At 52.0% G+C, this 257,849-nt stretch overlaps 9 protein-coding genes across 18 annotated transcripts; 6 read left to right on the top strand and 3 right to left on the bottom strand.

Moving 5' to 3' along the window:
* Positions 1-19,003: 19,003 nt before the first annotated feature.
* On the top strand, positions 19,004-56,334 carry ENTPD1 (ectonucleoside triphosphate diphosphohydrolase 1). 2 transcript variants are annotated; one of them, XM_067537025.1, is made up of 10 exons: positions 19,004-19,071; positions 43,518-43,645; positions 44,923-45,040; positions 47,765-47,915; positions 48,912-49,071; positions 49,805-50,035; positions 50,668-50,934; positions 52,787-52,906; positions 53,362-53,499; positions 54,536-56,334. In XM_067537025.1, exons 2-10 carry the CDS (start codon positions 43,604-43,606, stop codon positions 54,740-54,742), a joined length of 1,434 nt encoding a protein of 477 aa, XP_067393126.1. In that variant the 5' UTR covers positions 19,004-19,071; positions 43,518-43,603; the 3' UTR covers positions 54,743-56,334. The 2 variants fall into 2 exon arrangements, with proteins under 2 accessions (XP_067393126.1, XP_067393125.1); XM_067537024.1 differs by lacking the exons at positions 19,004-19,071; positions 43,518-43,645 and having other exon boundaries at positions 44,802-45,040.
* A 7,814-nt stretch (positions 56,335-64,148) lies between these two features.
* On the top strand, positions 64,149-97,096 carry CPN1 (carboxypeptidase N subunit 1). The gene is made up of 9 exons (XM_067537026.1): positions 64,149-64,541; positions 73,110-73,306; positions 77,942-78,097; positions 79,944-80,126; positions 81,695-81,806; positions 90,294-90,433; positions 90,847-90,946; positions 93,093-93,211; positions 96,831-97,096. Exons 1-9 carry the CDS (start codon positions 64,319-64,321, stop codon positions 96,960-96,962), a joined length of 1,362 nt encoding a protein of 453 aa, XP_067393127.1. The 5' UTR covers positions 64,149-64,318; the 3' UTR covers positions 96,963-97,096.
* A 10,871-nt stretch (positions 97,097-107,967) lies between these two features.
* Positions 107,968-164,810, top strand: DNMBP (dynamin binding protein). Of its 4 annotated transcripts, XM_067537113.1 has the most exons (17): positions 107,968-108,111; positions 129,116-129,270; positions 133,556-133,678; positions 134,430-136,385; positions 150,831-151,018; positions 152,435-152,534; positions 153,822-153,969; positions 154,546-154,563; positions 155,231-155,430; positions 155,783-155,913; positions 156,344-156,448; positions 156,776-156,904; positions 160,279-160,611; positions 161,218-161,400; positions 161,487-161,685; positions 161,894-162,360; positions 162,732-164,810. In XM_067537113.1, the coding sequence occupies exons 2-17, from the start codon at positions 129,126-129,128 to the stop codon at positions 162,915-162,917; spliced, it is 4,611 nt and encodes a 1,536-aa protein (XP_067393214.1). In that variant the 5' UTR covers positions 107,968-108,111; positions 129,116-129,125; the 3' UTR covers positions 162,918-164,810. The 4 variants fall into 4 exon arrangements, with proteins under 4 accessions (XP_067393214.1, XP_067393216.1, XP_067393215.1 ...); XM_067537115.1 differs by lacking the exon at positions 133,556-133,678; XM_067537114.1 differs by lacking the exon at positions 107,968-108,111 and having other exon boundaries at positions 129,130-129,270; positions 133,561-133,678.
* A 454-nt stretch (positions 164,811-165,264) lies between these two features.
* On the bottom strand, positions 165,265-206,020 carry ABCC2 (ATP binding cassette subfamily C member 2). 2 transcript variants are annotated; one of them, XM_067537111.1, is made up of 33 exons: positions 205,910-206,020; positions 200,965-201,138; positions 200,276-200,422; positions 199,618-199,752; positions 198,995-199,117; positions 198,496-198,551; positions 197,834-198,065; positions 197,083-197,264; positions 196,430-196,607; positions 195,681-195,935; positions 195,178-195,243; positions 194,597-194,734; positions 193,987-194,133; positions 193,521-193,605; positions 193,012-193,078; positions 192,551-192,677; positions 191,091-191,267; positions 190,180-190,347; positions 189,339-189,525; positions 187,209-187,332; positions 186,383-186,515; positions 185,776-185,995; positions 185,310-185,464; positions 184,529-184,684; positions 184,052-184,251; positions 176,492-176,618; positions 175,868-175,969; positions 175,560-175,703; positions 170,484-170,642; positions 169,335-169,501; positions 166,749-166,943; positions 165,840-165,988; positions 165,265-165,403 (listed from the first exon to the last, which is right to left on the bottom strand). In XM_067537111.1, the coding sequence occupies exons 1-32, from the start codon at positions 205,949-205,951 to the stop codon at positions 165,859-165,861; spliced, it is 4,698 nt and encodes a 1,565-aa protein (XP_067393212.1). In that variant the 5' UTR covers positions 205,952-206,020; the 3' UTR covers positions 165,265-165,403; positions 165,840-165,858. The 2 variants fall into 2 exon arrangements, with proteins under 2 accessions (XP_067393212.1, XP_067393213.1); XM_067537112.1 differs by lacking the exons at positions 165,265-165,403; positions 165,840-165,988; positions 166,749-166,943; positions 169,335-169,501 and adding an exon at positions 175,171-175,342 and having other exon boundaries at positions 170,507-170,642.
* A 2,866-nt stretch (positions 206,021-208,886) lies between these two features.
* On the bottom strand, positions 208,887-220,457 carry CUTC (cutC copper transporter). Of its 3 annotated transcripts, none has more exons than XM_067537131.1 (9): positions 220,327-220,457; positions 216,570-216,641; positions 215,330-215,389; positions 214,495-214,707; positions 212,405-212,440; positions 211,981-212,114; positions 210,523-210,550; positions 209,995-210,100; positions 208,887-209,347 (listed from the first exon to the last, which is right to left on the bottom strand). In XM_067537131.1, exons 2-9 carry the CDS (start codon positions 216,637-216,639, stop codon positions 209,236-209,238), a joined length of 759 nt encoding a protein of 252 aa, XP_067393232.1. In that variant the 5' UTR covers positions 216,640-216,641; positions 220,327-220,457; the 3' UTR covers positions 208,887-209,235. The 3 variants fall into 3 exon arrangements, with proteins under 3 accessions (XP_067393232.1, XP_067393229.1, XP_067393230.1); XM_067537128.1 differs by lacking the exon at positions 220,327-220,457 and adding an exon at positions 220,126-220,238; XM_067537129.1 differs by lacking the exon at positions 220,327-220,457 and adding an exon at positions 220,126-220,238 and having other exon boundaries at positions 214,495-214,704.
* On the top strand, positions 220,405-227,040 carry COX15 (cytochrome c oxidase assembly homolog COX15). Its single transcript, XM_067537127.1, has 9 exons — positions 220,405-220,528; positions 220,627-220,802; positions 222,034-222,156; positions 222,482-222,668; positions 222,981-223,148; positions 224,688-224,769; positions 225,143-225,297; positions 226,232-226,345; positions 226,673-227,040. Exons 1-9 carry the CDS (start codon positions 220,463-220,465, stop codon positions 226,802-226,804), a joined length of 1,203 nt encoding a protein of 400 aa, XP_067393228.1. The 5' UTR covers positions 220,405-220,462; the 3' UTR covers positions 226,805-227,040.
* Positions 227,041-227,851: 811 nt separating this feature from the next.
* On the top strand, positions 227,852-234,390 carry ATP6V0E2 (ATPase H+ transporting V0 subunit e2). 2 transcript variants are annotated; one of them, XR_010917826.1, is made up of 4 exons: positions 227,852-227,993; positions 228,129-228,176; positions 232,146-232,297; positions 232,687-234,079. XR_010917826.1 is itself a non-coding variant. In XM_067537178.1 (4 exons), exons 1-3 carry the CDS (start codon positions 227,890-227,892, stop codon positions 232,237-232,239), a joined length of 246 nt encoding a protein of 81 aa, XP_067393279.1. In that variant the 5' UTR covers positions 227,852-227,889; the 3' UTR covers positions 232,240-232,258; positions 232,687-234,390. The 2 variants fall into 2 exon arrangements, 1 of the variants encoding a protein (XP_067393279.1); XM_067537178.1 differs by having other exon boundaries at positions 232,146-232,258; positions 232,687-234,390.
* A 2,087-nt stretch (positions 234,391-236,477) lies between these two features.
* Positions 236,478-247,381, bottom strand: ENTPD7 (ectonucleoside triphosphate diphosphohydrolase 7). The gene is made up of 11 exons (XM_067536947.1): positions 247,271-247,381; positions 243,647-243,852; positions 243,189-243,339; positions 242,587-242,690; positions 242,049-242,105; positions 241,377-241,525; positions 241,119-241,285; positions 239,303-239,627; positions 237,605-237,690; positions 237,320-237,481; positions 236,478-236,874 (listed from the first exon to the last, which is right to left on the bottom strand). The coding sequence occupies exons 1-11, from the start codon at positions 247,330-247,332 to the stop codon at positions 236,646-236,648; spliced, it is 1,698 nt and encodes a 565-aa protein (XP_067393048.1). The 5' UTR covers positions 247,333-247,381; the 3' UTR covers positions 236,478-236,645.
* A 2,528-nt stretch (positions 247,382-249,909) lies between these two features.
* On the top strand, positions 249,910-254,706 carry SLC25A28 (solute carrier family 25 member 28). Of its 2 annotated transcripts, XM_067537039.1 has the most exons (4): positions 249,910-250,536; positions 250,877-251,105; positions 252,625-252,681; positions 254,046-254,706. In XM_067537039.1, exons 1-4 carry the CDS (start codon positions 250,252-250,254, stop codon positions 254,561-254,563), a joined length of 1,089 nt encoding a protein of 362 aa, XP_067393140.1. In that variant the 5' UTR covers positions 249,910-250,251; the 3' UTR covers positions 254,564-254,706. The 2 variants fall into 2 exon arrangements, with proteins under 2 accessions (XP_067393140.1, XP_067393141.1); XM_067537040.1 differs by lacking the exon at positions 249,910-250,536 and having other exon boundaries at positions 250,910-251,046.
* The last annotated feature ends 3,143 nt before the right edge of the window (positions 254,707-257,849 follow it).

Below are 257,849 nucleotides of genomic sequence, written 5' to 3'. Positions count from 1 at the left end.
ACAAATGAGTATCAGTTTTGAGTTTCAAAAAATAGAAGCTTCTATTATCATAAGCAGATTCTATATGTCCTTTTGGGCTAACCCAGGCAAAATAACTGGGGGTCTTTTGCTTATGCTTATGGATTCTTGCCCCTTTAGGGACAAAGCAGCAAAAAGAACCCGCATAACACTTTCAATAGACGAGCCTGGGAGCTTACTTTCATAATTTTGCTGGATTTATGACTTTTTACAACAAACTGTAACCTACTAACCCCCCTGTTTGTTCTATGACAATATGGGTACTAACAAGCCGCTTCACCTTGAATGGTCCCTTACAATATGTGCTAACAACTTATATTAAACTATCTGTTTGCCCTTGTATTTATTAGCTGTCACATCCCTTTCCCAAACATGAGGAAGAGCTCTGTGTAGCTCGAAAGCTTGTATCTTTCACCAACAGAAGTTGATCCAATAAAAGATATTAACGTACTCACTTTGTATTCTGGGACCGACGGCTACAACAACACTGCATAAATCTTTACTTATAAACTGAGCAAACTGATTCTGGGATTGCTGAGAAATGATAAACACAGAGGCTGCAAGGTATTTTTACAGTCATTTTTCAGGGGAGAGCCATTCTTTGAAGCGGGGTCCATGTGTCACAAGCCAAAGAGTGAGCTAAACATTTCTCTCTGCAGGAGCTCTGAGTGTGTGAAGGTGAGGGGCCCAGGGCCCAGAAGATGAGTGTTTATGGGGTGAAGAGCCCAGATTTACATGATTGTGATTGGAATTGGTGGATGCAGCGAAGTCTGTAATAATTAATTATAAAACAGCCTCTCTCTTTGTTTCTCTTTTCTGAGCTGTACTGTCCATTTCCTTGTGTGGCTGAATCTATAGAAGAGGAAAGTGAAATGTAGCAAATGGAAGTGAGGGAGGGCAAAGCTGTCTTCTTTTAAAAGTAGCTCTTCCTCTCATATCCAGCCTTGGAGAGCCAAGGGAGTCTGAGTGTTAGATTACTTCAAAGACTGATGAATAACAGCTTTCTGTTTATGTCCAAGATATTAATTTTCTTTGAAAAACGTCCGCACAGCCAGACATATATCTGCCTCTGCTTACGTCCCAAAAGGGGAAGGAGCAGAGTATCCTCTTTGGTAACAAGACACAAAAGCTGCCAAACACAACTTTGTGGCTGGCACTCTCTTAGTGGAAGCCAGGGAGCTGCAGGGGATTCAAGCAGGTTGTAACCATGAGCTAATTTTTGCCCTAATGAAAAATCACAGGGTGACCTGCTTCTAGGTTCCTTCTGAGTCAGCAGAGTTAAACTAACCCCTCCCACAACCATAGACCGTTAAATAGCTCTGTTTCATGTTCACCTCTCGCTAAAGCAGCTCAGAGCCAGCAGAGGCTGAGAAAGGAAGAGGGGAAAGAACACTAGCAGTGATGGACGAGCCAAAGGGTAAGAACAAAAACGAGTTGCTCTGAATTTAAAAAGCAAAATCCTCCCCTAGGAGGAGGTGGGGGAGAGGGACTTTGGGGAACTTTTCAAACGGCTCAGACCTGTGACGTTAGCCTCACTGCAAACAAGTTTGAGGAGCTAATGAATATTCATGAGACGTTTATTTGTCATTCAGGAGTGAACTAATTCTTCTGAGATTCTCCTGGAGCCGAATGCATCTCCGAGCAGCACAGGCTACACAGTCACATTCATTCGTCATTAAAGAGCTCAGTGCATGTGCCACGATGATGAATTAATTGTCAGATCGATTTATTTCGGGCTGTGCTGCATGCAGCCTTCTTCTGCATTCCTTCCCTGTTGTGAAATTAGCACACGTTTCTCATCTTGGCGTTCAGCTACTCAGACAGTGTAGAGGGGCACTGACACATGAGTGCATTTGTGTGTGTTGCTGGGGGAGGGAGAGGAGGATTTGCTGTGGCTGTAGAGAAGAGAGGAGGCAAGATGTTTATGACCATTGGACCTGAGCCTGTGTTATGTGAATGTCAGCTCAGAGGGTTCCCAGTTCTTGTTTCACTGCAGCTTGGAAACAGCAGATATGTGTGAGCTTAGCCCCAAGAGGCTCATGTCTTGAAGAGTGGGTGTCCCGTCCCACCCTGTGTCACTGCAGAGTGGGGAGAACAAACTTGGAGGGTGTATTCCTTGCAGAGGGTGCTTCTATTGCTAGAAGTCTTGTCCTGAAACGTCTTAGCACAGGGCAGGGAACGGGCAAAAAAGGGCAAGCAGTTGGAGGGGCATAAAGGGTGTCCTGCTGGTGAGGGTGGGAGAGGGTGAGGGCATGAGGGCATATGAAGGCGCCACTGCAGCAGAACACAAGTTCTCAGAGGTTGGGGACTCTTGGGTACACAGCTGGGAGGAATCTCACAGCAATATTCTACAGCAGAGAGGTCTCTGACCGTGAGGGAAGTGATTCTTCACCCATGCTTGTTGGTGGCAGGTGGTTTGACAGCAGCGTGGTTCCTGCGAGAGCTAACAGAGCTGCTGTCCATTCTGGTGCTGGCATCTCAGATACTCATTGTCCTAGTGATATGAGTAGGTACACAGGTGACAGTTGTAGCATATTGACATGAGGGGTCATGTCATCCATGGCACTTCAGGATTCTCACAGGTGATCTCAGGTGGACACACCCTGGAGCTGATCTTTAGCCCACACATTGACATCCGCGGCATAGCAATCTTTGTCGCAGAACAGCTTGCTGCAGAATTAAGTTCACCCCTTTTTTCAACTTGTGAGGAGACTTCTAGATGGCATTGGCATGTAGCCTTCCTTTTATAATCAGCTGGACTATTACACATATTAGAAAATGTATCACCGGTTATGTTCAACAGTTGGCAGACCATTTCCTACTTTAGAATCTCCTTTTTCTATCTGGCCATTTTACATGCTCCACGGTAACTTGCACTTTACAGTCTGTTGTCTGATCTATAATGCAGGCTGATGTGAGGATATGTAGCAGGAATCCAGGCAAGTAGGAAGCTGGGCAAGGTTCTAGGCAGAAACTTTGCAGTGAAACAGGGAGAGAAACTTTGAGGATAATATTGTTTCTTATTCTAATAAAGTTCCTTGTTCAGTGTTAGAAGAAAGTGATTCTTTCTGTAATTCTTTACCATTGTCAGAATGACAGTGTGTCAGCAGGTGATTCATTCGGAACTAGAATAAATAAAATGCCGAAGTTCAACTCTCCTCAATATTTTTGATGAGCCAACTGGGTGGTCTAAGTGAAAGAGTTAGGTTTATTAGAAACAAAAATCATAGCAATGGCATAGGCCCGTTACTAGATGGAGATAGTAAAAATATTAGCAATTATGCAGCAAAGTTTAATATTTGTGTTCTGTACTTTGAAAAAAGGGAGATGATTTATTCATATCAGATGAGGATAATGAACCATTTTCCAGTCCATAAGTAACTAAGGATGCTAAATAACATTTACCAGGGATAGACATTTTTAAATGCATAAGCCCAGTTAATTTGCACTTGAGAACCCTAAAAGAGGTGGCTGAGGTGATCTCTGGCTGATGTTAATTTTTAATAAATATTGGAATACTGGGGAAATTCCAGAAGACTGGAAAAGATCTAATGTTGTGTTGATATTCAGAAAGAGCAAGTGGGACAATCCGGGTAATGATAGCCAGTTCTTAATCATTTACCATGTACTTTAAAAAAATAGCACTATAGAATATCAATAACCAGGATGCTGTGCAGTACAAAGTCAAACAACTTACAAAAGTCCAAGTCTATGCAATTACCTTTATCTATCAAACTTGTAACCTTACAAAAATTAAATCAAGTTTGTCTGTCAAGTCTTATTTTCTATAAAACCATGTTGGCTGGCATTAATTATATTCCTATTTTATAAATGACGTCCCACATCAGTTTTTGTACTTTTTCCCAGGACTGATGTCAGGCTAACTGGCAGATCTCAATAAGTAGTTTCCAATTATCACTGAATGGCGGTGTTTCTAGTGGGATTCTACAGGGATTGGTGCTGGGCCCAACACTTTCATCAATGAGCTGGAAGTAAATATAAAATTATTGCTGATCAAATTTGTGGATGACCCAAAGACCGGCAGAGTGGTAAATAAAAATGAAGACAAAGAAGTCAGAGAGAGTGATCTGGATCCGTTGATAAGTTGGGGTCATTCAAATAAAATGTTTTAATACAGCAAACTGCAAAGTCTTACATGTAGGAACAAAGATTGCAGGCTTTACCTACAGAATGAAGGACTGTATCCTGGAAAGCAGTGACTATGAAAAGGATTTAGGGGTCATAGGAACAAACAAATGAACACGAGTTTCCAGTGCAATGCTGTGGCAAAAAGGATGAATATGATCCTGGGATGGATAAAGATGAGAATTATGAATAGTTGTAGGGAGGTGATTTTTACCTCTGTATATTCATTAATGAATCAAATACAGCATGTGGTTCTGGTGCACACATTTAAAAAGAATGTTGGAAAATTGGAGTGGATGCAGATAAAAGCCCTCCTCCATCCACACTCCCACAAGCTCAGGATGGATTGTCAAAAATTATCTGAGGGCTGGAGAAAATGCCTTGTACTGAGACTGAGCTCAATCTGCTAAATTTAAAGAAGACTGAGAAGTGACTTGTTACAGTGAGCAAGTATCTTTAAGAGAAGAAAATAATGGTAATAAAGGGCTCTTTGATTTAGCAGAGAACCAGTATCCAGCTGTTGTCTCTTGTCTTAAATTGTAAGATCTTTGGGACTGGGACCATCTTTTTGTTCTGTGTTCAGACAGAGCCTAGCACATTGGGGTTGTGATCCTTGATTGTGGCTCCCAGGCACTATGGCAATACAAATAATAATAAGATACATGAATGTTCCCAGCTGTGTTTATTCTCAGCAGCTGCAAGGCAGGTCCTGTTTCTCATTATATATAAGTCCTGTTTCCCTAAGCAGCAATGAATACAATTACGTAAGGTAGTTTTGATTTAGACAAAGGCATTTTAATTTATTTGAGGTGCAAATTAAGTTAAAGGATCTTGGTTTAGAATTTGTATTTCCTCCCATGTTTTTGCTCCTCTTGGGATTTCTTGATCTGACTATTTTGGATCAGCATTAGGTCCTTCCTGAGGAAGAGAGTTGAGAATGAAAAATCACTCTTTCATCCTAGAATGAGGCACAATATCTTTTGTTTTTTTGTGTAGACTTTTACCTCCTTGATCAAAGCTCAGGCTGCTCTGCATGGGGCCAGGAAAAAGTGAATCAGCAACCCCAGTTGGGGAACCACTTCTGCACTGTGTCATCTTACAATGATCTGTTATTTCATTCTTTCCATAGGCCACTGAAGAAAGCAAAACTGTGGTAACCTTGCCATTCCTGCTGCTGTGGTTTCTGAATGTTATCTAGGGCAAATCGGCACTTCAAAATGCTGCACCGCTGTAGTGCTTTTATGAAGATGCCCTGTGCTGCCGGGAGCGAGCTCTTCCGTCTATATAGTTAATCCACCTCCCTGAGCAGTGGTAGCTATGTTGGCGGGAGAAGCTGTCCCATTGACTCAGTGCTGTCTACGTGGGGGTTAGGTCGGTGTAACTATGTTGCTCAGGGGGTGTGGATTTTTCACACCCCTGAGCGATGTAATTATACCATTATAGGTTTGTAGTGTCACTGTGGAAAGGAGTGCAGTGTAAACACCCCTCTGAGAGCTTCCACAACAGCTCAGTAACGCACCAATAAAGGGAAGGGTGAGGAAGAACAGGATGAGAATTCAGAGCCTCTGCAAACAGATGATGAGAAGGAAGCATTACGCACCTGTTGGGAGATGCCAGTTCTGGACTCTAGTGGTGTCAACTTTTCCAGCCACATGGCAGGAGAGAGCTCTCTGGGAATAGCAGGGGCTGGTGGGAGGGGTGACAGAGACTCACCCCTGGGACACATGGCTGGCAGGAGAAGACTCCTAAGGCTGTCCGATGGGAATGAGAAGATTCTGGAAAGGGGTGTGATTAGTTGGGGGCAATGAGAGACAGAGGCCTCCCAGCATGGGACTGAGGTGCAGAGAGGCGGAGTAGGAAAAAGAGAAACCTGTGGCCCAGCACTGCTGACTGTGGCACATCTTTCTTGGAAGTCATGAGGTGTGCAGCAGGGAGAAGGGCCATCTCCACTAATGGCCACAGTACCCAGCAGCTCCCATTGTTCTGAAGGATGGGATCTGCTATTAGTGTGCTCAGGAATTGACACGACTCTCGTTGGATCATGACAGAGAGGCTTTAATTACTATACTTATAAACATATACAATGAGCCCCCAAACCAAAAGTCCAGTATATTTTAGCTGCAAAAGCAATTATCCAGAAAACCAATGCAGGCAAGAGGCGGCGATGGTTTCTTAGCAGCTTCCCCTGGGAGCCTGGATCCTTGGTTTCAGAAGACAGCTGGGCAAAATGGCAGGTCTTGTCAGTTTCTTGTCCAGAGTGATTCTCACTCTTGAAGCTTGCTTGCCTTGCTTATTTCCATTGATCTCTTTTATATTCTTAAATTCAATGTTTTTCAAAGCATTTTGGTAATTTACATGAGTAAACACAGGAATTCCCGAAAACAATACAAGAGGGAGAGACCCATGTGTTTTACTTAGTTAAAAGGCGCTATCCACCTAGATTTGTTTAGTTTCAGTGTTCCACCGTTCAAACAAAGGGGTATTGGGGTTGTTGTGATTAAATTGAGCAATACCTGGCGTGGCATCCAGCCATGGGCTTTGATCATAAGGTATTTTGAGAGATCTGGATCCATGGAGGTCTAGCATGCCCTGCATTTAACACATTTCTGTTTACTGCATAGATGAGCTACTCCCAGAGGATAAGTTCATTAGGGAAGATGGTCCAGACATGAGAGGCAATTAATAAGCAGTTATCTTAATGAAATACCAGACATACTTTGAGAATGGAAAGATAGCATGGGTGTGTTGCAATGAGAAACAACCACCCCTTTTCAAAAGGGACTCCAGCCACCATTTCACATATTCTGCAATATGCAACTTATTAATATTTGGTAGCTTAATTTTATGAGTAGGCCCAGCCTAGCTGAAATTTCATGGTCTACATGTGGTGAGGGAGTCTCCACTGTCCAGTAGGAACAGCTAGGTGCTGAACACTTGTAATTCTGACCCCAGCAGAGCGTGTGTGGGATAGCGCTGCTGCTCTTACCCTGGTCTCCCTGAGTTCAGGCTCTTGTCTTGGGCACTGATTTTGGAAAGTGTAGCTGGAAACTGATATAAGAGGAAAGCTGCTAGGAACAGGACAAGGGTGTGAGTTTCAGAATGAGCCATGGAGTCCAGTGTGGTGGATGGGAAGCCTGATGCGGCTGGTCAGTAAGGGTGAGGTGCCAGCGGGTCAGAGCAACCTAGTTCAGAGCACGGCTGGCTGGCTAAGGTAGGGAGGTGAGCTAGGCGGGGCAGGAAGCCTGAGGAAGCCCTGTGGGGCCAGGAACATGGCTAGGAGTGTAGGGCAGGGCACCTGATGGGATGGGTACTTGGTGGAATTGGCAGAGCCAGGCACTGCTTGGGGTAGAGTGTCTGGGCTGGGTAGAAATTGCTGTGATGTCATTTAATAATTTCTGGCTGAGGCAAAGTAAGGTGAGCCTCCTGCCTGTCACCCCAGGCTGCAGTTGTGGGTCGCCCACAGGCAAAGCAGCAGCTGGCTTTGCATGGGACACTTCATGTTTGGCTTGTTGTCATTACTGGACAATGGTTAATTTTATACTGAGTTGACACTGGTGCCATCTGGATTTGGGGAGCTCTAGCCTGAGTTCTGGCCAGTATCTGAGCTGGATTCACCAATAGAGTAACAAGGCCCAGGCTTTGGGCCCCAGTCTGGACTCCATCCCAACCCAGAACTAGGCCCCCAGAGACTCTTCCTACCCACATTGGAGCCTCATCTGGTGCTGCCTCTGCTCTCTGCAGAGTCACATTGTCAGCGGAGGTTTGAGGTGGAAGGAAGAAGATGGTTTAAAAATGGCCTGCTTTGAACAGGGGGAAGAGACAGAGAACCCATGATAAATGAGGAGGTCGGAGTAGTGGGATTGGAGGTGCTCGAGGAGCAGAAATGATAGATAGGATGCTAAATATGGACTTGAGGAAAACCAACAGTGATGTGAACTGTTCACACATTCTCACCCTCTAATCAATGGTTGTGAATAGGCCTCATCTACTCTAACTGAATTGACTTTGTTAGCACTTGCCCTCCCCATTGTTATGTTTCTCACCCTTGGATGTATGTATATACCTCCTATCTGTGATTTCCACTTCATGTATCTGACGAAGTGGGTGGCAGCCCACGAAAGCTTATGCCCACAGAAATGTGTTAGTCTTTAAGGTGCTACAGGACTCTCATTGTTTTTGCTGTATACAGACTAACACGGATACCCCTCTGGAACTTTAAGCCGTAGACAGTGAATTTCTTGTCACAGGGATTTTGCCACTTGTGCAAATGAGTCTAGCCTCTGGCTTTTGTGCTTTTCTGTGTGCCTGCATCCGCATCACTGGCTTTTGGACTGCCACCAGAAATATTGGTTTTAAGTCCACTTGGGGTTGCTTTTTGCTACTGCTAGGTGGAAAAGAAGTGGTGGCTGAGGCTGTTCTCTGCCAGGTTGCTTAGCAGTGGAGGGGGTGCCCGAGCTTTTGACTTCCACCTCTTTTCCATGTTTTGCTGGTAGTGGGGATGTAGAGGAGGAACAACCCAGTTTGAGACAACTGAGGAATTGGTTTTTTTCATGTCTCTCAAGCTGAGCACTCATTCACCGAGGTATCCAAAATTAGTTGATGCTACTTAAAATGTTGTTGTTAATCTCCCTGTTTCTCAGTTCCTCATGTATAAAATGGAGATGACCCTTCCCTTCTTCACAGGAGGCATTTCAAGTATCCGCTCAGTTAGTGTTTGTTACTTGTTCTGATGCTACAGTGAAGAACTCAGTAGAAAAACTCAATTGCTCCCCCAGGAACTTTACCTCGGCCCTGTGGTGACACTGTGGGGGGGGGGGGGGGAGGAGGAGAATAATTTTAAATAATCTAATGTGCCTTTAAAAATCAATCTAATCTAATCTGGGACTGGGATCACTGTCACTAAAATTCCTTACTCAGAATGGGATAGGTCTTTAAGATGTTTTGTTCACATTCGTGGTGTGCATCACACACAAAGCTTCAGAACTTTTGCTTAGCAGTGTCCAGTGTGGTGGAACGCAGATGAATAACCATTTTTTGTTTTCCAGCATCACTACAGGACAGAGTTGAGATTGTTTTGTTTGTGTGTTTTAACTCGGCGTTTCTCATTGTATTTATTTCTTGTATTTACAATGCTTGGTTTTGCAATGGTTAACATCAGTGCTTCATTTGTACTGAAAGAGGTGCCAGGCCCAGAGGTGCTGGGGCTAAGAACTGCCAAGTCCAGAGGTGCTGGGTTCAGCCCTGGCAAGCCCCAGCACAAATTAAGCACTTGTTAACATCCCTGTAAATAAATTTTACCCATAAATTATCAATATGCACTCAATCTTAACTCTATGTAGTATTTTGTCTGGGCATATAAAAGTGCATATGAATTAGGGTGGTCTCTGTGTTTTGTTAGAGCTAAACATTTCATAACTTTAAAACTATTGAAGAGTGGGGTTTTTTTGTTTTTTTTGTTTTGTTTTAAAAACAGTTTCACTGAGGTCTTGATAAACCACTGCACCTGCTTGGAATCCCACTGAATTCAGGGATCTTTCCCTAGGGATCATTTTGCAGGAGCTGAGCCTTACGCTGTAAACTAGGTCATAATGATCTTATCATAGTAGGTCTGGAGAGTTCTGTGCATATCTGTGGTGATGTAGAAACAAATACATAAAAATTGCCAGATCTTCTTCAGAATTTGCTAGTTTTGGAGAGCTCATTGAGGCTGCAAAATCAAATGATGTTTGAAGAGAATTGCTGTTTATTTGTATTACTAAAGTGCCTAGGAGCCTTAGGCTATGTCTACACTGCTGCGGGAAGTCAACTTTGTTTAATTCAACTTTCAGCAGCCGATTTTTAGAAATTGCAGCAGAGTGTACACACTACGCTGTTTGCGCTGGTCTCTTGCATTCACACTGGCCAGCCTTAATTCGAATTAGAAAGCAGTGCAATGTGGGTAGCTATCCCACAGTGCAACTAGCCACGGTGGCTGTTGGGACGAGTGTCATCGTCCCGGGATGCAACGCTGCTTCCCCTACCCTTTTGCCCCAAACAAACAGGAAAAAGATTGTCGCGCCGTTTTTTTACTCCTCGCGATCACCATTGCTGCAGAGACATGGAGCCAGCTCGACTCTGCACTATAATTGTGAGCATGACAAATACATCGCGGCTTATCATGGAGTACTTTAGAAATAGAGCAAGAAGGTGAAGCAGATACTACACCTATGCCACCGAGGCTGCCCTGCTACAAGACATCGAGCAGAACAATTCCCGATTGCTGCAGGCTATAACGTGACATCTGCAGTCCGTGGAGCGCAGGTTCTGGTGCAGGGAAACAAGCACAGACTGGTGGGACCACATTGTTATGAAGCTGTGGGATGATGATCAGTGGCTGCAAAACTTTAGGATGCGAAAGGCAACTTTCCTCGAACTATGCTCGGAGTTGGCACCGTCCCTGAAGCGCGTGAACACTCGCTTGAGACAAGCTATAACGGTGGAGAAGAGAGTCACCATCGCTTTCTGGAAGCTGGCAACCCCCGACTGTTACCACTCGGTGGGGAATCAATTTGGAGTCGGTAAATCTACAGTGGGCATAGCCGTGAATCAAGTGTGCAGTGCCATCAATAGACTTCTGCTACGAAGGGTAGTGACTTTGGGAAATGTTCAGGACTTAATGGAGGGGTTTGCCACGATGGGCTTCCCAAACTGCAGGGGGGCCATTGATGGGACGCACATCCCCATCTTAGTGCCTGCACACCTAGCGACCGAGTACATAAACCACAAGGGGTACTTTTCCATGGTCCTGCAGGGGCTTGTGGATCACGGGTCGTTTCACTGACATCAATGTGGGGTGGTCTGAGAAGGTGCATGATGCTCGTGTATTTTGTAACTCGGGACTGTTCTCTAAGATGCAGGCGGGAACTTTCTTCCCCGACCAAAAAATTCAGATTGGGGGTATGGAAATGCCCGTAGTAATGCTGGGGGATCTGCTTACCCCTTGCTCCCTTGGCTAATGAAGCCATACCCTGGTCACCTTGACAGTGGCACAGTTGCAGAACGGTTGCAGAATGTGCCTTTGGGTGTTTAAAGGGTAGATGGAGGAGTCTCCTCACTAGGCTGGACATGAGTGAGAAGAACCTCCCTTCTGTGATGTCTGCTCGCTGTGTTCTTCATAATGTGTGTGAAGCAAAGGGGGAAAGGTTCCCCTAGGGTTGGGCTGTGGAGGCAGAAAGACTGGCCGCCAGTTATGAGCAGCCAGATGCCAGCACTACGCTGAGAGCTAACCACGGAGCGCTTTGCATTAGGGGAGCTTTGAAAACCAGGTTCTGCAGTGAGATGCAGGAGTGATTTCTGTTCCTGTATGTTGCTTGCCTTTGATGATCCCCCCACCCTCCTTCGATATCTGTGCCCAAGAAATCCCTCCTGAACAAGATATGATTTAATAAAGAAACGTTTTGGAATGATGCAAAACTTTATTTTTTAACATTGAAGTCATGGTGAAGGGAGGGCGGTTCACTCACTGTCTCCAGGGGTAGGGTGGTAGCTTGCTGGTCAGCCATCAGCATGGCCGCCGCAGCTTTCTGCTCTCCTCCACCGGGGTGGAGGAGAGCATGTACTGCATCCTGGCCAGTCTCCTCCAAGACCTCTTGGGGGCAGGGGAGGGGGAGGACGTCAAAGCCCTCGGTTGAGGAGCATTATGGAGGGGCTGCAGTGTGACTCTGTCCTGCCTCCGCCCCTCATGAAGGTCCACAAGATGCCGGAGCATGTCTGCCTGGTCCCGCAGGAGTCGCAACATCTCCTGCGTGGTGCTGCGATCATGGTCCTTGCATTTGTCCCATGTTATGGGACAAGGTCAGCCACCTCGCTCTTTGCTCTGTCTCTGCAGCTGCTGAGGCATTCATGAGTGCCGCAAACATGTCATCTCTGTGCTTTTTTCTAATCTGAAACAGTCTGTCGGCAGCATTTCTTAAGGGTTGGTCCACTGCCCAGCTGTCTACAGAATGGAAGAAAAATAACAAGATAGCCACAGTTAGCATAGTGAAGAAAATGATACAAAAGTAACAATTTAAATAATGATCCCAAGATACAATGTAGCAAAGGATTTCCTTGCTCTGCTTGTATTTCAAACCCTTACAGAGAGGAACTGCGGACCGCGTGGGTGAGGAGGGAATCTCTGCTTGTATTTCAAACCAAGACCGAGAGGAACTGCGGATATCGTGTTGTTGGGGGGGGAGGCTATGCTTAAAACACATGAAGCCATGATGCTGGCTACCTTGAGTGCAGAGAAGAATCCTACTGTGGAAGGAGGAACAAGGCAGCCCTCCCCTGAAAAGTTTTTCGAGGGATAACAGATTACATACGATAAATTTTCCAGGTGATATCAACTGATGATAAACGTAGTGTTTCTCAACACACAAAAAAACTGATCAGTGGGTAACCAACCAGTACAGTCAACAAAATGCCTGAGATCCCCTTCATGGCCCCCCAACCCAATGTACAAGGACAGAAATGATAATAAGCAAGAAAACTCACCAGATGTTCCTTCCCCGGGATCATTTGTGCTGTCCTGTGTGCTGGTGGACTGCTCGGGGGTCAGGAATAAGTCCTGACTTTCTGGGAAAATGGACTCCCCGCTCTCCTGCACCCTGCTCTCCACAGCTTCCTCCTCCTTGTCCACGGAGTCCCCCTCATTGATCATGGACTGTGACCTAGTGAAGGTATTGATGCTGTGGGGAGGCACCATGGTGGGATCGCCACCAAGAATTGCATGCACCTCATCATAGAACCTGCATGTTTTGGGAGAGGAGCCAGAGCGGCTGTTAGCTTCCCTGACTTTCTGATACGATTGGCACAGCTCCTTGATCTTCACGTGGCACTGCTGAGCGTCTCTGTGGTGTCCCTTCTGTGATACGACCCGTGCCCAGGGTAGCCAACTGATAATGCCAAGGTCAGGGCAGGCTGCAAAAGGAGAGCGGATTCTCCTCACGCTGGTGGGTGACACTGAAGCTCGGCTTCCCAACCAGCCACGAACTGCTTCTGATTACCCCTCCCTGGATATCAAGAGCCAGTCCACGAATGCCCACAGCCCCCTTTACTGCATTTCAGCTCCAGGCTCCCAAATCAGCACCAGGTCCAGTAAAGAGACCAGTTACTAGAACTCTCTGCTCTTTACTAAAAAGGTTCCCTCTGACCCCAAAGGGTCAGCCACAGCACCAGAGCAATATAAGTTTAGATCTTACCTAAAATACCACGCTGTAAGCCAATCCTTTAGTATCTAAACTAAAGGTTTATTGTAAACAGAAAGAAATAAACCATGAGAGAAATGTTAAAGGGTTAAAGTAAATCACAGATATACAAATGATTAAAAGTCCATATACTTCAGGTTTCTGGAAGAAATGTGGATTTGCAGGCTTGTATAGTTTCCTCTGGTTCACATCCAGTACCTGGATGGATCTAAGTTCTTCGGTTCAGTTGCAAGATGAATTGGTCCAGAGATAGGTATGTGTCTGCAGACTGGACAGGAACAAAGACAAAATGGTTTCTCTGGCTTGATCTTATATATCCTCTGTCTTTTCGCCATGTGGCCTGTGAACTTTGCTGGAGCTAAAATGGAGTCCAGAGTCATATGGGCCAATCCTGGTGACTCTTCAGGTGTGCCTGGGGTCCAGTCACGTAAGCAGGTTCTGGTGACTCAGTGGTGATGCTGGCTTCTTTCTCTGGGCCCCTCACACCTGGGAAGGCCTTAATGGGCCATTACGCTGGCCATTGTTCTGCAGCCTTCCTATCTGGGGTGTTGCCCAGGCAGCACAATTGAAACACAGACATCTCAAATACATCTATAACTTCCCTTTCACATATTACACATGGAAATAAGTAATATTCTCTTACTTAGCATATCATAACCTTCCTAACCACACCTGGCATGGCATATCCCACATGGATTATTATGATTCTGCCATGCTGATGTCACACAATATACTAACTGCCCCCCTCTCAAGTCAGCCCGCATGACACCTTCTCCAGCATGCCCTGGGATATCTTCCCATAAATGTCCAGATTCCTCTTGCTGGCTCTGAGCAGAGCCAGAACGGACTCCTCGCCCCACAGCTCGATGAGATCTAAGACCTCTGGTCGACTCCATGCTGGAGTGTGTTTGGGCTTTGCAGTAGCCATGCGGAGAACAGTGGCAAAGCTCTCTCCACGCTGCCAGCAAGCACAGGAAATGACAATTCAAATCTTCCAGGGGCTTGAGGGGAGGGGACTTTTCCTGCTAGCATGACCATAGAGCAGCACAGCGCGACTGTCCAGAGCGGTCAAAATGGGGCATTGTGGGATACATTCTGGAGGTCAATTAATTTGATTTAAGTCCTGTTGCATGGGAGAACACATGAAAGTGCTTGTTGGAAAGTTTTAACAAGTCGAGAAGGAGGTTGGCATCATGGGGCTGATTGGAGCAGCAGTTACATCTCAGCAGTGAATAAGATACTAGGTAGGGTGGGGATGACGTGTGAAGGGCTTGGAAAGTGAAAACAAGGAGCTTTACACTTAATGCAATAGTGAAGAGAGAACCAGTGGTGGGATGCAGAGAGCAGTAACGAGATCAAAGCGATGGACTAGGAAATGAACTTTGCGGCAGCATTCTGTATGGATATGAGCAAGGCAAGATTGCATTAGTCAAGGCCAGAGAAAAGGACTTTGGAGTAATCAAGATGTAAGAAGACTTGCGTCCGGACTCTCATCTTACCTCTGTGAATGGACAGGGAAAGTTGTATCTTACAGATGACAAGCAGAGAGAATCTGCAAGATTGAAGGCATCTCTATGCAGAGAGTTAGTGTGTGTGCACGGCAAATCGAGGTGTAAATGTACAGCACATTCGCCTGCTGTGAGCTACTTGATCTACAGCGCACTAATTAACGGTGTGGACCCTGCTGCCATGAACCAAAAGTTCCATAGCGCTCTTTGTTCAGCTGCTGTTTGAAATAGGAATAGACCAAAGCACACAACAGAACTTATCGCGTGGGCAGCAGCGTCCACACCATTAATTAGTGCGCTGTAGACCAGGGATGTAAAAATTAGTTTAATTAAAAATCCGTTTAAACGTTCTAAAAATAGATCGTTTCAATGGTTAAATGCTGGGGGTGGGAAGCCGTGCTGGGCTCAGCTCTTCACTGCCAAGCGAGAGCTGCCTAGCTGCGGCTTCCCCCCGCCACGGTAGCTGGACAGCTCTCACTCGCAGGAAGCTGAGCCGAGCCCCGCTGCGGCTCCCCCCCACCGCTCACAGGGAGCCGAGCCCAGCTGCGGTTACCCCTCCCTCTCCCAGGGTGCTGGGCTCTGTGCCTTCCCCCTCTTGTGAGGAGCTGAGTCCAACTGTGGCTACCTTCCACCCCCAGTGCTAGGCTCCACGCCTCCTCCCCCAGCTCTTGGGGAGCCACACTCTGCTGCAATTAAACCTCTCTCCCACCGGGATCCGTGCTTCCACACCAGCAAGAGCTGCCCAGCTGCCCTTGCTGGTGGGAGCCAGCCCAGCTGCTGCTCACCTCTCCCCAGTTTAAACGATAAGCAGCTGCTTAAAATGTTTAAGCATCTGATTAGCTTTTAAACGTTTAAACGTTTAACCTTTTACATCCCTACTGTAGACTTACACTCCAGCTTGTTGTGCACTAACTCTGCATATAGAAAAGCCCTTAGACATAGTCTAGATGTGAAGATCTAGGGAGAGGTTCAAGTCCAAGGCGATGCCCAGATTACAGGCTGGAGTGATACAAAAGATGGTGATGATGTTATTTGTTTATATTCTTATAGTACCTAGGAGCCCTAATCATGGACCAGGATTGCTTTGTAGTAGGCACTGTACAAAGATAGTCCATGCCCCAAAGAGCTCTCAGTCCAACTGTAAGACAAGAGGCCAGCAGATGGATACAGACAGAATGGGAAATATAAGGAAGCAAAGAGATCATATTGGTCAGTATGAAAGGCAATGCTCCCAGCACACCAACTGCCTAGTTGTTAAGGCTTTTGTAGGCATCACAACAAAACAGAGTTTGGAGGAAGGGTTTGAAGGAGGATAACGAGTTAGTTTTGCAGATGTGTTGTCCACAGTGACTGAGAGAAGAGGTAGTTGGGAGAGTTGAGGGGGGGAGAGAGACGGGGAAAATTAAGAGCTCTGTTATAGCCATAGTGCGCTTGAGCTGCCAGCTAGCCATCCATGAGGAGATGTCAGAGACACAAGCAAAGATTTTGGTTTGCACAAAAGGTGGCAGGTCCAAAGCAGAATGGTAGGCCTGTGAGTCGTCAGCATGGAGAGGGTAGTGGGATTGTTTGCAGATGGGATTGCCCAGAGATAAATCTATTGTGTGCGCTCAGAAGGCAAATTTGCAATGCTGATAACACTTCAAATTAAAACCAATTGTTTTAAAACCAAGCAAAGTTCCTGTCTTCGAGGAAGAGGACTTCATTCAGGCTAACTTTCTAATCTCAGGAGCAGTGCAGGATGCACGTGACTGATCATGTAAAAATTTCCTGTTTCTGTGTTCCAGATGAGACACAATGGACCACTTTCCTTAAGTGGAGAAAATATTGGGTCTGGTGTATTGTGGTAATGGTGGTGTTTACTTGGCCATTGCAGCGCCTCTGGAATGTGAAAACAGGCCCTGTTTGTGATAGCAGCAGCAACCTCTCAGGCATTATTCAGAGAGGGAGCCAGCTAAGCAGGCCATTTGTCTGATTTAAAGCCAGATAGTTCTGCATTTGTCTGGTTTGTCCGTGTCCGGTACTGATGTAAAACCAGATGTGGTTTTGTCTGGTGTCACACACAAAGAATGCCATTGTGAAGAGAGTAGTGCCTCACATGCACTGTCTGTGAGGAGTCATGCCAGCAGAGGCGGGGTCATGCAGATGGAGGCGGGATCACCCCATTCCTGGAAGTACCAGAATGTCTGGTATTCTGGTGATGCATTAGTGGCCACCCTAGAGCCACCTGCGGTACAGATATCGATATTTCTTTGTTAGTAAAGTTTTACACAATTCATGTACACCAGCAACAAAATATTATGAAAAATAATGTCATAAATGAGGAGACACCCAGACTTCCCAGTCTGCTGTTTCATGACTTGTCAGGGTACAGACACTATTGCTGGGATCAGGTAATTGCTTTCAGGACAGTAAACTGTTCTAATCACTGCTCATGAACCAAACTAATGACTTTCACAAGAGCCCAAGCCCCATGCTTCCTGCTCAGTCAACTAGGCATATAGGACTCAAACCTGCCAGGTACTCAGCAGTCTTGTGAGCAGCTGAGCAATCTCAATTCCCAGTGACTTCAGTAGGAGCTGAGGGCATTCAGTGCTTTGCAGGACTGAACTCTTTCTTAGTCATCGGGGAAGCGGGAGGCAAATAAATGCTCCATGCAGCTTTTTCTTAATTTGGTCAAGTTCATGCCCCTCCATTCCTCCACCTCAGGGGGTGCCACACCTACAGCACCCTCAGGCTTTGCCCGGGAGATACCTATTTCTAGTGTTCCAGATGTACACAGATGGTCACACTGCCCCAAGAGTCCATCCACTTGCCTTTCCCAGCCAAAAGGTGCATGGCCACAAGCCGTGGCTGCCCCTGCAGTTGGGGGAGCCACACCAACCAGTAGATAAACTCTGTAATTTACACCATTTATTTATAAAGCACCTATTCACCACGTTTGGGCTCTTCCCTGCTCTGTATAGATTCTAAGGTCAGAAGGGACCAATATGATCATCTAGTCTGACCTCCTGCACAACGCAGGCCACAGAACCTCACCCATCCACTCCTGTAATAAACCTCTAACCTAGGACTGAGTTATTAAAGGCCTCAAATCATGGTTTAAAGACTTTAAGGTACAGAGAATCCATCAGCAAGTGAGCCGTGTCCTGGGGGAAAATTCCTTCCCGACCACAAATATGGTGATCAGTTAAACCCTGAGCATGTGGGCAAGACCCAGCAGCCAGACACCCAAGAAAGAATTCTCTGTAATAACTCACAACCCACCCCATCTAACATCCCTTCACAGGCCATTGGCATATCTACCACCAGTAGTCAAAGATTAGTCAATTGCCAAACTTGGCTGTCCCATCATACCATCCCCTCCATAAACTTATCAAGCTCAGTTATGGAAGCAGCTAGTTTTTTTGCCCCCACTGCTCCCCTTGGAAGGCTATTCCAGAACTTTACTCCTCTGATGGTTAGAAACTAGTGGCTAATTTCAAGTCTAAACTTCCTGATGTCCAATTTATATCCATTTTTTCTTCTGTCCACATTGGTGCTGAACTTAAATAATTCCTCTCCCTCCCTAGTATTTATCCCTCTGTATTTATAGAGGGCAGTAATATCTCCCAATAACCTTCTTTTGGTTAGGCTAAACAAGTCAAGCTTTTTTAGTCTCTTCTCATAAGGCAGGTTTTTCCATTCTGCGGCTCATCCTAGTAACCCTTCTCTGCACCTGTTCCAGTTTGTACTTAAACATGGGGGACCAGAACTGCACACAATATTCCAGATTAGGTCTCACCAGCGCCTTGTATAACGATACTAACACCTCCCTATCTCTACTGGAAATACCTCGTCTGATGCATCCTAGGACCGCATTAGCTTTTTTCACGGCCACATCACATTGGCAGCTCATAGTCATCCTGTAATCAACCAATACGTCCAGGTCCTTCTCCTCCTCATCACTTCCAACTGATGCGTCCTCAGCTTATAGCAAAATTCTTGTTATTAGTCCCCACATGTAGGAACTTGCACTTCCCACTATTAAATTAAATCTTATTTCTATTTCTCCAGTTTACAAGGTCATCCAGATCTTCTTGTATGATATCCCGACCCTTCTCAGTATTGGCAATACCTCCCAACTTTGTGTCATCCACGAACTTTATTAGCACATTCCCACTCTTTCTGCCAAGGTCAGTAATAAAAAGGTTAAATAAGATTTGGTCCCAAACCAATCCCTGAGGAATTCCACTAGTAACCTCCCTCCAGCCTGACAGTTCACCTTTGGTATGACCCATTGTAGTATCGCCTTTAACCAGTTCCTTATCCACCTTTCAATTTTCATATTAATCCCCATCTTTTCCAATTTAATTAATTATTCCCCATGTGGAACCGTATCAAACGCCTTTCTGAAATCTAGGTAAATTAGATCCACTGCAATCCTTTTGTCTAAAAAAATCTGTTATCTTCTCAAAGAAGGAGATCAGGTTGGTCTGGCACGAGCTATCTTTTGTAAAGCCATGTTGTATTTTGTCCCAATTACTGTTGACCTCAATGTCCTTAACTACTTTCTCTTTCAAAATGTTTTCCAAGACCTTGCATACTCCTATATTGCAGATTATCCATTTATACAAATGGGTTCAAGAAGACTAGCCTCACTGGGATTTTGTGAAGCTTCATTCATGTTTGTATGCAGTTGTCTTCTGTATTTCTTTAATGCCAGTCACAGCAGCACCTAAGGGCTGACTGCACTCTGACAGACTCAGATAATAAGTGCTATAGATAAGCAAAGTAATATTATTGCCTCAGTTCTAGCTGCTGCTCCTGTCTATAGGTACAGTACAGGAATTCTGTCTGGTGAGAGCTCTTGGACACACAAGTACCAGACCCTGTTAGCAGGGCTAGTAGTGAATGGTGGAGATTGCTTGTGTTGGGATGCTCACAGCTGTAGGGGCTGAGGCCTTCTTCTACAGCATAGTTTCTTAACCTGTGGTACAGGGGTACACGAGACACAGGCAGGGGGTACGCGGTGAAAAACTCAGTAAAGGGAGGTGAGCAGCAGCCGCCAACTTCTGGGGAAGCCAGCTGGCAGCCGCACGGTCCCAGCTCCCAGCTGGGAGGCAGGTGGCCCACACAGTGTGATTTGCCCCAAGCCTGCACCCTGCTAGGGATGGCCATGGGGAGTGCTGCTATCCACTCTGGTGGGCCGCTTGTGCCTGCTCATACCTCACAAGTTCCCGCCTATGTGAGGAGAGCACCACGTGCCCCGCCATCAGGCCATAGTGACTGGCTGGCGTTGACCTTTGCTACTATATGGAGATAAGGGAGAAGGAAGGAGGGGAGAAACAACAGGGGGTTTTGTGATCTGCCACAGCCACGCAGCACTGTAGAACTCAGAACTCTCCTGCTTTACGAGAAATACAGTTGTCCAGTGGTAAAGGGGATAAAGACTGTATTTCTCAGAGTGGAAAATTGAGTGTGGGGTACTTATTAAAATTTTCAGAAGTTAGGGGGTACTTGCAACTTAACAGGTTGAGAAACACTGCGCTACAGTAAAAACAGCCATGAGCTAAGTTGCAGAGTCACATCCTCACGTTCTATCTAAATTGCACCAAGACAATGTCATATCGGGCTGTTAAGAAGGCATTCCTGTCCTAATAGTACTCACCATCACCAGATAAAGACACAGATCTTAAGATGGTTAAAGAAAACTTTGTTAACGTTGTCTGGCAAGAAACCACTTATCAACAGTTGTGATTGTGAAATCTATACTTTGCTAATTTTTTGCCTTTATGGCCCTCTACTTCTCTATTGTTTCTGTATGGTCTCTGTCTGATTCTTGAATTGTTTCTGTCTGTTGCATAACTAATCTAACAAGATTTGAATCAGCTAAGATAGTGGGGTATGATTGGTTAAAGAATTGTTTTGTAATGGGCTAGGATTGGTGAAAAATACTGTTTTGAAATACTTTATTTAAATTGGTTAAGGTATAGCTAAGTAGGTTAAGATATAGCTAAGTAGGACCAATGTTTTAACTATATATAAACGGGGGTCCAAAAGGAAATCCTTTGGAATCTACCTCTGGGACGCAGCCCAAGATCAGAGCTGCCAGACCTCCATGCCCTGTCGATCATACCGTGCAGAAGCTGGAGTCCCCAAGTGATCTAATCTTGACTGGCCATCAAGAAAAGTTCACCTGCCTTAGTGGGAGTGGTGAGCATTGTATGCTTAGCATGTGTATTCTTTTGATCAATTGTTAGATATAGGTTAAGGATATTACTGTGAAAGGCTCTTTCACTGGTGAAAGACCCTGCAGACCCACAGAGCCCTGAGTCCACCAGGAATGGGTGTTAGTCCTGAGCCCACTGAGGGGTAGAATTAGGTCCCTTACTGCCTGAGTGCCCACAAGGAAGGGTGGGGGGTGGGAACCCCAAATTGTGTGAGTAACACAGCTGTTCCAGTCTCAGCAGGAGCTCTGTGGGGAATGTTGTGGTAGTGTGCTGGCTTTCCTGTGAGAATGGCTGCAGGAATAGTAATAGATTCCAAGGCCAGAATGGACCGTTTGATTGTCTAGTCTGACCTCTTGCATAGCACGTGCCAGAGACTGTCATCAGAATAATTCCTATATTTTAAAAAAACATCCAATCTTCATTTAAAAATTGAGAAACCACCACAACTCTTGGAAAATTGTTCTAACCATTAATTACTCTCTCCATTAAAAACTTACTCCTTATTTCCAGTCCTAATTTCCAGCTTCAACTTCCCACTATTGAATCATGTTAGACCTTTCTCTACTTGATTAAAGACCTCTTTATTAAATATTTGTTCTCCATGTAGGTACTTACAGACTGTAATCAAATCACCCCTTAGCCTTCTCTTTGTGAAGCTTAATGGATTGAGTTCTTTGAGTCTATCTCTATTAGGTCTGGTTTCAAAACTAGTAATCATTCCTGTGGCTCTGGAACAATTCTGGACCCCTTTTTAGTGACACCGGTCTCTCTGTACCATCCCAGGGATCTGCTCCGCATGTGACAGACTGGCGGCAGCTCCAGCTTTAGTGTTGTTAATTTGAGATTGTGGGGAGAAGTTGTTTCACATCCCTGGTGCAGAGGCTGGTAGTAACACCCGGGGACAGGCTGCATTGTTCTCTTGTCAGATTTCATTGTTTTCTCTGCTCTGCAACAGAGAAATTGGTGGTGGTGTTATTTGAGGTAGAAGTAGTTAATCCAGAGTCTTCCTCTGATGCTGTGTCTGCCCATGTGCTATCATAGAACTCCTTACAGAAGTCCTGACCACATCCTGGGCAGGAGGGCATTTTCTAGATCAGAATCGATGACCATTGCCCTAAAACTTGATTTCCATTTTGGATTGAACACACACACAAACACACACACACACACACACTGGACATTTCTGTTGTAGTTTGTGGTGTGTGGCACTCACCTCATTGAGCGCACCCTCCCCCCTGCTGTCCAGTTGTGATGCTGCCACTTTCTTCAGCTCCCAGTGCCCCCTGTCAGCTTCTCTCTGAAGGTCTTCTGTAGCTCAGCCCTCCAGCCAGGTCACACCGTTCAAACCCCTCCTGGAGTACAGCAAACTTAGACAGAAGATGTTCCTTGCCCTTCAGGGCCAATTTTAAATGAAATGTTCCAGAGGGGTAGCTGTGTTAGTTTGTATACAGCAAAAACAACGAGAGTCTTGTAGCACCTTAAAGACTAACAAATTTCTGTGGGCATAAGCTTTCATGGGCTGCAACCCACTTCGTCAGATGCATGAAACTTTTCACCATGGAAGCACTGAATTTAGCCGTATGAAATGGAAATCTACCAACTTCATGAAAAAACTTGCACAGATACAGACATCATCTTCCTCTCCAAGTGCAAACAAATGGACATCATACTAAATGGACTGAAAGTGAAAAATCCATTACGATCGACATACTATACAGACTATGGTGAGAGATTGTGTCACACACACTCAAAAAAGCTACAGAACCACCTGATCAGCATTCTGTACAGCAAACAGGAGATGATCAAGAAAGAACTCTCAATGCTGGAAAATCTCATGAAAAGGCCAAACTTCCACAAAAATTTCCACGTGGCTGATCTTTACAAAAATAAGACGGGCCATTTACAACACTCACTTTGCTTCTCTACAGAGGAAAATGGACTCTAAACTATCTAAGCTCCTACATGCCACAAGGGACCACCACGGTGATACCCTTGACTCATCCAACAATATTGTAAATCTATCCAGCTATACACTTAACCCAGCAGAAGTGTCTGTCTTGTCTCGGGGACTCTCTTTCTGCCCCACCACCCCCACACACGATACAGTTCTGTGGTGACCTGGAATCCTACTTTTGCCATCTTCGATTGCATCTGATGAGGTAGGTTGCAGCCCACGAAAGTTTATTCCCACAGAAATTTATTAGTCTTTAAGGTGCTACAGAACTCTCGTTTTTAAATAAAATGGTTTCTTACCCTCCTGGGACTTAATTTACTCTGTGGAATTTGCCCTACACTGGGCAGGGTGCAGCAGGGCTTCCAGCAGGGAGCCGTGCAGGCCTCATACACCCTATCACATATTTCTCCCCGCAGAGAGGAATCGGGGTGTTGATCTCGTCCGAGAGTAACGTCCCCTCCTAGTTGAGGGAAGACAGTTGTGTTCCCTTGTTGGGATAAGGGTTACCACCTGGCCAGTATCTGACTGGCCTTACTGGGTTTTTCTTATGGATTTGCTAGCTGCCAGAAAAATAATTTTATCTGCTGGTTTGTTTGTTTTTACATGGGTCTAAAGATTCACGTTATTACAATACACTAGGATATCTGATGTTAAGTTTCTGTGTCCAGCTAAAGATGCTGCTGCCCAGTTTCGGTAAGACAATGAGGTTATCAATCTCATATATCTATATGTGTTATCTCTCTAGATACTGTAAGTGGCTGTTGGGGGGAGGGGGCGTTTGCGGAGTTGCCTTATGATTGGGGTTGTGGTGGGCTTGCATTGTACATGTGAGGGGTGGGGGGCTGGGGTTTTTTGCATTTCAAAGGTGGTAACCCTAGTTCGGATCCCAGATGGTGTCATATTGTGAAAGAATAGGGCTGTAATGCCATCTACCACCGTGTAGTGCGGGGTTGGTATCTTTCATTGCTTGCATCCATTTTAAGGGGATGTGGACCGTGAATAGCTTGAACGAAACTCCTAGAAGGTAATATCACAGAACCACTGCAGCCCATTATATGGCCAAGCATTCTCTCTGTGGTTGTTTCCCATTGCTGGAGTTTCCTGCTTAAATAAAGAACTGAATGTTCTTCTCCTTGGAAGTTCTGTGAAAGAATGACTCCTAAGCCCATTTCAGATTCATCCATGTGCAAGGCAAATGGTAATGAAAAGTCTGGATCTCAGAGCACAGGTCGCTGCCCTAAGAGGTCCTTTATTCTTTGACAAGCTTTTTGACACTCCTGAATCCACAGACTGTTTCCACCACTGGTGTCTTTGTAACATCTGTTAATGGAGTGGCCAACTTTGTGAAATGGGGTATAAAGTGATGGTAGTAACTTGCTAGACCTAGAAAGCCCAAACTTGCTTTTTGCTATTTGGAATTAAGGTTTTCTTCAGGGCCTCTGTTTTTGTTCTGAGGGACTGTATTTTTTCATTTTCTATAAGGTATTCCTTACCTCTTGCATATCAAATCTGTAATTTCTTAGGGTTTGCCATGAACCCTGCTTCTCCCAGTGACTGCAGTACAGATGTTACATGAATAAGATGTGATTCCCAGTCTGGGCTGAAGATCACCATATCATCAAGATATACAGCTACAAACTGCTGGTGATGATGAAGTATGTGGTTCCGTGAGGCATTGAAAGGTACCTGGGGCCCCATGCCACCCAAGGGGCATAGTTGTGAATTGAAACAGCCCTATAGGAGTGGTAAATGCTGTCTCTTCTCTTGAATCTGCTGTAAGGGATATTAGCATATACTCCTTTGTCTTATGTCTAGCTTTCCCAAGTCTGTCCAGGAGCTCGTTGGCTTGGGATAGGTGTCAAATTGTGAAACTGCATTTAGCCATCAGAATTCTACATAGAATGGGATCATGCCATCTGGCTTAGGCACCAGCACTACTGGATTGCACTGGATTCTTTGATTACTACAAGTTCTAACATCACCCAAATCGCTTGTTCCACAGCTCCTCAGAGCTTCTCTGGTCTGGTAGGTTTTATATTCAGGCTTTCCTCCCCACACGTGTTCCTATTGTGTCAGGAGGTATATCTGACCCTCTTCTTATCCCTGATACAAATTAGTTTCACCTTGCATCTCTGACTTCTGCTATTGTTCCATACCTTGCTTCCAGATCAAGCACATCATCTTCATCCATCCTCCTGTCTCTACTATTTTAAGGTCAGGTTGTGTCTGTACTGTCTTTCATGATTTTGTTCATGCACTACTGCATCTCGGGAGAGCTTGTACTGACTCCCTGTATTGTATTGCTGCTCAGAGAGTACTTGGGCTGTCTCCCAGGATTATATTTCTGCAGTTACCATGTATTGGGGGAGTTGTGGAATGCTTTTAACAACACTGTATTTCTGCCACTGCTTCTTAAAAATGCTTGTGTGTTAACAATGCTGTGTTTCTGCCAAGTTCCTGCATCAATCAGTGAACTTGTAAGCAGGCGAGCAATTGTGGTTTCCTGAAGCCTGACTTTGGTTCAGGCCTCACATCTTGCACCAGGCACAGTATTATTTTCTCTTACTACTACACTCACACATGCAATTCCTACAAGGTATCATCATTCTTGTGCCTGCATACCAGGCTGTAATAACCAATTCAGTGCACCAGGTCCAGGTCAGGAGGAGGATTCTTTTTGAGGTGGCTCCTCCTGAGATGGATCATTAGCCTCCTGCTGAGGTAGTTCCTCACGTTCCATTTATCCAGCAAGATAGGCCTGTAACCAGGACTTCTCATGGTTCCGACTTTGTGTCTGAGTCTTTGTAGGGCATGTAACCCCTTCGCAGATCATCGTTAGGAAAGGGTTAGATAATAAGACCGAAAATATCAGACTGCTACTATACAAATCCATGGTACACCCACAGTTTGAATACAGTTTGCAGTTCTGGTCATCCCATCTAAAAAATGATACATTAGAATTGGAATAGTACAGAGAAGGGCAACAAAGAAATGGAGGCATTAAATGAATAGGCAGTAGGTTTAAAACAAATATAAGAAAGTACTTCACGCAATGCACAGACAACCTATGGAGCTCGTTGCCAAGGAATGTTGTGAAGGACAAAAGTACAAGTTCATGGAAGATAGGCCCATCAGTGGCTATTAACGAAGATGGTCAGGAATGCAACCCCATGCTCTGGATGTCCCTAAACCTCTGGCTGCCAAGAGCTGGGACTGGATGACATGGGATGGATGACTCAATAATTGCCCTGTTCTGTTCATACCCTCTGAAGCACCTGGCACTGGCCATTGTCAGAAGACATGATACTGGGCTAGATGGACCGTGGTCTGACCCAGTATGGCCGTTCTTATGTTCCTGTAGCAGTAGTCACCTCAGTCCCACCTTTACTTGCAGCGCTAACACCAAATGGATGTTGATTCCTAAGGTGTCTGTATAACAGACAGACAGGTGCTGTCTGATGGGCAAACAATGACCGATTAGATCCCATGCAGTCCATTCTCCAGGTTCTTCTCTGCAGCAGTTTTAAATGTCTCTGACAGTGGGACTCTCACTCCTGAGCTAGGAGGTTGGTTCCACATCCTGACCCATCTCCCTATTCCATATTCCCTTCTGACTCATTATCCTTCGTTCCAGCCCTTGTATCTCCCTGTGTAATTCATCTCCTTTTTGTGTGCAAATCCTGCTTTATGCAGTGCAGAGGCCTTAATGGGAAAACAGAACATCTAGGAGCATCTTCTCCTTGTATAACAGTTTCCAAATGAGCTCTGAGGGAGCACTAGGGAGGTGCCCGAGGGGGTTGCTGACGCTAGCCAGCCTGCATTCCCAGGTCCCCAGACAGCCAGTTGCCATCTGAACAACATGCTAACCAGAAGTGCTTCTATGCCAAGGAGAAGCAGGGTGCCTCTGTGTTCTTCTACTGCATCCCTGTATGATGGGTCAGTAGCTATCAAACAATTACATATTGTGATCAAATCAGATTAGACTAATCCAGAGTCTTGAAAGTTCACTGGGTAGCCAGATCCCCTTGGCTAAGCCCGCCTGATCGCCAGCTCTCACACTGCATCCTGGGCTCTGAGACCTGTCTTGTCCCAGAGGAGTGCAAATGGTTGCTGGGTTGTAGATAGAAATGCAAAACCAGATGCTTTCAGTCCATGCATGCTATGCTTGGTGCTGGACCTATGAGGGTGGGAAAAGGTGGCTCAAAGCCACAGATGTTTCCTCATCCTGGTGGCAGCCATGACCAGTTTGGTCCCAGCATAAGTTAGAGCAACTTCAGGGTAACTCTAACCTACTCTGGGTATTACTGCTGCCTATGGGCCTTTCTGCTGGCCTAGGATCACCAGGTGCTCCAGACACTGCCCAGGAGAGCCCCATGTGAAATTTAAAAAGCTGTTGAGCATCCATGAGTTTTCTCATCAGTGCATTTAGTAACAAACTGACTTTCTCTCTCACGCCTTCTCTCCAGATCTGTATCTAATAGCTCTTCTTATTCCCCTTCATATCTTCAGGAGGCAGATGAATAGATGTTTGTAAACATACTTCTGTTGTCACATTTCAGTGTAAATGTTGTTCTTGGATTGAGCGTATTTCTATCATGGAGGGCTCCAAACTCAGTGTCTCTCATAGCCAAGGTGAGAATCATATTCTGGCCTAGGCCAGATGGGCACTGTAGGAAGGCGCAGTGGCCTTCCTCCGAGCCGGGGCCCGAAGAAGGGCCACAACCATGGGGTTGGACAGAAAAAGGGCCGGCCGCCCGCCTGCCCAGTCTGCCCGGCAACCGGGAGGCCGGCTAGTGATAGGTCCTGCCTGCCGACCAATCCAGCACCAGAGGGGCGGAGCCTCAGCCAGGGCTGAGGCTATAAGAAGCAGGGTCATAGCTCAGAGAAAAACAAGCTGCCGCTGGAGGCAGATGTGTGGTTTTGCTGGCTGCAGCCAAGGCCTGAACTGGGCCAGGCTGCTTCCCCAAGCGAGCACCTCCCGGGGCGAAGACCATGGGAGCGGCCCAAGTGACCAACCGCTAAGGGTTGGATAGGGCCCCTGGACCCCCTAGACTGGCCTAGGCCTACAGGCCCCCAGGACTGGGCCAAGCCCGTAGGCCCTAGTGACTGGACCGAGTCCCCTGAGCCTGAGGGCTGGGAGATCCTCCCCGAGGCCGGACCTGACCTGACCTGGAAGAGCTGCCGGACGCCGAGCCCCCAGAGACGGGACAGGACCTTGAGGAGCTGCCTGAGGCCGAGCCCTACCCTGAGCCCTGTGACCTGGAGGAGCTGCCCCTCGCAGAAGAGCTCCCCACCTTGCCACCCGTGGACGAGGAGGGACTGGCTGGTCTACCCTGGGCCGTGTACCCCAGCGACCCTGAGGAACCGGCGGACACAGGTACCTGGGGATACAGGGAGGAAGTGGCCCAGGGACAGCCATAGCCGTGGCTGAGACAAGGGCAAGCCCCATCGGCATGTTGCGGCAGAAGCCCCGCCGACTCAGTGCCAACGCCTTTGCCACTGCTAGGGCCCTGGGCTGGGACGCAGTGAGGCTGGGTGGGCCTGCGTCCCCCTCCCCTCTCCCTTGTCCTCGCCACCCAGGGAGTTAGTACCGTCCCCTGCTCTCCTGACTAGAGGACACTGTTCGCTCGCCCGCCCTGCCTGAGGGCCGGGGCGATAGACTGTTTGCCTGCCCGCCCTGTCTCGGGGCCGGGGCACCAGACTCATCGCAGGCGCTAATGTTCCCCTGGTAGGAAGGTGCAGTGGCCTTCCTCTGAGCCGGGGCCCGAAGAAGGGCCACAACTGCGGGGCCAGACCGGACCCCGTGCTACAGGCACTTTTAGAGAAGTGGACATGAGATCCATTGTTATGGCGGAGGATGGGACAGGGGTGTTTGGGGGTCTGCTGCTTCCTTGGCCATATTGGACTCGCGTTGCTAAGGTACTGTGATGGTATTGATTGACTTCTCTGTTACATGCTGGAAATCCCTCAAGCTCTTTCCCCAGCTGAAGTCCTTATATTGTAGGTGCCTGTTGTTAATTCTTCTTCGGATGTAGCCTCTAGTGCTTTGACTCTTGGCAGCGTATAGCTGTGGTTATTATATACTGCTAGGCCTTTTGTATGGAATATATGGTTTGTGTCTTTGAATAGAACAAATGAGCCAGGAGATCAGTCAAAGCAGAAAATTAGAGACAGATGTTTTAGAAGGTAGCAAAGCGTATTCTGTCACCATGAGTTGGCTGGGCTTTTGTTCATACTTCTCTGTGGGCATACTTGCTCTTTGGGGAATGAGGCTAGAACCGTAAAACATAAAATTATATTTATTGAGGTCTGGAACTGTATCCAGTGCTGTGCAAACAGGGGAAGCTCCATCCTTTTCTCAAGTTACTGAGATAGCACAATGATGAGCACTGTGTTAATACCTCCATAGCAGCTCCTTCTAAATCATACAGAGAGTACAGTTCAAATGTTTAGCAGAACCATAAGGATTTGTGACCTCCACGCTGTGCCTCTCCCAGTCCTTTGCATCACACCTTTGTCTGTGGATGTTACCCCCTGCCCCCTTCTGTGTCATGTTTAAAATTCCACTATAAGCTCTTTGGGGCAGAGGCTGTCCCCTAGTATTTTTTAATGTAAAGCACCTGATACAAAAGGTACATACACTGAAGCTGAAGTTTGGCTTCAATCTATCTGGGCTTTGACTTCTTGAACCAAGCTCTCTCTGTAACTTAGTGTTTTCTATAGTGTCCATCATCATAGTATGTAGCTTGTACTTCAGAGACTCATAACATCCTTCAGAAGGACGTTCCACCCAGAGAACATCCCCAACTGATCTCCTCCACTTGCAGATGATCTCCCACTCCAGACCTCACAAGATACTCTAACTTTCTTCATGAAGAGGGAAAGACTTTAAGATAAATATTTTAAATCATTTTTTTACTGTTTCCCAAAATCTGGTTTTTTTTAATCTTCAAGTTTCTGTGATGTGGATCTTGCCTTCCCACTCAGATATTTTCCTGGTTCCATTGCCCTACAATGGGCTTTTGTCTCTTGCTCTTCGCAATGGTTCTTCATTAAAAATACCACAACGTAACTTGTTTCCTGTTATTTGCTGTGGAAATAGAACTAGCACAAGGAACAGAGCATGATATTCAGGCTGAGCGCCATGAGCTGAACTCTTCTCCATGATTCTAGGAACTCCCAATAGTTAAGCTGACCTCTGAGAGATCAGGTTTAGGCTTTAAAGAGTAATGAACACAGATGCAACCCTCAGAGGGAGGCAGCAGGCAATGATATTCTGTGAGAGGGAAGTCGAATCGTAGATCCATTTGGTTAGAAGGGGCTGCAAAGGTCATCTAGTCTAACTCCCTGCCAAGATACAGGATTTGTGTCTAAACCAATGGTTTTCAACCTGTGGTCTGTGGACCCCTGGGGATCCACAGACTATATCTAAAGGGTCCACGATAGGTGACTATGAAAATAAAGTTTCAGATCTCAGAAAAGGCATTCCATTTTTCTGATCAATCGAAAGTATGTGAATACCCCCACGTATAGGTCAAAACCCGGAAGTGTTGTCGTTACCTTGGAAGCCCACTGTTTAGTGCCCTTTTTTATGCTGCGTCAAACGCCCTGCTGAGCACATGCAACATTTATAGTTGAATTCCATTCAGTCAGTTTTCAGTCTGACTTCTATGGTATGGGTCTATGGACCACAGGTTGAATTTTGAAAGGAGTCCGCACCTGCATTTGAAATTTTTTTGGGATCAGCAAATGAAAAACATTTGAAAACCACTGGTCTAAACCATCCAGGACAGATGGCTATCCAGTGTCTTTTAGAAAACCTCCAAGGAAGGAGATTCCCTGACTTCCCTTAGCAGTTTGTTCCATTGTCCTACTGTTCTTACAGTTTGGAAGATTTTCCTGAGATTAAATCTAAATCTGCTATGCTGTAGTTTGAACGCATTGACTCTTGTCCTGCTCGGTCACAAGAGAGAACAATTTTTCTCCATCTTTTTATGGTAGCTGTGACAAAGCTCTTCCTCTACCTTGGTGGGTCCAGTGCATCCTTCTAGCAGTAGGTCAGAAAACTGCTTCACCCCTTAGTGTTCTTCCACCCTCTAGTGGTGGAGGAGGATAATATAGCTGCCCTAAGATGGCCACTCCCTGCTGGGTCCCAGTCCTGTCTCTGGTTCTCAGAGGTTCTTGCCTCTTCACTGGGGCTCTTACCCTTCTAGTGAATAGCCAGTGAGGTTAGGGGATCCGGTCCCACCCTCGACTCTGGGCCCCAACCCAGGGACCCTACAAGTAGCAGCTTCATGCTGTGGCTTCAGGAAAGCTGCTAGCTTCCCTGGGTTACTTCCCTGTGTCCCTTGATTTAATGTCCATACCCTGCTTGGACAGGGGCCCTTCCTGGCCTCCTTGCCAGGGGTGGATCTTGACCTCTGACAGCCCCACTGGGCATGGTGGTGCTGAACCAAATGTCCAGTTCAATTTTCCCCTTCTGGCAGGGTCTTTTCCCTCAGGCCTCCAGGCCTGGGAAAGGTCCTTTGCCCTCTTTGGGCAGGGTTTTCCCTCCCCCAGTCTTTGTACCTGCAGGGTTCTCCTTTGCCAGCATTCTGCTCCTTCCCCTAAACCCTTCTGGCAGTGTCTTGCCTGCTCACACTCTGTCGAAGCTCACCTCACTCCCACAACTCCAGCCACACCACTGCTCTGGAAGGGAGGCTTTTAACAAGTCCTAGGTGGGGTCTTTATTGGCTCCAGCTGTGTTAATTAACTGAGAGTAACCCCTGCTCAGCTATCAGCAGAAAAGAGACTTCCTGATCCTGGGGCTGATATATCAGCCTTCTAACACTCTTCAGTAGCCATCTAGTCTGACCCTGTCACAAAAGTCTTTCAAGTATTTGAAGACTTCCATCATGTCCCCCCTTAATCTCTTTTTCAAACTAAACATACCCAGTTCCTTCATCCTTTGCTCATATGGCTTGCATTCCATCCCTTTGATGATCTTTGTCGCTTGCTTCTGGATCCTTTCCAGTTTCTCTACATCCTTTCTATACAGCACTGACCAAAATTGGACACGCTACTCCAGCTGAGGCCTAACCAGCGCCAAATAGAGTAGTGCAGTCACTTCCCATGAGTTGCATGCTATGCCTTTGTTATTGCAACCCAAAATTGCATTTGCTTTTTTTTTTTTTTTTTGCAACAGCATCACATTGAGTCATGTTGAGGTCGTGTTCTACCACAACTCCCAGATCATTCTCAGCAGTGCTGCTGCCAAACCAGTTATCCCCCATTCTGTATTTGTGCATTTGGTTTTTCTTCCCTAAGAATAGCACCTTACATTTGTCTTTTACTTTCATTTTGTTCTCCAGGTTCTCAAATTAATCAAGATCCCTTTAAATTTTAATTCTATCCTCCAAAGTGTTTGCAACCCTCCTCCCCAGCTTTGTGTCATCTGCAGATTTGATCAGTACGCTCTCCATTCCTACATCCAGGCCATTAATAAAATTGTTAAACAACATATGACCCAGAACAGCTCTCTGTGGAATCCTACTTGAGGCCTTCTTCCAATCCGACATCATTCCATTAATAGTTACTGTTTGCTTGCAGTTTAATGAATTATGTAGCCATTTAATGGTAGTTCTACTAAGTCCTTATTTCTCCAGCTAACTTATGAGAATATCATGTAGGACTGTGTCAAAACCCGTGCTAAAATTCAGGTATATTATGTCCACCACATTCCCCCTATCCACCAAACCAGATACCCTGTCAAAGAAGGAAATCAAGCTGGTTTGGCATGATTTGGTCATAGTAAATCCATGCAGGCTGCTAGTGATCACCCCTTCATCCTTCAGGTATTTGCAAATTGAATGTTTTATACATTGCTCTAGTAGCGTCCCGGGTATCAAGATCAGGCTGACTGGCTATAGTTGCCCAGCTCCTCCTTTTTCCCCTTTTTAAAGATGGCCACTACATTAGCCCCTCTTCAGTCTTCTGCGACCTCTCCTCTCATCCATGAGTTGGCAAATATTATTGCCAGTGGGTCTGAGATTTCTTTAGCTACTTCCTTCAGCACCCTCTGAATAGCATCAGGGTCTGCTGACTTGAATTCATTCAAATTAGTCAGAAGATCTTTGTTCTTTATTTATCCCGGTCTGCATTCCTTCTCCTTTATTGTCTATGATAACTTTGTTAATTATCTGGTCACATGTTATTTTTTTAGTGTGAAGACTGAAGCAAAGTAGGCGTTGAGCAGCTCCGCCTTCTTATCTTCCATTACCAGCTCACCTCTTTTGAGCAGTGGACCCACACCGTCTCTGACCTTTCTTTTTTGTCTGACATATTTGTAGAATCCCTTCTTGTTGTCTCTAACATTTCTTGCAAGTTGTAACTCATTCCTTGCATTGGCTTTCCTGATTTTTGTCAGTTATATCTAGAGTTTTTTCCAAAACGAGTCCCTGCCATCCACGCTGAGGGAAAGCAAGTCACTTGGCTTAATAAGGGCCTGACACGCAAACCATGAAAACAAAGTAAAGCAGAAACATAACTGTAAACCACAGGCATAGGAAGTGCTTTGTGATGCCTTTCTCTTGCACAGATGAACCCAATGTCTGTGTGCCTAAGATAGCAGGAGTGACAAATTGGGACAGGGGATTGGGGGAGTAATAGGCACTTATATAAGAAAAAGCCCTGAATATCGAGACTGTGCCTATAAAATTGGAACATCTGGTCACGCTATCCAGAAGAGGTATGTATCCTCCTCTTCACATGCACAGAGTCGGAGCTCATTATGCCTAGAGACTATGCCCTCCCCCCGCATACACCCTGGCCAGAGCAGAAAGTGACTGCCCATGCTGTTTTCTATTATTACACACGCCCCAAGAACCTGATTGATCAATTAAACTGCAGCTAAAACAATTGCATAATTCCGAATGCCTGTGTACAGAATAGCGTGCATGAGTACACACTTTTGTGACATTGGATTGTTTGATGGTATTTTTAGTGATGTCAGTAAAAAGTTTACCATGTCAGTAAAAAAATCAGCTTCAGATCTTCATGTCAGTAAAAACTAAAATGCAAGGTTGGCAACCCCAGGTTGGGCCAGGCTCCCACTCTGTTTGTAGTTCTGCAACCAGTTTGCTACAGTTTCCTGTCCTGGTGGGAAGTGAAACTTAGAGAGGACAACTGTTTGCTTTGTGCATGAAGAAATCTCTGCAGGGCTCTTCTCTGAGCCCACCGAACTCTTGCAGCTCCTTGCTATCTCTGCTCATCTGCACAGGCTTCTGCTCTTTGTATTTTGTTGCCTGTGATATTTTGGGTAGCTGTGAATCTAATAAGCAGAGGCTTGCTAGGAAGAGGGAGAGAAGGGAGCCCCATTATGATTAGCACATATGCAAGGCATACACCAGAATGCATGGCCCCAGGGAGAGTCTGCATTGTTGAGGTTTGGCAGGTGTCTCATGGACCAGGATTTTTTTAAGGCAGGAGTGGATGGTTAGTATTGGAAGGGTTGGTGAAGGAAATGAGGTGCCTAATTACACATGGGGATGGTTGTATGAGCAGGGCCAGGGAACGTTGCAGTTGGATGTGTTGCTGGGATTGGAGCAGTGTTTGGATTGTGCTGGTCTGTGACAGTTCCTTCTGCCAGCACTTCTAATGGGACCATCAGCTTCCGCAGTGTCTAAGATTTCATTTAAAAATAAAATATGGCCTTTTTGGCTGGCCAATACCTCATGACCCAATGTGGAGGGAGGAGAGATGGAGTCAGAATGAAACAGCTGCTTTAAAGGCAAAATGCTCTCCTCCTTCTCCAGGCGTGGTAGCTCCTAAACAGCAGGATCAGTGTGCTTTCTCTTCAGGGCAGGGGTCAAGGAGGGGGAGGCCACTCAGAGGGAACTCCATGCGGGAAAGGTTTAGTGACTGGTGAGGGGCACAGAGCTGTGGCCAGATGTGCAGCCCTTAACTCTCCGTGTAGGAGATGCAAAAAGGCTCCATGGCTATAGTAGCAGAACAGGTGTGTAGTTGCTCAGTGCTGAAAGGTACAGATTGTTCCTTTTCCCTTGGCAAAAACCCTCTTCGGTGTCTTGTGCAAAGTCCATAGACTCACACTTTGCATGGGGCTGGGAAGAAGGTCAGGGTATCGGAGGTCCCCTTCACTCCATGTAAACAAGCTGGGAAGTGCAGCTGGGGCTGCTATCTAATGGTCTGAGCTGTCTGTATTGCTGGAGCAGACAGACTGATTTAGTGGGAGTGTCTCCAGATGGAAGGAATGTACTTGGTGCTGATGCAGTGAATGGGGAGATTGTCTGTCAGAATGTACTGGCTGGGTCACAGGGAATTCCTGTCTGTAACCTCCATGACATCACTTCATCTGAAACAAACCATCTCCTCACTGCCAAGAAAAACAGAAAGCATGGGATTCCACGCTGAGCACAAAGCCCCAGTATGCCACTTCCAGGCTGCACGATCAGCTACAGGAGAGGGAGAGGCTGTGTATTGACTGTTCCTTTGTTTCAGGAACTCTGTGACCTCTCAGCTTTTGCAAACACTAGCTTCCTTGGGCTTGCAGGATTGCCACAAACTCTCAGACCAGGGTCTCAGATGATGTCCTGAACAGATACCAAGGGCCTTATGCCCTAATATCCACATTAGTTAATAATCCGAGATCCAGCATCTGCCTAGGCAAGCAACAGCAGCTCACAGTTCATGGAAGATCAGGTAGTGCTGTTAATTCTGCCTTGGGACATGAGATCTTGCCCCCCACTTACAAAAGAGAGAAGAGAAAAAAGCAGCATAAAAAAATCTTTCTCCATTCCCAGCACATGCCCCAGTCACGCTCTGAATGTAATAGAAGGGTACATGGAACAGTGGCAGCTCTGGTGTCCAAGGCAATGCTGTGTGCGTGTGCTCAATAAAGTGGCTGCCACAGTAAGCCGAGGAATGGAACTCTGAATGAATGCGAGCATGTGGTAAGGGTGAATTGCAGCAACCCATCCGTCTGACTTAGATCCACTGTGGGGCTGCAGTCTTCTGAGACCTGCAGCACACCCTCACAGTCAGGGTCTCACCGAGAAACAGTCCTATTTCTTTCAGAAAATGAATGAAAGTAAACTGTTAAGATAAATCTACTCTCATTTTAAAGACTCCAAGCAATGGCGAATCCACCACCTACCCTGGTAAGCTGTTCCAGCGTTTACTCACTCTGACTGCTAGGAAATTGCATCTTCTTTCAAGGTTGAATTTGTCTAACTTCAACTTCCAGCCATTGGATCTTGTTATGCCTTTGACAGCAAGGTTGAAAAACCCCTTGCTATCAGATCTGTTCCATGTGGAACTACCTCTATACTGTGATCAAGTCACCTCTTAACCATCTCTTCAATACACTGAATACATTTAATTCTTGTAGCCTCCCATTGTAGAGCTTATTTTCCAGCCTCTGGATCACTTTTGTGGCCCTCCTTTAAACTCCCCCTAATATTTCCACATCATTATTGACGTGCAGATTCCATAGCTCCACACAGTATTCTTGTGGTGGCCTTACAAATGCTGTGTACAGAGGCAAGATCACTTCCTACTTCTACTTGACAGTCACTGTTTTATACATTGAAGAATAACATTAGCCCTTTCTGCCACAGCATTGCACTAACAGCGCCTGTTGAGGCAATTCTCTATGAAGTGAGTCACTGCTTTCAAAGACAGGCTCCCGTCCTGTAGGTATAACCTATAATCTTCATTCCGAGATGTACTGCATTTGGCTGTGTTAAAACACAATTGTTACATCTTTAAATATTTACAAGCACAGTCCCTGCCCCAGTGACATTAAATCTAAGGACGGAGCCCCATGTACTGTTCTATTTCACAACCATAAAACTTGTTGCAGAATTGTGCTCCAGAATTTGAACTTGTGTTTTAAAATATTTGTGTCTGGCCCCTATAGTTGTGAATAAAATCTCCTAAACATTGTAAGAAAGCTAAAGTATAAAACCAATCTCCATTAAACAACTGTTTAACTAATTACCTGTACCACATTTCTTAGGGTGTGCTGGATTAATAATAGTTGAAATTATTATTAATGTTGATATGGGAAATCGCCAAACACCAGTTTAACTATAAATTATTTTATTAAATCCAAAGGCCAACTTATAAAATTGCTTTAAACATGCCTAACATGGCTAAAAAATAATAAGTAATTTACTACACCCAAACAGTATCAAAACATTTATAAGCATTTGATCAAGATACTTACAAATGAGCTAAGGGATGCTTAGATCCATTTTGACCATCTGCAAACATGGACAGGGGGGAATTAGCAATGAACCCTTGAAGAGTTTATTCCTTTTAACAAACAAGTGATGGCATTGCCAAGTACTGGCTTCAGCTGAAAACCAGCTGGAGACAGTTCACCCTTATTTCCAGTCTTAATCTAGATAAGATTTACCTCCTTTCTCCCCAGTGCCTTTCCTCCTTATTTCTTTCCCTCCTTCCTGTTGACCAACAGCTTTTTCATTGCACCTGGGTTCACACAGGCTTTAACATTGATATGTGTGGTGGGAAGGTTCATGTGGGCTCCTTTTAAGAGAGATTCTTTTTCTCTTGTTGAAAACCACCTGCAATCACCCCATCTGTCAGATGCCGCCCTTTTAGAAACTTCCCGTTATCTCATTAGTTATTCTTTGAACCAAATGTCCTCCCTACTTCATTCCTTTTGGCCTTATAATTCATTATTTTCAAGGCCTTCCTTCTACTTGCTAGTCAGGGCCATTCTTTACAACACAGATAAAGATCCTTAACCACACTTAAGGTAATGTTAATTCTTTAATTTTATACTTTATCCTGCAGGATTCTTTTAATTTTGATTGCTTAGTTGAAGAAAAGGACTTGAGAGCTGAATTTAGTTGTATTAAGTTTTATTGACTATCCTTAACCACAGCAACTAATAGTACAGAATATAAGAAGGCAAAAATGGAATTGGGCAATGGTTTGGCAAACACAAACTAGAAAGCTGGTCGATGTAACCATGCACGTTTTCAGAATGAAATCTCACAGCCACAATAGAAAGTAACATTTATACTCAATGAATAGCATGGGAAGGTGACTTGGTTTCGATTTTTGACTGAGTCCCTCAGAACAGGGCCTTACTTGTGTCAATTGATGATTAACTCCAGTGTTGCTAACACAGCAGAGGAAAAACAATCCAAAACTAGGTTAGATTATTTGAGACAATTTGATCAGTTTATTTAGATGCCAATTCACCAAGGTCTCCTACCCTTATCTATAATAGTCAGTCCTTTTGAACGCATTTCCCAAAGATTGAGATTAACCCCAGTGTCTGACTAACACTACAAACTATCTAAAATAAATGCCTATATTTATTACAGACTGTATGGATTGAGTGGTTTTGGAGCCATGTTGGCCCCAGATTATTAGAGAGACAAGGCGAGTGAGGTAATATCTTTGACTGGACCAGCTTCTATTGATGAGAGCAACAAGCTTTTGAGCTTACACAAAGTTCTTGTCTCTCTCTCCAGCAGAAGTTAATCCAGTGAAAAATATTATCTCAGTCACCTTACCTCCGTATAGACCGAGTGCAGTATAAAAAGTTTGCACACTTGGTCTCACCAAAAACTTAAAGACCGTATGAAACCATATAGTAAACGTGTGCACAGTGTTCTATCATCCTAGTTCACAACAGGAACTTGTTCAGTTTTAAAGCTACTTTACTGCAATCTTGGTTGGAACCGGTTACGTAACAAGGATGCACACTGTAACTCTGTGACAATCTTTAAAAAACATACACAAGCATGTACACGTCCTTGCTAATTACTCAATTTCAGGAAGTGGTCAACTGACTGATTTAGGCCAAGAGAGAGTCTCTGTGTTACTATCCTAAGATCTTTCTTCAGCAGTTGGCTTTCAGCTCAGTTATTGTTCATAGCAGGAGTTGACACTTTAAACACAGGTGGAATGAAGGATGCACATGGCCATAGTCTTTTCCCAGGGTGCTGATGGACAACCTGAGGTGCTGGAAAATAGGTACCTTTAACTGTCTCTTTCTATCTGAGATTGGTACTTGATGTCAACAGGAGTACTCCCAGATAGCCAGCCCAGGACCTCAGTCTACTCTCTTCAGGTTTCTTCGGGTTTCAGGAAGTGATGTGCTGAAGGAGACAGACTGTTTGTATCCTATAACTGCTGGGTAGTCCAACTTGGTTCCTCTTCTTAGAGGTGCTGGCATGGGCCAATTAGATGGTGACCCATAATTCTTTCAAAGATTCCAAATGTCCAGCCAAAAGGAGAGTTGTCTCTTCCCTGACTGGATGGTGAGAGAAGACATCAGTTTTTGAGTTCTTGTAACTGGGACTGGAATTTTCCAGTCTCATTTGTGCAGCACATCTTGTCACACCAGCTTGTATAAATTAGGCCATAGCTGTTTGTACAACTATCGTGGGACATACCTTGGGCTGGCTTGCTCTGGACAGCAATTTGTCACTGCAAACTGCTTTCCATGGGCTCCTTTGTGGTGCATCTCTTAGCCCATTTTGCAGCTGTGCTTACTCAAGTTGCAGTTTCTCCAACAACACTCTGTTAGCTGCTGAAATGTCCAGTTTAAAGTTTATATAATTGATACAAAGTCTCACCATATTATATTCTTTGATGTTCTTTAAACTTGTTTTAAAGGTCCATTATAGAACACAAAGTTACTTCAAGAACTGTTGCTGTCCAGCAGGCTGGAACAGCTGCGCATTTCTGCTCTCCTTACTTTAACAACGATGGTGGGACCAGGGTATTTATGGGCTGAGCTGGGTCCGGGCATTTATTAACCAAACACTTACATTTTTTATTTTTCCACCGTGTGGAATAGAAGTGTTCTTCTGAACATACTTATTGGTTTCAGTTCCTTTTTTGTACCGCATTCTTCAGCATGTGTGTATTTCACTAACTTGATAGCATAAGTTTACTTATTTGAAAACATTAGCCTTACTTCACTTTATCACTTGAATGAAAAGAAATCAATAAGAACAACAACTTCTTTCTTTACTAACAGGGTGCCCGTGAGGTGAACCCTGCCATTAACATTTTTAATATTTTTCCCAAAAGTGTATCACTTACAGATGACTTCCCCTTTATATGCACTTTAATTATGTTAGATTCCATCAAGTTCCTCCTTTTACTGCAGTATCTGGCACAGTTTGATATTAATTTAATATGATTTTTAATTCTTTCATTCATAGATTGGGGAAAAGGGGAAGTATCTTTATCTTCATTGTCTTGTGAAAGGCTGCAGCAACACTGAATGTCTTCAAATTGATAGAAGAAATCTAGCCATTAGACATTGAGTTTTTGTTCTCTCAGCCCTCTGTTTTGTCTTTTACAAAAGGCTTTGATACCTGGGTAATTCTTAAATATTAATAACTCATAGTTTTGAATTTGAGTTACTACAACATGAATAGCATGTAAAGTGGTTCAGTGATGTGAGCTTGAATCTACAGAGAGCCAGAGACAATAGTTCTGAGAGGTTTGAGCTGTCCTGTTCAGCTCTATGGGTACTGACTGACACATCATGATGACTTACATTTCAAAATAATTAACTATTTCACTGCTGACTATTTTTGCTGAAGAATTTCTCCAGGAAGTCAGGAGGGGTCCAATGAGGATTTTGCAGGCATGGGAGATGAAGGAGGGAGAGATGAAAAATGAATAAGCAGTGGGAGAAGGCGTCAAGGGACAGGCTGTGGGATTACAGGCCGTGAGGTGGAGCAGACTCCAGGAGGAAGCTAATAAATGAAGGCGTTTTTGGTTCATTGGAGAACTGAGTGTATTTATGAACTTGGAATCAGCAGGTTTTGATCACAGGGAGTTTGATGCAAGGAGTGCTCCTGCGTGTTTTGACTGAGGCACCTCAGAAGCTGATGCAGGTTTTACACACAGGTTTGTAGAGCAGAATTTGCAGGTACAGTACCCCACTTCTCCCTGTCACAGGAGGATGATGGGAATGTCTCTGTGTACCCCTACGATGGATTAGAGGCTCTGATTTTTCAGCAGCTGAAATCTTCCTTTACCTCAGACAATGCACTGTTGAACACGATGGACCTTCGTCCTTGCAGCTAGCAAATGTTTGCAGACTCAATGGGCCAAATCCTGACTTGATGTACTTTCCATTGAGCTGTACAGTGTTCACCCATTTACACCTGATCTGAATTAAGCGCCATATATCTGTCCATTTGGTCAGCTGTAACTGTGCCAGTGGATAGGCTGCAGGAGCTACATGGACTCTGAGCCCTGGCTCCTTGCTGAGGAATTCCTGCAATTTCCTAGCCTGTCTCCCATCGTCTCACCGATGAGTGTGGCAGCAGCTGGCAGCAGAGCGGGTAAATCCCTACTCCTTGCTTTGGAAGTGTAGCGGAAGCCAACCCTTTGCAATCTGCAGCATTCCTAGGCTGCTAGGCTTCATGCCTGCTTGGCTGTCTTCCTGGGCAAATCACAGTCAGTGTGTTCTCGGTCTTTAGATATTTCTCATCCAATCAGATGGGCTTTAGGGACGCCATAGAATGAATGACCTCCTGCAGGCCAAAGTAACTGCACAGGCAATTCAAATACTCCACCCCCACCCCACAGCACGTTTCTGCATAAAATGGTGTCCTCCATGTGGCATGACATTGCACATACAGCACATGTGAAGACAGTAGTACTCGAAAGTGTGGGGACACCATTCCCGAGCCACTACCATACTGTTTCTGTATCAAATCCAAGACAACTTTGTTCACAGACGGTTTTATGGTTTGCTTCAGACATGATCTGTTTTCGACTTTCCACTGGTGTTTAGTGGGAAAGTAGCTGTGAGCTGGGCAGGAGGCCTTGCACCTGAAGTGAGAGGCCCTGCTGATCAGGGATTTCAGTTATTTTGACATGATCTTTGGCTGGGCTCTCATCTTCCTTAGTTCTTGGTCTATAAAGTGAAGAGACAATCCTGCTCTCCTGCTTTCCCAGCCAGTTCCTGTGTTAGTGACGTCTCCATCCTGGCTCATTTCACTGCGTGCAGGGACGTTTTTGTAGCAGATCACCCTTAGCCTGCCAGTGGCTGCCAATCATTCTCACTGCTAACTAGCTTGGAGCCAGAAAAGACATTGGATCCTGTTTGTTCTGAGACCTGAACCAACAGCTGAACTGGGCCAGCGGGAGCCCCTGCGAAAACACAGAAACCAAAGTTAGAAGTAAAGGCAGAGATTCCTGCACTTCTGGGCGGGGCTCCGATCTCTGGGGTGGGGGCACTTGATGCCTGTCCAGCTGGCCTGGATTCCAACATTGGGGTGGGGGAGGAGGCAATGATGTACTGGCTGCGGCCATGCGTACGTTAGGTCGCTTACATTGGCAATGCAGGGTGAAGGAGCAGATCTCTGGCACGGTGGGGTTGCAAATGGCTGTGGGTTCAGGAGTTCACATCGACCCATTGGGGTCCCAAATCGGCTGTTTGCTCTGGGGTATCACTGCTGGGAAAGCCCTAGTGCCTTAGTTGTCACATGGACAGCAGTGGGTGTCCCATGCGATGGAGGGTGGTGTGCCTAGGCCATGTCTAGAGTACAGCACTGTGGCAGCACAGCTGGACCAATACAGATGTGCCGCTGCAGCGCATCTGGTGAAGACGCTGTGTTGATGGGAGAGCTCTCTCCTGTCAGCATAAAAAAAACCACCTCCACGGGCAGCAGAAGCTATGTCGGCAGAAGAAGCTCTCCCGCCGACATAGTGCTGTGGACGTGGGTGCTTATGGGGGTATAACTGATGTCGCTCAGAGGTGGAATATTCACACCCCTCAGCAACATAAGTTTTGCTGACACAGGCTGTCGTAGACATAGCCTAAGTGAACGCTCTGCCCCAGTGCGTCTCAAACTGGGTCAGCAGAGTACTTGCTGGTCACCTGAGGGTAGTGGCTTTTCCTGCGCAGCAGCTTCTGTGGCAGCTAGGTGTTTCCTTACAAGATAGAAGCAGCTACTGAGGGGAAGCCCAGCAGCCTCCACCTCCACAGGGACTGCTGCAGCCACAAGAAGAGGAAAGAGAGGAGCCTCTAGCCACTCTGTACAGCGACAGGAGGTCGGTATATACATCTCACAGTGAGCCCAAGTAGTGGTTGCCCAGGGAACCCCAACTTTCTGTATTGCCTGTCTTTGTGCATAGCGTTACGTTAACACAAACTTGCATTTAATTTAGGCTGTGAAGAACAGGCTTGAAGGTGCTCCCTGGGCCTGCTGCTGCCCCTGCGTTTGGTTATAATCCACATTTAGTTGATGTGGCCTGGCAGCCTTGTTCTCTATTATACATGCTAGATCCTGCCATGGCCTCTCCCTGCCCAGCCCCGTCAGACATCCTGTGCTGTAGCACAGAGAAGGAGCAAGGCTGACTGGCCCATCACCTGCAATAGCTGTGGCTGCTGCTCCGGTTGCTTGGCTTGGTTCCTAAATCCTCTCTCCTTTGCTGGTCACAGGCACCAAACCGAAGATATCCTGGCCTAGAAAGGCCCTGCTCATCCTGGTGTTCCTCTTTGCTTTGGCTGCGATTGCGTTAGTCACCATGGCAGTGACTCAGAACAAGCCGCTCCCGAAGAATATAAAGGTATCTTGTGAAGAAACAGCAGAACTGGGTGAGGCAGAGGTAGCTCCGAGACACCCCTGAATTTTCATGTTGCACCCACCACATATTTTAGGTCTTGCTAATTCCCTCTATCCTCTTTCTGAACCTCAAGCATTTACTCTTCCCAATTTCCCTGTAAAAACAAGTCCATTTCCGGTGGTCTCTGTAGGAGAATCTGTACTAACCCACCAGTCAATTCCATTTGTGACATTATAGAGTTTTGTACTCCCTTTGGTGGAAACTTTACATCCCAGGACTACCAGTAAGGCCAGTAATCTGACATGTTCCTGGAGGCACCCAATGCTACCATCGTTCATATTGTGTGTGCAGCTCAGAGCTGGCTGTAGCAGAGAGAGCCTGGAGCACTGGGCCTGATGCAAAATCTGAGACCTGAATCAGAAGCTGTGAACCAAAGTCAGGCCATGTATTAAAGCAAATGCTTACAAGTTCACTGTCCACTAGATATTTACATAAATCTATTCCAGCTAGCACAGACCCACCCCAATCTAGGACAAATTAAGGTGGTTTGCCAGAATAATGACTAGGGATGTTTTGTCCATGATATCAGGAACAAGGGGAGGTAACAAGCAAATACCATGATATAGAGAAGATGCTGCGTAAGTTGGGTATTCTAGTCATTTGTCATAGCCTAGAAATGTTGGGGTGTTTTCTCTTAATTCTTTATTCGGCCGAGGGGACAGCAGAAATTCTGCTGCTGACTGAGCTGTTCTTTGCCACAGTGCACTCATGTATTAGCATGCCTGTGCCCATGGAGCCAGGGTGCTAGAACTGTGTTTTGATGGCAATAAACCTGGCCGAATGCCTTTGTCACTGAACCGTGCCTGTGGTCTTGCTTTATGAGTAATATCAAAGTCTGCTGAATGAGCAGGCTGCTCTGGAGGTCTGCTGAACCAGCTAGCTGTGGACAGCACACTGAAAACACACACCTGCGAGCCAGCTGACAATACAGGCACCAGGCATACACAGACTAACCAATTGCTTAGGGCCCGGAGCAGTTCAAGGGAGCCCTCTATTGGCTTTTCATTATAAGAACTTGCCTATTTTAGTATGGGGGGGCCCAAAATATTCTTGCTTAGGGCCCCCAATGGACTAGCACCAGCTCTGATGCAGCTACACTTCCTAGTGCTCCCAGTAAGTGAAGTGTGCTAATGTCTCAACATGACCACTGTCTGCCCCTGAATGGTATTCACAGTGTCCTGTGCATTGGGCCAGAGATGACTGGTTTGTTTTGTCCCCAGTATGGGATTGTGCTGGATGCGGGTTCGTCTCACACTAACCTGTATGTGTATGAGTGGCCAGCAGAGAAGGAGAATGACACTGGGGTGGTGCACCAGGTGGAAGTGTGTAAAGTAGAAGGTAAGTCAAGAGGGAGGAGAAAAGTGCATAGAAAGGGGGCTGGGATGTTGAATAAATAGTGCAGAAGGAGGAGGGAATGGTGAAAATAACGTAATGCTTGTCAGCTGGTGCAGCTTCTAACCTGCTCTAAACACATTCCTTGCCTGTGCAGAGGCCAAACTGTCTCTTCTTTGGTTTGATGAATACAGAAATCAACAGTCCAGTGACACAAAGCTAAGCTGATTCTTCCCTTCAGACTGCTCTATCCCCACTCTAGACCCTCTCTACCAGAGATCCACTCCCATTTCCCTCATATCCTGGTGAGGCAAGAACCCTCTGTTGCAGTGAGTGAGCAGAATTCAGCTAAATGTTTGCAGCAGAGTCAGCACCTGCGAACAGGGTGAGATGCAAACCCCACCACCCTGTTAGACACCTACCAGGCATAGCTTTCTATGATCCTGCAAAACACACAATAAATAAAATACCCTCAATCGAATCACAATGCCACAGAAAAAAGTCTCTGCTGCAGAAGGTGTCTCTGGGGATTCCACAAGTGATCCCAACAGGCTGCTGAGAAGTCACCCAGTGTTACTGACCAGAACTGCTGTGTCAGGTACATCTAGGACTGGTCAATAGACAGTACGTCTCGGACCACATCAACCCTGTTCTCCATATAGTTCAGTAGCCTGATGTGCTCGATAGGAGAAGCACCACATTATCTGCATATAAACATAACTCCTGTTCACCAGCGCAGCTGGTATCCCTGTAGCCTTTATTCCTTGACTGGTTCTTAAACATAAGAATGGCCAAAGGAGCTATTAAATAACCACGTAGACCCAGGCACTGGTGTGAAGATGCTGTTGAACAAAGATCCCAATGAGATACTTTCTTAAAATCATCATGTAAATGGGCCTTTTTGTGACCCAGGAAGCACTGGGTGCCAGCTGGCAGAGGGCACTGGGGATGCATATGGTTTTACAGGGATCTCCTGGGTCAGATGTATGCATATTAAATTCACCAAAGGATGACATGTAAGGTTTCTGTAAAGAGCCAGTAGCCCACTGGTTGTCATAATCACTTTGAAATATATAAGTGGATAATATTTAAGGAATTCTGTATCTCTACTGGAAATTATGTTCTCATACCCTTGGAGTTAAGGCAGATAAATATGAGGTGACAGGCCTTAAACAGATTTCTTTGAAGCAGGAGGGAGCTGACACTTATCTTCTGTCTGGTCATTGTGTCTCACAACTTAAGCATATGGTGCCAGATACTGATTAGAAGATTGTAAAGTTGAGAAGAAAGGGCAGTCACAGGAAAAACAATCACGGGGGTGTCCTGGTTATGAAAAAGAACAAAGAATTGTCCTGATATAAGTAAAGGTACCAAGAGACACGCTGCATCCTTCACCTAGGAGATAAGCTGACAGCATGGCTTGTCTCACAAAAAGGGATCAGAGCCTGCCTGACTGGAAAATGGTGGTGAGCAGCTCTTTATTAGACACGAGAGTACCTGCAATAGGTGAGATCAATTGAAGCAACCAAGCTAGAAGTGCCTGAACTCTAGCCCCCAAGAGCTGGTATCAGGATATGTGGAATAGTGGGTCCTTTATTCTTGAATTTTCTGTTCTGATAGTCCAAAGAACCTGAATCTGCACAGTGCCAGCCCAACCATTTCTCTGATGGGTAGTTGGGAGTAGAGGATGTTACGTCTGCTAGAATCTAGGATGCAGTTTATTTTTTTACTTGTTATTTGGAGTTTATTGGTTTTAAGAAGTTGTAAATGTCATGAATGGGGTGTATAAATATCCGTGTGGTAGCTGGTGAAAGATGGTGTTTGTGCTGGATCAGACAAGAAGTGAGGTGCTGGTATTTTGCTGTGAATGACCATTTTTGCTAGAGGAGACTACAGAGCTATGATGAGATGTGTCAGAGATGTTCTTGGCCCTGTCTGTACAACTTGAGAGGGGGGCATATTGTTACCCCTTTCGACTTAAGCAGTTAGCCAATATTTGAGGGCCTTGCAGGATGTTTCCATTAAGAGCAAAAATTGATGACAGAGTCAAGTACTGTATTTCTCTGATGCAGTCCTGATTATTTACAAAGAATGTACATAAAGACATGTTTCCATGTACCCAAGAGGAATCAGACAACAGAAGACAGTTTCATTGCTCACAGTTCCCAGCTTCTTTCCAATCAACACTCTACCCAAAAGCGTGCATTTGCGCTCACGCTCTCTCTCTCTCTCTCAGGTTCTTAGGGTCACACTATAAGTGCTTCTCTAGCTGTCTTTGTGTGTCTGTAGTGTTTTTCCTGTTTCTTTCTCACACTCACAGTTCCCTCCAACAATACCCAGCCCCTGTGTTTGCGCTCAGTCCCCGGTCAAACCGCTCAGTAACCAGCCTTGCATGTGGCCTCTTTTGGGGAGGTGGTTCCCACCGTTTCAGGTTTGTCTAGGCCATAAATGAGCTTAGTTGTGTTGTTACTTTTGTTCTGAATGAAGGGCAGCTGTTTCTCTCTCTCTCCCCCCTCCTCCCCCCCCCAGCATAACAATGTGTACACTGACTTGGTAGAGCGGGAGTTCTTAGCAGTCTATTAGACCAGCAGGAAGGCTGGGTTTAATAAGAGGCCTGTTGCTGAGGTCTCTGCAGTAGAGCTGAGGAGTGGTATGCAGGGTTCATTCAGGGTGTCGGGCTCGGTTAAGAGAGCGTGAAATGGAATGTCTTCTTCTTCCCCTTCTGCTCAGGTGTAGGGATCTCCGGTTACTCTCAGGACCCGGAGAAAGCCGGCCTTTCCCTTCAGCCCTGCATGGAAAGCGCTCAGGAGGTGGTTCCAGAGCAGCAGCACCGAGAGACTCCGGTCTACCTTGGGGCTACAGCTGGAATGCGGCTGCTCAGGTACTGCAGCCACAAGTCACCTTCACTTTCTCTCAGGGACAGGAAATATCACGGCTGATTTCCTAGCTGGTGCCGCTCCATAGACTACCCAGGACTGTGCTGGCCCCACACGACACAGCCTCTGTCCTGGTCAGTCCCTTGTCTTCCCATCCACAGGACTGGCCCGGTCACGTATGAGCTCTTCACAAGGGCCATAATGCTTGTAGAACAGGACCTCATGACCAGGGAATCACTGGGAATGAGTGGTCCTGTGTCTGAAACTCCAGGGACATCTCCAGGACTCCCGCCCTCAGCTCCTGTTGTCTCTGCCCCACAGAATCTTGCCCCCTCTCTTCTCTCACCTCCAATTTTCCCCACCAAGTCGTCTTCCTCTCTTTAGCTCTCTTCCTGCCTCCTCCCTTCAGCACTTTGACCTGAACCCTTTCCCTGCCCTCCCTTTCTCTCCATATGCAGTGCACGGTACTGGCCCCATGCTCACATGGTGGCAGTATTATCCCAAACATCTCCCCAATCCCAGTGAAACAGTCAGAGGTGTGTCCCCATCCCAACTCCCTGTACCTTGGCTAATCCCGGATGAGTATTGCCTACAGAGAGAGACTCCGCGAGGGCAGAGTGAGGCATGCTGGTTTTTTGGTAGCGGTGAGACCGTGGCTTGTGAGGGGATCCCAGGGTGTGATTTCCTCTCATGGGTCTGCTCTAGAAGGCGCTCTCAGTGGGATGTCTCTGTGGGGATTCCTGCCCTGCTGCAAGCACTACGGGAAGCCGCTGCTGCTATCGGTGGCGACTGAGTGAGCATCAGAACCAGTGGCAGATGAGCTGGGATGGGGAGACAGTAAGGAATGAGGTGACTAAGAACATTGTCTGTTCGATCCAGCTTGAACTTCTGTCTTACCAAGTGTGTCACCGGGGTAGTTGCCTTGTTGCTTAGAGTAAAGCCAATAGGCTGCAGAGAGCATATAGACTGGAGTCACTCGGTCCTTTCCTCCATCCATCCAGCTTGGAGAACAGAAGTATAGCTGACACAGTCCTCTCTGCAGTGGAGAAGACGCTGCGCTCATTCCCCTTCAACTTCCAGGGTGCCAGAGTCATCAGTGGTCAGGAAGAAGGAGCCTATGGCTGGATCACCATTAATTACCTGTTGGGAAACTTCAAGCAGGTAATGTATCCAATAGCAGGGGCAGGTGGAATACTCCAGAAATATGGGCTAGTGGGACCAGACTTGGCAAGAGGCTTCTGCAAGCGCTGGCTTCTTTTACAACGTTTTTTGTCAGGGTCAGAAAGTGACCACACAGTTCTTCAGCAATCCAGCTTTCAGGGGCTTGCTAAGAAACTAAATGCATCAGCTTTCACATGCAAGCACAATATCTCCCGTGCACTGGAACAGAAAACCTCCAGAATTCCCCCTACAGTTTCAGATAAACAAGGTATCCTCCTTAATTTCCTGTCCTAAATTATTGCTGAGTTCTTTTTAACAGTTACTGCGTTCCACCCCAGAGCGGGGAGCATTTCAGTAGCTGGCAGACTGATTCCTTTGTATTGTTGGTAAAGTGTTTTGGATTCTGTGGCATACATGGCCCTAGAGAGATGTGTAATATGTTCTTTTATTATCTCTCATAGGGATTGTTCAGTTGCAGATTGCATGTTCTTAACTCTCCCATGAACACCTGCTTTACATCAGACCAAACTCATCTCCGCTCTCTTCTAAACCTTCATTTTGCCCCTCTACCCTGTTTACCCCATGCCCTGTGTCCTACTCCAGGTCTTCATGCCTCTCCTCTGCTCTGTGCTATCTTCTCTGTCTCCTCCCAACCCTTTCCCCTTATTCCTGTCTCTCTCGCCCCCTTGACTCATTGTGCCTGTTTTTTTGTTTGTTTTGTTTTTTGTTTAAGTCTGGCTGGCTGAATTTTCTACCTAACCTGAGATCCAGCAGTGGGACATCGGGGGCCCTGGACCTTGGAGGAGCTTCCACCCAGATCACCTTTGTACCAGACCAAGAGCCGATTGAATCTCAAGACAACTCTCTGCACTTTCGTCTCTATGGCAAGAGCTACAACGTGTATACACACAGCTTCCTGTGCTATGGGAAGGACCAGGCTCTGCGCCTGAAGCTGGCCAGTGACCTACAGGCAAGTGTGAAAGCTCCAGGGCCTAGATCTGAGGCTGAGAGTTTTTCTGGACCCTCCCCCCATTTGGCAAATTGCTTTTTGCATCCTCTGATTTTGCACACTCCGTCGTGGCCCAGCCTAGCTTGGCTGGAAGCTGAGCCGCACAAACAATCAATTTAAGTGAGGAAATATCATTATCCCTGACTTCTAGATAGGAACAAAGGCCAACAATTTCAAAAGGGGCCACCAATTTGGGGTCCCTCAATTCGTGAGTACCCAGCTCTGAGATATCCAGGGTCTGACTTTTTTGACTGAAGGCAGTCGGAGCTGTGGTTGCTCAGCATCTCTGAAACTCAAGCCCAAAGTATCTCAAATTACCACTCATTTTGGGTGCCTAATTTTTGATAACGTGGCTGCACTGAAGTCACAGAGGAAGGCTGTGACTGAGCACAACTCCGGTACCTGGACTCCTCAGTCCCTTTCTAATCCCTTAAGCAAGGAGGATGAACTTGTGGTTGGTATGAAAATCCTGGTGTGTTATGTCTGTCCCCGATTCCAGAGCAGCTTTCCCATTTCAGTACATCCTGTTGCTGTTTTCCATGGTCCTGTTATCTGGAATTAAGTGCTAATGGCCTGGATCGTTTTACCTGCAGAGCGCACAGAATGGCAGCCTCCTGGATCCATGCTTTCACCCGGGATATGTGAGGATTATGAATGTAAGTGATCTCTACACAAACCCCTGTACAGCTAATGGTGAGCAGCAACTTCCATTCACACAGCTTCACATCCAAGGGAACGGGGATCATCAAAAGTGCCGAATGAGCATCCAGAAGATCTTCAACAATAGCCATTGCCCTTACTCCAGCTGCTCCTTCAATGGGATTTTCCTGCCTCCATTACAAGGGGAGTTTGGGGTGAGTCTGGACAATTGTCAGTGCTCTCTAACCCACAGCATTAATAGAGAGCAGAAGCTAAGGGTATGGTTAGAATATGTTCCCTGGGGGATGGAGGGGAAGACTGGGAAGCATCTCCTGGTGGTGGCTGTTTGCTAATGTAAGTACAAAAACCTTGTTGCACTTACAGCATGGACAGTGCCTGTAAATGCCACCAAAGGACTCATCTGACCTAGCTACAACAAATCTGGTTTGCGTTGTCCACACAGCAGATTTTTTTACGGCACAGCCATATGTCAAACAAGTTTTTGGGTCCTCACATGCCACACTAGCTGTGTTTTTTGTTAATGCGTTCTGGGAAGAGAAAGTGCCCAGAAGTCATATACACAGAGTGGCACTGGTAGCTTGCGAGGCAGTGAAGGCGGAGATGATCAACACAGCAAAATAAAGCCTCAAGACCCGGTCACGAAGAGAGGAACCTGGTTCTCTGCTAGGGCCAATGCACTCTTAGCTGCCATGGTCACTAACCAGTCAGCCAGGGGGTGCATGGGACATAGACCCCTTCTGCCATGTCCCGTCTAACCTGTCACAATTCCGTCTCTTCGCCACCCCACTCTTCATCCCATTCATGTTCTCCCTAATTACCCAGTCCCCGTCTGTATTCCTCAGATGTCTTGTCCCCATCCCACTCCCCTTGCCCAGCCAATACTAATTTCCCTGTCCAGTTTCCCTGTCCGAGTCCCAGTCTCCCCCTTTCACAGCCAAACCACCTCTTTGCCGAGCCAATCCCAGCTCCCCCCATCTAGCTTCTCATCCAATCTCTTTCCCACCACCCCACGCAGTATCCCAGTCCCAGTCTTCTTGCCCAAGCAGTCCCAGTCTCTACACCCTCCCACACAGTTCTCACTGCCAGTTTCCCTGCTCTCTGTTCCGGTGCCCATCTTGGCCGGGCCCACAGCAGCCAGGAACTGTAGTTACAGGATAAGTCTGGCTTTGCCAATGCAATCCTGACTTGTGCATGCTCAGTTGCTCTGTGGGGATGATGCACGCAGAGTCTGCTCACATGTAGGCACTGTGAGTGGAGGAAACGTGCTCATTGTGCACAAAATCTTTGGAAAGTTTAGCTGCCAAACTCTTAGAAAGTCTTTCCTGGACGTGTTCAAACAGATTTTTTCAAAGGCATATAATTTAGCCAAATTTGGGCGGATTTTCCTGGGCACAGCAAAAGGCATGTCTCTGACACCAGGACAACGTTCCTGACAAACTTAAAGTCCTGGCTTGAAAGCATGGGGGTGCTATTGCTTCTCAAGGAAACAATTTCCAGAATTTTTTTAACATTGGAAAACCAATGTATTTATCCCCGAACACCTTCTTAGAAACAGCTGAAACATTTTGGCTGAAACTCCAAAAAACAAAACCAAGGCCCATTTCCCCAACACGTCAGCGCGAGGTAGACACCCCTCATGGGAACTTTCAGCCCAAATAGTTCGTTTGGCAAAGCTATAAGCGCCAGAAAAGAGGCTCTGATAAGGGGAAGTGTCATGCAAACGTGCTACCCATCCCACCTATAATAGGAGGCAGTGACCTTTGAGTTGCTCTCCTATGTTCCACCCCCTTCAGAATGTGAATATTGGGTGCCTGTAATCCCAGTCCAGCCAGCTTCAAAACCTCTCCCCAGACACCCAGCTGTGCAGGCTTTGGGCATTTTCCTGGAGCCTACACAAGCTGGAATGCACCGTGTGCTAGGATTTCTCTTTCCCCAAACACGTCGGACTCACAGACAGAGCCCCGTGCTCTGGCATTTCATTGCTCAGATTTGGACTCTGCTCTCTACGCTAAGGCTAAGCAGATTTAAAATTCTCTCCCCTTCCAGGCATTTTCTGCTTTCTACTTTGTGATGAACTTTTTAAACCTGACGACCGCAAAGGGCCCGGTCCCTCTGGACACAGTGACAAGCACCGTGGAAAGATTCTGCTCCAGAGCTTGGCATGAGGTAAGAGCAGTGACTGGCTGCAGCAGCCTGAGGCTCTCATTCTGTAAAAGCAGCCAGGATGCAGGGGTGAGCCCTGGTGATGTTTGCTGTGTAGGGGAGCCAGGCAGCAGGTGTGCTTCCCCCTCGCAAATCCAGTTTCTAAGGAACCCTCCCTATCCCAATTTACAGCACAAGTACCTTCTCCTGCACTCTGGCACTGCTTGCTGTGGGGTCTGTCGGAGCTAAATGACATCTCCACTGGTGAGAGGTTGTTAAGAGGGGCCCAGATAGACGTAAATACTTCTCCTCTGGCATACAGTGGGTGGTGGAACTTCTGGAGCATCTGGTGCTCCTAAATTAACACTAATGATGGTGTGGATAGATGCTGCTAGACCTGGAGTGAGGTCTCTGGGGCAAGCTAGGCCTGTGGTAACCATATGGATCAGCAGGCAAGTGAATTCTTTGTCCTGCTCTAGGTAAAAGCAGATTTTCCCAAAATAAAAGAGAAGTACCTGAGTGAATATTGTTTCTCTGGGACCTACGTCCTCTCCCTCCTGGAAAATGGCTATGGATTCACTACTGAGACATGGCAAAGCATCCAGTTCCTCGGAAAGGTAACTTCACATGCCCAGAGAGTTTCTGGATAAGGAGGACTATGTTTGGGACACCTCCACCCTATATACCACCCCTTCTGTGTGGGGCTTGTCATCATCAGCAATCCCTCATGGTCGAGGATGATCTCTTCCACAGATTTTATTTTATCTGGGTCCTTGGTGAGTAAGGAGTCCGATCCTTGAGCCAGGCGTGGGCCACGATTGCTTCATGACAGTTATCTGTCCTTTCTTTTCCGACATTTTTCTGCAACCAGGCAAGCGATTGTCCTTGAAAGTGGTTGTTCCTTCTCTGACAAATCTTCACCAATTAGCCCTGTCTTGGCCTGCTGTCCCCCAGTGTGTGATGTCAATGTCACATCTTTTGAGGTTTGTCTTGAGGGTGTCTTTGAAGCATTTCTTTTGGCCTCCCTGTTTCCTTTCTCCTTTGAGTTGGGCATAGGGCAACTGTTTGTTTGGGTAGGCGTGCATCAGACATGCACACACAGTGCCTGCTGCACCTCAGCTGGTGCTGGGTAATCAGGGCCTCTGCACTGAAGATGTTGGCCTCTGTGAGGACACTGACATTGGTGTGGTGTCATGTTGAGGATCTTCTAGAGGAAGTGCTGGTGCTGTGTACAAGGGTTTTCAGGTCTTTGCTGTAGGTTACCCCCGTCTCGCAGCCATAGAGTTGGGGTTACCAGCGCTTTGTAAATGAAAAGTCTGGTGTGTGTTCTGATGTCCTGATTGTTGAACACCTGGCAAGGCAGTCTGCCGAAGGCAAGGCTGGCATAGCAAATTCTGTGTTGAACATCGACGTCTATGTTCGCCCTCCGTGAGAGATGGCTGCAAAGGCAGGCAAAGTGACATCACCCCCTCCCTGCAGGAGTATTATGCCCTCGCCCTCTCTCTCTCTCTCTCGCACACACACACACCCCTTGCCCAATAGCACCACCCCTAGAAGAATCCTGACCCTCTGAGCCCCTCTTGTACAAACCAACCCATTCCCTGTACGTTCCGCAGTCCTGGCAGGTAACTCAGGTCTTGTCCTCTTTTCCAGATTGGCAGCAGTGATGCAGGCTGGACTCTGGGCTACATGCTGAACCTGACAAACATGATCCCTGCAGAGAATCCCCCAACGCGCCCTCTCTCCCATGCCAGTTATGTGGGGCTCATGGTGCTCTGCTCTCTGGTGTTGGTGGCTGTGCTCCTGCTTGGTTGGCTTATCTTCCACAAACCAAAGTGCCTGCAGAAGGGACTCATTTAGGAAGAGGCAGATCCTTCAGTGGAGGCTCCAATGGGGTCCCTGCCACATCAGTTGTCACACAGAGTTCTGAGGTCACCTGCAGAGTCAACCTTGCCCAGCGGAGTCCCTCCTGCCTTTCACTGAAGCTATTGACTATACACGGGCATTCAGTCTTCTCTTCTGACTCACACCTGCAGACAAGCGCGGGGATACCACAGGCTCCTCTCTTCTCTGAGAGGTGTGTCTGCTGGGATTCCCTTCCTGAATGGGTTGCATGAAGCAGCAGCCTTTCTGCTCCCTTTGCTGCGTGTTGGTTTTTTGTCTGGCTTAGGCAGGGGCAGCAGTAACTACTGAGGGAATCCCTGTGACTTGGCAGCACCACGCTGGCTGTGGGGCTAATCTCAGAGTTACACTGGCCCGTGAACTCTAGGAAGCCATTACACTGTGGAGATATTTATTTCCTTTCCCTTTGAGTTGGTCACCACAGCCGCTCAGAGCCTTTCTGAGCCAGGCATCTGCACCAACACAAATCAAGCTTCTTGCCCGTGGCTCCCTGCTGTGTCCTAGCTCTGCCTATCAAGTAAAGTCTTCTGGAGCCCAGCTGCCCCCTGCTTGGCTGCCCCCAGAGCTGAACACCAATCTGGGACAAGCAGAGATGAGGGATGAAGGAACAGAAAATGCCAGATCTTGAGGAGGCCAGCAGCCGTGGCTAAGCCCTGGCAACAGACCTGAAATACTAGAAGGCAAAATGTACCTTCCACAGAAGGTTCCTGTATATATGAAAGGAAACCTCTTCTCTCCCACCCTTCCAGAACTTATCACTGGCCCATAGCAGGCCCCTGTCCAGATTGGGCCATTTAGATCTCCCTGATGTAAGGGACCTGTATATCTGGTCACACAAATTCTTAGCCAGAAACCACCGATCTCTCCAGGAACAGCTCACATTGGGCAAGAATCTTCTACAAACAGCTAGGATTTATATCCCACCGCAAGATTCTCTGGACACTGGACCCAACAGCACATCTACAGGATTCCAGCACGTAGTGAGATCATCTGTCTCCGGCAAAGCTGATCACACAGGAAGGCTGCTTAGTAAACCATATTTCTTTGAGAGACCCCTGGCACCATGTAACTGCAACATGCAAATATTGATTAATCAGTTCATGCTTTGTGTTGTGATGTGCATGAAAATTAGTCACACTCTGAAAATTCTTTCCTTTCCCCCTGCTTAGACTTAACATTTCAACCTCAAGTCCCCTCCCCCCGCCCCAACCCCTCTCAAATATACACACTAGCCTGCTTTCTAGCCTTTAGCCTGGGGTAGCAGCTGATCAGATTTCAACTTCCTGTGAAGTCGCTCTTCCACTCCAGTTCTTTAGCAAAAAGTGGGAAGCTGGGACTCAACGTCGATAACTGTGAGGCATCTTCATACTTCAAAAGAAGCCAGCTGCCGTGCAAATCAACTCCCATGATAGCGACCCCCATGCTTTGGAGGCAAAAAGGAAAGGAGATTCCCCAAAGCTAGTGCTGTAGGGTTAAAGGGTTGGCAAATATAGGTCTCTACCTAGTCCCAAAGTAGACCTGGCGGGAGGGTGATCAGATGGAGGGAGGTTTATCCTGATCGGCACAACCTCCTTTCAGCAGACAGAGATTGATAATGTTTAAGGCCGGAATGGTCCACTGAGATCATCTAGTCTGACCTCCTACATAACATAGGCCTGAGAAGCTTGCCCAGTAATTTCAGCTTCAAGCACATAGCTTCTGTTTCAGCCACAGCATATTTTTTTAGAAAGGTGTCCAGTCTTGCGTTCCCTACAATTATGGTGGGTTCTCCATCACTTGAAGGTAGGTTGTACCAATGGTCAGTTACCCTCACTGTACAAAATCTGCACCTTATTTCTAGGCTGACTTTGTCTAGCTTCAGCTTTCACCCACTGATCTCATTATGCCTTGTCTGCTAGACTAAAGAGCCATTACTATCAGAAGTCTCTTCCCCCCCCTTGTAGGTAGTTGTGGAGTGTGATAAAGTCACCTTTGAGCCCTCTCTTGGATAAACTAAATAGAGCTTCACTAGACTCTCACAGGCAGGTTTTCTAGACCTCAAGGCATTTTTGTAGCTCTTTTTTGAATGCTTTCCAGTATTTGACATTCTTTTTGGGATGTGGACATCCAAATTGGACACAGTAGTCCCGCAATGATCTCCCTAATGCAGTATGTAGATGTATTACCGCTCCCCTAACCCTGCTTGATATTTCCTTGTTTATACATCCCGGGATCACATTCACCCTCTTAGCTACAACACTGCACTGGACGCTCACGTTCAGTTTATCTGCCGTGACCACTAAGAGTATGTTTACACGGGAAAAAAAAAAAAAACAAACCTGCAGCAGAGAATCTGAGCCCAGGTCAACTGACTCGGGCTCAGGGGACTTGCACTCGGGGGCTAAAAGTAGCCATGTAGCCATCCTGGTTCTGGCTGGAGACCGGGCTCTGCAACCCTCCTCCCTCACCCTAGATATGACCTTGCATTTGGTCATAATAAAAGGCCCAGCTTATCAATAGGTCCAGTTGAGCTGTGTAACTGACCTGTCCTTTTCATTATTCACCCCTCCACCTATTTTTGTGTCATTGGCAAATACATTGAGGCTCTGGAATGGTCCCAGGGCCAGAGTCTTCATTCTGCTCAAGATGCACTCAGCACGGGAGAGGAGGAGGCCAAAGGATTTTTTGCCCATGTGGTGCCCTGTACATGAAGTATGATCAGAGCTGCTCCAGCAGCAGCCCTAGGAGCTGGGAATAGCTGGAGCACAGTGTACTCTGTGACACCCTGGTTTCTTCCACCATCTCGCTTGTCTTGGGAGCCCTTATGCAGAGAGTGTTCCCTGAGGGAGCCATTTCCACTGGGCTAACAACCCCTTCTCGCTGTCAGAATGGGATGGAAAATCTGCCCAGCCTGCAGTCTACTAGTCTCCCTCCTCTCAGTTCAGCAGTCACACTTCCCCTCAGAGTGGGTGTCACTCTGTGCTGGTAAGTGATGTCTGCGAGTGATTTTTGCCCTGTGGCGGGGGAGTTGGAATTGCCAAATGTACCAGGAAATTCCAAGTTGACGAGCCAGATTCATTGAAGCTGGTGTGGGGAGAGGGGTAGATTAGCGCCGCTGCCAGACAGGCCCCTTGTGTCCTAGTAGGGAGTCTGCCAAGGAAGGGAGATCAGACAGACAGATGTCTTGGGGGTCTCTGTTGGAGATTCCCCAGTTCTCACTGTGAGTTCTAACTGAGAGTCTCAAGTTTTAAGAAAAACACCAAAAACAAGGTTACTTACCAGTAACTGCTGTTCTTCGAGAGGTGTTGCTCATGTCCATTCCACTATAGGTGAGTGCACGCCATCGTGCACGATTCCTGGAACTTTTTTCCCCTTAGCAGATCCCATAGGGCCGGCTCTGGTGCCCCCTGGAATCCCGCACGCATGCTGCGGTATATAAGGCAGTGCCGGCCCTACGCCCCCTCAGTCCCTTCTTTATGCCAATTCCGACAGCGGGAACGGGGGGGGTGGGATGTGGAATGGACATGAGCAACACATCTCAAAGAACATCCGTTACTGGTAAGTAACCCTGTTTTTGGTGTTTTTCTTAAAACCCAGCTCCTGAAATTTATGATTAGGTGAGAACCTCAGATTTGATTTTCTTTTCTTTCAAAAGAGCAAGTTTCTAACCCTCATGGTTGTGGAGAAACTTAAAAACATTGCCTGAATGAACCCTAGAGGCTCAGAAAGCAAAGGAAAAGAACCCTAATGTAAAAATGTTGGTTTTTCTTTTAAATCTTATGATTTTTTTAAGCCCATCTCATGATTCATGGGAGCCAGTTTTATGATATTTAAAGACCTGAGGTGGTCACTACTGAGAAGGGCCATTTTAAAATCAGCTGGCATCCCCATAGGAGCACTGCAGACCAAGGCTGTATAGGAAATGCGCTGAATCCATACATCCTACCAGCCTCCATCCTTCCAGGCCCGCACTGTCTATGCCATGGACTAGCGCTGATCTGATGTACTCTCTGTACTGGCTGTTTCCCCCTACTCTGACCCTCAAAGACTTTCTGCTTAAGGGAAAGCTGCCCAAAACCACAGATTCCTAGACTTTAAGGCCAGACTTCCTATATAGCACAAGCCAAAGAGTTTCACCCAGTTAGCCCTGCATTGAACTCGGTAATGAGTCGTGAGTTGCTCTGATGACTGCGTTGCTGAGCGATGTTTGGTCACCGAGCTGATGACATGCGTCATGAATTCTCACTTAACAGAGTGGGCCAGGTGAAGGCTGCCATCTTCCATTCTAACGAGAGTATCCAACACCATGGCTACGTGTTCTGTCTAACATCACTCCCCCCCTCGATACGCCAAACTGCTGTGACACTCCGCAAATCTCAGTAAAGGAAAACAGACATCTTCCTGTCCACCAAGACCACAACGACGTGCTTCCCTCCCCCTTGCGTCTCGTCAGCTGTTCTGGGAATATTCACTTCGTCTCATGCAATCAGGCTATGATCAGGAGGAGGCTTGGAAAGCAGATTTGGCTAAACAAGACTTTAAAAACCCTAACCCTTGTGCTGGATCCCATGCAGAAGGTTCCTGGGTTCAACCCAGGGTGACTAGATGTCCTGATTTTATAGGGACAATCCTGATATTCGGGGCTTTTTCTTATATGGGTGCCTATTAGTCGTCCCTCCCATCCCCTCTCCCAATTTTTCACACTTGCCATCTGATCACCCTAGTTCAACCTTCCATGGACATCTTGGTCAACTCTGAACTGAATCTGAACCAACCATGGTAGAGGCAGCCATTTAATGCACAAAAATCATGGACTCCCTGGCATGCAAGTGTGGCTCCCCATGACAGACTATCAAACATATCACTACCTACTGCCCAATTTATAAATAGAAAGGAGGCATCACTGCAATAAATGCTGCCACTCCTGATGTAGCCACCTGACTCGATCAACTTCAGGTGAAATTGTAGTTGCTGCTCTATCCCAGCCATACGAAAGGTGAAGAACTGGAGTCATTGAAGCGTATGTTACAGAAATGCCTCCAGTCTGCATCTGAAGACACCAAGAGATGGAGAATCCACCCCTTTCCAATCACCCTTTTTAAAAATTGGTGCCTCGTTTCTAATTGACTGACTTCTGCTTCCAGCCACTGGTCTTGTTCTGCCTTTCCGCTCTAGTTAAAGAGCTCTATAGTATCCAAAGTTTTCGTCGTCTGAAATTACTTATACACTGTAATCAAGTCACTTCTTGATCTTCTTTTGGATAAATAAAACGGACTGAGATGGCCAAGTATCTCACTGCAGGGCATTTTCCCCAGCCCTGGAGTGGGAGTCAGCAGAGAACCTGGACTGAATTTAGGTGTGTGCAAGGCCGCGCCAGCTCTGGGACTCCTGGCTCAGATTCTGAGCAGCCCCTTTCTGGGCAGGCTTCCGAGTTGGACTTTATAACTTTCCAGGCTGCCGCAGGGGCCTGCGACAGAATCAGACTCTGCTCCCTCCAGGCCTGATAAACTCTACCAGTGGTTCCCCTTCGCACAAAGGTCAGGCTTGCAGTGAAACTTCACAGCAGTAGGGCTCAGACTCATGCAGGGGAGAAGGCTGGGTGTGTACCCAGCCCTCCAACACCATCCGGTTTCAAACAACCTGTCCCATAGCTACCGTCTTAAATCAACCCCACTTACTCCCCAACTGTCTCCCGCACAGCCCAACAACTGCCCCATCCAATCCATCCACTGGCTGAAACTGCTTTCCCCTGCCTCTTGTTAAAACCGAGCAGAACAGGCCACGTTTGCAGGCTCTTGTTTGGGGCGGATGCCGTGGAGGTGGGGACAGTGAGGATGGTGGATTCCGACAGCTTGGGGTTTGCTTCTTGGGCCTTGAGCCCTTCGCTCCCACGCTGAAAACACTGGTTTGTAGTGCTGACGCTAGCCAGTGTTTCGGAGGCCTTGCTCTCCTCACTGAGCAACAACTCTCACCCCAGGCTCAGAATAGTGTGGGGCTGCTGTGTGTGTGCCAGCGCCCAAGGGTTCAGGGTGTGTACTGAGGCCAGAGGGTCTGCGACCCCTGTCACATACGCTTTCCTTGAGACCAGTCTGAGTCCCTGGCTTTGCTGCCAGCCCTGCTGAAGCAGGTTGTTTGTTTGTTTGACGCACATATAAACCTCTGTATCCTTATTCAAATAAAGACTTTTTGACCAACACCTGGGCCGTTTCCTCACTCCTGTCCAGAGGGCGGAAAACGGGCCATCATGGGGAAGAGGAGAATCATTTAGTTTTTTGGAACGAGATGGAAAAGTTCCAAGATGGACTTTTCTCCATTGCATGTTTTCTAGTGTCTTCCTAGTCCAGTTTTAAACGTCCCAAGAGATGTGGCTCCCACACCGCACCTGGGAGACAGTTCTCCGTCTGGTGAGTAATGGGGCTCCTGCCCCGTCACCTCAACAACCCTTTGAGGTGTCTCACCCGCAGGAAGCGTCTCTTGAGCTTCAAATTAAATTTTCTGTTTAATTCGATCTGATTCTTCGTAATCATGTCCCCTTGGATTGTGCCCTAACCCATCCCTCTCCATCTGTAAGGTTTATGCTCGTCAGCTATTTGTAGATATGGCCCCTCCCCCTCCCCCCAAAAATTCTCTCTTAGATGAGCCGAATATATTTAGTTCTTATAATCTTTCTTTCCTGACTCTTTTCCTCCATCCTCTGCTCATTTCTGGGGTTCTTACCTGAAAATTCCTCCAGTTTTTCCAACATCTCTCTAGTAATGAGATGCCCAGAACTGCAAATAATGTTCCAGCTGGAGTCTTCCTACGGCTGTACTAGAGGAACTGTTCCTGGCTGTCCCATGACTTGAGACCTTTGCTTATGGCACCTGGGATCATACTGGCTTCTTTGTGTCTCTTGCTGCTCTCTCAAATTGCAGATTCCTACCCTCCTCACTATCGCTGCCTCCAGGTTTCTCCTTCTCAATTCCAGGGGTTTGGATAAAAATGTTGCCAGCTTTATTAGCTACGTTTTCCGATTTAAGTCTCCTTTTCTTTCCTGCCCTAGGTTCTAACACCTAGAGCCCTTCATGGTGTTTCACTAGCCTCACTGGTATTTGCAGCTCATTTGGTAATGGCTGTAAACTTCATTACTATGTTTACCCTAATCTCAGATGTTAACAAAGACCAACACCACCTGCTACTCACCATCCTCCAATTTACTGCTCATGGGTCCTTTCACCTGTAACCTTGCTGCAATTTCTTTCTCTGTGTCCCATTATTTCCCTAGGGACAGAAGGGAGATTTATCAAATCGCCATTGACCAGACCAGTCTTGGCATGGTTTCCACCATCAGGGCCACAGCCTCCTTCCTGCTACAGCACCAATCACAGGCCACCTGTAACTAGGCGAGAGCCACGAGGATGTGGCAGCGGGAGGGTCTCCTGCACAGGTGTTACAGGAGCTCCCTAAGCCCAAGTAAAGTGTTCCCATGGCTGAGTAACATCATCCTACACAAGAAATCTGCCACCCCCTGTGAGTGCAGCCTCCCTGCCAAAATCCAAGGCAGCCCCACTGGTGCTCAGAAACCACAGCAATTTCCTCCTTTCCTGCTCTTCAGACCCAGGGCACCTACCTTCTCTATTGCTGCAGAATCCTGCAAAGCCCTTTTGAAACATTGTGCCTTTTGCTTTTGTCCTGCAAGTGTTAACAGAAGCTGGTGCCTGCTGCATCATTTCGTATCTGATGAAGTTAGCACCTGTACAAAGCACAACTGGAGACAATTCCTGCTCCTGAGAGCTTATCACCCCCGAGAGAAGGTGAAAAGCTGGGCCATGGGGGCAAGGAGTTAAATTAGGGAAGGAAGAAGGAGATTGACATATTAAATGTATATTTATTCCTTTTCCATGGATGTCTGGGCCTCCCCGAAATAGGTCCCTGTGAGTTTGAAGGATCTGGCTTTCCACAGAATGGGGCCCTAACTGAGGTGCAGGGTGGAGGCTGGTGCTTTGCAATGGGAAGTAACTGCATACCTTGGAGGGGCGGGTGCAGCATGGGAGAAGACACCTACACCCGAGCAGGAGAAGAATACACGGGCCTGGTGCAGTGAGGGAGGGTATAATGTGGAACAAGATTTAGAGGCTGGTGCAGAACTGTGCTCAGCTGGGTCTGTTGGGAGCAGGAAATGTGGCAGGACTGACCCAGCCAAATGAATTTCTAATGACAGCTGGAGCGAGGAGGATACTCCCACTGCTCCTGGTGCTGTTGGCTGCAGATTTCTCTTTAGAAGCGATAAACGGCCATTCCCCAGAATCACCCTGTCCTTACCTGGAAAATCATTGCAGAATGATGGAGGAGATGGAGCCCAGAAAAGTACTCCCTGGAACCCCAGGGTGTGAGGAACAGGGGCCGAGCGGGAGCCCTTCACCAGCACTGGGGTGTGGACAAGTGTTTTCTGGGGTGGCGGGGCATGGGTGTTACGCAAGGGACCTTTCTCAAGGAGTGCCCAGATGGTTCCTTACGCTGTCTGCGCCTGTCTAAGAGAGGCAGTTTGCTCTGTGTGCTGGGGAGCAGGGATGGCCCATGGAGGACCTGCTGGGTCAGCAGCGCCTCGGGGCAGGAGTTCCAAACCTAGGACTGACCCAGTGAATAGCTCTGAAATGCCCCATGCTGCACTGCGAACAGGCCACAGGCCTTGGTGAGCACTCTTTCCCTCCCCCAGGAGCAAGAGGGAGTGACTGGGAGGACAGCACCTCCATCTCCATGGGGACCAGGGAGGGAGGGCCATGAAGTTCCAGGCCGACTGGCAAATTCTTCTTGTCCACAGATACTTCTGCTTCGCTCTGTTTTTATGACCCGGTTTTTGGCTCCTCTGCTCACTAAGGAAGCAGCACAGCACGGTGACTGGAGCTTTGGGAACACTGGGTCTGTGCTAAGCTTCCGCCCTGACTTCCAGGGGAGACGCCAGTCTCCTCTATAAAGCACTTTGGGACCCATAGAGGAGAAGAGCCAGCTGGTATTACTGGCAAGTGCTGTGAAGGCCAAGTCGATGTCCCGCCCTGAGGGACATGGTCTCTGAACAGGGCTCCTCTTGCATTTGGTTTCCCTCTTCCGTTCTCTTTCTCGCTTCACAGGCTGACAGACAAGGGCGCTCCCGGCCTGCTCTTCTCAGACAGGCTGCTGTGTCTCTTGCCAGAGTAGCCAGCTGTCCAGCCCTGAGCTTCTCCTGCACTGACAGTCAGTGGCTTCAGGGCCCTGTTTACCATCCAGTTAATAAATGAACAGGAATCAGTGAAACTTTCCAAATGCAGAGTGCTGCCTCTGAAATGATCCTGGCTCCAGGGTGGGGGCAGCCCTCAGACTAAAGCTCAGAGCTGGAAAGCATTCCACGCTGTGCGGGGCATTCACAGCCCCGTTCCAGAGACGCTTTCCCCCAACCCCAGGCCCCACCGCCCTGCAGGTGCAGTGGGCTGGCACTTGGCTGTGAAACTGGAGAGAGCTGGTTTGAGTTTGCACTTTAGTTCCTGTGAGGCAGGGCGTGCTGAGATCTGAGCTAGTCCCAGTGCAAGACGCCGGGAGAGGATGTCTCAGCTGCTCTGGCCACTAGTAAGATTCCTGCTTCTGTTCAAAGCAGCCGCCTCTGTGACCTTCTTCCACCACCGTTATGAGCAGCTGGTGCAGGCCCTGTTCAGTGTGCACAATGAGTGTGCCGATGTCACCAGGATTTACAGCATTGGGCGCAGTGTCCAGGGGAGACATCTCTACGTCCTGGAATTCAGTGACCACCCTGGAATCCATGAACCCTGTAAGTACTGAATGAGGAGCGGTGCCTGGGGAGGCCCTTTACTGGTGCAGGCTGCTGTTTGTGCCACGTAAACCCCCGCCCCACAGACTGCCCTATACGGTACAGGTTGTGGGGCCAGACTCCTCCCTGACACCCCCAGTGACGTCACTGTCAGACCAGGATCTGGGGCTTTCCTGCCAGCCCTGGACTGTGCTGTGCCCAGCAGCCTCCCCATTCAGCCCAGCCCAGCTGAGGAGCCACATGATGCCCAAATCAGCAAATCAGTTAGTCGGAGCCCATGGAGGCAGGGGGTGGCAGACATGGGGGTTGGCAGGGACCAAAAGGCCTATGGCCATGGAGACAGCTAGGGATGACCTTTGCACATGTCCCAATGCACATGGGGAGAAGCCTTAGCCCAGTCAAGCACATTAACTGGGGCTCTGGTTTTTAAACCCAAATGAATTTAATGATGACGATGCCGACTGGAATTCCCATCACATTTCTCCATTTCACTAGCCCAGGTGGCACTTGGCAAGTTTTCACACCACCGTGATCCACCCAGGACACTGTGCTAGGTAGATGTAATCTGTGAGGGGGGGAGCAAAGGCAAGGCTCCCCCCACCACCAGGCTGGGCTGGCAAAGTCTGTGATGGGATGGACTGGACAAACCCCCACAGGGCACTGGGCTGTCTGTGATGGGAGGGTGGGGACAGGCCATAGTGTGGGACTGAAGTCGTGCCATACAGAGGGCTGTGAATAATGCCACAGCATGGTGGAGATGCGGCACTCTTCCATCACCCTCACCGTGTCCCACCAACGATGAGCAGCGGGCCTGTCCGGGGAGGCAGCCAGGGAAGCCAAACCAGCTGCAATGTTTCATGCTTATAACATCACAGCACTGAGCTGCATCGATCGTGAAAACAATCATCTGTTTATCATCAAAGGCTAAGATTTAAGAACGGGTGAGTAAAGCTAACGAGAAGGATAGGTTACATATAAAACAAAAAGTATAAGATGCTTCTTAGAGTTTAAACTTGACTTTAATAGACTAAAATCTTTGTCTAAAACAGTTTCTCACCTAAAGCAATCTCTCAGCATAATTAATCAACGTGGCTAAGGGCAAATGTTCATGAATGCAGAAGCATTGTCCTTTTTTGCTTCATAGAATCATAGAGGGTGAGGGTTGGAAAGGACCTCAGGAGGTGTCTAGTCCAACCCCCTGCTCGAAGCAGGACCCACCCCAACTAAATCATCCCAGCCAGGGCTTTGTCAAGCTGGGCCCTAAAAACCTCTAAGGATGGAGATGCCACCACCTCCCTAGGTAACCCATTCCAGTGCTTTGCCACCCTTCTAGTGACAAAGCTTTTCCTAATATCCAACCTAGACCTCCCCCACTACAACTTGGGACCATTGCTCCTAGTTCTGTCATCTGCCACCACTGAGAACAGCCTAGCTCCATCCTCCCTGGAACCCCCTTTCAGGTAGTTGAAGGCTGCTATCAAATCCCCCCTCATTCTTCTCTTCTGCAGACTAAAAAGGCCTAGTTCCCTCAGCCTCTTCTTATAGATCATGCGCTCCAGCCCCCTAATCATTTTTGTTGCCCTCCACTGTACTCTTTCCAATTTGTCCACATCATTCCTGTAGTGGGGGCCCAAAACTGGCCTCACCAGTGCCGAATAGAGGGAATAATCACTTCCCTCGATCTGCTGGCAATGCTCCTACTAATGCAGCCCAATATGCTATTAGCTTTCTTGGCAACCAGAGCACACTGCTAACTCATATCCAGCTTCTTGTCCACTGTAAACTCTAGGTCCTTTTCTGCAGAACTGCTGCCTAGCCAGCCCAGTCTGTAACTCTGCATGAGATTCTTCCATCCTAAATGTAGGACTCTGCACTTGTCCTTGTTGAACCTCATCAGATTTTTGTTGGCTCAATCCTCCCAGTTTGTTTAGGTCACTCTGTATCCTATTCCTACCCTCCAGCATATCTACCACTCCCCCCAGCTTAGTGTCATCTGCAAACTTGATGAGGTGCAAGCCACTCCATCTTCCAGATCATTAATGAAGATGTTGAACAAAACTGACCCCAGGACCAACTCCTGAGGCACTCTGCTTCTTACCAGCTGCCAACTAGACATTAAGCCATCAATCACTACCCATTGAGCCTGACGATCTAGCCAGATTTCTATCCACCTTATATATAGTCCATTCATTCAACCCATTCTTCTTTAACTTGCTGGCAAGCATACTGGGGAGACCATTTCAGAAGCTTTACTAAAGTCAAGGTATATCACGTCCACCACTTTCCCCACATCCACAGAGCCAGTCACTTCTTCGTAGAAGGCAATCAGGTTGGTCAGGCATGACTTGCCCTTGGTGAATCCATGCTGACTGTTCCTGATCACCTTCCTCTCCTCCAAGTGCCTCAAAATATATTCCTTGAGGACCTGCTCCATGATTTTTTCAAGGACTGAGGTGAGGCTGTCAGATCTGTAGTTCCCCGGATCCTCCTCCTCCCCTTTTTTGAAGATGGGCACTGTATTTGCCTTTTTCCAATCATCCGGGACTTTCCCCAGTCACCACGAGTTTTCAAAGATAATGGCCAATGACTCTACAATCACATCAGCCAACTCCCTCAGCACCCTCAGATACATTGCATCTGACCCCATGGACTTGTGCATGTCCAGGCTTTCTAAATAGCCCTGAACCTGTTCTGTCAGCACTGAGAGCTGCTCACCTCCTCCCCATTCTGTGCTATCCAGTGCAGTAGTCTGGGAGCTGACATTGTCTGTGAAGGCAGAGGCAAGTGAAAGATAAAAAAGGTGTCTTTTGCCTTTCTCTGATTCCCCCAAAGTTCATTGTTTTTGTCCCCAGAATCAGGCTGACCCCAATAATGCCTTCCAGGGGTGCTGGTTCCAAGTTGTCTTTGTGTACGCCTGTTGACTCCATATGCAAAAATGGGCTTCCATTGTATTGGCTTACAGTGTTTAATTGACAGATCTGCCAGCAAAACAGGTGAATCAACTTCCTTTGTCTGTCTCAAAACATGTTTGTCATCCTGCCTTGATGTAGACTTTAAACCATATGTTTAATACATATACACAGCTTCTTAAATAGCTTCCATCTATACATCTGGTCCTGATGCTGAGGCTCAGTATGCCATAAGCTTTTATTAGATACCTCACGTGACCCTTTTTGGATAAATAGTATGAAAGCAAAATGTCACCTGTAATGGGGGTGTCAGGCCTGATAGGAATTGCTCTTACAGAACAGCGACCCCTTTGCCATTGGGCACTGAGGCACTCTTAGGGTCACAGGTACGGTGTCTGCTCTGCAGACAAAACCCATCACATTTAGATGGGATTGGCGGTTCCAAACCTGGACTGGAGGAAGGTGATTCTCCTCTGGGTGAGAGGCTTTGTTTGTCTGTCTGTCTGTCTGACTCAAAGAAGTCCCAGGTGTTGGGGAGATTGGAACCACCACCTGTGCTTCATGCCAGTTTCTTCCTGGCTGGTGAAATCATGGAGGGGATGCTGTATCCGCTAACTGCAGACTGTCAGCACCGCCTCTGGGCACTGGACGCTGAGGTACCAGCACCCTTACCAGGAAGCCGCCGAACACTGATGGCCTCATACCTACTTCCTACCCTGCTCTAGCCTGTTGGGGTATGTCTAGTAGGGGTGAACTCTGCCTATGTCCCAGTGCCCATGGGGAGCAGCCACGCCCGAGCCCGAACGGCTACACCCCAATTAAACAGCCCTTTAGCCCGAGCCCTCTGAACCCCCGTCAGTTTAAGTGCCGTGTAGCTGCACCGTGGGGGAGGGGTGGGGAGAAAGCTGTGGAGCAGTTTATGGTGATGCAGCGCTGCAGGCACTAGAGCTCAGAGTGCCCTGGGCCTGCGTGTGGCAGGGAGACGGCCCTGGTCCTGAGAGTCAGGGAATTCAGCCCTTGGGTCCGCGCTGATTCTTGTATTTCTTGTATAATGGCTGCACTTTGGAGGCCAGGATTAGAATTCAAAATGACCTCGATGGAGGATTGGTCTGAAATCAACAAGATGAATTCAGTAAAGACGAGTGGAAAGTACTGCACTTAGGAAGGAAAAATCCAATGCCCAACCAGGAAATGGGGCTAACTGGCCAGCTGACAGTGCTGCTGAAAAGGGTCTGGGGGTTAGAGTGGATCACAAACGGAGTCCACAATGTGATGCAATTGTGGAAAAGGCTAATATCATTCTGGGGTGAATTAACAGGAGTGCCATATGTGAGACATGGGAGGTAATTGTCCCGCTCTGCTTGGCAGCCACTGGTGAGACTTAGCTGGAGTTCTTTGTGCAGAGCGTGGCGGCATGTTTCAGGAAGGCTGTGGAAAAATTGGAGAGTTCAGGGAGGAGCAACAAAAATGATCAAAGGTTTAGAAAACCTGACCTACGGGGAAAGACTGTTCAGTCTTGCGAAAAGCAGACTGAGTGCGGGGGGACCCGAAGACAGTCTTCAACCCTGTTAGGGACTGTGCTAAAGAGGCTGGGGCTCATCAATGGTTCTCCCTGGCCACTGCAGACAGGAGAAGAAGCAAAGGGCTCAGTCTGCAGCAAGGCAGAGTGTGTCAGACACTAGAACTGTTAAGGGAGTTAAGCTGTGGAATAGGCTTCACCATCAGTGGAGGTTTTTAAGCCCAGGTTGGACAAACACCCACTGGGATGGTCTAACTATACTTGGTCCTTCCTTCGTGCAGGGGGCTGGACTTGTGCGCTTGTCCAGACCTACATTTCTATGAGTCTATGATGTGTTTACCCATACGGTCCCGGGGGTGGCTGCGGAGCCAGGCAAGTCTGGCTAGTGATTTGCTTGGCAGCTACTGTTCTTTCCTCCTGGAGGAGTGCCAGAGGTGGGTTTGGGGCACTTCGCTCTCTTGTGATGGGTGCTGCCCTGCCCCCTCCCTTGTTCACTGTGTTCTCTGCCTCTGGAGGAGGTAAAGAAGTGGCTTCTGGCCTACACATTTGGCCTGTTTCTCATCAGATGCTTTGCCTTCCCTGGCTGGCTGAGTTTAGTGTCTGGGTAAGCGCTGGCCCTGATGACTACTAGGAAATTCGAAATAGTGTAGCATTCAGCATCCCATTTGGTGCCATGGATGTATGGCACCTAGATACCGGGATCTGTCTGGCTACCTGTGCAATTCAGGCCCTATCTTTGGCTAATAAATCCCACTTTCTCCCCAGGCCAGCCCACCAGCTGGATTTGAACGCTGGAAGCTGAGGGGAGGCTGCTCTCAATAGGGGACCCATGCAATAACCTGACAAAAGCAGCCTGTGCTAACCTTCAGGCTGCACAGAGAGTCTGGACTGTTCATTCGTCCATTGCACAAATGGAAATATAAGTCAGATACAATAATGTCTGCATAGCACTGAGCCAAACCCCAGGGGCTTTGACAGCTTGTTCTCCAGCTCCTTGGGGGCTGATTGATGGCAAAGCTAATGAACAAAGGGCGCTGGACAAAAAGAACTGTGGGATTTTGCATCTATGCTTTGGTGCCAGGAGATGTAATATCATCACCCTAAATGCACATTGCCTTTGTGCTAGTGTGGGAGCTCTGGCCCTTTGCTTCGCTGCTCGCCTTCTGGGCTACCCCCAGGGCTGTGGCAAAACCCCAGGGCCGAAGAGTTAAATGTGGTGACCCTGCGGCCTATTGTTTTTATGAAGTTCACTCATATTCCCAGAGCATTTTATACACGTAAATATACATGTGAACAAAACGTTGTGTCTCCTAAAATCCAATGCACTGAACTCATCGTTAACTGCCAGCAGTGACATTACCTGAGTCAGAGCGATAAGACCGAGCCCACTGCAGCAGTGGTGGTGAGTGCGCAGACAAAGGGGAAGGAAGACATGTTTGTATTGCGGGTGCCATGCAGAAGCAAATTAGTTGGGTCAAAACGTGTCATTTTTAGCAGCTGACGCTAATGCTCCTGTAACTGTCATCCCCTGCCTGCTTAGCAAATAACTCTGCTGACCTCAGAAGCAGTTATCCATCTAGCCTGGGGACCTATAGTGACTTTATTCTCCCCACAACTCCTTCAAGCCCCATCATTCCTATGAGCAGAGTGTCCACCTCACAGCCGTGGCAGAGAGTCTCCTGTGGAGGTGGGATAGCAGAGCTTGCGCTCGCACTCTAACACTAGAGGTGTGGACATTGCGTGCATAGAAGTGTGCTCTGAAGCCTAGGGAGGAGGGGTGGGAAGCGCGCTGTCGGCACGGGCTGCCACGCACTGTGCAGACGTACCCCTGCCACCCACACACTCAGTGCACCCCTGCTGCTTACCTCCCCCGGTGACATTATCCCTGTGAACTGAAGGAGATGAAACCATTCTCTGCAGTGCGGAAAACCGTGCTGCGCACCCAGTCCCTGGAGCAGTGTCCTGGCATTTGTGACGGTGTGCAGTTTGACCCGCAGTCTCTCCTGCCAGTGTCAAAATCCGACTGTTTTCATTCACTTGCCCACTAGCTCTTGCCTGTGCTGGGGTGCTCCAGTTCAGCCCTGTATTCGGTCACCGGTTCTTGCCTGGTGGTGGAAAGACATTTCCCTCGCTCAAGTAATGGCTGACTTTCCAAAGTCAGGCCTTTCCATACAGGCCTGATTCCCCAAGGCGCCTGCACTTCCCCACTGCCCTGCGGGTCAGTGACGGCTGCTGGGCTGAGTAGCTCTGAGACCAGGCTCTGATTGTCCTTTGACAATGTCAGCCAGCAAAAGATGCCTTCACTAGCACTGAACCTGCCAAGGGACAGGCAGTCTTGCATGGGCCCCGTGACCTCCACAGATCTCTGTTATGTACTGTCACTCTCACCAGGGGTGAGCCTGTGGGGCACAAGGAGCTCCAGGGCAGTGAACGCCAGCCCACGCCCGGTGCAGGACAGAGGGAGCACAGAGCAACGGTTCCCAAGCTGGGTGCAGGACCCCTGGAGGGGCACCAAAGATTACGGAGGGGGGGTCCATAAGGCTTCAGTAATAGTGAGGTCCTAGCCGCCCCCCGAACTCCGTGCCAGGCACAGCAGCCTTGAGCTCTGTGCCAGCCGGAGTGGAGGAGCAGCCCCCCCGCACCCTTCACCAGCTGGGCACCCGGCCAGAAGGGGCAGCCCCACACTGGTTGGGGCGTGGAGCAGCTCCAGCCAACCTGCCAGGGCCTGCCACTTCCATTACCCTCCGTCCATGAGGGATGGGCAGAAGCGGGGGTGTGGGGTGGCGGCTGTGCCAGGGAAGGCTTAGCTTCTTACTCAGGTCAGAGTCAATCATTATTATAATTGATGTAGCTTAGTGTTGTTATGATATGTCGTGACACAGGTTACATCTGCTCATGGTGGGTGGCGGGGCAGGTGAGGGCGGGGGGCGTGTGTTTTACCGCGTGTTAACTCGTGGGGTTTTTACGATATGTCGTGACACAGGTTACATGTGTTCATGGCGGGTGGCGGGGTGGAGGGTCATGTGTTTTACCGCGTGTTAACTGGTGGGGTTTTTACGATATGTCGTGACACAGGTTACATGTGTTCATGGCGGGTGGCAGGGCAGGCGGAGGGGGTGTGTGTTTTACTGCGTGTTAACTAGTGGGGTTTTTACGCTATGTCTTTACAGAGGTTACATGTGCTCATGGTGGGTGGTGGGGCAGGTGAGGGCGGGGGGGGGGGGGCGTGTGTTTTACCGCGTGTTAACTCGTGGGGTTTTCAGTCAAAAAGGTTGGGCCCACTGGAGAGGGCTTAACAGAGGCAGTGCGAGAGTGGCGTTACAGTAAAGAATTTGGAGCTAGTCCAAGGCTGGGAGCTTGAGTTTATCCTGCGGTTTAATTTAAAGTGTCCTGAGGCTTGTGAAGTCAGGAATGTGACATGCACTCAGCACAAACAGGGAAGGGGAGTTCTGGAGCCAAGGGCGAGCCAGGAGCGAATAGCTTGCTCTTCATGGAGTTTGAGCCACTGACTCCCCTGCTCTCTCTGTATCAGACTGGTGACACCCCTGCAGGTTCAGCGCAGCGACACCCCCATGTTTGGGCCCCCGAGAAGTAACGCTCCTGCACCTGCCCTCCCGGCCCCAGTGTCTGAGCAGTGACACCCCCACCCACCTGCCTGCCAGTACTAGAGCTCTGACCCTCTGTTCTCTGTGCTAGGCTGCATTTCTTGTCCTAGTCTGATGCTGAGCAGATGTTCAACAGCCACTGCGTTCTGCTGTGGAGGTGGCAGCAGCTCAGTGGTGGGCCCTGCTTTCTGGGGAGTCCCTAAGCAGGCTGCTCCTGCAGAGCTGGGGCAGTGGAGGCATGTGCAATGTCAGAGAATGATGCTGCTCTTATTGAGTTTACTTACTAAATGAGAGAGAGCATTATTTACTTCTCTTAGTATCCAGGAGCCCCAGTCATGGACCAGGTCCCCCACTGTGCTAGTGGCTGTACAAACACAAATCATTTATCTCATTTGTTGGTTCTGCTGAAAGGTTTCACTGGGTTGACTTTTTGCACTTTGGAGCCAGATACTCATGGAGAGTATCTGGCACCTCTCCATATCTCAGCCCCCACCCGCCCTGTTTATGGTGTCACTGGGTCTCTTGCTTTTCTCAGTGGAGCCGGAGTTCAAGTATGTTGGGAACATGCATGGAAACGAGGTTCTGGGCAGGGAGCTGCTGCTCCAGCTCTCGGAGTTCCTGTGCGAGGAGTATCATCGGCGGAATGAACGGATCATGCGGCTCATCTGGGACACACGTATCCACATTCTGCCCTCCATGAACCCAGATGGATATGAAGTGGCTGCCAACCAGGTACCAGGCAAGCATTCTCCTCATCTTACCTGGCAGGGGCATTTCATGCCCTTGTGCGGTAGGACCCCACTGTCTCCTCCATCATTAATTGCTAAGGATGAGTAGAAAAGAATAGCACAAGAACGTAGGGACAAAAACTATGAGTTACGCCTAGCAAGGACATAAAAGGCAATAAGAGATTTTATAAATCCATTAAGAGCAAAAGAAAGAAGAAGGAAAGTGTAGGTCCACTATTTAAGGGGGGAAGAAGAGCTAATAACATGACATCAAAAAGGCTGAGATGTTTAATGCCAATTTTGCTTCCAATCTTCACTTAAAAAAAAGGTTAATGGTGACCAGATACTTAACACAATTAACATTAATAACAAGGGGGAAGGAACACAAAGCAGAGTAAGGAAAGAACTGGCTGAAGAATATTCAGATACGTTAGATGTATTCAAGTTGGCAGAGCCTGATGAAATTCATCCTAGGGCACTTAAAGAACTGGCTGAAGCAATCTTAGAACAGTTAGCGATTATCTTCAAAATCTCTTGGAGGATGGGTGAAGTCCTAGAGTCCTGGGGAAGGGCAAACACAATCCCTCTCTTTAAAAAGGGGAACACACGGAATTATCCTGGTGAATTATAGGCCTGTCAGCCTAACTGAATACTTGGACAGGTACTGGAACAAATTATTAAGCCTACAGTCTGTACCTAGGAGATAATAGAGTAATAAGGAACAGCCAACATGGCTTTGTCAAAAACAAATGGTGCCAAACCAACGTTCTTTGACAGAGTTACTGGCCTGGTAGATGCGGGGAAGCTTTAGACAAGACATAATCTTGATTTTATGCAGGCTATTGACACAGACCCAAATGATATGTTCATAAATAAACTAGGGAAATGTGGTCTAGATGAAATGACTATGAGGTGGATATATAACTGATTGAGAAACCATACTCAAAGATTAGTTATCGATGGTTCACAGTCAAACTTGGAGGATGTATCTAGTGGGGCCCAAAGAGGTCAGTCCTGGGTCTGGTACTAGTCAATATTGTCATTAATGACTTGGATAATGGAGTGGAGAGTTTGCTTATAAAATTTATGGATGACACCAACTGGGAGGCACTGCAAGCACTTTGGAGGACAGGATTAAAATTCAAAATGACCTTGAAACAGGAGAATTGGGTACTACACTTAGGAAAAATCAAATGCACACTGTGATGGGGTGTCTGCCCCCAGCCTGGCACTGTAGGGGTTAAAAGCAGCTGAGAGAGGCTGCCTGGTTAGCAGCCAATAGGAGAGGAGCTGGGAGGAACAGCCAATCAGGACCCAGCAGGCCCATATAAAAGGAGCTGCAGAGCAGAGCAGTCACTGCTTGGAGCTTGGGGAGGGAAGGCTGTGTCTCTTGTAGGCTGAGAGGCCTGCAGCACCTGAGATAAAACTACTGGCAGGGACTGAGGGAGCCAGAGGAGCTCCTGGCTGGCTGCTGAGGGTGGCTAGTAGCAGGCCCTGGGGATGGGCGAAGAAGGTGCTTGGGCTGGGGAGAAGTGGCCCAGGGAGACAGCAGCAGGGAAAGGAATTTGAGGCGCAGCAGGAAGCTGCAATCCCCAGGGTCCCTAGGATCTGGAATAGTGGATGGGCCTGTGTCCCTTCCCCCCACCCACCCCCACTCACCGCTGGGGAAGTGACAAAATAAGTTGCTGCAGGAGCCACTGAGGGAGTGGCTGGACAAGACACTGAGGAAAGTGGCTGGATTACTGAGGAGCCAAACCTCCTGTGGAAGGTGGGAACATGGATTGTGACTAGGCCGGAGGGCTGAGTCACGAAGAGGTCGCTATGGGTCCTGATAGCTGCAAGAAGGGCTACAGGTGAACTGGGGGAAGGAGTGACGGTGCGCAGACCATGGGCATCAGCCTGGAGTTAATCCCCAGACGAGCAGCAGGAGGTGCCAGTCCGGCAGTGAGCGGCGCGAACCTGTGGCACACAACTGCACAGTGGGGAATAGCTAGCGAGGCAGTAGCACTGCTGAAAAGGATTTGGGAATACAATGGGTCACGGAGTGAATATAAGTCAACGTGTAATGCAGCTGCAAAAGAGGCTAATGCCATTTTGGGGGCAGAAAGATCGTATGGAAGCCGTGAGGTAATTGTCCACTGTACTTAGCACCGGTGAGACTTCAGCGGGAGCACAGTGTCCAGTTCTGGGCACCACACTTTAGGAAAGATGTGGAAAAATGGGAGAGCGTACAGAGAAGAGCAACAGAATGTTAAAAGGTTTAGAGACGCTGAGCTCTGAGGAAAGATTTTTTTTAAAATGCATGTTTAGTCTTAAGAAAAGCAGAGTGAGTGGAGCTGTGAGCATTCAAAAACATGAGGGCTGTTCTAAAAGGGACAATGATCAATTGTTCTCCATGTCCCCTGAAGGTAGCACAAGAAGCAATCCACTTAATCTGCAGCAGGGGAGATTTAGGTTAGTTAATAGGAAAAGCCTCACACCGCTCAGAGTATTTAAACTCTGGAACAGGCTTCCAAGGCAGACTGTGGAATCCCGGTCAGTGGGAAATTTTTAAGAGCAGTTGGACAAACACCTGCCGGGGATGGGCTAGGTTTACTTGGTCCTGGGGACCATTGGGCCTTTAGCACATATCACCCCTCCCTGGAGCTCTGAAACACCCAGGTCCTCAGCCTGCAACTTACCTCACTTGGGCCCCTCCCCGTTGTCTCTGTTATTGCTGCCATTTGTGGACTTTACAGACAATAGCAAGTCCCCAGAGCCCTCTCTGTTTTGTTTGTATTTCAGTTTCCCAGAGCTCAGCTAGCTCTGATCTGCATCTGCCCCTCTGAGTGACAGACTGAGAGCTGACCGGGAAACCTGCTGCCTTCCCTTATTCTTGCTCTGCACTGAGTGGGCTGGTGTCAGATATTAAAGGTGCCAAAAGCCATTTGCACTGTCAGTGGATTGTACAGAAACCCTGGACCTGGACATCGGACTAACCCTCCCCAGAAGTTACAGGCACTGGGGCAGCTCTGCCCTTGCTAAATCCCACTGCAGTTAGGGTGGGAGGGTAGACCATGGCCCCCAGGCTGAGTAGGTGAGTGGTGCATGTAAGGGGACACCTCTCTGCTGCCCAAGAGTTCCTGATGCAGCAGGGCAAACTGGCAGCTGAGAAGTGTGACCGAGCAGGATGGGAGGAAGGGTGTTCTGGTGGCTAACGCTCCCCTACTGGGAGTCGGGAGGCCTGTGGCCACCAGTTACGCTGGCCCAGCCAAGCTGTGCTCAGTGCTGAATCAGCAAGGTGTTAAGTGTGAGGAGAAAGTAGCTTTCCCCCCATCCCATGGTTCCCCAGATGAAGCTGCTCCAGCCCCCAGCATGACTGGAGCAGCCCTAATCTGCTAGGAAGACAGGAATGGCCAGACCAGCGCAGAGGTAAGGTCCATTGTCACAGGGTAACATGTCCCTTTCAGGCAGGATGGGCCCAGTCTCCTTGTGCCCCAGCTAAGTAGCTGTTTCCCCTGGGGGAAGGGGCGTCAGCTGACACCTTATTGCTCACCTGGGCATTCTAAAAAGACTTGGAGAACTCAGTCTGGGAGTGGAACCACAGGGAGTGGTGTGCTCTTGTGAAAGGTTTTGAGCCAGGGTCTGTAGGTGGCTGAGCGTCCAGGGGACCTGAGCTTAGTGTTCTGTAGTGGAGCAGGGAAAGACCAAAGGTAGCCTAGAAAAGGGCTGTGAACAGAGCCCAAAGGTTGGGTTGAAGAGACGCCCACAAAGAGCAGAAGAACTTGGGTTGCTTGGGACTTTTTCATTGACCAGCTGGTACCCTGAAAGGGTTGGTTGGTTGTGACTTGGCTGGAGGGCCAAGTCACAGCTCCAGCACTGACCCATGAGCATGGAGTTTATTAAAAGAGCCCTGAAGAAGAGGGAAACTGAGGTAGGGTGCTGCAGAGCCACCCTAGGCCAGGAGGGGGTGGTTGGGTGCTGGCTGCTTTTTTAACATCCATCTAATCCAGTCTCCTGTGCCTGACACTGGCAGCACCACCCACCAGAAGAAAGTGGACAAACTGCCCTGCAGTTGGCAGATGTGGGATAATCTGCACCCTGGAAGGTCTCATCCTGATCTCTAATGGGTAAAGATTGGCTTCAAGCCCAGAGCAGGAGGATTGAATCTCCCTTCCATGATTTTTGTTGGCATTAACCACTCTAACTCTGGATGCAGACAGCAAAAACAAGTTTCCATCAAATAAATGTAAATAATGTTAGTGGTGGCACGATGCCTAGTATTCAGGTGCAATTTCCCTCTCCCTCCTGGAGTTCATCCCAATCTTCTGGCACTGTTAAACATGGTCTCTTGGCATGGGAGTCAGGATGTTCTAGTCATGGCTCTGTCATTGACTGCTCTGTGTCCTTGGGCAAATTGCTTACTCAATCCATGCCTCAGTTTCCCCTTCTGGGAAATGGAGATAATGATACTGACGCTTCTTTGTACAATGCTTAGCAAGTGCTATTTATTCCCATCGCCAGCCGTGGTGAGCTCAATTACTGCTGAAGAGCAATTACCTTCTGTAGTGTTTGGAATGTACCCAGGCTCTGCACACTCGGTGCTGGAATGTGAACCTGCACGCTCCCTCACAGGGGTTTATATGCCTTCTCCCTCCAGGGCCCGGATGCCATTGGGTACCTGACGGGCAGGAACAATGCCAATGGAGTTGACTTGAACCGCAACTTCCCTGATCTCAACACATTCATGTACTACAATGAGAAAAATGGTGGCCCTAATCACCACATCCCCCTGCCGGTCAACTGGAAAAGCCAGGTATGGACCAGGGATTTCCAGCAATTCAGGATTGCTCCACCACCACCCCATGGAGAAACACCTACCCCTGCTCTGTAACGTGCGCACCCCCTCCTCCGAGAAACACCTCCCCCTGCTCTGTCACGCGCACATAGAAACACCTACCCCTGCCCTGGCCTCCGAGAAACACCTCCCCCTGCTCTGTCACGCGCACACCCCCCCCGAGACACACCTATCCCTGCTCTGTAACGTGCGCACCCCCCTTCTCCGAGAAACACCTCCCCCTGCTCTGTAACGCGTGCACCCCCTCCTCCGAGAAACATCTTCTCCTTTATGGGGGCAGCAGGCTGGGGTCTGTTGTCTGAAGAAGACTGAAACACAGTTTGAGTCACAGGGCGTTAGGAGCAGTCGCCCATTTCATTGTGCACCCAGAGGGCTATCAGTGACTCCACAGTCTCCCTGATAAGTCTGCATTGGAAAAGTGCTTTTGTCCAAAAACTACTCTGACTTTGGGGGGGGATTTGAAAGCAATTAGTCAGAAATGAGATTTAACAACACTTCTGCTTTCTAATGGTTTGAATCCCTCTGCCTAAAAACTCTGTATGTAGCATTTACAGCCAGCCTACGTACTTCAAACAACTGGCGCCACTCCCCAAACTCCTTAACTTGGGCCGTGTGCGCCAGTCTCAGGGGGGAGGCAGGGCTATCATAACAGCCCCCGCTTTCGAAATGTCTGCAATCTTGGAGTACAAGTGGAAGGGTGGCCTGCTCTCCTCCATGGTAAGGAAGGTGCTAGTCTGGCCTGGTGAATGATCTGTGGAGCAATGGGTACGTGGATTCTGTAGACAGGACAAGTGAATTTTGACAAGATTTGACTGAAGAGGAAAGTGATGGGCCAGGAGTGCCAGGCTCAGAGGGCAGCATGGAAGGAGCCTGGAAAGGGGAGGAAAAGGAAATTAGCAGGTGTCAAAGCTGGTGCTGTTTGCCTAGTAGAAGGTTCATGGGAAATCTAGTAGGCGATAAGGTCAGAAACATGGGTGGGGCTGGACAGGGCCTCTTGTCTGTGTTGTGCAGAGCAGTGGGGAGCAAGAGAGGGACGTGCTGGGGACTTCCGCAATGGGCCAGGAGAGCGATTCTGGCAGTCGCATCTTGGACCAACTGGAGGGGGCGAGGCAGGTATCAAGGACGCTATGGAGGAGGAGGGTGCCATAGGCAGGACAAGAGATGGTGAGGCCTGCATGAGCAAGAATTCAGCCTTCTGAAGAGAAACAGAAGGATTCCTGTGGCGTCTGGGGGAGGAAACAGCAGGCTGTGCTGGCAGTTGGGATGTGAGACGCCGGCAGAGAGGCGCTGGGGCTGGGTAACGGGGCTGATGGTGGAGACCAGCAGAAGAGGAGAGGGTGGATTTTGGAGCGGGGCTGGATTTACACCTTATGCACCACTAGGCACAGCATCTTCAGCGCCCCTGCCTACAGCTGACCTTCGTGTTTACCGTGCGGGGGGCGGGATTGGGGGGAGAGGGGTTTGAGCGACCGGCTGGGCCAGCTCTGGTTGGGGGGAATATGCTCATCCCTGGGCTCTGGCTTCCAGCCTGGCCACGGGTCGGGCCTCAGGGAGAAGAGGAGCCCTGAGAGCAGGCGGACCAAGTTCCAGCGTTTGTGTGGGGCCGCCAATTGGTTTAGGTGCCCCTCGAATGCTGGCACCCCTAGGCACATGCCCACTGTGCCTAATTGGAAATCTGGTCCTGCTGGGAGGTAACATGCCCTATTGCTCCCCAGCGCACTAGTCCCGATCAAGGCTGTGCTGAGACTCCACACCGACCTGCAGCGGTTCTGCCTCTCATTGCTGGCTGCTCCTTTGCTTGCAGGTGGAGCCAGAAACACTGGCTGTGATTCACTGGATGAGCAACTACAACTTTGTCCTCTCAGCCAATCTCCACGGTGGAGCGGTAGTGGCAAATTACCCGTACGACAAAGCCCAGGAGCAGCGGGGCCGTGGCTACCGACGCCAGAGCAACACTCCCACTCCTGATGACAAGCTCTTCCGGAAGGTGAGGAGGGACCGCCGGGGCTCTCGCGCTGCTCTCGCATCACGAGACTTTGGCCCCAGATGTCAGAGATCTCAGACGATCAGGGCTGAACACACTGGAAGGGTTGAGGGTTTGGATCAGTGGATTTGAATCCAGACTACCCCCTATTCACACCCCCAGCCCTGCAAAGACGTGGTGGGTCTGGATCAGATGGTCCCATTTTAGCCCAGCTTTTGTTTTTAAGCATCTACAATAATCTCTTTAATACAAGCAATAAAATGACATGATGCAGGCGTGTGATGCTGGGCCAAATACATCCCTGGTATAAACTCTTCTGATGTCCATGGTGTTTGCACCAGGAATGAATTGGGCCCCTTTCCATGCACAGGAAAGTCTAGGTACATGCCCCTCCTTCCTAGTGCAGTAGTCCTTTCTATCGGCCTGAGCCTGCAAAGTGCAGACTGCTACAAAAGATGATCCACGAACCCTCCGTTCCCAGTGGCTGCAGTAGGAGCAGGCACTATGTGACACTAACAAGCCGCAAACAACTCAGTTTGGCTCTTCCTCCTCCTTGTCCTGCCCACATCTCCAGAGAGGTTTTGACTGGCCTGCACTGCGGTACAGCGCACTTTGGTGCGTGATCTGATCATGTCTGACATTCCACCCTTTCCCAGCTCAGCCTCTGCAGGCAGAGGGAAGACGTCCCTGAGGGTCTGTTTTACGGCTGGGCAGTGATCAGTCTCGACAGCTAGGATAAAAATGTAGAAGGACTATAAATCCCCTGCTCCGGCCCTGAAGATTATAAATCCCCTGCTGCAGCCCTGAGGGGCTGGTTATTCCATAACTGTCCATTATAGGGTTTCTCGCATCTCCCTCTGGTTCTGTCCATTGTCCGAGGCAGAGCAGCCCTGGTCTGAGCTCGTCTGTGGTCCTCTGCGCTGCCGTTCTGCAAGCAGCAGCAGGGGCTGGCACTGAGAGCTCCGGCTGAGCTCCTGGCTTGTTCCAAAAGACCTTGGTGACCTTCTCGGCCTCCAGCAGTTACTTTCTGAAGAGTTGGGATCTTGTTGCTATGGCAATGAGAGCCGAAGCTAGGGCTCCAATCAGGAAGCGCTGGGGGCAGTTTTTGTCCTGGATTCCCCATTAAAAGTTGGACTGAATTTATATTGCAACAGAGCCTTGCCCTCCCCCACCCCCTGCCGCGCCCCCCCCCTCCTCACCCCCCCGGTCAGAGCTCAGACCGGGCAGCAAGCCCCAGGAGGCTGACAGCTGCCAATCACCCCCAGACTGCAACGACATCCCCCACATTCTAATTCTCCTGCGGCTTCATGGGCCAGTTCCCGAGCTCAAGTGGGTTGGCTGGGGGGGGCAGTTTCCCAAGCTCACGTGAGGTTCCTGTGATGGCAGGAGGGGGGACCTGTGTGAAGAGTAAAGTGGTGGGGCTGAGCTGGGCCTGCTCTCACTCACTTGGGTTTAGCTCCATTGGAGGGACTCCGGCTTGTACCGAGTGCACATGGGAGCAGACTCGGGTTCAGGGACGTGGGCCAGAGGGTGAAGCTAGAGCTGTGACCAGCCTGCTGCTCTCTCTGCAGCTGGCCAAAGCCTATTCATACGCACACCACTCGATGCACCAGGGCTCGACCTGCGGAGATGATTTTGCAGATGGCATCACAAATGGGGCCTCCTGGTATTCTCTCAGCAAGGGTAAGGGTGGCAGTGAGGGAGCACAGGGTGGAAAGGCCCAGAGGGACTAGGAGGGGGAGGATATGGGAGGTCTGGGCTGCAGAGTGGGTAGTGGGACAGACAGGACTGGGGAAGAGATGAGTAGGGTGGGAGTCAGAGCTGGGGAGGAGGTATGGGGGTTATGGTTTGAGGGAGGGACTGCACAGGGGTATGTGAGAGGGCTGAGAGGAGAGTATGTGGAGGTAAAGGCTAGGGAAGGGGGACTGGGATATGGGGGTGCACCCTCAGTGGGTGAGGAGTACCCAGATTCTGGGGAATTGGTCAGGAGTACTCATTTCTGTCAAAGCTTGAGTATGAAGCTGGGAGGAGCCACAATGTGGAACTGACGAGACCTAAAAGCAGCAATAAAAATTAAAAAACAATATATAAAAAATGGACAAAGTCAGTAGCATTGGCTTCTAACTCCAGTCCTGAGTGCCAGCGACTGATAAAGGAAGTTAAAGGTATCAATGAAAAATCTATGTCCAGTCGGGTCCAGGACATCAAGAAGGATTTTAAAAATATATTAGGAGTAAAAGAAATCCTAGCAACGGTATAGGTCCATTGCTAAATAGAGATGATAAAATTGTCAATAATGATTCAGAAAAGGCAGACATGTTCAATAATTATTTCTACTCTGTGCTTGGAAAGAGGCTGGGTGACACAGTCACAGCTTAAGCTGATCCTGAAATAGTTTCTTCTGACAGTAGCTAGGGAGGGTGTTAAATAGCAACAGATAAAATTAAACATTTTCTGATCTGTAGGATACAAAACCATGCACACAAGAATTTTAAAAGAATTGTCTGAGGAGCTCTCTGAGCCATTGATCTTGATATTTAATGTATCTTGGAACACTGGAAAAGACCCAGAGAACTAGAAAAAAGCTAATGTTGTGCCATTATTTTAAAAGGGTAAACAGGATGACCTGGGTAACTGTAGGCCAGTTTTGCTTGATACTGATCCCATGCAGAATCCTGGAAAGGCTGATACAGGAGGCAGTCAGTGAAAAATTAAGGATGGCAGCATAATTAAGGCTAATTCATGTAGTTTTATGGAAAATAAATGTTGGCAGCAAACCTGATATTATTTTACGAGATTACAAAGTTAATTGACAAAGCTACCTGTGTTGATACAGTATATATTTAGACATTTGTATGGCATTTAACATAGTACTCCCTGACATTCTGATTAAAATAATAACACTATACAAAATCAATATGGCTTATATTAAATGGATTAAAATTGGCTAAATGGATGATTTCAAAAATTAATTGTAAATGGGGAGTCGTCATGCTATGGCTGTTTATTTCAGCAGATCTTTCAGGGATCTCTTCTTGGCTCAATGCTATTCAATATAGCTAGAACTGTTGCCCACTGAACACAGGAAGCTCATATGCTCATCAGTTTAAAAGAAATTGATATGCATCAGCTTTGTCACTTCAAATGGAGTCTTAACACACCTTAAACCAAATGCACTGCTTTAGATAAAATGAACAAATACATTTATTAAGTACAGAAAGATTTTAGGAGGAGGAAAACAAGTCAGATTTGATCAAGATGAAACAAAGAGTAAATCGCATTCTAAGCTAAGCTTGACACTTTCAGCAGCCTCACAAATTCAAATGATTCTCACCACAAACTGGCTGGATTCCTTCAGCCAGGCCCTCCCTCTGTGATCAGCACTTCAGTTGTTTGATGGCGTTTGTAGATGGAGGTGGAAGAGAGCTAGAATGGCAAATGTCTCCCCTTTTTAAAATGTTTCTTCTTCCCTCTGGGACTTCACCTCCCCCTTTCAGGGTCAGGTGATAAACAATGTCCTTGTACAGGTTCATCCATGTCCTGAGTTAGTGAACATTACCTTATTGTGGCTCCAGGTTGGTCAAGGAAAAGGGGGTGGCTCACTTGAAAGTCCCTTTGATCCTTTGTTGATACCTAGCCCAGTCCTTTGTTCCTGGAAGAGCTGGTTTGTTTTATGCCTGCCTTAGTGAAGCGCGAACTGCTCCTCAGCTCTGTAGAGTTTTGCCTAGATCTGTCTCAAGCCATGAGACACATGTGGGAATATTACATAGCAAAGCCTCATAACTGTACACATGACCTTGCAACAAACATATTGTTATAACAATAATGTTCAGTACACCATGAGCAGTCCGAAAACATCTTACATGACATACTTGGCATTAAACAATACACACTTACACTGTAACAGTGATCATGGAGGGTGCAGTGTGTCACAAGAGGCTGATGGACTACCTCCTGCAGAACCATCATGATTATGGCGCCGCGTACCTGGATGATGTGGTGATATACAGCCAACACTGGGAAGATCATCTCAACCAAGTGGCCACTGTGCTGCAGATCTTGTGGGAGGCTGGCCTAATTGCCAACCCCAAGAAGTGTCAGATAGGTCATCCCTTGCCATCTAATCTGGGATACACGTTGGGTTGAGGACAGGTCTGCCCACTCATAAGGCAGGTATGCCAGTTTTTGGGTCTAGCCAGCTACTACTGACATTTCATATCACAGTTGCCGCTATTGTGGCCCCCCAACCAACCTCCTAACCAAGGACAGTCGAGGAAGCTTTCCAGACTGTCAGGCACCAGCGCTGTACAGACCTGACTTTATGCGGGACTTCATCCTTCAGACAGATGCCTCAGAGGCGGAACTCAGTGCTATCCTTTCTCAGGAAATGAATGGGGAAGACCACCTGATCCTACATATCATCTAGAAGTTATTCCCTCGTGAACAGAATTACTCGGTCATTGAGAAAGAGGCCCTTGCTGTCAAGTGGGCTGCTAACACTCTGAGGTATTACCTCCTCGGGGCACCCTTCGTGCTGATTACCAACCATGCCCCCTTGAAATGGATGAACTCAGTGATGAACACCAACACAAGACTCATGCATTGGTCCCACACCATACAATCCTATGCCTTCACTGTCCGGCACCGAGCAGGCAGAGACCATGCCAATGCCAACTTTCTGTCCCACTTCAGGGAGCTGGAAGACATCGCCCCCCAGGACCAGGAGCCAGACTTAAGGGTGTGTGTGTGTAGCGAGGTGGTGTGGCCTCCCTCTGAGCCCTGAGATGCCTTCCCTGCTGAGGAGCCTATGCCTGCAGGGGAACCGCTGGGACTACTGCTGGCTGCCTACCCCAGGGTAACTGAGGATGCTCCATGAACCCAGGTACACCCCTAAGAGAGGGTAGGAAGTAGCCCGGGGTGGCTGACTGCCATTCGGCTGTGTTGGGGCTGCAACCCAGTCAGCGTGTTGTGGTTGGATTCCCCATTAACCCAGTGGTGGAGCACTCCCCCACTGTTAGGGCACTGGGCTGGGACACGGTAGAATCAGGTGGGCCTGCATCCCGCTTCCCCTGCCACCCCACTCCTAGGGTAGCAGTACCCCACCATAGGCCAAGAGGCTTGCGTTGGCTCAAGTAGATGATGGGCAAAGACTCCAAGCTATAGACAGTTCTCTCGACCGACCTGGCCTGAGGGCCTGGGCCTTAGACAGCTCCCTTGCCCAATCCTGCTGGGGGACAGAGCTGTAGGCTGCTGCTTGGCTCTGTCCCTGCTTAAGGATCCAGGGACTATAGACTGTATTTGCCCTGCTGTGCCTGAGAGCTAACGACTATAGACCGTGTACTTGCCTGGCCCTTCCTGCGGGCCAGGAGCTATAGACCGTGAACTCACCCTGCCCTGCCTGGAGGCCAGGGTTATAAACTGTGTAAATTGCTCTGCCCTTTCTGAGGGCCGGAGCTGCTCTCACAGTCTCTTGGCTAATTCTCCCCTTGTCAAGCAACAGTGACATAATAAGGCAGTGTGGCCTCCCTCCGAGCCAGAGAGGGAGGGATGGCTGACACCCAACTACAGTTCAGTAAAGGGCTACAATACTGCTCTGAGGTTTGGCAAACCGCCATATAGCGAGAGACCAGATACATGCATGTTCCAGCAGCGAAACAAGTATAAGACTACCTGGATGCACCCCTGTCCCAAGAAATGGCACCTGTTGAATTAGATCATTGTAAGACAGAGGGACCTCAAAGATCAAGATCACTCATGTCAGGAGAAGAGCGGACTGCTGGCCTGATCATAGACTGGTCAGAAGCCAGGTGTCTCTCCATGTCATGTCAAAAAGTGGTGGTGCAGACAGAAGCCTTCAAAGAAATTAAACACTGTTAAAACTTGAAGATCCGTGCGTCCAGGAAGAACTTCAACAGGAACTAGCTGCCAAACTCTCAAGCTTCACTTTTACGGACACAAGCCATGAAAAGGCACGGATCGAATTCCGTGATGCCACACGCTCTGCAAGCCTGGAGGTTCTCAGTTCGATTAAAAGGAAATATCAGGACTGAGTTGATGAAAATGATAGAGATAGATCAAAGTTTTGGACTAGATGCACATGTTTTACAGTGCATGTATCACTGACAAGTCATCTATGGATACGAAGGCCTGCTACCTCCGGGCCAAACATCAAGTTCTAACCTGACTATGGCAGATGAAAAACCAGTGGTGGGAGGAGAAAGTCAGTGAACTAGAAGAATCAGCTGACAAATATGATATCAAACAGTTTTACCAGTATCTCAGAGCTTTCTATGGCCCCGTATCAAATGGAAGTTCACCTATCCGCTCTGTAGACAGTGGCAAACTCCTGATAGAGAAAGTGAAATCCTGAACCACTGAGCAGAACACTTTAATTCTCTTTTAAATCTCCCCTCCACTATGTCTGTAAAGGCTTTGAATGATATCCCTCAGCAAGAAATACTAGCAGCACTTGATCAACCATCTTCACCACATGAGGTCAGCAAAGCCATCAGGAGGGCGTCATCAGGAAAATCCTTGGGACCAGATGGCACACCATAGAATCATAGAGTTGGAAGGGACCTGAGGAGGTCATCTAGTCCAACCCCCTGCTCAAAGCAGGACTAACCTCAGCTAAATAATCCCAGTGAGGGTTTTGTCAAGCCGCAGCTTAAAAACCTCCCTAGGTAACCCATTCCAGTGCTTCACCACCCTCCTAGTGAAAAACTTTTTCCTAATGTCCAACCTTGACCTCCCCCACTGCAACTTGCAACCGTTGCTCCTTGTTCTGTCATCTGCCACCACCGAGAACAGCCTAGCCCCATCCTCCCTGGAACCCCCTTTCAGGTAGTTAAAGGCTGTTATCAAATCCCCCCCTCATTCTTCTCTTCTGCAGACTAAGCAAGCTTAGTTCCCTCAGACTCTCCTCATAAGTTTTGTGCTCCAGCCCCCTCATCATTTTGTTGCCCTCCGCTGGACTCTCTCCAACTTATCCACATTCTTTTTGTAGTGGGGGACTCAAAACTGGACACAATATTCTAAATGCGGCCTCACCAATGCCGAATAGAGGGGAATAATCACTGTCCTCGATCTGCTGGCAATGCTCCTACTAATGCAGCCCAATATGCCATTAGCTTTCTTGGCAACCAGGGCACACTGCTGACTCACATCCAGCTTCTTGTCCACTGTAACCCCAGGTCCTTTTCTGCAGAACTGCTGCCTAGCTCGTCAGTCCCCAGTCTGTAACTCTGAATGGGATTCTTCTGTCCTAAGTGCAGGACTCTGCACTTGTCCTTGTTGAACCTCATCAGATTTCTTTTGGCCCAATCCTCCAGTTTGTTTAGGTCCTTCTATATTCTATCCCTACCTTCCAGGGTATCTCCCACTCCCCCTAGCTTAGTGTCATCTGCAAACTTGCTGAGGGTGCAATCTACCCCATCCTCCAGATCATTAATGAAGATGTTGAACGAAACCAGCCCCAGGACCGACCCCTGGGGCACTCCGCTTGTTATTGCCTGCCAGTTAGACATGGAGCCATTGATCACTACTTGTTGAGCTCTATGCTCTAGCCAGTTCTCTATCCATTTTATAGTCCATTCATCCAACCCATACTTCTTTAACTTGCTGATAAGAATACTGTGAGAGACCGTATCAAAAGCTGAGATCTTCAAACAAGGGGGTGATTATATGCTCAGGAAACTCATACAACTCTTCCAGTGTATTTGGAAACAGGGCTTAATGCCCCAGCATTTCAAAGATGTGTAAATTGTCCATCTGTGTAAAAGGAAGGGTGACAGAACCAGTTGCGATAATCACCACAGGATTTCCCTCCTATCCGTCGCTGGGAAGATATTGGCAAGAGTAATGCTCAACAGAACGATTGAGCAACTCCTAGACAAAGTATTCCCTGAATCACAGTGCAGATTTAGAACTGCCCAAGGACCCATAGACATGATATTCACGTTTTTGAGAGATTTAGGAGAAGTGCCTAGAGCAAAATCAAGATCTATACATGGTCTTGATCTATCAAGATCTACACATGGCCTGACAAAGGCCTTTGATACAGTTGATTGCGATGATCTGTGGAAAATTTGCCGTAAGCTTGGCTTCCCAGAGAAGTTTGTATCCCTCATCAGATCCTTCCATGAAGGGCTAATGGCTAGAGTGCAGGAATGTGGGGAATCCTCTGACCCCTTCCCAGTTTCAAATGGCACAAAAATAAGGTTGTGTATTAGCGCCAATGCTCTTTTCTATCGTCTTCTCCATGATGCTCCTGGATGCCTTCCATGATATGGACCGTGTGTCTACATCCGGTCTCGTACAGATGGAGGGCTATTCAATCTCAGATGTCTGCAGGCCCACACTAAGATGGTGGAACTAATGATTAGGGACTTGCTGTTTTCAGATGATTGCAGACTGGTAGCTCACTCGCTAGAGGACATCTAACTTATCACTGACCTGTTTACACAGGTAGCCAATCACTTTGGACTTACCATCAGCTTGAAAAAAACAGAGGTCATGTACTTGCCGTCCTCAACTAAGTATTATGTTGAGCCTGTTATTGCTATCAAAGGCATCCAACTTAGAGCAGTCGATCAATTCTGCTATCTTAGAAGTCTATACCCCAACACTGCCAGCGTTGACGCTGAGGTCATTCGTTGTTTTGCTAAGGCAAGTTCCTCCTTTGGGAGACTTCATCATTGTCTGCGGAAAGAGAGACTGGTCAGACTGCTCCCAAAGATCAAGGTGTACCAGGCAGTTATGCTGCCCATACTGCTGTACGGATGCGAATCATGGACGCTCTACCGTAGACCCCTCAAGAAAATCGAGCTGATCCATCAGTACTCCCTGAGATCCACCTGTAACATTCGATGGCATGAGAGAATCCTCAACATAGAGGTCCTTGAAAGGTGCCAAATCTCAAGTATGGAAGGCAAGGTGCAGAGACCCCAGTTTTGGTGGGCTGAACATGTCAGGAGGATGGAGAACACGAGAATTCCTAAAGCTGTGCTCTACAGCCAATTGAAAAGTGGACAAAGATCACAGGGAAGGCCACATCTGAGATACAAGGACACCCTGAAACAAAACCTTAAGGCCTGCAACATCAATCCCAACAGTTGGTAGGACTTGGCCCTCGACAGGACCAGCTGGAGGCAGCACTGTCACTTAGCCATCAAAAACTTAGAAATCAAATAAGTGAACATAATGGAGGATAAGAGAGACACGAAAAAGGCCATCCCAGTAATTCCATCAACTACAGGTTCTACCTGCAGCACCTGTGGCCACATCAGTGAATCAAGGATTGGCCTTATTTTGCACAACCATACACACACACAAATTTAGTCACAGAGTTGCTGATATAACTCATTCGTCATCATCAACGGGCAATTCCATTAGATACACTCAATGTAGCTAGTTTATTGAAGAGAAGATTCAGAAATTATTTGATCATGGTCTACAAGTTCCCTCCATGGGGAAGAGATTTGTAACAATAGATGGCTCTTTAATCTAGCAAAAAAGGCTAAACAAGATCCAATGGCTGGAAGCTGAAGCTAGACAAATTCAGCTAGACATAAGGTGCAGATGTTGTACAGTGAGAGTAATTAACCATCACCTGAACAACTTACTGAGGGCCACAGTGGATGCGCCTTCACCTGAAGTCTTTAAATCCAGAGTGAATGTCTTTCTAAAAGATATGCTGTCGCTCAGCCAGAAGTGATGGGCTTGAGGCAGGAATCATTTGGTGTTATTCTCTGGCCTGTGCTTTGCAGGTCAGACAAGATGATCATAATGTCTCTTTTGGCCTTGAAATCTGTGACTCTCTTGGGCACTTGACGAGTCACATGCGGCCGCTGAGCACAGATCTTTGGAGAGCCCTGCCTGGCGGGTGTTGTGGGAGAGGAGGGAACAATTTGGTTGCAAAGAGGGAAGCGAAGCAGCACTGAGAGGGGCTGTTCGAGGGAGGAGAAGACTGTGGGGTGAATGCTGGGAAGGAGAGGGGGTGTTTGTGGGGGACTGGGATATGGGATGGGAGAGGAAAAGGCTCCAAAGGAGGACAGGAGAATAGGCCATACATTTGGGGGGATGAAGGGGAGTGTCTTTAGGAAGGAGGTGGAGGGGAGGGCTGTATTGGACAAGGGGGCCTGGCCACAATCTCTCCTCGTCTCCTCACAGGCATGCAGGACTTTAATTATCTTTACACCAACTGCTTTGAGATCACCCTGGAGCTGAGCTGCAACAAGTTTCCACCCCAAGAGGAGCTGGAGCGTGAGTGGCTGGCCAACCGTGAGGCGCTCATCACCTACTTAGAGGAGGTAAAAGGGCCACCCCCAGACCCTGGTACCAAAACCATGTGGGGCTGAGGTCTGTATCCCTTTCTCTCCGGAGACCTGCCCCCTCCACTCTGCTTTGTATTGCGTGGAGAAGGGACCCAGGTGGAGGGCGCCAGCAGAGGCTGGGAACATGGAGGGAGGCCCTGGGGCTCCCTCTCTTGGATCTTTAGAGCATTGACAGACTCCAGCAATGCTGCTGTAACTAGCCCTGGTTCAGCCAGAGAAAGGCCACCCCAGCCAAGGGTCTTTGGAAGGCAGGGGGGATGGAGTATCATCAGGGCTCCCAGAGGGAAGCCCAGGGCTCTGTTCTCCTCCTCCAACAGCCTGGCAGGATCCTGAGAGGGAGAGGAGAGGCTCCAACCCTCAAGAGTGAGAGTCTGTCTGTCTATTTGCAGGTTCATCAGGGCATCAAAGGGTTGGTGTCGGATGAGAACAACAATGGGATTGCAGGTGCTGTGATTTCTGTCCGGGGGATCGGCCACGATGTCACCACTGGTGGGTTGCCCATCCCTGAACTTGTGACCCTCTTGGTACCAGCTCCTTTAGCTGATTTTGGGAGGAACACTGAGCCAGGCAATGCTGCATGTCGCCTGTCTCCAGCAAGCACTGCCTGCTTTGGGAAATGAGTGACCCTTGCAGTGAGAGAAGGCGAGAACCCTGTGGGATGCAGGAAGGGCGAAAAGAGCTAATTCCGTTAGCCATTCCCCTCTGTCAGGCACAAAGCGACCTTGAGCAGTGCAGATTTTTTTAAGATGTTCCTTGTGTGTATGTGTTGTGTGGGGGGGACACACATTAACTAGTGTAATGAGTGAAATGGCTTGTTGGCTCTATGGATGCAACTTAACTTTTTGATCCATCCCAAATGTAAAATGGATTTTTTGGTTTTGATTCTTCTCTAAAGAATTTTTGTTCAAATCCCAGATAGACCATCCAAATGTCACATATGTTGCATGACTTAGGATGACAGTGGCTAATCAGCTAAGCATGAGCTTCCAGTGTGATGCTGTAACTAAGAGGATGAACACAATCCTTGAACGTATAAGTAGGGGTAGGTAGATGGCATTACCTCTGTATACAGCATTTATGAGGCCATTGCTGGATAATGTGTCCTGTTCTGGTGTCCATACTTCAAAATATGATCTGAAGTCTGGAAAACAGGCCATATAGCAAAAGAATTAAGAAGACCAGTCTATTTAGTTTATGCAAGAGAAAGCTCAGAGGTTCCTTGACCATGGTCTACAAGCACCTACATGGGAAGAGATTTATATGCTATTTTCTATTTTTATCAGTAACGTAGAAGAAAACATAAAATCATTACTAATAAAATGTGCAGATGGCCCAGAGATTGGGGGCGTGATAAATAATGCAGAAGACAAATCACAGATAGAGAGAGATCTGGATCGCTTGGTAAGCTGGGCACAAACCATCAATGTGGGTTTCAATAGAGCACTGAAGAACAAAGGTCACACTTACAGGCTGGGGGCTCTATCCTGGGGAGCAGCAACTCTGGAAAAGACTTGCTGGTCATGCTGGATAAGCAGCTGCAATGCTGTGGCCAAAAGGACTAATGCGATCCGTGGCTGTCTAAACAAAGGAATATCCAGTAGACTAGAAATAAGTTGCCATTTTTTAACAGTGAGGATTATTGACCATAATCGGTCTGGATTCTCCATTACAGGAAGCTTTGACATTGAGATTGGATGTTTTTCTAAAAGCTCTGTTCCGGTTCACACTGTTAGACTTGTGTGGTACAGGAGTTCTAACTAGATGTCACAATAGTCCCTTCTGACCTTAACACCTATGTCACTCATGCACATGGCAGCTGTAATGCTGCCCGGATAGCCAGTAAAATAGGGGAGAGAAAGAGAGAGGCATCGACACCAAGACTGTGGCTTTGGGGAGGCCCAGTGGGCTACAAACCGGGGGATTAGGAACTTTAATGCCAGCTTTCCTCTTCGGGGAAAAAAATTGCTTCAGTTGAATGAAACACTTTATTTAATTTTCAAGGATATTTTTTACCTCTGTTAAAAATAAAATTGAAGTAAAATTCAAAATGAAATGTCCTTTTGAGTAGAAATGTTTCAATTTTTAATAGTTTGTTTGTTTGTTTGACCAGAACAATTTGGCAAATTCAACATCAATTTGTGAAACATTTTGGTCAACCTGAATTGGCATTTTTTGGCGAACAAAAGTTCATTCAAAAATTTTACCCAGCTCTAATGAGGGCTGAGCAGCACTGGCAGAGGAGTTTATGTGGGATGTGTAGGGGAAAGGGAGTGAGTCTTTATCAGGACATGCCTGTATTAATCAGCTCTTGCAAACGTAAACCAAAGCCCCATGTAGTCAGACTAGGTGTGCACTTACCTTCCTCCCAGAGCTTATTTCAAACCCAGTCTCGCTGGTAAGTCCCTGCCCACTGTGGGGTTGTTCTGGGGTGATGGGAAGTCTGTCTGTATGCATGAAAGCAGATTGAGTGGCGGGGAGCAGTGTCATGTGACACATTTAAACTAGACTGGGCAGAGCTCTATATGAGGTACAATAGGGACCAGGCTGGTGGGTGAGATTGGACCAAATAGAATGTTTTTGGCTCTGGAGCCGGTGCCTCTGAGCGTACTCTGGCTGCTGTTCTTTCTCATTTCAGGTGAGCAGGGCGATTATTTCCGGTTGCTGCTGCCTGGCACTTACGCCATCACTGCATCAGCAGACAGGTATCAGTCCCAGACAGTGACGGTGACAGTGGGCCCAGCCAAGCCATTGCTGGTGAGTTGTGCTGCATCAGGACATCTCAGCCTGGGTGAAAAATGTGTCCCAGGAGGAAGAGGGTGGGACACAGTGCTGGGTTTACAGGGGACCATGATGGGCCGAGGTGGGGGAGAAGATGTGTAATGCAGATAGTGGCTGGTCCTTCTAGCCCAGGATCCTGTATTCCAATAGTGGCCAATGCCAGATGCTTCAGAGGGAACAGAACAGGCAATCCTCAAGTGATCCACCCTCTGTCACCCAATCCAAGCTTCTGGCAAACAGAGGCTAGGGACACTTCTGAGGATGGTTTTGAATCAATGTCCATCCTAGATGGACCCATCATCCGTGAACTTATCTAGTTCTTTTTTGAACCCTGTTATAGTCTTGGCCATCACAACATCCTCTGGCAAAGAGTTCTGACTGTGTGTTGTGTGAAGAAATACTGCCTTTTGTTCATTTTAAACCTGCTGCCTATTCATTTTATTTGGTGACCCCCTAGTTCTTGTGTTATGAGAAGAAGTAAATAACACTTCCTTATTCACTTTCTCCAACCAGTCATGATTTTATAGATCTCTGTCATATCCCCCCTTAGTTGTCTCTTTTCCAAGCTGACAAGTCCCAGTCTTATTAATCTCTTCTCATCTGGAAGCTTTTCTATACCCCTGTTCATTTTAGTTGCCTTTTTCTGTACTTTTTCCAATTCCGGTATCTTTTTTGAGATGGGGTGATCAGATCTTCACGCAGTATTCAAGATGTGGGCGTACCAGGGATTTATAGAGGCAAAATGATATTTTCTGTCTCATTATCGATCCTTTCCTAATGATTCCCAACATTCTGTTAGCTTTTTCGACTGCCGCTGCACACTGAGTGGATGTTTTCAGAGAATTATCCACAGTGACTCCAAGATCTCTTTCTTGAATGGTAACAGCTAATTTACACGCCATCGTTTGATATGTATAGTTGGGATTATGTTTCCCAATGTGCATTACTTTGTATTTATCAGCCCTGAATTTTATCTGCCGTTTTGTGGCCCAGTCACCCAGTTTTGTGAGACCCCTTTGTAACTCTTCGCAGTCTGCTTTGGACCTAACTATCTTGAGTAGTTTTGTATCATCTGCGAATTTTGCCAGCTCACTGTTTACCCTTTCTCCAGATCAGTTATGAATATGTTGAACAGCGCTGGTCCCAGTCCAGACCCCTGCCTGTGGGACACCACTATTTACCTCTCTCCCTTCTGAAAACGGACTATTTATTCCTACCCTTTGTTTCTGATCTTTTAACCAGTTACTGATCCAGGAGAGGACTTTCCCTTCTATCCCATGAGCGCTCACTTTGCTGAAGAGTCTTTGGGCTCTGTCACACTGTCTGTATGTGAAACAGAACAACCCCTTCCAGGTTAAACGGTCCACTAGGGGCCTATCTCAGTACCCCTCTGTTGGTCTTTCTCTACCCCTACTTGGGCTCAGTCTTTAAATAGTCCCAGCCTTAGTATGGGGCCGTACTCCTGGGGCTTCCTCCCTGGTGACAATATCTTCCTGCAGCCCACTCCCAGGACAGTCCTTACTCAGTCCCAGCAGCCAGCCAGCCAGGAGCTCTATCGGTAGAGCCCTGCAAATCCAAGATACCCACTTTATATCCATGGATATCTGCGGACCATTTCTTGTGGTTCGCGGTTCGGATGGTCACAGAGGTCTGGACCTCTGTAACTTCTGGGACAGGGCTGGAGCAGCTGCCAGCAAGGGTGCAGCCAACAGCTGTTTGGTGGGAGGGAGGGGCTGATCAGCTGTTAGGCAGGCAGGCTCATCAGCCGTTTGGGGGAGCAGGGGTTCAACAGCTGATGGAGGGCTCCTGGCTCCAAAACAGCAGATGTGTGGGTGCGGATGCAGGTGCCGTTAAATCTAAAAGAGGTAGGGCAGATTGTGGGTCGGAAGAAAGTTCGTTCCAGTGAATGCGGATCCACACATTTGTATCCATGCAGGGCTCTGTCAGTCCCTGCAAGAAGATTGTCTTAGGCTCAGTCCTAGCAGCCAGCCTGGTGCTTCTTCGTTGCTCTCTTCTCCAGCTCCAGGCAGCAACTGACTGCTGTGCTGCTCTTCTGCAGCTCCTTTTATAGGGTCCTGCTGGGCCCTGATTGGCTGCTTCCTCGCAACCACTCTAGCCCACTTGGAGGACTTCTCCTCTTTTCCTTTCTGGGACAGGATGTGGCAGCACCCTGAGGCTATATCTCAAAAGGCACTGGATGAACTTTGAAAATTTAGGAATTGGCCCCTTTTCAAGCAAAGTTTTTGGTTTCATATGTTTTAAGGTTTCAATAATATCCTCAAAGACAGCAAATGCCTTGCCCAAAAGTTCAGATCATTTTTGTTTTGTGTCCAAGTCATAATGTTTTAAGTCTGCAGGCATTTCATGCTTTGCCAGTCCAGCTGAAACTCTCTCAGCCATTCTCTATTAGCTTATGCAGAACCCTTCCACTTCATAATACAGAGGTTTTGCATATGCTGTTTAATTATATTACCCTCACACCTAGGTGGGTGAGGATTTACCCTGCATATGTTTTAATAACACTGAGATTTTCTGCAATTTAACCACTTTAGTTCAGCTCTGATAATCCTGATGTGAAATTATAGAAACAACAAACCCTGTGTCAAGCTCTGTTTTAAGTCTTATTTCTTCCACTTATAAAGAAATCCAAATGTGTATCTTCTAAATGAAACCACTGTAGAGATGTTATAACATTCTCAGTCCACATTGTCACCTGCAAGCTGCTGACTCTGAAGTGCTTTGGTATTGCCCTTATGAGGTGATGTGTGTTTTGCACTAACCAGGACATTTTCTGTATGCCCTCCAATTTGTTACAGGTTCTACAAAGTTTGTCCTGTAACCATCATTCATATCCTGACTCTGCTGCTCACAACAAAAGCACAGTCTTTGAGTGTTCTCCATGTTATGCCCCACCCTTAGTTGTTGTACAGATTTCATTATTTTGTTGCAGCTCCCAGTAACGTATTTTAAAATCTCTTTTGCCTTGACTGAAGGGGTGAGGTACTCAGTCTTTAACAAAGGCTTCCTGGCTCCAAAATCTTCATCAGTCTTGGAAGTTAAATGTGTTTTTAAACTCTGCACCCCCCAAAAAAGCCAGAATTTTAAACAGCTCAGCTGAAATCCTGTCCTCTCACCTGCTCACCTTTCACTTTCTTGACTACAGTGATGTCGTCCTTTCTCTAGGTCACCTCTTGCCATAGAATCTACCAGATTAGAGGAGAGCTACATTTCTAATGTGAAAAACAAGCAGTGGAAAAAAAACCTTCCAAATCTGTCTGGCATTGTGTGTCCAGAAAAAGGCACAAATAAGTCATTTCCCCTTTGCAGAATTCTTTTCGAAGAAGCATGGGACTTTGATGCCCTGTGAGCATCTTTCTACATTAGAAATGTAGTTTGCTAGCACAGGTTTGTCAGTGGAAAATCTGGGTCTAGCTGGTTTGAGCAATTTGTTCTCATTATGTCACAACAGTGTTTAGAGGCCCCTTATCAGCTTTGCTTATCTCAGCCTTGAGAGCTAGAAGTCTATACTGGAAACCAGCACTGACTTCCCGCCAGGCCTGAGCAAGATACATGGTTTTCTTTCTTTTCATGTCAGGTGCATTTCCAGCTCAAACAAGACCCTCTGAAGGAGCACCCAGAGAAAAAGGCCCCAGCCACCAGCCTGAGCAGCAAAGCCCTTCAGAAAAAGGTAGTGCCGAGAGCAGCCCGTAAGAAGACACAAAGATGAAGATGGCCCAATCAGACAAGAATAGGAGGAGTCCGATGAAGCAGCTGAGATCAAGAACTAAAGCAAGTGAACATCACAACACACAGTGTAACAAGCTCCACGTGCTAGTTTATTAAATGCAGAAATATTTAACTCCTGAGCAAACAGTGAAGGTGTCTAGCGCTCCAGCAGCTGGAGTCTCTGAGAGCTCTTGAGCCAGTCAGCCTCTCTCTTGCCTACGTCTCCAGGTCTGTGTGTTGTGACAGGGTCAGACGAGATGGAGACTGGAGACAGAGTGCTACTATTTGTAGCCCGGGAAGTGGGCGGGTGCGAGCCCACCCACTGCTAAAGGCCCCGCCCCCTGGAGGGGAGGAGTCACTGGACCCAGGACACAACTCATTTTGTGGGACAAAGAATGAAAAAAGGAGCGGGCGTGGGGGTCACAGGGTCAAACAAAGGGAACCAGAAGGGGACACCAAGCAGAGAACCCCGGACAGCGCCCACTGCTCCCAGAAGGTGTCAAGGGAGCCAGCAGACGCTGCCCAGAGGAACTCTGCCCGGAAGCGTGAGTGGACAGAGGAACAGAAGCAGGCCCACAGTTGCAGAGCACCCCCCAGCCAACCTCCTCTCCCTGGTCTTGTAGATGACCACTCTGGCCAGGGCTAGGAGGAGGTTGACGATGAAGGGCAATATATCAGCCCCAGGCTCAGCAAGTCCCTTTTCCCCTGCTAGCTAAGCAGGGGTTACTCCTGGTTAATTAACACACCTGGCGCCAATCAAGACCCCACCTAGGACTTGTTAAAACCCTCCCCTCCAGAGAAAGGGTGCAGCTGGAGTTGTGGGAGTGAGGTGAGCTTCCAGAGTGTGAGCAGGCAAGACACTGTCAGAAGCCAGAAGGGTTTAGGGGAAGGAGCAGAATGCTGGCAGATGAGAACCCTGCAGGTACAAAGACTGGGGGAGGGAAAACCCTGCCCAAAGAGGGCAAAGGACCTTTCCCAGGCCTGGAGGCCTGAGGGAAAAGACCCTGCCAGAAGGGGAAGATAGAACTGGACATTTGGTTCGGCACCACCACGCCCAGTGGGGCTGTCAGAGATCAAGAACCACCCCTGGCAAGGAGGCCAGGAAGGGCCCCTGTCCAAGCAGGGTGTGGACATTAAATCATGGGGCACAGGGAAGTAACCCAGGGAAGCTAGCAGCTTTCCTGAAGCCACAGCATGAAGCTGCTACTTGTAGGGTCCCTGGGTTGGGGCCTGGAGTCGAGGGTGGGACTGGGCCCACCCTCCCCACCCAGCCATTCTCTGGAGGGGCAAGAGCCCCAGCGAAGGGGCAAGGGTCTCTGAGACCCAGAGACAGGACCGGGACCTGGCAGGGAGTGGCCATCTTAGAGCGGGTGTATTACCCTCCCCCACCACTAGAGAGTGGAAGAACACTAAGGGGTGAAGCAGTTCCCTGACCCACCGCTAGAAGGACGCGCTGGACCCACTGAGGTAGAGGAAGAGCTTTGCCACAGTGTCTCCCAGGCACATACCTGGGCCCTTTCCCATGGGACTGGACTCAGATACTACAGGCCATGCGAGAGGGTCAAACAATAATGAATAATTCCTATTCTACTCGAGCTGGGCTCGTCACCCCAGTGACTGAATACTGCTGCACTTCGAGAATGGCTGTGGGAATGAATCCTGGCTCTGCGTGTGACTATTAGTCTGTGCCCCACGGTTTTCTTGGGGGGGGAGGTGGGTGACCCTGAAGCTGAGGGAGGGCACGCTGGTGGCTCTGTTTGAAATCAGTTAGTGATATGGTGACGCTGAACGTGGGTTGTCCCTATGCACAGTCTGGCTAACACTGTTTAGTGACCATGACAGCTAAGAGTTCAGTGCCCCTGCTAGAGGCCTGAGCCAGCCCAGGATCTTCTCCCTGTTGCCAGGTCTCTTTGTTATATGGATGCAGCACTCTAACTGTCTGTGTACCTGGCATGGTTGGTCCCCTCTTTGCCAGCTCTCTGTGTAGTAGGACATCTCAGAGTGCACTGCCCCATGAGGATGACTGAGCCACCAATGGGATGCAGCCCTCAAAAAGGCCAGTGTGATCACAGGAGATATTAGGCGAGGTATTTCCAGTAGACATCGGGAAGTATTCATGTCATTGTACAAAGCACTGAGGAGACTTTGTCTGAAATACTGGGCAATTCTGGTCAGCCTTGCTCAAGAGAGATGAATTCAGACTGGAACACGTGCAGAGAAGGGCTCCTAGGATGACCCAGGAAATGGAGAACCTGGCTTGTGAGAGGAGATTAAAAGAGCTGGGCCTGTTGAGTCTAGGAAAACGAAGGCTGAGGGGATATGATAGCTTTCGATAAACACAACAGCAGGGCAAAGACCAGGGAGGGTGGGAGCTATTTTAGCTAAAGGACAACGTTGGTAGAAGAACCAGTGGGTATAAACTGGCCATGAGTAAATTTATTCTGGAATTTAAAAGAAGTTTTCTAGCCAATAGGTGCATGGAGTTCAAGGAACAGCCTTCTAATAGGAGGAGTGCTGGCAAACAACCTAATGAGGGTCAGGGGGGAGGTTGGTCCATTTATGGATAGATTATCTGATGTGGCTGACTGCGATAGGAGGGCCTGGCCTCTTCCAGTCCCATGTTCGTGAGCTGCCGGTGCCACTCTGTGGATGGCTGTGGGATTTTTCCCAGAATGCACTGATACAAAGGTTTCTTCAGACGCTATAGCCAGGCAGCATGGGGGGGAGAAGGGGTGGGGGCTGGCTTTACAAAAGTGCTCGACACGTAGTTGTGGTGTGAAAAATCTGCTGTGTGAACACAACTCAAACCGTGTGCTGTAAGTGGGGCTGAAAAGTCATGCCAGTAACACAAACTGGTGGTACCTGGGCCTGCAGGCAGGGTTGTTGCACTCGTGGGCACGCTGACACAGAGCCAGGATCCAGGGGGGTTCCGTGGGGACACAAAATCCATGACAAGCCTTGCTGTTCTAGGGCTGTGGTTCCCAGGCTGTTCGTCATGGTGGGACGCCTGCGTAGCTCTCTCGGTGTTTCACACCATATTGATACCACCCTGCCTGCTGTGACTGCCCGGTCAGGCACAGGTCCCTCGACGTCTGCTCCCAGACAGGCAGGGTCAGGGGTGATCCCACCCAACAAGCCATGGGGGAAACTAGCTTGGAAACTGGCCCCGGGGCAAATTTCCACCTCGCACCAGCTCTCCCCCCAGAGATGGGACTGCTCCGGGTCCACATGTGACCAGCAGGGGACGGGCAGGCCAGGGCTGTCTGCTGCAGGCAGCTCAGGGCGTGATGCAGCCTGAGCATGCGCATTCCCGCAGAGATGACATGTAGCTGCCCCCCCATTTCTACAAATGCCCAGAACCAAGGAAGCAGTGCCCCCCCCCAGCAGCAGCAGTCCGTATCCCCTTTTCTTCCCCCTGCCCCATCTCCCGTCCTCTCCCCACTGTCCCCTGCCCTATTCCACCATCCCCTTCTCTTCCCCCACTTGCCCTGTCTCTCCCAGGGGCACTCACTCCTGTGTGGAACAGGACCCAGCACACACAGAAGGGGAGGATGATGGGTACTAGGATCCAGGCGGTAGCGTGCCAGAGCTGCCAGCCTCAGCCAGGACGAGGGGCTGAGACCCGTGAGCCGGTGCAGCGTGGGAAGGACAGAGCCTCCTGCCCTGCAACAGGCTGAGCAGAGCAAGCCCTGCTTGGCGCTTGCAGAAATCAGGGGTGGGGGTGACCCCCCTAAATACACCCATGGCTGGCGCGGGTTGGTGACCCGGCATCTCCCCACGCCCATGGTAACTGGACTTCTAGTGTCCAGTCAGCCGTGCTCCCTGGCCACCACCAGGTCCCCTTTTCGACCGGACTTTCCACTCTGGCTGCTGCCTGAGCTCCTCCCCTGCCCCAGGGGCCTGCTTTGCCTTCCCCGCTGGCAGGAGCATGCCAGCCCGGCTCGGCTCCCTGGGGCCGTCCTTTGAAGTTTGTTTTAGCACCCAGCTGGGCTGCAGCCCTGTGCTAATTGGACTGTGGGTGGCGAACCACTGCTCTAGGGTAACAAAAGCAGATCAGACATTTTTGGCCTACTTTAAATTAGCTTAAAAAAAGGCTCAGACACAGCTTTGTGGTCCTACTACAGGAGCTCACTCCTTCACCCCTAAACCCAGTTCCGGCACCCCCTCGGACCTGGCTTCCTGTAACATACTGCTGGGACTACGGGGAGCTGTGAGCCAGTTTCCTTTCTGCCTCAGCAAGAGAGAGTTTTGCAGGTGCTGGGACTTCGTGTCAGCTCCCTGCCGCCCCAGCAAATGTCTCAAGGCTCTCCCGCCCAGACCTCACCCAGCCGGGAATAGTCCGTGAACTCCAGCCCCTGAGCACCTCAGAGCTGTTTCTCTGCAATGCACAGCCTCAGCCATGCTGCATTCACAGACAATACTAAAGTTGCTGCTCTGTTAAAGAGTCTGTACATCACAGCTTATTAACTTAAATGGGTAAATTCATGTACAGCCTCATAGACTCTAAGGTCAGAAGGGACCAATGTGATCATCCAGTCTGACCTCCTGCACAACGCAGGCCACAGAACCTCACCCATCCACTCCTGTAATAGACCCGGGCCTATGACTGAGTTATTAAAGTCCTCAAATCATGGTTTAAAGACTTTAAAGTACAGAGAATCCACTAGCAAGTCAGCCGTGCCCCATGCTACAGAGGACAGTGAAAAACCCCCAGAGCCTTTGCCAATCTGCCCTGGGGGTAAATTCCTTCGCAACCCCAAATATGGTGATCAGTTAAACCCTGAGCATGTGGGCAAGACTCACCAGCCAGACACCCAGAAAGAATTCTCTGTAATAACTCACAACCCACCCCATCTAACACCCCTTCACAGGCCATTGGCATATCTACCAGCAGTAGTCAAAGATCAGTCAATTGCCAAACTAGGCTGTCCCATCATTCCATCCCCTCCATAAACTTCTCAGGCTCAGGTTTAAACACAGCACTGTGTTGGATTATAGGAAAATTAAATTGAAAAGTTTATTAACAAAAGAGCATAGTTTGTGATACAAGTTAAAGAGATAAATGTAGAGATGATTGCAAGCAAATAAAAGTGCAAACATATTTAAAGGTCTAAAACTTTATCTAGTAAGATGCAGTCTTTGTTCAAAGTGGCTTCTCTCTACCCCAGTCGCCATCCCAGCTTTTTACTGGCCAGCTTGGCCAGGACCCATCACAGAGATAAAATCGCTTGTCAAAGTGATTTCTTTGTTTCCTAAGGTGAAGAATAAAGATGAAGTCTCGTTCTGTTCTTTACATTCCCCCAGGGATGTCTTAGTCCCCAGGAGGCCTTCCTGACTTGTGGGTGTTCTAGGTGTGCAGGAGCCATGCTAATTCTCTCTCTCCTGCGTACAGGCTCAGGATATAGTGTGATGGCTTTGTGTATTGCTAATATGTAAATAGAAGTAAACTCTTTGTCGACATCAGACCTGTTTGCCACCTTTACCTAGGCTGGGCTGTCTGGTCTTAAAACACGTTCTAATAACAACATAGAGCGGGAATTCAAAGCTTCACATGTGACATGAACACCTCCATTGTACAGTATTAATAACCAGGGTGTTGCTAGCTTTCACGTGGTACCTCACAAGGCATATTTGGTACAAAACCTTTTGCAGTAAGGGCTGGGTGTGACTAGAGGGGTGCCTAGGGTCACACCTGCTGTCTGCATGTTTTCCATGGTTCGCCTTACCTCAGGCCTATCCAGAAATGTCCTGCAAACTCCTCCTCCTTCCCAGGTGCCTCTTAGCCTCATCTCCAGCACTCCCGACCTGCCCAACATCCCATCACAGTGGCCCTGTTCAGCATCAGTCCCCTCAGTGAGAAAGCCCTCCTTGTCTCTACTCTTATTACATACAAACCACTGACATTCTCTGCCTTACTGAGACAGCGAGTGACCCTGCCTCATACCTGTTTGCTTACAGCGGCTGCTTCCCTACAGGAGACAGGAGAGTCTCTCAGGCCTAGAAAATGGTGGTCAGTTTTATATGGTTTATGTTGCCAGAGGGGACCCTGGGTAGGAGCACATAGCTACGTCCGTATGTCAGTGATTTCACACTGACTGCCCAGACTGGCGTGGGGCAGGCAGACAGGGTAGTTCCCACCTGTAGCCAAGGCTGGATTCAGATGCCCTACACTCGTCTCCTTGAGATGCGAGAAAGGCAGGGGGTGGCTGAGCCATTCAAACACTGATTTAATACCAAAAACAGCGAGCGTTCTGTAGCACTTTAAAGACTAACCCATTTAATTTCAGCAGGCTAAACTTTCGTGGGCTTCAGCCCACTTCCTCAGATGCAGTTGGTAGAAATAATACAGCAAATATTGGCAACATATATAGGAGGCAACATAGACATATCCAAAGGCATAGACAACAATGGGGTAGGTGGATGAAAGCTGGGTACTTGAGGCCTAATGACAACCATTGAGTAGGAGGTGAGGATGGGTGATCAGAGCAACTTACTTCTTGAAATGAGAGCGCCATTCCAAATCCCTGTTTTAACCCCGTTGAATGTGTCAAGTGTGCAGATCATTCTAACTCAGCAGCTTCTCTTTGAAGTCTGTTTCTGAAGTTTTTTTGTAGCAGTACAGCAACTTTCAGGTCAGAGACAGAGTGTCCTGGGAGATTGAAGTGCTCTCCCACTGGTTTATGGATGTTGTTATTTGTTATGTCTGATTTGTGTCCATCTATCCTTTTGCGAAGTGATACCACCTTCCCCAAGCTATGTAAAAACATGTATTTTCAGCCAGGTTATTTCAAAAGAATCTGTCAGCCCTTGATTGCAAACAAACATTCATGTATGAAAAGTGTTTAAGCGGAGTGCAAGGTGAGCAGGCCAGCTCTCGGCCACTTCACCATACAGCCTGTGGCCCATGCTGGGGTATCATTCTATGGCGGTCGGTGTAATGTAGCAGGCAGGCTATGTGAGGTAGGGACTAGGGCTGCCGCTGTTTGTACAGAGCTGACACCACTCAGTGACTAATAACCAGGCCTAACTCTGTAATTAGGTGGACGTGTTACCCATCCCCATTAGCTGCAGAATGAGAGAGAGCTCACACTTCGCCCTCTTGTGGCACTGGAGAGTGTAACAGAAAAAAGTATAGTTCCAGAGGGGTAGCCGTGTTAATCTGTATACAGCAAAAACAACGGGAGCTCTGTGGCAAATATTAAATTGGTTAGTCTTTAAAGTGCCACAGAACTCTCGGGTTTTTTTGGTGTTTTTTTTTAGAAAAAAGTATGTATGCGTTGCCTTCCACTTTCAGAACGATCCGGGGGCTCAGGATTCCTTCTCTGCTCTGCGCTTGGAACAGGGATGCACGTCCTAGAGGACTTGCTGATTTCCTGTCTGGGGCCTGTCTCCACTCCAGATGGAGATGGACGCAGGACTATAGTCCTGGCTACAGAGGCCCTTTCATTATAAAACTGTTCCCAGAGTGTGTAACTTTCTGTTGAAATCTGCCTCAGGGCTGGAACAGGGCCTGTTTATTCTCAGCCTGGTGAGGAATATTTTGTGTGTGGACAGTTTGGCCGAGGTCCATTTGGCTATTTTTTGAGTTATCCATGTGTGGAAAACATGGTTACAAAATGTTTCCGATGGCGTTAGCCATTGCTCACGCAAACCTGCCTCTGTAAGTCTTACCATGACCTTAGTCCTCAGTGTGTTTATGGGCTCGAAATGACATTGCGAAATGTTTGTAAATAGCAGATACAGCTCGGGTGACCAGATGTCCTGATTTTGTAGGGAAAGTCCTGATATTTGGGGCTGTGTTTTATATAGGTCCCTATTGCCCCCCACCCTTTGTCCTGATTTTTCACACTTGCTATCTGGACACCCTACATACCACACAAGGTTTTCCTCTAATTCTGGGGGGAGGCAATTTCAATTAAAAGAGTTGATAGTGTTGGTGCCAGCTGGGTCAGGATCCTTTGATAATTAGTAATTAATTACTAAATAAGAGTAAAAGCAATGGTAGCACATAACATCTTCCAAGGGCTGTAGACAATTCATCCCCACAACCCTTTGGACAGAAGGAACAAGATTTTTGACTGGGAGCTCTTCGTGGCAGGGAGTGTGTCTGCCTCCTTGAGAAATCAAGAGCTGTATGAGGGAGATGGACAATTATTTCAGCTGAGATTGTGGCTTTGCTTCTCTGTACGTGACGCTGTTTTCTGTGGACTGGGTGGGCTAGAGAGGAAGGAGTTTCAAGTGGCTGAGGTAAAAGGAAATGAAGGCTGCTTGACTGGAGATTACAACAGCGATGGCCTCCAGGCAGTGGCAGATGTGGAGGAATCACAGAGATGGCCACGGAGGATGTGAAAGACATCAGGATAGTGGCATACGTGGGCAACATAGAAGGGCAGGAAAAGTCAGATCCAGAGCAGTGTGAGTGAAAAAGGGAGAGTGCCATCCGCCTGGGCAAGGAGAAAAGGAAGCAGCTGAGAATTGATTCAGGCTAAGAAGATAAAAGCATCCTGTAGAACCTGCAACTCTTCTTTGCTGATTGGAGAGGTGGGAAGAAAGCCAGGTAAGGGGTGAACTGGAAATGGACAGGGCAAGGAGACGAACCGAGATGCCAGAACTCTCCAAGTGATAATAAGGAATGGAAGTACGAGAAGGAGGCTGTCTACCTGTGTGCTGCACCATTTTCCCACGTGGGCGAGGAGCGCAATTACAGAATGAGCAGAGAAGCTGGAAGATGCCTCTGGCTTGTGAGTTGCTGTGATATCATTAGCTACATGCTGCAAAAGGCCAATAGGAGCCCAGACAGGATGGAAGGAAACACTTGGAGCTGAGGAAATGTTATGAAGTTTAGTCCCCAGAACTCACCCGTTTTCCCATGACTGCCTACATATTTTGGTGCTTGTGTATATATGTTGAGATCTCATCCCTTGGTCTTGTTTGCTCTGCCATGCTGCCTGCATGGCCTATCTTTATCTCCCTTCTTAGGCATATTTTCTGTATTGTTGTTATATGGTGTGACAAACCTGTGGCCACCTGCCACATAGTCGAACACTTCTGATTGTGGGTGAGCGAATGTCTTTTATTGGACCAACTTCTGTTGATGAGGGCCCAGGCTCTGGGCCCCTCCCTGCCTGTGGGCTCCCAGAGCTGGGGCTCCAGCCCACTTGAACAGCTACCTGGAATTTTACAGCCTCACAGTGTGGGTCCAATGACACAGGCCAACCAGGGGTGTTTCACTGTAGCATAAGCATCCCCAGAAACTCCCAGGGGAAGAGAGTGGAACCCTAAGCCCTGGACTCCGCGGGAGCAGCAGTCATCCAGGGGATGGCATGGCACGGGGTGTTATGGGACTGAAAGAAAACAGCAGGGCTGGTGGCAGTAGCTGCTCCTGAGGCTAACAGTTCAGTTTAAAAGGAGTCGAGAGTGATTGCAGGCGTGAGAGGCCTGGCAGGTCATCTCCGGGGAAGCAACTGAGTCTCACACTGACCTGCGCCAGGGCCATGACCTGTTGCTCAGTGGGTCACCTGTCCTAGGTCTGGAACCAGTTTCACTGCCCATGTAGGTGGGACAGAGCCAGGTGCAGCCCATAACAAAGCATATTAGTGAGACATGCTACCCCATGAGCTTGCAACATGGCTGGAGTCAGCATGCCCCTGCCTTCCCCCAAGGATCACCATGGATCAGCTCCCCCATATCAGCCGCACGGTGTGTGTGTGTCTGGTCCCCACTGGGGCTGTGTTCCGTCTATGTGGCCTGTGTCCTTGTACTGTGTCTATGCACCCATGCCATCTGCATGCAGGGAGCTGCGTGTCCATGACCCCATGTCCCGTGCAGGGTGTCGCTGTGTCCCATGTCCATGTGATAGGCCGTGCATCTATGTCCCATGTCTGAGTGGTGTTTCTCTGTAAGGTGTCCCTGTGTGTGTGTATGTGTTGTATCCAGGTCCCCATATCCATGCAAGGTGTCTCTTTATCAGCATCCCTGGATCCATGTGGGATGGCCCATGCTGCTGTCCCCATGTCGTTTCCTGTGGCTGTGGGGGGTGTCCTGTGGCTGTATGTTCATACAGAATGTCCGTGTCCATGATGGGTGTTCCCATGTCCGTGTCCATGCAGGGCATCCGATGTCCATGGACGAGAGCTGCCCGTGTCTCCAGGTCTCTGCAGGATGCCCGTGTCTCCATGTCCCCATGTTGGTGCTGGGTGTGCTGTGTCCCCCTGTCTATAGGGGATGTCCATGTCCCTGTGTCTGTGCAGGGTGTCCTGTGCCTACGCAGGGGGCGGTGTCAATGTTTCCGTTTCCCCAAGGGGTGTCCCATGTCCCCATGGGGTATCCTGTGTGCCTGCATCGGAGCAGCCTGAGCAGAGTCCATGTGCCTCTGTTGAGTGTCCCATATCCCCAGGGGGGTGTCCCCAGGTCTGTGCAGGGTGGCCCAGGTCCCTGTGTCTGGGGGTGCCCACATCCATGAGGGCTGCTATGTCCTTGTGTCCATGTAGGCTGTTCCACGTCTTCCTCTCTGTGGGGGGGGGGGTGTCCCTGGGGTGGGTCCATGTAGGCTGTCTGTGTGGGGTGTCCCTGTTTCGGGGGGGGGGGGTTGTCTGTGTGTCTGTGGGGTGCGGTGCGGAGTGTCCTGTGTCCCCGTATCCATGTAGGCTGTCCCACGTATCCCTGTGTCCATGCGGGGTGTCTGTGTGTCCGTGGGTGCGGTGCGGGGTGTCCCTGTGTCCGTGCGGGGTGCCGTGGGTGCGGTGCGGGGTGTCCCTGTGTCCGGGGGTGTCCGTGTGTCTGCGGGGTGTCCCTGTGTCCGTGCGGGGTGTCCGTGGGTGCGGTGCGGGGTGTCCCTGTGTCCGGGGGTGTCTGTGTGTCTGCGGGGTGTCTGTCCCCGGGTCGCCGCGCGGGGCCCGTCACTCTCCAGCCCGAGCCGCGGGCAGGGCCCGGTGCGCGCCAGGCCGGCTCGGCGGACACGGAGCGGGCTGCGGCGGCCGCTGGCTCGGAGACGGGCCGCCCGGCCCTGCCCCAGTCCCGGCTCTCGCGGGGCGGGGCGGGCCGCTGGGCGGGGCCGGAGCCGACTCGGGCCGCGGGGCGGGGGCTGCCGCGGGACGCGGAGGGGCTGTAGCGGCCGCCACGGGCCCGGCTCGGCCCGGCCCGGCGAGCAGGTAGGATCCGCGGGGGGCGGGAGCTGCTACCCGGGAGAAGGACGGGCCGCCGGGGCCTCCGGCCTGGAGCCGCGGGGCTCAGCCGCTTCCGCACAGCGAGCGTCCCGCGGCTCCCGGAGACCCTCCCATCGGCCCTCTGCCCTGAGACACCCCCGCCCCATAGCCCCCCGCCCTGAGACACCCCCTCATGGCCCCCCGTCACCTCCTATCGGCCCTCCTCCCTGAGACACCCCCGCCCCATAGCCCCCCGCCCTGAGACACCCCCTCATGGCCCCCGCCCTGACACCCCCTCATGGCCCCCGTCACCTCCCATCGCCCCTCTGCCCTGAGACACCCCCGCCCCATAGCCCCCCGCCCTGAGACACCCCCTCATGGCCCCCGCCCTGACACCCCCTCATGGCCCCCCGTCACCTCCTATCGGCCCTCTGCCCTGAGACACCCCTCATGGCTCCCCGCCCTGAGACACCCCCCCCCATCGGCTCCCCGCCCTGAGACACCCCCTCATGGCCCCCCGTCACCTCCTATCGGCCCTCTGCCCTGAGACACTCCCCCATCGGCTCCCCGCCCTGAGACACTCCCCCATCGGCTCCCCGCCCTGAGACACCCCCTCATGGCCCCCGCCCTGACACCCCCTCATGGCCCCCGTCACCTCCCATCGCCCCTCTGCCCTGAGACACCCCCCCCATCGGCTCCCCGCCCTGAGACACCCCCTCATGGCCCCCGTCACCTCCCATCGCCCCTCTGCCCTGAGACACCCCCCCCATCGGCTCCCCGCCCTGAGACACCCCCTCATGGCCCCCGTCACCTCCCATCGCCCCTCTGCCCTGAGACACCCCCCTCATGGCCCCCCAACACTCGTCCTCATCGCCCCTCTGCTCCCCGCTGTCTCTCACCCTGAGCACCCTGCGGCTCCCATGCCTTGACTTTGTCCTGAGCCCCCCCATGGTCTCCCTGACATCCGCAGCAGCCCCGACACCAGAGATCCCCATGGCCCCCTTGACACCCGTCCTCGTCCCCAGCACCCCAGACCTCCCACCGCCCCCCAACATCCCCATCCCCCTGCCACCCCCACCCCCCCTACACCCCATCACTCCGACACCGCCCACCCCCTCTGCTTTACCGCCCTTCATTTCCCATCCCCCCTCTGCTCTAGCTCCATTGCCCCCCAAACCTCCCGTCCCCTCTGCTCCGACACCCTCATTGCCCTTCTGCTCTAGCAATCCCCCGTTACACTCTGCCCCGACACTCCTCTGCTCCCCACACTGAGCATCGACCAGCATCCCTCCTCTGCCTCAGGACCCCCAGTCTGCCCCCCATGCAGAGCACCCACGCCCATCTCCCTTCTGCCCCACATCTCCTGCTCCCTGCGCAGAGCACGGATCCCCTACATCCCCCACTGCCCTGACACCGACACCGACTCCTCCGTTCCGCACACACAGCACCCACCCCCGATCCCTCACATCCCCATCTGTGCTCCCCACGCAGAGCACGTACCCCTCCCTCTCCGGCTTCTCCCACCCGCCCCGGCACCCCATTCATCCTCTGTCTTCCGCCCACAGCCCCCGACATCACCAGTCCCCCTCTCCCCACATAGAATACCCACCAAACTCTCTCTGCATTCAGGGCACCCCCCCCCCACATCTGTCCTCTGCCCCATTGCCCCGACAGCCCCATTCCTTCTCTCCCCGGGCAGAACTCCCACCCCAACTCCGCCCGCTCTGTCCCTGACACCCCCATCCCTCTGCTCTGCCGCTCTCCCCATCCCTCTTCCTCCGGCTCCCCCTAATCCCTGTGTACCATGCCTCATGGCAGTTCCTTCCCCCGCCCATAGCACCTGCTATTTATCCCTCTGCACCCCTAACATCCTCCTCCCTCGGCTCTGCCCACAGCCCTGCTGCTCACAAAGCACCATCTCCCCTGCTTCTCCATCCCCCCGCTTGCTGTGCCCCGACATTCCCACCCCACCCGCTGCCTGCCCCTGTTGCCCCCACCTGGTGTAACCCTCTCTCCAGTTCTCAAAAAAACTTGATTGGCCTGAAAACTGTGTTCTGCCAAAGCATGAAAAGTCTGGACCCGACAACGTTGTCAGGGAACTGTGCCCAGCTGTGGCCCAGGGCAGAAACTCTCCCTGTGTTTGGGATTTGCCAGGGTAGCATACTGCATCAGGTTGTATGGAAAGCTGCAGTAAGGGTGCGCTGTCAGGCTGGGATTGACGCTGTGGCTACCATGGTACTGCAGTGCCGTGTGTCACATGTAGGACTGCACAGGACGCTGCTGCTTGTATAAGGTTAATAAAAACAGGGACTGGAGCATCCTGTTGACTCACTGGTGACATGAGAATGGCCATAGTGGGCCAGACCAATGGTCGGTCTAGCTCAGTTTTCAGTCTTCAGACAGTGGCCCGTACCAGAGCTCCCGGAGGGGAGAGTACAGAACAGGGCAGTTGGAGTGATCCACCCCTTCCTAGCTTCTGGCAGTCAGGTTTAGGGTTGCCCCAAGCATAGGGTTGCATCATTGATCTCCTTGGCTAATAGCCATTGAAAGACCTATCCTCCAGGAACTGATCTTATTCTTTTTTGAGCCCAGTTATACTTTTGACCATCACAACATCCCATGGCAATGAGTTCCACAGGTTAATTGTGCACTGTGTGAAAGAGTACTTCAACTTGTTTGTATTAAATCTGCTGCCTATTAATTTTATTAAATGTACCCTGGTTTTTGTATTGTGAGAGGGTAAAAATGTCTCCTATCTTTTAACCAATCACTGATCCATGAGAGACCCTTCCCTGTTGTCCCATGACTACTTAGTTTTCTTAAGAACCTTTGGTGAGGAACCTTGTCAGAGCCTTTCTGAAAATCCAGGTTTGCTTTATATCAACTGGATCATCCTTATTCACAGGCCTGTAAGCTCAAAGAATTCTAACAGATTGATGAGGCATGACTTGCTTTTACAAAAGCCATGTGGACTCTTCCCCAACAAATGGTGTTATATATGTGGTGATAATTCTGTTCTGTTCTTTACTGCTGTTCCTACCAATTTGCCTGGTGCTTAAGTTAGGTTTACATCCTGTAATTGCCAGGATCGCCTCTGGTGCCCTTTTTAAAATCGGTGTTACATTAGCTGCCTTCCAGTCAGCTGGTACAGATGCTTGTTTCAGTGATAGGATATATATTATAGTTAATAGATCTGCAATTACATATTTGAGTTCCTTCAGAACTCTTGGGTGACTTCCATCCAGTGCTGGTGACATCTGTGCTGAAGTGGAGATATTCTTGGGGTTTTCTCTAAGTGCTGTGGGTGTGCCTCAGTTTCCCCCATATGTTACTCATTTATTTTGGAGATGGGACCCAGGTGTGTGATCATTGCAGCGGCCACTAGGGGGCGGATGGGCCTTCCCCAGCCGCACACATGTAGACCTGGCCAGGACCCCCTACCCTGGGTCAACCGACCAGGAGGAGTGGCCCCTTGCCCGGGGAGGAGACCAAGGAGTGGGGATGGGTCTGGGGGGTGGCTGGCTGGAAGAGTGGGGGCAGGGGTATAGGGCCCAGGAGTATGGACTCTCCCGTGGTAACTTCTAATTAAGCTGCTAACGAAGTCTTTCTGCGCTGTGATCCTGAGAACTAATAAACCCCTCTGACTCCCACGCTGGCTGGGAATCGCGTCTGACAGCCAGGCGGGTGCATGGCCCTTTGGGGGCATGGAAGAGCTCCCCAGGGTCCCATCCAGGCGGAGCAGGGAGCTGAACCCTCCAAGGCCAGATTCCGAAGGCGGCTGCACTGGTGTTGTGGAGACCCGAGGGGCGGAGTGGGACAGACTCCGAAGCACTGGAGGCCTGACCGGCTTTGCCCGAGTGGTTCCAGAGCCCTGTCCTGGGGGCTCCGTCACAATATATTACTGCTTAGTTTATCAGTGTGTTCTGAAAACATCTTCTGGTGACAAGTCAGTGTGGCACAGTATTTCAGGTCTGTCACCCACACCAGGGCTATTCTTTCTGGGTCTCTCCCTCACACCAGTGCGAAGAATTCATTGAGCGTCTCTGCAATGGCCTTGTCTGCCGTTAGTGGTCCTTTAGCACCCTGCTCGTCTAGTCGCCCTACTGTCTGTCTGGCAGCTGCCTGCTTCTCATGGACTTAAAAAAACTCTTACTGTTCATTTCTGCATCTTTAGCAAGTTGCTTCTCAAATTCTTTCTTTGCCTGTCATCTTACACTTTTACACCTCACATGCCAGAGTTTCCTATTATCCTCGCTAGGATCTGACTTCCAAATTTTAAAGGATGCCTTGTTGCCTTTTATGGGCTCCATTGCTCTGCTGTCTAGCCATGGTGGCATTCTTCTGGTCCTGTTGTTGGTTTTCTGATTTGGGGGGTACATTTAGTTTGAGCCTCTATTTGTGGGATTTTTAAGTAGCCCCCATGCTTGCAGGCATTTAACCCTTGTGACAGCTCCTTTTCATTTGCATCAAACAAGTGTCCTCAGTTTTGTGTAGTTCCTCTTTTTAAAGATGTGTTACCGTGATGTGGTTGTTTGGTATTAGCCCCCATATGAGGGTGTTAAATGTAATGACATTATGGTCACTACTGCTGAGCTGTGATGTAATGGCTATCACAGCCGTGATACGGGTTCAGCAGCAAAGGAGGGTGAAGCTCAGGCACACACAAATTATGCATGGGGTTTAGTGTGAGCCACACAGCTGCGGTTTCTGGGTAATATCCTAGGTCTGATTAAATCAATGGCAAAATTCCCATTGACATCAGTGGGACCAGGATGTCACCTCCAAGTCTCTCATGGCCACTGCTCCCAGAGGTCCTGGAGCACTAAGTGCACAGTTAAGACCCAGCTTCCTTTGTTAGGAAGACTAGAATGGGTGTTACTGTTACATGGAAGCTTAGATGTAAGGATCTGCTGTGCCTGGTGCTAACGGGTTGGTCTGTGTCACTCAGTGGATACTGGAAAACTAAATTCTGGGGGCCTTGGGGCCGATGGTCGGTGATGTGGTCACAGTGGTAGAAGCTGTCAAACAGGCAGCACGCTGAGAGGAACCCTCCATTTGTAGGGCTAAAAATAGAGGTCTGCTTTTAAAAACCTGGCCTCTTTGCACCCACAATTTGCTGCCCAAAGAGAGACACACATAAATGACCTCAGTTGTGCCCACAATTATGGGAGACTGGGGGGAAGCAGTGTTCATAATCCTGCCCCAAGTCTGTGACCGCTGCTTTAGGCAGTATTGTCACTGTTACTCTATCTGCAGCATAAACCTTGCCTTGTAAACACTGTGGGCATATGGACCAGCTGTCAGGTAAAGCCGTTAAATCTGCAGAGTGCTGCCTTTCTAATTCCTGCACGGAGCATTACTGGCAGAGGGCCAGCTGGCCATGGGATTTCGATCCTTTGGGGCATGTCTGCAAAGCCAGTGGCAGGAAATGTGGACCCAGGCTCAAGCTACGGCCCTAAAAATAGCTGTGTAGATGTAGCCTAGGGAAGGGGTGAGCTCAGGCTGTGAAGCTCCAGTCCAAGACGCAAAGTCTACATGGCTGTTTTTAGCCCTGTGAGCGAGTGCGTCAGCCGGTGCTCAGGGATTGCTGCCTTGGGCTGTGCGGACACACCTGGGAGATCTGAGTTCCCGTGACTAGCAGGCTGTTCAGGGTTAAACCAGCAGGAAGACCTGGCGTCTGTGGCACTTGGTGTTGGCCTAACAGCTTATGAGAGACAATAACTCCAGAAAGAGAGACGAGGGCAGCGCAGAGGCTCCTAACAGTATAAACTCAAGGGCAGGCGTTTGGAGCCTCTGGTGCTGCTGTGATATAAATACTGAGCAGCGATATGCTGGTTGTCAGTAATTTGTACCTGTCCTTCCTAACGAGCAGGAACACTAAGCTCAAGGCCTCCGAGTTCACAAGTAATGGTGGTGGTGTGTGCGTCCAACAGGGGTGCTGAGGCTTTGTTGGCATTGGGGAGAAGGGCAGGTGGGCACCTCCTCCCCCCAGGTGAGAGGCCTGGTGCAGGCTTCACCCCGTGGGCTTATCTTGGCTAACGTTCTCATTCTGTTAGACATAAATCTCTGTCCCAGGGAAGCCTGGGTTCAGGCATAGTAAGGGGTAGAGGTGTCTTGCAGTGTAGATGAGCTGAGCTGCAAGAGGTGCCACAGTGATCAGCTCCACTGGGGATGTCTCATGACATCTTCAGTCAGAGCGGCGTTTCTTCTTTGCACCAGGGAAGGGCGGCTGGCACGTCCTGCACCACCTCTCCTTGCTACAGCCTGTCGGACAGACTGATCCTTCACATGCGCTGGCCTCTACTGGTGTCAGCACCTTCTCTGCAGCTCCTGACCGCTAGCGTTGCCTCTCTCTGCTCTTTTCTGGTGCTGGTTCCCATCCTGCCCTCACCTCTGTAACATCGAAGTGCTTTCCAGTCATTCATTAGGCGATGTGACTGACACCTATCATGTGACACTTGCCGCGGCTTCACATTTCTGCTGGAAAGGACCTGCTCCCTGCCCCCCACTTGCCACTGCCTTTCTCTGCTCAGCTTCTGTTAGTCTCTGGCTTCACGGCTATTCAGTGTTTGGGAGATGGTGTTTGCCCTACACAACTATCCCAAATACAGTCTCTTTGTGCCACATGCAAAACTTCCCCCCATCTACGCCTCCTTACTCACTTCCCTGCCTCCCATGGTGCTGCACATCACATGTACACTCCTTGTCTGCACGTTCCAGGCGCATGCTGCCTACATCTCTGAGCTGGCTTCTTTCAGTGTCTCTTCCCACACCCGTCTGTTCTGCCAGCCTCACCAGCCACAATTCTCTCATTTTTGTCTCCGAATCCCCTGGTAGCCTTCCAAGATCTTTTTGTCGTCAAATTCAAATCTCCCCTATAATCTCCCTGCTGAAGCTGTCACCAAAGGGAGTCTGTTCACAGTTTCATTAAAGGTGGCCTGCAAAGGGGTTTAAAAGAGTTGAGCTAGGCCGCTTGTTCACTTCGTTGTGATGGGGAGAGCAGCCCAACGGGGTTTTGTTCTCTTTTATTTGTTTCCAGTTTTTTTAACCTTAGAAATATTATTAATATAACGAAATACGGCTTCCTTGGAGGACCATTGGAAGGCCTCTGAGATAATTTGTTGAGCTCTTTGTGCTGTAACTGGTAGGGTACAAACACACCGAGAAGGATACTGTCGGCAGACAGGATACTGGGCTAGATGGACCATTGGTCTGTCCCAGTGTGGCTGTTTCCATGTTCTTAAAAAACACCTCACCAGTGTTCTGACTAGAAATCTTCTCTCTTGGCAGAGGTTTTCCTCTGTTGTTTTGGGATGTCATCGTGTATGCGAGCGATCCTGTCACCATAGAGTTCTCTGGCCTAGACAGGACCTTATGTACTGGAAAAATTATCAGAATTTTGTTTTATTTCTTACAGAGCCTTTTCCGGCCCCTTTCTCTATCAAAGAGGGGAAAATGTCACCAGCTCAATGTTTTCCTTTGCGGGTTACTGTTGAAACAAGGAGCGCTGAGCATCATCCTGAGGGGCAGCTGGGGGCAGTTGATTTTGTGGAGGTGTCATTCAGGGCTCTGTGGCAAAGGTTGGGTTCAGATTGTCTCTGAAGCTTGGCTGAAATCCCTCTCTCTCTTTCACATGCTAATGACTGAATTGGGTCTCAGATCCAGCGCACTCACTCTTCAGGGCTAGCTGGATTTTCTGTAGTATTTTTACGGTAAAGTATTTGCTCACTCTTGCGGAGGGAACACTTGAAATGCCTTTCTCTAAGATTTTGCCCCAATTTCCTCCCCCGCCAATTAAAGTGCCAGGGTCCCCACAAACTGCAAACTTCCATCTATGGGTCTGTCTCTCTCACATGTGTGTGGGGGAGGCCGCTGTTTAAATTGTGTTTAACCTACCAGGTGTTTTTCCCTGTTATGTATGTATTCATTTGTTCGTGAGAGCGGCCCGATATGCCCCGTGCTTTCCAGCTATTCAGGAAGGAGGGTCCCTGCCCCGAGGGGCTCACAGTTTAGACAGACCAAAGTCAGGGAAGGGAGGTAACAAAAAGTGATTGATTGTTTTGATACAAACCATCAAGACGTGCTGTGGGCTGCACAGTTCTGTACATTGTTGTAACTGAATGTACATCCTCAAAGAAAAGCCAGAGGAGCTGCCCAGGGCCGCTAGCTACTTCTGTGCTCCCACACAGCTTCCCTGGTGCCTGGCTACAGCTGGCCTCCCACATGCCTCTGGGATCCCTCCATTCATTATGATTAACATCTCTTTTCAATCCAATTCCATATTCATATCAATGGGCATGGATAAAACGAAGACGTTTAAATCTCTGTGGTAAGGGTTCTGGGAGTGGGAAGATGTGGGGGAGGGCATGAAAGTAGGAGTCTGGCCGAGCAAGGGGGCTGGAGCGTTGGTGTGGGCGGCATGGCTGTGTTCCTGTGCACTGTGCTGTGCTGGGAGCTCAGTGTGTTACTGGGAAGCGTATGCTGCGGGTGGCTCCATGAAAGGACTTGTAGTGGAGGTGACGTGCGTACACTCGCTGCCTTGTGCTTGGCTTGGAAGTGCGTGTTGCTGTAACTGGTTGTTTCCCCAAGCCACATGGCGCAGCTTGGGGCCAGGAGCAGCTCCTGGCCAGCGTGCAGAGCCCATGGCATGTGGGAGAGGGGCAGGGGTGGGGGAGTCTTGGCGCGCCATGTCCAAAAGGTTGCCGACCCCTATAATCTTGTGGGGCCCCCCTTAGCCCAAGGCCCTGGGCTACAGCCCCGAAGCCCCTGCGTTAATCTGGCCCTGGTCTCAATAGACAAGGCTGACAAAGGGTTGGGAGGATTGGAAATTGCCCAAGATCCGCAGCAGGGCTGGAGATAGAAGCTAGTTCCCCTGACTCTTAATCCAGTGCCCCCATCCACTGGAACATGCTGCGTCCCAATGGACTCCATCCCTCCAACATCTGAATTACAAACACAGCATGAAGGTTGCAAGTCAAGCATTTGGAATGCCCTTGCCACTGTAATTCACTGCCCGTGTGGGCATTGATGAAAATGCAGTCGCTAATTCTGTAATCACACACTGCCTTTCCACAGAGCTCCTGCCTCTGCTAGTGGACACGGACAGGGTGGATGGTGTCATATTAGGGACAAGGGGGTTAGTTCTGCTTTTGCCTGAAATGATCTTGTGCGACCTCTCAGTTGCCCCATCTGTAAAAGTGGTGGGCAGGGGACTTCCAGAACGGCTGTGAAATGCACACAGCAACTCAGAGCTAGGATTAGAATTCAGGCCCTCCTGACTCCTAGCTCTGTGCTCATTCCCCTCAGTCCACACTGCCTTCCTGTGAGAGGGCTTGAGTTCCTGGCTATCTCAAAGTGGGCATCCAGAAAATGAGGACCAGATGATTAGTGGCCAACTGGAGAAGTTTGGTTGAAATGATTTTCCTAGTGAGTGAGGCAGGGGTCCGACACCCATGCAGGTGAAGCCTTGATTGTCATGCCCAGGGGGAAGGGTTAGGGCTGTACACACATTTCCTACCTTTGAAGTGCTGGATTTTGCCACTTAAATATCATGGTTTTCATGTTTTTGTAAGTACTATAAGTGTGAAGGAAAACAAAGATGTCTGAAAGGGAGAGATCTCTTTTCCCAGGGCTTGAAGCTCACTAGAGAGTAGCAGCATCTCACAGCACCAGTCTGCATCTGTCAGAATTTCCCTAATGGGGAGAGGAGGCATCTCCCTCTCCCCTTCACTGCCTTTGCACTGGGCTGCAGTGGGAGCTGACACTGCCACCCTATCTAGGTCAGTAGGGTGAGCTCTGCCAGATGGCAAGCGTTGCTTTTTCCTTCTTTTGTTTGTGTCCAGATGCCCTGTTTCTGTGGTGGTTATTGCCGATACTGCCCCAGAAATGTGCACGGTATATAACAGTCAAACAAGGATCTCCGTGCCCCGAGGAGCGTGCAGAATTACTCCATACAACTGTGAAAGTGTGTGTCTGTGTCTGTGTGTGCGCACTCATGCACAATGCCATTTCTGTGAAGTGAGAATGAGGATTGTGTCTGGCTGGTGAGTCTTGTTCACATGCTCAGGGTTTAACTGATTGCCATGTTTGGGATCAGGAAGGAATTTACCCCCAGGGCAGATTGGCAAAGGCTCTGAGGGTTTTTTGCCTTCCTCTGTAGCATGGGGCACGGCTCATTTGCTGGTGGATTCTCTGTACCTTAAAGTCTTTAAACCATGATTTGAGGACTTTAATAACTCAGTCGTAGGCCCGGGTCTATTACAGGAGTGGGCGGGTGAGGTTCTGTGGCTTGCGTTGTGCAGGAGGTCAGACTGGATGATCATATTGGTCCCTTCTGACCTTAGAGTCTATGAGTCAGCCTCACAGAAGAAGTGTGTGCTGAGGAGTGGGTCAGGGAGGGGATTTTAGACTTAAGAAACTGCATGGAGGTCAGAGTGAGAGGCGGGAAGGAAGGGGAGACTCTGTAGCATGTAAACAAGCCAGTGGCACTGGCACAAACCCTATGTGAGAGTAGGAGGCATAGTAACACCTGTGGTTCTCCCCCACCTGTAGCCATAGGTAGCAATTCTGCATCTCGTCTCACAGTGAGAGCTGCGTGAGTCTGCAGTTTGACCCCGGGCGAGTGGCTGGAGAGTGAATTGAACAGGACTCAGGCCAAAGTGGGATCGAAGGCTGCAGAGCTGGAGTCTGGTTTCAAAGAACAGGTCATACATTGATCTGGGGCGAGGCCTTGTTTGAAATGGAATTTTGTGGTTACATTCAAAAAGAAAGCTCCCTCTTCATTAAGAACCTGTTCCAATTTTCCTGATTCTTTCTGGGGTACAGTTGAATTTGCTCCATTAATAGGAGACTGGTTCCTCCCTGGGCACTAGCTCGGAGGGACTTGCAGGGAGATATAGAGGCGTATTTCTGCAGAGAAAAATTCAGCCATTCTCAGGCAAGCCAGGCATGCACACGGAGAACCACTGCTTTGCTCTTTCTTGCTCTTTTTTGTAACTTGTCGTTTCTCAAACGCCACCCCATTTTTCTCGGATGACTCCAGCTGTAACACAGATTGTATTCAGTTCTAACAGCACCATCGCTAGGGGAGGAGCAGGTGAGTACAATACGGGGGAGAAGCTGGGACTGTTAGTGCCCCGAGGGGTGGGCTTCTGACATGAGGCTGCTCTTGCTGTCACATCCATCTGTTATGGCACCTTATCTGTCTGATCAAAGTCTTAACTGGGCCGTTACGCTGGTTGGCTGTTAACACTCAGAGACGATCATATTCCAGGGGCTCTAATACCCTTATCAACCTCCAGTGATCCCTTTACATAGCTGCCTTGCCTCTTAATGCCTGGGCCCCATGTGGCTGTGCATGTGTTAGTCTTCTAGTAAAAACAGGGTAGACAAGACCCATATTTCCAGTGTACACAAAACTCCATTCATTTTAAATAGATCCATCAGAAAGAGGCTAGAAAGGGCAGAAATTCATTTCACCCTCCTCCTTCAGGTCCCTCTCCATCCAAGTGGTGGCTTCTTTGAGTAGGGGTCTAACACTAATCTTTTCCCCTGCCTTTCCCCAAAGCTGATGAGTCTTAATTTCAGCTGCAGGGAGAGAGGCTGAGGGACGTGGGAAATGGATCTGAAATCTGAGTCACAGTGCAGGGAGAGAGGCTGAGGGACGTGGGAAATGGATCTGAAATCTGAGTCACAGTGCAGCAGAAACGTGACAGAAAGTCTCCACTACTGCTTTGTCGCTGTGTAACTTGGTTTGGTCCAGTTTGGACCGCTGACACCAAATAACGTTATAAGCAGGTTAAAAGCTGTGCTTTGCCTCAAGTCTCTACTTCCCTTAGCCGCCGTTGGACTCAAGCGCACTTTTGTATCTGGTAGTAACAATGGGTCATTCTTCAGAGGGAGACGCCAAGGCTCAGATTTTAAGTGCCTTCCAATTCACACGGAGAGCCAGTGGCAACACCAGGTGTGGAGCTCTGGTCTCTTGACTCTCGGGCTCTTGCAACGCTTTCTAGACCACGCTACCAAACACAGTTTGGCTTTATCTACATTTGGCTAGAGCGAAACCTTGTTTTCACTGTGCTCACGTGGCTGGTCTGGCTGAACAGACAGACTGGTTTGTTGTAGGGTACAGGTCTGGCTTTGCCCGGCTGCAGATACGAAGCATTCCTGAGTGTGCTGCTGCATGAGGCTGAGATTTCTTCACTAGGGCTCTGGAGAAGCTGCTAATCTAGGACCTGAGATGCAGTGAGTTATTGAAATTGTCACCTGCTCTAGTCAGGGGGAGGGAGGGAGCTGGAGAGACTGCTTTGCACAGGGTAAGATACTTGCCTAGCTTTCTCCTCATGCTCACACAGGGGGCTCCAAGCCTGCCTTGAAAGGGCATCTTTCTGCCGTTGCTGGGGTGAGTCAGCAGATCTGTGCTCATCCAGCTCTGCTCTATTGCAGCCCTGACCTCTGCTAGGGTCAAGTCTCCATGTGTGTTCTGTCCTGGGCCTTCCCTCCCTCTCCCGCCCTGGCTTGAAGGGATTGTCCGGCTCTGAGGTGAGAGGGAAATGGTGCTCTGCCACAGGTCAGGAGTGGTGACTCACTGCAGATGTCAGGCGGAATGCAGCTCTTCCGAGAATCTGATCGTCCTGTTGGTGTGTCCACAAGGCTGTTATTGCACATTCACTTTCACCAGGCACAAAGAGGAGGCTTTCGAGAGGATGTTTGGGGAGTTTGTTTTCCACCCTTAAGTCCAGAGGTATGGATTTTGTAACATCCCAGCTGGAAAGAAGCTGTGAGTCTCCTTCCAGATGTGAGTTTGCAGCAGGGGTCAGCACGCAGCTGGGGTGAGACAAGGCCAAGGTCCTGGAAAAGTTAATAATACATCTGAGTCTTTTTATGAAACCAGTAAACCTCCCAGGTTGGTTTGCTGCTTTCAAACAAATGAGCACGCTGCCTGGTCCCAGGGGAGAGAACCACACAGCAAACACTCCTGTGTTCGGGGAAGAGTCCCAGCACATTCCTGGAAAGGGACAGCTGTTCCCAAACACTGACACTAGAGTGTCATGGTGCTTGCAAGGGCATATTGTAAAACTCTGTGTGCAAAGATATAGCATTACTTCTGGAAGCCCCAATGAGGTGTCTGATGTAAATGGGAATAAGAGCAGGAGGGCTTGTGCTGCCTAGTGATGTGCACAATCTTTGCTCAGAGTCTCCAGAAATCCTGGGAGCAGTTTTTGGGATCACAACTCCTCCATCCTTTCCAGTCAGCATTCTCTTTGCTCTTTAATAGCCACATCCCTCCAATTTCAACTCGTCTTTTTTCTATGTAAACTGCTTCTAATGGCTCCTTTCCCTCTCCATTTTAACATTCAGTGGTTTCTGTATCCAAGAAGAAAATTATTAGCAGATACGTTCGAACTATGATGAGTCCCTTCTTTGTAGGGTCACAATTTTTGTAGGGTCACTATCACAGAAGTGTGGAATTGGAAGGAATCTCATTAGGTCATCTGACCCAGTCCCATGCACTGAGGTAGGACTCAGTTTTTTTAACACCATTCATGACAGGTGCTTGTCTGGCGTGTTCTTAAAAATCTCAAGTGATGAAGATTCCACAACCTCCCTCGGCAGTTTGTTACAGTGCTTAACTGCCCTGACAGTTAGGAAGTTTTTCCAAACGTCTAACCCCATTACTTTTTGTCCTGTCCTCCGTGGTTAAGGAGAACAATTTATCACACTCCTCATTATACACTAGTGACATTTTACGTACTTGAAGACTGTTACCATGTTCCTTCCTCATTCTTTTCCCCAAACTAAACAATATTTTTTCAACCTTTCCTTGTAGGACTTGATTCCTAGACCTTTAATCATTTTTATTCTCTCCTCTGGACTCTGGACTTGGTGCTCAGAACTGGACACAATACTCCAGTTGAGGCCTTATCCGTGATGAGTAGAGTGGAACATGCCTAGCATACGACACTCCTGCTAATGCATTCCAGAACGTTTGCTTTTTTGCAGCAGTGTTACATTGTTGACTCCTATTTAGTTTGTGTTCCCCCAGATTCTTTTCTTCGGTACTCCTTCCTAGGCAGTCATTTCCCATTGTGTATGTGTGCAATTGATTGTTCCTTCCCAAGTGGAGCCTTTACATTTGTCCTTATTGACTTTCATCCTATTGATTTCAGACCATTTCTCCAGTTTGTCCACATCATTCTGAATTCTAATTCTGTCCTCCAAAGTGCTTGTAACCACTCCCAGCTTGGTATTGTCCACAAACTTTATAAGTGTACTCTTTGCCATTATCAAATCATTTATGAAGACATTGAATAGGACAGATCCCTGCGGGACCCCACTTGATATTCTCTTCCATCTTGATTGTGAACTATTGATAACTACTCTTTGAGTGTGTTTTTCAACCAGCTGTGCACCCACCTTGTAGGAGGTTCATCTAGGCTATCCTTCCCTAGTTTGCTTATGAGAAGGTTATGTGAGACAACATCAAATGCCTTACTAAACTTGAGATATATTACATCTGTTGCTTCCTCGCTTCCACATGGCTTGTTTCCCTGTCAAAGATGGATATTAGGTTGGTTTGGCATGATTTTTTTTCTTGACAAATCCATGATGACTGTTACTTAATCACCTTTTTATCTTCGAGGTGCTTACAAATTGATTGTTTGATTATTTGCTCCATTATCTTTCTGGGTGCTGAAGTTAAGATGCTTGGTCTATTATTGCCTGGGTTGTCCTTACTCCCTGTTTTATAGATAGATACTATATTTGTCCTTTTCCAGTCTTCTGAGATCTCTCCCCTCCTCTGTGAAATCTCCAGGATAATTGCTAATGGCTCAGAGATCTCTTCAACCAGATCCTTCAGTATTCTAGGTTGTATTCCATCAGTCCCTGCCAACTTGAAGACCTCTAACTTGTCTAAGCAATTCTTAGCTTGTTCTTTCTCAGATCGTACCCCACTGACGCTGATGTTCACTATGTTAGTTGTCCAATCCCTGCTAACCTTTCTGGTGAAAACTGAAACAAAACAGGCATTTAACATTTCAGCCATTGCTGCATTTTCCATTATTCTGCCAGGCCTCAGGCAGCAAGAGCATCTGTGGAATTCCTTCCCAGGAGCCCGAGTGCAGATCGGCTCACCTGCATTGTCTGACCGCCACTGAGCTGCTCCGCTCCCTTTTTTAAGCTCCTGACCTCAGTCTGTGCAAACTTTGCAGGTGCAGAGGGGCAGGACTGTATGGGTCCAAAGCAGCTCCTTAACCCCTTCCTCTCCAGTGTGGGGTTTGTATACCCCATCACACATCAATACAGCGTTTTGTTATAACTGATATCGTTAGTTACATAGCAACAGAGGAATTGCCATACTGCATCAAAGCAGCAATCTGTCTATCTGGGCATTTATATGGCTCACATTTGCATAGTATCTGGGTGCCTCACACACCCTGGGAAGTAGGGAGACTTATTGTTATCCCCATTTTACAGATGGGGAAGTGAGGCACACAGAGTGGAAGGGACTTATCCAAAGCCTAGCAGGGAGTCGGTGGCAGAGCCAGGATTTAGAGTCATAGAAGTCAGAGAATTTAAAGCCAGAAGGGACCACCAAATCATCTAGTCCAGTGTTTTTCAGTGACCAGTCTGTGGACCAGCTCCAGTCCCTGAGATCTCCCTGACACTGTTGTAGAAAGGCAGCAAACCGGTCCCTGGTATCAAAAAGATTGAGAAACTTGCATCTAGTCTGACCTCTTGTATGTTACAGGAATCAAACCTACAACCTCTGATCTCCAGTCTGGTGCACTGCAGTTCCTTCTTGTCATAGCTTATGACCGCGGCTAGCACCAGCTGCTTCAGAAAAAAAGGCAAGAAACCCCATAAAGGCCCATTATGCAATCATGTGCCCATGGGAGACGTTTCTCTCTAGTGCCCATCATTTAACTGGCTGGCTAATGCAGGAAGGGTTAGTGTACCCTCTTAGAATTTTAGCCTGTCTTATGTACCTGTGTATGTTCATATTCTCATAATAAATGTCTCATCTTTTTCTGATTCTTACTAAGATCATGACCTCTGTGGTATCTTGTGGAAAGGAGTTTCACAGGCTAATTATGGGTTGTATCAAAGTGTTTCCTTCTATCAGTTTTAAATGCATTGCCTTTCTGTGTTCCGAATGTCCAGTGTTCTGCACTGGTTTGTATTGTTATGGTGCTGTTCTGTTCTCTGTGGATTATAGTGCTATGCATTGTATCACATTTGCTGTGAGTTTCCCTCACTGACATTTTACTTTGCTACATGTTAGTACAGAAACGTTTGATAAATGTGTTACAGAGCTGTGGGAGCAGTGTGGCCACGTTAGATGCAAAAGCACTATTGGGACATCTCTGGTCCTTTCCCTTCCTTGTGGGCTGTAGAGGGATTGTTCTCGTCAGTATTTTTTCCACTACTTTGTCTAGCTCAATTTTGAAGGTGACCTGCAAAGGAAAAGACAGTTTAGTTAGTGCCCCCTTTTAGGTTCTTTATGGTGAATGAAGAGGGCCTGGAAAGTTGGGGGTGGGGTTGCATTTTTTCTCTGATATAGAAATACTAGTAAATGAGGGTTGGGCATTTTACCAGTCCGAAAATAATTGGTCAGTTAACCAGTCAAATATTGGTCAAATATTTTAAAGGGCTAATTTATTGGAACAGTAACAATGGTAACAAAGAAGTGTCAGTCTTTATGGTCTGCAATAGACTTCGTCCTGGATGCATCTTACGAATTACAAAAACCAAGTTACTTAACTGCGTTATTTTAACTTAGAAAAATGCAAACCACAACGAAGTGAAGGTGGCTTTTTTTTTTTTTTTAAAAAGGAGTGGCACCATGATGCAATCAAACGGGGGAATTCTTGCTGGAATATTTGACAGTGTTTTGCTGTGGTCAAATAATAGATGGCCAATTGACACTATTTGACTGGTCAAATTATTTGTCTTGCCAAGCCTAGTAATCACAAATCCAGACTTCCAGAATTTATGTTCAGGACTCTTTGGATGACCCAGAGATGTGCCCTGGGAACCTTCTCAGTCCTTAATTGAAGGGATGGGGGAGTTGAATCCTTAACAAAGACCTCCTATTTCCTAAGTATTTGAGTTTGGTAGGTGCTCCTGAGTGGGGCTAAGTAGCACAGTTAAAATACCTTTGTCCTGTCTGCACAACAGTTTAAGTGTTGGTAATACCCTACAGCTGCATCCGCGTGACACATCTGTGACACTTACACATTCTTCTCATTAGACAGGTCCCAGTTATCCCATCTTGAACCACCTTTTATAATTCTTCATCCTCCTCAGTGTTTGCAGGCTGACGGATAGTTCTCGTGTCTCTCATCCCAGCCCTGCTCTCCTGCAGTTAGGATTTAGAGGAGTAGCACACAGCTCTGTTGTCAATCCTTGCAGCCTGAACTCGTGTCTGGCACAAGTCTCTGCATTTCCTCCACGCCGCTGATTTCTTTCTGGTAGAAAATAGCCTTCCAATTTATGTCGTTGTTGTTATGTGTTGTTTGCGTTGCGGTGACACCAAGAAGACCCAGCTCCTCGGTACTGTGTGCTGTACAAACATATAGAATGCAGATATGGGCCCTGCCCCAAAGAGTGTGTGTGGGAAGTTACAGGTGAAAGGGCAGGCTGGTGCAACAGACCAACACGCCATCAAAGGTGCCAGAGATTCTGGTTAGCATGTTAAGGAGCCATCACAGCACACCTACTCATGGGCCAGTATTGTGCGGGCCCCATGGCAGAGATGAATGTTGAGGAGGAATTTGGAGGATATGATGTGGCTTTGTGGATGTCTGCAAGGAGCTTGTCCTCTGCATGAGGGGCAGTGTGGGTGAAAGCATGATGGTGCATGCTGGGAAATGTAGGATTCGAAGTGTAGTCTCCCTGCATGCTCTTGCGTCTGAGACAGAGGCCTGTGTGACTCTCTCTTGTTGTCGATGCTGCTATATGATGTTACTGGAAGCTTCTGTTTAATTTCCTGCCCACTCTCGCCCTTGGGCTTCCCCTGCAACCCACCCACTTAGCTGCATTCTCTTGTTTGGGTGCCCATTAGGGTTTGTGCTCCTCAGTGCCACTTTTTGGAAGAGTTCCCCTTTCCTGGGACACACCGGGCCCTTTGGGACGCATTAAGCAGGCTCCTCTTGAAAATTCTGCTGTACGGGGGAGACCAAGAACTTTCCTGTGCTCGTGTTCCAGCATTCCAGCGCGGTGTGTCAGTGAATGCACCCTGCTCTGTGTGGCTCCTGCCAGCTGTGGAGAGCTGCGAGGACTTTTTCTGCAGGGTGAGTGTCTTGTCTTGCACCGTGGGTGTGTGGGCTTGCCTGCGATGAGGAGAGAAGTGCCAAGGCAGCATTCTGGCGGAACACAAACTCCGCATTGTTCCTGTGAGGTGACTTGCACTTGATAAATAAAGCAGCCCCGTCAGCAGAAAGTGTTGCCATGGCTGGGGTTCTCCCCCACACCCGAAGGCACTGCTGCTGCATGTTTACTATCCCCCTTTAGCACAGGAACTTTTTTGTTTCTCTGGCACTTCTGAACAGCCAGCGTTCTGGCCCTGGCTGAAGGGGGCCTGGATGGAGCACGCTGGGCTGCGGATGGGAGGAACAGTGACATCACCCAAGGAGTCGGGGTGAGGGCCGTGGCGTATGTACCCCGGTGCGCTAGAACCAGGCACGTGTATTCAGCCTGGATGGGAGGTGAGGGAAGTGCAATCCTTGCCCAAAAAGTGCATAGCCTGAATTGGATACAGCAGGGACTTTCCTTCTCTAGATTCTGGAAGGAGGGATGATGGATGGTCTGTGTCCTATGCAGGGCACAGGGGATAAGAGAAGAGGGACAGCCATTGTCCTGGGCTGGTGGAGGAGGGAAGGAGAGCTGTGTCTGGAGTAGAAGGATGGAGCAGGAGAGACAGCCTGCGTCTTGGGTTAAGAAAGGCTGGAGAGACTCCAGGAGTGTCAGCAGTGCCTTGTTCTCTCCTGTGTGTGTGATGTGTCCCTGCCCCTGAGTCTGCGGGGGAGGAGGGTGCTGGCATGGGGGCTGCCATCATCTCGCCCAACCCACTCATAAGGAGCTTTGCAGGTGCCAGGCAGGGACTCGGGGATGAACACGAAAGCTGTGTTAGATGGTGCATTTTAATAAGGATGGCTGAGAGATGAGGAGAGAGGCTGGAAACGGAGGCTGTAAGGGGAAACTGCTGCTGGTCTGGGCCCGCTGCTCTCTGAGGCTGTCTACACTGCAATTAAAGCCCACGGCTGACCCGGGCCAGCTGACTTGGGCTCGCGGGGCTCAGGCTAGAGGCTGTTTAACTGCAGTGTAGACGTTCGGGCTCAGACGGGGGCCCTGGCTCTAGGACCCTGTGAGGTAGGAGGGTCCTGGAGCTCAGGCTGCAGCCTCAGCCAGAACATCTACACTGCAATTATACAGCCTTAGCCTGAGCCTGGGCCAGTTGGGGATGTCTAGCTGCCGTGTAGATGTATCCTGAGGAGCAGCCACAGGGCAGAGTCTGGGAGGGGAGCTGCTGGCTGCTCTGAGCCCAGCTGCTCCCTGAGGTATAGCCCCAGGACAATGGGAGGAGCTGTGGCTGGTCCAGGCCCTGCTGCGCTGTGAGGTACAGCTCTAGGACAGTGCAGGGAGCCATGGCTGGTCTGAGCCCCGCTGCTCTGAGACACAGTCACTGAGAGCTCCTGTCTGGTCCCCAAATCAGACGGGCCCTCCCAGCTCCTCTCTTGAGGGCTCCGTGGCCGTAGGCTGGGATGAGAGGGAAGGTCTGCGGAAGCTGTGAGTTCATCACTTTGCCTGGGCGTGTCCAGATGCCTTGAAAGAGGACCTGTTGGATACAATATGCAGCTGAGCCAGAGCGGGGGTCTCTGCTTGCAGAGTCATTTCCAGCAGCACCTATGAATCCTGTGGCTCGTTGCATGTGTGGGAGGCTGGTACAGTGTATGCATGTCCCGCCTCTCTGGGTGTGTTCCCAGACGTGTTTCTACAAGCAAAGCCCAGGGCCTGGCCCATGCACCACGGTGTTCGCATGAAGTGTGTTAGCTATTTCAGTGCCAGCCCCCAGAACCCAAGCAAGGGCTGACTCCTCCCTCCCCGCTACCAATCCTAGGCCTCTGGGAGCCGGCGGCTTGGGAGCTATCTGAAACTGTTGGTGCTGGCACAATTCCTGCCGCAGGGCCACTGTGGGGCCACGTGGAGAATTGTTGATGCTACAGGCCATGGGGAGCAGTTCACTATTCCTGGGGAGTTCAGCGCTGTACAGGTCCCAGCCCCAGCCAGGTCTGCCCAGAGGAGATCACAGTGTAAAGGACACACCCATGGCCAGGAACTAGAATGGGGAGGGCAATCCCTGCCCTTGGCTCTTGCTGCAGAAATGTGTGGCGGTGCCCTCTGCCGCCCTCCGTAACTCTGATGGGGGGTTGCAGGGCCCTGTGCCCCCCGTGGCTGTGGCAGTGTGCGGGTGGGGGTTGCAGGGCCCCGTGGCAGTGTGCGGGTGGGGGTTGCAGGGCCCTGTGCCCCCGTGGCTGTGGCTGTAAGAGACAAGGTAAAGCTGCTGCTGTTTATCTGCCTGCGAGTCCCTGGTGCAGGCCCCGGCAGGCTGCATGCCCAGTCCTGTGTGTCAGGGAAGCACTGGGTTTCCTCTCCCTCCTTATTTCCTTTCTGACGGGAATTAATTTCCAGCGTCTCTTGCTGCTTTTTCCCTATTATCTCCCCTGAGGTTGGACAAATGCTCGCTCTAGCACCAAGGTCCAGAGAGAAGAGACAGGGCAGCTAAACCGTTGCTGCAGGGCATAGGCTCTTCCTTGCAGTGAGCTCTGATCCCTGCCGGATGATCACCCACCCGCAGGGTGCTTAGCCCATTCTCCTTGGAGAGGGTCTGGTCTGTCTCAGCATTTATACCACACTCATTGCTCTGTCTCTCTCTGGTGACACTGTGCTCATTGCTGTGTACCTCAGCCTTCGGGGCTGAGTATGTCTGTCTGTTCCTGTCCTGCAGATCCTGAGGAATGGAGGCTGGATCCATGGTACGAGCGGTCTTTGATTTCTGCCCCAGCGTCTCTGAAGAGTTGCTGCTGTCTGTGGGGGATGTCATAGAAGTGCTGGAGGTGGTGGATGAGTTCTGGCTCCTTGGGAAGAAGGAGGGGGCCACAGGTAAGAGCTGAAAGGCACTGGGCGGGATCTGCAGAGATGGAGGTTCTGTTTCCAGCTCTGGCACAAATGTCCTAGGTCAGTGGCTCTCAACCTGCAGTCCCTGGGGCTCCGCGGACTGTGTCCGAGGGGTCCATGAAAGACTTGGACTGAAAACTGACTGCAGACAATAGATTGCCAAAGGGGTCTGCAAATGAAAAAGGGCTGAGAAGTACTGTCCAAATAAGCTTGAGCCGGTCAGTTACCCCATCTGGGTGAACTCTCCCTCCGCCAAGGGCCAGGCGCCAAGTGGGTTGACCAGATCCTGGAGTCTTCTCTCACTTGAACTGTATCTGATGCTCAGAGTGTTTTTCTGTCAGCTTCAGGTCTAGTCTTCAAACAGTCCTTGTTCTTGCTGCTGTTTTTTTTTCCAGTAGCACTGAGTGCAGACAAATCCTCAGAAGGCTGGAGCCTCATTGTGTTAGGTGCTGTACAAACCCATAGTGAGAGAGTTTCCGTGCCCTGTTACGCTTACAGGCTACTGGACAAGGCCATGAAAGGCTGGGAGGAAACGAAAGGCACAGAGTGGGGAAGTGACCTGCTTGAGGTCACCCCGCTGGCCAGTGGCAAAACTAGGAACAGATCCCAACTCTCCTGAGTTCTGGTCCAGTGCCCTGCCCACTGGGCCCTTCTGCCTCTCAATGACCGTCTCTTCAACATTCGCCTATTTCTGCTCTTGAAAACTCCCTCTCTCACGAGCCAGTATGGATATCATAGAATCATAGAATATTGGAGTGGGAAGGGACCTCAGGAGGTGTCTAGTCCAACCCCTGCTCAAAGCAGGACTAACCTCAGCTAAACCATCCTAGCCAGGGCTTTGTCAAGCTGCAGCTTAAAAAACTCTAAGGATGGAGATGCCACCACCTCCCTAGGTTACCCATTCCAGTGCTTCACCACCCTCCTAGTGACAAAGTTTTTCCTAATATCCAACCTAGACCAACCCCACTGCAACTTGAGACCGTTACTCCTTGTTCTGTCATCTGCCACCACTGAGAACAGCCTAGCCCCATCCTCCCTGGAACCCCCTTTCAGGTAGTTGAAGGCTGCTACCAAATCCCCCTCACTCTTCTCTTCTGCAGACTAAACAAGCCTAGTTCCCTCAGCCTCTCCTCATAAGTCTTGTGCTCCAGCCCCCTAATCATTTTTGTTGCCCTCCGCTGGACTCTCTCCATTTTGTCCACATCTTTTCTGTAATGGGGGGACCCAAAACTGGACACAATACTTCAAATGAGGCCCCACCAGTGCTGAATAGAGGGGAATAATCACTTCCCTCGATCTGCTGGCAATTCTCCTAGTAATGCAGCCCTAATGCATACTTATATGCTGTTAGCCTTCTTGGCAATAAGGGCACACTGTTGACTCATATCCAGCTTCCTATCCACTGTAACCCCCAGGTCCTTTTCTGCCAAACCGCTGCCTAGCCCATAGGTCCCCAGTCTGTAGCTGTGCATGGGATTCTTCCGTCCTAGGTGCAGGACTCTGCACTTGTCCTTGTTGAACCTCATCAGATTTCTCTTGGCCCAATCCTCTAATTTGTCTAGGTCATTCTGTATCTTATCCCTATCCTCCAGCATATCTACCACTCCCCCCAGCTTAGTTTCATCTGCAAACTTGCTGAGGGTGCAATCTACCCCATCCTCCCGATCATTAATGAAGATGCTGAATAAAACCAGCCCCAGCACTGACTCCTGGGGCACTCTGCATGTTACCAGCTGCCAACTAGATATGGAGCCATTGATCACTACTCGTTGAGCCTGATGATTTAGCCAGCTCTCTATCCATTTTATAGTCCATTCATCCAACCATTCATCCATACTTCTTTAACTTGCTGATAAGAATATTGTGGGAGACGATCAAAAGCTTTGCTAAAGTCAAGATATATCACGTCCACCGCTTTCCCCACATCCACAGAGCCAGTCACTTCTTCATAGAAGGCGTCAGGTTGGTCAGGCATGACTTGCCCTTGGTGAATCCATGCTGACTGTTCCTGATCGCCTTCCTCTCCTCCAAGTGCCTTAAAATGGATTCCTTGAGGACCTGCTCCATGATTTTTCGGGGACTGAGGTGAGACTGACAGATCTGTAGTTCCCCGGATCCCCCTTCTTCCCTTTTTTGGAGATGGGCACTATATTTGCCTTTTTCCAATCATCTGGGACCTCCCACAGTCGCTACGAGTTTTCAAAGATAATGGCCAATGGCTCTGAAATCACATCAGCCAACTCCCTCAGCACCCTCGGATGCATTGCATCCGGCCCCATGGACTTGTGTATGTCCAGCCTTTCTAAATAGCCCTGAACCTGTTCTGTCAGCACTGAGGGCTGCTCACCTCCTCTCCATTCTGTGCTGCCCAGTGCAGCAGTCTGGGAGCTGACACTGTCTGTGAATGAGTACCTGAGCTTTCTCCACATCCTCTGTCACTAGGTTGCCTCCCCCATTCTGTAAGATGCAGCTGCCCTTTGAGCTGAGCAAAGGTCGACAATAACTCTCGTCTTCCGAACAACCCTTACGTTCTCTCTATTCTTCACGTGGCCAGCAGAGGGCAGGATGCGTGCACATGCATGCACACACGTTCTGCCTGCGCCTGCTGAAGTCACTGGCCCCAAACTACCTATAGTAAAATCACCAACAGCTACTTCATCACAACCCTTTCCTGGCCCACATGTTCTTGCGAAGGTGTGGCTGTGGAGAGTTGGAAGGGGCAAGTAAGCAAGTTGTCTTTTGTCTGTTTCCTCATCTTTGGGCTAGCAGGACAATCCGGCTAATTCTTAATGACCTGTAACTCAAAAAACATTTGAATTTCCTGCTTGCTTTCCGAGCAAATCTGGCTATTTTCAAACTCATTTTCCAAACCAAAAGAGGGGGCCTAAAATGTAGACTGAAGTGGCTGTAACCTGCTTGTAGTAATACTTAACACTGCTTGGAAATGAATTAATGACGCCTCACTCCTTGGGTGAGATGCAGCAGGGTTATTGTTCCCATTTCCAGAGAGGGAAGCCAAGGCAGAGAACAGGGAATGGACTTGGTGAGGATCACATGGAAGTCCGCAGAAGAGCCTGGAGTGGAATTCAGGAGCTTGTTGGGCCCACTGATGCTGCAGATGAATTACACTGACTTGGGAAGACCCATGTCAGGCTGTCAAGGGAGCATCTAGTTCATTATTCCTGGGATTTTTTCAGAAAAAAATCTGTAAAGCTAATTTTCCTGGATCCCAGAGCATCTCCCCAGGGCATTTCACTACTCCCCGTAATCAGTCTGTTGGTGCCCAGCACCTGACCACCCATGGAGATGCTGCTAACCTGTCCTGTGTAATATTTTTCTTGCCACAAATTACAAAATATTGGTGCAGTGTACGCAATGGTCCTTGCAACATTCTGAGATCAGCTCACTCCAGTCGGCTGGGTACTGGACTTATCGGCTGCGTCAAATCGTCCAGTGATCACCAAGAAATGGGACTGCCCCCTCTGGAGCACTCAGAAAATGGAATTCTGCTGCCCTGGAGCATGTTCAGGACCGTCAGTTGCTGCATCAGTGGGGAAAATAACTTTACAGGGGTGGTGAAATGGGGAAAGCCCACTAAGATGTGGGGTCTCCTGACAGCATCAATGCAGCTGTGATAAGAGCATGTGTCTTATGTTGATGGCCCCACTGAACATGGCACTTACATAGCGTACAGCCCGCACCTTGCTGTCTGATTTGTGTGTGGAGCCCCAGTGGGCAGGTCCGATTGCAGGATTGGGGTCTCTGTCTAGAACAATACTCCCTGATCTCACAATCCTGAGCTGGACCTTCCCTGTCACAAGACAGAAGATGGAAGCTAACAGCGTGTATGTTTGCTTTCCCTGGTCTTGGTGTTGGTGACAGTGATGTCATGGTCATTCAGATGGCCTGCTCATTGCATCGGGGGGTGGTTGCTCCGTTTGGCATGCAGGGGGGAGGGTGCTGTATTTTTCTTAAACTGATAAAGGACATTTTAAAAAATCCTCAGGAGCACCTGACTTCCAAACCTGTGGTCATTCCACTAAGCCCTGGGGCCATCCAGGAGGGATCCTGGAAAGTGGATGAGAATCTTTCCCTCATTGAGGGAAGAGGCCGAGTGATGGTAGGGCTGGAGGTGGGGTGGATCCCAGGAGACTCTGGGTGATGATGGGGGAGAGGGGTGGGAGTGGATCTAGAAGAGCTGGGGCTGGGGGAGGCAATCTGGGCCCCTGGGAAGGGGTGACCATGTGATGATGGCTGCTTCCCATTGTAGGGCAGTTTCCCAGCAGTTTTGTGGAGGCAGTGGATATTCCCAGTTTGAAACGGGGAGAGAAGCTGTTTGTCTGCACCAATGACTTCACGTCCCAGGAGCCGGGAAGCCTGTCACTGCAGAGAGGTAACCTCTGCTCCCTCCATTTGGCTCCTGCCCTCCCCCGTCCCTTCCTGTCGCTCATCTGCCTTGGGAACAAGAGATAATGAGCACCTGCTTCCCAGAGCAGCTGAAGAGAGGTTTCCTAACAGCCAGTGGACCTAGGCCAGAGAATAGGATCCACCGCTCCTGCCCTCTGCATTTGTGGGACTCGGGCCCCCTCTGCGAATCACAGTGTTGCCAACTCCTGCAGTTTTACTGTGGGTCTCATTGTCGCAGATGTTTTCATTAGAGCCGCAGCTGCTGGAGCCATGTGATTTCACCAGGATCACAGCTTTCACCAAAAAAAATAAAAAGCAGCAGCAAGTTTCTAGCTCTCATGGCTGAGGAGAGAAGCTGAAAACCGTGATCCGAGTGTGGGCTGAAGGCTCAAAACCAGAAAGCAAAAAAAACCTCCCCAAAATTTACTATTTTAAAAAGATCTCGTGATTTCTGAGCGCTTGGGGTTGTCAATACTGGATCCCTACCCTGCACCCCGATGCTCCCCGCTCTGATGCATGTGCACTGCATGGGGTGGTCTACAGGTGGCCCTCAAGCACTGGTGTCCCTGTGGGGCTCTGTGGGGCTGGGCCAACACCCCACAGGTGTGCAACAGGTGTCCCCCCACTGCACTCTGCTGACTGGGCTGGCGAAGGAGGTGACTAGGGCTGAAAGGCGAGTGGGGAAATAAACTGCATGGGGGAGAGTCCCTGACCCGGTGTTTATCATTTTCCCCCAGGAGACCTGGTGATACTGAGTGGCTCCCGAGCTTCCAGTTGGCTCCAGGGGAGAAGCTGCTGGGGCTCCAAGGGCTTCTTCCCATCATCATGTGTGCGGGAGCTTTGCCTCTCGGCCCGGAGCCGCCGGCTCTCTCAGAGCGCTGTCCTGGAGCTGCCTGCCGACTGCCTGGGCCAAGCTCGGGCCTTGATGAGCCTCTCTGCCCAGCTGGAGGAGGAGCTGGACTTCAGGGAAGGGGACGTGATCACCATTGTCGACATCCCTGAGCCTGGCTGGTTCAAAGGGGAGCTGGGAGGGCGAAGGGGTATTTTTCCAGAGGGCTTTGTGCAGCTGCTGAGTCCCTTGAGAGTGACGGGTGGCCCAGCGGGGCCAGGGCCCGCAGAGAGTTATGAGGTGAATGGCGTGGCGGATGTGCTGCCTGAGGAGGAAGGCAGGCAAGAAGAGGGTGAGGAGCCATGGGGCACGTACGGCGTCGCTCTCCATCACTTCCGAGCGCTGGAGCCCAACGAGCTGGATTTCGATGTGGGAGACAGAATCCAGATTGTGGGGGCACTGGAGGATGGCTGGTTGGAGGGCGTGCTGAGGGGGAGACGTGGCATTTTCCCTCACAGGTTTGTGAGGCTGGAGGGCTCTGCTCCCTGCAGAGAAAAGAGAGGCACTGGGAACTTGGAGGGAGAAGGCAGCTGCGGAATGGCCATCTGTCAGGCCCCAGCGAGTGCCTGTGCTGGGGCCCTTCCTCTGCCAGGGGAGAATGGGAAGGGGCTACGTGCCTGCAGTTCACACCATGGTGAAAGGAGGTCCAGTACAATTTCATCCCAAACAGCAGTGAGGCCGGAGGGTCCTTCTGATGCTGGGCTTGGACAGAGCAAGCCTACAGTCCCTCCCAGCAGAGAGCTCCAGGGGCCCCTTCCCAACCACGCAGCGGGCCCCCTCTCCATTGACTCTGCAGAGGCCATCAATGGCATTTTCCCCACTCCTCAGCTTCCTCCCCAGCCAACCAGCAGACTCTGTTGCCAAGCGTTTGAATTGGAGCCCAGCCAGAGCCCTCGGGCCTTGCAGAGGCCTTTGGACATCCCTGCCTCACCTGAGAGGGAAGGAGAGATTCCCAGTGTGCCGCCACAGGCATCACACTCCCCCCTGCCCAGCAGCAGGAGTCATGTCTTCCCTCCTCCCTGCAGCTGGGCTGCCGCAGAGCCCAGCGACGTGCGGGGCAGCCCCCTTTTCCAGGACCTGGCCAGCTGGGTGGAGGATCAAAGGCAGAAATCCAAATCACGCTCTTCCAGCTTCAGTGGTGCCCACGAGGGCCTGGACACGTGGCCTGGTGCCCAAGCAGACCAGCCTTCGCCTGTGCTGCATGGAGACAGCTGCACCGACCTCGACTCCAAGCTGACCGAGCAGCTGACGCAATTTGAGAAGAGCCTGACCAGCTCTGGAGCGGAGTCGGACAAGAAGGTTTCCCGCCACTTCTCCATCCTGGACTACAGCTCCGAGAAGGACATTGTGCGCGGCTCTCCAGGGTGCGCCCCCCAATGCAGGCTGCCAGAGCGGAGGAAGATCCTACGGCCTCCACCACCTCGCCCGAATACCCCAGCACCAGCTGTCTCTCCCTCCTTCTCCATGCGGCCCTCGCGGCCAGCCCCACTCCCCCCTTCAAGCAGTCAGAGAAAGGACACGGCCTCTCCACAGCTTCAGCCCAGAAGCCACCCCAGGCAGGACCCCCGGGCAGAGGGGGGTCTGGGGGACTTGGATGGGGCAGCAGCACCTCAGTGCCCCTTTCTGCTGACGAGGATCCAGGAGGTGGAACAAGATCTGGAGGCTTATGGCAAGACTCGAGCTGAGCTGAACGCAGTGCTGGAGGAGCAGCAGGATGAGCTGGTGAGATCAGAGGCTCTGGAGAACCTGGATTTCTGTGACTCCAGCATCAAGAGTCTCAACGCAGAGCTGCAGGAACTGAGAGGTGAGACGGCAGCAGCCCTGGAAATAGGGTGTGGAAGGCAGTGGCCCCACCCGTGGCCAGGCCCACGGTGGTAACTGCCCTTCTCTTTCCTTCTGATTTCCGAAGTTTATTTAGCCTGGTTGTGCCAGTGTTGTTCTGGTAATAACTTCCATGATTTTGCATTTATGAAGCTCCCCCAGTGCCCCCCTCTGTTCTCTCATCTCCTCCCCCTCTTCTGACCCTCTCTTCAGCCCTCCTCCCCTTGGTCCCTCATGCTCATCTTCCCCACTCTCCCCTCCTCGCCTTGTACTGCTCCCCCGTCACATCCCATCTGTGTCCCCCTCTCCAGCTCCTCCTGTCCTGCTGTGCTGGTGCGTCTCTCTCAAGAAGGAAATGGTCCCTGCCTCCCTCCCCCCCCTTCCCCCCCCCCCCCCTGTTTGCTGTGGGGAAGCAGCAGGCCCAGAATTGCTTGAGGCTGGTGATCTCTCCCTGGAAACAATGGCTCAGACTGTGCAGGTGGAGAGAGAGGGGGCAGCTCTTGGCCAGCTGCGGAACTAGGCCTGCCGAAGGGTTCCTGCCTCCCACTGAGCTCGGGAACTAGGGGAAGATACGTTCTGCTCGGGACCCCTCCCTGCCAGACAAAGCAGAGTGTGTAGAGAAGAGCCATGAACCTGAGCTGGGAGTGGGAGGGGCTGAGTTAGTGGGAGAGACTAAAGCAGGGTCCATGCACCTACCATCCAGCATTTCAGCTTCTGCTGGAAAAAAATAACTCCCCAGGGCTTATGATTGCAAAGAAAAGCTTTAAAATGTGACTGGAGAGCAACTGATGCAGTGATATCTGCCTGAGTCTGCAGCCAGCCTGCACCAATTGCTCTGAGAGGGGAGACCTGCCCCATTTATCTCCGTGCTGTCTCAGAAACACAGAGATGGTCATTGAAATATCAGCCTTGTTAACCATTTCACTACTGACCATTTAACAGAGCATCCGTCCAGTGTGCACCTCTCTCCCCTTCCAGGGGCCCAGCTATCCCTCCCACCTTCCCCTTTAATGCTGCTACAATACAGCTCTGTTATCAGCACACAAACGTGTGGCATACTGAAAACATGGGCACAGTGAAAACACACTGGTTTGGATCCAACATCAGAACAAAGAGCAGCAGAGCTGCTGCTGGGGTTCTTCATTCTTTTCTGCATTGATTACAGATCTCTATTCTGTCCTTTAAATGAAGCTGCCACAACCTCTCCTGTTGCCACACTGCAGAGCTGCAGGGACCTGGTTGCAGAATTTTAGGGGTCTCTGGTAAAGAGCACATGGGGTCTACATTAAAAGAGAATAAATCAGTGTAACAATGGGTTGGGGAGACAGGATCACGGCTTACACATCTCTCCAGAGTGTAAGCCCCAGGGAGGGCGAGCTGATTGGGTGTGAGTCGTGGGTGGGAGGGGGTAGGACAGGGATGAAGAGGAAGGCGATGAGATTAAGAAAAGGAAAAGTAGGCTAAATCTCAAGGAAGATTCCCTGAGTGGGGGTGCATCTGGCCAGGGAGCTGTTTCCCCAGGGACGAGGTGGGAGCCCCACTGCCCTGGACAAGGGAGGGATCTGGATGAACTTGTGACAAAGCAGTGACTGAGCCTGGAAGAAGAACCGTGTTAGCCCGATACTGACAAGATTCAATGAATCTGAAAGAGCCAGTCTGGCCCCATGCCCAGCGCCTGCCGTGTCAGAAACGGTCTGTCCTGCAGTGGGGGGCACAGAAGGAAGTCCCTGCAGCCTAGACCCAGGCCTCTCCCAGCAGCGCAAGGCCAGCGAAGGAACACTTGAGCCCTGTGCGGGACCTGTTGAGAAGGAATGAACACGGCCCACCTAACACCATGGTCCACTGGCAGCAGGGCCCAAGCATCATTTTTTCGGGCCCTGTACTAACTTGTAACTCAGCCCCTCCCTCACGCCGCAATCCCTCGTCCCGTACATACAATCTCATGAGCCATGAAAACATTTTGTCCTCATGGTAATGGGGGCTGCAGCCTGGGGCCTCCGCCCTGGTAAAGTGTACCCTCCCCCTCCCCATGTGGGGCCCTGCCTGGCCCCAGAGCAGCTCTGCAGGACAAGCCTGGCCTGGCCTGATTGTTCCGTGTCTCTGTTCTGGCAGCTGGTGGCTCTGATGGGTGGGTGAGGCAGTAAAGGAGGAGCCGGGGTAGCCCCAGGAGTTTGGTAGGGGGAGAACCAGGCAGAGCCCTGGGGAATGTGGGAGAGGTTGCACTCCACATTGGCGGAGGGCTTCGCAGGAGCTAGCTGGAATGGGATTTGCTGTGGCCCAGTTGTTTCTCTTTCCCTCCTGGGGCTGTGCTGTTCTCTACCTCACGCCCCACTCACTCCTAGCTCTTTTCCTGCCTCTAGGCTGCCTGCAGGGCCTGTGGAGAGGCTGCTGGCTGCTGCCTGGGACAGCAAAGCAGAGAAGCCGGTTTGGGCAGAGAAGGCCCAGAAGGCTGGTTACTAATTACCTCTGACAGCAGGTGGGAGAGGCTGGGGCTCGCTGCTGATTGGGCATGAGGGTTAAAGTCTCAGGAGTGGATTTCAGGCAGAGAGTTTCAGAAGGGAGTGTCTGCAGTTACTCAGGAAGAGTCCTGCAGCCTGAAGAGAGGTGGCTGCAGGCCGGGCTCTGAGCCTGGCCTGGCCTCCTGCGGCTGACCGGCACAGGCGTGGGCACTGCACACTGAGAGAGCCATGTGCACGTACCCAAGGGCGAGCAATGGGGCAGAAGTTCCAAGGCGGGAGCTCCGGCTCCTCAGCTGGGAATATGAGGACTGCAGTGCTCTGAAGAGAGAGGACATGGCGGAGGTGGACAAACTCTATAGAGACCACGGCTGGAATGACAAATACAGAGCAGAGGGGCAGTATGTGGACGTCCGCTCACTGAACAGAGAATCTGGGCCTTATGGGAAAGGTGAAAGCCATGGGAGAGCAGATGGGGCCTACAGGGATTATAGAAAGGGAGAAAGTCAGTATATGGACCGTAGGAGAGTGGATCGTGATTGTGGGGATTCCAGAAAGGTAATAAACCAGTATAGGGATGAGGAAGACTATGGGGATCACAAGAAAGGAGTTATTCGGTACATGGACTATAGGCGAGCAGATGAGGACTATGAGAATTACAGGAAAGATGATACTAAGTACATGGACCGTAGGAGAGCAGCTGAGGCTTATAGGAAGACAGATAGCCGATATAAAGAGGATGAAGACTATGGGGGTAATAGGAAGGGAGATATTCAGTATATGGACCACAGGAGACCAGATGGGGACAGAGATAGGAAGGCAGAAAGACAATATAGAGAGGATGTAGACGGGGGGTGTTATTGGAAGTTGAAAGGCCCGAATATGGGCCACGGGAATTTAGACCAGGACTCCAAGTTCTGTAGGAAACCCAAGAGCCGTGTTATGGATCATAGGAATCTGGCTGGAGTCGGTGAAAATTGTGAGGTGTCTGAGACCTGGTCCTCAGGGTATGGGAGCACGGATCTGGTCCCAGGTAGCTGGAGCAGAGAGCCTGGGGTTTGGGATGTGGAATACAGCGGCTTTGGGGAGCCAGAGAAAGTGGCCACAAAGCACAGGCAGCTGGATCTGGATCATTTGGGAGACGGATACTCAAGGAAACGTATGGGGCATTCGGACTGGAGCCAGCTCTGGGAGCACGAAGCTGAAAAAGCAAGTGGTACAGACTCCTGGCAGCGGAACAGCTGTTACAGGCGGACAGCCCCAAGCGCCCTGAGGCACTGCGAGTTTGTACGGACCAGGAAGGAAAAGCAAGGTACCAAACAAAATTGGTTGGGAATTAGCTTGGGACACTGTGTAAGGGATTTTTGCACTCCTCATCCGAACAGCAGAGCTACCAGTGAGACTAGCCACCTGCCACGAGGAATAGTGGTACGTTGCACAGCAGATGGGAAAGTGAGAAAAGCTATGAATGAATCAGATTTTCAAAGTTAGCTCTTTACAGATGTTAAATAACGTCCCGCAGGGTCCGAGTCATTGCCCCACTTCAGAGATGGGGAAGTGGAGGTAGAGAGAGGAAGGGACTTTCCCCATGTTCAGAGCTAGGAGTCCTGGCTCCCAGCCCTCTGCACGGATTGCTAGCCCACACATGCCCCTCAGCACTTCTGCTTTTCATTTTTTGGTAGGTCACAAGCTGTGACCCTTCTTTGTCCATCCTCGTTAGCCTCTGACTGATTCCTGGTGGGTTCGGCTGGTGGTGACTCGTGACGCACGGAGGGTATTTAGTTCGACAATTTTCCATTTCTGTAGTGCTTCACCCTGGTCCCCAGTGGTGCTTCAGTAACTGTATCTAGGACCTACTTCCCCACTTCTGTCATGCAGCCCTCGCTGGGTGGAACATGACCGCTGTTTAACAGCAGCTCACCTCTCAGCAGTGCTATACAATCGTTTGAGACAGGAAGTGAAGGAGGATCTGTTTTCACACCGCTGTGCCCCTACCCTGTGCTCTCAGAGTCTGAAGTTGCTCTGAACTGAGCAGCAGCCTGGGAGCTGTCACGGCTGGAGGCTGCCGCCAGCTATGAAATCCCTTCTCTGGAGGCAGGCTCTGGTGCTGGCATTCCTGAGCTCAGAGTTGCTTGGACACTGGCGTCGCAGGAACTTGTGCCTACCCTGCAGTGGGGGAAGGGAGGCAGATAACAATGGAGTCCTGCTAGGGCAGCGGCACAGTTGACGCCAAGCGGGGAGGAGCTAAGAATGGTGAGGAAAGAAGTAACCCTCAGGGCCTCGGTTGGCAGGACATGGCTCAGCTCTGGAGAATGTGGCCACTGCGCTGGGGAAGGGCCCTGGGGAGGTAGCAGCCCAACGGCGACGGGGCAGGAGTGACAGCAGAGGGCATGGGTGTGTTTACTCCCAGCAGTGTTCGGCTCAGTCTGCGCTGCCGCCTGTGTTGGCGTAACTGATGTTGCTCAGGGGTGTGAATATTCCACCTCTTGTGCAACATGAATGACACCCCAGACGCATTTATGTGCACAGTGCTAAGTCAGCAGGCGAGCGTCTCCCGCCAGCATAGCTTCTGCCGCTCGCAGAGGTGGGTTTTTGTGCCGACAGGACGGCCAGATCTCCCCCGTCAGCACAGAGCGTCTTCACCAGATGCGCTGCAGCGCTGTCTGTGTAGACATACCCTTAGCCAGAGAGGGAGCAGGGGACGCTCGTGGGCACTGGCAAGCGAACGGTGTCAGGCCTGGACAGCTGACCTGCGAGGCTCATGTGGACTGCGTGTCAGACAGGAGAGTGGTAACAAGGCGCAAGCCTCGCCTGCACTAATTAATACCTGCACTGGTGCTGAATTAGGCCTTTGATTTTGTCCTAGTGTAGACAAATCCCTGGGAAGCAGGAACAGCGGAGAGAGACCAAGGCGTGAGATGTATTTTGGCAGCAAAGGGGGAATGAGTTTGCAAGGGGCTGGGTGTGCTGCTGATGGTGCTCATCCCAGGGGAGGAGGAATGTGGCTGGAGCCTGGCTTGTAGCAGCGTTCACACGGGGACCCTCTTCTGGCTGAAATTCCATTGCCCTGTATCCCCCTCCTACCCGTCCTGAGGACGGCGTTACCTACTGCTGGGCCGTTCCCTGCTACAGGACATGCAGCTTTGCTAGTGCCTCTGCTGCCCGCTCAGATTCCAGCCCCCTGCTGAAAAGCTCCTCAGCACCTGCCTGCTTTCCCCAAACCCTCCCAACGCATCTTGCTGGTCATCAGCAGCTGCCTATCCCCTGGACTCCTTCCTCTCTATTCTTCCTCTAAGCTCACAGCAGGCCCCTCACTGCTGTCTGGGCTTCTGACGATGGGCTAGTTCCCTGTAAACTTCCTCTTCCTCCCTCTTTTCAGGGGCAGTCGGTGAGGTTCCCAGTCTCTTCCTTCTGGGGTGGGTTTTCTGCCCCCTCCCCACCATTCTCAACGGGGTGGGTCATGAATTATTCTAGCCGGTGATCCTGGCACTCTTTACACTCCCTGCTCTTTGGGCCCCTGACAACAGAAGCCTGTCCACTACAGCCTGGCTGCCCAGCCCAGTTGGGGGTCCTCTCCCAGGGCTTTCTCCCTCTGTGGGAAGGGGAGTCGCTTCTTGTCTCTCAGTCCCTGTCTCCCTTGAGTTGGCCCCACTCCCAACACTGCTACTTTCTCCTGCGGCTGCCATCGTGTGTTCTGGAGGAGCCGGGAGCCCTTATGGTTGTGAAGCAAACACTCAAGGCATGACCTGAGTGGAGCTGATTCAGTTTTGCCTGCTGGAGTTAGCAGACAGTTTGACATAGTAGCAGCTACCCCATCCATCTCTATTGGGGGGTGTCACCAATCGGTTGGGCTCCCACCCACCAGACTGATGCCAGAGGAATCCAAGCCTCTGGACCCCAGGTGTATTTAAGCTTCCCTGGGTCTCGGCAGGCGGCAGCACTGCTTCCTCCCTTGGCCTCTCTGGCACGTCCTATTCACTGACATGGAAATGGAGCCCCTCAGCTAGCTGCCTTAGGCCCCAGTCTCAGTGCTGGCCCCCAAAGATATCCCAGATAGTTTAAACACACCCTCTTCCAGAGTCCCATTGAAGGAGTGAGCCTTCTGGATTACATTTTAACTCCCTCAGGGGCCTCACAGTGGTTGTGTAGCATATAACACAGGCACTTCACTCAGAAGCCTAACAAATTATTGCTCTGTAATAATATGACAAATACACAGATCCAAACAAAATAATAAACCCTATCTGCAATTCCCTGCCTCAGTTTCCTCACCATTCAAGGTCTGTCTTTGGGCTTGGGTTACCCAGGTTTGTCTGTTGCAGTGCATGGCTTGGGTTCTGTTTGATAACTTTCCACTCCTCCCTTTGAGAGGTAAGGTAAAACTGATTTCCCCTAGCATGCAGTTACTCTTTAGCATAACTGTTGACTGGCAGTTAAAAGCAAGTACTGGGCAAGATTGTCACCACCCACTGACTGTGGTGGAGACACTCACAGAGCAGCACTCATGATATGGTAGGTTTCATAGCAACAGTCACAATAACTCAGATAATTAATGATGATAATTTAAATGTCAGCACAGTTAACTATTTCAATGCACTAAAGGGAGGGAGGATTATATCAGTCTGCTGCGAGTGATGGCTCAGTGTAATGTCATGTGACGGTGGTGTGGAAGAGATACTGGTCTGACCCATAGAGCCAGGGGGCAGCTGAACTCCACAAAGAGGGAATCCAGTCTGCTAAAGAACCTATCTTGCAGAGCCCAGCAGGGGAGCCAAGCCCCAGGAGTTGAGCAAAGCCTCTAAACTTATCAAAAAGAAGGTTCAGAGGGGACGTGATCACTAGGCCCTGATGCTTGGAAGAGAGATCTTAGAGTGGGGGGCTTTTCAACCTTCCTGACAAAGGCATAACAAGATGCAATGTCTGGAAGTTGAAATTTTGCTGTGAGCGTGAAAGAACAGAGGCACAGCTTATGAGGGAGAAGGTGCACTCATCATTGTTGGAGTCTTTAAAGCAAGATTAGATTTTTTTTTTTTAAGATAAAAATTCTACGGCTTGTGTGTTGTGTTGGGTCAGAGGGGTCAGCCTGGCCTTGGAGTTTGTGAATCTGTGAATCTCCCTGTTAATTCCATTCCTTGATGTCTACAGAGAGAACAGGCGCTCTGCTTTCTCCTCAAATACTTGCAGCTCTGAGTTATGATGATGACTATCATAGAAATGTTGAGCTGGGGGATACCTCGAGAAGTCATCAAGTCCAGCCCCCTGCTCTGAAGCAGGCCCAAGTAAACTCAGCCTATCGCTGACAAGTGTTTGTCCAACCTTTTCTTAGAAATTCCAGTGATGTGAATTCCACAGCCTCCCTTGGGAAGCCTGTCTAGAACGTAACTACCGTTAGAGTTTGAAAGCTTTTCCTAGTAGCTAACTTCAATCTCCCTTGCTGCAGATTAAGCCCATTACTTCTTGTCCTGAGAACAATCGATCACAGTTCTCGTATTTGAAGACTGTTATCACATTCCCCCCTCACTCTTCTTTTTGCAAAACTAAACATGCCCAGTCTTTTTACCCTTTCCTCATAAAAGGTTTAGAAAATCAGACCTATCATTTTTGTTGCTCTCCTCGGGACACCCTTCAATTTGTCCACATCTTTTCTAAAGTGTGGGGCCTAGGATTGGACACAGGACTCCAGCTGAGGCTTCATCAGTGCAGAGTAGAGCGGGACAGTTATCTCCTGTGTCTTATGTATGACACTCCTGTTAATACACCCTAAAATGATATTAGCCTTTTTCACAACTGCATCATATTGTTGGCACATATTCAATTTGTGATCCACTATAACCCCTAGATCCTTTTCAGCAGTGCTACCACCTCGCCAGTTATTCCCCATTTTTGGTTGGGCATTTGATTTTTCCTTCCTGAGTGAAATGCTGTGTGCTTGTCCTTATTGAATTTCATCTTGTCGACTGTAGGACCAATTTGTCAAACCCTCCAGTTTTAATCCTGTCCTACAGAGTGCATGCAGCCCTGCCCAGGTTGGCGTCATCTGCAGATTTTATAAGCAAACTCTCCACCCCATTACCCAAATAATTCATTGAAAATATTGAATAGTAACTGACCCAGGATTGACCCCTGTGGCACCTCACTGAATACATGCTCCCAGTTGAACACTGAACCATTGATAAGTACTCTTTGGGTATGGTCTTTTAAGCGGTTGTTCACCCACTTTATGGTAATTTAATCTCGCTAGACCACATTTCCCTAGTTTGCTTATGAGCATGTCATGTGGGACTGTCAAATGCCATGCTGAAATCAAGAAATATCACATCTACTGCGTCCCTCTATTTGTTGGGCCAATAACTGTCTAAGATGGACATTAGGTTGGTGTGGCATGATTTGTTCTTGACAAGTCCACGTTGGCTATTCCTTATAACCCTCTTACCCTCTAGGGCTTACAAAGCGATTCTTTAACAACAATCATTATTATAAACTATAATGAAATATCATTGGTCATGTCTTTAGCTGGTTACCTGTAGGGGTCAGGAAGGAGTTTTTTCCCCTGATGCATGCACGCTGTTCTCCCCACTGCCCTGCCTTCATCTGAAGCACCAGAGGTTGACCACAGCCAGAAACAGGACCCAGAATGGGGTGGATCACTGCTGTGGCATGGTACAAATACTCCTTTTTCTTAGGTGGTTGGCTGGTGTGGCTTGCTCACATGCTCAGGGTCAAGCTGATTGCTGGATTTGAGTTTGGCAAAGAATTTTTACCCAGGTCAGACTGGCAGGCCTCTTGAAAGGTTTTCGCCTTCCTCTGCAGCATGCGCATGGATTGCCTGCTATCTGGGCATATTTCATCTAATCAGTGCCCTGCCATCGCAAGAGCCTTGGGCACTGGCATTACCTTGGTCTCTCCTGTTCTCTGCCGGTGGCACATAACAGTTTAGTCTCCTGAGGACTGAAACGCTTTAATTAAAGTCTTTGGGATTAATAAAAGGGTATCTGGGTGAAAATTAATTGCTAGTGATATATGGGAAATCAGACTAGATGATCTAATGGTCCCTTCTGCCCTTATATGCCTTAAATCTGTGAAACCCCACTGCAGGGCAGCCAAGCCCACAGCTTCTAGTAAAGCATCCATGCCTCTGGAGCATAGCACACACGCAACATCTGTACTGTTCACCAAGTGGTGTCTTGGTCTAGCATCTCGAATGGACGGAGACCCTGGTGTTTTATTCCAGTTTGACTCCTGCCTCCTTCCAGCGTGACACTGTCTTTCTTGAATGGGGAATTGAGACATGCAAGGTGGCAATGTTCCCCATACATCTATCTATAATCTGGCTCTCCCTCTTACCCACGCACACCCACCACGAGGAGTGTTGTTTGGTTTGCAGAACCAAAGCTGCTGGCTCCATTACATACAACAGATTAGCCCCTTGGCCACATGGCAAGTAGTCACACCTTCTGCAGTAAATTGTGACTCACTCCCTGTGCAAACAGCAGGGCCTTCTCCCTCTATCTGGCTGCTGACTCAAGGGCTGCAGTTCTCCAAGAACTGAGCTCACCCTTCTGGTTTATCTCCCATCTCTTAGTCACTGGATGCTGGCTCATGACCACCTCAGACCAAAGCTGCCTTTAACATGGCCCTTCTCTGCTGTCACTGCCTCACCAGCTAGTCCTTGGAACAGCAACTTTTTTAAATTCCAGAGCTGGCAGGCACCTGTTGGGGCCCATCTCGTCCTTGTCGCAGGAGACACTGGAGTATAGTTCTGTACTGTGCTGTTTGCTAGTGCTTAATCTAGCTGTACTATCCCTAGTGGTCGGGTTTCCACCCCATCCTGTGGGAGCTTGTGCCCCAACCAGCTCCATCCCCTGCCTGGCACAGAGTTTATCCTAATACTCGGCCTGATGTTTCTTTCTCCACCTCCTTCTTAATTTACATCCCTGGGATCTGTAGCCTGGAATAACTCCTCCCTTCCCAGTGTTCACATGCCAGATATTTGCAGCCTGTTATTTCCCTCCCTACTCATCGCTTGGCCAGGCTGTACTGCATGAATGGGGCTGGATTCACCCCACAAATTATGGGTGTAATGCCCATTGGCTTCAGAGGGAATTGGGGATTTGTACTTACTGAGCCAGGACTGAACAATGCTGAGCTCTTCTGAGCTTTCCTTCTGCCCCTGACTATTGGTGCTGTTCTTGGAACTCCCTCCTGTCTGTCTGTCCGTCCGTCCGTCCATCTGCCTTATTTACTTTTTCCAGACCAGTCATGATCTTATAAACCTATCATGTCCCCCCTTAGTCCATCTCCTTTCCAAACTGAAAAGTCCTGGTCTTATTAATCTTTCCTCATATGGAAACTGTTCCATGCCCCTAATAATTTTTGTTACCCTTTTCTGTGTCTTTTCCAATACCAATATATCTTTTTTAGATGGGGAGACCAGATCTGCAGGCAGTATTCAAGGTGTGGGCGTACCATGGATTTATAAAGAGGCAATACGATAGAAAATATCTTATTATCTGTCCCTTTCCTAATGATTCCCAGCAGTCTATCTTTTTTGACTGCCACTGCACATACAGTGGATGTTTTCAGAGAACTATCCACAATGACTCCAAAATCTTTCTCGGGTAACATCTAATTTAGACCCTGTAATTTTATATGTATAATTGGGATTATGTTTTCCACTGTGCCTGATTTTAATAGAATCACAGAAGATTAGGGTTGGAAGGGACTGCAGGAGATCACCTATTCCAACTCCCTGCTCAAAGCATGGCCAACCCCCAACTAAATCATCAAAATGCTGTGTGGCATGAACTGGGCTGCTTCATGATTCACTGGGGAAGGAGGTGGAGCCATAGGAGGCATAGACCACCCGGAACTGCTATCCCAGCTTTCCCCCACCCAAACTAGCCACCGTTGTTAGCAGGGATTCATCCCCATTGATGTGAGCCTGAGTGGAAACAGGGTAGCAGGCACCTGCCAGCATTTTTACCACCATCTCCTCTAAGCCTTCCAGAGCACCTCTTGACTGCGAGGGGAATGTAGCAATGGTGGGAAATGTAGGGAAGGCAGATGAGTGGAGGTGAAGCCTTTGACACTGTCCAAAATGAATTTATTCCCAGGATGCTGGCCTGCTTACAGGGGATTATCAGTGTGTCCAGTCACCGGTGCAGAGACGCCGCACACTCACTGTAGTGAGTGGTGTGGAATAGAGTGCCTCGGAACGTTTTTGGCATAACAGGTTTCCGTTGGAAAATCCCATTTCAAAGAAATCCAAATTGTCATGCAATCGTATTGAGTTCTATGGAATTTCCTGAAAAAGGAACGTTCTGAGTTCTGACCCAGAGTCCCTTGTGTTGCAATATGAGGCCTGGTCTGTTATAGGGGCCATAAGCAGCTATTGATGAGGATCATTTCCCTGGTTTTGTTACATATTCAAGCGCCTTTTTCCAGGCCAAGTGCACTGATGATTATTTATAATTTGTTTGTATTACCATAGCGCCTAGGAGCCCCAGTCATGGACCAGGACCCCCCTTGTGCTAGGTGCTGTACAAACACAGAACACAAAGACAGTTCCTGTCCCAAACAGCTTCCAGGCTAAGCATAAGAGGAGATGGATGCAGAGGGAGGAGGGGGTACAAGGACATCATTGGGGACTGAGGTGGGAGTGGTTTCAGCAATGGCAGACGCTGGAGTGGAGAGGGGCTAGAATGGAACTGGAGGAGAGGAATGCCAGACTTTGTGCACGTCTAGCCCTGAATGTTACTGAGAGAAGCCCTCAGAACGGTGGGAGACTATTTAGCTGAGCAGCAATAAAAGCCAAGAGATGTGGAGTGGGAAACTGTGCCTGAAATGCCATCCCATATGATTCCTCAGGCAGAATCCTGCAGAGGGGCCAGGAGGCTCTGAACAGAGCTTGGAAGTGGGAGAAGTCCCAGAGAGATGGAGCCCAGAGGAGGAAATGCCTCTGAATGAGGGACTCTGTCTGGTGCTCAGGAAAGGATGGGGATGCATGCTTTGTGGCTGGATGGCCTGTGCTGCCCCTTTAAGTGAGTGGTGTGGTGAAAGTTGCTGGGATCCAGGAATCTGCCTGGATAAAATGTCTCAGAACCTGCCTGAGAATCCCAGGGGCTGGACTGCTGGCAAGCATCAGGTGGGAGAGAAAATCAGGAAGCAGCTGCCAGGGAAGGGCACAGACAGGGAGGCAGGAGAGCAGGGGCCCATCTGCATCTCACCTGCAGACGCTGTGTGCCTGTGTCCATCTGTTCCGCCTGATCTACCTGGATGGCTGTCTATCCACCTGCCCATTCACTTCAGTGTGCTTTACTGATGTGACAGGCAAAACGTGTGCTGCCAGCGTGTATCAGAGAGCCCTTGGCTCTGTCAGCAGGGAGGATCTGCCCAGGACAAGCGTCACACCGGGTCTGGGTGTGAGCCGCTCTGGCCATGTCTGTGCTGGAGTGCAGTGCTGTGCGGTGCCATCTGTCCCTGTCACCCATGCGTGCGTCTCAGTCCATCCCCCCCTTTGCCTGTGCATGTCTGTCTGTACTGTTCTGCGTAGCCGTGTGTCTGTCCTGCTGTGAAGAGCAAAGGGGAAATGATGGAGACAAAAATGAGCTGCTCTGAGACGCTTGCCTCGCTCCCAGTCGCCTGGGGCCGGAACTCCAGTTCCAGGCTTTGGCACTTGCTGGGCCCATTGTGGCTCCCGGAGTCATTCTCACTCTCAGCTATTCAGATGGAAATTCCTTGCCCCTGGAGAATAGAGGGCAGGCCCTGTTCCCACAGGGAGGGGAGGGGACCGGCCCGGGAGAGGAGCCAGGCGGGTCCAGGCCATGCCCAGCAGCTCCCGAACAGGTAGGGAGTCCTGCAGTGCTTCCTCTCTGGGGTGCTGCTGCTGGGCGCTGCCCCAATCCTCATCCCAAAGGGAGCCGGGAGGAAAGGGGGAGCAAGAGGCCTGTCCTTGGTGGGGGTGTAGAAGCAGGCGGGGAGCTGCACCGGCTCAGGGTGTTCAGAGGCTGGGGCAAGAATAGGGTGCCTTCCCCTGGGGAGGGAAGGCTGAAGGGGCAGGGATCTGCACAGGGCCAGGCTGAATGACGGGGGTGAGGGTGCAGCTCAGCAGGGATTGTTCCCCGAGTCCCATTCTGCACACGGAGGGAGAGCCCAAGTCCCCTGCCTGTTTTCTTTGTGTGCATGCCAGAGGGGGGTTAATTTTCTGTTCCCCTTTGCTTGGAGCTTGGAGTTTCACAGCCGGCATTGCTGAGGTTTGCTGCCACAGCCCATTCAGGATCCCAACCCGGACCCTGCTCCTAGGGCCTGACCCGCCAGCAGGGCCTGTAAACATCTCCAATCTCCCAGTGTCGGCAGGGTTGGGTGACCGGCCACTAGGCTGCTGGTGTGTTTGAGCGGTGAGCCCAGCTCCTGGGGGTTCAGGGACTGGTCCATTGTGGGGCTGGCAAAGCGAGTTTCCCTGTTGTGCCTTCTGCCCGAGACAGCCGGAAACGTGAACACTTGGCCATTCGTGGCCTTCAGCGTTTACCCTCCCCAGCCTGCGGCCTCCGTCTGGAGGTGAGCTCAGTGCAGAGGGGAGGTGCTCTCCGGGGCAGGGGCTCTGACTGTTCCTCTCCATGCAGCACTGTGGAATGAGATCCCAGCGGTCCCGTAATGTGGGTGCTGGAGCACTCGGGGTGGCCAGTGGGGTCAGATCTGGAGCCCTCCGGATTCATGGACGTGGGGCAGCACATGCCACGTGCTCCGGTCTGCCCTGGCAGGACGTGGCTGCTGGCGGGGCCCTCCAGCAGGAAGGGCTCCTGTGCTGGCTGTACAGGCAGAGTGGTTCAGCTGTCTTAGGGTTCGGGGAGATGGTGGGTTCAGGCAGTGCGTAGGCCTTGTTCATGTCACAGCGCCCACGGAGGATGCAGACGTCTGTGGGGCCGGCCCATCGGCTGTAAGTCCCTGGAACTGACCCTGTTTGTTTCTTTCAGAAATGACCCTCCTTTCCTCTCAGGCGGCATCCCTGGAGGGACCATCTGGCGCCGCTGCCACCGAGAAGCAAAGGATGCTGGAGAAGAGGTCGAAGGTCATCGAGGAACTCCTTCAGACAGAACGGGATTACATCCGAGACCTCGAGATGTGTGTGGAGCGGGTCATGGTCCCTCTGCAGCAGGCACAGGTGGGAAGGCGGGAGGGCGGAGGAACAGCCAGGCAGGATCAGATCAGGGCCGCTCGGTCTGGTTCCTGTCTCTGGCAGCGGCTGCTGCTGGCTGGGTCAGTGCGAGGAGTCCCTAGAGGCAGCTGCTCATGGGGGAGGTTTCTCTCAAACTGTGTCATTTCGTGCAGTGGTTTTCAACCTTTTTAATTTGCAGTCCCGTAAAAAATTTCGAATGGCGGTGAGGACCCCTTTGGAAATCTTAGACATAGACCTCAGGGTGTCCGCAGACCACGGACCCTCCGGCTGAAAACTGCTGATTTGGCATTTGGTTTAATTGTTGTTTTGGCCTATGTGACGCTGACCATTATCACTATCCATAGAAATGTCCAGTCTTTACGTCATGCATCTTGTGGCAGTGAGTTCCACAGTTTAATTGTCAGTGGGGTAAAAACGTGTTTCCTTTGATCTGTTTGAAATCTGGTGGCATGAGAGATGGTCAGGGTTAGTGGAGCAGGACAAGAGCCAGTGGGAGGGTGGGTGGGGCAGGGATTTTGGGTGCAGTCCCTTGGGGAGGGGATTCCATTGCTAGGTGTAGTGCTGGGCGGGGCAGTGCATGAGGTCACAGGAGGGGGCAGTGGGTGAGGTTGCTCCTATTGGGCTCCAGGAGGTGGGTGGGCTTGTGCTACAGGCCCCTCCCCCAGCCTAAGGGGAGGAGCCACTGAGCCCTGGACTCAACTAATTACAGGGAGGGTCTGGGGGTCAAAGGGTCAAACGCAGGGACCCTGAAGGGGATGCTGTGGGGATGGCAGGCCTGCCTGGGGGGAGGTGGGGGCAGGGAGTGTGTGGTTGAAGTGGCTGTGGGGGTGGGGAGGGAAGGGAAGGGAGAAGGGGCGGTGTGGGGGAGCAGGGTGTGCATGAGTGAGGTCACTGGGTGGGGGCAGGGGGCGAGTGCATGAGTTTGCCAGGGGAATTGAGGGAGTGAATTGGTCGAGTTCCTGTGCAGGATGGGGAGTGTGTGAGTGAGATTGCTGGGGTGTGTGTGTGTGCAAGGAACAGGTTGCTGGGCGGTGGGACGGGTGGGAAGTGAAGGTTGCTGGGGGGGGGGGGGGTGCCAGGCAGGTTGCTGGGGGTGGATGGGGATGCAGGCAGGTTGCTGGAGGGGGGGGGGGGGGTGTGCCAGGCAGGTTGCTGGAGGGGGGTACCAGGCAGATTGTTGTGGGGGATGGGGATGCGAGGAGTAGGTTGCTGGGGGGTGAGGGGGTTGGGGGTATGAGGTAGAGGTTGCTGGGGGCGATGGGGGTGCCAGGCTGGTTGCTGGGGACGATGGGGTGCATGGGTGGGGTGATGGGAGGGTCTGAGGGGGCCTGGATGAGGTCGCTGCGGGGCCAGGCTGTGTGTGTTTCTCCCACCTGGATGTCTCCCTTCCCGTCTCTGCAGGCGCGGGCCGTGGACTTTGAGGGGCTCTTTGGGAACATTCACGCCGTGATCAGCTTCTCCAAGCAGCTGCTGGGTGCCCTGGAGGCCGGGGATGCCATTGGTACGGATTCTGTTACTGCTTCTCCCCAGACAGGCCAGGCCTGGCCCTCGGGGGTGGGCTGGAGGCAGCTCTTCTCATGGTAAGGTGGGTCTCAGCTCACCCGCTGCCTCCGCCCCCTGGGCCAGGCCGCCAGGGGCCCTGCTGACTGTTCGTCAAGGCTTTGTCCGGCACTTGGTGACTCCAGAAAGGAGGCTTCCCCTGGGAGATTGCCCCATGGCCTGAGGGGTCTGTGTGCTGGGACATTCGGATCCCTCCAGCCCTCCGGAGGTTCACTGTGTCCTGGGGCTCACTGGAAACTCCCTGGCACACCGCAGGGTTTTCCCACTCTGTTCCCTCCCTCTGTGTTAGAGACGCCCAGGCCACTTTTCTCTCTCTTGCCGCCCGCCCACACCAGGGCCCCTCTTCCCTCCTCCCCCCCCCGGTGGCTGCCCACATCACTCTGCCTCAGTGCTCCGTCTCCCTCCCCTCGCTGGGCTCCGCTGGTTAGCGCATCCCTGGGGTCTCTCCCATTGGGCTCCTCTGGTTTCTCTTGACTAGGGTAAAAGGCATTTGAGGTCGTAGTGAGCATGTTCTAGCTTGTCTGAAATCCCCTCACATCAGCTCGCCCACCCAGCGCATGCTAACGAGCAGCTTGCCTCATCAGAACACCCTCCCGGATACCTTCTCACAGCCACCTCTCTGCCTACTCGAGGCAAACCCTCCGCGGCTGCTCAGTTCCCCTGCTTTCCTCTCCCCACGTGCACAGTGTGTTCCCAGATATGTGTGGAAACCCTGTCCAAACCCACACGCCATTTACCCTCCTTCAGTCTCTCCTCAGCGCTCGGCAGCGCCGCGCTGCCTGCGGAGCACAGCCAGCGATAAAAGCTAGGCAGGCGGGAGCTGAGACAGCTGCCCTCTGTGCAGAGCGAACGTGTCTCCCTGCCCACGCCCATCTGTCTGGTGCTGTGTCTGTAACCTAGCCTGTGGGCTCTGGGGCAGGGACTGTCTTTCGGTGCCGGGCAGTCGGGCGCTGCCCTGATACACATAGTAAGTAATGAGTTGGCCCATGGAGCTCAGTGCTGGCAGGTGCACAGGGACGGCAGCGGTTGTGTGCTGCAGTAAGGCTGATGAGAAGTAACCCGAGGGCTCTGATATTGCTGTCCTCTCAGGCAGTGTGGGTGCAGGGCAGGACAGCTCGGGCATCTTGCCAGGACCTAGACAGAGACTGGGAAGGCAGCAAGGCACCAGAGCTTCTTGGAGTCAGGGTGGGCTAGGAGCCACTGAGCAGCCTTTGGTCATTCTCCCCAGGGCCAGCATTCCTGATGCACCAGGCAGGCCTGGAGGATGTGTACAAGGTATATTGCCAGAACCACGATGAGGCCATTGCACTGCTGGAGGCTTATGAGAAGGACGAGAAGATCCAGAAACACCTGCTGGACTCCCTGGAGAGCCTCAGGTGAGAGCCTTCCCCATTCTGCATCCTGGCCATGAGCCTGAGCCACCTCCTGCCCCTCTCTGCCCCTCCGCCTGAGCACTGCTGAGACAGGAGCCTGCCTTCCTGCCCCTTCCGCAGACTCTCCCTCTCCCCCCGTAAGAAGACACGTGACTGTCCTGGTGCCTCTCAGGTCTTAGCAGACGAGAAGAGAACAGTAGGAAAGGGCCCCTGGCCTGAATGCCTCATCCCCCCCACCCCGGCAGGATCCCAGCAATGCAGGGCAAGAACCACCGAGGTAGAGAGAGAGCAGCACAGCTGGGGAGAGGCGTCCTGAGCCCTAGGGCCTGCCCATGATGGTTGGTGGCATAAAGGAGCTGGGCTTCCTGGCCTGCCTGATGTGCTCAGCGGCCTGGCCCAGGGTCACAGAAGGTTAATCCCCCTGAAGCAGCAACTTCAGTGTCTCAGCTCTGGGACAGAGCAGGCAGGTCCCTCGGCAGCCTCACTGCAGGGCAGAGGTGCTGGCTGCTGGATCCCACACCTGAGCGTCCCATTAACTAGCTGCCTTTCTTTGCTTTTCCACGTGCTGCGGCCCTGCAGGAGTCTGTACAGGGAGTGGTAAGTGCTCCTTCCCATTACTCACTGCATGCCTCTGCCCGTCTGTCTCAGCCCTGCCACCCAGCCCCACAACTAACATCCTCCTGCCCTAGGCTGTGTGCTTGCCTGAGGAAACCTAACGGTGCTGCATGGAGCCTGTGAATGCAGAAGCCTGGGGCTGGGTTGTGGGGTCTGGCTGGGCTGTATAGAGGAGGGCAGAGAAAAGGATGGCTATGCAGGGACGTGGCAGAGTCCCTGGGTGCAAGGTAAGGCCAGTGTAGACAGATCAGGGTGAAATTCTTGCACATACAGTGTGGGTTGGGGTCTGGTCTCCGGGGCGCACAGCTGGCAGAGTGGGATGGACTGCGAGGCGGATGGGGCTGTGGGACCAGGGTGGGACTGATGGCAGGCAGGCGGGGGGTAAATGGAAGGTTTGACAGAGCAGCGGCTGGGCAGTTTGGGGCTGGTGTGAGTCTGCAGCAGGTTGGAGAGGGGCGGATGCCTGGTTTGAAGGAGTGCGGCATGTCGGGGGGTTGAGGCTGGGAAGGTGTGAGGACGTCAGGGTGCAGTGAGTTACTGAGGGCCAGGGGCTGTGTGCTGGGGCTGGGGCTGGGGCTGGGGGACGGTGTGGGCACTGCTCTGTGGCTGGACTGAAGTTTGTTTCATCTCCTTCCTCCTGCCTGCCCAGGGGCTGCACAAACTACATCAACCTGGGCTCCTTCCTCATCAAGCCTGTGCAGCGAGTGATGCGGTACCCACTGCTGCTGCTGGAGCTGCTGAGCGCCACGCCTGAGTCGCACCCTGACCGGGCACCGCTCGCCGCGGCGCTCCTCGCAGTCAAAGAGATCAACGTCAACATCAACGAGTACAAACGTCGCAAGGACTTGGGTGAGCCGGCCTGGCAGAGCCGGGCTGGGACGGCAGCCGCAGAGCAGCGGGGCGGGGCACTCGGGGAGGCAGCAGGGGATATGGGGCAGCTGGGCTGGGGAAAGCAGCTGCGGAGGGCCGTCGCGGGGTGACATGGGGCAGGGCTGCGGTGGGGATGTGACAGCAGGGCTAAGGGGCGGGGTGGCCGTGGTGATGCAGTGTGGCGGGGACAGGGATGCAGTGACTGGGTGGGGGAAGCGGGAGGTGTCTGGGGAGATGCAGCACCAGGGCTAGGCGATGAGGATGCAGGGCAGTTGACGTGGTGGCTCTTTGGCTGGCCGGGAGCTCTGACTCCTGCTCCTCCCTCTCCCAGTGCTGAAGTACCGGAAAGGGGACGAGGACAGCCTCATGGAGAAGATCTCCAAGCTCAACTTCCACTCCATCATCAAGAAATCCAACCGGGTCAGCAGCCACCTCAAGCACCTCACAGGCTTCGCCCCCCAGGTAATTCCTGACACGTGACGCCACCCTCACAGCCCCGCCAGGCAGAGGGAGCAGAGGGGGAGGGGTTGGTGCCCCTCTGGCCTTCCCCCCTCCGATAATGCTCAGCATGCAGCTCTGCCTGGTGATCCAGAGCTCAGCACAGACGGGTGCAGGGAGCGGTCGGTGCCCCTGGGCTTCTTGTCGCCCCAGGGTAATGTTTAACGTGCAGCTCTGCCTCCGTATCCAGAGCCTGGCACAGGTGTGGCTAGCGGTCAGTCCCCCTCGTCTCTCCCCTCTGGGTGTCAGTGCCCCTCAGGTCTCTCTCTTCCCTTGGAGGGAGGTGGTGCCCGTGGCCTGGGTCTGCTCTGGGAGCCAAGGGGCACTTGCAGCTCCCAGTGGGCAGGACACCGTAGTGCTGTGTCTGACTCCTTGGAGCCGCTCTCTGTCACAGCTGAAGGATGAGGCCTTTGAGGAGACAGAGAGGAATTTCCGGATGCAGGAGCGGCTGATCAAATCCTTCATCAGGGACCTTTCCCTCTACCTGCAGCATGTGCGGGTGAGTCCAGGCTGCTCTGGGGCTGGCCCGCGCAAGGCAGCCAGGTGCGAGGCCTGGTTCCCTCCTGCTCTATTCCGGAGGGCGGCCCTGGCGAGGCAGCCCTGCTGCGGGGTGACCAGCATTCTTGGGCCCTTGGGAGAGGATCTCCCCCTTCTCCTCGAGGAGGGGTCAAGCTCTGGGAGGTCCCATGCTATGGGGTGAGAGTGGAAGGGATTTGTTGGACTTGTGGGGAGGGGCCCTGTTCTCTGGGGCGGGGGGCTTGTGGGGAGGGGACTGCACAGCCCTCAGGGTGATCGTTGCACTGACTGTTTGTGTCCCTGGCCCCAGGAGTCGGCCTGTGTGAAGGTGCTGGCAGCTGTAAGCATGTGGGACCTATGCATGCAGCAGGGCAGTGGGGATCTGGAGCAGTTCCAGAAAGTGCATCGACTCATCAGCGACCAGCTCTTCTCCAGCTTTGTGAGTGAGCCTCCTCCCTCGCCATGTTCTCTGCTCTCTGCGCTGGGCCGTGCTCTCCGCCGCGCAGGGCTCGGGCTGAATGTGGGTGGGTGGCATATGTCTAAGGGGTGAAAACTGACTGAACAGATTCAACTGTATGTACAGACAATAGATTTCCAAAGGGGGCCGCACCTCTAGTCCAAATTTCCAGAGGGGTCCACATCTGCATTCAAAAATTGTTAGGGGTCTGCAGATGAAAAAGGGTTGGAAACCACTGCTCTGGAGGATGTTAAACATCAGCTACTAAAGTCAAACACTTGTAAATCAGCAGGGCCAGATCACTTGCATCCAAAGGTTGTAAAAGAGTGGCTAGGACCTTGCTGGACTGTTCATGTTGCTTTTCAGTAAGTCCTGGAACGCTGCGGAGGTTCCAGAAGAAAGCAAATGTTATGCCAATATTCTAAAAGGGTAACTGAGATGACCTGGGTAATTACAGGCCTGTAAGCCTGACATTGATCCTGGGCAAGCAAATGGAGTAGCTGATACGGGACTTGATTAACAAAGATGGATAATGTAATTAATGCCAAAAACATGGGGCTATGGAAAAGAGATCCTGCCAAACTAACTTGATGTCTACTTTGATGCGATTATGAGTTTGGTTGATAAAGGTAATAGTGTTGATGTAATATGCTTGGACTTCCGTAAGGCTCGGTACCACACCACATTTTGATAAAAAAACAGGAATGATATAAAATTAACACCTCGCGCATTAAATGGATGAAAAGCTGGCTAACCGATAGGTCTCAGAATATAACTGCAAACGGGGAATCATCACTGAGTACGTGTGTTTCTAGTGGAATCCTGCCAGGATCGTTTTTTGGCCCTATGCAATGTAACATTTTTATTAATGACCTGGAAGAAAATATAAAATCATCCCTGATAAAGTCTATAGATGACAAAACGGTTGGGGGCGTGGTAAGTAATGAAGAGGACAGGTTCTAATCCAGAGTGAGCTGGATCGCTTGATAAACTGGGCAGAAGCAAACAATGTGTGTTTTAATATGGCTAAATCTGAATGTATACATCTAGGAACAACATGCAGGCCATAGTTACAGGATGAGGGACTCTGTCCTGGGAAACAGTGACTCTGAAAAAGGTGGTGGGATTATCAGCTGACCTGAGCTCCCAGTGCAACCCAAAAGAGCAAATGCAAATTTTGGATGCATATACAGGGGAATCTTGCTAAGAGTAGAGAGGTTATTTTACCTCTGTGTTTTGCAATATTGTGACTGCTGCTGGAAACCTGTGTCCAGTTCTGAAGTCCACAATTCAAGAAGGATGTTGATAAATTGGAGAGGATTCATCGAAGAGCCATGAGAATGATTAAAGGTTTAGAAAACCTGCCTTAGAGTGATAGACTCAGGGAGCTGAAGCTATTTAGCTTAGCAAAGGGAAGGTGAGGGGGTGACTTGATCACAGTCCATAAGTACCTACAGGGGGAACAAATATTTGATAATGGGCTTGTCAAGCTAGGAAGGACAGAACTAACGTGATACACTGGCTGGAAGTTGAAGCTCCACACATTCAGACTGGAAATAAGGCGTACATTTTTAGCAATGAGGGTAATTAACCATTGGAGCAATTTACCAATGGTTGTGGTGGATTCTCCATCACTGGCAGTTTGTAAATCAGGATTGGATGTTTTCTAAAAGACCTGCTCTGGGAGTTACGTTGAGGAAGTTCTCTGGTTTGGTCTATCCAGGAGGTCAGACTAGATGATGACAATGATTCCTTCTGGCCTGGAAATCTAGGAACCTCTGATAATCTGGATGGGCACATGAGGCAACCTTAACTCTGAGTTAACAACCTTTTCTGTCAGTGAATTTTCTAGTTTTCTAGTTTTTTTGTAGTTTCTAGGTTTTTTAACCGAAAGACAAACGTTGTTTTGAAGTCAGTAGTCATTTAGGAAGTTTTAGTTGTGTGCATGTGTGGCTGGCCATCACCCTGGCCAGGTGATGATGATAAAAGCTAGCTTTTTGTCAGTAGTGCTCAAGGAGGGAAACATTAGCCTCGTTGTACGGATGAGGAAACTGAGGCACAGAGAGGTGACGTTAGCTGGCCAAAGTCACCCAGCAGGCCAGTGGCCGAGCCAGGCACAGCGCTCAGGTTTTCCAAGTACCAGCCCACTGTTCTCTGCACTTGGTGATTGTGACACTTTTAGTTCTGCTGGCATGTGGCTAATGGTCCTCCTTTGAAATGTTTGGAGTGTGTGTTTGATAACAGGACACGAGTGATTGCGGGAACGATTCATGGTGAGAGTGCTTGGGGGGAGCAGTTAGCGTGAGAGACGGGACGGTTTAGGGTGAGCCCAAAGGTGGTGTGTGGGTTAAACATGAGACACCGCAGGCATGGCCAGGGGATGGCTTAGGCCGACACGCCATGTGACTGGGGTGTTTAGTACAGTGCCACAAGAGAGTGAGCGGGACAAACATGGGGGCCATGGAGGTTGGCTCGAGAGGCAGGACAGTTTAGGGTGGGACACTACAGGGGGCTAAATTAGGCTGCCCCATGGGGTAAGGAGGAGGAGGAACACGTTGGGGTGATGGGGATGAATTGAGGTAAGACGGGGAATCTGATACTGTCAGGGTGGCGTTAGGGTGCGGTACAGCGGGAGGGGACCAGGCTGTGACATTGGGTAGTGATGGGGGCAGTGGTTTAAGCTGAACTGCCGTGGGGGCGATTTGGATGGTGAATTTTGTCTGAGTCGGGAGGTAACTAGGAAGAAAGCGTCAGCGTGAGACACAATGGGTTGATGGAGAGTGATTTAGGGTGAGAAATGAAGGTGGCTCGGAAAGATGGCTTAGGCTGAGAGGCACCAGACGGTGATTTGGGAATAGTGTAGGGTCATACCTGGGACAGAGGAGAACAATGGTCTGCCAGGCTGCCACCAGACAGGAGTGGACGTTGCTGACCAAGGGTACAGGGCTTCAGACCTACCCACAGGTAGTCCTACCCTGGGTGGCTCAGACCTAGCACACAGACCTGTCCTTTGGGCACCACGCGTGTAGCTTGCCATGACTCACTGACAGACCGGGACAAGTCAGGGTGAGCCATGGGGTTGAGTAGGGAGCCCGGCGGAGCTAGCGTAGGGGGAGATGGGGGTGAGGAGTGACCAGGAGGAATGTGATGAAGCTGAGTGAAGGGAAATGTACATTGACCCTCAGTGCACGTTTAGTGTCAGATCATCTCCTGGAGACAGTGAGGACCCCCTTTGCTTGGGACTCTTGCAGCTAGCTAGAGGAAGCCCTAAGGAGCCAGCTGCCCTGGCTGAGAGAGGATGAACCAGGAAGGAAGGGGATGCTCTATCGCCTGCCTCTTGGTCCAATGTCTTCCAGAAAGAGAGGACGGAGCAGCTGGTGATGTCACCGCTGAACCAGCTGCTGAGCATGTTCATGGGGCCGCACAAGCTGGTGCAGAAACGCTTCGACAAGCTGCTGGACTTCCACACCTGCACGGAGCGGGCGGAGAAGCTGAAGGACAAACGGACGCTCGAGGAGCTGCAGTCGGCTCGCAACAACTACGAGGCGCTGAATGCCCAGCTGCTGGACGAGCTGCCCAAGTTCCAGCGCTGCGCCAAGGAGCTGTTTGCCAGCTGTCTGCGGGGCTATGCCAGGGCTCACTGCGACTTCGTGCACCGGGCCCTGCAGGAGCTGAGCCCGTTGCTGTCTGTGAGTTCCCAGAACCCAGCCAGGCCCAGCTCCACCGTCGGGGCGGGGGGCTGATGAGGGTGGGCAGAGCAGGGAGGATGTGGCTGGAGAGGCTCCTGGTTCACTGCAGCCATGGTGCTTCCGTGGCGTTTGTTTCTCGTGTGTCGGGGGAGTTTCTGCTTCCTGAGGCTTGTCCCCCTTGTGTGCGGTGCTGCTGCTGCAGCGTCAGACTCTGGCCTCCCCTCCAGGCTGTGCTTGCAGGCTCCCCCTCTCCATGGGGCTGGGTACTGGCTGTGGCAGAGGCCGGTTTTTAAAAAAGGCTGCAGTGCAAGGTGCTGTCTCAGCAGGCCTGGGGGCTCGACCCTCTCTCTGTCCCCAGAGCAGGGACCGCAGGGCAAGTGGCAGGATAGGCTCCCTCCAGACCCTCGCCCCCTGCCCTGCCTGAGGGACGTCCATGGCTGGCTGAGTCCGTGCCCTGAACACTGGTGCAGATTCTAGACCAGCATCTGGCTTGTCTTCAGCTGTGGCTGTGGCTTGGAGCACCCCTTTGGCTGCTGGGCCCTGCACGATGGCTGGGTTAGCAGAGCTCTGCTGATGGCAGCTTCTGACCCTCTGCTTCTGTTCCAGCTCCTGCGCGTGGCCGGCAGGGAGGGGAACCTCATTGCCATCTTCCAGGAGGAGCATAGCCGAGTTCTCCAGCAGCTCCAGGTCTTCACCTTCTTCCCAGAGTCCCAGGTGGCTGCCAAGAGATCCTTTGAGAGGAGGAGCATGGAGCGCCAGTCTGCCAGGCGGCAGCCGCTCCTGAGCCCAGTGAGTCCTCTCCGCCTTATTTCAGGGGCTTGGTCTGGGGTGTGGGGAGCCAGTGGGGCCCTCTCATGGTGTCTGCTCCCTTCCAGCCCAGCTACATGCTGCAGTCAGATGAGCGCCGAGCTGCCCTCCTGGCCAGGTACCCCCCGGAGAACCTCTTCCAGGCAGACCGCAATTTCAACGCAGCCCAGGACCTGGACGTCTCACTGCTGGAGGGTGACCTGGTGGGCGTCCTCAAGAAGAAGGACCCCATGGGCAGCCAAAACCGCTGGCTGATTGATAATGGAGGTAGGTGGGTCTGTGGCTCCAGCATCATTCCCTGGCGCTGTCGTTGGCCAGGATCCATGAACTACTGACCTTAACCCGCCAGGACCATCAGGCCCCCTCTGCCCTGTCCCCTGTCGGCTCCTCTGTTTTATCACCTGCCCCCTTTGATCCACTCTCCCCGCCCTGGGAGCCTCTTCACGCTGACCCCGACCCTCTCCCTTCTCCGCAGCGACCAAGGGCTTTGTGTACAGCTCCTTCCTGAAGCCCTATAACCCACGCCACAGCCACTCCGATGTCTCCGTGGGCAGCCACTCCTCCAGTGAGTCCGAGCACGGGAGCTCCTCGCCCCACAGCAGCAACACGCTAACCTTCAACCCGGGTGGCATGACCGTGACCTTCACCCAGAAACCGCTGCAGGGCTGTGCCTCTGAAGGGGATCCCGACCGTGCCCTGAGGCCCCCCTCCGAGACAGACGCTCCCTCCCAGCCCCAGGCTGGCGCCTCTGACAGAACAGTTCCTGTGGAATCCCACCAGCAGCCCACCACGACACGCTCCCACCGGCGCTACAGTCGTCCTGAGCCGGGCAGCAGCGCCAGTGCTTGCAGCGGGCACCCTGCTAAAGCAAACCTCAGGCCGGGCCCTTTGCTGGAGGACAGAGACTCCGGGCTGGAGAGTAGCGAGTCTGAGGGCAACCAGGTAAGTCCCTGCTCTCTGCGGGAGGGGTGTGCAGGTTACCCCCTTCCTGGGGGTACTGACTGGGCCAAGGCTGAATCCCCCCCTCCCCTGGAGAAGGAGTGTGCAGACCACAAAGCTTGGTGAGGAAATGAGTTGTCCAGGGTTTCTCTGGGGCTGTACGTCAGAACTAGCCCCTTCTCCATGGTTAGAGACCAGGGCAAGAGAGTGGGGCTCTAGGGGGGATGGCCTGGGAGAAAACGTCCTTTCCGCTTGCTGTGCCTCAGTTTCCCTCTCAGCATATGCTCGAGGAAGCCTTGCACCGCACAAAGAGCTACATGCTGGTGCAGAGGCCACAGCAGGATCTGACCCGCTCTCTCCCCCTGCCCCTCCAGGTCTATTACGCTGTCTACACCTTTAAAGGCCGAAGTCCAAATGAGCTGAGTGTATCAGCCAATCAGAGACTCCGGATCCTGCAGTTTGAAGACATCACGGGCAATCGGGAGTGGTGGTTGGCTGAGGTGCAGGGCAGGCAGGGCTACGTGCCATCCAGTTACATCCGGAAGACGGAGTATACGTGAGGCTGCAGAGAGACCACGGCCCGGTGCCTTAATCCCAGTGGGACTTGTCAGAGACTTGGGGGTGGGAGCTACAACCCCTGCTGCGCTGAGGAGCCTGCACTGCTCACGCCCCTGTGAAAATCCACCCCCGCCAATAAAGCCAGGCAGCACTGCCAGTGGGGCTGGGCCCGCCCGGGCTGCAGGCTGCTGGCGAGGTGAGGGTGGCGTGGCCGGGGCAGGGAGGTTGCAGTGCAGCTTGTGCAGTAGGAATTCACGTTGCTTCCTGTCCTGTCCCTTCCTCCTCGCATGGCAAGTGGCTTCCCCTTAGCGCTAGCTGCTGGGCCTGGCTGGGCCTGGCTGCACACACCACAAAGCCCCGACCCAGGGGGCAGAGGCCACACAGCTGCTTCCTGGCTGCGTGCACCATTTCCTTTTCCTGCAAGGTGCTGCCGTAATGCAGAGTCCCCAAATACTGAGAGACGCAACCAGGGCTGTGGAGAGCAGGAGCCCCACGGCTCCCTCTGCAGTGACCAGGAGCATGGACACGGGCCAGACTCCCTCAGCAGGCAGCGGGCAGGCTGTAACGGGGGCTGGAGTCCAGAACGTGGGACGCAGGGTGGCCTGCCCTTGCCCCTCCATGACGAGGACGTGCTGTCACAGGGGTTAGGAGCCGTTTGATTCCATAGCTGGGGAGACCCAGGGCCCCGGAGGCTCCTGCCGCCCTTGGTGGCGTTGCTGCTCTCCTAGGGGGTGGCTGTGTGGCTGTGGGGCGCTGTGATGCCCAGCACAGGCAGACAGACTCACGCCTGCTCAGCTAAAGCCTGGGTGATGGCAGAGGCTAGCGGCCTGCGTCTGGCCTGCTCGGCTGGCCAGCCTGTGCTGTGGTAGCATGTGCACTGGGGCTGGGCTCACACACGTCTTGTCTGTCTCACTGGGGAGCCACGTCTCCCTGCTGCAGTGTAGCCAGACCCCTCGGCCCTGCCGGCAGGACTAGCAGCACAATGCTGCTGTGGGGGGATTTGATCCTCCTTTCCATAGTGCCCCCCCCGAGCTCCCTGCCTGCAGCCCTTCAGCTGAACCCAGGGTCAGCCAGACACCACCCCTCCCTGTCACTGGAGCACGTTCTCCCCTGGCCACCTAGAACGTGGGGGTGGGCGTCCCTGTGCCCTGACACTCACCTGCGTGCTGTGCGGGGCTGGTGTGACTCAGGCTCGTGCCAGCCACCCAGCGCACGCCTTGGCAAGGGTGCAGCACAAAGGGCTCAACACGCAGCCTGGCTGCTGGGCGCTGGCTGTGCGCCCCGTGGAGTGCGGCATCGCTCTAGGCTGGCGATGAATGGGCGCCAGTCCTGCCCCAGGGCGGGGCCTTACCCCACTCTGCTGCTCAGCGCTTCCTGCAGGGCTCTGCCCTCAGTGACGTGTCTCCCTGTGATGTCACTCCTGCTGCTGTGTGTCAAGCTCCATGTTTCTGGCCAGTGAGTGCAGCTGGCAATGGCGGCCTGTGCGCCCGCTGCACGTGGCCCCTCAGCCCAGGCTGTAGCGACAAAACCGGGCAGCCCAGCTCCCTGCTGCCCGCTGAGAAACCAGCAGCCGAACGCCACATTTGGGACGCGTGCCCAGAAGCTGCTGGCATCCAGCAGGTTACATGGCAGGGAGCAGGCAAACGGCGTGTACCCGCTGGCCCAGCCCTTGTGCGTAGGAGCCAGGCCGTGAGCAGACACCCGGAAGAGCTGCTCCAGCGAGCCATGTTTCTGCTTCGCAGTGCAACTCAGGGCAGCGAAACGGGGCTGAGGCTAACCCTATGTCTGCTTCCCATGTCTGTCCTCTACCCCTGCTCCTGGACAAGGCCCAGACTTTACCAGGGTGCCTCAGCAACTCCTCTCACCACACCCAATAAAATCACAAAGAAGGGAAATGTTTAAATACCCTTTATACAGAGACAACTGCAACTACACCCTGACCAGGCGTCCCGACTCCTGCCTGGGAGCATCAGCGCCAGCAGGGCCCGGGAGAGTGTTCAGTTCTGTGGGGGGTTTGGAGCAGAGCCCAGACCCTGACCAAGTCTTGCCGTGGGGGTGGGGAAAGGCGGAGAGCTGCGGTCCCCTGTCACTGGGGTAAGCCAGGTTTTCCCCTGCATCTCATTCGTCAGTCTCAGGCAATTCTGGTCCATGTAGATTTTCTACTGCGCGCATCAGTGCAGTGTCGGCATTAAGCAGCGTGGCTCACGTGGCGCGGGGGGCTCAGTCTGTCTCCCAGCCTTTCCCCAGACTGGTCGGTCTGTGTGCATGTTATTGCCTGAGAAGGCGGCTCAGAGCAGTGCACCGGGCACCTGGAGCACAAGGGGAGGAGGTTTGCGATGGGCCGGATTGTTCCAGTCCTGGCCTGGCCCCTGAGAAAGCGTCGCCTGCCCAGCTTTGCCCTGCGGTAGAGTTCCACGGGGCGAGAGGGCAGTGTTGTCAGCCGCGGCCTTCAGTCACTTTCAGCTGTGCCGGTTGGGCTATTGAGTGCCTTGAAAACAAGGACCGACAAGTAAAGTTATTGTAAAACATCCCCTCGTACTCAGCCGAGCTGCTCCCAGGGGTACAGGGGGGCTGGCCTGTGTCCTGGGCACCTGTCTGCAGCAAAGCAAAGCTGCCCCCTGCTCGCAGGGTGGGGATCCATCCCACGGGTCTGGCGGCAGCAGTGAATTAAGGCCTAGTCTTGTCTAGCCCAGCCCCTCAGGCTCCTCCTGCAGAGGACTCAGAACCCAGCTGCTTTACTCTGCATTGGTCCCTGACTGCGGCGGAGCGAAGTCCTGAGCAGAGCCTGCTGCTGGGAGATTCCAGGAGCACAGAGGCAACTGAAACCGGTTCTGGCCCTACTCAGTGTGTCCGTCAGTTTGCTGGGGCCAGCCCTGCTCTGTGGGTGTGGGTGCTCCCGTGCGGCGCTGGGGCAGGATGCTCACCCTGTCAGCTCCAGCTCGCCTACAGTGCCGTGGTTTGGCCATTCACGATGCCGGCGTCCTTAGCCATGGAAAAGAAAAGGCCTCGCTGCTGGAGCAGCTGCTCAGGGCTGTCATACTCCACAACGCGCCCCGCCTGCAGCACCATCACCCTGCGAGCACAGAGAAGGTTTTGGAGCCACAGGCCCAGGGCTGAGGTTGAGCAGCTTGTCCCAGACCATTCCCTTTCCCCAGCCACGAGGGTCTCTTACAGCCCCGGCACCGCTCCACTCAGGATGGGAAATCACTCCCCGGGCCCGGGGCTTGGCCCCGCCTGCATCTGTCCGTGTCAATAGCACCTCTGCTGCCCAACGACGAGGGAGCTGCAGGAATCGCTCTCGCTGGACCAACTTCCGTGGGTGAATGGGACGAGCTTTTGAGCTACACAGAGCGCGTCGTCAGGTCCCCGCGAGGTGTCCAGGATGGTGGGTATAGGCCACAGCCACCTGGGGTGGGCCATGCAGGTGTGCGTTGTGCCCCATCCACAAGGCCGCTGGCGGTGGGCGTCAAATTCTATCCCCACCCCACCCCGCCCCACACTTGTTTAAGTGCCCATGGGTGTGCAGAGCCCTTCTCCACCCCGCCCAACCAGCTGGAGCTTGGCCCTTGCAACCCCCCCCAACTTATCACTGGCCATGATGGTGTGTATTGCATGCGCGCTCTCACACACACACACGCACACACACTCCCTGGCTGGCTATCATGATATATATATATATATATATATATATATATATATATATAGTGCCCACGTACACACCCCCATTGCTGTCTGTGATGGTGTGTACTGAGCCCCCACCGTCCCTGCTCCCCTGGCTGGCTAGGATGGTGGGTCTAGCCGGGGCGTGAGTGTGTGTATACACAGACACACACCTGTTGCTGTCCATGATAGTGTGCAGGCGGTGGGCGATGGTGAGGACAGTGCAGCTGGCAAATTCACTCCGGATTGTTGTCTGGATTAAATTATCTGTCTCCAGATCCACAGCTGCTGTTGCCTCGTCCAGAATGAGGATCTTGGATTTGTGGAGCAGGGCTCGGGCCAGGCACAGTAGCTGCCGCTGCCCAACACTGGGGTGGGGAGAAAACAGAGGCGTTACTAGCACTGATGCGGGGCAGCACACGCCCGGACCTACCTCTGCCATAGACTGCGAGAGAGAGAGAGTGAGACCGGGCGTAACCCTGCTGCAGCATCACTCCCTTCCTCTCTGCACACGCCTGTGCCCCATCACGGAGACAGGCTAGGAACACGGCACCTGGCAGACGGGCCCAGCCACAAGGGCCAGCTAGCCCAGCATCCTGGCTCTGCCAGTGGCAGCTCCAGTGGAACGGGTGCGAACGCTGCAGTCAGCAGTTGTGGGCGCCTCTGACTGCGCGGCGCGCCCCCCCCCCCCCCCCCCCAGGAGCTCAGCCTGACCTTGCCTAGGCAGAGAGCAGCTTTGGCCTTGAAAAATGAGGCTTACTCATGCTATCGAAAGTCTTCTTAGCATTCGCTCTGGCCTGTTGGCTGAGCCATATAACGGGCCACTGTCTTTCTGAAGAGGGTTGATTTCTTGGCCTCAACAATATCCTGTGGAAAGGCTGTTCACACGTTCATTGCGCGTTTACTGCCTCCTTGGGCTTGTGGTAGGAGACGGACACCAGCTCTTCATTTACCTGCTCTTGCTCAGTCATTATTTTATACAGCTTTAGCATGTTCCTTGCTAAGGGGGACAGTCCCAAGCGCTTTTCACGTGAGCGTTTTTCCAGGCGCTGGGTCACTCGCTCAGCTGTACGTCAGTGCTATCCTGGGTGAGATGCGGTGACCAACACTGCACACACTATTCAACACGCCCACATTACTGACTGAGGAGGTATTTTCACTACTACTCCCCAGCCCATTCCTTATGCAACCTAACAGTATCATAGAAATGTAGGCAGAGATGGGGCCTTGCTAGGTCAGCCCCCTGCACGGAGGCAGGACTATGTATTATATGCTAGACCGTCTCTGAGAGGTGTGTAGTCTGTTCTTAACAACTAAAACCTCCAGTGAAAGCAAGTCCACAACATCCCTAAGCAATTTGTTCCAGTGCTTAACTACCCGACAGGTAGGAAGTTTTTCCAAATGTCCAACCGAAATCTTCCTTGCTGCAATTTAAGGCCATTACTTCTTGTCCTGGCCTCAGTGGCTCAGGAGACCAATTTAGCACCCACCTTTTATGTATTTGAAGACTGTCATCTTTTCTCCCCCCCCCCCCTCCAGACTAAACAGACCCAGTTTTTTCAATCTGTCCTCAGTGGTCATATTTTCTAGCCCTTTAATCATGTTTCTTGCTTTCTTTTGGACTTTCTTCCCTGCAGTGTGGTGCCAGAACTGGGGACAGTGCTCCAGGTGAGGCCTTATTGTTGCTGAGCAGAGTAGAAAACATTACGTCTCATGGCTTGCTTACAACACTGCTGCTAATACAGCCCAGCATGATGCTCATTTTTTTTTTTTTTTGCAAGTGTGACATCGTTGACACATATTTAGTTTGTGATCCACTATAACCCCAGAGCCTTTTCCTAGGCAGTCATTTCATATGTTGTAGTTATGCATTTGCTTGTTCCTTTCTAAGTGGAGTACTTTGCATTTGTCCTGACTGAATTTCAGCCTATTTATTTCAGACCATTTCTCCAGTTTGTTACATTCACAAAGCACTTACAATCCCTCCCTGCTTGGTGTGGGATGCACACTTTATAAGTGTACTCTGGCTGTGCCATTAGCCAAATCATTTGTGACGCTTCTGAGCAGGCCCAGGACAGAGCCCTGCAGGACAACACTTCATAGGCCTGTCTAGCTTGACTGGGAACCGGCTTGTATCCCTTTTGGAGCACAGCTGCACAGTGAGAAGAGGTCTCTGTTGAGCAGCGACACCCGAATGGCATTGATATAGCTCATTTAAAACCCTCTGTGGTGTCTGAGTTGTTCAGTGTTTCCCCCCAGTGTGCATTGCCTGCATTTATCAACAGTGAATTTCAGCTTCCAGCAGGCTGCCGATTCCCGTAGCTTGATCCGGTCCTGCTGAAGTTCCTCATGAGCATCTCTGGGTTTAATGTCCCTGTGTAGCTTTGTGTCATCTACAAATTTCACTGCTCGCCCCTGTTCCAGACCATTAATAAACAGACTGGACAACACTGGACCCCCCTCCTGACCTTGAGCCAGGATGAAAATTGACCATGTAAGCCTCTGCTTTGCTTTCTGTTTCCTAACCAGTTTTGATTGACGCTGACACTTTGTCTTTCACCCACACCTCCGCCCCCCCCCCTTCCACCCAGGCCGTGCCTTGTCCTCCCCACAGTCTCACAGAGGCGCATGCATCCCTACAGGGATTAGTCCTACTGGCTGGGCTGGGCTGGGCTCTTGGGAAGCAGAGACACGCGCGGGCTGTCCTTACGGGGAGGAGGGATGTTCTCCGGAGCTGGCCGTGCCGTCAGCCCACCTACCTCAAGTTCTCCCCTGCTTCGCTCACTTGGTGGGCCAGTCTTTCAGGTAGGTCCTGCACGTATGCCTTCAGGTGGGCTAGTTCCAGGGCTTTCCAGATCTCCTCATCCGAGTACTGGTCAAACGGATCCAGATTCATCCGTAACGTCCCGGAGAACAACACGGGGTCCTGCAAGGAAAGCCCAGGGCTCGCTGACAGAGCTAGTTCAGGGCCCTGCCAACCTCACAGCCAGCAGGTGCTTGAAAGCCCGTTACAGTGACACAACAGGGACAGCTGCTGGATCTGAGTCTACCCAGCTCTGAACAGCTTTTCCCACCACACACTGGCTGCCCGCTGTGTCAGCAGGGGGGCAGTGCACCGGCTGGAGGGGCAGGGTTAGTCTCCTACCGTGCTGCGGCTGCTACAGCCACACACTGAAGGCAGGTCACAGGCCTGGAGGATCAGCGCAGGAGCCAGCAATTGGGTCTCAGGAGGCTGGGTGCAGATTACTGAGTCCAGGCCCCCAGCGGAGAGCACGCTGAGCCTGACACTGGGGTTGACCCATGTGTGATACCATCTCCCACAGTGCCCACAGAGGAGGGAGGAGAAAGGAGGGCTTCCAGTGCTCAGGTGGTGTCCAGGCAGGGCAGGGACCTGTCTTGCTGTGTCTCCTGCTGTAGCTGCTGTCAGCTCCCCTCCTTCCACACCGATGGGCTGGGGGCTCTGGCGTGGGACTCTCCTGCTCATCGTACCCCATTAAATCACAGCAAGGGCAGTTTACGTTGGACATTAGGACAAACTTCCTGTCGGGGCAGTTCAACACTGGAATAAGCTGCCCAGCGAGGGTGTGGACTCTCCGTCATTGGAGATTTTTAGGAGCAGGTTAAACAAGCCCCCATCAGGGATGGTCTAGATCATGTTTGGGCCTGCCCTGAGTGCCGGGACTGGACTAGAAGACCCCATGATGTCCCTGCCAGTCCTGTGATTCGGGCCTTTGTTGCTTCGGGGCCGTTTGGGTAGCAAGGAGACCCCCTGGGGCCTGGAACTGAGGATGGTGCCCTGGGATGCTACGGAGAGGCAGAGCATCCAGCCCACACCTGTGTCCTAGGGAGAAACCCCTGGCCAGCTGCAGCCAGAGTCGGCACCTGGCTCTGCCCATGCAGGGGCTCACCTGGGGGATGATGGTGAGGCTCTGGCGTAGGTCATGGAGGCCGATAGTCGATATGTCCACCCCATCAATCACAATCTTCCCTCCTGCAGCCTCCAGGATCCGGAACAGGCCGTTGGTGAGAGAGGATTTCCCAGCCCCTGTCCTGCCCACGACCCCAACCTGTGGAGACAGCACCCCGGGCAGTTAGGCGGCTGGCGCTGGGGAAGGCCTGTGGGTTTCCCTGACTTCAGCCACAATGGGCGGGTTTCGCGCTCAGTTGTTCCCATTCACTGGCTCTCTCATTAGGGCTGTGGTTCTTCTCTGGCTGGCCCCCTCCTCAGCGTCCATAGGGCAAGGGGTCCCCAGCGTCGCCCTGCTCACACTCACGTGCTCTGGCTCCCTGCCATCGCCTCGTCTCACTGCTTCATTCCCCAGGATGTGCTTTCCTGGAATCTAACCCCGAGTGCTGCTGCCCCCTGCCATGCCCACCTCACTGCCTCTCTCGGCTCCTCACAGGGCTGAGCTGTGTAGCTCATGGTCACTGCTGCATGGTTTCCCTGCGCTCGCATGCTCAGTGAGTGGCAAAGCCAGGACAAGCCCATTCCGGTTGGAGTCTGCATGGCAAAGAACCTTCTTGGTGTGTAGGGGCAGCTCCGTTGCCCCTGTGACTCTGATATCCAGTGGGTTCAGATTCCTCAGAGTTTGGCCAGGCAGATGAGATGAGACTGACAGACCAGTCCCACCCTCCGCTCCGGACTCAGGAGCAGGCGCCTTGCCATTTAAACGAGACGATGAGGGGAGAAGGTTGGGAGCGACTCATGAAATCTCCACGCCTGGCTTTCGTAGTCAGGAGCAGAAAAAGCAGCCACATGAAGCTATAGTGAGGACCGACAGAACACCACAAAATGAGAGTATGGACGGCAAGGAGAAAGGAAGTACAAATATGATGGGAATAGATGTTACAATTAGTGAATCCAGCCGGTTGAGGTCCCGTCCAGTGCTACATGAGTGTGATTCTATGTGCGGTTCAGGAGAGAGGAATCACAGTAAAGGTGGTGGGGTAAACTGTAAAGAACTAAGAAGTGATCGTATGGACAACACAGAATCAGTGTGGGGAGGGATTGTAAAAGAGGTTTTGTTGGGGTAGTGGTAGGCGTCTGCTATAGACAGAGATAGGGATAGAGACGCTTGAATATTAGCAGAGAGATCCATCCTATTGGGAATTGTGTCCTAATGGGAAACTTTAACATCATGGACATAAATTAGTGAATAAACGCTACTAATACTGGTAGGGCCCAGTTGTTCCTGGATGTGATAAACAACAATTTTCTTCATCAACTTGTCACTGAAGCACCAAAAGGTAATGCAATTGTAGGTGGTTTTGGTAGGTAGTGCAGACATCAGAGAAGAGTTGGTGGTAGGAAATAATCTTGGCTCACGTGATCACGAATTGATTCAATGGGAGGATAAACAAAACCAGGTCATCAACTACGGTTTTGATTTCAAAAGAGCAGCGTTTGGAAAATGACGGGATTAGGTAAAGAAGTTTAATGGCAAGGAGTGCTCAAGGACTGCAAATATGGAGACGGTTTTAAGTCGACTCTACAAAACTATGTGGACTTTCCATTTCAAGCAAGGGCAAAAACGTATAGGGAAAGGCTGCTGCAGTCCAAGCTGGCTGAATAACCACCTCCAAAAGTTATTGGGAGCAAGCAGAGAGCCCCGGGGAAGGGAAAAGGGCTTGATTAAGAAAATAAAACTCTATCTTGGAGGTTAGAAAATGTAGGAATAAAGTGAGAATTACTAAACGTCAGCCTGAATTAGTGCATGTCGGGGAAATCAGAATAACTAATGTGGTGTTTTAGGTCTGTGAATAAGGAAAGCGGAGGCTTGACTGCTTTGCAGTGTGGATGGGAGGAGATCAAAGCTAATGTGGCCCAAAAACTAAATTACTACTTTGCCTCGGTTATCAGTGAGGGTAGTAATAGGGACCATGTCTGTAGGCTGACTGAAATTAGTGTACTGACATGGAGATTACCACATCTGAGGAGGAAGAAAAACTCCAAGAGTTTAATGTACTCAGATTGGGGGAAACTAGATAATTTCCAGCTCAGAACACTGAAAGACCTGGCACATGAAACTGTTAGTCTGGTAACAAGGGTTTTTAATAAAGCTGTCTATTTGGGGTAGTAGCATATGACTGGAGAATAGCCAATACTGTACCTGTAGCTCAGAAAGGGAAAAGAAGTGATACAGGCAATTAAAGACCTATTAGTCTGACCTCAGTAATATGCACGCCTTTGGAACAAATGGTGAAGGAAAGAATAATTAAATTCATGGGGGTAAACAAAAAAGGGGCTGCAGTGTAATATGAGTTTACCAGAAGGATTTTGTGCCAAAGTAACCTAACGTCCTTCTTTGATAAGTAATTGATTTTTTATAAGATAAATCAAATTGATCCACTGTACTTGGACTGCAATAAAACATTTGAACCGGCGCCACAGGGGAAATTATTAGTTGCATTAAAGAGGATAGGGATTAATACAAGACTTGCAAGGTAGATAAAGAACTGGCTCAAGAGGCTGTGTTGAAAGATGACCTACTGCACTTGAGGGCGGTTACTAGTGGAGTTCTTCAAGGGACCAATCTTAGTCAGTAGTTGGATTACTATTAATGGCTATTACTATTAACAAAGTAGAATTTGTTTTTTAACTGCAATAAAAAGTAAACATCAGACATTTGCTGATGCCTCAAAGTGGGGCAGCAGTATCAATACAGAGCAGCACGGAAATATTATACAGGGAGAGCTGGCTGACCTTGAACACTGCAGTGTCAAATAGGGGATGAAATTCAAGCATACAGAAGTGTAAGCTCATGTACTTAGGGTCTAATCATGAGAATTTCTGCTACAAGTTGGGGGGGGGCTCAACTGTTGGACGCAATAGAGGAGAAGGGAGACCTGGCTGGCTGAATGGATCACAAGATGATGCTAAGTTACCAATCTGATGTGGCTGCAATGAGATCCCTGGATGCAGCAGGCCAGGCATTTCCAGTGGAGAGGGAAGTATTAATGTACAAGGCACTGATCAGATCACATTTGGAATGTTGGGTACAGTTCTGGCCACCCATGTTCAAGACAGACGAATTCAAACTGGGGCAGAGAAGAGCTGCTAGGATAATCCAGGGAACAGAGGAACTATTTTATGAGAGGAGACTTTACGAGCTTGGCTTGTTTAGCTTAGTCAGGCTGGAAATTAGATGGTCTCTAACCCAGAGAAGTGAGGCACTGGAATAACCTTCTATTAGTTTTGAGAGCGAGCTGGGCAAGTTTATGAGTGTGATTGTATGACAGGGCTGCTTGTGAGGGTTGCTGCGAAGAGTTACAAAGGGCTCCCACAAAACTGGGTGTCTGGGCAGCAAAATGGCAGATGAAATTCAATGTTGATAAGTGCAGCGTAAGGGACACTGGAAACCATCATCCCAACTATTCATATCAATGATGGGGTTTAAATTAGCTGTGACCGCTCAGAAAAATTCTCTGAGAACATCTGCTCACCGTGCAGCGGCAGTCAAAACCCTAATTATCTATCCCAGTAAGAACGGGCTGTCTAATAAACCAGAAGATATCATAATGTCTCTATATAAATCCATTGCATGCCCACAACTTGAATGCTGTGTGCTCTTCTGCTCAGCCCATCGCAGAAAAGATACATTAGAATTGACAGAAGTACAGAGAAGGGCAACAAAAATTATTAGAGGTATGGAAGAGCTTCCATGTGCGGAGAGATTAAAAAGACTAAGACTGCTCATCTTAGGGACAAACTGACTCAGGGTGATAGGAGAGACATCTATAAAATGATGACTGGTGTGGAGACAGTGATAAGGAAGTGTTATTTACCCACCTCACACAACACAAGAACCAGGGCTCACCAATTAAATGAATAGGCAGCAGGTTTAAAACAAACAGAAGGCAGTATTTCTTCACACAACACACAATCAACCTGTGGCACTTATTGCCAGGGGATGTTGTGAAGGCCAGAAGTATAACTGTTCAAGAAAGAATTAGTCATTGATGGACCTATCCTCCATCAACTTAACTATCAGCCACTACAGTCACGGACACAACCCCATGTTCTGGGTGTCCCTAAACCGTTGACTGCCAGAAGCTGGGACTAGACGCGACGGGACAGATCACTCAATCATTGCCCTGGTCTGTTCATTTCCTCTGAAGCACATGGCACCAGCCACGGTCAGAAGGCAGAATACTGTGCTAGATGGGCCACTGGTCTGACCTGGTACGTCCGTTCTTATGGTGGGAAGCAGGGATTGGCAGGCCTGGGGGGTTCCTTCCAGTTTATATCTTATGTTCCCAAAGCTCATGCTTCTGGGCTTCATCCAATCACTTGCAGGGGTCAGGAAGGAATTTTTCCTTTCCCCCAATGTATTCTCTGGGGTTTTTGGGTGGCCTCTTTCTTCTGAACCATCAGCGATGGCAACAGCTGGAGATGGGACATTGGATGTGGGGGCAGGGCTCTGAGGTGGCACCAACCATTCATTCTTTCAGGTGCTTGGCTGGCTGGTTCCAGCGCCCCTGCTAAGGTGTCTGAGTGATCCCCGTATGTGGGGTTGGGAAGGAATTTCCACCGGGACAGATTGGCAGTGACCTTGGATGTTTTTCATCTTCCCCTGCAGCGTGTGTGTCACTTGCCAGGATTATCTCGGTATATCTCGGTCGATTCCTTGCCCCTGCAGGGGCTTCAGGCACTGGTGCACCTCAGTGTCTCCAATCCTCTGCGGCGGCTCATAACTAGCGTCCCGAGGGCTGGTCTAGTTGATCTAGTTTTGGTTGTCAGGGTTACGGTGCGGGGGGTGTGGGTAGCCTGGAATAATACAGACCGTCAGACAAGATGATCTGGTGCGGCCTTTAAACTCTCTGACTCTGTCCACAATAAAGTGATGCCTTCTGGCTCGGATCTGTTTGCAATCCTGGAATCAAATACCTGAGAGTCCCTCCACCCCCATCCCCTCACTCTGCCCACCTCTGATCAGCAGCTGACGGCAAAGAACCAGAGGGCGTTGGTCAGGAAGAGGCCTCACCTTTTCAGTACTCCCAATGTCACAGGTGAGCCCGTGAAGAACCAGCTCCAGACCAGGTCGGTACCGGACCTGGTAGTCAATAATCTGGATCTCGCCTTTGCTAGGCCAGCTGGGGGGTGGTCGCTGCTCCGTCACCCACCGAGCCTGGGGAAGGGGGAGAAGTGTTAAAAGAAGCTGTCTGACGACTGGGAACTGTGGTGCAAAGCACTCTGGGTAGCAACATGCAAATGAAGTGAGATGTGCAGAGAAACAGGTGCCCCTGTTCTCGCTACACCCTTCCCAGTCACCCTCCCATCCCCTGGTCTCACCTCATTCTCCACCTCCATGTACTCATGCACTCGCTCCACAGCCACGATGTTGGTTTCCAGCTCTGACGTCATCCGCACCAGCCAGTTCAGGGTCTGTGTTATCTGCACAGCAGAGAGCAGAGGGTCCGGATCCTGGCCCAGGAACACTCAGCACCTTCCCACCTCGGCCCCCTAGGGGCCCAGTGCTTTTGGCAGGAGACCCATCCCTCTTTAATACCCCATGCAGCAGCACCCCCGACTTCGTTCCACCCCATCGCATCCAGCAGCAATGCCCCTGCCCTGCCCCCTTCCCAACGCCATCCTGGCCCAGTACCCACAGAGGCAGTGCCCCTGTCCTGCACTGGCACATGCCTCCCCGCACACTATGGGAACATCTCTATCCTGGCTCTGTCCATCCCAGCACCCCCAGCAGCAGTGTCCTGCATCCCACCCTCCCCCGCCGAGCTGGCAACCCCCAGGAGCAGAGCCCCTTTGCTTGCTGAATGTACAGCAGCATCTTCCAGCTGAAGGCAGGAACCAGCCGCTGACGCTCCCCTGCCCAGAGCAGAGCAGGGTGGCCCCCTGGGTGTGAGCAGGCCCTCTGCAGAGCAGAAAGGCCTTACTCCCCCGAGGGATTGGACTCACGTTGAGCGCAGAGGAGATGGAGAGCCCGACCATGCCACTCCCCAGAGAGTCCTTTGCAATCACGGCCAGGAGAGCCGCAGAGAAAACCACCAGGTTCCCGACAAACTCCAGGCGGACGGCCAGCCACCTGCACAGGGGAGAGCGGCAGCTGTGAGGCGCGTCGGAGAAAGGAGCCCGCCTGCACCACCTAGGCTCACATTGGAGAGCACCATCAGCTCCATTCCTGGACCAGCGCCACTCCCGCACTCTCAGCCCCCAACCGTGCCGTGACCGTCCTCCTCAGGGCGCACCATAAATATTCCCTCCTCCTCAGCCCATTTCTCTCACACAGCTGCTGCGCTTCATCCCCTGCCTGTGTCTCACGTTTTCCTACTAATCAACCGGGCCACGCCCTATATCGTCTGCCAGTGATCGCCATAATGAAACCCAGCTGGCAAACAACTGCCTGCCTGACCGGCAATAGTCCTGCCCCGCACCCACGCAGCTCACACTAACCCGCTCCAGACAGCTGGCTGTGCCTCATTTTAAATATTCCCTCTCATCATCCCCAGCTCCTTTACAGCCTGAATCCTCCCCAACCCCATTATGCCTGTGTGTTACCCTAGTTATTCCCCTCGCAAGGCCTTGTACGACACCAGACAGCTTCCCTCCTACTTTCATATACTAAAAGTAAAAGAGCACAACGGATGGGGGGAGACACAAAGGTGAGACATTGGCCTCACCATGGCATCGGGTTACTTCCCCTGGGCTACCGGCCTCATGTCAGCCTGAGCTGGACGGAGATAGTTGTAGCTAGCGTCTCTCCTAGCATCCCAGGACTCCCCAGTCACTCCATGTGTCTGACACAGACGTGCCCAAACAAAGCCGGTATGTGCTGGCAGGGACATGACAGCTGCGTCCAGCCATTCTCACGATATTACAGCAAAAGGGGCTGTGAGTGACCTCTGGAGAAAGCTACGGTCTAGCTGAGTGTTCTAGTTACTGTGCGATGTTCTATGGAAACCAGTGTTAGAGCTATGTAGCATGTAGGATATTGTGTTCCAAATCTGTCAGGAATGAAAACTCCCACCTGAGCCGGAGGAGCCCGACAGCTGACCAACTCAGCATGAGAACAATGGACACCATGGAGACAGCGGGTGTCGGTGAGGAGTAAATGCAGGCTGGAGATTTACAAAGACAAACAAACTCCAAGAGTTCTGGGAAGAGGGGCCCATGGGCTAACAGACACTAGGTCAGGATTGTATCAGTGGAGAAGACTGGCCCGCCTGGTTCTCCATGACAGGAGAGGACTCTGTCAGCCTGACTGTTTCATGAAAAGTGGATCTCCGTTTTCTGGACTGGCCAAATGCTGCAAGAACCAACCTTTGGATGAGGAATACAGAAAGTAACTCGTTAATAAGTATAGGCTGTAGATTGTGTGTTACGTTTTTCTTTTACTTGTAACCTTGAGTTTCCAAATCGTTTTTCTTGCTTTTATTTGAATCTTTACCTCAAGCTCTGTTAAATAAACTTCAATTTCTGTCCGAGCGCCTTGTGCTAGGGCGACTGGTGAATGGAGGTGAACCTGGTGAACTATGGTGCACTGTCTCCATGGATCAGTGTACATGGCGGGTGTCCAGAAGGTAGGGGACTGGGCACTTGAATGTAAAAGGTGGGGTGTGTGAAATGCTAGTCTGCAGAAGGAAAGAGCGGGGGCTCATGGAGACCGGATTGGAGCGCCTGTGTTGCCAAATAGCTGGTGTCTGTGGAGTATTTCTCCTGGAGTGCACAGACAAACCTCCCTCCTGCTGTGAACAGGTGGTAGTGATTCACCTCGGGCCCTGTGGGTAACTCTGAAACACTGTCACCCCATGTTTCATCATAAATCATCCTCCCAAATCACTGTGTCTCATCCTAAATAATCCCCCAAATCATCCAGTGTCTAACCTAAACCACCTCCCCAGTCACTTCCCCAGCACCTCACCCTAAATCATCTCCCTACCCACCCGTCTCTCATTCTACACAGCTCCTCTAAACCAGAAGGGGCCATTGTGATCATCCATCATGAACTCCTGCATAACACAGGCCATGGGACTTCCCTGAATTAATTCGTATTTGAACTAGAGCCTATCTTTCAGGAAAACATCCAGTCCTCATTTAAAACGCAGTATCACACCGGTGCCGAAGACAGACGTAATAAACCCTGAGCGTACATCCCCTGTTTATACATACCAGGATCACCTCAGGAGCTCATGTTCAGTTGATCATCTACCATGATGCCCAAGCCGTTTTCAGAGTCACTGCTCCCCACCCGGTAAGCATGGCTGGCATTCTTTGTTCTTAGATGTATGATTATACGTTGGGCAGTATTGAAAAGATATTGTTTGCGAGCGCCCAGCTTACCAAGTGTTCAAGATTGCTCTCCGCCAGTGACCTGTCCTTTTAATTATTTATCACTTCCTCAATGTGTGTGTGTGTGTGTGTGTGTGTGTGTGTGTCGTCTGCAAACTTCAGCAGTGGGGACTTTATGTTTTCTTCCAGGGCATTGATAAAATGTTCAATGGCACAAGGCCAGGAGCTGATCCCCAAGGGAACCCACTAGAAACAGACCTGCTTGATGACGATTCTCCAGTCACAAATACATTTTTAGACCTATGAGTGAGCTGGTTAATGTATGCTGGGTTAAATTTGCATCATTGTAGTTTGTTAATCGAAATGTGATGGAGTACCAAGTCAAATGCCTTAAAGACGTCTGAGTCTATTCATCAACACTGTTACCTTTATCGACCATAGCTGCAATCTCATCTTATTTAGCTGAGGTTAGTCCTGCTTTGAGCAGGGGGTTGGACTAGATGACCTCCTGAGGTCCCTTCCAACTCTATGATTCTATGATTCTATGATAGTCTCATAAAAAAGATACAGAGGGGTAGCCGTGTTAGTCTGTATACAGCAAAAACAATGAGAGTCCTGTAGCACCTTAAAGACTAACACATTAAATTTCTGTAGGCATAAAAAGGATATTTAGTTTGACAAGATCTATTTTCCATTAACTTATGTTGAGTGACGTTAATTATATTACTTGTATTTAATTCTTTATTAACTGAATCCCTTCTCAGCCATTCCATTATTTTCCCCAGGACTGATGTTGGGCTGACAGGCCTGTAATTACCCAGGTCTTCCCGTTTACCCTTTTTAAATATTGGCCCCACATTCACTTTCTTTCCATCTCCTGGAATGTCCCCAGTGCTCCAAGAATCATTGAAAGTCAGCATTTACAGTCAGGAAAGCTCCTCGGCCAGCTATACTAAAACTCTTGGATGCAAGTTATCCTGCCCTGCTGATGTAGTTGTGTCTGACTTTAATAGGTGCTGTTTAACACCCCCTTGAGTTACTGTTGGAATAGGAAGTATTTCATCACTATATAACATGAATATGTAATCTGGCTTTTCCCCGAATACAGAACAGAAATATGTATTGACCATTTCGCCTTTTCTGCATTATTATTGCCTTTCCCATGTCATCTGGCAAGCCAGACAACCATTCCTCCATTCAGAACATCCAGGGCAACACCTGCTTCATCATCTCTCACAGTTCAAATTGGGAGGGACTAGCCAAGGAAACAGACAAGCACAAATAAGAAGCCAGATCCCAGACATCTAACACCAGTCTCCTGCACAGGATCACACATCAGGCAGGGGACAGACGCAGACCAGACAAAGCATCACGAGCGAAAGTTGATGCTGATCAGTGCGAGATCTGCAGCCAGCAAACAATGTTTGACCTCACCGGTGATGATGCGCCTGACACAGCCTGCATTACTGAGACTTGGCTGAATGACACCACAAGCCAGTGATAGCCCATTTTGCCCCCCAGGATACTCGGTACATCCCAGGCCGAGACAAGACAAGAAGGTAGGCAGCACTGCATTCATCTCCTCTGTGAACATCAAATGCAAGAGAGGTGCCTCAAGTGAGACAACCTCATTTTAATTAATTCATATGACCGTAAAACCAGAGCCAAAGACAATACAGGTTTTATGCTCATTTACAGCCCACTGCAGACAAAAGAATTCATAAAGGAGCTCACTGACCACTTGGTGGTGAAACACCCCAGACTAGTCACCCTGGGAGATTTCAACATCCATCAGCAAGGCTGCAGGTGCAAAAACTCATCTCCTCGCTTGCCTCCCTAGGGCTGCTATAGGTCATCTCTGCTCCAGCCCACACAGCTGGTCACATCCTGGACCTGATCTTTGGCCTACATGTCAAGACAGAGGATATAACAACCCAGCCACTGTCTTGGACTGACCATCCTTCGTTAAGGCAGTGGCCAGAGCCCTTCCACGGTTCAGGCAACAAGACGTACCGATGGTCCTGATTCAGCCACGAATGCTCATGGACTCAGACAAATTCCAAAACCTGCTAAAGAAGAACAGTGCCACCCCCACAGGATGGGTAGTGAAGGAGCCGGGGGATCACTACCATTCTGCACTGGCCTCGGCCACTGACACTGGCTGCCAAACGCCCCCTGCCTCCCCATCACCCCATAGCGCTGCTTGGTGTTCTGACACCTGGAATCAGGTGAAGACAGAGGGGCGGAAACTCAAGCTCTGATGGCGGAAAACAAAGACCGATTCCAACAGGATGAAGCATAACAAATTCCTCAAAGTACTGCAGCCTCAGAGAACTTTCCTATCAGTCTCTATTGACACTGCCAAATCCTGCCCCGAGGGGGAGCTATCCATGGTGGTAAAACGCTTCACAATCCAGGTTTTCCATGCGTCCGACGAAGTGGGTTTCTGCCCATGAAAGCTTATGCCCAAATAAATGTGTTAGTCTTTAAGGTGCCACAGGACGCGCTCTGTTTGCAAAAACCAGAGTAACATGGCTACCCCTCTGGAATTCATCAATCCTGAATGCCTCCAACCTGCCCCAGAGCTGAGCTGCACAGAGCTCTCCTGTTGCACTGAAAAGTTCACGCACATTTTCAAACAGCATGGGTCTGCTGCACCTGCAGCCACCCACAGCTCACCTGCATTCCCAGAGTTCAGGACATTCCCCTGTCAAGAAGTTCTGGACACCCTAAAGGAGTCTTGATTCAAGAGCTGTGAATTTGACCCATCCTTTTCTAGCCTGTGAAAGAGTCTTGAACAACCAGTGCCACTCCTGACTGAAGTAACCAACACCTCGTTCAGAGAAGGAATCCTCCCTTCAACCAACACTGAGGAAAGCCACCCTGAATACTTAAGCCCTAGCCAGCTATCACCCACTGCCAACCCTCCCGTTCCTGAGCGAGCGCAGAGGGAGCTAGCGAAAGACTGCTTACAAGCGTATGTAATGCAAGCCAAGATTCTAGACCAGTCTGGATTTCGGTCAGGACACGGAACTGAAACTGCTTTAGTGACACTGATGGATGATCTCCTTCTGCCAATGGATAGAGGACAGACTTCCATCCCCATTCTCCTGCAGCTCTCCGCACCATTCGACACCGTCCACCTTGAGATTCTGCTGTTTCACCAGAGAAAGTGGCAGGGGTCTAGGGTAATGCACTAAAAGGGTTTGAGTCCTTCCTGGAGGTGATGAAGCACTGGAATGGGCTACCCAAGGAATCTCCATCCTTAGAGGCTTTTAAGTCCCGGCTTGACAAAGCCCTGGCTGGGATGGTTTAGCTGGGATTGGTCCTGCTCTGAGCAGGAGTTGGACTAGATACCTGATGAGGTCCCATCTTCTGTGATTCTACGGATGAACCTAATGAGTAGTTAGAAAATACCTCCACCACTAGCCCCCTCATTTGTGTGGTTCTACAAGGAGCCGTTCTCTCTCTGGTCCTTCTTAACCATCTACATGAACTGGTCAGACAACATGGACTCCAGTGATAGCAACGTGCAGATGAGACACAGCTCTCCTGCCGCTCACCACATACCACCACACCACACCACCACCACCAAGTTGGCCAGATCAGCTCATGGATGAAGAACAGTTGGCTGACGCTGAATCTAAGCAAACCAGAGGGGCTGCTGGTGGGCAGAGGAGAGCCTGTTGTAGAGTTCACAGCTACAGAACCGTCTCCTCTGGTTGAAGGTTCACATCCAGTATTGGTCAATGCAGTCCGCAGTCTAGAAGTGCTCTGGATTCCTTGCGGATGCTGAGCTCTCACACTGCGAAAGCTGTCAGTAATGCTTTCTATCATCTCCAGCTGGCTAAGAGATCTTTCCCATCCGGGCAGACGAGGACGTGGCCGCAGCTATTCATGCCTTCGTCACCTCTCAGCTGGTGCGATATACCTGGGCATGAAACCTTCAGCACTTAGGAAACTCCAACTATACAAAACGCTGCAGCGCATCTCCTCAGCAACACAGGCTACTGTGAGCACCTCACGCCGGTCCTCCACTCGCAACACTGACTTCCCGTAAAATATCGAATGACTGCATCGGCTTGGTCCTTATCTTCAGAGTGCTCCATGACCTGCGCCCAGGATGTCTAAATAAAGCTTTGGACGATGACTGGCTGAGAGCTTTGTTCCTCTGGCACAATGGATCTCTCAACAATACGCGTAAAGCTTGTCTGTGGGAGAGGCAAAACTTTCTTTGGGGGTGGTCCACGACTGTGGAATAAACTTTCCTGGAACTCAGAATCATCACAAACCTCACCACCTTCCACTCCAAGTGCAAAGCACAGTTATTTGACCTGGCTTTGTCCAATGACAGATAGAGCAACAGGTCTATTTATTTAAAAAAACAAGCAAACAAAAAAACCTACTAAACAAGACACTCCATTGCACACACCTCTTCCTCTGGGGAGACGATGACACAGCAAACAAAATGTCACAGATGTGCAATTATGGTGCTTCATGCACTACTGGAGGCACTGATACCAAGGTGATGAACGCAGCATACAAACCTATTTAGACTAGACTAGGAGAATTCTAGTATTTCCATCTAGTAATGGATCAATAGCATTGTAAGGATTCTTTCTGCTCCTAATACACTTTTAAAAATTCCTTTATATTGTCGTTTACTCTGCTGGCTATAGATTTCTCTGTGTGTCCTTTTGCTTCCCTTATCAATTTTCTACAATTCCCAGCTTCTAAGTCCCACCCACCCAAAACACACAACCAACAATGTGCCCAACACCCAAGAGTGCCCTCCAGCACCCATCAGCACCATCTTGATCTATCCAAAGCATCCAATACTGCTCATGCTCACCCGGAACATCTCAGCACCCTACAGTACAATCTCCCCAGTTCTCCATGAAGCCTCCAACAGTGTCCCATCCTATCAGTCAAAATCACCCTAACAAGTCCCAAGTCCCCTATTTCCTAAGAAAAACACTCAGACTCCACACAGAGTCTGGAACCTAATGGGGTTAGTACCCAGTACCCAGCACAGCCAGCCAAGACCCACCCAAAACTTCCAGAAGCCGAATGAGGCTCTTCACATAAGCCAAAGGTCAGGAGAGTCCCAGCTCCAGAGCCACTGAAGGCACTTGCACTGATTGTACTGTACCCAGCCCAGCCCAGCCCAGCCATATGATGAGCACAGGTCCTGCTGGTCTGACCCTTTGGGGAGTGGAGCAATCTCACCTATTCGAGACAATCCAGGAGTAAACACTTTTCTGGTTGATGTCCATGATCCTGTCATTGTGCTGCAGAAATCGCTCCTGGTGTCCATAGGCCCTGATCACAGACAGGCCTGACACAGTCTCGTTGAAGTGGGAATAGATGGGAGACCTGGTGACGGAATCCAGACGTCTCAGCTGGCGGGACGTGGAGACATAGAAGCGCTAGGACCAGAGAAGCAGCTCCGTTACTGCAATGTGCACCCAGGCCCTTCCCACCCGTGCCAAGTAGCAGAGACCTCAGTACTGCTAGGTGTGTCTGCTACTGTGACACATGCTGGGCAGATGGCCCAGGCTGTGTCACAGCTCTGGGAATGCCCAAGAAAGGAGAGAGGCTGAGCCCTGCCCTGCCCTGCCCATTGTGCCCAAGAGAAGGCAGGTGGCAGAGGAAACACACCTGAGGCTCCCAGCAAACGCCCCAGAAAGTGCCAGAACCACTCACCAGCAAGAAGAAATAGAAGATGCCCAGGGGGATGATGACGAGAGCGAAGTACGGGGTAGCGAGGCAGATCATGAGCAGGGTGCTGATGATGCCTATGAGGCAGGTCAGCCAGCTGCGGAAGGACATGGGGATGGCCTCATCCACTGTAAAGATGTCCTGGGAACGCATGAAGAAGAGGGGAGATGCAGGCAGTGAGACGGGCCCCGCACACATTCAAGGAATAGCTCTCATAACGCTGCCTTCCAGCCCTGGAGCTTAGCATGATCCTACTGCCCAGACAGGGAGGCTGACTCAGAGAGAAGGGAAGGGACTTCCCTCAGGGGCATGAAGTGAGTCAATGGCACCGCTGGGAAAATGAATCCGGGGGTCTTGACGTCCAGCTCCCCGCTACTCTGACCATGAGACCCCATTGAGAATAGAACCCAGGAGTCCTGCGCTCAGTCTCCAGCTTTAACTGTTAGACTTCACTCCTGCAGCTCTGTGTGTTTAAAGCCAGCCAGATTCCTAGTTTGGATCCACCTTGTTCACAAAACAAAGCCATGAGGGGCTGCTGACTGCACAGTGAGGCTGCTGGGAAGGGCGTTGGTCCAACAGCACAGGAATTCCCCCCTTCCCCCCACACTCCACCGGGAGGAGGGTTCCTAGAATAAAGCTACTCTCACTGCAGCAAGAAATGTGCCTGTGAAACGCTTGAAGGAATGACCCTCCCTCTACTGCTGCCCCTGGACCCGGGTCTTGCCAGGACATCTGGGCACAGGGTCTCCCCGGCATGAGCTCTCACCTTGGCAAACCTGTTGACGATGCGACCTGTTGGGGTCGTGTCGAAGAAGCTCATGGGCACGCGCAGGATGTTGCTGAGCAGCTGCTGGTGCAGCGTGTGGGAGGCCCGGATGGCACCTCGGGCAGCGAGGAGGGCTCCAGCCAGCAGGAAGGCAGCTAGGAGACATGCACGTGGCAAGTAGGGCCAGGCTCATGGGACCTCGGGCCTGACACCACGGTCACCTGGAGACATCAGGCACTGGGACGGCAATCTTCCAGCTCCTAGGGCAGCCTCCAGCCCCAGCTGCCTGCTCCCAGCTTCCAGGGAAATCTGGCAACTCCAGCCAGCTAACTGCAGGAAATCTTGGGCCTGGCCAACTGCCAGCTGAAGCAGAGGCCTTGTGCCTCAGCAACCCTTCCCGGGGCTCTCCACCCAAATTCCCCAGCTCACAACAGCCCCTTGAAATTGGTGGGTTCCCCAGACTTACCCTGTGCCATGCCCAGCGCCCCAAAGACCCCGATCCGCACGTCCCGCTGAGACGCCGAGTAGGTCTGGTTCCAGTATCGCAGCGAATCGTCGGTCCAGTCACTGAGCCACAGGTTGGACCCCATGAAGGCGGCATATTGTGCAACGTAGGCGATGAAAACGCAGCTGGAGAATCCCCAGCCGACGGCACGCAGGTACCGCAGGTACAGGGAGAACTTCACCTGCAGAGCAGCACAGCCAGGCATGGCTTCCCAGCGTCCAGCTGCTGCCCGCACCCGACACAGCAACGCCGGCAGACCACATCCCTGCCCTCCCCACAGAGCACCGACAACCGCCCCCTCAGTTCCACACAGCACTGCCCCGCTCCCCACACAGCCCCACCTGCTGCCTGCTCCCCCAGCCTCCCCGCACGGCACTGCCCGCCTCACCTTCCCATAGCCGGCAGCACACTCCTACCCCCCACACATCCCCAGCAGCGCCCGCTACCCAAGGGATGGTGCGGTGCTGAGTCAGTTTCCTCAAGTGACTGTTTCAGTTGCAAAGCAGCAAGCGGTGGGGTGGGATTTCACGGTGCCCCCACCTCCACGCCAGGGGATCCCTTCTCTCACCGTCCCAGTTTCCATGGCCTCCTTCTCAATCAGCCTCTGTCCTTTCACCTCCTCGGCAGGCTGCTTCCCCTTGGGCCCCATCTCACCGGCTTGTAGGGCCTTCCGCAGGGACTTGGTGCTGCTGGTGCTGAGGCTGCAACAAGGCGATTGCTCGTCGTTAGCCCTGGGGCAGCTGCACCTGGCGTCGCCCTGAAGCCCCATCTGTCTCGCCCTGCACTGGGCCTCCTGCCCTAGCATGTGGCTGTGCCGGGATCTGCCAAGGACCCTGCACGGGATCCACTGGCTTGGCAGGAGAAATGTTTCAAACTGCTCCAAGAGTCCAGCGTTGCTCCCACCCTCACCAGCTTACCAAGCCCAGCGCCCACACTCCAGATACTCCTTCGCCCAGCCTGCAAGCCTCAGGGAAAAGCCCTCGGGCTGGATCTGTGACATAAAGGAACTCCTGGATAAGTATGAGCCACCAGCCATACTAGAGAGGAAACTATTCAACAGCACAATCCTGCCCATTGCATTGTGGGGTGGGGTTAGGGGTAGCTTCAACAGGGAAGAGTGAGGAAAGACAGCTAGATTGACCCTGCAGCCAGGGCTGAGAGCAGAACCATGAGGGCGGGACCCTCTTCTGACCACAGCTGAGAGCAAAGCAGGGGGCCCCACATGCCATTCAGGCCAGGAGGCCCCAGAGACTGGGCTCTCAGATGCTTCCCCAGGAAGCGAAGAAAGGATCCAGAGCAGGGGAAGATGCCAACACAGGAAGCAGGGAGAGGGAAGGGAGGGATCAGAGTGGGGAGGGAAGGCATGGGGGCTGATGACTTGAGAACGTCCCCACCTGCGGCTGAATCCTCTCCGCTGGATGCTGGCCTCTCTTTTCCAGTTCATGGTCACTACATCGGCTGGCACTTCCTCTGTGCTAGTCTCGGGGACCTCACTGTCCTGCTCCTCTCCAGCCCCAACTGAAGCAGCAGACACAGGAGTTAGGAGATGCCTGGGCTGGACGTGGTGTTAGGCACTGGACAGAGAACAGCCCACAGCTCTGAAGCCCCAGCCTACACTGTGCCCGCCCATGCAGCAGCCAGGGGCTACTGCCACCGCGGCAGAGATGGCAATGTCCTGCGAGGTCTCTGGGAGACCTTATTAAATCACGCTCCCGTATCCTGGGGGTCCACTGCATGGAACGAGTGGTTTGTGTGTTACTGTGGGCTGGGATGTACGTAACCTCTCGAGGGGGGAGATGAGAGTCCTGGGGGCTCAAAGGACTGTATCGAACAATGTGTCAGACAAGAATGGGCTTTCGGGCCAAAAGGTGCGGAGTGCTTTTCCTGGGTAAAAACCCAGCCTTTTGAAGTTACACCCTGCCTGAGCAGGGACCACTGGCTGCTGGTCACCTGACCCCCTGAGGCCAAGATTAAAGGCCCAAGTTATATAAAGGGAGAGACTCAGCCAGTCATGGCTGTTTTGGTTCTGGATCCGAGCCAGTTCTGAACTTGGAACCACAGGGAAAGCCTGGAGCCGGTGGTTGGAGCCGAGGTGATCTCTGCTGAGCTTTTTAGCATTGTGGGTTCTTTGTAGTATGTTTGTAGTATGTCCTCTCTGTAGTATGTTTGTAGTATGTACTGTAGTATGTTCTCTGCAGTGTTGTCACCTTAAGAATAAATGTGCTGTGTGGTGCCTTAGAGCTGCTGGCAGTTTTGCTGTTCAGAGACTCTGGAGAGAAAACCAAGCTCAGATGCTGGCCTGTTTGGGCAGGCTGGCTGGCTGGGACTGTCACAGTGTAAGCAGGGAGCTGTGCAGCCTGGGAAAACCCTGGCCAGGAGAAAGAGAGACATGGGGCTCTGCCTAAGAGAGGTAATGGCAAAGACACTGGGAGCCTCGAATGGCTGCCCTTGGTGGATCTCGAAGGGGGAACACAGGTGCAGTTGCCCTGAACTGTGACAGAGCCTCTCCAGTCACACAGCACCCCCAGATGCTCCGTGTCCCACTCCTGAGCTCTACCCCCGAGGTCTGAGAACTATTGCTGCCCGTGCTGCAAACTCCAGGGCCACCAACCTGAGCTACTGACGGCAGCAGAACTTGTTCAGATTCCCTGAGTGCAGCGAGCTGCTTGGGGATGCTGCTGGGCTGTGGTCTCCCGCAGAGTATGAACCCTCCGGCTTAGGGCATGAGCCAGCTGCTAGCTACAGGGGTGGGGAGGCAGCTCCCCCTGGGCAGGCTGTTCCCTCGCTGCCATCTGAAGGGCTCCTAGCACTTTCCCCTAAAGCAACTGGTGCTGGTGGCCCCCTTTGGAGATGGATTATTGGGCCACACAGACTCCTGGTCTGATCTGGAGTGGAAATCCCGATGTGCAGCCTTCTCTAGGTGGAACTGTCCCACTCCTTGTCAGGGCCTGGCTTGGAGAGAGCAGGAGCACTGCCTGGCTTTCCAGGACTCCCCAGCATGCTCCCAGTCACAGAAAGGGAAACGCCCAGGCAGCAAGATGAGCGTGTCTCCCTCCCAGCTGCAGCATGGGCCTTTGAGACCTGAGCTCCAGCCAGGCAGAACAGGGAAGGGGAAGAGACACTCCGGGATCCAGTCCCAGCCGTGTTCAGCTGCTAGGTTCCTGCGTAGTGAAGCAGCTCTTTCTGCTGCCTCATCCTGAGGCAAGATGAGCTGGGTCCTAGTGGCTCCGGTTCAGGAGTATGAGGGGTTGGAGTGTCTGAGCCAGAGGGACACAGGTCCTGCAGAGACAGACCCAAGCCCTGCAGACAGCATCGGCTGAGGCTCTCCTGGTATTAGCATTATCCTCGTTAACAACCCCAGGGTGGGGTGAGCTAGGGCCATCTTCTCTCCTCCGCGCAACACTGGGCAGCTCTGGGCATACCTAGCAGGAAGCAGGACTCCGTGGGGGATCTGCCGAGGCACCTATATGCAGCGGACCCTGAGCCAAGCACATGCCCCACACAGCTCAGACGTGCCCCTGTACCTGTGGCCTCCCCGTTGGGAGTGCTGTCCTCCTGGCTCCCATATGTGCTCAGGAGCTGAGCAAAGGCCCCCCCGTTAGCCAGCAAGGTGCCGTAGGAGCCCCGCTCAGACACAGCCCCGGCCACCAGCACCACGATCTCATCCGTCCTTGGCAGGAAACTGACGCTGTGTGTCACCAGGATCCGGGTCTGCAATGAAGAACGGCACAGAGGCTACAGGACCCCCTCGCCCCTGGCTGGAAACACATGCAGCCCACACTCCCAGTGGGGGACACACAGAGCAACCCGTCACCTACCTCCACTCCCAGCCGGAGACTTGCAGAACTCCCCCTCACCCACCCGCACCCCCGGCCGGGCACCCGCCAGGCCGCCCCTCGCCCACCTGCACCTGTTGGGCTGCCCCTTGCCCACCAGCGCCCCCAGCTGGGCACCCACCGGGCCCCCCCTCGCCCACCTGTCAGGCCCCCTCACCCACCTGCACCCCTCAGGCACCAGCCGGGCCCCCTCTCACCCATCCGCACCTGCCAGCTGGGCACTCACTTGCCGGGTCCCCCCTCGCCCACCTGCTCCCCCAGCCGGGCACCAGCCAGGCCCCCCTCATCCCCTGTACCCCCAGGCCAGGCACCTGCCGGGCCCCCTCGCCCACCCGCACCCCAATAGAGAGCCTAGAGGTGCTCCGACTGCCAACTGCCCAGAACTGCCCACCAACGGGCCCCTCAGCCAAGCCCCAGTTAAGCCACTAAGAGTGCATCCCTGGCTGCAGAGGGGCCACACACCAGAGCACCCCAGACAAGGGCAATGGGGGGTCTTTTGGGAGGGGGGAGGGCTCGGGGCTGTTCTCACCTTGCCCCTCAACAGCCCATCTGGCCCCAGCACCTGGTCAAAGAGGTGCCTTCCCACGTGAGCATCCACAGCAGACAGGGGGTCGTCCAGCAGGTAGATATCCGCGTCGCTGTACACAGCCCTGGCCAGGCTGACCCGTTGCTTCTGGCCCCCACTCAGGTTAATGCCCTGGAAGGGGAACGCACAAGGCTGTAAGTCCTGGGGCTCTCCCTGCACCCCCGTGTGCCGACTGACTTCCACTGACGCTCGTTCACGCCCTCCCTAATCCCACGTGCTCCAGCCAGCCCCCAGCATGTCCCACCCTATCCCCAGTGCTCCAGCCAGCCCCCCAACACCATATCTTCCCTGCACCCCCCACGTTACCCCCACGTGCTCCAGACAGCCCCCAGCACCACACGCTCCCTGCACCCCCCACCCTACCCCCAGTGCTCCAGCCAGCCCCCCAGCACCATATCTTCCCTGCACCCCCACGTTACCCCCAGTGCTCCAGACAGCCCCCCACAAGTGTCCCCATCCCTATCTCCCACACACACAGCCAGGGACTGCTGCTGCTGCTACCACCAGACCTTCTTCCTTGGCCTCGGACGCCCCATGCACCCCTCACCTCTGCAGACACTCATACATCCTCCTCCTCCTCCTCCTCCTCCACCTTCCTCACACACCCACGAGCCACCCACTTCTCCTACCATGTGACCCTCCTGAGCTTCTGATGCTCACAATATCCTCCACCCTCCCTGCCCAGCCCAGACACCGCTCCGCTTTCCTATCCCCACCTGTGCCCCATTGCCTCCCCTTCCCTGACATGCCCAGCGCCAACGACATGCCATTCATCCCCTCCCTTCCCTGACATGCCCAGCGCCAGCAACATGCCATCCATCCCCTCCCTTCCCTGACATGCCCAGCGCCGATACCTTCTCTCCAATCTCCGTGAGGTCACCTCCAGGGAGCAACTGCAGGTCTGGAAGGAGAGCACAGGCTTCCAGAACCCGCTGGTACCTCGTCTCATCCAGTTCTGACCCAAAGAGAATGTTGTCCTTCAGTGTGGCGTTCTGGATCCAGGCCTGCTGGGGAATGTAGGCCACAGAGCCCTGGAGGGGAGACCCAATCACAGCTGCCTCATCCTGTCAGCACAGGACTTGGCTCTGGACGAGGGGCTGGGGAAAGGAGGGATGGGGAGATAGGCCCGGTGGGGGATGCAGGGAACTCAACAACGTCAAGCTGAGGTTGTGACACTGGCAGACCAGGCCCCTCGGCCTGCACTGAACGCCGACAAACACACGGCTGGATCCAACGTGGCTCACCTGTGCCTTGGCGTTGTCCAGCGAAAGGTTACGTTTATCAGAACGTGTTTAGACTGGAACCCATTTGCGTGTGTGCGTGTGTGTCTTTACTTGCTTTAACCTTGTAAATGACACTCATTTCTTCCTCTTCGCTAATACACCGTCGCTGGTTTCTTGTAGGCTGGGCTACAAGCGCTGTCTTTGGGGTGAGTGCTGAGGTGCACTGACCTGGGGTAAGTGATGGTCCCTTTGGGACTGGGAGTCACCGCAATGCTGGGATGTTTCTATCAGAAGGCAAGCTTACCTGGGTGACAAGACAGATCGGAGTACCCACGGGGACTGCCTGTGACTCCTCGGTTAGGCTGTTATGGTGCCTGAGGAGTTCCCACTTTATACTTGGCTGGTGAAATGTAAGTACAGAACTCACAGCCAATCTGGGGTTTGTGCCTGGTTCTTAACAGCCTGCCCGCTCCCCAGCCACTGCAGACACCTTGACAGAGGTGATCCTTCCTCTGACGCTAAATGTCCTGCAGAACGAATGGTGTTTACTGCATCTCCCCAGGGCTTGGGAGAAGAGGGTGCTGGAGGTCAGGACCCTAACTAGCCTGTCCCCCTATAGCCCAAGGGCTGCTCTCCCTTCCAGGAGATGGGCAGACGTTTCTCCAGGTCACTACGCTGCCGTGCAATCTGTCAACAGCTTCCACACCGGGAACAGCACCAAGTGTGTGGGAGGACTGAAGGGTAGTGGCAGAGTGGGGGAGGGATGATTTGAGGGGCAGGGGGCTGCAGACCAGGACTGAGGGGCACTGGCAAAGCTGGGCATGTAGGGAGCCCAGGGCTGGAGGAGCAGAGAGGCACCAGCAGCGCTAGAGGGTGCCCCGGAGCAGGAATAGCAGGGAGATCTGCAAGTCAGGACTGAGGTGACTTGGCCAGGCCGAGATCCCCCAGCCAGGGTTCTGGCCATGCTGTTCACATCTCTGCTGGGGATGGGTACCACAAGGGTCTGCCGAGACTGTCCCATCACATGAAATGCCCCCCGAAGTCCAACACCAGCTCACGGGGCCTTCTCCATCCTGGGCAGCTCCTCTCACCTGGATGTTAACGTGCCCCTTGAGGTTCTCCATCTCTCCTAGCACAGCTGACACCAGTGAGGATTTCCCAGAGCCCACTGCCCCGACCACAGCCACCAGGTGCCCAGGTCTGATATCCAGAGTGACCCTGGAAGGACAAGAGGCCTGAGTGGGACTCAGAACAGCGCTGAGCAGCTACATTATCCAGCCCCTTCCCAGACTCCTGCGTTCCCTGGACGTCAAACCCGGGGCCTTGCATGGAGCTGGGAACATGAAGGGACCCAAACCATGTGCTCAGCGAGAACGAGCCAGCCAAGCTGGAGCTTCCAGCTGCCAGTGTCTCTGCCTGGGGGGACATGTATCCTGCAGGCCTGGGCCCGACAGGAGCGCTGCATTCCACCCATGACAGCAGGTCGCCAACAGAGAAGGGAGCCCCCCCAACCCACCAGCACAGCACGGGGCCCCGCACGCAGCACACTCACTCTCTGATCACAGGCTCGGCACCCTGCTCCCAGGCAAAGGTAGCCTCTGAGAACTGTATGGCGCAGTCTGCCAACAGAACAGGCAGAGCCTCAGAGACTGGGGCGTGGGGGGGGATGACAGCTCCCTCTCCCAGACCCAGCCCCAACCCCAGTGTGCCCTTGCCCCGGGAGCCACCAGCCCACCCAGGGGTTCCCCTCATGTCTCGTGGATCCTGGATTGGGGGGGAGGGGGAAGCAAATCCTACCCAAAAGGCCCTGCACATGGAGGGAGGGTGGTTGTTCCACAGGACCCTGCACGCCAGTTGCTGGGGTTGTACCTAAGGGCCCCACACACGGGGTGGAAGAGGTGGGTGGGTTGTGCCCCAGGCCCCACACACGGGGAGACAGGGGTGTGTGCCCCAGGGCCCCTTACATGCGGGGGGAGGGAAGGGGGTGTCTGAGGACCCCTCGCAGGGGTGGGGTGCTGCACGGACACAGCAGGCTCTACTGTGAGAGTGGCAGTTTGTTACCGACACTGGGGTCCCGTCTGACGGCTGAGAGGTCCAGGTCGCCACTCCCCAGGTACCGCTCCAGCCGCTCGGTGGACACGCTGGCCTGTAGGACGCAGAGGGGTGTCACGGTTAGACACAAGACCCAGCAGAGTGGGGAAGAGAGCTCCAGAACCTCCCTGCCCAGCCCTCACACCCTGGGGGACCCGGGGGGGGCAACTTCCTGGTTCCACATATCCCGAGACTGAACAATACGGCAGGGACAGTGTCTGTGAACTGCAGGCCCCGATCCAGTTTGCAACACACGCAAACAGAGGACATAAATCAGAGGGCCGGCTGGGTATGGAGCCCTGCAACCCAAGCCCTCCCCTGCCCTCCCCAATGAGTCTTGCAACCAGCACCCTGGGCCCCACACGCTGAGCCCTCAGCCATATCATGCGTCTGGGAGTCAGCCTTCCTTCACTCTGCCCAGCCCCAGGGCGCTCACCTGCACCAAGGAGGAGATGACCATGGGCAGCATGGCCATGGGGAAGCGCAGCACGTTGAAGAGAGAGATGGACGTAAACGCCTTCTGTGCATCGAGGACGTTCTTCTCATCCACCATGACGTAGACGGCGAAGCTGGCCACAGAGACCTGGGGGCAGGGGGTGTTGGAGACAAAGCACCCTCTGCCACTGCAGCCCACTGCGCTGTGCTGCTGCTGGAGTTCCACCCCACGGAGACCCAGCTCGTGCTCCTGCTGGGTGCCCCACCCTCCGAGCTCGTGTTGGGGTTTCCCCAGAGGAGCTGGCCGCGGACAGGCTTTGCCTGCCTCCCCTGGCACAGACGCCCTGCACAGGTGCAAGTCCCAGTACCTGATCACCGGGAGGCAGCATGGGTTGGTGGGGGGAATGGGCACATTATTCCTCATCCGCAGCCTGCCACCCCCGGGCACATCCCACCCCATAACCTCGAAGCCTCCTCCCCTCCCACAAAACAACCTGCACGGCCACGCCGCACAGCCTCACTGCCTTGGCCATAGAACTCCCGCCGCCCAGGAGGCAGCTGCGTCTCGCTGGGACTCCCACCCCTGCCAGTCCAGCCCCCTTGGTACTCACCAGGAATGGGGCGCAGGAGAAGAGGAAGATGGAGACAGCCTGAAGGTAGGCGAAGTGCAGCAAACCCTTCAGCTCACGCACCCGGATCTCCCCAACCCTTCGCTCAAACGAGGGCTCCCAGGCAAAGAGCTTCAGGATCTGAGCAACACGCAGAATGAGTGGATGCCTGCCCCACTCCCAAGGCTCAGCTGGCCTGCATGCAGCACCCCATCCACCAGCCCTAGGCTCTGCTCTCCCGCCAGCAGCCCCACCCATAGGGTGCTGCACAACCAGCCAGGTGCATTATGGGGGAGTCACCTCCCTGGACCCATACAGCAAATCCTATGCCATCATGTGCCATCGGCTCTGGGGTGGGGGGCACTGCCAGCACTGCTGCCGTGCACAGAAGGGGCAGCTGGGCACCGGCCCCAGGTGGGGGGATGGGGACAGCCAGGCACTGCCCCTCGGTGCCCTGGGGACGGGACGGCCAGGCACACACCCCAGAGGTCCTGGTGGGGGGCAGGGCAGCCAGGCACCACCCCAAATGCCCCGGAGGGGAAGGGGCAGCCAGGTCCTGGGCGGACAGGGTCCGTGGTGCTCACCTTGATCCCACTGAGGATTTCGTTCATGATTTTCATGCGCTCGTCCTTGTTCTTCATGTTCTTCATCTGCCCACAGAAAAGCCAGTGAGAAAGGCGAGCTGGGTCCCCACCCAATGCAAACAGCAGCTCCTCCACGAATGCCACACGTGGGTCCCAGGCTCACTCACCCCCTATCTGCCCTGGCAGAACTCCCCACCCCTGGACTCCTGTCTGTTCCCAGCAGGGCCCCCTCCCCCGTTGGCAGGGTGCAGGAGAGTCAGCGTCCCTGGGCTGGGCTCTCTGCTGGAGCCTAGCATCCCACTGCGCGGCCTCAGGCCACAGGGGCAGAGGGGCAGCTCCGAGCCGGCTCTGTGTTACCTCTCTGGAGAGATGCCGCCAGCGGGCAGGAGCATTGGAGGGAAGAGGCCTGCGGTAACTGGGGAGTGGGGGGCTCAGGCAGAGAGGGGCAAGGAGGAAGCCTTTGCCCGGCCAGCCCAGGGAGCAGACGCTGCCCAGCCACTGACCTGAATGGTTCTGGCCTTGGTGGCCAGGACAGCATTGAGGGGGATGAGCAGCACCATGACCCCAATCCCTGCCAGGACGGAGGGGCCCAGCTCCCACCACAGGAAGACGATAGACAGGGCGATCTGCAGCGGCGACGACCACAGCTGGTGGATGAAGTTGGTCAGGTCCATGAATCTCTGGGCGTCGGCCGACATCAGGTTGACCGTCTCCCCCACGGTGTACTCCTTGCGGGTGGCGTTGGAGATAGTGAGCGCCTAGGGTGGACGGCACAGTCACCAGGGGCTGGGCCTAGCCAGGCCAGACCAGCCCCCACCCGTGGACACAGTGCAGACGGCTGCACACGAGGTCTAGGACCAAAGCGTCAGAGCAGCTCCTGGCGGTGCCGAGCATCCTGCATTGACGCCCTGAGTCCTGGCTACCGGCCCAGAGCCATTCATCCTTGCTGAGCCTGGCCCTGGGGACCACTGCACTGCTGTGGGCAAATGCCTCCCCCCAGGACTCTGCAGCCAGCACGTCACTGCACAGGGGTTGCTGGAGGGAGCTGGCCCGGGTGCACAGGATGTTTAGTGTACAGCTCCCGGCAGATACCCCCAGGATGCCCAGCCCCCAGCCCATGGTGCTCTTGGAGGAGAGGCAAAGGCAAGGGGAGAGTGGCATGTACTGGGGACAGGGTTTGGAGGAGCGGGGGCCCCACATGCCATTCTGCAGCCGTTCCTGCAGGGAGTGCTGATGGGGGGACCACGCTGACCTTCTTGTAGACAGCAGCCATGAGTGCCGTGCGCACGCTCATGCCCAGCAGGAAGCAGAGCTGAAAGTACTGCTGCAGGCAGATGGACTGGACCAGCGCGGCTACAAACAGCAGCACGGCATAGAGGTAGCCCTGCCATGCGTACGACAAGGGGTCCGCCACAAAGGAGATCAGCAGTCTGATGGTCAGAGCAGCCAGTGAGACCAGCCAGGCACGCGGAGACCTCTGCCCCTCAGAGACCAGCCCCCCATGGACATCACCCTCCCGCCCTGCATAGACGAGCCACCCAAGGATGCCCCCACCCCTACCCTGCAGAGACCACCCCCCCAGGGACGCCACAACCCCTGCTCCTCAGAGACCAGCCCCCGAGGGACACCCTGCCCACAGAGACCAGCCCCTGGGGTACTGCCACCCCCATCGCAGAGGGTTACATGGTCATGCCCACCCCACAGGGACCAGCCGCCAGGGACACCCCCACTGCATTCCGTCTATAACGACCAACCATTGCCTAAACCCTGCACCATCAAGCAGTGCCCTTGTCTAGGAGCGTCCCTGAGCCAGCCACAGAGAAATCCCCCGGGACTGCCCTAGCCCCTGGCGGGGGGCAGGGTGGGTGAGGCCCCTGTGAAGGCAGCCCAGGGATGGGGACTCACTTCAGCAGCTGGGGGCTGGCAAACACCAGCAGGTCATGCACCAGCTTGAAAGCCACCGATTTCAGCAGGTTCCCCGCAAAGCTCCTGATCAGGGTTGTGGCCAGCCAGGCCTTGGGGTAATCCCTGCTGGGACTGCCCATGGCCTCCTTCCGCTTCCGCTTCCGCTTCGGCTGCTTCTCCTCCTAGACGGGAGCCAGTATGCGAGAAAGGGAGCTGGATCAGACAGACAGACAGACAGACAGACTGACTGACGACCCCCCCCCCTCGGGTCAGGCACCCCCTGGGGCCCTCCCCCACATCCGACACCCCATGGGCACCCCAGATCAGACACCCTCGCAGGTGCCAGGTCCAGTCCCGGAGGGCAGGGAGGCAGTATGGGGTGGTGGAAGCAATGGGCGCTTGGGAAGGGGTGGAGGAGCTGCAGGGGGTTAGTGCTTCACACTCTGATACCAGAGACTTGGGACTGGTTCTCGCGGCTGGGGGGGACATGTGGGCAGCACAGAGCCCCAGGGGAGAGGGGAGACGGGGCCTCACAGCCCTGTGCTGAGACCCTCCAGCTCGTCACGGAGCAGCACTGACTGTGGGGGGCTGGTGAGGGGAGCAGATGTGAGGACGTCTCGTAATGGTGCGTCCCTATTGAGCGCTCCCTCCAACCCTCACCCTGTCACTGCACAGTCACGGCACTCGTGGCTTGTGGGGCCCGTGCCAGGGACACAGGGACCCTGCCCCACAGCTGCAGCCAGGCAGTTACCAGCACCAGGATGTCTTGACTCTGAGCCTTGCTCAGCCCGTTCCTGTGATCTGGGGCTGCCTCCCACGAGCTCCTTTTGCGGTGGCGTCTCTCCAGTTTCTGATGGGCCTTCCTCACCTCGGCCCTCATGTTCCTGTCAAACCTGCTGAAGATTTGCTGTGTTTTCACGTCTTCTTTCAAGTCCCAGAGATCCTCCATCTCCAGGGGTTTGCGATAGCCCCGCAGCACCATCCTGTGGGGCAGGGAGAGCCTCCTGTCAGCAACGCCTTCCCCTGCAAGCTACAGGAACGAGTCTCTCCTGCTGACTCGCCCTCACACCCAGCACAGGGACAGACACAAAGCCACAGCTCGGGCTCACCGGGTGCAGACAGCACAGCTGAGTCCCCAGCGCCCCAAGCAACCGTCTGCCTTTGGGATGCAGGAAGCTCACAGCAGTGCAAGCCCGGAGTGACTGATTTCACCCCCAATTCCTCCCAAAGGACGGTGATACTCAGCAGGTAAGAAGAGAGGATCTGAGCAGGTGCTATGCAAACCTTAGCCTCACACAATGTAACCAGCCCTGGGCTCGCCACACACTTACATCGCTCCGCTGGTGCCCCTCGCTGCAACCTGCAACCCCCGCTGTTCCTGCCCTGGGCTCCCTCCCACACAGCTTTGCCTACCTGCTGTACCAGCCAAAGGTGATAGAACTCAGGAAGGAGGCTGTGACCTCTGGATTCTAGGACACAATGAAAGAGGAGAGTCAGTTCACCACGGCCGTGTCTGTGGCAAGAGCAGACGCAGTCTCCCCCTTCCACGGTGGAATCCGGGAGCCTCACACGGGGATGAAGAGGATGGCCAACTTGAGTCCCATAGAGCTTCATTCACGTGGGGCAGAACTGGCCAGTCCCGGGACCCACACAGGCTGAAAGGCAGGGGCTGAGAGCCCCAGGGGGCTGAAGTGCAGGGACTCCCTCCATCCACTGGGCCCACCTGAATGAAGCTCTCTGGGACTTTCTCACACGATCCTGGCCTCAAAGACGGGTTGAGATGGGATCTTGCTATGCCCCAGCCCCTCTGCTGAGACACCTTGTGGCATCCTTTCCCCCCCGCCCGAGCCACCCGCAGGGTCAACAGGCTGTGCTCACCCTGAAGGCCCAGACCTGAGCACAGCGCTCTTACCTTCTTGGCCACTTCCTCTGTTTCTGGGGCCACGTCTGAGAAAGCTGAGATGACCAAGAGGAGGAGCTGCAGCCCATAGGCGATGAGGAAGAGACTGAACCGCGGCAGGTCAGGAACTAGGCCCTGTGGGGGAGGAAAGCCCTCAGGGACAACTGATGGCACCTGCAAACGAGGTCCAGACCCAAACCCAGCCTGGACCCGGGGACCAGCAGGAAAGTGAGTGGGGCTGGGCCTTACCACAGCAGCACCTCCAGCCCCTCGGGCTAAGGCTGCCTGAGCCTTTCCACTCAGCCCCCCATTTCAGCTGCTCCTGAATTGCTGGAGCTGTCTCCTTTCAGCCCAGCCCCCTCTGGCCATGCCCCCAGGGGCACGCACTGGGGTGAGCAGAGCTGAAGCGCTGTGGGAGGGGAGGTGGACAGCTAGGAGCCATTTCTCCTTCTCCCCTCCTCACGTTCCCAGAGGTGCTTGCTCACGCTGGGGCTGCAGTGCCCCAAAAGCTGACACTAGTTAAGAGCCAACAATGGAGGGGATTTTCCTGGGCCAGGCCCTGCCCCTCAGGGGCAGAACTGGGGGTGTGAGGGATTTCCCAGGTGCCCTTGCCCTTGCCCCCTGCCTCTCCTGACCAGCAGCGCCTTCCGGATCAGTGTCTGGAGCGGGAACACCCCGCAGAGCAGGGAGAGAACCCAGAAGAGGAAGAGTGGTCCGGAGTCCCTGCGCTGACGGAAGCGTTGAGTGTCATGGAGCAGCAGAACCAGGAGCTGGGGAGAGAGCAGAGGATGTGGGGAGGCGGGTAACAGAGGAACCCAGGATTCAGGGACAATGTAACCTGGGCAGGGGGCAGAACCCCAGGGGCTCGTGAGCTGGAGATTATACACGGGCCCCGGGAAGTCACAGATGCACAACTGGGCTCCACAATCTCGGCTTCCATTTCAAAATGTGACCTGAGTGTAAGCGATGCAGTGCCTCTGCCTGAGTCTGCAGAGAGCCTGGAGCCGTCACTCACCAGCTCTCCGGCTGGATGAGGTGTTAGCTCCAGAACCTAAAGGTGCACATTTGAATGTCAATATTCATTATTTCACCGCTGCCCATGTTAGCAGACACATCTAATCAGTGTGCTGCTCCCCCAAACCGCCCTGTCCCCGGGGCTATGGCCCCCACTGCTACAGACTTTTCCTGAGACTGAACCTAACCCGCCCTTTATTCTGTTTCCTCCCCTCCCCCAGCTCTGTCCCCTTGGCCCCAGTGTGAGTTCAGCCGAGGGCAGGTATGGGAATCTCTTACCCATGTCCCGGTGTACAGGGCAGGGTTTGTATACTGGACAGCGGGGTTCCTGCTGGCAGGAGTCGGGTGGGGGTATGGGCCAAAGTCCTCTGCAAGTGTGAAGGTCAGTTCAGCCACTGCTGTCAGTAGCAGCAGAACAGTCAGCACCTGGGGAGAGCAGCTGTTAGGAGAGACACTGGCCTTGCCTCTGCCTGTTGGGTTACAGGGAACACGGTCCTACGGTGCCAATACCACCACAGAGGAGACAAGGGCTGGGATGTTGGCTGTGATACCATGCCCACATACCCCACACCCCGTTACACCCTCCAGCCCCAGACAGGCCCAGTTATAACCCTCTAAACCCAAGGACCTTTTCTGTCCGTCTGGGTCCACATGCCCCCTGCTTCATCTGATCATGCCACTCTGGCCCTATGTGCTCAGTACTCTCAGACTGCATAGAGCGCTCCCGCCCATTGTGCTCCCCAGCCTGCACCCCGTTACACCCAATTACACCCCTCCAGCCCAGGGCGTTCCCCACCCCACGCCCCATTACACCCCTCCAGCCCAGGGCATTCCCCACCCCACGCCCCATTACACCCCTCCAGCCCAGGGCATTCCCCACCCCACGCCCCGTTACACCCCTCCGGCCCAGGGCGTTCCCCCCTTGCTCCATTGTCCCTCTGGCTCTGTAGTGCCACAGGACGCCGTACCTGCTTGGTGAGGTAGATTCTGGTTAGAGACGATTTCTGGATTCTGGGTTTGAACATGGGAAGAAGCTGCCAGGGACCAAGAAGCCAGAGAAAGCCTAGCGGGATCCAGACAAGCAGGGTCTGTTCGAAGCAGAGCGGCAGGTCGGGCTGGGGGCCATCCAGTAAGGAGGCGTTCTGGGCAGGGCAGAGACAAGGGGAACAGAGTCATGCCACACTCACCAGTGTCCCAAGCCCCAGAGCATCCCACCCCTGCAGATACCCCAGCCCCAGGGCACCCCTCTGCCTGCACACAGCCTGAACCCCGAACCCCCAGAGCACTCCTTCCCACTTCACCTGCCTGACCCTAACCCATCCCTCCCCCAAACACAGTCCTGACCCCTAACCCCCAGAGCACCCCTTCCCACTTCACCTGCCCGACCCCTAACCCATCCCTCCCCCTAACACAGGTCTCACTCCTAAACCTGCTCACCTCCCTCCCCCAACACAGACCTGACCCCTCCCCCAGAGCACTCCTCCCCCTTCACCTGCCCAACCCCTAAACCCCCAGGCCTCAGCGCCTCCCTCCCCCAACACAGACCTGACCCCTAAACTTTCAGCACCCTCCCCTTCATCTGCCTGAACACCCTAACCTCCTCATCTGCCTGACCCCTAACCTCCTCAGTGCCTCCCTCCGCCTAAATGCAGACCTGACCCCTAGCCCTCAGAGCACCCCTCCCCCTTCAACTGCCAGACACTTAACCCCCCAAAGCACCCCACCCCTGTAGATATCCCAGCCCCAGAGCACTCCTCCGCCTGCATGCACCCTGACCCCATCCCTCTGAGCACCCATCCCCTACATATACCCCGACCCCATCTCCCTGAGCACCCCTCCCCTACGACCTGTAGGACAAATCTGAAATTAAAGAATTAGAGTTTCTGATTTTGGTTGAGGAAATATATCTGTGTTGTAAAGGAAGGCCCTGAGCAGCATGTCGAAGGAAAGCCATGAAAATAATAAGTCACAAGGGCAGAAGGAATGAAGTCGGGAGGATGTCTGGTTCAAAGAATAACTAATTCAACAAGAATAACAAGCCTGATGCCGTTGTGGGCGTCTGTTAGAGATCAGACCAGGAGGGTGAGGTAGACGAGGCTTTCTTCAGACAACTAATGGAAGTTTCCAGATAACAGGCCCTGGTTCTCATGGGGGACTTCAATCACCCCAACATCTGCTGGGAGAGCAATACAGCAGAGCACAGACAATCCAGGGAGTTTTTGGAGTGTGTTGGGGACAACTTCCTAGTGCAAATGCTGGAGCAACCAACTAGGGGCTGGGTTCCTCTTGACCTGCTGCTCACAGACAGGGAAGAATTAGCAGGGGAAGTAGAAGTGGGTTGCAACCTAGGCATGAGATGGTCGAGTTCAGGATCCTGACAAAAGGAAGAAAGAAGAACAGCAGGACATAGACCATGGACTTCAGAAAAGCAGACTTTGACTCCCTCAGGGAGCTGATGGGCGGATCCCCTGGGAGGCTAATATGAGGGGAAAGGAATCCAAGAGAGCTGGCTGTATTTTAAAGAAACCTTATTGAGGGCACAGGAACAAACCATCCTGATGTGCAGAAAGAATAGCAAATATAGCAGGCATCCACCTTGGCTTAACAAAGAAATTTTCAGTGAAAACACAAAAAGAAGCTTATGAGAAGTGGAAGCTTGGACAGATGACTAGGGAGCAGTATAAACATACTGCTGGAGCATGCAGGGGTGACACCAGGAAGGGCAAAGCATGATTGGAGTTGCAGCTAGCAAGGGACGTGAAGGGGAACAAGAAGGGTTTCTACAGGTATGTTAGTAACAAGAAGGTGGTCACGGAATGTGTGGGCCCCTTATTGAATGGGGGAGGCAACCTAGTGATGGCAACCAGGCAGATGATGTGGAAAAAGCTGAAGTACTCAATGCTTTTTTTGCCTCTGTCTTCACAGAGAAAGTCAGCTCCCAGACTGCTGCACCGGGCAGCACAGAATGGGGAGGAGGTGAGCAGCCCTGAGCAGTGAAAAAACAGGTTCAGGACCATTTAGAAAGGCTGGACATGCACAAGTCCATAGGGCCGGATGCAATGTATCCGAGGGTGCTGAGGGAGCTGGCTGATGTAACTGTAGAGACATTGGCCATTATCTTTGAAAACTCGTAGCGACTGGAGGCGGTCCCAGATGATTGGAAAAGGGCAAATCTAGTGCCCAACTTCAAAAAAGGGAAGGAGGATCCGGGGAACTACAGACTGGTCAGCCTCACCTCAGTCCTCAGAAAAATCATGGAGCAGGTCCTCAAGGAATCCATTTTGATGCACTTGGAAGAGAGGAAGGCGATCAGGAACAGTCAGCATGGATGCACCAAGGGCAAGTCATACCTGACCAATCTGATTGTCTTTTATGCAGAGGTGGCTGGCTCTGTGGATGTGGGGAAAGCAGTGGATGTGATATAACTTGACTTTAGCAAAGCTTTTCATTTGGTCTACCAGAGTATTCTTATCAGCGAGTTAAAGAAGAATGGGTTGGATGAATGGACTATAAGGTGGATAGAAAGCTGGCTAGATCGTCAGGCTCAATAGGTAGTGATCAACGGCTCAATGTCTAGTTGGCAGCCGGTAACAAGCACAGTGTCCCAGAGGTTGGTCCTGGGGCCGGTTTTGTTCATCTTCATCAATGATCTGGAGGATGGGGTGGATTGCACCCTCGGCAAGTTTGCAGATGACACTAAGCTGGGGGAGTGGTAGATACCCTGGAGGGTAGGGATGGGTTACAGAGTGACCTAGACAAATTGGAGAATTGGGCCAAAAGAAATCTGATGAGGTTCAAGAAGGACAAGTGCAGAGTTCTGCACTTAGGAAGGAAGAATCCCATGCACTGCTACAGACTGGGGACCAACAAGCTAGGCAGCAGCTCTGCAGAAAAGGACCTGGGGGTTACAGTGGATAAAAAGCTGGATATGAGTCAGCAGTGTGCCCTGGTTGTCAAGAAGGCTAATGGCATATTGGGCTGCATTAGTAGGAGCATTGCCAGCAGATCACGGGAAGTGATTATTCCCCTCTATTCGGCATTGGTGAGGCCACATTTGGAGTATTGTGTCGTTTTGGGTCCCCCACTACAAAAAGGATGTGGACAAGTTGGAGAGAGTCCAGTGGAGGGCAACAAAAATGATTAGGGGCTGGAGCACATGATCTATAAGAAGAGGCTGAAGGAACTAGGCTTGTTTAGTTTGCAGAAGAGAAGAATGACGGGGGATTTGATAGCAGCCTTCAACTACCTCAAAGGGGGTCCAGGGAGGATGGAGCTAGGCTGTTCTCAGTGGTGGCAGGTGACAGAACAAGGAGCAATGGTCTCAAGTTGCAGTGGGGGAGGTCTAGGTTGGATATTAGGAAAAACTTTGTCACTAGGAGGCTGGTGAAGCACTGGAATGGGTTATCTAGGGAGGTGGTGGAATCTCCATCCTTAAAGATTTTTAAGGCCTGGCTTGACAAAGCCCTGGCTGGGATGATATAGCTGAGTTAGTCCTGCTTTGAGCAGGGGGTTGGACTAGATGACCTCCTGAGGTCCCTTCTGACCCTAAGCTACTATGATGCTAATGAGATAAGGAGAAATTTCTAAAAAGACCTGTGGCGATAGGAGTGCCTACAAATGGTTTTAAATAAAACAAACAGACTCTGTCTTAAAAGGAGCCGGCATGGCCCTTTGCAACCCACACACTGGTGTTAAAGTCTGTGTGAACCCAGGTGAAATGGAGAAACTGCTGGGCTGCAGGGAGGTAGGAAAGGCCTTGGGGAGAAAGGCAGTTGTAAATCTTATCTGGGTTCAGACTGGAAACAAGGGTGAGCTGTCTCCAACTGGCTTTCAGCTGAAGTCTGTACTGGGCAATGACATCCCTTGTTTGCTGAGGGGTATAAGAAGTAAACTCTTCAAGGGTTCATTGCTAATACCTGCCTGCCCACGCTGGAGCCGCCCAATGTGGTCTGAGCACCCCTGGGCTTAGCCTGTTTGTCGGTATCTTGATCAAATGCTTATAAATGTTTGGTTACTGTCTGGATGTAGGAAATGGCTTATTATTTAGGCTTTGCAGGCATGTTTGGATTAAAGAAAGGAATTTATGGTTAAATTAGGGTTTGGTGGCTTCCTATAATCAACATTAATAATTTGAAATATATTATTAATAATTCCAATGACACCAAAGCCCATACCCTTCAGAGCACCCCTACCCTGCACACATCCCAAACTCATACCCCTTGGAGCACCCCTCCCCCAGCGAACACCCTGACCCCTAAGTCCCCGAGCACGCCTCCCCCTGCACACACCCCAACCTCTAATCCCCTGAACACCCCTCCCCTACACACACCCCGACCCTGAAGCCCTCAAGCGCCCCTCTTCCTAAACACACCCGAAATACAAAACCCCCAGAACAATCCTCCCCCTGCGCACACGGACACCTGACCCCCCAGAGTACCCTCCCTGGGCGCCAGCAGTCCCTGACACTCTGCAACACTGAGTTAAAACAACTGCCCCCCGCCCTGGATCAGAGAGGGCACCTTGGAGTGTGCCGTGCCTGGTGTCTCTGACCAGAGGCGCTCAGACCGGGGGCAAGGTCAGCCACTGGCTGCTCTTCAGATCATGCTCGTCTCACCGTTACCTTCCCATCCTGGCTTGGCATATCCTCACATGCTACGGCTGTGTGTTACGTGTGTGCAGCGCCCAGCACCCCAGGGCCTGATCCTGACAGGACCCTTCAGCACTGGCATTACACCCATGGTAAATAACAACTATAAAACCAGAGCCCTGAGGTGGGCCACGCTGCCCTCCCACCCGGGCACTTTGCCTCCGTTAAGGACTGGGTGACCCCAGGCTTTGGCCTAGTGTTTTCTGCTCTCCCCGTCACTGCATGCCCCTGCCCTGCGCGCTCTGGGAGGACCTGCAGCCACTTACCCAAAAGACAGAGCCACAGAACTCCTCCAGGGGCGCCAGCATGGCCCAGGTGCAGGGAGCTGATAGCTCCTTCCTCTTCACTCTCTGCACGGTGTGTTAGCCCTGAATGGCTGAGCAGGGTAAAAGTCCCCAGACACCCCAAAGAGGGAGGATGAGATCAGATCCCTGATGACAAGGCAGTTAATCGTTAACTCTCATTTGCTCTTGCACAACACCCCAAATGGAGAGATGCCCAGGGGTCCTGGGAGAACTGTGCAGGACCCTGGGGAGGGAAACCTCAGCTGGGAGACACACAGGGCCGCAGGAGTCAGGTATCTTAGCTCAGGTTATGTCTGCACTGCAATTAAAAACCCGCAGCTGGCCCGTGCCAGCTGACACGGTACGCGGAGCTTGGACTAAGGGGCTGTTAAACTGCAGTGCAGCCATCCGGACTCAAGCTGGAGACCGGGTTCTAGGACCCTGAGTAGTGGGAACCTGAGCCCAAATTCAACATGCCCTTAGCCCAGGACGAGTCGGCATGGGCCAGTGTAGACATATGCTCAGGGAACAGCCTGAGCTCAGAAATTCCAGCACCGAAGATCAGCACGTTCCAGCTGTGATCCGTGGGACGCCGCAGGGAGACACCATCTCAGACTGACCCAGTGAAACTGCTGGCAGGATGAGGGAGACAAGTGTTGCCAGTGTAAGACAATGCCCCACCCCTCAGGTGTCAATCAGGAGGGCATCTCTCTCTGTGTGCTGTCCCAGCGAGAACCCCAGGGGTCCTGCTACCACCCCTCCATGTGCCTCCACCCCCGCGGGGTCAGCCTCCTGCTGCGAGAGTCTCTGTGAGCAGCTGGACTCTAACAACAGTGGAGCCTCAAGCTGATTGTCCGGTCTCCTTCCTGGGAGCCCCTGGGATTCCTCACCTCTCTCCCATTTGCTTCCCCTCCTCCCAAGGGCCCCACGTTGCAGAGACCCTTGGAGCTGGGCACCCCTGAGCCAAACCCACTGGCTGGGTCAGCTGCATGTGCTCCTGCAGAGCTCCCTGCCTGAGGACCCAGCATGGCGGGTGTTGAGCTGACAGCACTGGCCTACACCACCAGCCCCTTACAACAGAGAGTGGGAATGTGGGGCAGGAGATGGTCCTCCATGCCATGGAGCTCCCTCCATGCCTCAGGAGGATGGTGGGTCCCTCCTGATGAGGCTGACTGGATACCAAACCAAAACCCCCCAGCTCAGGGAGTGGAGAGCGGAGAGAGCAGCAGACAGGGGCACATGAGATGCTACACTGCATGTTTTCTAGAGAATGGGACCCCCCCCGCAGTTCCTCCTGAGCAGCAGCAGGTAGCACAGGGTCTCGTGAAAGGAGCACGAGGGGGGTGTGGGAGCAGACTGAGATAAGCACAGGCAAAATCTGTCAACTCATTCCTTATATAATTAGTAACTTGCTCAAGGTCAACAATGGTTCAATAAGTAATTGCGCTGGCATTAGGCACCAGCCGCCCACAGAGAGGCGGGTCCAATGTCCAGGGATGACAGTGCAGAACTCTCATCAGTTAATTATTAGAGGCTTGATTGATTAAATACCATCTTAATTTCATAAACAACGCCAGCCCCACCTCATGTCGGGCCCTTTAACTCAGTGTTTCTCAATGCCTGGTCTGCGGACCAGCGTCAGTCCCTGAGATCTCCCTCACACGATTGAGGAAGGCAGCAAGCTGATCCCTGGCATCAAACAGGTTGAGAAACACACCATGCAGGTTCCGAAACATTCCTGATGGACACACAGGAACCTGCACCCTCGTACACAGGGGTGAGCTAAAAAAACAGCCATTCACTGTGCAACAAAAACCCATCAGTAGCGTGGATTGCGACCTCTCTGAGACCTGCAACTGAGCCTTCCCTTTCCTCCTTTCTTGATCACTATGACAAGTCCGCCAGCCTTCCCATAACTTGAGCCTGTAACCTGGGCATCATCTTCAACTCAGCTCTCTCTCTAGACCCTCACATCCAGGCTGTCTAAATCTTACCAATTCTTTCTGCAAAACTTCTGTAAGGTCTGGCCTTTCCTATCTGTCCACACAGCTAAAACTTCTGGCCAAGCTCTCCTCATCTCACATCTTGATTACTGCAATATCCTTTTCCTCAACCTGGACAAATGCAATCTTCCCCCACTCCTATCCATTCAGAATGTTTCCTTGCCCACGGCTTTGACCATGTCATCCCTCTCTGCACCCCTCCATTGGCTCTCCCTTCTTAATTTCATCAGACATGAGCTGCATGTCTCCACTTTCAAGGTTCTTCACAGCCCATCACCATCTCCCATAGGCTACTGAGATGCTGCCTCCCGCCTCCACTCTGCCAGTGGCTCCAGCCTCCATCATCTACTTGTTACATTTTCAAAGAAGTGCCTTTGCACCTTCCCCCATACTGCTCCCCATGCAAGGGATGAGCTCTCCATATCCGTCCACAAAGCCATCTCATTATCCTCCTTCAAACTGCTCCTTTGCTGCAATACTTACACAAAACTTGCCAAGGATTAGGCAGCTGGTATGCTGAGTCCACAGCCCAGCATGCTGACAGGTAGTTCTTCACTTCTGAGGACTCAGTTTCTCCATTAGTTCTTTGTATTAGCTCCAGGGTTTTTTCAATTAATTTCCCTTGGCTTTTCTTTAAGGAAGGAGATGAGACCTGAGCTTTCTGGTTAGGAAGCTGACAAGCTTTGTCAGCAGAATCTGCATGTTTGTTGATCTCCAGATCTAATTCTCAGTTCAATTTCTCTGACCTCTTCTGCCAATCTTAGCACGGATTGCTAAATCAGCTTGAACGTGAGACTGACCTTAACCCTGAATGAAATCATCTCCTCTTGCTGACTGCCTCTTGGGAAGATTCCCTGGTACCAGAATCTTTTGCAGGCACATGTCATATAACTCACCCTAGCGGGTACCATTCATATGGGGCATCACCACACAGCAGACCATCAAGTGCTCTCAAGAGCCACAGCAACACGGAAGCAGCTGCAGGGTGTTTATTTGACAATCACGGGTGGCAGTGCACAATTTAGTTACCCTGTTAGCTAAGGTCCCCCCTCCCAATTGCTGCTGAATGGTTTGTGCCACTACAACAGCCAGGAATGGGCCCTTGATTTAAAAAAAAGGGGCCAGGTTAAGCCTCCAGCCCAGGGAGAAAGTGTCCAGGTGAAGCCAATGAAAAGGCTGCAGTTCCCGTTGCAGGATCCACTTCCTTGACAGCCCTCGTGAGACTGAAGCCAGTGCCCATCTGTCCAGGTTGGCAGCGAGGATCCCAGGTCTGAGCGCTCCGGTCCCACATGCAGCACTTGCTCTCTACAGGATGTTCTTTGCAATAGCATTCAGGGTCCTCACTTTAGCCACATCGGCTACCTTGATGGAATACTCGGAGGCAGAGAGAGAGGCTCCCATGGCAACACTGCTGTTTCTGCCAAGAAAACCAAGAGGAGACTGATTACTGTCTGGAACATGAAACAGCTGGACACGGGCCCTGGCAAGGAGGCCTCCAGGGGCACTGCCAGGCTACAGCACTGTCTCCCCTTTTCTCAGCAGCTGGCGAGGATCACGCAGAGCCACCTCAGAGTTCACAGAGATGCTAGACAATGACAGTAGGAGAAAGGCCATCCCAGGACAGGGGAAATGAGCTTAGTACAGACCTCCTAGAAACACGTCTCCTAACGACACCCCGCACAATGTCCTACGGCACCTCTGTCAGGACTCATGCTCCCAAATGCCAGGCGCAGCTGCATTCACCCGCCCCGTGCTCTAATGGCAGGGATCCTGCTCTCAGCCGCTGAGCACAGTGGGATTAACACATCCAAGAGCGTCTCATCATGCACTGGATTCACGCTCCCAAATGTAAGCACATCTGGATTCATGCGCCCCAGAACACCAGTGCCAGGATTCACATGTCCAGCTGCCCCAACACACAATTCTCACGCCCCGGGACATCGGCAGGATGCTGGATGTTTTTTGTGTAGTTAGCAGACTCATTTTCAGATCAGCAAAGCTGTGGGAGGGGGAACCAGCCAGACAGTAACTCCTTCCTGGGTTAGTGAAGAAACAACACGTTACCTGAACTTCATTCCTGAGTCCCTGGCTGAGCGAGCAGAGCAGTGAAACTCAGGTGCCCCAGAGCCCTCAAGAATCCTCTGCAGGTTTCTCTCTGTTATACCACCCCCTAGGGGGAAGAATACATACATGCATCACATTCAAGCAGGACAATCCTGAGCATCACCCAGTGATTAACCCCTAGGAACAGACCCAGCCTGGACAGGAAAGGGAAACAGCTCTACAGAGGCACAGCAAGCTGTATAGGGAGCTGCATGGGAGCCCTGGCTTGCACCTCTGGCTGACCCAGAGAGCATTCCCACATCTCACAGAACGCGGCAGCTGTACAGAGCTTCACTGCACGTAGCAGGCTGTGGGACTGGTGGTCCTTGCGCTCCCGGGAGGGAGAGCCACTCCCCAGTGAGGCAGCAGAATGGCTCAGAAAGCTGAAACCTGGATATTATGCCCCTGGGCATGTGCATGAGACTTGGACCAGCATGAGGGACTGATTCAGCTCGCAGTACGTACGTACAGTTGCAGCAGAGTCATTACCTGGCACCACCACAATCCTGCCCTTTGCCTGAAAAGGAGCAGAGTGACAGGTGTTAATGCTCTTGCACACTCCAGCTTGACACACAGGAGAGCCATGGTACTTGCACACACCCCAGACAGACACATCCTATCACGTGTGGGATCCTGGAGCAGCATAAGGATTTCACATTCACGCACCTCTGGCCACTCCTGGCTATGCAGCTCACAGCATCATCCCCCAGACACATGAGAGAAAACCACTGACCGTGTGATTCTGTGGGACTCTCATTCCTGGGTCTGGTGCCTCCAGTGCAACTCATGCTGGAAACTCCTCCAGCTCTTCTGAAATTGGGCCCCCCGAGACACTGACAGGCTGGCTCAAGGACTCGGCCTACTTAGCATGCTCCAACCCAGGAACCTCAGAGACCCTAGGACATTTCAGCCAGTTCTTTCAGAAGCTCCATAAGCTCCAACTACATACAAACCACCCAACAATACATTCGTGTGTGTGCGTGTAAGTGTGCATGCACATGTGTGTCTATATGGGCATGCGTGTGTGTACATGCATGTTTCTATACTATGTTCCCACAGTCAGCTCTTTGCTGTGTCTGAGTTAAGTTTGCCAGACAGTCAATTTGCTCAAAACAGACCAGCCAGGAAATAAGCAGTTAAGTCATTCAATACCCCAGCTATACTCCACTTATCCGTCCTCCTTCACAGCCTCAGAGACCCCTCCCTTCTGCCCCACCCCAAGGCAGCCCAGCCAGCATGACAACAGTAACATTCATAAACCCCATCACACTGTGCTGGCCTCTAGTACCTTCCTTCTGACGGTCCCCCTGCCCTTCTCGCATTCTCCTGGGTAACTGAGGCAGTTAGCGACTTTATATGGCAAAACGTGCAGATGCTGTGCCAGAGAGTCTGTATTCAGGGATCCTGTCACCCTCCCCCCATTTCACTCTCCCCGTCCTGCACATATTTCTTAGGCCCATTTGTTGCATCACATCCTAACTGGGATTGTGAGCTCTTAGGGGCAGAGGACATCTCTTGGGGGGGAGGGTGCGCAGCTGCGTGAGGCAGTTAGCACAATGGGGCCCTGATCCCCACGTGGGGCCGCCAGGTGCTACTGCAACACAAGTAAGATGCGAAGGACAACAAATACAGGTGCTGTTCCACCGACAGGGAGAACAAGTCAGAGACAAGGCCACTCCCCTCAGCGAGCTCACCCGACCTGTGGCCTGGGACCAAGAGCAGCCCAAATGGCCTCCCCCTCAGAGAGCAAACCCACAATGCTCTGATGTGCACCTGGGGCCAGAGCAGAAGCCGGAGCAGATGGGGAAGAGGCTCCCGGCCAGAGACTCCCCTAGGAAAATGGGCCACCCAGTTAGTGCTAGCTGGCTCTCCAGGGCAGCCCCCCCAAAGCAGTGAGCAGTTAGGGTAACTGAGCAACAGCAGAGACAAAAAGGGAGGGGGGCTCACCTGTTCTGTGAGTCTCTTTATTAAGGGCAGCCCCTCCAGGGCAGAGCTGTCACAGCCACTGGTCAGCACCCGCTCGAATCCCAGGGCCACCAGGGTCTCCAGGGCCACGAGAGGATCATGGACCATGTCGAAGGCTGTGAGACCAAACAAAGCAGCTCAGAGACTCCACCCTGGTGCAGGCTGCAGCATTTATTCTGATCCATCAGCCAGCTCTATCCAGAGCCTAGAATCAAAGGCCCACCTCACAGCTGCTGACCCCTGCATAGAGCCTGGGCCCTCATGGCCCTGCCACCCCCGGGCAGTGGCACAGCCACAGAGCCTGGGCTCTCATGACTCCCGCCCTGGGCAGTGGCACGGCCACAGAGCCTGGGCCTGCTCCTTCACAGCAGGACAGCACAGACAGCCCCTCTCCCTGACAACTCACCTCGGTGGAAGGTGACTGGCAGGGGACGACAAACAGCTGCAAAGAGAAGAGGTCACATGATGAGCAGAGGCCTTGCTGTGTGAGGAGAGGCTCCTGCGTCAGAGCAGGGGGCCCTTTCCCTTCCCAACTGCTGAAAGAGGGGCCCTAAGACAACCTCCTGGACCACCTTGTAGAGCCCAGCAGGGAGCCCAACCAGGCTGGAGAGGTGAAATGGCTGTTCCCTCCACCAGCCCTGGCTTCCTGGGCCCAGGCACAGTTCACGTGTATTACTGGGCCTCTGAAAGCCTCCAGATGTTTTCTGGCAAGCCCTCTGCGTCTGGGCAATCCTATAGCACAGGGGAGGGGTAGGGTTACTCTGGGATACTGGCCCGTCAGTGCAGCTGAGCACTGCACCCTCAAATCCCACTCTGATTCAGGCTTTCTGTGATGCGCAACCCTGTTTCATGCTGTGCTTCAGGCTTATGGAAGACAGGGCTACGCATCACAGAAAGAGCACAAGGTGATCTGCCTCAAAACGGCTGAAAGGCCAGCCGTACGGCCAGCGTTTCTGTAGCAGACGGAGCCTCAGTCAATGGCCTTGATAACAGCAATAGTGGGTTTGTGCCCGGAGTACCCCCACCGCCCAGCCCCACTCATTGTGTGCATTAAGGAGAAAGGATCGATCTGATGGGATGGGGGCCTGGGAAAGCAGGGGAACAAACCTGACACTGGCAGCATGTTTCCAAGTGTCTGATGGGAGTAGTCAGCCACAGCAGCCCCTCCTTTCTCTGGGACACGTAAAGGTCCCATTGTCCCCGGAGGGTGTTAGCTGAGTCCATATTCCCTAAGATACACACTTTTCCCATGGCAAATGGCCCACCGTTTGCTGGGAATGGTGTGGATGCTTCTGCCTTGGTTTGTCCAGACTGCCTCTGGAGTAGCACAAATTCTCTGCCCGCAGCTTGTGGGTCTCCAGTCCCATGGGAGCATCAGAGCTTTAATCTCCTGCTGAGTAATGTCAGCAGCTGCTTTCGGGAGCTGATCGTTACCCTGGCCGATAGGCAGGGGTGGTGATGATGCTGCCAGTATCACCCTTCAGCCTCTCGCCTCACTCCTTTCAGAAACAGCTTCCTCTGCAGGGATGATTTCTAGCACCCAGAAAGGAGTCTGCTCTCCCATCACCCAGGCAGGGGAAACACCAGGCTCAAAGCTCTTTGGAAAACTAGAGTCTACCCCTCTGAGCTCTCCCTTGCCTTTCCAGCCCACCACTGCAGACTGCTCCTTCGTTTCCTTAGACTGTCAGAAGGAGATTCAGCTGGCACGCAGCCCCAGAAGCTCAATGGACCACCTACAGGCTGCTGCCTATACCAGCCTCTGCAGACCAGCCCATGTCCTGCACAGACCCCTCTCCTCTCGCTGCACCTTCTAGGGTGTGTTCAGCTGCAGCCCGGGACGCCCCGAGGCTCACAGCTCTCACACCATCAGGTGCTGGCTTGGTCTCCCTGTGTCCTGGCTGCAGCTCACAGATGAGATGCTGGAGGCCCTTTCCTGCCTTGGCCTCCCATAGCCCAGCCCCTCCAGGCAGCATCAGCTCCCCCACTTTCTGCATTTTTTCGTTTCTCCTTTTTTGACCTGTTTCTCTTGGATATTTTGAAAGAGAGAAAAATTCAGAGCGAGGCCTGGGCCAGCTGATATGCAGAAAGCAGACACTCCCTGGGCATCGTTACCAAGGTTTCAGAGCCAGCTCTCCTCTCACCAAGAAGTAAAGGGGACAGCAGGGTGGGAGGGGGAGTTTGCTAGCCATAAAATACACTGGTTTCTCCCGCATCAGCCTCACTCTCCGTTATCACCTCATCTCGCCCAAGACTGCATCTAACCTGCACTGGCAACCCCCTGGGGCAGCCGCGCTGTCTGTCTGCAAAGTGCTCACCCACGGTGCTGTGAGATAGATGGCAGCATGAATGCAGGAGAGGCTGGAGTGATGGGGCCAGACCCCTGCCAGCTGTCACTAGCTAGCGTAACCTACACAGCATCTTCCAGCATCACCAGCTCAGACAGCACCAAGCTGCCACCAGGAATCATAGCAGAGCCCCACAGCAGGGCCTCCTTACCCAGCAGGGCTGTGCAGAGCTCTGTGTCGATGCGCCCATCCTCGGTCAGGGCCCCAAACACCAGCCCATCAGCCCCGTGCAGCTTGGCTAAGCAGATATCAGCCTTCATCACTTCCAACTCTCGGTCCGAGTAGAGGAAATCCCCCCCACGAGGGCGGATCATCACAAACACTGGGACCTGCACACACTGCTTCACCACCTGCAGGAGCCCTGCTGGGACAGACAGAGACTGAGTGCTCAGCATGGGGACCACAGGGCAGACACCCGCTGCCCAGGAGAGCATCCTCCCTGCTACAGAGCTCTCCCAGCCCTCCCTCTCTCCAGCAGGGCAGAGGGCTTAGGGGATGGGAAGGGATCTCTGACCCCATTATCCTGGAGCATGGCAGTTATGCAGGAGTCCCTTGGCCCGCCTGTCAGCAGGGCAGAGGAGAACACAGGAGTGGGAGTGAAGAGCTAGGTGGCTAGAAGTGAGGTGCACAGGGATGGGGCGATGGAGATGGCGATGGGACTGCCAAGGCGGTGCCAGCTGAGGAGCGGGGAGGCTCCCTGCCAAATCCAGGACTTGTGCGGCCAGCTCCTTGCACTGAGGCCCTGGAGAGCAGAGCAGCCACTGAACTCCATGAGCAGTGGCAGTTTGGGCACACTGGACTTCAGAGAGGGCAGAATTGGCTCCAATGTCAGAGCAGACGCAGCCTGAGTCTTCCTCTCATGCCCATGGATTTGCAGGATTGGCCATGCCCCCACTGAATGCTGCCCCAGTCCATGAGCCATTGATGCAGTTGCTGGGCAGTGGTCCTGATGTGCCTGTATGAGCACGATGTCCTGGGGCACTCACCCATACTGGGTGTGGTTCCTCCTTCCATCAGGCCAGCACACAGCTCAATCCGGCTAGCACCTGTGACAAGAGAACGAGTAATAGTCCCTAAATGGGGGGCACAAACCATTCCTCTGCACTGAGAAGGCCTGGACATGGACCGAAGACGGGAGCTGGGGCTTACGGAAAAGGGCTGCTGAGAGACAGTAAATAGGAACCTACAGCCTGTGTAGCCAGGACACTGGAACAACAGCCTCTGCCCTCCCCGTCAGGGCGATAACCCAGGACGCCAAAACACTGTGCCAAAAGAGGGGGTGCCCCCACTGAGTCACCTGCCCTGCTCTCTGCAGCACACCACCTGCCCTGCTCTCTGCAGCACACCACCACCTGGCACCGGACTGGGATCCTGGGATCGGCGTCTCTTGGAGATCCTGTATCTAAGTATTGGGCCAGCTCTGGTTAGCCTGTGAGGCCTGATGCAAATACTGACTGAGATCCTATAGCTGCAGATTTCTAGTACCACAGATTCATAAATTCTAAGGCCAGGAGGGACCACTGTGCTCATTAGTCTGACTTCCTGTGTCCCTGAAATAATCCCTGTTTGAACTGGAGCAGAGCTCTTAGAAAAACAACCAGTCCTGATTTAAAAATTGCCTGTGACGGAGAATCCACCACGACCCTTGGGAAATTGTTCTAGTGGTGAAAAATGCATGTCTTATTTCCAGTTTGAATGTACCTAGCTTCAGCTTCCAGCCACTAGATGATGTCAGACCTTTGTCTGCTAGATTGAAGGGCCCATTATTAAATATTTGTTCCTCCTTTGGTACTTATAGACCATGGCCCAGACATCCCGTAACCTTCCCTTTGCTAAGCTAAATAGATTCAGCTCCAGGAGTCTCTCACTATAAGGCAGGTTTTCTAATCCTTTAATCATTCTTCTGGCTCTTCACTCAATCCTCTCCAATTTATCAACATCCTTCTTGAGTTGTGGGCACCAGAACTGGTCCCAGTATCCCTGCAGTGGTTGCGCTGCACGTCCGCTCCGTACTGTCTGTAACTATGTTAGACTGTGAACTCCTTGGGGCAGGAGCCATGTCTTCCTCGATGGTCTGTATAAAGCTGAGTCCCTGATTGCTCAGCTGATAGCACTGAGAATCCTTCCCAGGAAAGCCTCAGCACCATACAGGCTGTTGCATTCTGCCCATCAGATTCCATTACACTGAGGAGCAGGTCAAGTTCCAGCTGTTCCCCTTCTCCTTACCTCCCCGCTCCGCATTCACAGCAGACTCCACTGAGTCAACACAGACTTCCATAAGAAAGCCATCGGCCATTCCTAGAAAGGAAACACAGGAGCAGTCAAGGAGGCAGCCCAGTCCAGCCACAGCTCAGGGGCAGAGTCTGCTTCAGGGATCCGCTCAGCTCCAGCCCTGGAAATCATTTCTCCCCTCTTTGGTCTCCTGCCCCATGGAAATGAGTTCCAAAGGTTGACTGTGCATTGTGTGAAGAAGTACTTCCTTTTGTTTTAAACCTACCGCCTATTAATTTCATCAGGTGACACCTAGTTCTTGTATTATGTGATGAGGTAAATAACACTTCCCTTTTCCTTTCTCCACACCATTCATGATTATATAGATATCTATCATATTCCCCATTAGTCGTCTCTTGTCTAAGATGAACAGTCCCAGTCTTTTTAATCTCTCCTCATACGGAAGCTGTTCCCAACCTCTAATCATTTTTGTTGCCCTTCTCTTCACCTTTTTCAATTCTAATATATCCTTTTTGAGATGGAGCGACCAGCACTGCATGCAGTATTCAAGGTGTGAGTGTACCATAGCATTATGATTTAAGAGCCTTTGATGAGGGACCTGGTCAAAAGCTTTCTGAAAATCCAAGTGCACTATATCCACTGGATCACGCCTGTCCACATGCTTGTTGACTCCCTCAAAGAATTCTGACTGAGTGGTGAAACATGATTTCCCTGTGGATCCTGGGAGGGTGGGCCAAAACTAAAGGCCTGTCCTCTTTACCGAGGGGGTGGAACCACAAAGCCCAGGCCACAGCTGAATTTGGGGACAACATATGCAAAAACAGGAATGGGAGTGTGGGTGACAGTTTGGACACCAGGACTCCAGATGTGGGCAGCAAACAAAGTACCCACTCTTCCTGAAAAAGGAGTTTAATGGCTGGTTTATACTAGAAAATTAGATCAACTCAGCTATGTTGCTCGGGGATGTGAAAAAGCCATACCCCTGAGTGACACAGTTAAGCCGACCTAAGTCCCCGTGTAGACAACCCTCGGTCAATAGAAGAATTCTTCTGTTGACCTAGCTGCTGCCTATTGGGGAGGTAGATCACCTTTGCTGATGGGAGAACCTCTCCTGCTGGCATAGGTAATGTCTATACTGAAGCTGCACTGTTACAGCATTTCAAGTGTAGACAAGCCCAAATGAGTCAGCAGACATCGCCCAGAGGAACTCTGCATGAAGATGTGATATGACAAGGGAACGGAAACAGGTTCCAGTCACAGAGCTGCCCCCATCGAGTTTTCTCCTGGTCTGATGGCTGGCCATATTGGCCATTGCCAGGAGGAGGATGACCAGGAAGTCTCGCAACTTCGTGGGATCATGATGGGGAGTGCAAGACTAAACAAGTGAGGGGAAAAGTGTAGCCAGAACCACAGTTGGAGGTTCAGGAAGAGCTGCAAGAGTGGCTGCAGCCTGACACACTCTACATAGATGTGTGCCAGGAGTTCGTAGCATATAAAGAACACGTGCAGCCTCACCTGCTCCCTCTGAAGGCCCCCCCCCCTGGATATGTTCTGCATGAAAGCTAAAAAAGCACGTATCTGGCAACTGAACCCTCTGCTACATATGCTGCAATGCTGCCTATTCCCTTGCTCCCCTGTGAACAAGTCTCCTTCTTTCCCTGCACCTCCTTCAGGCTCCTCTACACAATACCTCTGGTTCACTTCATTTCTTGCACATGCTGCCCAGCTGTCAGGTTCCCTTCTCCCATGAACATTCCTCACACCAGTCCCATTGGTGGATCATGACAGGAGATAGCAGCACTAGGTACCACTGGACTGGTTTTAGTTTCCTTTTGCTTCTTATATATCAGTGCCCGCTCCCCCAGTGGAGGCTGCTGGTGGCTCCTCCCCCTCATTTCCAGTCACTTTTACAAGCATCCAGGCTCTTCCTTACACTGATGAACCTGGGGAGATCCGGGTATGTCACTGGCAGAAAGAAGGTGGCAGCAATTGTCAATTTAGATATTTCTCGTGGGGCAAATTTTGGTCCTCAGCCCTCCCCAGCAGGGACCCTGTTCTGATTCCTGCTCATCCTTTCCCTCGTGCAGTGACCCCAGGTCTCCTTCGGCCACAGAGCCTTCCCTCTCTCTCATCCAAACAGTGCATAAGCTGGTGCCACCAGGAGTCACGTTCTCAAGAGAACTACCCTGTGTTCCACTGCATAGAAACAGACTCTGTGTATGCCAGGTTGCAACACCATGTGGCCCAGCTGCTTCTCTGTCAAACATCTGTGGCATTGTGACCACACAATTGCTCTGCTCTGGACCATCCTGGCAGCAGCTGTACTGATTAAGTATGGGACCACTGCTTAAAAATGATCAGGCCAAGGCCCATTGGCTCTGTGACCTCTGGTAGTTGGAGCAAGTGCAAAAATCTTGGGGATGGGAGGGCATTTGTCCCCCACTTCCCCAATTGGTGCCACTACAAGCAGTATCATGTGACCTGTCAACTCTCCACAGACTACTAGCAGTTCCCCTGTATGCTACTGTAGAAACGTTTGTTTGGTTGTATTTTGTGAGTCACTTGGAAACTTTTGGGTTATGACACAGGAGAGAGAAAATTAAACCAGGTAATTGCTCTAACACAGGTTAAACAGAAAGCATGCCAACATTGACGGGAGCATGCTGTGTGTTCAGCAGTCTGGAATCACAGGACCAGCTCCCAGGCTAAGTTAAGAACATAAGAATGGCCTTTCTGGGTCAGACCAATGGGCCATCTAGCTCAGTGCCCTGTCTTCCAGACATGAACAGAACGGGCAACCATCAAATGTTCCATCCCATGGCACGTTCCCAGCTTCTGGCAAACAGAGGCTAGGGCCACGTCAGAGCATGACTGTGCATCCCTGCCCATCCCAGCTAATAGCCACTGATGGACCTAGCCTCCAGGAACCCACCTAGTTCTGTTTGAACCCCATTATAGTCCTGGCCTTCACAACAGGCTGACAAAGATTTCCACAGGCTAAACGAGCATTGTGTGAAGAAATGCTGCTTTCGCTCATTTTAAACGTGCTGCCTGTTCATCTCAGCTGGAGACCCCTAGTTCTCCTGTTCGGAGCCGTTAACCCTGCCTCATCTACTTCCCCCACAGCCGGCCGGACTGCACAGCCTGGGGTCACAGCTCCCCTCCTCCACCCCCTGCGCCGGGCCTCTCCCCGGCTGGTGTAACACCGGACGGTCGGACGGGGCTGTGTGTGTGTGTTGTTGTTGTTGTTGCGGGGGAGGGTGCTCGAGTCTCGCTGACGGCACAAGACGTGTCAGCGGCCCCAGACCCTGCGGGATGACGGGCACGTTCTGGGCTTGGGGACCGCGCCCCGCTTCCCACGGCAACACCGGGACCGCGCGAGGGCCTGTCACGCGTGACGTTCCCGTGGAACCCCCGGGGCAAGGGGCGCAGAGATAGACCCGCGCACCCGCCTTAGCCCCGCCCCCAACTATATTAGATCCGGCCCGCTCGGCTCCGCCCATCGCCAGATTTCCGGTCCCCGTTTCCGGTACAAGCTCCGCCCATTCACCCGTATTTCCGGCCCTCGAGCCCCGTTTCCGGTCCCGTCTCTTCATGGCCAATTAATTCACCCTCCGCCCCGCCGGCCCCGGAGGCGGCGGAACTGACTGACTCGACTTGGTCACATGTCCGGAAGGAAGCCCCGCCCCCCGAACCCTGTGGCCCCGCCCCCGGCGATCGGGCCCCGCCCCCGACTCGGACTCGCGCTCACCTGTCCTCACTGCGCGCGAGACGCTTCCTGCTCTCTGTCACGTGCTGGATTGTCATGGCGACGGCTAGGTGGGTCCGGAAATGCTGACTTCGTTTCCGGGTCAGGGGTCAGGGTTTTGTTTCCGGTTGTGCTCGTGATGCTGCGGGCGGCGCTGGGGGGCGCGCGGCTCTTGCTGCCCCGGCGGGGCGGCCCCGGGGCCCAGGTAAGGGGCGGCGGCGCCGTGGCTGCCTTTCCCCGCGGGGTCCCGCCCCGCTCGGGCCGCACTCACCCCCTTCTCTCTCTCTCTCTCTCTCTCCGCAGCGATGTCTCCGCTGGCGGCAGCCGCAGGCGCGGCGCGCGGGGTCTGAAGCCGCCGCCCATCCCGGTGCGGTGGCAGCGGCCGGGCCGGGCTGCGCTGCGGAGCGGGCGGTGGGACGCTGGCTCCTGGCCTGCAGCGGCGCGGTGGCCGGAGCTGTCGTGCTGGGGGGCGTGACCAGGTGAGCGCGGCCGGCGGCATCTGCGGGGTGGCTCCGCTGAGCAGCAACCGCCGCGCTGTGCCCGGCGCTGTGCAGGGTCCCCGCCCGCCCGGCGCTCTGACCGGCGCTGCCTGACCGGCGCTCCGCGGGGTCCCCGCCCGCCCACAGCGCCTCCCTCCCTCCAGGCCTCCAGAGGCGCCCCCGTCCCCTGTCCTCCACCCGAAGTGCTGCGGAGAAGATCATGGCCTGGCTTCCAGCCTCCCTTCAGCTTCCCGCATTGCCATCTCCTCGTCCCGCACGCCACAGGCCCCTGCTTCTCTTACAGCCCCACGGGCCTGCCTGAGTTCTCATTCCTCCCCCTGAACAGTGCGACACAATACGGGGCTAGGCAGAGCCCTGGTCTTGTCCTTTGCAGCAATGCCTTTCATTGCCTTCCTTCCCATCACACTAGCGTGTCCTGCGCCCGATCCCACCTCCAGGCCGACAAACGGTACCTGTCAAGGGCTTAACATTCATTGTTCTAACATTGCTTTCTTTTTGGGACCCATTCCTCTCTCCTTTGATGTGTATGGTGTCTCTTTCGATTGTAAGCAGTTCATGGGGAGAACCTTGTTTTCATACCCTTCTACACCACCACTCTGCTGGTGCTGTACAAAGAGTAAATCCCCACCAGCTTGCCTGAACTGTTCTGAATACACAGCTCTGTTGTGTGTAGTAAGTGATTTGTTTCTTCACCCCAAAATGACTAGTGTCTGACAGGGCCCCTCCCTTCTTTGTCAGCAGCTCACCCACTACTTAACTGTGGGCTTTCTGTAGGGACAGAAGGGTTCTGTCACAGACCCTGCCTTTCTCTTCCCCCTCTTTCCCTTCTGTGATAGTCTCTGTAGAAGCAATTGATCTTTTTGCAGCCTCATTCTTCCTACTGGGACCTCTATGCAGGGCTATGTGGTGTCAGTTGTTGAGGACAACACTCTTTCCAGTAGATATGGGGAGTTGCAAGGCAGGGTTTTTCTACATTGCATTGCCCCAAATTTCAGTGTTTTGTATCTGCCTCTGGCTAGTATGTATCTGAGAACGTTTCTGATCTAGTTTATAGTGTCCTTCCTCTCCATCATCTTTGCTGCTGAAGAATGGCTACAGTTCATCTGGGGATATGCTGCCTGCACTTACCTCACTTTGATCAAACATCTCACTCCCAAGGACTCACTCCCTCCTTGGGAGGGAGTGAGTGAGTCATGTCTGTCCCTCCTAGGCTGACAGAGTCTGGGCTCTCCATGGTCGACTGGCACCTGGTGAGGGAGATGAAGCCTCCAAGGACACAGCAGGAATGGGAGGCTGAGTTCCAAAAATACCAGCAGTTTCCAGAATTTAAAATGTAAGTGCTGCAGGTTCCAGGCAGAAGGAGTGGGGTGGGACAGGGATTTCTCAGCTTTGTGTTCACAGAGCCCAGACTGACTGAGAGTCAGTAGCACAAGGTTTTCTTTCTCTCTGTGGGAATGGCAATGTTTCCCAACACCAAGGGGCACTCAATACACAGCTGACAGTATGGTCCTAAGGTGGCTTTGGTGCTCATCTTCCCTGGCTATCCCTGTTCTCTCCAAGGTGAAGAAAACCCCTGTGAAATTGGGAGTGTGAAGGAGGGCCACAGCTCCATACCAGGGAGTTTCTTGCTCATTCTTCTGCTTTGCCTTCCTCAACAGCCTGAATCATGACATGACATTGACAGAGTTCAAGTTCATCTGGTACATGGAGTACTCACACCGCATGTGGGGTCGGGTTGTAGGCTTAGTCTATGTTCTGCCGGCTGTCTATTTCTGGAGAAAAGGCTGGCTCAGCCACCCCATGAAGGGACGTGTCCTTGCCCTCTGTGGGCTTGTGTGTTTCCAGGTAAGAGAGCTCTGCAGCGGCTGTGGGGGCTTCTGGGGAACGGTGGTATGCACCTATCTGTAAGTATTGCTTGAGTGATGGGCTGAGAATGTGGCACCTGCTGGCTTTGGATGGTGGTGCTGGTGGTGGAAGCATGGTTACTGTGCAGCTAACACCTGTGATGTTTGAGGTCATGCTGGAACAGGAGATTCCCTTGACCATGTTGAAATTCACATGAAGGTGGGTTCTTTGTTTGTCCCAGAAGAAGCTCTGGAATGGGCTGGGTTTTGCCCCTCAGTAGCTCTCCTGTTCTCTCTTGGGTTCCTTTGGCAGGGCCTGCTGGGCTGGTACATGGTGAAAAGTGGATTGGAAGAGAAGCCATATTCTCATGACATCCCTCGGGTCAGTCAGTACCGTCTAGCAGCACATCTCGGCTCTGCACTAGTTTTGTACTGTGCCAGCCTGTGGAGTGGACTCTCCCTGCTGCTCCCACAACACAAAGTAAGTAGTGGTCCTTGTGTGGTATCTGAGGAGTGCAAGAACACAGTGCTGGTGCAAGAGTCTGGGGGATGGATGGATATTTGTGGTTCCTAGGCTTCTTGGAATATGTTTGTTTTAATGAGGAGCTTAAAGGAGTTGGGTAGATGTAGGATAATAGTGCAGCCCTCACATCTCTGCTTCTGGCTCATCTTTGATCTAACAAAGTATGTTGCAAAATAGTTGCTGTGTAGAGTGACTTAACTGCAGGGTGATTTTCTTCAGGATCACAGTATCGCAGTCCATCCCGATTGACAGTGGTGCCTCGCCCAGCACTCATTCACTGGGACAGATGGCTAACAGAAGATAGTTCTGAGTGCTCTGGCTTTGACACTTTATTCCATTAAGGAGGAAGAAAAGAAAAGGCTTTAGGGTATCCCCAGAATCTGCTACTGTGGTGGATTTCTTTAGTATCTACTCCCTCCCCCCACTCCCAGGATGTTAATTGCATCATGGTCACTGTTATCAAGTGGTTCAGCTTTATTCATTCCTTGGACCAGATTTTGTGCTCTATTTAAGACTGAATCAAGAATTGCCTTACCCTTTTTGGATTCCAGGATTAGTTGCTCCAGAAAGCAGTCATTAATGGTGTCTATAAATTTTATCTATGCATCCTGTTCTAAGGTGACATCTACCCAGTCAGTATGGGGATAGTTGAAATCCCCCCATTATTACTGGGTTTTTCTCTTTTTTGTATCTTCTCTAATCTCCTTGGGCATTTCACAATCACCGTCCCATCCTGGTCAGGTAGAGGTGGTAGTATATTCCTACTGCTATGCTCTTATTATTTAGACATGGAATTTCTATCCATAGACATTGATTGGTTTGATTTGTTTAAAAATTTTACTGTATTTGACTCTCTGCTTCCTTTCACGTATAGTGCCACTTCCCCACCAGCACAGCCTATTCTGTCATTCCTATATATGTGTACTCTGGTATTACAATATCCCATTAATCATCATAGTTTCCCCACATTTTTGTGATGTCTATTGTATCAATATCCTCATTTAATAGCAGGCAGTCAAGTTCACCCATCTTAGTATTTAGACTTCTGTCATTTGTACACAAGCACTTATAAAATGTCAGTATTTAATTGTCTACTTTCATGTGATGGAATTAAATGGGACTGTTTCTCTTCAGCTCCTAGCTGTACTTTATCATCCTCTAGCCTGTCTTCTTTACTAGGATATACGTGGGCCCCTTAATAAATCTTCCCGTCAGGAATGTCTGCCCAAAACACGTGCTCCTTCACACCACTGATCAGTGTGCCCTGTCGATATGAAAAGGGAGCAAGTGGTGATCTTTTCAATCGCAGGAATTTTCCCTTTGACATGTTGGCTGCAAGGTATTTACTCACAACCTGCCTCACTCTTTCTGTCCTGGGGGAACTTTTCCCCACCTGGTGCAGCCAGCTCGTCCCACTGGGAGCATCAGTGCCCAGTCTTTTGCAAGGCCCTTGGGGAGCCTGTTTCTATGACCCTTCCCCTGGCTTGTGTTTTACAGTTACCTGAAACCCATCAGCTCCTCCGCCTGAGACGATTTGCTCATGGGACAACGGGTCTTATCTTCCTCACTGCTCTCTCAGGTAAGGGCTTCTCCCATTGTGAGGCTGCCTTCTTTATGCCCCTGCTTCCCTGTCACTTTCCTGAGGGGGTGGAAAACAGCAGATCCCCCAAGAAGTTTCATGGCCCACAGGGGTTTTGCTCCTTTCACATGTATCGGCACCTTAGAATTGCCCTTGACAGTCCCAGACAGAGCACCTCCTCCTGCAGAGCAGCCTGTGTAGCAGAGCACCACTGTCTGATCACCGATATGTTGCCTTGGGAGAAGGAATACAAAACCAGGCTGAGCTGCCCTCAAACCTAACTGCAAGCTTGCCTAACCCTAGAAGCTAGCCTGGTGTGTCACCTGCCTTGTCCTGGTATGTTAGCCCCTAACTCCCCTCTCTGGAATTACAGGTGCCTTTGTGGCAGGACTGGATGCAGGCCTTGTGTACAACTCCTTCCCCAAGATGGGGGAGCGCTGGATCCCAGACGATCTCCTCTCCTTCTCCCCGGTGCTGAAGAACGTCTTTGAGAATCCTACGACTGTGCAGTTCAATCACAGGATACTGGTAAGTGCCACCCAGCCTCCTCTGGGACCACGCCATCCTGTCCTAGCTTTCCCTTCAGTGGCCTCCTAAAGTCAAACTGCTTACGCTCCGGCTGCCTCCCACAGTGAGTGGCGGTGAAATTCAGGGCATCGTATGCAAGGTTCCTAGGTCGTGGGAATGTTACCTTCAAAAGGAGGAAATACGGTCTCTGAGCTGCATGAGTCTCCCCTCTCGCTCTCTCTCTCTCTCTTCCTCTCTCCCCCTCTCCCTCTCTCTCTAGTAGCCTCGGTTGCTGGAGGAGTGGCGGTCTCATTTCCACACCTGGCTTCCCTCCAGAAGGGACCTGTTGGGAACAAAAGAAAACCCTTCCCCCCCCTGTGCCTCAGTTTCCCCAATCTGTAAATGGGGATAAAGATACCAGGCCTCCTTCGAAAAGTATTCTGAGAACCCTGGATGAAATAAAATCTGGATATCAGTAAAGGATTGGTTACTGTGTGTCAGGGAACCCTTGACTAAAATGCCTTAACACTCAGAATAACGGCAAAGCTCTGTGCAAATACTGACTCAGCTAGCTGCTTGTGTAAGATCATGTGGATGTTTCTAGTATCATGGACTGAACAGCTATTAAGACCAGAGAGAGGGGGAATTCAGAGGAGTGTATTGAGTTGGGATGGGTATCTTGTGGGGTGACACAATGGTCAGAGTCAGGTCTGGTTTTACTGAACGCCTTCACTGATGATGTGGTAGTTGGTGGTATCTGATGCTGGCTGATGTTTCTGAAATCTAATGTTTCCCCATAAAACATCATGTTGTTCCATGGAAAATGCAGCCAAACAAGTCTGTGATAATCTCCTTCCAGCTCCCATGCTAGCTGTAGTGTGGGACTTCTTCCGCCTGGTCTTCCCACACCCGCTTCCCCTCAAGTAACTCAAGTTTCTTCCTCCTTCTCCTCTAGGGGATCACTTCGGTCACTGCCATCACAGCACTGTATCTCCTTTCTCGGAAGATCCTCCTACCACGCAGGACCAAGATTGCCATGGCCTCCTTAATGGCTGTGGCATATATGCAGGTATTGTCTCCTCTTTTCTCTCCTAGCACTAAGCTGCTCTGACACATTCAGCAGAAGTAGCTTTATCTATCTGGAGCTGGCATGTGGACCTGCAGAGTTCATGGGAAAGAAAAGTGTGGCAGTAGCTGAGGGATGGAGGCCACACAAGTCCTGGTGCACAATCTGTGAGGATGGGGAGTCCGCATCTTGACATTTTATTTCTGGAGCCTCTCCCAGTGGGTGGGGTTGTGACTGGGAATGTATTGACAGGCACACCCCATGGAGTGCTTTCATAGATCAGTGGTGTATCAGCTGTTGCTCTTCTCACTTCTGGGTGCTTCCTGACAGGTGGGCCTAGGCATCAGCACGCTTCTGCTGTATGTCCCAACTCCTCTGGCTGCCACTCACCAGTCAGGCTCCCTGGCACTGCTCACTGTGGCACTGTGGCTTATGAATGAACTACGTCGGGTCCCAAAATAGCCTGTCAGATTCCAGCCCGGCTTCAGCTGTGCTCTCCAAGGAAGTCCCCTCTGCGCTGATGTTGATGCTCTGCCTGATTGCTTTCTTCTGTGCGGACTTGCTGGTGTTTGAAGAGGGGGGAATTCTGCTAGCCTGAATTTAGACTGGACAGTATTTGCTGGGACAGATTCTTGACTGTACGATCATGTGCACTTTTGACTGTAAACTTTGTAACATAAATTAATTTGTTTATCAAACGACTTGTCTTTGGCTGGATCCCTGGCCCATGGGACTGTGGGGTGGGCTGGGGTGGCACTTTTCTGTGTTGGCAGCTGCTATGTGCTGTAGCATCTCAGTCAGCTCAGTGGTTCTCAGCCTATTTCCCACTGTGGGCTGTATCCAATACTACTGGTATGGCCCCTGAGGATGGCATAGGGCTGCAGCTGTGTGCTGAGAACCCCTGCTCTAGCTCTTACCTATGCAGAGAAAACCATTCAGCCGTGCAGCCCGTGTGAGCAGCGCCTGGGCCCCAGACAGTCTGGTGGCTGGGCTGACAGGTGTGAACACTTCCATTCAGCTGGAAGTGGGGGTAAAACTAGACCCTGCTGAGGATTGATGGGGCAGCATTAACTGCAGGTCCCTGTGTTCTGCACGGAGAGTAGGACCGGAATTCTGCAGCGGGGCCCCTGCCGCCTGTCCCGGTGCAGGGGCGGTTCGGATTCCTGCAGCACCGCTGGGTCCGTTGAGGGGCTTCCCCCCAGCTGCGCCTGCAGCAGCCTCGGGCCGGGGCTGGAGGTGACAGAACTCACCGCCCGCAGCTCGCGGAGCAGAGGGCGCGTTACACTGTGTGCGCGTGCGCGTGCGCCTGCCTCCCCCTAGCGGCCAGCCCCGGCTGCTGCCGCCGCCCCCCAACGATGGCGTCACCGTCAGCGCGCCGGGATCTGGCCAATGGAGGCGACGGCGGTAGGCGGGCGCCCGGCCTAACGCGGAGTGGTCTCCGAGTGCGCCAATGGGCGGGAGCGCGCAGGGGCGTGGGCCAATGGGCGGCGGGGGGCGGGGCCGGGACGCGGAGGCGCACTCGGCGGTTCAGTCGCTGCCCGGACGCCATGACCGCGCACAGCTTCGCGCTGCCGCTGATCCTCTTCTCCGCCTTCTGGGCCCTGGTGGGCGTGGCCGCGCCCTGGTTCGTGCCCAAGGGGCCCAACCGCGGGTAAGGGCCGGGCCGGGCCGGGCCGAGCCGCCCCCGGCGCGCGGGACCCCTCAGAGCGCGGCCCGGCCCGGCCTAGCCCGGCCCGGCCCCGCCCCGCCGCTGACCCGGCCTGTCTGTCTGTCTGTCTCCCCGCAGGGTCACTATCACCATGCTGGTCACCAGCGCCGTCTGCTGCTACCTCTTGTGAGTGCGGGACGGGCCGGGCCGGGCCGGGAGCGGGGCTGGGCGCTGGCGGGGCCCCGGGCGGGCGCTGGGAGGGGGCCCCGGGCTCCGCGCGGCATGCGGCGCGTTTCAGGCGGGCCCGTGTCCCCGGACCCAGCGCAGCGCAGGACCCTGCTCCTAGCTAACGTGGCCGCCCCGCCCCGCGCTGTCCCGGCTCGTGGGGCGGTTCCTCCCCGGGCCGTTGGCTCCTCTCCGTTCCCCTCCGCTTGCCTGTCCTCAGCTTCCAGCCCGACTCCTGCCCCGCTCTCGCTAGCTCGCTGAGCCTTCCCGGCCCGTCTCTTCCCTGGCGGAGGCTCGGCTGCGCTGCGATCCGCTGCCCGCCCAGGCTCGCTTGGATGGACTGAACACATCGGCCTGTCCCTGTTTCTCCTCCAAAGGCATCTCTGCTTTCTCCAGTTTTCCGGATCCTTTCTCACACAGGCAGGCTAGAACCGGGCTGGTGCTGCGCAGCGGTGAACCAGCTCTGCGCTGCTGCCCGGACTGTACCTCTGCAGAGCACCTCAGCCCCTTCTGCCACAGCCGGGCACCTGGAGTCCCATGGCGCTGCTTGTCTGCTGCGCTCGCTGCATTCCTTTCAGGCCCTGCTTTCCGGACACAGCCCCACAGTCTGTAGGGATGTGTTGGTGTTATGAGCGTTTATTCAGGGCATTACCGGGACACCGGTTTCACCAGACATTTCTGTATTGCAGCCAAATCTAGAAAAGGGAGTAAACAGTGAGGTGGCAAAATTTGCAGATGATACAAAACTACTCAAGATAGTTAAAAAGTCCAAAGCAGACTGCGAAGGGATCTTACAAAACTGGGTGACTGGACAACAAAATGGCAGCTGAAATTCAAGGTTGATAAATGCAAAGTAATGGACATTGGAAAACATAATCCCAGCTATAGATATAAAATGATGGGGTCTAAATTAGCAGTTAGAATCATAGATGATTAGGGTTGGAAGGGACCTCAGGAGGTCATCTAGTGCAACTCCCTGCTCAAAGCAGGGCCAACCCCAACTAAATCATCCCAGACAGGTCTTTGTCAAGCTGGGTCTTAAAAACCTCTAATGATGAAGATTCCATCATCTCCCTAGGTAATCCATTCCAGTGCTTCACCACCCTCCTAGTGGAAAACTTTTCCTCATATCCAACCTAGATATCCCCCACTGCAACTTGAGACCGTTGCCCCTTGTTCTGTCATCTACCACCACCACCAAGAACAGCCTAGCTCCATCCTCCCTGGTAGGTAGCTGAAGGCTGCTATCAAATCCCCCTCACTCTTCTCTTCTGCAGACTAAACAAGCCTAGTTCCCTCAACCTCTCCTTATAAGTCTTGTGCTCCAGCCCCCTAATCATTTTTGTTGCCCTCCTCTGGACTCGTTCCAATTTGTCCATATCCTTCCTGTAGTGCGGGACCCAAAACTGGACACAATACTCCAAATGCGGCCTCACCAGTGCCGAATAGAGGGGAATAATCACTTCCCTCGATCTGCTGTCCGTGCTCCTACTAATGCAGCCCAATGTGCCATTAGCCTTCTTGGCAACCAGGGCACACTGTTGACTCCTATCCAGCTTCTTATCCACTGTAACCCCCAGGTCCTTTTCTGCAGAACTGCTGCCTAGCTCGTCGGTCCCCAGTCTGTAGCAGTGCATGGGATTCTTCCTTCCTAAGTGCAGGACTCTGCACTTGTCCTTCTTGAACCTCATCAGATTTCTTTTGGCCCAATTCTCCAATTTGTCTAGGTCACTCTGTATCCCATCCCTACCCTCCAGTGTATCTACCACTCCCCCCAGCTTAGTGTCATCTGCAAACTTGCTGAGGGTGCAATCCACCCCATCCACCAGATCATTAATGAAGATGTTGAACAAAACAGGCCCCAGCACCGACCTCTGGGGCACTCCATTTGTTACTGGCTGTCAAGTAGACATTGAACATCCATTGATCAGTACCCACTGAGACCGATAATCTAGCCAGATTTCTATCCATCTCATAGTCCATTCATCCAACCCATACTTTGTTAACTTGCTGGCAAGAATACTGTGGGAACTGACTGTCAAATCCGTTTTTAATCCATATAATGTGTACTCTACAGATACTGTATAGTGCTAAGTTTTTATCAGCATGTAAGGTGATACTAACTCAAACACCTTACAAAAGTCTTAGGTATATTACACCTACCGGTACCATTATCAGTCAAACCTGTCATCTCATCAAAGAATGAAATTGGCTTTGTTTACCAGACCTGTTTTCCATAAAACCATGTTGACTGGCATTAATTATATATATTCCCATCCTCTATTCTTTATTGCTCTGATGTGGTATCACCTGTTTCCATTGTTTTACCTGTGACTGATGTCAAGATAACCAACGTATCATTACCTAGGTAATCCCACTTGCCCTTTTGGCACACTCGTGCTCTTTCACTCCTCTGGAATTTCCCTGATACTGCAGTATTTATTAAAAATGAACATCCGTGGGGTGGAGAGAATGGAAATCGTACTTCTGCATCATTAACAATTTTATCATCTCACCAAATAATGGACCTATGCCATCGTTAGGGTTTCTTTTATTGCTAATGTACATTTACAAATTTCTGATTGTTCTTAGTCCTGCCAGCCATGGATTTTTCCTTGCAGTCCTCAACTTCCCTGATACATTTTCTACACTTTATCAGTTGCTATTTCCCCCTTGTGTTTTTATACATTTCCAATTTCTTCTCTCGCTTTCCCGCTGAACTAGGATAAACTTTTAGCCAAAGTTGTCCACTTTCTTGATTGTGGAATTGAGGCTTTTTGGCTATCGAATAAGTTATTCATAAAGAACCCCTAATTTTTATTCACATTTTTCTGTCTAAAATTTTCCTCCCAATCAACTTCACCCATCATTTTGCTCATGTTTGGGAAATTAACCTTTGGAAGCACTTAATATATATGCATTACCAGGTGGGGCTGTCCTCTGTCCATAATGAATGTAATCGAATCGCGATCACTAGTCCTTAGGCAACCACCAGCTTCCAGTCCCATGATTAGTTCATCTTTAGCCATCCTACTGAGCTTCAAAGTAATTATTTTGTGTTGGGAGCAATACAATTTGTGTGTTAGAAAATGGTAAATTTTAGAAACCAACAAGGCTTTTCTTCTGGCTGCATGAGCCCTCCAGCATGTCTCCTGCATTGAAGTCCCCTGTAATAACAAAACTTTTCTTTCCACATATTATACACAGGTGCCTAAGGAGTAACTCATCCTGTTCTCTGGTTTGATTCAGTGTTCTGTAACAGACCCTCCTACCCAGTACCTCATCCTGGGCTTTGTTAGCACATTCAGGAACCCGTGGTTCTGAATTAACAGCCTCTTTATGGTAGAGTGCCACCTTCCCCACATGCCTCTTAGCCACGCCATCCTTAAGCAAATTGTAGCCAGTGACTTTAACACTCCAGTCATGTGAATTGAATACCAGCTGTATCAAGGCCTGGTCTACATCTAAAATCTAGATTGGCAAAGCTATGTTGCCCAGGGGGGTAAAAATTTCACACTTCTGCGTGCCATAACTGCCAGCTGACCCTTGGAGTAGACGTGGATAGGTTGATGGAAAAATGCTTCTGTCAACCTGGCTGCCAGCACGTGGCTTGGTGGAGTTCCTGCAGTGATGGGAAAAACCCCTTCTTGTCGCTGTGGGAAGCATCTGCACTATGGCATTGCAGTGCTGTAGCTGTGCTGCTCTCCTCTTGTGCCCACACGACAAGCCTGTCATTTCCTCGCATCAAGGAGAAGTTCCAGTTCCTCTCGCCTGTTCCCCAGATGTCTAGCACATTTCTTCACGCTGCCACCTCAAGATTCAAATCCTGAGTTTGACCCACACTTGCCCTCTCTGTGGTGTTCGTGTAGTGTCTGGCAGCTCCAGCTAGCCTCCACTGGAGAAGATTCACTTGCTGTCTGTTCTTTGCAGCTGGCTCATAGCCATCTTGGCTCAGGCAAACCCCCTGTTTGGGCCCCAGCTGAAGAATGAGACCATCTGGTACGTGCGCTTCCTGTGGGAGTGACCCATTGCCAGCCCAGAAGGTACCAGGAAGGAGATGAGATCAGCAACCATATATCATGGTGAATGGAGCCTCCCCTGGGACAAATCACCTGGCCTTTGGGTGTGGGGGGCTGTGGTATGGGATGTGTCATGAACTGCTGCATTGGCACCATTTGGGGTGGGGGCTGGAGTTACTTTCCAGAATTGCACTCCTACAAGCCACGGTGCTTTGGTCTCTGCTGCTGCCCGGGAAGTTTCTGGTTGGGTTTGGTTTGTCAGCGGCTCCTTGGGAAGGTGGGTTGCTGCTCTCTTCTGGAGCCAAAGGGGATCCCTGGATTCGGCCAGGAGAGGGCCTTTCTCCCCAAGGGAAGAGATGAGCCCCTGTGAGTGGGTCCCTCCGCCTTCTGGGGATGGCTCCTTGGGAGGAAGGAGTTTGCACTAACCATCTCTCTCCCCCTCTCTCTCTCAGCTCCTGTGCTTTCTTCTGAAAACCAGACATTGCCCCATCCTCTGCACCCTCCACTACCAGCCTGACAGTCCCTCCCAGGGCTGGAACCCCGGTCAGACCAGCTGCAGCACCACACTTGAGCCACTGCATCCAGGAACCCAGAAGCAAGGGGCCACAAGTGCAGCCCAGAGCCCACTGGGCCCTGAACTGTCAGGCATGACTTCCCTTCCCCTCCCCCCAGATGGCACCTGAGGGGCAGGGGTTTCCCTAGCAGAGCTGGGCCTGAGTTCTGTGAGGGACCCTCCTCCTTGTGACCAAGGCCCTGCAGAGGGAAACCCTCCCTCCTCCTCAAGGGAGGGAGTCTGAAGTGGCTGGTTGAGCTCTGCGGTTCCACCCCCCCCCCCCTTCCCTTGACGAACAGATACAGGGACCCCCTGACACACACCCACTCATTAGAGAGGGGAGCAGCACAAGTCACCTCTGTCCTCTTTAGTCCTTAAAGCAGGGAGTGGAGACTTGAGTTCAGCCTCATGATGCCTCTTGCATGAAATCCTGCTCCCAGACCAAACCAGCCGTAGGATCTTAGGCCTGTGCTGGCTGCAAAGCCTCTGGGCCTGTACATGAGAGAACCAGAACCTGAGGCATCCTCTAGCACACAGAGCCCCTCGGGGGGATAACTGGGCCCCTGGAGCAGCATCCCTGCTTCTAAGACAGGTTCACATTGGTGACCATTGCTATGGGGGAGGGTGAGTCCTGATGAATAGGATGCTGTCCCCCTCCCAGCCTTGCTCTGATGGAAGAAGTCAGGGGTGGGGGCTCTGTGCCAGTCTGGAGGGAGAGGACCCCTCTTTTCCTCCCCCGAGCTGACGAGATCCTGGTCTTGCTCCCACAAGCCCCAGCTCTGCTCACAAGGTTCCAACTTCCTGCACCTCTTCCGCTCCCTTGTGTGTGTTCTGGTTTGGGGAAGGTGCTGACAATCGGGACAGCGTCCTGGGCCTACCCTTTCTGCTTCCACTATTTATTGGGTAACCACAGTATTTATTTGTCGTGTGTTTGGTGTTCAGATTGGTGTTGTGAAAATAAATGTTTTTCTAGTAAGTGACTCTGGCAGCAGCAGCTGTGTGGTCTCCCCTGCTGTCAGCAGGTCTAGGAAAAGCCCTAGGTGCAGCATCTCTTCCCCCCGCCCTACAAGCTCACCTGGGGCCTTGCCTGTACTTGGCACTGGAACGGTTTCAAAGAGGCTGCAGAGCATGCTCTGCCCCATTGCTATGTCCAGGTACAATGCTGCTGTTTCCCTGTGCAGACAAAGCCTTGGTCTTCACAACACGCTGTGGTGGGAGCTGGTCTCAGCTGAGTGCAGGCACTGCTGTGTGAGCACAGCTGCCTCTCAAGCCTACTTTGATATAGCAATAAAGGTGGCATGACCTCCATAACCCTATTCTGCTCGAGCAGGGCAGGGCCCCTGCCTGACCCATGCTGCGCTATGGGGTGAGAGGGGCAGGGAGTCTTAGTGGCTTGTCTCTGATAGCTAAACACCCCTCCTCCTGGTCTCAGGTTGGTGGAACACAGCTGTGCCTTCCCCTGGGTGTCACTAGCAGCCATGTCAGTGTGTGCAGGTGGCCTCTGTGATTTCAGCAGGTGCAGCCTGGACCAGAGCCCCCCCGCTGCTCTGAGCACCCAGGGAACCAGCACATACTGATACCTGCAATGGGCTGATGTGAGAAACAGCAGCTGCGAGTGGGTGAAACTCCCACCTCGTGGTCTTTCCTCCCCAAGAGCAGGGAGGATAAAGGCTGCTGCTGGAGTGTGAGGGGAAGACCTCCTGCACTGGAGACTGTGGTAAGCAAGAGCTTGGTACCAGCATAAAGCGCAGCAGGGCTAGGCTAGCACACATGGACCAAGAAGCTGCCATGGGGGGTGGATGGATTGTTTATTGCTGGTCATTGGAACAGCTGGCATTCAAGTAAGCTGAGTGAGCAAGGGGTTCAGTGGAGGCAGGGCCCAGCTGGGGGGAGGGACAAGAGCCCAAGGAGGGAAGGCAGGTATTAGCCCCAGGGGTTCCATGGGCTACCTCACCAGGCAGAACGGGTAGGGGGAGGGATAACTGCCCTTGGTGGGGAAAGCGACCTGGCAGCAAAGGACTGGGGGAGGGGCGGGGGGGGTGTTGGGATGGGGAAGGTCCCGTCTGCCTGCAGACAAGGACTGCCTCAAGTCGCAGATAGAGAACAAGCGCTTGGTCCTTCTCATCCTATTGCTGAGGCCAGCGTCAGCCCCCTCCAGAACATCGTTTCTCAACCTGTGGTAGACGTACCCCTGGGGATGACAAGCAGCACACAGGCACATCCCCGGGTCCCAGCCTATCCTCCGCCCCAGCGCTGAAAACCCACCCAGTGCCCAGGGGCAGGCAAGCAGCCCAGAAAGCAGGCGGAGAGTCACCGACTTCTGGGGTCAGTTTCACTGCTCTGCCCAACAGCATCAGCCCTGGATTTTACCAGTATAACAATGTCCCACACAGCCTGCGCGGTTCAGGCCATAGTGACTGGCTGGCGCTGACCTTTGCTCCTATATGGAGGATAGTCGTCCAGTGGTAAACTCTCCTGCTGTATGAGAAATAGTCGTCCGATGGTAAAGGGGAAAGATTGTATTTCTCAGAGTGCAAAACAGTGTTGGGTACTTATTAAGATTTTCAGAAGTTAGGGGGTACTTGCTACTTAACAGGTTGAGAAACACTGCTCCAGACACAGAGGTAAGCCATATGAGGTAGCAGAGAGCTGCTGGGATGCAGCCTCTGCTCTATGCAACTCCTTACCCAACAGCTGGGCTGGAGGAAGCTGGAAGCCACCCCTGAGCCAGGCTCTGGAGAGAAGCAGTCAAGTAGTCCAGATCAGCCAGGTGCTGATGGAGGAGACAAGGGCTACAGCGCCCAGGCAGGGTGAAAAGGGGGAACAGAAGCCCTGAGGTTGGGATGGGGCCACAGAGAACATTCCTTCAAACAGCTTCTGGCAAAAGAAACCATTCAGCCCAGCAGTGTGCAATTACCAAGTGCTGCCACCTGTCAGACAGAGAAACTCCACAGCTCAGACTGGGGCATGCTGCCCTAAGGACAGGGGCACCCCACTGCCTGGGCCCAGGACACATCAGCAGAAGTGCTGTACGGCTCAGGAACGCAGGACACAGACTTGTTGATGCTCAGCCCTTTTTCCTGTCCCTCTGAAGATGGGTGAGGGACCGTGACCCTCTGGACACTACAAGCCTCATGTCAAAGCAGCTAGCTGGAACCAAGGGAACCACCTCATGCGGCCGGCCATCTCCAGCCATCCTCCACTGCTGCAGAGACAGTCTGAGCATAAAGTCAGGACCACGGTTCCGGGTCCCGTCACAGGAGAGAACTGAGCAAAGGCTACATCCGGGAGGGGTGAGGGTTGCTCTGTGCCTCCAGCAGGGGAGGACAAACTTCAGGCTCCCTGGCAGGTAGGAGCTGGCTCAGTCTGACAGCCTAAGTCCCTCATGACATTTGACTTTTCAGAGGGAACAGCAGCAATGCTCGTTGGTCCCTGTCGAGTTGTCCTCTGAATTCTATCCATCCTTGGCTTCACTGGTGTCTTGTGGCAGTGAGTTCCATAGGTTTGCAAGATAGCATTTCTTCTGATTTGCTACCCGTGTGCTGCCTTTACATTGCCATGCCTGCCTCTTATGTTGACAGGTGCGCAGGAAGTGCTAGCGCTGCCTGCCGAGACCACCTGTGACTCGCCTGCCCCAGCAGGGAGTCTCCCCAAGCCGTTCAGTGTTTGTCAGAAATACGTGAGTGAGAGCCATGTCCTGTGCTGCTCAGGACCGGTCAGACTGGTTCTGCCTCCTTAGGGGGAGATGGACCCACTGACAGGAAACTTTGGTCACTTGGTGCCCAGCCTAGGTCCCAGTTCGGGTGCTGCTGCGCCTGGCGCAGGTTGAATCAGACAGATTCCTGGGCTGTGGCAGGGTCAGGGCCCCGGTTCCTGGCCTGGCAGCAGCACCACCCCTTCCAGCCACAGCAGGTTGAGTGGAGCCGAGCGCAGCTGGCGTCTGTGAATGCGGCGCAGCCGCAGCAGGTAGAGGATGATTGCCAGCAGCACCACCAGGATGCAGACAAAGAAGAGATAGTGGTTGTAGACGAAGGAGAGGCGGAACCAAGAACTGTGGGCCTGCCGGTTGCTCTCCTGCCGGAGATCCCTATGCAGAGAGGAGTGAGAAAGGACGAGGTCAGCACCGCCCACCACGGAATTAACATGGCAGGTGGCAATGCAGCACATGCACATTGTCTTACCCCCGCTTGGGAGAGGGCAGGACTGGAATGGCCAGGACCGCTCCCGACCGTGCCGTTGCTGGGACTGGAGTAGCCAGGAGCTCCAGCTGCTGTGCAACTGCGAAGTGCAGTGGACACGCAGCGAGAGTAATTAACCACGAATAATTTACCAAGGGTTGAGGGGGATTCTCCATCATGATCTGCTCTAAAATTATCGTGGGGACCTTCCCTGGTCTGTGTCATAGGAGGGCAGATGAGATGATCACCCTGGTCTCCTCCAGCCTTGGCACCTATGAATCCCTGGAGCCAATGCACTGCTCTGCAGGCCAGGCCAGGCCAGGCCCCTGGGCGCCCAACTCAAATTTGCTTTACCTGAGTGGCAGAAACCGTGTTTTATACAGAATGGCTCCCAGTGTCCACTGCACCTCCCGGTCGTACACCAGCTGGGCTGTACGCAGGCTGGAGTAATCCAGGGGAAAGTGGAAACCCTCGTGAAGGACTTGGTACATCCAGGCAGATTTAAAGCACTGATACCTGCAGACAGAGCACATGGGACAATCAACCAGATGCCAGGGCCTCCTGCTTCCGAGGGCCCCTGGCATTAGACACACACTAATGGAGCCCCAGGCGTGCTCATGGAGAGGGGAAGCTCCTTACTTGACGCGATGCTGGTCTGCGTGAGGTGAGTACAGGCCCTCTTGGAACCGCTGAGTCAGCACTGACCAGCTGAGGCTGCAGTAATCCTGGGACAGCAAGGGGGAGAGAGCACCGTCAGCGGAGACTGGTACGCCCTCCCTGGGGCAGCCCCAGTGAAGCGAAGCACAAAGTAACAGCACCACTCCCCTCCTGCACAGCAAAGAGACCACAGACGTGTAAGGCTGCAAGGCACCTCGAGGCCTGCCCCCTGCACTGAGCAGGACCAAGTAAACCTGGACCGTCCCTGACAAGTGTTTGTCCAACCTGTGCTTAGAAACCTCCAGTGACAGGATTCCACAACCCCCCTTGGAAGCCTGTTCCAGAGCTGAACTCCCCTGAGAGTTAGAAAGATTTTCCTATTATCTAACCTACATCTCCCTAGCTGCAGATGAAAACTGACTTCTTGCCCTACCTGCAGTGGGTGTGGAGAACAACTGACCACTGCCCTCTTTATAACAGCCCTCAAGGGATCAGATGCCCCCTCACTCTCTTTTCTCAAGACGAAGCAAGCCCAATTTTAACCTTTCCTCACAGGTCAGGTTTTCTAGACCTGTGATCATAGCCTCATAGATGAGGGTGGGAAGGGACCTCAGGAGGTCATGTTGCTCTCCTCTGGACTATTTCCAGTTCATCCACATCTTTCCTGCACTGTGGTGCCCAGCACTTGACACAGGACTCCCGCTGAGGCCCCACCAGTGCCAAGTAAAGCAGGACAATTAGCTCCCATGTCCCAGGCCTATTCATACACCCCAGAACAATATTAGCCTTTTTTGCAGCTGCATCATATTGGTGACTCTCATTCAAGCTGTGATCCACTATAACCCCCAGACCCTTCTCAGAGGCCCCAGCCTAGCCAGCTGTTCCCCATTTCCTGGTTCTGCATTTGATTTTTCCTTCTTAAGTGCAGTACTTTGCACTTGTCCTGATTGAATTTCATCTTGTTGGGTTGGTTTGAGACCCAATTCTCTCATTTGTCCACATCGATTTGAACTCTAATCCTGTCCTCCAAAGCGCTCGCAACCCCTCCCAACTATATGTTAAGAATACTCTCCACTCTATTATCCCAGTCATTAATGAGAGTATTAAATAGCACCAGATCTAGTGCGGGCGCCTGTGGAACCCTGCTAGATACGCCCTCCCAGTCTGACAGCAAGCAGTCTTACACCACTTTATATTATATTATATTGCAGCACTTCATAGTAATTCTATCTAGCCCACAGCTCCCTGGTTTGCTTATGAGAATGTGATGTGGGACGGTATCAGACGGCTTTGTAAACAAAACATCACATCTATTGCTTCTCCGTCCACTAGGCCACTTACCCTCTCAAAGAGGATCCTCATGGGAGCTAGAGAAGGGTCAGGATGTTACAAGTGAAGCTGGGCACAAAATAGCGTGCTCATCCCCCAGCAAAGCACATCCCATGGTCACTGGCTCAGGGGGGTGCTCGCCTGGGCAGCATGGGTGAACCTGGGGGTGTGGAAGTGGCCACCCACAGGCACAACCCAGCCCTCACACCCTGGGTCAGGGTGGGCTCACTTGGGCAGTGCAGGTGAAACCAGAGCACAGCCCTGGCTCCGGTGTCCTGGGCACTGGGCCGAGCGGGTGAAGCTGGGTGTGAGGGAGTAGCCCCCAGGGCACTGGCTCAGTGCAGCGCTCACCTGGGCTGCGCGGGCAAAGCGGGACGCTTGGTAGTGGCCCCCGAGACGCAGCACGTCCTCGGAACAGTAGAAGAACTCGGAGAAGCCGTAGAACTCGCTGTTGTTGAAGTCAATGGGTGCCTGGTAAGTGCTGGTCAGGGAGGCCTGGCTGCCATCGACTCCTGCCAGCAGAGGCCGCAGCAGCTGTGCACAGGCCTGCCAGTCCCCTCGCCCCCGGACATGCAGGGTTTGGCCACCCCTCTCTGCCGCGTCCTCCAGCCCCACAGGCAGGCAGGGATCCAGAAAGGGCATCTCAGGGCTGGCCCCTGTCTGCTGGCCCTGCAGCCTGGAACGAGAGCCGGGAAAGAGACCGGTCGATTAATGGGGCTCTGCACTGACAGAGCTGCACCCGCCTGCTCCTGGGAAGAGTCCCTGCTGGCTGCACATGCTCCCACCGCCCCTGCCAATACCCGAGTGCTGAGTCAGCACTGAACAGTCACTGCCTGCTCAAAGCCGCCTCACCCCAACAAGCACAGCCACCACTACTCATGCACACACCCTACGCACCTGCCACGCACACGCTGCCTTTGGACGCGTGCACATGCACACACACAACAAAGGGACACACCCTCCCACCTCCCGGAACACCCCTACCCCCACGGGGGGACACAGCCCCAGCCTTGGCAGCTGGAACAGGGTTACCGTCACTAGACTATCCCTGAAGTCCTGGCAGGGAGGTTTGCTCTGGGCACTGTGTGTCTGGCCCTGCCTACAACTCCATGCAGCATTCTGAGAAGGGAGCTAGAGAAATGGAGGGCAGGAGACAGAGAGAGACTGGCTCAGCGTGGGGCGGGGGCAATGCTGACGTGGGCTCCTGCAGCCTGAGGTGTTGGGCTGAGCAGTCCCATTGGGGGAGGTGGAAGAGTCCAGCTTGAGGGAGGAGAGGCAGCTGAGGCACCATAACGGCCTCCAGGATGCAGTGGGTACTGGGAAGCTGGGACGGCAGCGTAGTGCTCTGGGCGCTAGGGCCATGTGTGGTCACACAGCTGCACTTGCTGCTGCCTCACTGTCCATCTGCCTGAATCGGCTGCAGAATCTCACCCTGACTGAGACAAGCTAACACCCCCTCCAGCCTGCAAAACGTTTGGCAGAGAGTCCCAGTGCCATCACAGCCCACGGGGGGGAGGGAGGGCCCAGAGACAGGCTGGCATGGTGGGCAGGATCCTGGTGCAGAGAGGCTGAGCTGGAGAGCTGAGGTGTCAGCTGTCTGGAGAAGAGGAAGCGGGCGGGGAGCTTAACGCCACAATTAATCTCCCCCAGGGAGATCCCACACAACAAGAAAACATCTCGTGAGAAAAGGTAGGTGCCCTGGGAGAGCACTGGAGTCCCCCAAACAGAGTGAGGTGGGCTCTGGAGCTGAGATTCCTGCCAAGGGCCCTGGGCTGATCTCCATGGGGATGCCTAGACCCCAGCGCCCCCCACAGGCTGGGCTGGCCTTGCAGGACCTGGGGGAGTCTAAGGAAGGAAAGACTGACCTGTGTTGCTAGTGAGGCACTCTGGCTGCGATGCACACATGCTGGGGAGAGGCTGCAGGGGCTCCAGCATGCTCAGGGGAGAGGAGGACCTCCAGCACTGATGCACGCCTGGAGGGGGCGGGGGCAGCCCTGCAGACTAAGGCAGGGCCCTTTTAAAGCAGTCATCTGATAGCATCGCCTTGCGCTTCTGCAGAGTGCGGAGATCAGACCTCCAGTCACGGGCCCTGCAGCCCCAGGACTCCGGGCACTGGAAGGTCCAAGGCAGGCGCCAAGGGGCTCTGCTCAGCCTGCGGCAGCGTTACCTGTCATGGCCGCGGGTCTGATTCAGCACAAGCTCCTCGTAGCGCTGCCGTGCGAAGTTGCCCCCAAAGCCCAGGAAGGTGCTGACATAGACACGGTACACGTGCTCCGTGTGCTGCACGTCACAGCCCAGGTTGAACTCAGCCATCAGGCTCTTGGCAGCCTCATCCTGATGCAGAGAGAGGGGTGAGCAGTGCGGCCGAGCTGGAGAGTGCCAGGGCTGCTTCCCAGCATCGTCCTGCAGTTGGCAAGATACGCACCTGCTGTGGGGAAGAGAAGGCCTCCGGGCCGGGCACCTCGTAGGCGATTTGCAGAGAGGCACCACCCATGTCCAGGATCCCCACCGTCCGCTTCCGCACCAGGGACTCCCTCTGACCCCCCAGTGCCACAGTGACCATCGCGTCCTCCTCTGCAACCCACAGCAGCACGTCAGTGAGGGGCCCCGCCACCAAACTGCAGGGCAGCCTCCTGCCCTGCACACACCCGGTAAGGCCCCAGGAACCAACCTCAGAGCAGCCTCCCTGCCCCCTCACCCACCAGGTCAGGGCCTTGGGAACTGAACTGCACGGGGCAGCCTCTCACCGGGACAGGGACAGGGTCAGGATCTCAGCCTGGTTGCTGCATATTGCAGAGAGCTCCACAGAGAAGAATCAGGAGCTGACAGCGACTTCCGGAGCGACCAACTCCAAACCCATCACCCCGTCCCATTTCTACCACCCCGCCAGCCCTCTCCCCCAGCCCTCTCCCCACCCCACTGGGCTCAGGGACTCTTCCTCCTCTGCAGTAGGGGGCCGTTGCCTTTCCACCTTTTGGGGCAGAGGAGCAGGCGCTGTCCACATGCCAGGCCCTGGTTTGCTATGGGCGCTGGGTCGACTCCAGCAGAGCTCCAACCCCGTAGGCTACAAAGAGACACAGGCACTGGCTGGACTCACCCTCCTCATGATCGAATCTCCCCAGGACAAAGTTGATCCCAATCCAGGCATAGACCCCTGGGGGGAGACACAAAGCACTGGGTTGGCAAAGCACCCAGAGACAGCCAGGACACTGGAGCCACTGTTGGCTCCTGGAACATGCAGTCCCTGGGTTGCAGAGGGACCAGCACTCTGGGGTTTCTCTCCGTGTCTGATAGGTCTGGTGAAACTGTCCTAAGGGAGTGCAGAGCCCTGCCCAGCCCAGAACCAGCGCGTGACAGATCACGAGTCTCTGCATCACCAGCTCAGGGGCAGTCGGGCTCTAGGGAATCCAGTGCACAGAGTCCCATCGTCTTCGTCCTGCCAATACTGTGTGGCCTTCGAGTGAGAACCTGTCTGTGCAGCACTGGCCCCTCCCCCAAGCCCAACTCTCCAGGAGGGAGCAGCCAACTCTTTTCCTGCAGGCCTGGATTCAGAGTAGCTGCAGTGAAGCCTGGCCTTCTCCATGCTCCCTCACAGAGCACACAGAGGTACGACAGGAGCTAGGTGTTCTTATTACCTTCCTGCTTCCCTGAGATCACTTCAGCCTGGGATGCCGAGAAGAGAAAATCAAACTCTAGGGGCACATTCTTTACCAAGTCCTCCAGGATGGCAGCCTGCTGTCTGTAGAAGGCACAGGAGAGACCGGCAGTGAGCGCCCTGGTCCCCACAGTCCAAACGTTCCCCCCACTGCCTGCAGAGGGCACAGGAGAGGCAATGAGCCGCCCACCCACTGCGTGCTCGCTCATTCCCTTGGGCCTCCCACTCAACACCCCCGTTCTGGCTTGGAGCTAGGAGGTTGGTGTTTCATCTGCTTCTTTTGAGACTGAAATGTTGCCTCTCATTACAAAGGCTGCAGTGACTCCAACACCCCCCTCCACACCCTTCCAGGATTCCTGACGCCTCTCCTCTGCCCCCCACCACTGGGATCCCCAAGCCATCGCCTCTGCCCCAGAGCACCTGCTGGCTGCTCTCAGGATCGGCACGCTCCCTTCGCCCTTCTGCACGGCACCGGAGTTCTCTCAGGAATTCTGTGCCCTCCTTGGCTCACCAAGTGTCTCGGGGTACCCCAATGCCGGTGGAACCCAGTGAGACAAGCAAGGTGCATCGGGGGGCGCTCACCTCCCGGACAGTAGCCTCATGCCCGCTGTGCACAGGATGTAGAGCGGAGTCTCCTTGTGCTTCGTCACCGGCACGTGAGCTGCAGCAAAGCTGAGCAGCGGGCGCATGTAGTGACTGGCTTGGTCTGGAGTTGCTGCCACCACAGAGATCCCTGCACGGGAAAGGGGAAACGGAGTAAGAAATAAATCACTGCCCCTATGAAGGGGCAGCCGAGAATTGCTGCTTTGGGAGCAGAGCTCTGTCACTCAGACACAGGGCAGGGACTTGTGGAATGTAAACTGCCCCCATCTGGGGGAGGTGAAGGGACAAGACCATTGCCCCAAACTGCAGAGTGGACAAGCTCCTTGATCTGCACGGCCCTCACCAGCACTGCCCCTCACCCCGCAGGACAGGAAAGAAAGCCAGCATTAGTCCCCAGACCTCCCCTGACCTAGAGTAGGGAAGAAGCAGGCACAGACCTGGCTTGATTTTCTTGACAACCGGCTGGCTGCTCTGGTCTCTCATCTGTTTGATGTCCAACAGGTCATGAGGATTCCCATTGTGCGGTGGCCAGAAATACACAAAAACCCGGGAACCGCTGCTCCCACAATCAACGACAATCCCGTAATTTAACGTTGAGTCCCCTGTGTCGGTAGCTTCCAGGTCTCCTACCCGGGCCATATACCTGAGAGAGTGGAAGAGGGATGATCAGCGCCCACCCAAGCACAGCTCCTAGCAACATGGACATGGCCGAGATCAGACTAGCGTGAAGGCTGGGAGCCAGCCTGTTCCACACAGCATGACCATTGCGGTGACGTGTAGCACTCTGCCTCCGGAAGGGTGAGACCCCTGGGTGGGCTTTACACAGGGAAAGCGAGTGGGGAGCACATGGACAATACTTCTGTGAGGTGGGAGGAGACAGCAAGGACTCAGTTCCACCAGGCTGCACTAGGAGGGACCCCTTGTAGTCAGGGCAGCCACGTGATGTTGGGGAAGTTCCACTCACAATGTCTGAAGTTGGGCAGGCTTGTCAGACCCAGGAGAGGTGTCTACCAGCCTTCATCTGTCCAGGACTGATTGTTTGCATCAAACGTTAGACTCCAGCCCCCATGGTCTCCCTACGCGGGGCCAGAGTCTGACACTGGAACGGGGACTGAATATCAGCGTTCAGAGCATCAGCCAATCGCTGTGGGAGTAGGGAAGAGTTCTCCCCATCAAGAGATGAGCCTGGCAGCAAGCCCGATGAGAGGGCCTCGCCCCGCCCCCCCCCGACCCAGTCTGGGCTGGCCTTCCAGACGCCATAGGGCAAGTGTAATAACCGCACAGCCTGATGGAGCCTTCCCTGCTCCTTAGCAAACGATGCTGATGCAGCACAAAGTGCTTCGCCTCAGAGCTCTGCTTCCCTCTTCCAAAGCGGCAAGAAAGCTCAACTCCCTCAGGGTACTGACATGAGCTCTTCCGGATCCCCAGGACAGATCAATAGGGCTGATTGATCCCTTCCATCGCAGGCCCACAGTCAGCAGCACATGCAGCTGTGCCCATTGGCCGAGTCAGCACAATGTGAGCTAACTGCCCACACGCGTGAGTCAGGGCAGGACCGGGAGGCAGCAGCTTCACTTTTCCATTAGTAGAAGGCCTAACAGAATTAGGATGCCGCAGCTCAGCACCATTACCCAGCCCAAGGCATCTGCTTCCACCAAGCTCAAATGACCTCAGGGCTGCAATATGGCCAATAAACAACATCAACTCAATTACAGCGGCCCCTTGGGACGTGCCTGAGCCCCCGAAGCTGGTGCTGTAAGTAAAACTGCCCAGCACAGAGCTGGCGCCTCGCTGGCCCTCCTCTTCCAGGGTAATTGTGTTATAGCCAGAGCTCTCAGCACTGTGACAAGGGAGGAGAAAATTACTGACCTTCAGATTCTGCTGCTCCAGCAGGACTCCCTCTGGCCTCTCAGCCCCTTCACACAAGCCTCATGCAACTCCCCCACAACTTACCAGTTTTAGCCCTTGAGAGGCACAGCAACACCAAGCCAGGCAACCCCGTCTGTCACATGCCACCTCCCGAATGTCCCACAGAGTCCCTCCATTATGCAGGATGCAAAATTCCCAGCAAACACAGCCAAATCAAGAACCTCCACATGCAATACAAACTTGCCTCCGGGAGGGAGCGATGAAAACTAATGGGCTGAGAAGAGAGAGGCTCCTCCAAGCTGTAGGTGGGGGAAGAGAGCATCCTGTTGGATGAGCTCTTCAGAAAAGCAAACCAAGGCCCCAGTGCTGTCACAGCCTCCGCATGGCCACAGCCTAGTCTGACTGGCCACTTCCCTTCTCTACAGACTCCATCTGTGCAGGATTTTCCCTCCTGGGGCATAAGGAGCTCAAGGGCTGCTCCAACCAGAGAGACGTTGCAATGAGGAGCAACAACCAGGCCAACGCCAACAGCGTAACCGGGAAGGGGTTTCTTTATCCACATGCAGCAAATCCCCTCTTTCAAGTGCAGTCTCAGACAACACTCCAACATGCAGACGGAGGAACCATTAGGGACAAACCCTACGCAAATGGTTGGCCAACTGCGAGTACAAGGCTCCCCAAGAGAAAACAAAGCTTTTCTTGGCGGTGGGAGCATTTGGCCTTTCTGTCTCGGAAATGAGTTCTGGAGGGTGGAGAGGCTAAAACAGGACTCCTTCCTAGTGGGCAGTGCAAGCACTGACACTTGGGAATGTGTGGGGAGAGGATCACACATAGCTGTGATGGAGACATCCCTGAGACAGGCTGACGTGGCAGCCGAGTGTCACCTTCTCCTTTCAGGCCAGCCAGGTGACACGCACTGTGATATGCAGTCAGACATGACTTGGACAGACACAGAACTCTTGGGAACAGCACTGTCCAGTGAACTGATACCTAGAGAAAAGAGAACCTGGAAAGACTCTGAGGGTTTAGTCCACTCCAAGTAGAGCACCAAGGATCTTTTAACTTTAATCTCCAATATCCTTTTGGAGAGGAACTGTGGGTGAGTGCAAAGCACCACGCTTTCCTTGGTGGGAGGCTATGCTGCTCCTCATTTTATGGGGAAGATCCTGGACTCAAAAGCAAGGATCTCACAGGGAGAAGTAAACTGCATAACATTTCTATCATGTGTGCTGTTCTTCAGAAGACTGGCAGCAAAGGGCTAAGTGGTCAAATGTGTACCTGTCAGGATCATCTGCCGGATAAACCCCTGATGAAGCAGTACTAGAGAGCTCTGAGCAGAGAGTGAAAGCAAGGTATAGAGCTCCCTATATTTGTACAACTTCTTCTATTTATCTGAACAATTTACTGTGAACTGTTGTCTATACGCAGAGGGGGACATGGTGATTCATAAGCAGCTTCCATGCAGTCTAAAGAATTTAATCTCTCTCTCTCTCTCTCTCTCTCTCTCTCTTTTTTTTTTTTTTTTTAATATAGTAGAGCCTCTATTTTATTTTAGTTTAAATCCCCCTTTTTGAAGTTTCTTTTCTCAGCGCTCTCTCTCCTGAGAATGCTGAACTTGATTATACTGTGGTCAATATTGCTTAAGAGATCAACGGGGCCTCCTTATTAAATGAGCTGTTTCATGTTCCTGGGGACTAAGGTGAGAATACCTTCTGCTCCTGTGTGCTTTGGAACTGGTGGTTTCAAGAAGCAGTTGTTTAACGTGTCAAGAAATGGCTTCTCTAATCTTTGTGCTACTGAGTCATGTCACTAGCTTACACCAGTCACACATCATTACTGTTTTCACTAGACTTTGATCCCTCTCCATTTTGTGCATTTAGTCTCCATTCCCTGAGCAAGAGACCAGTAAACTGAAATGTACAGTCATATTCCTATGGATCAGGATTTGTAGCCATACAAATCCTGCTACGTGGCCCTCTTCCCTCTTGCTAGATTCTACAGAAACTTCTCTGCACCCTGGTTTGCTGCCAAGCCTCTATGGCCTAATCTATCCTGCCTGTATAATCTAAACTATAGCCAAGTCATGCAGTGTCCTACTGATTTGTGATCTCACATTTCAGAAATGCCTGTGATGTCAAGCTTCTCTTCCACTGCTGGGCACAGGGAAGAGACTCCACCCAGGACTCACTCACCTCTCAAATTGCCTGTCTGGGGGGGCAGAGGAGCCCCAATGTCGCAGATCTGTGGCTGCCATGAGTAGCAGGAAACAGACTCCAAGGAAGAGTCCCAGCAGGGCCAGCCGCTGATGGGGACATAGGCTCACCAGGGGCACAGTGAAATGCCATGACGCTGGGCACAGGCACGAAACGCTGATCCTGAAAGAGGACAGAAGGGAGCAGTGAGAGCACAAGGAGAAGCAACAGGTACCTGTAGGATCCTACAGAGCCATCAAGCCAACACTGCCTCCTAGTCGCTTACCAGGAACTCAGTGCAATACACATGTCCCCCCTGGCCCCTAATTCAGAGGTGCAGCTGCACTGTCCAGCCTACCACTGGCTCCCACAGTGAGCTTGGTGCTGTCCACACCCAGAAGCAGCAGGAAGGGGCATATAACACATTGGGGGGGTGACGGTCTGTCAGTTACACATTATGCTAGTGCCTGGGTTTTGAGGTTTGTTTTTTAAACACACTGATTTCTCCTCTACCTTCTTCTCCCTCCTCACACACCAGTTCAAGCCACAACACTTCTGGCTGAAGAGTCAATATTTCAGAGTGCTCTAAAATGCATGTGTAGACTCAATTTTACTTTAGAAGTATTGTTAAGGAAAATGGCACTGATGAAATTGCTGGAAGAGGGGAGACTCATAAGCAGCAGCATTAGCGTAATGTAGTTTCGTACTCCATGCTCTTCGCCCATTTTCTGAACAATAGGACTGAGTGCTGACTGCTCATTGCAACCATCTGTAACCCACATAAACCCTCCCACACAGCCATTTTCCTCCTCCTCCCACTGCTGCGTCCCTGATGCATCCATGACTGGAGAAATGCTAACAAGCCCCCCACCTTGAACGGTCCCTTGAAATAGGCATTAACTACTTATGCTAAACCATCTGTTCCAGCACATGTCCCTGCTCTGGAGAAGAGCTCTGCTGTGCTGTGGGAAAGCTTCTCTTTCACCCACAGAAGCGGGTCCAATAAAAGATATGCCCCCCGCCCGGTATCCTGGGACTGACAGGACTACAAGAAGACTGCAAACAAGTTTCTACAAAGCAAGAGATGCCAACCCCACTGTCCATGTCAGCCCCCCCCCCCCCCCCCCGAGTTCCTGTGAGGGGGACTCAAAAAGTGTCAGAGGCCAGCAAAACCCGGCCAGGTGCCCTTCCACGTCCCAGCAAAGCCCAGGGGATGGGTCCCGATCCAGGTCCCGCACCCACAAGTCAGGCGGGGGCAGGCTCCAGGAGGCAGCGTGGCCCAGTGGTCAGCGCACGGGCCGAGGCTTGGTTCTTCCGCAGCGCGCCTGTGAGATGCGGGCGAGTCGCGGCCTCCGGGCCCAGGCACCAGCTGTAAAGGGACAACTCCCCGCGCGCCGGCCTCGGACTGACAGAGCGACACCAGCCCGACGGGCCGCCCCGGCCGAGCCCACCGCAGCCATTCCGCGGCCCGCTAACGCCGGGGCCAGGGCCGGGCGGACACCAGGCAGCGCCGCCGGCCCCGCGAGGGCTCGGGCATGACCCGACAAGGGGGTGCGGGGCTCGGCCGGCGGCGGGCTCCGGGCGGCAGGTCCCAGGCCCGGCTCCGGAGCGGCCGGGGGCGAGGGGTCCGGACCGGCGGGGCGGGCCGAGGCCCTGTCACCATCTCCCGCCGCGCCACGCGCTGCCCCGCCCCCACCCGCTCACCTGGCCATGGGCCCCGCTCCCGGGCTCGGCTCGGCGCGGCTTGGCGCGGCACGGCACGTCACCCCGACCGTCGGTGCCGCGCTTGCCCGGCAGCAGCTCCAGCTCCAGCGGCGGCGCGCAGGGGGCGGGGCTGCGGGCCCGTGGCGGGGGCGTGGCGGGGGGCGGGGCACGGAGCTTCCCGGGCCCGAGGCTGCGTCTCTCCGCCCCAGTCCCCAGCCGCCCCGCAATCGAGTGCGCCGCCGCCGGGCCGGCTGCCGGGCCAGGTGTGCAGCCACGTCACCAAGGCGACCAGAGGCAGGCAGCCAATGAGAGGCCCTCATGAGAGAAGGGGCGGAGCTCCGAAAGACTCGCCGTCTGACTGGATCGTACTAGACCGCCCAGCTTCCCAAAACCCAATCAGTGGCCCGCTGTGCATCGGAACCCCGCCCCTACAGGGTGAGGAGCCAATCAGAATGAAAGAGACTCTGCACCGCCCCGGCCAGAGGAACCCAACGTTTCCTCTTATGTCACGGACGTGGCCAATCAGACACCAAGTTATTGATCCGTCGCTCCCTCTCTTTGGCCAACGTCACCGGAGTGCTGCCCAATCGCAGAGGCCGCTGTGTGCTTCTGCCCACCTTTGGGCGGGATCATCTGAAGATACGCGCCCAATTTCGGGTCGTTTTAGCCAATCGCGGTATCAGCTAACGCTTATCCCGCCCCCCTCTTCTTAGCGTAACTACCATGAAAGAACCAATCAGGAGCTATCAAACAAATAACACGCGCCTTGGACCTCAGAGCAGGAGCCAATCAAGGCGCGCGTTTCTGAGTGGCAGCAGGAATACCCAATAGCTGTCCCTCTTCCATAATAACGGCGCTTTTGAGGGAAAGGGGGAACCAATAAAGCTTGAAGAGGACAAAAGGTCAAAGATCGTCTGCCCAATCGGCTCTTCAGATGGGCAGGAGAAAAGAATCAGTTGGCCAATAGGCTCTGCAGGTGGGCGGGTTAATGATACTGCTGACCAATAGGCGTTGTGGATGAGTGTGTCGGAGGGAGCGGCTGCCCAATGGGAGTTGTAGATATTTAGGCGTCGCGTGCGGCTGACCAATAGGAGTTGTCGGTAGGCGGGCGGATGGAAAGACTGGCCAATAGAAGCTACCGGTGGACGGGGCAGAATGTGCGGCTGGCCAATGGGCGCGGAGGGGGCGGGGTCGGCTGAGCGGGAGCCTCCGGCCGGACGCGGCCCGTCGCTGATACGGCGGCTCCCGGAGCGGGATCGGAGGCCCCGGGCGGCCCCATGGAGCTGGGGGCTGGTGCGGGGGCGGGCGCGGGCCCTGGGGGCGGGCCGGAGCCGGGCCGGATCCTGCTGCTGCTGGACGGGGGCCCCGGCTGGGCCCGGCGCGGCGCTGCGGAGGCTGGGGCCGGGCCCGGGGGCTCCGAGGCGGCGCGGCGGCCGGAGCCGGGCACCGACCCCGACTACGAGGCGCTGCCGCAGGGCGCCGCCGTCTCCACCCACATGCTGGCCGGGGCCGTGGCGGGGGTGCTGGAGCACTGCGTGATGTACCCCATCGACTGCGTCAAGGTGAGCCGGGCCGAGCCGAGCCGGGCCGGGGCCGCCCCAGTCCCAGCCCCCGGGCCGGGCCGCCCCGGGGATGGCGGCTGCCTGGGCCGGACGGTGCCCGGTAGGGCGCCCCGCCCCCTGCCCCGCACGAGGCTGGCCGCCCTGGCCCGGGGCAGGACAGGAGCCTTCTGGCTAGCTCAGCTCCCTGCCCCCGGCTGCCCGAGCCCCCGGGGCGGGGTGGGCCGGGCCGGGCCGGGCCGGGCGCTCGCCCTAGACGGCGGTGCGGGCCGGGGCCGGGGCTGGGCTGGCCGCGGGGTCGCTGGAGCCCGCTAACCCAGCCCTTCTCTTGCTGCGCTTTCAGACGCGGATGCAGAGCCTGCAGCCGGAGCCCGCCGCCCGCTATCGCAACGTGCTGGAGGCCCTGTGGCGCATCGTGCAGACGGAGGGTTTCTGGAGGCCGATGCGGGGCATGAACATCACGGCCAGCGGGGCTGGCCCCGCCCACGCCTTGTATTTCGCCTGCTATGAAAAGTTAAAAAAGACATTGAGTGATGTTATCCATGCTGGGGGCAATAGCCATGTGGCCAATGGTATTGATCCTTCCTGCACCGCGTCCCTGCACCGCCCTCCCCCAGGGGCTTGAGCTGCTGAGGCTCTGCTGGCTGGGCTGTAAAGTCAGGGGGACCCGGCAGCCAGGTCTCCTGTGCTAGCCCAGGATGACTCTGCGGGTTCTCTCCCCTGACTAGTTACTGTACCCTGGCCTGCACTGCACAGCTCCAGCCTGCTCTCAGCCAGCCCTGCTGGAGCTCGCGCCGGGCACCCCGCTGCACTGGCTGTACGGCAGGCAGGGGCTGTGTCGCAGTGGCTATAGTGCATCAAGGGGAGAGGTGCTTGCTGCCTGTTTAGACCTGTTCATGGGGCCAGGTACAGCAAGGGGGGAAACAAATGTGCCCCAGTAGTGGGAGGGGAGCGGGTGCTAGAGCCTGTATAGCTGCCGGTTCTTTGGGCAGTCAGGAATCGGGTCCTCATAGGGTCCAGGGCCTTGCTTGCTGCGTGGCTCCCCAAGGGGCTGTAATGGCAACTCTTTTCTCCTCCAGCCCAGGACATGGTTTCCTTGGTGATGCTGTGCCCAGGGTGATGGCGGTCAGTGGGCAGGGAGATACGATGGTCCGCAATGGCCAGGGCTGATACTTAGTGCGGTGGGCTTAGATGTGCTGCACACAGGCCAGTCTGCTCAGGATGGAGCTGATGTTCTAAAGCGATGTCCTCTCTCCAGTCACTAGCTAGCAGCCCATCTGTGCAGTATTCTGGCTCCACATCACCCTTCCCTACCAGCCTGGCGCTGGGCAGGGTGAAGTGCTGTACTCGTGCCTACACCTGTTCAGAGACCTGTCTGAGCTGTTCCTAGGTACAGGTTAGTGGGGCTGGGAGCTGGCCAACACCTACCCCTTGCTCACAGCAACACCTGTGGATGGGAGCTGCCTGCAGGACTCCCCTCGTCTCAGAGCTGGGATTGACTGCAGCCTTGTGGGTAGGTAGAGCGGAGCAGGGTTCAGGATGCAGCCCTTAGAGTTCCCATGCCTCATTCCCAGTCGGGCCTTTGACTTTCTCTGGCTCCCCATGCTGATGTGCTAGAATAGATTTGGGACTCATTGGACCTGCATTGGGGGGGAGGGGTATTTCACCCTGCTGGGTACGGGGCGCAATGGGATCCTGGCTGTGGAGTGGTTTCTCACTCTGACACACAGTGAGGCGTTGTCCCGTGGGGTCCTTGTGAGTCTCTTGCTTGTGCCTTCTCTCTAGCAGGTGCTGGTATTAAGTGAAGCCTAGTCGCCTCCATAAGGACCTGGCAAATTATTGCACTTCCCCCCCAATTTACAGGCTCTGAATCTGGGTGAGGCTTCCTTCCCTAGGGGGGGTTGCTGGCATCTGGCCCTCCTCTTGGGCAGGATGTGGTGGCTGCATTAGGAGTGTACCAATCTTCTTTCTGGTAGTGGGGTCCTGGCAGGGGGTGTCTCCCTCTTCTCTGGCGAGGGGCTCTGGGGCTCGATGGAGCCCCAGGTCTCTCGCCCTCTCCTCCCCTCACATGTGTCAGTTCTTGTTTTACAGGTGCAGCGGGGTGTGTAGCAACATTGCTCCATGATGCAGCTATGAACCCTGCGGAAGGTAACGATGTTCCCATCCCCTCTGCAAGGGTGTGAGGGTGTGGGGTGCTTCCTTTCTACACGAACTGAATTTGTCACTTTGCTGTCCTCCTGTCTGTGGCACATGGGGTGCTCCTCATTCTGTCCCGTCTAGTGAGAGTCCTGGAGAGAGCAGCATCCCCTGCCTAGGGCCCAGACCTGGATGGCTCAGTGGTATCCAGCTAGGGAGCCAATTAGCCAGAAGGTTTCTGTCCTGGGAGAAAAGAGCAAGCCTCAGACTGGCGGGATCTAGGGGCAGGCCTTCCCCTGGGACTTGTGCTCATGAGTGTCACGAGGATCAGCAGAGAAAGCGACCGCTCTAGGCAGTGGATCTGAATTCAGCTCACCAGCAATCTGGACTGTGATGAGTGTGGGTCTCACTTGGGGCCACCTGTGCTGAGACTCCTAGCTAGGGAGAAGGCAAGAGTGCTAGGAGAAACTCTGCTCTGGGGGGGTGGCCTGCGTCCCCTTTGCAGGGTGTTCCTGGGGGAGCCTTCCCAAGATAGACTTCAGTCTGAGTCCGCTTACAAAGGCGAAAGGAGTCGGGTTTGTGCATTGCTTGGAGTTTCCCCTCCCCCCCCGAGGAATACCCAGGTGCTTTTGGCTCGCTGGGTGTTGTTCCCTCCCTGTGGTAGTGCTGAGCCCCATGGCCTGCACTGAGGTGTGCTCTGGCTCTTCCTGCAGGAGATGGGTGTTAGGCCTGGTGTCCTGGCCAAATTCCAGCCCAGTTAGTTAGTTGTATTTGCCTCCTGAATTGCAGTTGCAGTCCGAGATAGTGTCTGATGTGCTGTGTTGGACTTTGGCTCTTGAACGGCTGCTGGTTTCCATCAGAAGTGGCTGTGCTTCAGCAGTAGATGAGCAAATGTCTCTGGTGGCTGAATTAGTAAAATACTTCGGGATGGTCTGGGATGGAAGATGCTGTTGAGATACGCCCTGGATCCTGAGATCCACCTGCGCGATGGAATGACGCGGAAGGGGCTTGTCGGACTGCCTAGTGGGTGTGTAGCCGTGACGGGAAGAGTTGGGAAGATGTAGATGCTGTGGTCAGTAATGCGAATTCTGACTAAAACAAAAGAACGTAGCAGCTCCGGGGTGTGCAGCCAGGTGTGAAGGTGGTGAGGTGCGGAGCTGGGCTAGCTAGATTCCTGGCTGGTGTGGGGATGCTGGGAATTATGGACCTTGAATCGGGTTCTCTGCTCTTCCTTGTCAGTGGTTTCTGATGCCTGTGAGAATGCAAACCAGGGAGCTCCCTGGCCACTGTACTCATCCTTTCTCTCTCTCTCTCTCTCTCATTGGCCGGCCGCCGGACACCATTGCTGCCTGCTCACTGCTGCTATCTGCTCTAAGTGGTCAAGCAGAGGATGCAGATGTACAACTCGCCGTACCAGCGAGTGACGGACTGTGTGCGGGCCGTATGGCGCAACGAAGGGGCTGGGGCCTTCTACCGCAGCTACACCACCCAGCTCACCATGAACATCCCCTTCCAAGCCATCCACTTCATGACCTACGAGTTTCTGCAGGAGCAGCTCAACCCGCACAGACAGTACAACCCTGGCTCCCACGTGGTCTCGGGGGCCTGCGCGGGTGCTGTGGCCGCCGCGGCTACCACACCATTGGACGTTTGCAAAACGCTGCTCAACACCCAGGAGTCCCTGGCCTTGAACTCCAACATCAGTGGACATATCACAGGCATGGCCAATGCCTTCAGGACGGTGTACCAAGTAGGCGGTGTGACTGCCTACTTCCGTGGGGTCCAGGCCCGGGTCATCTACCAGATGCCCTCTACAGCCATTGCTTGGTCCGTGTATGAGTTTTTCAAATACATCCTCACCAAGCGACAGGAAGAGCGCCGGGCTGGGAAGTGAGTCAGAGCTCAGCCCTGCTCTGGGCCCACTTCTTCTCCCCTCCCGGCCTCTGTCTTTTGGTGTCTCCCTTTTGGTTTGGTTTGTGCTGGAGACAGAGGCAGGAAAGCCCTTGGGTTCTAGCAATGCCATCTCTTGCCTGTGGCTGCTGCAGCTCTGCTCAGACTGCACAGCCTGTCTCTGTCCCAGAACACTTGACTGATGCCATTCTGGAAGTTACAGCCCGGTTACCTGCCCTTGCACTTCCACGAAGGAGTTGGGTTCCTGTTCTTCCCCTAACAAATCTCCTTTAACCTAAAGCTCTTGGTCTCTAGGGGGTGATAAATGCCATGAACCACCAGTGGCAAGTCAGAGCTCAGATGCACCAAGGAAAGGACATGCTATTGCCTGGAGTGCCCAGGGGCTCTCATCTGGCGTCCGGCTGGCAGGAAGTGTAAACTTAGCCGTTGTCTAGTAGCACGCACACACAGATGCACACCTGACACAACTGCCCTGGTGCCGGCTGGGAGGAAGGATTGTCCGGGCGGGGAGTTTATAGGTTGGTGATTGTTCCTACGCTTGGCGCCTCCAATAAAGAATTCTGCTTTATGGTCATGTCCCTCGTTCACTCCTGTAAAGCCCAGCTCGGGGGGTTGGGCTTGGGCCCTTTCAGGGGCTATCCAGCCCCTGTTATGCAGTTGCACAGGCTGCAGAGGGTGCGTCCAGCTTGCACCATGGGGAGATGTAACTAACTCTGCTGAGCTGCTGAAACCGCCCTGCCTGGAGCTGGGTGGGGCATGTGTAGACCTGCTCAGTGGGGCTGTGTGCAGGAGACCATAACCCTCTGCCACCTCCAGTCAGGGCGTGAGAGGATGGTGATCTGCATTATCCACTGTCCCCTCCGTGAGCTCTCGCTGTTTCTGGCCTCCCTGATTGCTGCAGCCCTAATACTTTGAATCCTCTACGGTTGCTCCGTGACTCCCTCTAGCATCTTGTTCCACTCCCAGACTGTGTGTCAATCCTAGTGGATAGCCTGCAGTTTACCCTAGTCTGGCATTCTGTTCTGCTGCTGCCGGAGCAGGGCTGGCACCTGTACTGCAGGTGTATGTGGAGATTGCCTCTTCCCCCTCTCTAGCCTTAGTCTCTCCTCTCTTAGTCCTTTTCCCAGTTCTGTTGCCCTATCAGGTCTGTGAGTGAAGCCCAGCCAGGACTGAGTGCAGAGGAATGGTTCTTTGGGGCCTGTTGCAGGCTCCTTGGCTGAGATGTTAAGAGGCTAAAATTACGTTGTATCCTTCCCTAGTGCAGCCCCCTGTGCGGGCTGGTGAGGCAGGGTTGTCAGACAGCAGCCATAAGCAATGGGAAATGGGCAGGTGATGGTGAACGAGAAGGGGTGGGAAAATGGCAGTGGCTGGGAGTATGGGGGCAGAGTGACAGGGAGGGGAGATGGGGCTGGTTTTGATGGCTATTGGGGGGAGAAGGGGGCTGGGCAGTGGCCAATGGGAGGAGATGTGCTCTGCAGATAGAGGTGCTGTTTGAGAGCTGTAGGCAGGGGCTGGGTCCCTGCAGATTTGGGGGTAAAGGGAGGAGTTCCCTGGCTGCTGCTGGGGGAGGAAGGGATAGGTGTAGGGGGAGAGCCTCTGGCTGCTAGTCAAGGAGGACAAGGTGCCTTGGCTGCCCGCAGAGAAGATGAGGGGCCCTGGCTGATGGGGGTGCGGCTGGGTTATTTCTTTCCAGTCCTGGAGAGGGTGTCCAGGCCGTGTAACCTGTTGCTCAGCAGCTGCTGTGGATCCTGCTCAGGAGTGGGGGAGGCTGCAGGAGATTTGTCTGGGCTGCAAGCTCTGACCTTCCCCAGCTGCTCGGCCTGAATGTGTCTGCGGGGTCGTGTGTGGGCTGAGAAAGCGGTGCACTCGGGAGTGTAGCCGCCCCCGGGGAGGGCAGTGAGGGGCATGGGTGAGAGATGGAGAAGGGTGAATAATAGCAGCGGGGGGTGGTGTGGGGGCTCTTGGCTTCATGCAGGTTAATAGTGGAGAGGACGAGCTACGGCCCATAGGGCAACTGCTGTGTTCACGGCTGTGGTCCAGGAGTGGGCCATAGCTTCCTGCACTTGGGGAGAGGAGACGAGCCTGTAGCTGGGCTTTGGCTGGGCCAGTGTGTGTAACGCATCAGCTGGGGGTACCTGCGGTGCTGGCACAGACAGACACTTAGGGCCTGATCCAAAACCCAGCAGAATAAATTAAAGGCCTGCAGGGACTTAAAAGCCTTTGGGTCAGGTCCTCCTGGCTGAGCAAGTCTCTTGCATCTTTAACGTCACCAATTCTCTGTGCCCTAAATACCTTCCTGCTACCCGCTCAGTTCTACATGGCAGGCAGCAACGCGGCTGGCCGTCTTTGCTGTGGGAACGTAGGAATTGCTCTCCCAGATCAGAGCAATGAGCCAGCTCATCCAATCCCCTGTGTCTGGCAGGGGCTATCTCAGGTGCTTCTGGCACCGACACGCTGGGGTAGGTGAGCATGAGTTCAGCTGCCCTCGGGAAAATGCATCATGAGCCCTGATGATAAGAGGTTGGTTCTTGCCTGTGAATGATTGGATGGCGTCCCCAATTCTTATTCTTTCAATATTTACTGTAACGTCTGGGTCTGATCTATACAGAGAGCACAGAGAGAGAGAGAGATGTAGATAGGTATACGATAGATAGCTGTACAATAGATAGACATGTATATACGATAGACGTAGATAGATATGCAGGAGATAGATGATAGCTGTACAACAGATAGATAAAATAAAATCGGGATGAGAAAGAACCTTTTCAAACAGCCCCAGCTGCTGCCGCGTGACACTGCTGAGCTCAGCAGGGTTTGAAGAGGGATTTTTGTCTATGTATTTATTTATTTTGCTGTCTTGTGGCCTGAAGCCTTACGTCGGGTGTTGCTCACTATTGACCCCTGGTGGTGACTGGGAAGAAGAGCAGCCCGGAGCTGCTTGTGGACGCCAGCCGGGTGCACAGGGGTTCTAGAGGGAGGACTCTCTCTGGGAGGGCAGGAGGAGATGTCTCAATGGGCGGGCCTCGCCTGCATTTCCCTTACGTGAGGGTTTGGGGGCAGTACAGGGGCGTTGACCCTTTTGGGAAAAGAAGGGCCAAACCATTGACCCAAGCGTGCCTGGAGTCAGCTGAGCAGGGTTACAGCGCGGGGCAGCGGGGCAGGGAGCTGGCGCGGCGGGTGGCAGAGAGGGGGGCTGGAAGGAAGGTGCCGGCGTTGCAATGCGCGGGTTTTAAGTACATGGATTTGTTTCTGAGGCACAGCAGTGGCTT

The sequence above is a fragment of the Emydura macquarii genome, unplaced genomic scaffold (genome assembly GCF_026122565.2).
Source record: "Emydura macquarii macquarii isolate MOO-44397 ecotype Brisbane River unplaced genomic scaffold, CSIRO-AGI_Emac_v2 contig_3692, whole genome shotgun sequence".
In the NCBI taxonomy this organism is placed as follows: domain Eukaryota; kingdom Metazoa; phylum Chordata; order Testudines; family Chelidae; genus Emydura; species Emydura macquarii.
Note: the sequence above shows the minus strand (reverse complement) of the source record. Positions and strands in the feature narration are given on the sequence as shown.

Bases quoted from the DNA above. Each gene is read 5' to 3' on its own strand.
- ENTPD1 (XM_067537024.1), top strand. From the start codon at position 44,833: ATGTCTCAACATGACCACTGTCTGCCCCTGAATGGTATTCACAGTGTC. The intron at 49,072-49,804 runs GTAATGTATCCA...TTTTTGTTTAAG, and splicing joins TGTTGGGAAACTTCAAGCAG to TCTGGCTGGCTGAATTTTCT. The intron at 53,500-54,535 runs GTAACTTCACAT...CCTCTTTTCCAG, and splicing joins GCATCCAGTTCCTCGGAAAG to ATTGGCAGCAGTGATGCAGG.
- CPN1 (XM_067537026.1), top strand. From the start codon at position 64,319: ATGTCTCAGCTGCTCTGGCCACTAGTAAGATTCCTGCTTCTGTTCAAA. The intron at 73,307-77,941 runs GTACCAGGCAAG...TTCTCCCTCCAG, and splicing joins ATGAAGTGGCTGCCAACCAG to GGCCCGGATGCCATTGGGTA. The intron at 81,807-90,293 runs GTAAGGGTGGCA...GTCTCCTCACAG, and splicing joins CTGGTATTCTCTCAGCAAGG to GCATGCAGGACTTTAATTAT.
- DNMBP (XM_067537113.1), top strand. From the start codon at position 129,126: ATGGAGGCTGGATCCATGGTACGAGCGGTCTTTGATTTCTGCCCCAGC. The intron at 156,905-160,278 runs GTGAGTGAGCCT...AATGTCTTCCAG, and splicing joins ACCAGCTCTTCTCCAGCTTT to AAAGAGAGGACGGAGCAGCT. The intron at 161,401-161,486 runs GTGAGTCCTCTC...GCTCCCTTCCAG, and splicing joins GGCAGCCGCTCCTGAGCCCA to CCCAGCTACATGCTGCAGTC.
- ABCC2 (XM_067537111.1), bottom strand. From the start codon at position 205,951: ATGCTGGCGCCCCTGGAGGAGTTCTGTGGCTCTGTCTTTTGG. The intron at 199,118-199,617 runs GTCAGGAGAGGC...CCTCCCCCACAG, and splicing joins TGATCCGGAAGGCGCTGCTG to GGCCTAGTTCCTGACCTGCC. The intron at 191,268-192,550 runs GTGAGAGGAGCT...TCTCCCCTCCAG, and splicing joins AGGGGCACGTTAACATCCAG to GGCTCTGTGGCCTACATTCC.
- CUTC (XM_067537128.1), bottom strand. From the start codon at position 220,171: ATGAAGAGACGGGACCGGAAACGGGGCTCGAGGGCCGGAAATACGG. The intron at 216,642-220,125 runs GTGAATGGGCGG...TTTCCTTTCTAG, and splicing joins CTCGAGGGCCGGAAATACGG to GAATGGCCGATGGCTTTCTT. The intron at 210,551-211,980 runs GTGAGCCCCCCT...GCTCCTTTTCAG, and splicing joins TAAAGAGACTCACAGAACAG to GCAAAGGGCAGGATTGTGGT.
- COX15 (XM_067537127.1), top strand. From the start codon at position 220,463: ATGCTGCGGGCGGCGCTGGGGGGCGCGCGGCTCTTGCTGCCCCGGCGG. The intron at 220,803-222,033 runs GTGAGCGCGGCC...TGTCCCTCCTAG, and splicing joins GTGCTGGGGGGCGTGACCAG to GCTGACAGAGTCTGGGCTCT. The intron at 222,157-222,481 runs GTAAGTGCTGCA...CTTCCTCAACAG, and splicing joins CAGTTTCCAGAATTTAAAAT to CCTGAATCATGACATGACAT.
- ATP6V0E2 (XM_067537178.1), top strand. From the start codon at position 227,890: ATGACCGCGCACAGCTTCGCGCTGCCGCTGATCCTCTTCTCCGCCTTC. The intron at 227,994-228,128 runs GTAAGGGCCGGG...GTCTCCCCGCAG, and splicing joins CCCAAGGGGCCCAACCGCGG to GGTCACTATCACCATGCTGG. The intron at 228,177-232,145 runs GTGAGTGCGGGA...TGTTCTTTGCAG, and splicing joins GCCGTCTGCTGCTACCTCTT to CTGGCTCATAGCCATCTTGG.
- ENTPD7 (XM_067536947.1), bottom strand. From the start codon at position 247,332: ATGGCAGCCACAGATCTGCGACATTGGGGCTCCTCTGCCCCCCCAGAC. The intron at 242,691-243,188 runs GTGAGCGCCCCC...TGCCTTCTACAG, and splicing joins ATGAGGCTACTGTCCGGGAG to ACAGCAGGCTGCCATCCTGG. The intron at 237,691-239,302 runs GTGAGCGCTGCA...TTGCTGTCCCAG, and splicing joins GCTTTGCCCGCGCAGCCCAG to GATTACTGCAGCCTCAGCTG.
- SLC25A28 (XM_067537039.1), top strand. From the start codon at position 250,252: ATGGAGCTGGGGGCTGGTGCGGGGGCGGGCGCGGGCCCTGGGGGCGGG. The intron at 251,106-252,624 runs GTATTGATCCTT...CTTGTTTTACAG, and splicing joins CAATAGCCATGTGGCCAATG to GTGCAGCGGGGTGTGTAGCA. The intron at 252,682-254,045 runs GTAACGATGTTC...ATCTGCTCTAAG, and splicing joins AGCTATGAACCCTGCGGAAG to TGGTCAAGCAGAGGATGCAG.